General features: G+C 38.4%; 1 protein-coding gene and 1 non-coding gene across 2 annotated transcripts; one reads left to right on the plus strand and one right to left on the minus strand.

Moving 5' to 3' along the window:
- Nucleotides 1–2,699: 2,699 nt before the first annotated feature.
- Nucleotides 2,700–166,713, minus strand: LOC126471255 (titin-like). Its single transcript, XM_050099374.1, has 40 exons — nt 166,687–166,713; nt 166,451–166,521; nt 166,224–166,343; nt 165,875–165,999; nt 153,867–165,745; nt 149,025–152,765; nt 147,270–147,923; nt 139,296–139,583; nt 126,773–131,648; nt 98,717–98,767; nt 96,437–96,482; nt 96,242–96,313; nt 95,891–96,009; nt 94,986–95,044; nt 94,344–94,410; nt 94,166–94,240; nt 93,887–94,018; nt 93,568–93,710; nt 83,383–83,521; nt 81,101–81,249; nt 80,492–80,497; nt 80,120–80,248; nt 79,577–79,713; nt 79,348–79,364; nt 79,175–79,303; nt 78,813–78,934; nt 78,468–78,626; nt 77,616–77,699; nt 77,376–77,497; nt 77,198–77,260; nt 76,475–76,665; nt 72,918–73,005; nt 71,564–71,668; nt 71,388–71,447; nt 71,235–71,286; nt 68,459–68,579; nt 58,457–67,222; nt 33,065–33,124; nt 15,047–15,125; nt 2,700–4,996 (listed from the first exon to the last, which is right to left on the minus strand). Exons 1-40 carry the CDS (start codon nt 166,711–166,713, stop codon nt 4,912–4,914), a joined length of 33,408 nt encoding a protein of 11,135 aa, XP_049955331.1. The 3' UTR covers nt 2,700–4,911.
- Trnat-cgu (transfer RNA threonine (anticodon CGU)) lies at nt 45,565–45,636 on the plus strand. Its single transcript has one exon. It is a non-coding gene; the product is annotated as a tRNA-Thr (tRNA).
- Nucleotides 166,714–210,936: the final 44,223 nt, after the last annotated feature.

The following is a 210,936-nucleotide window of genomic DNA, read 5'->3' on the forward strand; positions in this document are numbered from 1 at the left end:
CCTAAGAGATTTTCATGAATGAATTTTCACTCTGCAGAAGTACGTGCACCAATTTCAAATTTCCTGTTTGATTAAAACTTTCAGGAGCACTAGTGCCACAACGTATGCAGGAGAACTCCTGTGAAGTTAAGAAGCTAGGAGATGACATACTGGGGGTAGTAAAGCTGTGAGAGCACGTCAGGAGTCGTATTTTGATAGATCTGTTGGTAGAACACTTTTCTGTGAAAGGCAAAAGTCTCAGATTCAAGTCAGGGTCTGGCACACAGTTTTAATATGCCAGGAAGTTTCAGTATCAGCTGTAGCTTCCTCTGTACCATGTATAGAACACAACTTTTATGTATTATAGTCTGCAGACAAAATCTCTTGTTAGGTGCAGTGTACCAGACCAAAGTTGCATTTAATCATTGGAGCTGTCAGTGATCCTATAGTTATAATTTTGTTCTTGAAGATGAATTTGGTGCTTAGCACTGACTTTGCCCTCCTATAGTATTCTTGGAAAACCAATTTCTTCACTGCTTCTTTTGCAGTTTCATTATTTTCCTCTGTACTGAGATACTTGTACATCTTACAAGGTTCTATGTTTCAAATACAGGTATCATCTTTATACAAGTGAATATGCTCTGTCTTCTCAATTTTCTTTTTAGTCGCCCTTAATTCCATCCATCTGTCACTGTCAAACTAGATCCAAATGTCATCAGCAAATCTTTTAATGATACTTAGCATATCATTTAGGGTCTTGCCATTTCTTGCAAGTTTCTTCCAAGTAATTAATATGAAAAAGATGACATTAGTTTCTGATTGTCATCAAGCTTATACCTGGAAGAGTGTATACCTAGTTGTCTGGGAGGAGGAAATAGGCAAATGCAAAATAATGGGGACAACCTTAAAATATTCCATTTTTATGTGTATAATCATGACTGTAAATGTTGTTGTACATATTGGGAATGTAGATTTTTCTTGTGTATACTGCTGATGAAAAGCTCTCTGGTTTCCAGCTGGATGGATGTGTTGAGACACCTGATGTTTCAATAAATGCCACACTAATTCTTATGGCAAAGTAATTCATCAAAATGTCACAGTGTCACAACACTGCCACCTGGCTGGAAAACTGAGAGCTTTTCATCAGCTGTTTCCATTATTTATGTATAATCTGGTGTCCCATTGCTCCGTGCTATACTTACATTACTCTAACAATTCTGAGTGCACTTTCTTCTGGAGTTAAAGATATTTTAGTACCAAATCATGTGGTATTCTATCATATGGTTTTTGTGTAATCTAACCATGTCACATTTCACCTCTGTTGCTTCACATTCTTAGGTATTAGCTTATCGAGGACTAATATATCTATATGAATCCTTGAAACACGATTTCTGTTCTACTGGAAGAAGATTATTACTATTGTATTATTTTGGCAACTCTAGGATTACTGCAACGGTACCTCATCTTCTATGGTCATTGTAATATTAACTGCAAAGAGTAAAGAAAATGGATGTTTAAATGTCATAGATGGCCTAACAACTTAAATTTTGCCAATAAAAGTACATGCATAAATAAATAAGTAAATAAAATTATCTAGCCATGTATTGTGCCTCAACAGAATGCTTTCTGACAAGTCTATCCACATAAAAAGTGTGTCCTGCCATGTTTATCTATCACTGTTGCTCTTTCATTACTGCAGCAGCAGTAAGTAAACAAGATGAAACATTTTGCATGGATATGAAAGGAATGATCATACAGTCAGTCATTGGTAAAGCAAGTGTCAGACTTTAGTTGATTGACAGGACACTCGTTATGCATCCCATCTTAGAATATTGTTCAAGTCTGTGAGACCCATACCAAACTGGACTAACTGGGGAAACTGAACATATTCAAATATGGGCAGCATGAATGGTCACAGGTTTACTTGACTCAGGGGAGAGCCATACGGATTTGCTAAAAAAACTGAAATAGCAAGCCCTTGAAGGTAGAAGCAAATTATTCTGAAAAATACTACTCACAAGTTTCAAGAAGCAACTAGTATTAAGAGAAGATATCATTCAGCCCCCTATGTATTGCTCATGTAGGAACCCCGAAGACCTGAATAGACTAACTAAAGCACACACAGAGGCATTTAAGCAGTTTTTCTTCCCTTGCTCCATGTTGTATGGGGTTACCTGAAGTTGGTTGGTTCCTTTGAAGCATCCTAGTCCTGTTCTCCTTTTGATATAAAATATGTGAGATAAAATTGAACACATGTCTTGGAGTAAGTCTCCATCATGAAATATACAGAAACTGTGTGTTTCAGTTCAGGCTGCCTGAGAGTGTACACTACATTGGCTAGTTAGCTGTTTATGATTTGGAAAGAACAGTACCCCATTGTTTAATATCTGCTTTACGATGTGGAAAGAACAACATTGCATTGTGTAATATGCGCTATGGGCATCTTTTATTTATTTAATGCTACTAATACCTTCCACTTCCACATCACATTTAAACCTTCTTGAATGTATAATCCTGAATGCAATTACAGTTTGTGTTAAGAGTATAACTGCCATAGCTGTCTGAATTAAGGAAAACTAGAAGAAGTGATATTCTGTGGATAAATAACTTACAGTTCCTTTTATGAATCACTTAACTAGTTAACGCCATTCTATCTATGCCTTCTCTAAAATGTATTGTGAGAAGGGTTGGGTTGTTTTTGTTCAGTTAAAATGAAGAAATATTATATCTGTAAGCTTTATTTCCTTGTCAAAACTCTCAGCCAATAAAAACATCAGCTGTAATCACATTCTGTTCATTCAGTACAATTTCATCATTAGTAGAAATAACATGCATCACTGGAAAACAAAGCACAGTCCATCATAGATTTCTCAGCTAAGAAAACTCTTCTTTTAAAAAATAACAACAGTTCTTTTCTTCTTAACTGCTATCTGATGAATTATTAAATAATTCAAAATGCAGCCTTCATACAACATGCTAGGATATGGGAAACAAACAGGATGAGTTCTGAAATGTGTTGACATTCTTATCTTTAAACTGTTTTCTAAAAACTACCATTTAAGCAAATGTATACAATGATTATGGTAAAAATATTAATACCAGTTGACACCATTAAAATCATCCAGAATAAATGCTTCCCTTGCAACTCATAGGTTTACATCAGAAGACAATGAACGTTCAGTGATGAGTCCCAAAGCCACTGTTGCTGTGTTTTCTATGCCTAAAGAAATAAAGCAGGTTACCATGACCCATACAATAACATAAATTAGCACAACAGAGATGATTGAATGAGTTAATATCACAATAGAACTTCTTTTTTACATTTTGCCATTTTCCACACCACTGAGAATTATGTCACATATTGTGAAGCTGATAAGATGGATCGTGTTACTTTCCAGGGTAATCACAAGCAAATTTAAAACACATGAAAAATTTTGTTTGGAAGTTATTCTAGGAGATAACACTGAAATTTTAATCTTGTTGTTAACACATTCATTAATAATTGTATTTAATGTTAACTTGTAATTGCAACATTTATAGAATTTCAACATATCCCAGGCATGCCTGATACAGCACAACAAATATGAAGGCAAAATTGATAAATAATTCCTTAGTAATTTAGCAAGTGGAATAGTTCAGTACTTGGCAGTATTTCCACCAGCCTACAAAGAGATTTTAGTTAGTAGCTGTACTTGATTTATGATTTATTTCCATTCGCATTAGCCCACTGAGCAAACATTTAAGCATTTTATTGCTTCATAAAATATAAAATTGCATCCTGAAAAGTTGGTAATTTTTACATACGAATGCAGCATTAAAATTATGTCTGCAGAATTTTATTTTTATATATTTATTTTTTATAGTGTTGTTCAAACTTTCTTGAGCAATCTCATAATATTTTGTCAACTACAAAACCATATGTTTATGAACATATTATGGTACTGTAATAGCTTGTACTGGTGCAAATTTCTTCAGTTCTAAACCTGAACTTGAATTATTTGTAGTCAAATATTACATATCGTTTGTATAACTTCACATTCCTCCATTCTGCTTAGGTGAGTGGTGTGCTCATAAGTCTAAGAACATATTCACAATGACAATAACCTTATACTGATAAAAGTTCTTCCACTTTCTTTGTAAAGCACTTTGCAGGTTCAGAATCGTTTTTATCTCACAATGAATTGGCATTATGAATTGGCAGGCCATATTACATTTTTGCTTAATTCATTTGAAATCTCACAAATGAAGAAAATTGTCAGAGTAACAATTGTTTCATGATATGAATAACTGGTAATATCAAGTTTTTTGTGACATGAATAAACTGCCTTTTCATGTTTTAGTTTTTTCACTTTACCACATTGAAGCATCAAAGGATTTGAGATACACTATGCAAAACTATTAACATAGTATCCAGTTTGAATCTGAGGATGAGGTTGTATGTTACAACAACAAAGACAGAGGAAATTATATTAATGCAGTCTCTGTATGAATATTGCAACAACAAAGAATTTGACAGAGAGAAACTTCTAGGTATAAAAAGTACCATTTGACACAAAGATAGTGTCTAAAATATATTCATTTACATATTATTTTCACTGGGCCTCTCAGTTTCAGTGACAATAATTGTCACTAGCTGTTACATCACAAACAGTAAATCGGACACAGAAATATTAAAAATTATTGTATGAACAGAGTGTTGTTGTTTAATGTCCTCTGTGTAGATACAGATATGAAGTAATACACAGAAGCAGTTCCATATAGTTAATAATTTTATTATGAAAAATGCATGAAGTTTATTGTTTTATGTGTTTCATCTAAAGTGAGATTATAAGTGATGTCAGGAAAATGCTGTGCATTTTCATTTTATCTGACACACATTTCTGCCACTTATGATAGAGATCAATGTTATTTCCACAGTAATCGTCTTCACTTTCACTGTGTTCTTTTGTCGTCAGTAATATCTTTCTTGTCAGCTTCTGGTGCTGATGATGAGATGGTTGGTGTTGATGTTCTGTCACTGGGAAAGAAAAACAGAAAAATGTATTGTTTTTTTAGGATTTATTAATGAATGCAACTAAGACTTATGGATATAACAATTCTGCTACAACTTCTTCGATTTTTTTCCCCAGAAATCGTGAAGTAAATGGACATCAAATAATAGATTTAGATCTACAATAGACTTTGACTGCAAGAAAAATTGATCTCAGTTTTATTTCCACAGCTCTAGTTCAAAATGGATGGTGTTAGTCAAATCTCAGTTACTATATTGAACTTTCTCATTACATGTTATTTCCCCAATCTCTCCACAAAACTATATTTCTACCCATGCAAGTGTATGGTTTCAGTATCATACCCCCAGAATATAAAATGTCCATGTTCTTACATGCTTTAATTTCATTGCAGCATATGTTGCAAAAGAACACATTTTCTTTGAAATTCAATTTCGAAGTGAACACCGATTCATATATATTAACATACATGTAACATTTTTTCATTAAGATAGTGCTATAAAAAGTTACAAAGACTACTGACACAACAAAAAGTTGTATATATAAATGGATGACTTGTCAATGCATATACTAGTAATGAGATACGTGCATGTATGCATGCAACAAAGGCAGTATCTTGTTCAACCCCACTGTGCCAATTTATCAAGGAAATAAAAAGTGGCTGAAGAAAAAAGTGTGTGCTGTTTTAAAGAAATCTTAAGTGTGGTACTTCAGAATAACTTCTTCCAATGTAGTGGCAATTGTAATTCACAAATGACTATTGTTACTATCTGAAAAATATTATGTGTTGTGGAATATGGGTGCTTTGGGTGATAAAAACGGGACACTTTGGCTCTCAATAAAGGAAGATTGTTGGAATGTAGTTAATTGGAGTAAATGTACAAAGACTGTATTTGTGTATCAAGTTTATTATCTGCATAAAGAGCAACAGCTTCTAAGATGATGATGGCATAAATAACTTTCGGTAACACAGCAACAAAGGACTTACATGGATGTAAACCAGTCATCTGTGAATAAAACTGATGAGTACAGAAAATGATTGTCACAAAAAGTGTAGTTATTGCACCACTGTTGATGTCAGTAATCCAACAAAGTGTTCAGACAAAGAGTTTCTGCAGTCAGCTTCCAATACAAGATGTCTAAAAAGGACATTGGTACTTCGATACCACAAATAATTCATTGGTAATAAGCACAAAGAATTTGTTGGCAATAAGCAAAGGTTCAAAATGTTAGCAATATGAACCAATTAGGATAAAAGTGTGATTTTAACCACTGACTCATTCTTCACTTTGTTTTGTATAATCAAGGTATGCAGATGTTTGAAAAATCCTGTTTCAGACAGCTTACTTTGAGTTATTAGTATAATAGGCCTCTGTGATGATGTGAGACTGAGTTTTGTGGTATTTCCTTAATATTTCAGTTACTTTCTAAGGACGAACTATGGGCTATATTGTAAGGACAGTTTAGATAACCTAATGCCTTCTGTAGTCCATATATTCTTATTGCCCATGTAGGGTTCTATCTTTAAGGACAACAATTTACCAATTTGTACTGCTAGCTGTGTTCACATATTAGTTGATGATCATGAACTTAAACACTTACTCTGGCCTGTTCAATAACTTTACTCAAAGATTACTGAGAATCTGTGGTAAGTTTCACTGCAGAGCATTCCTTGTAAACTTACCCCACATTCTCATGGACAGAAGAAGCTGCAGCACATCAGAATTATTGCTATAACATTTATCCATAAATAGTTCATGGGTTGCATACATTCTTATTCCAGCATTAAAGACAAGCCTATAGAACACCATAACTAGATTCACTTTTTAGATTTTCCAAAACTTTTACTAATATAGGGTAAATGTCACAATGGTCTGTTAAAAAAGCAATGTCAATTTCCTGCCATATCCTTCACCAATACCAGTTTGTGCAACATCGCTAGTCACTTTGTCATCAATTTAATGTTAAAAACTGCTCATCCTTCTTTTTTGACCAGCCTCTTGGTATGAAATATTATTGACCTCTAGGGCAGAAGCAACGGAGACTCGACCAGCCACAGCAAGTTTGGTAGGTATATGGACAGAGTCCATATGCCAGCCTAGCTGATGTTGTACCTTCCTCACTGAACGATAATTAGCATCTATTTATGTCACATCAATGGTCCTCACAAAAAGTGAGATAGAAAAGGAAACAGCTTATGGATGACAAATATCTGACTGAATATGTTTTGGGGAGGGAACTATAGCAGACGTTTTCAGTTCTAAAAAGAAGAGATGAACATCAACATCTCTTACAGAGAGCATAATAACCCTGATGAAACATTATCATTGATTACTTTCAAAGAAAACTGTTCTTTACAACCATTGGAATACTAACAGTACAACACCTTTTTCTTAAATAACTGAAATGGTACAATGGATTACAAATAGTCGACCATCATACTAAGCATGTCTGTTGGAGAATTTCTCATTTCTCATCAGAGGCTTGTCATTGTTATGTCATTTATACATATTACTAAATTGAAGCTCCCCCTTCCCCCCATGTTTTTCTGTCTGTATGTGGAGGGTAATCACAGGTACTAAAGTAGGGATTCTGGTATGGTTCTAACAAACAGAAAGGCTGATTCATAAAAAAGGTTTGTGCATAACATTTATTACTGTTAAGTCGAACAAACTGTCTGACCATGGATACTTAAGGTTACCCATGTGAAGTTGGGGTGGACCACTAGTAGCTTCCAAACACAACTATTATTAGTATTTTCTCGTTTCTCTTCCTGTCTCAATCTTTTTCAATTATATTCTCAATCTTCCTTATTCATCTTCTGTGCTTTTCTGTTCCTTCATGATCTTTCATTTTTCATTGCCTTCTCAGGCAGTCATCATCCACTATACACCCCCAGTTGCATCTGACCGTCCCAATTTTTTAGTGAAAAAGAATGTAAATGTTTGCTATAGCCATGAGACACATTTGTAATTAAATCATGTGTTTGAGATTTTAAAGCAATGCATTACAAGTGGTATAACATTACATGAGAAAATAACAACATACAAACTCCTGAAGGCTCTTCCATCACACTAATTTAGGTTTTCCATGGTTTCCTTAACTGCTTAAGGTGGATGCCAGGGTGGTTCCTTTGATATGAGCATGTGGTTCATTTCTAATGACATCATCAATAGACTGTTAAAGCCTATTGTTACTTTTTTAAAGTTAACTGACAGGCAAGAGAATCAAAGTGTAATTAAAACAGCAAACATGTGCCATAACGTGAGAAGTCGTTGGGGAAAAATATATACTTGCACTGAAATTAGAAGTATGCAGTACAGTAATATAATAAAAATATAAAAGACGAATAACAGCAACAATAATAATAAAATATTAGTGTTAATATAATATCAATCTGTAAAAAATAGAAATGACTATACCATTTTCCAGTTTAAAGTGACAAAAGAAGCATACAGAGGGAAGAGAATAAACAAGCAGAAGAAGAAGAAGAAGAAGTTTGTTGTGAGGGAACATAATCAGGAAGAACAAATACATTGTTAGGCATAGCAGTAACGAAAAATGCAACAGCAGTAGTATTATTTCGTGAGATTACACAAAGACATACAGATAACTACCAATAAAAAAGGAATGTAGGGTAACAAAAGTGATGGAGCATGAAGGTGTGGTCAACTGATGTCCAGAAAAAGATGTGTAATAATCAGGACAGAACAGGGAGGGGCCATTTATACTGAAAGGATGTAGTGGATTTATCAAGAGCACTTGATAATGAATGGGCCTTATATCATTCTTGTGAAGGAGTGTGCTCATATGGTTAGTTACTCTAGTAACAAAGGCTAATCTTACAGAATGAGGGCAAAGTTCTTCAGTCTTCTCATTTGCATAATTAATACAGTTTCATTTGAAGGCCCTAAGTTACAGTGGTTTGTGAAGAACCTTTTACCACACACTGTAAGGCAGCATGGAAAATACACATGTAGATGTAGAATTGCAGTAGAATTTGCATTGGAAGGCTCTCTGTGAACAATTTTGTACTTAGGAAATGAATCTGTCATTTGCTGTCGAACACTGTTTATTTAAATTTTTGCCACTGCTGAGATCAGTATCAACTAACATCTGGCACTGCAATTCCATAACTGTTATTGCAGAGGAAGTCTCACAGTGTAGAGATAATGTGAAACAATCTGTACCAGTCATTTGCATAATATGTGAATTTACTATCCGCACACTTTTTCTTTGACTCTTAGGTATTTGGTTCTTAATCAGATGAGGTCTCAAGACTCAGAACAAATTGCGTATCTTCTCTGGTAAGCATAAACTTAACAAAGTGTTTTGCTGTAGTAGTTATACAGCATAGGAACCACTTATTTATAATTTAATATTTTTGTAGTGAAGAGTATTATTCACTTTATAAGGCACTTTCAGTTTCAGTTATATGACCACTGGTCAGCTCTGCAGATCATATTTTACCTTTGCCAATACTCCCACATGAAACATCTGGTGTGGGCTTCATTTCTCTGACTGTGGCCGTTGTCACTGAAGGTAAAATCTTGTGAATTGTTCGGCCATATCATATTCATCTTCAAACTTTTCCAAAACTCAATTTTTGTTCCCACCACAGGATCCTCCTCCTGGAGTCTTCCAATATCCTCAAGCAGCAGAAAGCTGTCACAAACGGTGTCACAAGGCTGCAGCAGTTGCACCCTCTGAAACTGCATTTGTTCTTGGAGATTTCAGCTGTTTCCTGGGCTGTTATTAAAATCTATATCCTGTTCATATTGTTCTTGGTGTTTCACTACTGCAGATTTTACATTCTTTTTCTAGCTCATGTGGCATTTGACCATCTGTCGGTAGACCCCATATGCCAAATGCTAAAATGAAATCTGACACAAAGGATCATATGAAAATAAAAAAAATAAAAATAGGCTATCAGCCTACAGAAAGTAAAGTTTTATTGGCAAGAGGCTAGCATCCCAAATATCTGTCACAGTCAGAAAATACTGTCTTCCAAATGTAGACAATTGAAAGAAGAACTACAGTAAAATCTTCACCAGCATAACAATTACAAAAAATTGAATTAAAGGATTTCAGCTTTCTACTCCATTTTGGTGCCAGTATGGTCACTGAGTGATTAGACAGATTGCTTTGATCTATTTACTGACTTAATGTAAGACCAAAACTTCCTAATTTCTTTGTTCACACTGTAAAAATAGAAAAAATAAATTGTTAAATATTAGGTTATGAGAAAGGAGAGCTATTCTCATACTATTTCTTGTCAACACATCTGCAGTTATTATTTTTATACATTTTCTATCAATTTTGAAGAAGCTACAACTTCTTCTTCAAGCACTTCAGCAGCACAAGTATACCTGATTAATGTACAAGATTTTAAACATGGCTGCAACAGCAACTGTTGAAATTCTTCACGATAAAGGATGACAGCCAAAAACAGTTGCAGGATAAAAATTTATTAAAATTCTTGACCAAGGTTTCGGTACATATAAATATACCTTCATCAGAAGTAAAAAATCTAAAATTACATCATGCAATGGAGATTAATAAAACAATTGTGCCAAATTATTGACGATGCCTTTGGCACAATTGTTTTATTAATCTCCATTACATGATGTAATTTTAGATTTTTTACTTCTGATGAAGGTATATTTATATGTACCGAAACCTTGGTCAAGAATTTCAATAAATTTTTATCCTGCAACTGTTTTTGGCTGTCATCCTTTATCGTGATGATTAATGTACATCAGCATCCTCTGGTGTGGTAACCATAACACTGAGTCTGTCTTGAGCAGTCTAATAAAAACAATAAACAGCTGAATACAATCTAATAAAAGCAATAAACATAGTTGAGTGGATAAAAATTGTAAAGAAATAGCCTCTATTCCCCATAACAAAACTTCTTAAGATTTTCTGTCAGATTGATACAGAATTTTCTTTTGAATTTATTGGACACTTCAAGACTGGTTCTCCTTACTCTCATTTTGACTTCATTAAGATTCTGTTTATCTAACAGGCTTTGTATATTTAAAGCAATGGTAAAGCTCCCTCTGTTTTCAGAGCAGCTTTCCAGTGAGTCTGTTGAAACACATTGCTCATTCCCTTACCTCACAACTTTGCTCAGCACAAATATGTCTACACATACCATACATTACTCTTGGAAGTCCATTTATACTCAATTTCTTCAGTCTCAGAGATGAAAGCTTCGTATTTGTCTGCTCAGGTAATCAGAAATCCATTTCTAGTTGCTCTTGCTAAGCAGAAACATCTGCATTCTTAGCAAAACCTTCCATTAGTGATGCTGCAGTGGTATTATAAATACTGATTCTGAGCTCTATGTTAACTGAATTGAAAAGTTAGGATTTTTTGCAACCAGGAGATCTCAGATGTTACCTCAGGAGGCAGTTCTCCAATTCACTGCTGAAGGTAATTTTCAGATAAGTTATTTACAACAATATTGGATGAGTCCCTGTAACTACCAACTGCCTTACTTACTTGCGTCTCCCAGTTAATTGAAATCTCCCCCTAATACTAAAATATGACCAGGAAATTTGTGCATGGTGTCCATTAAGTTTTCACTGAAAAGTTCCATCACTACAGCACTTGAGGTAGGGGTCTATAAGAGCACCTTATTATCATGTTTGATACACCTTTCATGTTTATCTTCCTCCAAATTATTTCACACTTGTACTAACCTCACTAGATGTTATCTTAATATTTAGGACTAAAAACATGCCTCCACCACCAGCATCCATTCTATCCTTGTGTTATACATTAAAATCAGAATTTTCATTCCTTTGCATTCTGTTTCAACAATTTTCCATAAATTCTGATTTTATGCACATGTACATGTGATACTATTCTAAACTGGGTAGTAAAGCACTGGAAACAACATACATGTCTCACAAATTGGACATTGTCACCACTGAAGTACCTTCACTTCTTTCACTACTGTTGCACGTATAGGACTATGAATTGAAGAACATATGCTATTGCATTACATGACGTATAGGGTGGCACAGTTAAAAGCAGCCCTTCACCCCTTTGAATGTGAATACAATATTTCGACTTATGAAACAGAGTAAGCAGCTACAACAATGGACAGTTTTAGGAAATAATCAGCTGTTACCATTTGTGTCAGCATTTCAGTTTATTTAATCAGTTAACTTAGACATTTCTCTTAGCGACCTGTAAAATGAATTTCTTGATTGAAGAAAGAATTGAAATTATGGAAGCATAAAGAAAACAGGTTAAATTAAGGAAACTCACAAAATTTTTGGGATCAAGTATCCCGATAGAGAAATACCAGCAAAGAGAACAATACAGAGTCTATAAAAATTGGTGCACCTATGAATCTGTGCAAAATGCAAAACGACAAAGAATTCCTTCAGTGCAGACACCAAAAGTTATTGCAGACATTCACTGGAGAATTATTCAGAATCCAAATATGTCTACATGTAAATTGGTGCAACAGACGCACGAACGTAGCGGATATTGAAAAGTCTCAGTTTGAAGCCATATAATGTGATGGTTGTGCAGCACTTATGGGAGAATGACAGTCAGAAATGTATAGATTACTGTACATGGCTTTTGGATAACATCAGTGATGGTTTGTTAGACCCTTCCATTACATCATGAGTGACGAAGCATCGTTTCACCTTTCTGGTCACGAGAATTCACTGAACATAAGATAGTGGGCAGCAGAGAACCCTAATATAATGTGTCAGCAACCACTCCACAATGAAAAAAATCTGGATATGTTGCAGTGTAACAGGAAAGCGCATCATTAGAGCGACATTTTTTTGACACTACCCTAAAAACGGTTGTATATATTGAAATTTTTGACACATTTTTTGCTCAACTCACTGTACATGAAAGACAACACTGCTTCTTGCAGCGAGATGGAGCAACATGCTACACATGTTAGGTAGCCCTGGGACAATTGTCTTCACTGAGGAATGAACTGTCAGCAAATATTTATGGCCACCAAGTTCATCGAATTTAACATGTGATTTTTTTTCCTGTGGGGACACTTGAAGAGCAAGGTCCATGAAGCAAATCCACCCACAATACAGGAACTGAAAGACAGTATCAGCTGCGAAGTTTCCACCATCAGTAACCAAACTTTGTCGGGTGTATCTGAATATGCTTAGACGTGCACAGCTGTGTATTGATGTTTCTGACTGCATGTGTCAGAGGATGATGTCCGATGGATTCAAGAATGTTTTGTGTGCATTCCCTGTAAGTCTACCAACAGAGCCAGTTGAGAACTTGGAACATCCCAACCAACCATATGCAAAGTTCTGAGAAGATGTTTGCTGTACAAGCCCTACTGATTACAACTTGTGCAGGCTCTCAACCCCAATGACAAAGAGAGGCATCTCGCATTTTGTGGTTATGTGCTAGCTAAGATGGAGGATGACGCATTACTACAGCATGTAATTTTTAGTCAACAGACACAATGTTCGCACATGGGCTTTGGAAAATCCACATTCACCATTGAAACATGAAAGAGACTCACTGAAGATCAACGTGCTCCATGCCGTATCCTGTACAAAAGCTGATGGACCATATGGACCATTTTTCTTTGGAGAAACACCTGTAACGGGAATCATGTACCTGGACGTGTTGGAACAATGGCTGTTCCCTCAAGTTATGGAAGATCCCCAGTACTTCATTTTCCAATAGGATGGAGCTTCGCCCCATCGGCACTGTGATGTATGAGGCTTCTTAAATGACTCCCTTCCTCAATGCTGGTCGGTCACAGGAGATCTGAGGATTTGGCTCTGCAATTCTGGCCATTGAGATCTCCTGATCTCACACTCTGTGAGTATTTCTTATGGGGTCATGTGAAGGAAGCTGTTTATGATCTGTGGAACTGGATCACTGCTGCCATGCACTCAGTAATGGCAGATATGCTTTTGCGTGTGTGGGATGAGTTTGGCTATCATGTTGATGTTTTCCATAAACCAACGGTGGCCACATTGAACATTTATTAAATTTCTAATTATTAAATAATTATTAAAAACTAATTAATTACAACTTATTAAATTTGTTAAATTGATATCAAACATTATGAAAAAAAAACTTTGAAACTTCCTTTTTTCATTGGTATAAAGCTTGTTTATTTAGGATTTGTACTTGAATAAAGACGAAGTTTTGAAAATGGGTCCATCATTTAGAATAACCCTGTATAATCTCAACTTCTTGTCATTTTTTTCTTAGCCTTATTTCATATTTCAATATGCCCATTACATATGTCAAGATAATACTAGTGCTTAACCACATGCTGGATTTTTGACTGTTTTAATACCAATACTTAGCTGATCTACAGAATTAAAAATAATGATAAAAATACTTTGTTAATGATTTTAACTAATGGGTGTGTGGGCTGCAAATGAAATTTTACTGCTTTGGCTGTCTTCTTTGACATAAAATATATTAAACATATTTGTGGCTCAATACAGCTTCAGTGTGAAAATTTAAAGGTATGATGTTTAAGACCCAATTCTTTCATTTCAGGTAATGACTTGTGTATGGGGTGAAAATACAATGGTTCAGATACCATGTACCTCGTTTAGCTGCCCTTCTGCCCCCCCCCCCCCCCCCCCCGATCTCTGCCATTTCATAACATATCAGGTGAACTACTTCACTGGTCAAAAGGATACTATTTACAATAGGATAATTCTTTGCAAAGCAAGCAATGTTTTGGTGACTGCAGCGCCGTAAATTTTTAATAGAAGACCACAATTCTTGTGCAACTTTAACTTGGTTTTCTCTTTGGAACAATGAAGTGTGAATATGACACTCCAAGTGTACACTTAATTTCACTGATATATAGGTAAACATCAGATCTTTGGATCGAGAAAAAGAAAGTTTAAAAGTCAAATTACAATGTTCATTTTCTGGTTTATGTACATATCTATCATTCACCACTTCCTCTATATTGTGAGTGGTTCTCTTTCATTCCATTGTTTGTAAATCATTATGTATGTGATAGTGAATTCACACATTTAATTGTAGTGTATCAATATAGGAAGTCTTACCCAGCATCTTGCATTTCCCTGCTAGGGCATTCTCCCTGGGATGTTCCTGATTGGGCAAGAGACTCATCTTCCTGCTCATCTGTAAATAAGTCAATATATAATGTTTTTATTTTTTTCTTGCAGAATTTTGTGAGACTTTGTTTTATATAATAAAAATTCACAAAACATGATTCTTCAAAAGACTGTAAATTTAATGCAATATTATATACGCTTCATTGTAAGATACACAAGTTGCAGATGGTGGCAACTTTAAGACCTGTATAGCACAAGTATAAGAGATAATCAGGAATACCACTATAGTAACAGCACACTGAATTTCTTTTTCCGAAAAAATAAATAAATATCACCCCAATAGAAAGTCCTGAAAGTAAATGGATAGTCTTCTTTTTTATTTCTTCTAAAATATGGTGTAGATCTAAATTTATGTTTAAATGAGAAAAGGAACTGTTTTATGTATTCATCTCCACAAATTCCTTGGTCAATTAGCAATTGTCTGATTACTTTCTTTTTTACCCTTAAACAACTATCTATGCAAAAGCTACACATTTTGTATAAATCAAATAAACAATTGATTTACTGTAGGCTTACACCTTCCTGTCTCAGGCCTCTTCTTTATGTTTGACTAAGAAGTTTCTCAATCAACATTTTTCTAGGCCATCAGCTTGAACATCCCTTTGTTTTATGCAGAATGTCTTTTAGGTTCAAACTCTATGTGTCTATTCTGGCCATCTCAAAATAAGTTTTTTCTCTACATAAGTACAGATGTATTGCAGGAAACTTTCAACAAGATCACAGTACATTTTCCCCCTCCCCCATGCCACCTTTCATTCCCTTTTTTGTATGTTAAACTTTCTTAATCACCTCAGATGCAAAAAAAGTTTATTAAAAATCATATTCCAACTTCTCTTTTTTCCTTACTAAAATGTATTACTTAATGATATATGTACTTTGATGCCAGGTCTCAACCTTTTCTGTCCATGCTGAATTTTATCCTTCCCTAGTTACTACTTGTACAGAGTAATTTAATTTCTACTACCCACATTTTTCTCTGTCAAAAATACGCTTATTTCCTGTATTTTGTCAAGGAATCTCAAAAAGTTTGGCAAATTATAATTTTTATTTTGAGGTGTCAGTCCCATGATGTCAGTTTTCAGTATTTTACTATGATGTAATGACTAAAAAATACGAAGTTTGTGATTGGTTCATAGCCTACTTGCTGACTGGAATTTGGCAGATTGTTTTAAGTAACCACTCAAAGTATCAGCTTTTGTACCTCATGTCTCCATCCCCTCTGCCCCCCTCCTTCCTATCCCCCTCCTCCACAGAGACATATAATCTTAGTCTTAGTCTCTCAGAGTTATATTGTGATCTAGATCATCTCTGCACTATGCTGCCATGAAGTAAAAGTTCATCTTATAAACAAAGCTAAAGATTATGTTTACATGGAACCAGTACATTTCCCAGTGGATGTCTCACTTTGGTTTGCCTAATACATTTAATGTATAATTAAGTATATTAAGACTCATAGTATTAAGACAAATCAAATCCCATTTTGGCAGATTCTTGATAAATACTGCATAGAATATGAACAAAATGACATGAGCAATAACTCTATGAACAACAGCTGTAATGTAATTGGAACCTGTAAGTAACAGACATTAATTTGTTTTGGATATTGTAGTGGATATTTATGGAATTGAGTGTGAACTGCATTTGAAGAAAGGTGATAGTACTTTTTTGTACAAGTATAATCAGGATTTCCTTTTGTGGTAATATGTGAATGCAAAGCCTCTCTCCATTATTTAGTTTCTCAAAGCTTTGCATTTAATTTTCTAAGAGTTCTAGCACAATGAGTGGAAACTGACAATAAAAATGCATTCAAATTGTATGATTAGAAGAGTAAATGGAGAGGTAAGTTTCAAGAAAAAAATGTTATTGTTCAGATCAGTATTAAAGATAGAAATAATCATTATGTTTTGGTGTTTTTTTTCATTAGAATGTGCTGTAAAGTGCATTTATGATGTTACAGGTAATACAGTCATGCTACCAGATAAGACGAGCCAGGGGCATAATAGACATGTGACACATGGGTTAAATTATTACGCGTTAGTGAAAAACAATCCGTGATTCTTGCCTCCATCTGCAGGTACACCTACAAAGGAATTACAAGAAATTACAGAAAAGCATATTGCTGGAACTTCTGGGTAACAACAGTGCAAGTACTGCACCAGTACAGGTATAATTTCCAGTGACACAAGTCTCACCTGTGGACATGACTAGTTCATTAAACAATTTTCTATGAACAATTTGTAGCTACATTAGCACAATGAAAGATGTTAAGAAAAAGAAATTATAACATATGAATGCAACAGACATAGCAAAATATGTATTTTATATTTATCATGCAAATATGCAAAGATATTAAATACACTTCTAAATTTGTTTGAGGAAAGTGGCCAGAACCATCACTTTTATGCACTGAAAATGAGATATTCTCATTGCCCATGATGAGATACTGAAGTGTAATCCATCATAAAACATTATTATATTTAGATTCACAGTGAAGTAACAGTAAAGAGTTAAGTGACAGAGGACAGATAATTTTGAAATTACTTAAAAATAATATCTTTTGTACAGCTAAATCTGATAAAATTTGTTATGATCCTAATATCTCTGATATGACCCTAATATCTTTGATATTCAATTTTTCAGAAGAATTTCTTGTAAAAATATCTAAGCATATGCTTCTGAATGAACACTGTGTATACACAATGATACAGTGGAAATTTGGATGTTTATTTTCTGTCTTGTGTTGATGAAAAAGGGAAAATATATCTTGTTACACCTGTGAAAAGTTGAAATTGTGTGCATTACAACACTAGAAGGCAGTTGGTATAAGTGAAATTCCCTGCGCGGGTACCTGGAATTTTAACAATTGCAAACAAAGCCTTCTGCTCCACCTTTCTGTTCATACAACGTTGTGAAAGGAATGCTTTTGAATGGTAAAGGTCAACTGAATTTATAAATGTATTCCATCTCTTTTGTCACTTAATTATTGGAAAGTGTTATGCACAACTACAGAAAATGTTGTTTACATTGTACTTTATTCTGTGAATGCCGAAGTCAATTCTCCCAGTATGATCATGGTGGACTTTCAGGGACAGATATAATTAAAAATCGTACATGTACAAAAAATATCTATTATAGTATATTATCTCATAACAGAACATCTAAATTCATTCAATGCTGTACAGCTACAAGGCAGCTGTTTATTGCCTCTGGGGCTGGTTGAAGCCATGTTGTATCATGCAGTAATTGCTCCAGATTTGGGACCTATCCATCCTGATCACACAACAAAAATCTATATAAGAAATAGATTTTCTTTCCATGATAATCAACAATATGCAAGATTCTCATTCCACTGAGAGAATCCATGGGCAATGTGGTTAGTGCTGTACCAACAACAAGTATGTGATGGAAATGTTATGCTCTTTGAATTTATTCACAAATTTGCATTATAAATTCTTCTGATAGGTGATTTCAGTTAGATGCTACATGACAAACACAGTAAAAAGGTCACATAACATGGTTCCACTTTCTGTTACAGTGTGTTCAGTCATGAGTATCCTGTTCATACTTCTGCCTATGGCAATAGAGGGAAAAATTTATTTGTGAATGATGGAATTAAGTGTGAAACTATATATTTCAACTGAAATTGCTAATCAGAAAAAATGTATTAGTAATGAACACACCAATTATAAACATATTTAAATTTCACTTTCAATAGGTCTTAATCTTAGATACCTACAATACTGAAAAATTATTTTTCTCCTTTCCTTAACTGGGGAATTCCTACATGTGTCTTAGTTTAACCCCAGTGCTTGCATGTGATTAAGTTATATTTGAATATATGTAATTATAATTATATTGAGTCTACATGATTATTATGATGCACTGACGATAACTGCTCTGTTAGCTGAAACCCAGATCTGCAATAAAAAATACAGATGATATTACAACTGAGGCTGACCTCCTTTCTGTCCTGGAAAATTCAGATTGTCTGAAACAATAATAACTGACCAAGGGACAAATTTTATGTCTGATTTAATGAACCACTTATGCCTACTATTGCACATTAAGAAACTTTGAACCAATGCTTTCCACCAACAGGTAAACAATCAAATGGAGAAAATCCATCGCACAACTGCAAAAATGTTAAACTACTACAACTTAAATCACAATGACTTCAATGCCCTACTTCCATACATCACAGGAATATATAATTTGAAATTCCACAAAATTGAAATTCCCCTTTTGAGTTCTGAAAGCTTCCCCCAGAAAGTGATATTATGTCAGTATAAAACGTCTGTAAAAGGTTAAAAACTATTTGGTGACAGGTGAAAAAAATGAGCACCAAAGCTTTCACATGGCAAGACACAACCTGTAATAAGAAAGTAGTGTTATCCAAGTATCATGTGAGCAAATGGGTAATGATGACAAACTTGTATATACCAAAAGGAAAGACAAGAAAGTTTGTGACACTTTAACTTGGACCGTATCAGGTGATTGGAATGACATCACCTGTTAACATCAAATTGCAACTTTCATCTAGCCCCACAGTAGTGTATATCAGTCATATTCATCCTTTTAAGGGAACCATAGAGGTGCTGCATCCATTGTCCCAAGTCTCTTTAGAAGAGGGGGGGGAATATCTGGGAGAAAGGAAGAAGGAAAAGATTAGGCAAGAAAAAGAAGACAGTCCTGAAGTTATCCTGACACATTGCTACACACTTAGAACATGAGCAAGAATAATAAACTAACAACAGGCTTTCCCCTTCCTTTAGGACACATGATTTTACCCCAGGATAAGAAGAAGCAGTTCCAGCACCAGGTATCAGGCTCCGGGTGAAAAGGAAAATGAACATTGGGAACTTAGTTATACTAAATCGACAATGCTGTTGCAGGGTGGTAGAAGCCCTCAAATTACATCCTCTAACAAGTGGTGTCTTGTTTACATGGCAGCTGGACGTGATGTCAGGCCAATGTGGACCCTAAGGTTAGATTGCAACATTTCTCAACTGGAGAATGGAATTCAGTGGTTACAAAACACATTTGACAAATTAAAATGCACAATACACAACCAATTTGGTGGTTAGAAAACTCATTTGACAAATTACAATGCACAATACCCACCCGGGCAAGTTTCAGTTATATGTAGGGAGAGTATCAGTTGTGGTGGTCAGCTTTTGCATGACCACAGAGGCAGCTACATCAGACTACAGAGTTAGTCTCATGAGAGTACACACACACACACACACACACACACACACACACACACACACACACACACACACACACACAAAAAAGAAGAAGAGAGAGAGAGAGAGACATTGGCTAAACACACATGGTTGGATCTTGAAATAGTTTTCAGAACAGCCAATGTGGGGGGACCTAGGTAAGATTAACAAGACAGCAGAAGTACAGGCAGAGGTGGATGGGAACCAGGAAACAGTAGAATTACATATTACTCAGCTCACCAGTCTGGAAAAATGCATAGTAAACAATACTACACAGCTGTGGGCCTTCACCACAATGCTAATGTATGGATAATGTAGATACGCTGATAGTGACTGCAAAATTTTTCCACAACCTTGTAGACAGTATTGCTGATGCATCCACTGATAGCACTGCAGGCTTTTAATACTAATATTGCTACCACCAGATTAATTCCTGGAAGGATTACAGAAAAACAAATGGATGTACCCACTCCTTTAGAGCTACTAACAGCAGTAGAGGAAGAAATTTTATAAGTCTACTACCATATGGCCACAGTTACCAGTACACAAGTAGGCACTGCTTGAAAATTCATATTCAAATACTGTTAACTTGTAAGGACTATGGGTTTGAGTATTATGTCCTCCACACATAGTGCGGAAAGCCCTACAAAAATTTGTACAATTGAAAGTGCACGAAATACTATTGGTGACCCCGAATGGACAATCCCATGCCCTGCTCCCTCTGCAGGAATTACTACACCACCAAGCCAGGCGAATCATCATCTGCCCTGCAAAACAGGTATGTACCATTTCCAGGTCATGTGAGTTTACCTTGTTTCACCACCAGAAATCTGGGATAGAATGTCCAAAGGAAGTAATGACAGACTAATCAGAGTTTTTCTGATGAGTAGATCTACACTGGCTATTCTCCGTAGCACACTACACAGCTATTATTTGTACTTTTTATGAGCAAGATTGACAAAGCAGCACACAGTGAATAGAACTACAAAGCTGTAGGATGTTCATCAATGGTAATCAATGTGGTACATCTGGACTGACATTCGAATTACCTGCCACCATAACAGGAACTACCACCCTGAATATAACCCAGACACTGATTTATGTACCTGACCACCAAAATTGTACTTGTGGAAAACCTCACTTACCTAAATCACACATCAATCGTGACTCTACTTACCTACTTAAATCAAATGTTAGCTACACAAAACTGACACATATCTACCGACACCTTTTAGACCACATACAAAAGTACTGTACTGAATATTATTTACTACTAGTAACTATAGGACCCTCAACCTCAGGTGCCTGTGTGATTTTAGCAGTAATAGGAATCATATACTACTACTTCAAGTGCAAAGTAGCACAAATCAAGACCCTGTGAACCTTCAACCTACAAGGTCAAACCAGTCATAACAGCACCAACAAGGAGCAGTTTAATGAAGGACAAAGTGAACCATGAACAAAGACCTCTGTATAGGATCATGTGCTGGTGAAGTTGGACAGAAAGTATAAATAGTGCTAAGGATAAAGTCACACCATGAGTGAAGGTGTAAATGTGTAGTATAAATAATTGTAAATAAACCAGTGTCTGTTTCAGCAGAATCCAAAGGCAGATTTTTCCATAGAGGAAAAAAGTTAACATAGTGGGCCTTGGAGCCACAGACGGAGCACCAGGACAGTAATCAGACCACACTTGAGTCACCAAAATGTCAGTCAGCAACCCATATGCTGAGTAGACCAACACCTCCTCTGTGTCACAACCTACCATATGAGAAAACCATGCCGCTCACCAGGAAGTACTACAGACCGACCCAATGCTGGTTATGATAAGTCATTGCCTCTAGTCAAGATAATTCAGCATGACACATAGAAGCTGCCACAACTGCAAAGTCAGTGGGGACTAGCTACATTTAAGCCCACCCAAACTAGTGTTGTATCACTTGAGCAGCTGGGCAGTTAGATAATTGCTGTATTGCTCAGCACTGTGCTGATGCACACACATCTACCACTGCCAGAATATCAGCTGCTGCCTACTACCTAGGCATCTGGATACCATGGCAGCCTCACACTTCAATGCCATGCCAGGAGCATGGTGTGAAGTTCCAGCCGTCCACTGTCTTGTCAGAGTATCAACAGACGATCTCTACACTTTGGGCACTGGTGTGTGATGCAGCCAGACTTTCTTGTAGCAACTGCTGTCAGCCACACCTTACCGAAATGGGGAACCCAAGAATTTGGCAAAGCTGCAGTAGCAGTAGCAGGGTGCACAGTCAGCAGCTGAGGACTGATGCACTGGGAAACGTTGTGATATTCACCTCGTCCTCCACTGTTACTTGCAGTTCCATGCCAATGATTGTAAACTAACTAAGTTGTTGTACATTTGATCAGTTATTTTTCTGCTGCACACCTCATCCTTCTTCAGCAGAGAATCCTCATATCTAGCCATCCTGGAAATCCCATTGTATCCATTGGTGCAGGAGGCAACCACCCTCGCCACCATTACATCTTGTATGTTGGTTCACTCAACAAGCTGTAAATCTTCTGGTCATAGATGTCACATGGCAACAGCACAGCGGCATTTCCCTTATCTGCTGGAAGGACCACCATGTGATGGGTGTTCCCATAACTTGCATAGTGTGGCCCTTTCCAGGGACAAAATATTACTCTTCTGAGATGGAGATCTCACAAGTGTGCAACATGTTTCATACATTATTTCTTTGAGAAGAGATCTAACAGATTCTTCAACAGCACTACTGAAATCAATTAAAGGCAAGGTTATAGGTGTAGGTGTGAAGTTGAAGCCTTTCCAAAGTAATGACAGCAGCACATAGTCCAAAACATTCTCTGTAAAATTGACTATGGAGTGTCAAAAAACGTCTACGTCCAGTGATTTCACTAACATGAGGCCAAACTTTACTGACTGTATTGAAGTTGTCACTCTGACAAACGCCAGAATGAGGTCACTGTCCCAGCACTTCAGAAAAAAAAAAATCTTAACAATCTAGTTAATTTACTCCGTAACTTCATGCAGACAGTTCAATGACACATCATGTGTGGAAAAGCATTGTACTGTTGAAGAATTGCATCATGATACCATTGCACATGAGTAACATGTGAGGACTCAGGATGTCCATGATGTAGTGTTGTGCCATTAGAGTTTCCTCAATACCTACCAGCCATGACCTAATGTCACACTTGTGGTTCTCCACACTATGAGGTCAGGAAGACCACTGCACTTATTCTCCAAAACATTGGAACAATGAGACCTCTCTCCAGGTCATGACCACACTTACTGATGATGGTCATCTGGGGTAGTGCAGAACAGTGATTCATTGGTGAAAACAAAGAGATGCCATTGTCAGCATTCCTCCAAGCACAGTCATCTGTGATGCAGTGTTAATGGCAGGCTATGTGCAGGGTAGTAATTACTCAGTGTGACTACTGCTTATCTCTAACCAATTGTGCAGGATGACACAGACTGTTGCAAAAAGTCCATTACTCTTTCAGATACAGTCACAAATGTGAAGGGGTTATGGTGTGCTCAGTGCACTCTACAGCAATGCTCTCTCATTGTGGTCTGAAACATTGACATCGATTATACCTGCCCTCACATTCCTGTACAGTCAAACACTGGGCCACTGTCACAGTTGAATGCCCCCTAACTCTGGATACTGTATGATTCAACCAGGCTGCCAAATGGAGACTCACAATGATGCCTCCATTCCAACTCTGTCAGGTGCTACTAATGCTTTCTCCTTGAGCATACAGCATCTCCCAGTCCTTCACAGTGATCACTCAACATTTGACACTTTTCATGTCCCTTATATACCTTACCAGGCCTGGTAACAATGCTAAACACAAATGACAATGTTCTCTTGTAGTCTTTCTACCTGTCACATTGTTGTTGTTGTGTAGAAGTAGATGTAGGAAGTTACATTGACATAAGACCATGTTTTCTGTGTGCTTCACTATTTTTGATAGGCAATGCATTCCACAAAAACTAGGTATTCTTACTATGCCAGCTGAGTACATATACTGTTCTGTTGAACACGTCAGGGGAAACATAAGTATGTAATTCTGTATGTAATCATGGAACAAGAGGCAGTTTGGATTGTATTTGCCAGGGAAAAACAAACAAGAAATTCAAAACAACATTTTCTATCAGGGAATAAAATTGTATAATAAACTGCAAAAGGAGATGAAAAGGATTATTAATATACACCTATTTAAAAAAAGCACCTAAAACATACTTCATAATGCATACTATACAATTAAAGATTACTCAGAGGACTTAGTGTAGAGGTTGTTAATAATGAAAAGGGATAACTCCAACAGCTTGTCACATTACAATACTGTAATGGTTTCAACAGAAAATCATGTGCCAAGATCTATACTGGATAATAGTAATGGCTTGTCATTTACCTAAGCTCAGCTTCTCACTCCTCTTGGGGGGGGGGGGGGGGGGATGCTGACTCTATTTTTCAGGCTGACTAAGAGGAGGACATGAAGATGTGCATGGACATAGTTGCACATTTACATGCTTCCAAACAGGCTGCAGTTAGTGCATGGGGCATTTCAGCACATTCATGGTCCAGCAGTCACTAGTGTGTGCAGCTATAAAGCGCAAAACTATGTTTTATACTAAATGTCGTCTTGTGCAAATTGTGCGTAATCAAAACAAAGTTGTACAATAGGGACCAACCAAATGAGACAGTACCATTGTTAAGACACTGGCATCATATTTAGGAGAATGGAGTTTTCTCCATCTGGCCGTCCAGATTTAGATTGTACATGTTTTGTTTAACTAGACTCTTCCTTTTTTTTTAAAAAAATCTACATCTGATACAGTTGTGAGATATCATATTTTAAACTGTTCGAGAAATTTTTGATGGGAAAGGACACGGTTGCCAGATATAAAGGTAAGATGTTACAGAGCCTTGAATATTCTAAAATGTCTGCATGGAAAGAAATTTGGGACAAGTAGATGGTATCTCTAACAATTTTACAGTAGTTTTACTTGATCCCAATTAGATTATAGCTGTGCTACACAGGGCGAAAAAAAAAGGTCTCCTATATTCTTACAGGAGATAATACTGTTCAAAAGTAGAAAAGAAGTCCTATAAACATATGTAGAGAAACAAATCATTTTGAGATGAAGGCTATTATGTTAGTCTCTGTACTTAGTCCTTGACTGTGATGCTGTTGTGAGACAAAACACTTATAAGTGTCTCCCACATCAGCTGTTCTGTAAATGTCATTTGAAGGTTGTGCTAGTCAGGAGTCCTGAAGAGTATGGACAATGTAAACAGTGAAATAGAGTCCTATTGTTCCACATACGAAATGGCAGACATGATATTCTGTAATGGTTTAGCCGACGACATTAATCAACAGGCACGTGTTGTGTATGCCAAATGACATCCTTGATGCTGCATTTCATCTGGAAAAAAAGATGTTCAACAGTGTGTTCCAATGGCTTTCAAACATGGGATCATCTGCAGCAATCATGTTACACCTAGCACAGATTGCACATCATATATGCAGTAGTGTGTGTTGTAACGAATAGAAGATAATCTTGAAACAACTGTGCAAAGAATTGTAGTTACTGAAGACATAAACCATGCTCCTGCACATTCAGTTCTTATGGGCAGTTATGTTATCTGTGTGTATGCTAGTTCTTAAGCCACAATACCCCAAAGTCAATGAATTCTAAAATGGGCTGCTGAAAATCCAGAGTTCACAGCTTGCACTTTATTTATGGATAGTGTAGGATTTGTGCAGAGTGAAAAAATATATGACTGAAATAAACACATGTGAGTAGCTTTTCAATTCCTGGAGTGATCACAGAAACTAGCAAAAGGTTCACTTTAAGGTCAATGTGTAGGCATTAATGGTGGCTGACTGACTTTTAGGGCCTCACACTTTATTAAGCAAATCACTAATTCCTGTGCAACAGATTACAGGCACTATCGTAGAACGTTACTTTGGATGTGGTTTATGCACAGTGACATGTCAACCCATTTTCTACACCTCATATGACAGCATCATCTAATAGCACGGTCTACCAGTTCACCTGATCTTAAGCACTTATATTTCTGGCAACGGAGACATTTTAGGGCATTAGTGTCTCGCACATCCGTCGATAATGTTCACATTTACAGGGACATCTGTCATATCTGTATTACAAAATCTAAGTTGTTTTTACTGTTCCAGAAAGAGGACTCAGAGGTGTGTCAGAAGAGTGGTAACCACAGTGAGCAACCCCTGCAGTGTCCACAAACATACCCATCATAGGATGGAATTGCCATTGCTCAACCAATGTTTGTTTCTGGACATATGTTTATGGTATCTTTTCCTAGTTTTGACCAGTACTATCTGCTGAAAGCTTATTGGACACTTTTTGAACACCATGTACACTGATCAGTGAGGGTTTCATACCCTAACATGGTCACTTCAGTGTAACATGACAGCATCAGATTAGCTACTGGGGCTTTCAGGGCCAGACTCTTACTCAGTCTTTGTACAGAGGCTGGAGAGTCACCGCTAGCATACGGTGAGCTACTGCTTCACTACAATTGATTATGACTGAATATCTGTATACCCATTTGGAGTTTGTGATAATACAGCTGACTGAACTGAGGCTGGCAGACAAGAATATCCTCATCTTCATACAAAATTGTAAAAAAATCACCTTGGTTATTACTAAGTCTTGGTTAATTTTTAATTGGCCGAGCACATAAAATCCTGTAATTTGTATTACCTTTACAGGACAAAATGTTGTAATATTTCAAGTAAATACTGCAACCTTGTGGTAGTGTACACTGATGGCGCAATTGGTTATTCCACAGTTTTCCTCAACTGTATCTTCATGGTATGCCTCTCAAATAAATATAGTGGTGTTTAATTGAACTGTGACAAGAGCCTGAACAACAGGTGTAGACGTACTTGGGCATGTATAACAACTCCAAAATACTGCACTGATAATAGCTAGTCACCATCCAAAATCTGAATCTGCTCTAATAAAGCGAGAACTGAAATGATGATTAACTGCTGCTCTTTACCATTTTGAAATATACAGTATTTTATGCTGAACTTTACACAATCTCGATCAGATGAAATGTCGTAAGGCACAAAAATTCCTCACCTTCTCTGATTCGGCAGCTGTTCCCAGCAGGAAAGTCGGACGCTGTTCGCCTTTTTCAGATAGGAATGTCATATCATTCTGCTGGATGTGAGGTCGTGTGGGAATTAGGGGAAATGAACCCACAAATTATATGCAAGGAGAGACATGATGTAAACTCTAAAACTCACAGTGTCATTCCCCTGTATGCTAAGGTATTACTTTTGTGAAGATGGCCCAAGCATCTTTGGGAGTCTGGATGGCTGGAGGTAACAAAAAATGAGTGGTGTTCCATCAGACTGATAACTTGTCTCCAGCATAATTCCCTTTAGCCAGAGAGATGTACAATGAGGTGAAAAAAGTCATGGGCACCTCCTAAATTTGTGTCAGGCCTGATGCAGCACAAACTGGTGTATTTGCCCCATACAGCAATTTCAGGGGGCACCAAGTTCATATTCTTGAAGAAAAAAAAAACCTCGTTTCACAAAATGCCTAGCATTCAGCGCACATCGGTCTATCGATTATTCATATGATTTTGAAATGCGTCTCAGTTGGTTTTTGAACATTTTTGAACACATTCTAAGTTGATTTTTGAATGCGTGCACAGTGCATGTGATGTCTCTGCCATAGTGTATGTGATGTCTCTGCCAGAGGAAAGCCCGTTGCATCTAGAAATAAAAAACTTTCCCGCAGACAAAAGGAGACAGGGATGTATGAGCTGAGCCAAAAAACCTGAACAGGTTGACTAGGTGTGCGAATGACCACCATTGTTATAATTATTAGCAAAATCCAGAGATTCGAACCACCAAAGTGGAAATAAATTACTAATAGGAATAACAAGAAAGAACGATCACATATTATCTTCTTGGTGTATCTGAGAAAATGAAATTTTGAAAGAACATTTTTGCCAGATCACTACACTACTAATGGCCAGTTGCACAGTCACTGGTTGGCAGCCACTTAAGTTCTGTTCTTGGAATAGCGAGGAAAATGCCTTGTACGAACATATAATAAAGCCTAACCGGAGAACAGACGCAGGATAACTGAACTGGTGATTCTGGCAGGGTTAGTGACGTTAACAGGGGAATAATTTTTGACAGTGGCAGCAATAGTTACACAATTACTGGTGACAAGATTGTTAGAATGAGGAAGGAGAAGAAACGAGTAAATCACACAAATTATATGGAAGAATATGATTCCAAATTTATATAAAAATTTCGGGCCACTACTTTTTGAACTCATTGTGTCTTGCTTGTCTCTTGTCTTTACTGGTTTTATGTTTCCTGTATTTAATTTTACATCAAACAAAAGAGAAAGTTATCAGCTAATAGGCAATAAAGAGTGCAAATTTTCTGAAGAGTTCTTATTCTCTCAGTCACAAATAATCCCACTCAGTATTAACTGAGTTTTTTTAGGGATGTAGGATGTCAAACCAGCTGACTGGGAGCAGGAGAGGCACCATAGGACATTTTAATTTCCGCTGTCTCAATTCCACAGAGGGAAATACAGTGGCATATCACAGAAGAATGTTGTATGAAGAGGCATGGCAGTTTGCTTGACTGAATGACATGTTTAACATTTCCTTGAGCATATATGTTTTATATATCAAACTCTTCTGAAAGATGTGCACTACATGAACATATTTTTGAAACAAACATATCTTTTTTTTCTTTTTTTTTTTCCTCCTTGATGTCCTAACTCAAACACTTGAGGGGGAGAGGCCCACTATCAAGTTTTTGCCCCAGTTTCCAAAATATCATAGATCTGGGGCTTGATACTGTTTAATGTTGTTGACACACACGACAGTATAATCAAGGGGAACATTTCTGACTGTCACTGTGACATCAAGTGCAAGCATGGTTTATGTTCAAAAGGTGTTGAATTTCACAATGTTCCTGAAGAGCTGCAAGTTATTACCTGCAAAATGTACTCAATGTGATATTCATCTATTGCTCTTGAACTTTTAGTGACCACAGTTTCAATGTTTTGGCAAGACGTTTATAATCTAAGGCAAGCCCTTACTTCATTTTACGTAAAAAAATTGTTTTGAATGAATCTTATCCAACAAGCAATTTCCATTGTGATGAAACAAATGATAAAAACATTATTTTATTTTGAGGAGGTGATAATTTAGAGTTTCTAGGAATTTTTGAAAATAATGGTTTGCACATAGCTGTATTGTCACTTTATTAAACAACCAGTTTTTATCAGAAATGGCTCATCATCAAGTGTAATGTGACATCATTATTGAGATACATGACAAATCATAACTACTAAGAAGAGTAATGTTGGTTTATGGCATGACACATGTTAATAGTTGGTTGGTTGGTTTAAAAGAGTGGGGAAGGGACCAAACTACGAGGTCATCGGTCCCTTGTTGTGAAGAAAACAATACCACAAGGGTGACAATAAGACAATGAGACTTACAACACAAAACAGAGTGAAAGGAAAAACCACAACAATGGCTGAAGGGCGACAAACACTTAAATGGACAAAAGGGGACAAGAAAGATGCAAGATACAGGTAGAAGAGGTTAAAACAAGTAAGCAGGTTACCATGGCTGGCTGACCATGAGGATAAAAAGGAAAAGCCAGCCACTCTGCAACACATTAAAACATCCATCCTGAAAGCACTAGAGTGGAGGACACACAGGGACAAAGGACATGTGCTAAAACTTAGAGCAAATGATAAAACTCAACCTCACGAATAAAATGTAACACTAAAACTGCTGTTGAGGCATTGTCGCCCAAGGTAGGGTGCTGGGAAAGTTAAAAGTCCACCACAGAGTAGCTAAAAGTGGGCAGTCCAGCAAGAGATGGATGACCGTCATTCCTGAGCAACACCGAAGTGAGTCCTCACGACAGAGGAGGTAACCATGCGTCAGCTACATACGGCCAATGCAGAGCCGACAGAGAACTACAGAGGCGTGCATGGGGGTCTTCCACAAATTCATAATTTCCTTAATGACACGCAGCTTGTTGTGCATACAGAGGTTATGCCATTCTGTCTCCCAAAGCCGCAAAACCTTGTGACATAATACTGAACGCAGGTCAGTTTCAGAGAAACCGATCTCCATAAGTGGATTCCGCGTAGCCTGTTTGGCCAGCCTGTCGGCAAGTTCATTCCGACATGACCTAGGGTCCAGACAAACACCACTGAACAACTGGACCGTTCCAGGGCATAGATGGACTCCTGGATGGTCACTACCAAAGGATGACAAGGGTAGCAGTGGTCGATAGCTTGTAGGCTGCTCAAGTAGTCAGTACACAGGAGAAATGACTTGCCTGGGCATGAGCGGATGTGCTCAAGAACATGAGATATGGCCGCCAGCTCTGCAGTGAAAACACTGCAGCCATCTGGTAAGGAGTGATATTATATATGACCTCCATGAACATAGGCAAAGCCAACATGACCATCAGCCATCGAGCCATCAGTGTAAACCATTTCATGCCCCCACATGTTAATAGTTAGGATTTGTCATGCAATTGATTAATAATGTCACATTATACTTGAGGGTGGTTGGTTTCTGAACAAAACTAGATTAGATTAGATGTACTTTTTGTTTCAATAGATCCATGGTGAGGAGATCCTTCAGGATACAGAACATGTCAGAAAATAAGAATATACAATAAATATTTACAAAGAAAAACAAATTTTCTGACCTATGTTTCACGGGTCTCAAGTGAAATAGTCCTCACAGATGCGGAGTGTGTGTAAAAAAAAAAAAAAAAAAAAAAAAAAAAAAAAAAAAAAAAAAAAAAAAAAAAAAATCATAATCTCTACTTTAAGAAAGTGACAGTACAGCTGTGTGCAAAACATGATTTTCCACAAATAATAAAAAGTAAGTGAACTCCGATAACAGAAATAAAATGGTGTTGTAAATGAACCAAATTATATGCACTGAGATCAAATGGATGGGCCACTGTGGATGAAATCAATGAAGATGCAACGACATGAAATGATATCAGTTAAAATCATTCAGATAAGATGAACTTGCAGTGCAATGAATACGTTGTGACACTTGGCAATTTGGGCCAGACTGGGATTCAAACATGCACTTGCCTTGACAATTAAACTATCTGAACATAATTCCAGGCCTGATTCAAACATTTGTTGTCACTGTTGTTTTCACCTATGAGTTCTGAACACTCCTCCCATGTGGTATGTGGGAATAGCACCTATCCTGCACAAAGGATCGATATGAATTGAATTCAATAAAGTGCCTGGAAATGAGTGGACTGGTGTGGATGAAATCAATGAAGATGAAAAGCACGACACGATATCAGCGTAAACTATCCAGATATGCTGAACATACAATGTAATGCATGGGTTGTGACAACTGAAAATTTGTGCCTGACCAGGACTCGAGCCTGAATTTCCTGCTTTTTGCAAGCAGGCTATCTGAGAATGCCTCCAGGTCTGGCTAAAATGTTTGTGGTCACTGACGTTTCCACCGATTCAGTACATACATATGGCACTGTAAGCCATGGACCTCCAGTAGCTCGATTTTCTCAGTGGTGCTGTTCCCCCATACCCTATGCAAGAACATCTAGTAGTAGTGTTCAGTATTCATATGAAAGCATATATTATAAAACCACATGATAATTTCAGTGTTACTCAACATGAGATATGAGCAGTTGAAAGATTTCTCTGCAGTGTGATTCTTATGAACTGCAACTGTTAGGAAATAAATGCATATTTATGGATTCTGTTGTTATAGAACGCTATTTTGAATAATACTGTTAACATGGCAAGCTTAAATATATGTTAAATCTATTTTAGTAAGATTGATAAAATATCAATCAGCACACATTTAAAAAATGTAATATGCTTTTTTTGTGAATACTGGTGGTGTTATACTTACATTGGTACTGGTGCAAAGCAACACAGACACAATAATGACAAATTCAAAAGTCATGCAAATAGTTTCCCAGTTCCACTGAAGGAATTACATAGATTGACAGTACGGTATCTGACAAAGCCAATGCAATTATGTTCCAAATGCACTAATATTTGCAAACCATAATCAATAAAAAAACTACTGGAAGCAAAATAAAAAAAAATATCAATGCCACTTAACCTGTTTTTAGATAATCGATCAATATAAATGTAAATTAAAGGAACTGAAAGCAAAAGTAACAACTCGGCATACCATAAGCTACCGTACTCAAAATATAATCAATTTACTTTGAGTTGATGCTATACATTTTTTACACTTAGAGAAAGAAGTGTGTAAATAGCTGAATTACTAGAAAGGTAGTAGGCAATGACTAACGGAAAATTCTATATGAACTTTGTGATGCGTTAGCCACATTTCGACCAACTGTATGAATATTATGGAGACAAATTCAGGGATAATCTAAAGATGTCACTGAAAACATTTTTGAGAAATGTTTTAACCAGTATTATCAGAAAGGAAATGGACACAACAGAGAAGTAATGCACTACAGACAAAATACATTGAGATATAGTGACAAGACAAGTCTTTAATAATTGCAAACATAATGATGTGTAAAAGCCTGCTATCAAATGCACACTTAAAATTAGGAAACACACCCATTCCACATACATAAAACATAGAGATGTTTGAAAATTTGTAATAACCTCGCACAGTGACTTCATGTGAAGGAAGAGGATCCTGCTGCTGTTCTCCAGAAGGCAAATCTTTTGATAAAGTAGAAAATATTAAACACCAAATATTAAAATGTTTTATTATAATGATAATAATAATTATGTGAAGAAAAGTAACTAATTTTTGTGACAGGTTTTGCACTGTATTTATTTATTTTGAGTGATCATTTTAATAAGATTATATATAAATGATAAATATTTTATGCTGAAAGCTACACAGAATGGTTCATCACATGCATATACTGATAGCTAATGTATATTAACATAAAAGGGCCAAGTACCAAACTGAAAGTACACAAACACATATCATTTGGCCACAATTTTTCCCCTTCACACTGTCATCAAACATAATAAGCAAATTGGTATCATTTAATAAATAACTTCGTCAAACCAGGAAGCAGGTTTGGACTGCAAATCAAACTGTAGGTTCTCCTATAACTTGTTGGGTAAATTAGGTCAAAGGTCTAAGGAAGTCATGGATCCAATAGGACCAGGCTTATTAAAGCAGTATGGTGTTCAAACCAACCTTTGATCATTGCTTTACTTTTACTGTTCTTTTGCTGGGAAAGAAATCTGCAAATTTTGCTTTCACAAAACATCTAGATCAAGTTGACGTTACCAATAAAAAACAAACTACTATTTAACAGTTGACTCAACAACTGAAACACTTAATGATTGTTTATTGTTCAACAGGTTGCAACATACATTACAATCCACTTTGAGATAATCTTCAGTGGCATAGTCACAGGACTATTCAGAAAGATATTGCAGTGCACAGTATGTGTCTCATAACACTCTAGATGGTAGATTGTGTTTAAAGAATACTGAATGGAGAAAAAGCTCATGAAAAACAAAATTGAAATACAATTTATATCTGGATATACCAAAGATATAAGAATGCATGAAAGAAGAAAACAAAAACTTATAGAAGTTATAACATAACATCACAAACATATACATCAATTGTACTGATTATAAAACTTCAAAGAGCAGAGGTACATAGACTTCAAGATGAGGAATTTGTAATTTGAGAAGTACTGATCAATTTGATTTGGTATTGATAGATGTTTCACACTGAATATACATGACGGGTCTAATTAAGCTCAGTATCATCATAGTGATGAAAACTTATTCTGATTCACAGAAACTGTACATAACAACTCCTTCATGGTCTATTTCTCCAATCATACATTGTAAAATGATCATACTTTTTAACTGTGCTTTTGTGTAGCATGTAGCGACACAAGTTGGCTAATACATACTGCGGAACATTTTTGTTGCAGAGTTCTACATAATAGCTACCAAAATTAATGAAAAAATTTATCCTAAGAAGGCCCCATTAAGTATCTCGATACCTGATCAAAACACAAGGCTTGGAAAATTTATCCTAAGAAGGCCCCATTAAGTATCTTGATAACTGATCAAAAGACAAGTCTCGGGGGAGGGGGGGGGGGGGGGGGGGGGGGGGGAACAGATGACACTAAACATGTAGAATACATTTATTTAAATGGGATAAAAATAAAAATGCAGAGGGTACATTGAAATCAATGCAATAATATCAGCTCTCTCAACATTTTGTCCTAATTTTGTCCTATCAGTTTGTATCAAACACACATCTGCTCTTTGTACACTGTCTAGTTGATGTCATTTCTTTCCATAGGCACCATGAGTGCTGAAAAAATTATTTCTCAATTACAAAAGATGTTGGTGCTTTTGCTGGAGTTTAGCTTCTGGGAAACATAAACTATTGTAGGACTTTACAATGGTTGCTTCTTTTAGTTTCAGTCTGTGTTGCAAGGCTTCTCTTTACAACAACATTTATAGTAAAGAATATATGAATTCTGCAGCTATTTCCAATAGATGAAACAAGATTTTTTAAACTGATTTTTTTTTCATGCTGAGAAATTAGAGGAGGAAATCTGTTTTACTTGACAACAACTTTTTGCAGCCAAGACTGCATAAATTCTTATTTCTGACAACCAGTTTCAACAGATATAACTGTCTTCTTATGGTCTTCAAAAATATGTGTTACAAAATTTGTTCACTGGGAGGGAGAACCTCATACCATGTTGTCATAATAGTGGATAAAATGTAGCACTTTATGTAAAGATTTGTTAAAAATAAAACATTTGCGATTAAAAAGCACCTAGTACATATAGCTGTGTCTGTACACATAGTGTTCACAGATGATTGTTAAGCCTTAAAAATCACAAAATAACGTAGAATACACATCTGCATATATGATTATGTTTGCTTGACATGTTCCATTCACTGACGATCCACCTCATCGAAGATGAATCATCAATGAATGGAACAAGTTGGAAAATGATTACATGACAAGTGTTGAGCTACACAATGTACTTGATGCACAGCATTATTGCAGTGAACTATTATTTATCATTACTTGGGCATCTGAATGAACAGACATTAATGACAATTACCAGCCTTCTGAAATTAATTTGAAATCAATATGTTGGCAACATCTGTGTTGGTGTTATCTATTAGTGACATATGAAAATTTGTGCCAGAGTGGGACTCAAACCTGGACTTCTGACTTATTATGACAGATCACCTTAACCACTTTGGCCATCCATGCATGCCTTCTGGACCAGTACATAGTACATTTGTACCTAACGCAGTTGATGCCAAGATATTTGTATTCAGCAAATTTATTTTGAATTAACTTCAGACGGTTGTTAATCATCATTAATGTCTGTCCATCTAGACATACAAGTAAATATTACATGCTGATGCAGGCGCAATATGATAATATCGAGGTCTTGATTCCTCATAGTCTCATTTTCACTGTTGTGGGAATACACAGTAAAGCAGCAAGCATGAAGAGAAGAATGTAGTAGACCACGGTACGGGGATGTAGACAGTGGAAGTTTGAGTTAGTCCAGGAAGTGTGCATGGATAGCTGAAGTGGTTAAGGTGATCGCTTACGATAAGTGAGAACTCCAGGTTTGAGTCCTTCTCCCCCACAAATTTTCATCTGTCACTAATAGGTAGTACACCTATACCTAACATATCTGATGCTAAGGTACTCATATTCAGGGAAAGACTCATGTATTATTAGATCTCTTTCAGGAGTGTTTAATTGCACACATTTTCCTATGGCTTATTAGGTGTAGTCCATGGCTTGTTCAGTTTAAGATGGGGATAACTGTCTGTCTGGATCATATGTTTCATTATTGTAAAAGTGTAAGAATCTTATCAGTTGTTTGAATCTATGGAAGAAATTATTTGGTTGCATGAACAATATTGTTGCAATTAAAGTAACTTCATTATGATTTGTAAAATTACAAGTAATAGAAAACTATATATTTATTCACTTTTTGTTGGTCACTACTGTTCTGGACTAGAACCTCATTGCTCTGTGTATTTGTTGGTTTCTTCAACTAGCACTCGCTAATTTGACATCCAGAAAGAACAAAGAATTACAAAATACTGCCAACTTCTGACATTTCAAAATACAAAGCCGCAGAGCTAGTTAACAAAAAACAGGGTGATATCAAGACGGGCAAAGATTTGTCAAGCACACAGCAGTGCCAAACTAGTGACAAATTAATGAGCTTTCAGAAATGGAGTTAAATTTGGTAATGCAAATGTCTCAGTCTTGGTCTTTGGCAACGAATTGGTCTCAATCACTTCTAATATCTCTACAATTGAGGGCCATATGAGGGAGTTACTGACATTCCTCGACCACCATGGAATAAGGATTAATGGATCCACATGAAAGGCTCTTCAGTGAGTTTGTCCACCAGGTGTACAGAGACCTGTGGCCGTGAAGGGATATGAACTCTGTTAGGTCTTTATTGACAGCCATTTCAAATACACTGGACAAATGTATGACATATCATGGGTAACCCTCTTTATACCAGAAATCTTCAAGTCGTGTTAGCAATATTAAAACGAGCACCAATAAAACCACAGTGGAAGTTAGATGTTGTGCACCAGTATCTAACACCTACTGTGGGACAGATTTTTCACCTCACATTCATTTCCAGATGAATGTCTAGCACTATCCTTCTATTCAAGTAGTAACAATGGGCAAATCAACATAAAATTCCACACACAGGACTCTAACAATGCTATGAAGTGGTGCAAGAAATGCAAGTTATTTCACCAACTGTACTGTAGTCTAATATATTACATGTCACTCATTACACAGCTTTAGTACCTGTGCCAAGTGTTTTATTTTGGTTGATTAGCTGTACAAAAAGGAACATGGAACATGAGATAATTCACAAATAATAATCTGTTAAAACTTGCACCAACACAAGTTAACTCAAGAAAATCATGTATTGGTCAATTAAAAGAAGAAAAGTTCTGAAACAAAAGATATACAATTTTTAAAAATCTGGAAGACCTCTTACATAAAAATGAAACAGTCACTAATGGATATGACTGCCTTAGCTGTCACACATGCTTTGTAGCAATGGGGAATGTTCTTTAAGAAGGGGTCCAGGAACTCTAATACTAGTTCCCTGACCGAGCAAGGTGGCGCAGTGGCTAGCACACTGGACTCGCATTCGGGAGGACAATGCTTCAATCCCGCATCCGGACATCCTGATATAGGTTTTACGTGATTTCCCTAAATCACTCCAGGCAAATGCCAGGATGGTTCCTTTGAAAGGGCACGGCTGACTTCCTTCCCCATCCTTCTCTAATCCGATGAGACTGATGACCTTCCTGTCTGGTCTCTTCCCCCAAACAACCCATCCAACTAATTCCCTGTCTTGGGAAAGGGTTGGGTAGAGGTCTGAAAGAGCCCATGCTGAAGTTTTTCTCCCCAATGCTTTATAGCATTCAGTTCTAGGCACATTTTTGGCTAGTTCATGTACTGGATATCTTCACCTAAAAGAGATTCATCCACCCAATTTGAATGCAGATGTACATTATCATCTATGAAGATGAACTTTGACTCTATTGCACCGCCCCCCCCCCACCCCCCCCTGAAAAGTCACACATGTGATTGCAGTATTTTATCTCACTACCACTGCCCATTAACAATATCCTTCAAACACTAATGAAGATATGGAGTTCCACAGGCCCATTCAACGTGATCCTGTGAGATCACAAAAATGCTTTATTTGTGTGGTGTTCCTGTGATTATTTTGGCTATCGCATTCCCTAAGACAAATGTGCAACAAAAATTATTCTGAAAACTGGAGGAGTATATATCCATGAAGGGTCCATGTCTCTCTTTAATGTTTGCCCAGTCTTGATATTGCTGACTCTCCCTAATGAAATGAACAAATTAATCAGTGCCACATGTGTGGGACAGATTAACCACTCCGAGTATCCAATATGTAGTTCAGCAACTCACAGGGCAACTGGAAGTTCTGCATGTAAATTTTTTGTGGACAAGATTGGAGTACATTGTGCAGTTAAGTCTAAATGTTTGTCTTATGGAATAGGCAATTTTGTACTGCATCTCACAACCATTTTCTAAACCATGAAATGATATTTTTCAGTGACTTCAATGCTGCTGAGACTATGGAATATTTCTGATGTGCATTAAGGCATTTGAGTATTCATATTTAAAAAAAGTGATAAACATCTCACTTTTTGTAAGCCTCAATAAAAGATTGCACCATGCTTTCAACAGGCACAAACATGGCTGAGATGTTTTGGGTCTACTGCACAGCTTTTGGCTATCTGTAAATCATGTACCTAATCGACAAAATTTACAACATAAATAATAACAATATAAGACTGTGCCAGTAACCAATATCTCCATGGATTCACTAAGAATCATTGCAGGTAAGTGGTAGAAGCAAAATATTGAATACTTGAGTATATCTGCAGAAATAATATTCTTAGTCACTCACAACTTGAATCCAAGAAATCCTGCTCATATAAGCTTTCTACCTACCAGTTCACTAGCCATAAAATAAAATATTTAAATAAAAATTGGTACAAACTGGAATTCCTATTATCTGTGTAAGATCTTTGTACAATTAACAACACTTGTTTGGAGAAGGAAAAATTTTGTGACATAATTAGCTTGCATCTTATTCAATTAAAAGGAAGAAAGGTTAATGTTTATTGTCCCTGTAATGTCAAGATCATTACAGATGATTAACTCTTTCAAAACAGGTAATTGTACAAACAGCTTTAGCATGATATCATCTTTGAGGTCAAATCGTTATTACGATGCCCCTGGGTTTAATACTGAGCACACTCCTTTGCTGGTATATATAAATGACTTCCCATCTTATACCGATAAAGCAGAAGTAACTGTCTTTGGTGTTAATTCAAGCATGACAACCAAGTTCACCATATAAAGAATAATAAATGAAATTTCCACTGAAAATATTGATTGGTTTTGAGGCAATACTTCTTTCTTTGTACAATACTAGATGCATATCCATCATGAATAACAACAGGTTGTGGTGGTGAGGTATTAATCAACATAATTTTCTACATTTTTATGTCTTTCAATTGATTTTAAATCCAAATAAAATATATGGTTCCAGAGACATTTTCAAGTCTCAAATATCAATGATGTTTATATGCATACTGAAGCAATGAACAAAAATTTGTGCCAAGGCTAGGATTCAAAACTGGGTCTCCTGATCACTAGGCAACACACTAATCACTATGCCACCCTGGCAAGAGGCTTTGCACAGCTGCATATTCTACCCTAGCATACCTCTCTCATCAGCCCAAGCTTCCATTCACACCTCAGCCCATTTGACATTTCACCTAAACTCAAACAGCATTGCAGAGTCTTTCCAACTGTATTGGAATAGCAACTCAGCATCGAACAAAATGGAGGATCCTGCCTGAAACCCAGGAATAGGTTCTTTAATCAAACGAAACTGCATGGTTCTGGAGACCTTTCAAGTCTCAAACATCTATGATGTATATATGCAGACTGAAGCAACGAAAAGTTTGTGGGACGAATGTTGCATGGGACAACGGGGACCGTAATATGATGTTGTTTTTGTGTTGCTAGGTGGATTCGCATCAGAGATATGAAGTCCCCAATGGGAAGCTATAGTCTGGTACTTATTTTCTGATAGTGGCTATTGAGACAAATCCAATGATGTGTAACAGTAAGGTCTTTGAGGTCAATGAAGGTCAAAAAGGTGGCATGAACGTCCATTTACAGAAGGTGTTCAGAGTGATGACCATTGATATCAATGCAGTGCTGCAATCTTCTTACAGATTGAGTGGTATTCCTCATGACTTCGGCACTTATCAAAGCACATGCTCTGACAATTCTCTCTTGTATATCATTCAAATAGTAAATATTTGCCGAATATGGCTAATCCCTCTAACGTACCGTTGACATGTAAACACCATTTGATGGTTTCACAATACAGCACTAATAGGAATGGTAAGACTAGTATCACCAAATCAAGCAAATATGAACGATGTATTCCTTCGAAGAATGAGTCGATATGCTTCTCATTTACGGAGTATGCCAACGAAATTCAGTGAGACCAAGAGACTTATACATTGAAAGATATCCTCAATGTACTGACCCTACATGTCACACATTTAAATATGTGTATGCTAAATTGAGAACAACTGGATCTTTAATGCATCGGAAACATATCCGGCAAAGGAAAGTTACTAACAAGGAAATGGAAGTTGGTACTCTTGCCTCTGTGGTTTCAGATCCTTGTGTTAGTTCACATCAAATTGCAAGGGAATCTGGCATGAGCCACAGTAGTGTTGTTCATGTTCTGCATTGCCATAAATATCATCCTTACCATATTGGTCTCCACCAAGAATTAACTGGTACGAATTGTATGAGTTGCATTGAATTCTACTGGTGGGCTGAACTTCAGAGGGATGACACATTTATTAATTTGGTTTTATTTACTGATGAGGCTACATTCATGAACCATGGGAATGTTAGTTTGAATAACATGCATTACCGGGCAACTGAAAATCCATGTTGGCTGCGGCAAGTTGCACACCAAAACCCGTGGGCGGTGAATGTATGGTGTGGGATTCTGGTGGACAGAATTATAGGCCCCTATTTCATTGGAGGAAATTTTAATGGTAGGAAGTACACCACATTCCTGCAAGAAACATTAGGTCTGTTATTGGAAGAAATACGTTTAGGAACAAGGAACAGAATGTAGTATCAACAAGATGGGTGTCCAGCACATTTTTCAGTGATGGCTAGAAATGAGTTGCAGAGACAATTCCCAAATCACTGGATTGGACGTGGACAATATGTGTCATGTTTGGCTCATTTGCCAGACTTGATGCCTCTGGATTTTTTCTTGTGGAGATTCATAAAAGATATTGTTTATAAAGACATTCCAACTACACCTGCAAATATGCGAGAGACAATTGTCAGAGCATGTGCTTCGATAAGTGCCAAAGTGATAAGGAATACCACTCAATCCATGATAAGAAGATTGCAGCACTACATTGATACCAATGGTCATCACTTTGAACACCTTCTGTAAATGGACGTTCATGCCACCTTTGTGACCTTCGTTGACCTTCAAAGACCTTACTGTTACACATCATTGAATTTGTCTTGATAGCTGCTGTCAGAAAATAAGTACGAAACTATAGCAACCTATTTAAAAAACCAAAGTTGACCTTCATATCTCTGAAGCGACCCCACCTAGCAACAAAAAACCAACGTCATTTTATGGCCCCCGTTGTCCCACACAACTTTTGACCCACAAACTTTTCAGCTACTATCATACTTTCGGAGTTATTCTCGGTGGCAATAGTTAGTGACTCGCCCTGTATATTGAGAGGCCAATGTCAGAATACTCAGACTAGACAACAGGGGTCGACAAGAGGTTCATGAATTTACACCACTTATAGCCCGAACTGCCCGTTTCTCAGCCAAAAATATCCTTTGAGAATGGGAAGACTTACCCCAAAATATAATACCATATGACATAAGCGAATTAAAATAAGCAAAGTAGACTACTTTTCATGTCCAACTGTTACTTACTTCAGACACCGTTCGAATAGTGAAAATGGCAGCATTAAGTCTTTCAACAAGATCCTGTATGTGTGCTTTCCATGACAGTTTACTACCTATCTGAATACCTAGAAATTTGAACCATTCAGTTTCACTAATGGTATGCCCATTCTGTGAAATTAAAATGTCATGTTTTGTTGAACTGTGTGTTAGAAACTGTAAAAACTGAGCCTTGCTGAGAATTCAGCATTAGTTTATTTTCTACAATCTATGAACTTATGTCATGAACTGCACTATATGAAACAGAGCCAATGTTGCACACAACATCCTTTACTACCAAGCTAGTGTCATCAGCAAACAGAAATATTTTAGAATTACCTGTAATACTAGAGGGCATATCATTTATGTAAATCTGGAACAGGAGTGGCCCCAGCACTGATCCTTGGGGCACCATCCATTTGATCATGCCCCACTCAGACCCTACATCACAGCCATCCTCGACACTGTGAAATATGACCTTTTTAAAGTATGAGGTGAACCCATTGTGAGCTACTCTGTGTATGGCCCAACTTCTGTAGCAATATTTTGTGATCAACGCAATCAAAAAGATGCCCAGCATTCAAAACCTTTTATTTAATCCCTCCTGTACCTCAAAGAAAAAAGAGACTATAGCATTTTCAGTTGTTAAACCACTTCTAAAGCCGAACTCTACATTTTATAGCAAATCATGTGAAATAACATGATCCATTATCCTTACACATACAGCCTTTTCAATAACTTTAGCAAACACTGATGGCATAGAAATAGGTCTAAAATTGTCTACATTACTCCTTTCTCCCTTTCTGTAAAGCAGCTTTACTACTGAGAAGTTTAATTGTTAAGGAAAATGACCATTCTTAAAGGAACAATTACAAATATGGCTAAGTACAGGACTAACATGTGCAGCACAGTACTTTAATATTCTGCTAGGCACTCCATCATATCCATGATAGTCATTAGTGATTTAATTATTGACTCAATCTCCCCCTCGTTAGTACCACAGAGGGCTGTTTCAGACATCAATCTTGGAAAAGCATTTTCCTAGAGAGTTATATAATTCCCTGTAGAAACTAAGTTTTTATTTAATTCACCAGCAATTCTCAGAATATGATTGTTAAATGCTGTACATATATCTGACTTATCAGTAACAGAAATATCTTTACTATGAACTGACTTTATATCATTGATCTCGGGCTGCTGACCAGACATTTCCTTCGCAACTGACCATATGGTTTTAATTTTATACTGTGACTTAGCTATTCTATTTGTGTATCACCTACTCTTTGTCTTCCTAATAAAATACCTTACAATACTGTTTGTAATGGGATACTGTAGCTTGATTGCGACTGCTTTTAACATTTTGATATAATTCCCACTTTGTGTTATCCCACTAGTCAGCCACCCAGGCTGCTTTTTACTGGAAATACCATGTTTAGAACGTTCCAGTTGAAAGTAACTCTCAAAGAACATGAGAAATGTGTTACGGAAAGCATTATATTTGTCATATATGTTCTCAGCACTATAAACATCCTGCCACTCTTGTTCCTTAATGAGGTTTAAAAAACTCTCTATTGCCACTGGGTTATCTTTTCTACACAGTTTGTAGTCATATATATAACATTTGTTTGAGTACAAAAACCTTTTAGTGTTAAAATTTGTTCATCATAGTGTATAAGGCCATTCACCCTTTTATTACCAGAGGGCCCATCTAGTAATGAAGAATGAGTAAAAATATTATCTATGGCTGTGCTGCTGTTCCCATGCACCCTGGTTGGAAAGAAAACAATCTGCATCAGGTCATATGAGTTTAGGAGATCTTCCAACATCTTTTTCTTGTACAATCACATACAAAACTAATATTGAAGTCACCACATATAACTAATTTTTGGTACCACCTATAAAGTGCACCAAGAACCCTCTCTAATTTGACCAGAAATGCTCTGAAGGGGACCTGTAAACAACAACAATTGGGAGTTTAGTTTCATTCAATTCAACTAACCCTGCACGACATTGAAATACCTGTTCAGTGCAGTGCTGTGATATGTCTACGAACTCAAATGGAATGCTATTCTTTACGTACATGGCCACTCCCCCACTCCACAAAGAACTTCTTGAAAAACAGTCAGCAAATCTGTATCCTGGTAAAGGAAGCTTCTGAACTGCCAAATTATTTAAGTGTTGCTCCAATATACCCATACTGTCAGAGTCAATATCCATAAGCAGTTCACTAACTTTATCTCTAATACCTTTTATACTTTCATGAAATATGCTAATTCCTTCTCTACTTGGATACCTGACATCCTCTGAAGGTGATTCCTTTGTTAGAGGGACTTCCTTTATGCAGGGATGCCTATCAGCTAACTTCAATGTAAAAAACGGTGCAGCTCTAACATCAACTGCTACAGGAAGTTTTCCATGAGCGATCCACCACCACCCACTACACTGTCACTTATAAGCTTTGCCAGCCTCCCCTTCCCATACCTACTGAGGTGCAGGCCATGCCTAGTGAAACTCGACCTGTTGATAGACTCAACTTCCACCACTGGAATGTGAGACATGCCTTCCGCCATCAGTGCCTTCTCCAACCCCATGTTAACATGCCTAGCAGCAGCATTAAGATGAGGCCGATCATGATGCTGAAACAGCTGCGTGAAGTGCACATTAAGCTTTACCAGGTCACTACCTGCATCATATTCCCCATCCCTATCAAGACTACTCCCTGCTGCACCCACAATCACTACCTGATCCTCTGTTGTAAAATTCCTACATAACTCCCCTACGTGAACAGTCACCTGAGCCAACCCTGCACTAAGTTTCACAATGCTGGTGACCTGTTACTCACACTCCAACACTTCCTGAAACTGATGGCCCACACCTCTGCCATACGAACTGCCTAGCAGCAGAGCCTTCTTCTTTCTGTTACAATTTCCAACTGACGCTCCGGAACTGCTGAGGGCTGCTGCATGTTTCTTACACCTACAGCTAAAAGAGGCTCCTCTTCACTAAACTCTGACGGTTTGTCAAATCTATCGGTTATAGGCAAAGTACAACTATCTGAATATCTCCTCCTCCTAGCTGCCTTCTAAACCAACTGCCAGTTCCCATTCCCCAGCGCCCTTCACCTGCCACAACCTATCTAGTTCCTCCTTTGTTTCTTGTAACTGCACCTGAAGGGTACAGATGTTATGCTTCTGCTCCTCTATCGACTTATTTCTGCCACAAATTATGCATTTCCAAGAGAGGATCTCACTAGAATGTCCACTGGCTTCCCCACTGGATTCCCCTCAGTGAAAATACTTTGAACAAATCTCATTTGATTATAAGCCTCTATGCCTCGGTTTCACATAGGATCCCCCATTTCATTCAATTCTGAGGCGCAATTCCAACACAGTTGATGACCCTCTGCAATGCTGTTCGAGTTTAGGGGGAATATCAACTGGGCTGAGGCACGAACGGGAATTTGGATTGAGGAAGGAGGTGTGCTAGGGTAGTCCATGCAGTTGTGCAAAGCCATTGTGCCAGGGTGGTGTAATGGTTAGCACATGTGCCTCGTGAGCAGGAGACTTGGGTTCGAATCCCAGCCTTGGTACAAATTTTCATTCATTGCTTCAGTCTGCATATATACTGCATTTTAAATTCAGTTGGATCTCAAACATAAGCCATGCTTAACCTATTCTGCTCTGCTTGTGGCTCCTGATTTAGGCACTGAAAGTGTCAGAAAGTTGGCTTTCTCTGAATACATCCTTTCATTAGGGTAATATATAATAATATCTCGAGGCAAATTTACACTTATTACAGAGTATTTGTATGTGTTTCATTCAATACACTAGTGTACTGTGTACACATGCAAACCACATGTAGATTCAAGCAACAAGGCAGTATTTTGTATGCATGTGTGTTAACAAAAAATGCAGGTTGTATAGCTGAGCCAGGGCAATCACTGCTCGGTTTACATGTCTATCTATTCCATAAAATGTATCAGACACAGCAAATGGTTATCTTTCCTTATAAAGCTTTATATTCCATTCACATTTTCCATTGCTATACTACTTACATAGCTGGTCATAATAACAACAGCTGTAGTGTCTGAAGTTTTTTGTTAAGGTGAGTGAACGAAACAACCAGTCTCAAATTGAAAACAGTTGTGGAATTATGAATATAACACTAGACATCTACTGTTCATAGCTTAACTTTACTTTGCAAAGAAAAGTGAAAACTATGCAACCATAAATATGTTTCTGCATTTCTGAAGTGAACCAAAAATGCTGATCTAAAATTTTAAAAGTAAATTTTGCTTGATACTTATGTCTGCTCCATGGATTGTGTTAATAAAATTAAAAATTATGGATATACTATGGGAAAAATGAGCTATTATTTGCCTTATTGCATATGCATGTTTCCTATAGGAACAATTTGTAGGGGGTTGGAGAATATTAACAGAATTGATTATGAAAACAGTATCTTAGAATATTTAAAATTTTTTGATATGATTTATTTTTCTAAGAATGTCTGTCAGTTCTAAGTCTACCATATTTCTACATTGTTTTACACTGTGAGAAAGAAATCTGTGACAATTCACAGCACGCTTCTTTGTATACATATGATGTTTCCCGTTATTCCAAGTGATTAGGATTCAACATATTACATGAGAAATTCATTATCTGTTCTTAAAATATTTAACAGACAAAAACAGTTCCCCAGAATTTGGATAATGAACCTACCAGTCATTTTACTCTCAACTGAATCTTTATTTAATTTGATATGCAGTAGATTTATATTTATGTATGAGAGAACTGACTCCATTTGTGAGTCGTTATTTGACTGTTCATGAGACACAAAATATGACATTTAGAGGCAGTTGCTAATCTGTATACCAAGCTGGTGTTTTTTCAGAATCTGACCAGATGTTTGTAAATATTTTTCTAGCTAACCACAGGATCTAAGAATTTTCTCACTAAAATTTGGCTGTACATAGATGGAGAACAAATGACATGAGATCTTGATCAGTAGACACAGATTAAATCCCAAATTTCCTACCAGAATGTAACCATGTGATAGTGTTGGTAGTGATCCATTTGTCAGAATGTTAAATAACATTATGATAAGGTAAGAAAGAGTATCCTGCATCAGTATTTCAGTATATAGCACAAACACCCATGAAAATGAGTCACAACATATAGGCACATACTAAACACCCAGTTTATCAACTACAATAAAAAGTCTCTTTCCAGACCCTATAATCTGTTGCTTTGCTTAAGCTTTTCCCACTGTAATTGGCAAAAAGTAAACAATAAATTGTTGTAAAGTTGTGATTTTACTTTGGGACCACTGGGACACACAGTTTTCAACCACCCACCATTTCATGAGATATATTTGAAATCAATTTTGAATTTCTCCTAGACAAAATTCCACATCTCGAAACTTCTGTGAACTCACAATCTCTAAAACAAATTATAGTACTAAATAACTAGCAAAAATTGGAAAAAAAATTTAATAAATAGCCACAGCTATTTGGGCCAAAATTCTGGTTGTATGCAGTTATGACCTTTTGAAAGTACAGATTTTAAATTTTCTGCTCATTTGTCACATGCTCCACCCCACTGCAGCTGCCTGCAGCTTGAGTACTAAGTACAATATGGTGGAGTAAATAGGAGGTTTGTGAATTACTGTTGTGACATTGGTAACATGCTTTGTTCATTTTGTCAAAATGTGCAGTTTCTAACCTGTAGTTGGTGCCAGTTTTTATGTTACTGTTCACCAATGCAGTGTAAGTGCATGAAACAATTTGGTGTGCCATTAAAGAAGTAGTGTTGTGCTATTTAGTTGTTAACATCATTGTTGTGCATTGTTTTCTTTGTATTTTAAAGCTGGTGCTGTTAAAGAGAAGTACATTTGCACGAGATGCCCTACTGTTCAATGTGATTGACATGATTAATTTCCAAATCAGAAATCATTAACTTCATTTCATAAAATTTCTTCAGTTACTTAGGTTTATTCATTTAGATTTTGAGATGTATATATAGCTGCAGCCTATCAATACTGTTGAAATAACATTGCATGAATATACCTATTCAAAAAAGCAGATAAAAATTCACTTGACACCTTCCTGAGAGACAATCTCCACTCATTCCAAATTAATAATATAAGTGTAGACCAGATGTGGCTTAAATTCAAAGAAACAGTATCGGCAGCAGTTGAGAGGTTTATACCAAATAAACTAACAAACGACGGAGGTGATCCTCCTTGGTACACAAAACGGGTTAGAACACTGTTGCAGAAACAACGAAACAAACATGCCAAATTTAAACAGATGCAAAATCCCCAAGATTGGTGATCCTGTACAGGAGCTCTAAACTTAGCACGGAGTTCAATGCGAGATGCCTATAACAGTCTCCACAACGAAACTTTGTGCAAAACCTGGAAGAAAATCCAAAGAGATTCTGGTCGTATGTGAAGTATGTTAGCAGCAAGAAACAATCAATGCCTTCTCTGTGCAATAACAATGGAGATACTACCGAAGACAGTGCTGCCAAAGCAGATTTACTAAACACAGCCTTCCAAAATGAAGGCCTTCACAAAAGAAGACGAAGTAAATATTCCAGAATTCGAATCGAGAACAGCTGCCAAAATGAGCAACGTAGAAGTAAATATCCTCGAAGTAGCGAAGCAACTCAAATCACTTAATAAAAGCAAGTCTTCTGGTCCAGACTGTATACCAATTAGGTTCCTTTTGGAGTATGCTGATGCGTTAGATCCATACTTAACAATCATATACAACCGTTCGCTTGAAGAAAGATCCGTACCCAGAGACTGGAAAGTTGCACAGGTCACACCAATATTCAAGAATGGTAGTAGGAGTAATCCACTAAATTACAAGCCCATCTCCTTAATGTCAATATGCAGCAGGATTTTAGAACATATATTGTGTTCGAACATTATGAATTACCTAGAAGGAAACACAGTCAACGTGGGTTTAGAAAACATCGTTCCTGTGAAACACAACTAGCCCTTTATTCACATGAAGTGGTGAGTGCTATTGAAAAGGGATTACAGATTGATTCCGTAGTAAAACTGCATGCTTATGGAATATTGTCTCAGTTATGTGACTGGATTTGCAATTTCCTGTCAGAGAGGTCACAGTTGATGGAAAGTCATCGAGTAAAACAGAAGTGATTTCAAGCATTCCCCAAGGTAGTGTTATAGGCCCTTTGCTGTTCCTTATCTATATGAACGATTTGGGAGACAATCTGAGCAGCCGTCTTTGGTTGTTCACAGATGACGCTGTCATTTATCGACTAATAAAGTCATCAGAAAATCAAAACAAACTGCAAAACGATTTAGAAAAAAATATCTGAATGGTGCGAAAAGTGGCAGTTGACCCTAAATAATGAAAAGTGTGAGGTCATCCACATGAGTACTAAAAGGAACTCGTTAAACTTTGGTTACACGATAAATCAATCTAATCTAAAAGCTGTAAATACAACTAAATACATAGGTATTACAATTACAAACAACTTAAATTGGTAAGAACACATAGAAAATGTGGGGAAGGCTAACCAAAGGCTGCGTTTTATTGGCAGGGCACTTAGAAAATGTAACAGACCTACTAAGGAGACTGCCTACACTACACTTGTCCATCCTCTTTTAGAATACGGCTGCGCGGTGTGGGATCCTTACCAGGTAAGACAGACGGAGTACATTGAAAAAGTTCAAAGAAAGGCAGCATGTTTGTATTATCGCGAAATATGGGGGAGAGTGTCACAGAAATGATACAGGATTTGGGCTGGAAATCATTACAAGAAAGGCGTTTTTCGTTGCGACAGAATCTTCTCACGAAATTCCAATCACCAACTTTCCCCTCCGAATGAGAAATTATTTTGTTGACACTGACCTAAATAGGGCAGAATGATCACCATGATAAAATAAGGGAAATCAGAGCTTGTACAGAAAGATATAGGTGTTCATTCTTTCTGCGCGCTATACGAGAATGGAATAATAGAGAATTGTGAAGGTGGTTCGATGAACCCTCTGCCAGGCACTTAAATGTGATTTGTAGAGTATCCATGTAGATGTAGATGTAGAATGTGTATGTGTGTGAGACTGAAATATTATGTACTCACATTTCTTACTATTTTTTGTATGGAATAACATGTTTGTCCATAAGATTTCAAAGCAAATGTGTTCACTTGTCACCTCCTCTTCCCTCACCTGGCTGTGGTTGTCGTCATCCCGTGTACAGAATGAGATATTTCACTCTGCAGCGGTGTATGTGCAGATATGAAACTTCCTGGCTGATTAAAGCTGTGTACTGGACTGAGACTCAAACTCGGGACCTTTACCTTTCGCGAGCAGAATGAGATTCTGGAAACAACCCCCAGACTGTGGCTAAGCCATGTTTCCGCAATATCCTTTCTTCCAGGAGTGCTAGTTCACAGAAGAGCTTTTGTGAAGTTTGGAAGGTAGGAGACAAGGTACTGGCAGAATTGAAGCTGTGAGGATGGGTCGTGAGTCTTGCTTGGGTAGCTCAGATGGTAGAGCACTTGCCCACAAAAGGCAAAGCTCCAGTGTTCGAGTCTTGGTCCAGCACACAGTTTTAATCTGCCAGGAAGTTTCATCATCCCATATAGCACTTTGCACGTGGGCATTATGAGGATACAGTGGGGCACAATGAGTGACGAGCTACTGGAGCACATGAAAGTTCAAAGCTGAAATTTTAAGAGGTCGTTACTATGCACTGTCTGAATTATGGCCTAAATTTTCATGTGGGATTGATCACTGGGGCTGATACCTTTCAAGTGTGCTTTTTTCTCCTTAAAATCAGAGTTCAAGTTGGTGTTGTTTTCTTGTGAGTATTATCCAAACCTAACTACTTTTTAAAAGCTCTCTTCATTTCAGTATTTTTTTGAAGATGCTTCTAGAATTTATCACAAATATTTTAACTGGTAGCAATCCTTTTGCTGCAATACAGTTATTTTTTAGAGTGGTGCAGCAATGTTCAACCCAAACAATAAGAGAGCTACCTAAAGTAATAAACCCTTGTATGGATTTACATGAAATATGCTAAACTGGGCATTGCCTCTCATTCATAATGCACTCAAAGTAATTTAGAACTAATATAGAGCTTCCTGCCATTTGGAACAACTCCAAGAAGCCACAACCTGGATTGCCACATAAATACTTAACACTGTCAGTGAGGCATCCCCCTCGGTTCAAAATCAGATGGCATTATCAGTTCTACTGACATTGCTGCAAATTGTGCATTTGGTTAAAATACCATGGATAATACCTGTCATCTCCCCCTTCTCTGCTATTTGGCATAAAGAACAAAGTAGGACCACAGAAATTACATTACATGTACCATTCCTTCTAGTTGGAGCCACAATCTGCAACTCAGTGAATGCTGTGCAATTGATGGCAGCTAGGATAACCACCTTAACATGTCGAACTGGGCCACAGGCTGAGTGTATATTGCGGTTGTTTTCAACACTAATCAGTTGCTATATGTTTGAACATGTAATGGCTGGTTGGTTTGGGGAGTAAAGGGACCAAACTACAGGGTCACCAGTTCCTCAACATGTGATAATTATTAAGTAACAGCTGTTCTACATATGCTTTACCTTGGTAAGTGTGTCACTTCCCCACATTATCCCTTGCCAATGTTTCCTTCTTAGAGAATACCTAGACTTTCCAATCAAGCCTCTAAAAGTCAAGTAGGTAGATAACAAAAACATATAGTACTTGTGCTTATGTATCTCAGGTATGTTATTCGGGGTAATTCACTAAACATACCAACATAAGACAGCCTCCAGACATTCGATAATAGTCAAAGTAACTTTCGATTGCAACAAACAGGGGCCAACTTATCTGTATAAGGAACTGTCATTTACAATAGTGTTGCACTGCACTCTAGCCAATATTGAGCTTAGAGTTTGTTGTGAGTAATAAATTTATGCTGTATTCTAATGCAGAATCTTCTTGTGTTTCACCTTAATAGAGTTTCTATCTTGAAGTTTTGCTATTTAAAAGTGCCCATGTAGAAATGATAGCAGATAACATGAGTGAGCAGGTATGAAACAAAAGTCTATAATACCAGTTGGAAGGATATTCACTGGGTAAAATATTACATTTAGTGGAAGCAACTATAATCGTTAAATGAACTTACAGACACCTCCATGTCATGTGTCATTAACTGAAAACTCTGATAAGCTCAGAATCCATGATAAGACAAAGTGATACAAAAATAATAAAGAAATTACTAATTACAATAAGTCAGACTGGAATTATGGAAATGACTCCACTGAAATAAGATAAGATAGTTAAAATGTGCACTTTACAGGTACACAAATACTCATCACAGCAGTTGATTTCATATCAGCTATATTATATGTGCCACTCATCAACATCTGGAAATGTCACAAAAATACACCACCATTCAAAACATGCACAGTTATTTATACAGTGAAGTACAGACTCAAACCATACATTTGGTTGTATGAAAGGTGTTAAAGAAAACTATTATTAAGTTTCTCCATGATTCACATGGCCTTACTTGCACAGAGAATGAAAACCAGCAACTAATAAAAGTATTTTAAAATGACAGAAAGGAATAAATTTACAACTGCTTTCCACATCATGAACATTTTGTGACATCTTCTAAACTGCCTTGTTGATGGTGAATACTGAACTTCAACAGAGTGAGCTGACACAATGGTTAAAACACAAGACTTACAATTAGAAAAGTGGATCACATTCTCATCCAACTATCCTGATTTTCAGTTTCCCATGGTTTCCCAAAAATCACATAACCCTCACTCCCTCAACCCTCCCATCCCCACCTGCACCCCTACAACCTGTTGAACCGAATAATCAGTCTCTGATGACCTTGATTTTACAGGACATTAAACTATAACATTCCTTCCCTTTTTTCTTTTTATAAGGTGTATGCTTGCTGCATGTGTTGTAAATTCTTTCATATTCACACTTACATGTGTTGTGTCTGTTCTTTCAGACGTATCCAAAAGAACAGACACCATTTGTATGATTCAGCAGCCACATATAAAGAATGAAAGAGAAATTTTCAAATCTCAGCCTCATATGAGCATTGCATTACATGCAACAGCAACATGTGAAAATTTGTGGCAGACTGGGATTGAGCATGCCTTTTGTCCACCTCAAATGTCCAAAGGAACGGACACCACTCAAATAAATATGTACATATATGCACCTTGATGGCAAAATGACATTTTCTCTGTAGATGCACTCAGTCATGCAAACTCTTCTGGATCTCAGCAGAACAGCTGTGAGCAAATGGCGGATAATGGGCAGAGAACATTACATCTGTAATGTGCAGCATGTGGAAATGTGGGGTGGATGGAAGGTATCCTTGGATGCCCAAGGTGGTTAAGGCAACTGATCTAGAGAAGCAGAGCATCTGGGTTTGAGACTCAGTCCAGCACAAAGTTTCACATGTCATTTAATGCAACACCTGTATTCAGCTGATATCTGAAAATTTCTTGTTCACTCTTTGGTATGTTGAGATGGATAGATAAATCAATGGATAGCATCTTTTCTGCACTGCAGCTTGTTGGTAATGAACCATAAGAATGAAAAATTCCACTTACAGTCGAAGCATATGCATGTATCACTCTACACTTATTTACGGAAGCAACAGACTGAGTTTCATGCATTTGTAACTGATTTTTGTGCTTTTTCTTTTATTTAATTCTTTACAGGTGATGGCTGGAGGGAGTCATTCAGAATTTATTTTCTGTAGTATATATGTGTGACCACACATTTCATGAAAATAAGAACTGTGTAGCTGAGTATACTCAGTTACTATTACTGGCATACTGCTCTCAGGAAATGCTGGCTTATTCACCTAGGATAAAATATTTGTGGTAGGGCAACAACATACAAGTCAAAGATGGGGACAGAATAGCAGGTTATCAGGAGTTGGGAAATTTTGTAATGCAGAGAAGTTGCAACAAAATCTTCCTAAAATGAGCACCCACAATGATTTATAGAGCTTAAAGTCAGGAAGACAAAACAGAATTTTTAAAAAAATAAGCATTCAGCATATGAAGATAATCGTTTCTGTCTCTGTTACAAAGGTATGCGTAGAGAGCATACAACCCACATTACCAAATATAATAAATGAATACTTTAGTCAGGTATTTTTCCAGAGTACCTACAGCATACACAATTTGTGCCCTTGCTAAAGAAAGGTAATGTGAAGAGTATTGAAAACTAAATGATGGTTTTGTTACTACCTGCATTCTCAAAAATAACTGAAACTAACTTGAAGGATAGACTATTGCGTCACATGAATGAATATAGGCTTTCAAACAAAGCACAGTTTGGTTTACAAAGTTGAAGATGTACAATATCAGCCATTACAGACTTCACAAAACTGGTACTTGAAGTTCTTGACAATGACTGTTTTACAGGCATATTCTTTGACTTGTCAAAGATTTTTGACACTTGACCATAAAATACTACTAAATATGCTAGAAGCACTAAGTGCAGGAAGAATAGATGTCAAATGGTTCTAGTCTTACCTGGAAAACAATCAGCAAAAGGTAGAGATAGTTCAAACATCTGCTGATAGTACATTTTTAGTAAAGCAACTGTCAGACAAGAAACTTATAATTATAGGTATTCTTCAAGGTAGTATATTGGTATTGGGTCCAGTTCTGTTCTTAATATAGATCAATGACTTTCCAGACATGGAGAAAAGTTCCCTTTGCTGATGATAGCAACATCGTAGTCACTGATAAAACACCAGAACTCATATTAGAGAAAGCAAATGGAACTCTCAACGATGTTTACAGTTGGGCAGTATGCAATGAATTAACATCGAACATAAAGAAAACAAACAGTATGTGCTTGAGCATACAGAGGAAACACAATTCTGTAACATTAAGCATTGATAATAAATTTATAGATTGTGTAAACAAGCACAAAGTTTTTAGGGCTGAAAACTGATTGTCAGATAATATGGAATGACCACACACAGATACTGGCAAAATGGTTGTCATCAGCATGTTTTGCTCTGGGGTTCTAACATCAGCTTTTAACAGCCAGTGTCTTGCAGTGACATGCTATTCCTACATTTACATACCTCTTAGCTATGAAATTCTTTTCTGGGGATCGAAGGCACAAAACAAAGATATAATTTTTAAGCTGCAGAAAATGGCTGTAAGAATAATAGCTAGAGGTAGTAGTCAGGATCATTGTAAAGAACTGTTTAAACAAGTGGGTATCCTTGCTGCACCAAATGAGTACATCTGTCAAGCTGTTGTGTACATCCGGGGAAATATTACTAAGTATTTCACTAATAGTTCTACACCTAATCACATGACAAGTGCCAGTTTTGACTTTCATTTTCTAAGGGGAAAGAAAAAAATTAAAATAGCATTTTCTATCAGGGAATAAAATTGTATAATAAATCGCCAATGAGATGCAAAATACTATATATATATATATATATATATATATATATATATATATATATATATATATGTTCAAAAAAACAGCTATACATTCTTAATAAGTGAGTCATACTGCATAATAAAATATACCACAGTAGTGGTTAGTAATGAAAGGGGGTATCTAAATCACCTTGTTACATTACAATACTTGCAAGAAAATCATATGCCAAGACCTATAGTGCAAGGCAGTAATGTCTTGTCATCCTCCAACATTTCACTTGTCATGAGGGAACGGTGACTCAGTTTTTCACGTGGACTGAGGGGAGGACATGAAGAAGAAAATAGAGAACTGTCAGTTTTCTGAATGGGCTGGACTCAGTTTTCTGAATGGACTGGAGTGAATGAAATGGGTATAGAAGTTAGGTCATGGTTCCTCAGTCATTAATGAGTGCCCTTGATGTACACAGCGATGAAGAGTAAAACTGTGTTATATCAAAGAAAACTGTACAATATGTGCCAGCCAAAAGGTGCATTGCAGTTGATAGATGGCGAACTCATATTCGGGAGAATGTAGCTTTTTCTGTCTGACCATCCTGATTTAGGGTTTCTATGGATTTCCCAAATCATTTCAAGCAAATGCCAGGATGGTTCCTTCATGAAGGCCACAGCTGACCTCCTATTCAATCCTCATAAAGCATACTTATATATTACACATGTATTCATATTTTTTAGCCATTTATTTTCATTGTATTATTATGACAAATCCTACATCATTGTAAGCTGATCCCTGGATGAAAGGATGGATTAGTAAATCAGTATATAAATAAATAAGTTATATTAATTAGGAGTCATTAAAAGTCTTCAGTCTATCCATTAGTATGCCTCTGTCTCTGTGCACTAGCCTATTTCTTGCCATTTTTTATCAAGAGCCACAAATAACTAATTTTTCTGTCACTTTTCATTTGTCTTGTTTTGTTTGGGTGTTTAGCTGCATTAAATTTCTTTAAAAAAGATATCTTTCGAATGAAGTTATTTTTTATTTGAAACAAATACTTTATTTCATTTCATTTGCAATTACCTGATACTTTCATCCTATTTGATTTTAAGATGTTGTCCACACCATGCGTTTTTATTTGAAGAGATATACTGGCTATTTTAGTGTGTCATGTATGCTGGTATAGTGTCAAAACCAACATTAAGAATGCACTTCTTTCTTTCTAAATACATAACTTCACACCTGTGACTGAAGTGGGTTATACTTACTACAGAGGTATTGCAATTATATTACAGATGCCATTACATGTTCTTTCTCAGACAGCTGTGTAGATCGTGACATGCTGTAAGCATATTACATAATTTTTGTGCACTGTTGCTTGATAACGTCCAAGAGGCTGAAATTACCTAATTGCAAATGAAATGAAATAAAGTACTTACTTCAAATAAAAAACAGTCATACGGAGGAAAATGACTTCTTTTGAATCAATTACAATTCTTTAATCTTTGGTCATTAACATTTTCATTATGAGGTTACATCATCTATTGTATTCCTCCAGTCAGTCAATACCTAAACGTTCTGGCATCATCTTACTTTTTGTTTTCTTTTAGGACAAGTGGTATAAATGAAATTTCTTCAAATCCTTCTAAGTTAATCAAATGGCAGGAATTGCATCTCAATCATCCTAGTTAGCAAATCATATGAATAAAAAATCAGAAAGGTAGCAGGTTTAGAAAGTCATCACAACTACACATCTACACAGTATGAAATAGTCTTCCATAACTTTCTGAATAACTTTCCCTCAATTATGGCATTTTAAATACATAACAATCAAAGAAAACCACACTTGAATAAACAAGACAGTTGTTCAAACCCTAGAAAAGGCATATATATGACCATAAAGTGCCACTATGTGCATAATGCCCACATAAAACTACTGACATCTTCAAATTAGGGTGACAGATCAGAATAGTAAGCCTAAATATATATGAACCAATCGAATGGCATAGATTTTTCATTGCCATCACTAAATTTATAGAAGACTCATTTTCAGGCTTACTGGCTGTCAGTCACTTTAGCCTCTTTGACAACATTCGTTAACACTCTGTAGCTAGTTAAGTTTAAAAGTAGTCTTCTGATGACTCTGATACAACCGGCCACTCTTCCAATTTATTGTCTCACTATTTGTCCGTTCAGTCACCTTTCATGTATAAAAGTGCATATCCTTCATTTGCAGTGGAGAACTTGTAAAATATGGAGTATACTGTGATAAGTCATTCAGTAACAGTAAAATAAATAGGGTGTTATACTGATTTATTTGATGTTTCCAGATGAATTGTATCTTCTTGCAAAGACCACACATATTACAGCACAGTTAAATACGTATTTTTATATCTGAAATTTTGCTTAATATATATTTAGTTGGCTGGTAAAAAGGCAAATAACTTTATAGTACCAGGTTTGTTAGTCCATATGAGTACAAAGTTAAGGAAATAATGAGATAAAGCTTTGTAACAAAATACTACTGATTAGTCACACTTTTCTTTTAATCCATGATAGTCTTCAGATTCTCTGTTATAAAATGATGCAGCGAGCTACAAATCTGCAATATGAGACATACATACTGTCATTAGATTTTTGAACCCCTTCATAGAATTAACATGTATATCTGAAATGTACTGAGAATAGATAAAACTGATTACTTTGCATAATAATACTGCCACTGGAAATTAAAGGAATAACCAGCATCTACTGGAGGATACTGTACCATTTACAACCTATATTTTGTGACAATTTCGTTCATATGGAAGACTATTATGGAACTACTGCTGGATGCACTCAGATTACCTTCACATTAAGATTATACAATTTGCTCTGAGATAAATCTTCATGCCAGCTTTTAAACATTGACTTTGACAACAAAATGTGAAGGTAAAATTGAGCTAGTATTCTTTATGGTAATGAGCAGTTAGTGGGAGATCTACCTGTTAGGTGGGGAGTGCTTTTTCCTTGCTGGGTGACAACTACGGCCCCATGGGTAGAAGGAACAACATGATGAGTAACAGAGGTATGCTGTGTCAGCAGCCCTGAAGGCAAGGAATGGAGCTGGAGGGATGCAAGTCCTGTGCCACTGACTGGTTCTACCAATTTTCCAGAGTCTGATTTCTTCTTATCTTTTATTTGCATACTTCTTTCTGAAAACTCTGAGTCAGTGAATGGTGTCTGGGTATCATCATGTGGCAAATCAGTTAACTGTCCAACAGTAGCTTTGACATCACTTGTAGCTTCAGTATCAGTCCCTTGCAACTGTGATACAGCTGCTTCCAAGACATACTGTTCCACATACTCCTTTAGTGCACTGTGAACATCTGAAGCACGCACAGACATCTGCTGTACTTCAGGAGGTAATGAAACAATCTTTTGCATTGTAAGAGAAACTTTACCTTCTGAGTCTGGCTCAGACCCCTCTGTTATAAAAGTCTTAGAACCACTAGTTTCTTCAAACCATAAACCAGAATGTGCTGCAGCACTTACAAGATCAATTGTGTTTATTCCACTAGTAATTGTTGCAGTTGGGTCAAGGGTGTCAGTACTTGAAACCATTGTGTTAGATCCTCCACTAGTAAAACTTGATGACATAACTGAATCAGTTTCATACTGATATGTTGCATGAGTTGCTGTAGAGCTGGACGGTTCCAATGAATCAGTGCTTCCAAGCATTAAATCTGCTCCTGCAGGAGTGGTTCCACACTGATCACCACTGTTATCTTCTTTACCAGATGAACTTAGATCCCCTTCACGACCACTGGAGCTGCTTCGGTCATGAGCTCCCGAGCCTGAACCTTGCCCTCCTTGGCCTTGTACAGATGTTTCCTCTTCTTCCTCGACTGAATCTGACATAGTAATTCCAGGAGGTATTGCTGTCATTTCCAGCACATCTAAGGAGTCAGTAGAAGTAGCTGTGACCATTGTATCAGCTAGTAACTCTATGGAATCAGTCATTAAATCACCTTGTGTGGCATATCCCTTTTGTGCCTGCATCTCTATAGAATCAGTGCTACCTGTCATCAGATCTCCTGACTTCTCTGCAACTGTCTTAAGATCCAGAGAATCTGTGCTGGCACGCGACGAGTCTCGATGTTCAACAGTCCGCAGATCCAGTGAATCGGTACTGCTCTTCATCGAATCTGTTATATCACATGTCGATCGCCTCGGTGATTCTGGCAAAGTGTGTTGGGTAGTCGGTTGGTCAAGGTCGAGCTCAGGGACATGAGCAACTTCTTCCAAGGAATCACCACGATCAACAGATTCGGTTCTCTCCAACACACTGCTCTCAGTCTGATCTTCACCACAAGTTTTATCCCGTTTTTCAGCAAATTTTTCTACATTGGATTGAGCTTGTCGAATAATTTCATCAATTTCAAACATTCTCTTCTCATAGTCATCAGAGTCAACTGACTCACCTCCAATCTTTCCTTCACCTACAGACATAGTTTCACAACTTTCAGATTCAGACACTTGACTTTCATGACCTTCTTCGATCTCAGATAGCAATGATTCTTCTTCTTCCTTTGCTCGTGATTCAATCTTAGCAGCTTCAATACATGCACTTTCTAACCCTTCAAACTCTTTCAATGAAGAAAGTGATATGTCATCTCCCTGTACACTACGAGCTGACGAGTATCTTTTACTGAGGCTACCATTAAGAGAATCTTGAGACCCGTGTGATTTCTTGCGAGCAGCTTCGAGTGCTAACTGATGTTCTAATTGTTCAAACTCCTGAAGAGAACTCATTGAAACATCATCGTGCTCTCCTGATCTACTAAAAAACTTACGACCAGCCAAGACGTCGTACTCAGGAGTACTGCTGAGTGATTCCTTCATACTGCCAAAACTTCCAATTGTGGATGCTTGATAACTTCCAATACTACCAACTTTGCTGCTACTCTGATCAAACTCACTTACTTCTTCTTCTTTTATGTCCTCAAGTGGTGCACGTTCAAATTCCATTTCATATCCGTAGCTAGATGATGAGCTTGATGCTGTTTCTGTTTGAAACTGCATTTCCATCCACTTCTTATTTGCTTCTACTTCATTTTCATAGCCACTTTCTTCACTTTCATAACTACCAGCTTTTGCTCCATTTTGTTCCTGACTAGTCACAGGCTTCTTTGCAGCACCACCAGTAGGAGGACTGTCTTCAAAAGGAAATGGGCCAACATCATCACCTGCACCAGCTTCTGGATAGTACTTCAGTTGTGTCATTTTGGTTGTTGGTGCCGGTGGTGAAACGACAACTGTGTCATCGTCACAAGGCTTATGTGAATGTGCTTTTATTGTTTGTATTGCTTTTTGTATGCGTACACTTTTTCCTTCAGTGTCATGTTCCTCTGCCTCTTTACCCACTTCTTCCACAACAACATACTCATCAGTTAAATCTGGTTTCTCTAACATTTCAAACGAATCACTTGCAGGTGATTCAGTTGCAGGTGAACCTACTTCACTTTTAGAGACTATCTTCTTTTCGGTTTCATAAATAGTCTTCTCTTCTGCTCCTGATACCTCATCTGCTGAACGTGATTCATGAACTCTATCCTCTGCATTTTCATCTTGTTCTGACTCTTCAGAAATGAAATCTGGTGCTCTTTCTTCATCTACTACATATTCCCGTCCTTGGTCAGTCTCTGTTTCTGAAGATGCTTGGCTTGATATGGACACTGGTGTTTGTGGTAATGTTCTGGTTAATTCTTCACATTCTAGATCTGGGTAGTGAAAGTCTCTGTCAACAAGTGGGGTCATGTGCTGAGTAACAGTTATATTTGGAATTGCATTAGGTGATGAAACAGTTATATCACGAGTCTGATATCGTCTCTCTTTAAGAGGACGGTCACCTGTCTCTGTTTCATGTTTTTCAGCCGTTAAATCACCAACACCAGTCCCTGGGTGTACACTTTGTATTGCAGGCAAAAACTGTGGATCTTTCTGAATTGTTATGCCAGCATCTGTTGTCTCTTCCTCAGAGACAACATCATACGACATACGTTCTTCTGGTACTGGACTTACATGTGATGCATATTCTGCTGCATGACTGAAGGCACCTGAATATTCCATTTCTAGTTCAGTTACACTTGCTTGAGCCACTGATGATAATTCTGGAGTATCTCCTTTCAGATCACATTCTTCTGCTGGTTCTGGTGAAAGTGGCCTTTCCACAGGGTCTTCAAAATCTTTTCCATCTGAAGAACATTGTTTTAGAAGCTCTGCTAATTCAGAATCAGGTCGGTCATCTGAAAAACCTGATGACACAGGCCTATGTCCATCAGAATCTGATTTACTAACTTGAGATTGAGGCCTGCTTGAATCCAACTCTCTGAACTCTATTTCAGTATCTTCATCAATACTAGAAACATCTTCTAGTTGAATTCTGCCCTCTTTCAAATCACGATGGAAACCTTGATCTGCTTCTGTTTGGTATGATTCTTCTTCTGACCTCTCTGACTCATCAATATCTTTCTTTTCATCACTACTAACTTCTTTGAGTGTCAATGGTCCTGTATCTTTATATTTATCACTTTCAGCCATGTCACCAAATGCATACATGCCAGTTTTTGAAGAAGCAGTTTCTGGATAGCATACCTTCTCGTGCTTAGTATCACTTACAACAGAAGAGAGTGCAAATGCACTAGTACTTTCTTTGCGCCTATGCCCTAAGCCTCTTTTACCGACATCCTCAAAGTCATCATACTCAGGAATGTAGTCAACTTGAGTAGGACCATTACTTTCATGAACACCAGTATCTTCTATTGCTAAATGATCACATGATTCATCAAGAACAGGACTCTGTGACTGTGATGTCACCTGTGTACAGACACTCTGGATACCATATTCATCCACAGATGACGTTGTTATGGTGACTGACGAGAGTTGCGTGTCTTGTTCAGATGAGGGTGGTGGATGTGTGCTTGTACCTGAATCTGCCACATATGATTGTGAAGCATCTACTATCATATCAACATCTTCAAGACTTAATTGTGACACCTGTGACACAGTCATAATGGTTGGTTCTGAAGCCACTGATGCTTCCATCTTATCAATATCTGCTCTTAGTACTTCAATGACAGTTCTTAAAGCACCAGCATCTGAAGTACTTGATGTACTCAACATACTGCTTTCTTCAACACTTGATCCAAGCCTATCATCCTGAATCTCAGTGCCTGTTTCTGATAATGGGCTATCTGTGATAACTGGACGTGGCTCAGGCTGGAATATCATTTCATGAGAGCGTTTCATACAATGATGTCTTTCTCCTTCATCGGACATGGAACCTAAAGTCTGGTCCCTTACTTCTTCTTCAGGCATAAATATTTGTCCAGTGTAGTCAAGAATATCAGATTCACTAATTACCTCAAATGGACTAATTCTTCCATATTCTTCCCCCTCTGTTTGCCTAGAATCTATATGAAATTCATCAGCTCCAGATTCTTTCCCATTAGCACCATATATAGTGTCAGATGCTTCTGATTCAGCAATGTGAGAAGCAGTTATATGGTGACATGATTGAGTTAGTTTTGCTTCATCCATTTCTGTTGTGAAATCCACATCACGATGATCATCTTCATCCATTACAACAGATCCAACCATGCCATCCATATCCCTTTCAAGTTCCAGTGCTGATGGCACTAGGGTCTCTGATGCTTCACTCGATACTTCTATACTTGCCAAGTGACCGGAACTTTCAGAATCTAAAGACTTCATTGATTCCCTAGAACTAAGAGAACTAACTGCAGTATGGTATTCATGTGATGTGGCTGCAGAACGAGCAGAATATTCTGCTGATGTAAGAGCTGATTCATATTCAGAGGATCCAGTTGTTCCACTGCCAACACCAGCAATTAAAACTTCAACATCTGAGGAACAAGGTCTACTGTAGGTGCGACCACTTTCAGAAGTCTGCTCAAAAGACTGATAATGGCTCTCTCCTGAACTTGACCAAGCTTCAAAATCTGCTCCAGATCTCCTATCTGCACGCAAAGTGACTCCTGTCACACACTCTGCAGGGTCTGATGACTCGTGTTGATGACGACGCATTACTACTGGCGTTTCTACATCAGACTGTTCAGTTGAATAATCCCGTTCTTTACTGAAAGGTACTTCTGTTGACGATTTTGTAGGTTCATCTTGTGTTGAAGAATGTTCCAGTTTTTCACTGTAACTAAATTCTGTCTGATCATGTGTAACCTGTTTTGACAACTCCGGCTGCACCTCAGCAGAATGATCTGCCTGTATTGCCTCTGTTGTTCCACTTTCAGAGACATCTATGCCAGTTTTCAGTTCAATTTCACATGCCTCACTCTTATCTGAATGTAAATTAAACTCCACTGATGGCTTCTGTAATTCACTCACAGTAGCTTCTGGTTTACTAGTTTTTCTTGTCATATCAGGGTCTTCTGATCTACTCTCTTTGTCTGTATCACTTTCCATATCAGTTTGGAATGATTGTGAGCTTGAAGTAGCTTCAAATACATATTCTTGAATCAAGTGTGAGGTAGACTGTTCTTCTGCAGTAACAGTTTTGGACTTAGCCTCACTGAGTGATTCAATGTGTTCTTCGAGCTTATGGTCCTTTTCCTTCCTTAAAACTGACATTTTTGCAAACATTTCTTCATCTCTGTCTCTTATTAAAACACCATCAGTTTCTTCTTCTCTCTGGCTGCTAGTATCAACTCTGTCCTTTGACACCTTATCTGTTTTTTCTGATTCCTTAACAGTTTTACTAGAAAATAAGTCTTTTTTTGATTTCAGCTCAGTCTCCTTGGTCTCACTTGTTAATTTCTGAGCCTCCTCATCTAAAAAACTTGCAGAAATCTTTTTCCCTACTAATAAATGAGAATCATCCTTTTTGTAAATGGAAATGTCTTCTATTGTGGATTCCACAGTTCTGGTGTCTCTGATGTCTGAGGTTTCAGTTACAGTTTTTTCCTGTTTTTCTGTACCATCCTTTGCAATAGTTGTTTCTTGTTTCTGTATTTTCTCAGCATCAGATTTTAAATCGTATGATTCAGTCAATGCTATGTCAGTAGCTTGCATTTTCATACTGCCATCTTCTTTTGCTTCCATATAATCAACTGAGGCACTAACTTGTTCAGAGTAGGATTCTTCAATTTGTTCATCAAATTTGTTTTCAAAGGTTAGCATTTTAAACTCAAATTCTGATGGTGATTTTTTCTTTTGCATCAAATCTTCTTTCTTCTTATGCTCTTCAATCAACTCTTCTTGTGCCGCCTCCAAGGACTCACGCACTTCTGCTAATGTTTTTTCTACCGCTTCTGCAGCTTCCAGTTTAGCTAAATCGATAGAAGGCTCAAAGCTGTCATCCAGTGCCCCATCACAACTAGTGCTGTCATGTGGAATTTCTTCTTTTGAAACTGTTGTATACTTGCCTAACTGTCCTTCAACTGGTGATAAATCAGTATCAACTCCACTGCTTCGTAGATCTTCATCTGTAATTTCTATGCTTGACGTTGTGTCTGTCCTAGAGAACTTTTTTATTTGTTCTCTGTGTTTCCTGGCAAGAACAGATTCCACTAGCTGAACTTCCCTTGGCTCAAGCTGTTCTTTACCAGACAGATGTCGCAAGTACTCAGTAACTTGTGTCTCGGCAATTTCAGGAGGAGGGACTGGAGGTGATGTACTAGCCTCGCTTCGAAAACATAAATCATCACGTTTTGAAACTTCTTCTTCAATGCTATAAATAACTTCTTCTGCTAAAATTCTTGCCTGCTCTTTTGTGATTAGGTGAGGAGCACCACCTCCAATGTGTGTATGCTCTTCTGAATGTGTGGATGCTACTGGGATTTGTTTGATGACAGACATTTCTTGGGTCACTTCCTCTTGGATTATTTGTGGTTCTTCTTGCACTGGAACTTCCCACACTGTGTCATGTATGTGCTCTTCAGGCTGGTACAGTGGATGTTCTTCACCTCGTGCCTCTTCTGGTGTAACATCAGATTCTGATGCTGTGTCCTCACTTTCCCCTGGACTATCACTATCAGTTCTTTGCTTTCCTGAGTAAGTTACTCTAATCAAAGGTATTGGTTCTTCTTCAATGACAGTGGAGCTCTTGTACTCATCTTGGGCTGATATCTTTCCTTCCTGAACTTCTAGTTCCTTAATTTCCTCTTCAATATCTTTTTCTGTTTCTTCTGTTTCACTTTTATCAACATGTACTTCTAAGGAATCTGATGGTTTTGAAATAGATTCCGTTTTATACTGCAGAACTTCATCTATTTTAAAACCTTGGTCTATATCAGAATCAGGAATAAGCTCAGACTGTTCCTTCTGACCAGATGTCAAATCTCCCATACCAATAGGAGCTTCAGGAGAGTAAATTTCCTGGAAAATTTCTGTTGGCACTGTAGTCATTTCCTGATGTGTTTCAACAAAGTCAGTCTCGAATTTCTGTGAAGTGATATGGCTAGCCTTTACTGACTGTGTTTCTTTACATGTATCTTTACTTTCAAAGACACTTCGTATGTCTTTTACACCCTTTTTATAACTGGTTGTATCAGTTTCTTCTGTAATCCATGGAGCATCTTTGTCTTCTGTATCCTTGAGTGCACTCAAATCCACATAATCAACTGTTTTGCCATCAAGCGATTTCACTGTAGCTTCTGCATGTGAAACTTCTGATTTTATATCAGGCATGAAGGACTTTTCAGCAAATGCTTCATGATCAGTATGCTTTTCACTTACATCGGGTGAATGGTGTATCGATTTATGTTCAGGCGAAGATTCCTCCTCTGGCTGTTTCATTAACTGCTCTACAACCATTTCTTTTTTTATATGAGCTTCAAAATACCTTTTTTTAGCCTGTACACTACTGCTGCGATCAAATGGGGTAATGTCTGTCATTGGTAGTGAGACCGACCTCTCGTATATTGATTTTCGAACGGGCAATATTTTGGTGCTGACTTCTGAAAGAGGCCCTATTTCAGCTGTGGCATGCGGTATCTTCTCAAAAACTTTGTCTTCAGAGATGCTGTGTCTCTGTTTCCAAATTTTACTCTCAATAAGCTTTGTTTGTGGCTCATGTTCAACATCAGTAGCTTTGTAATCATTTGCTGAAGCATCTGGCTTCATTACACTTTCTTCTTCACCACCATCAACTTCTGGAATGACAGAGGAAACGTCAGAAGTAGGTTGACTAACAACAGTATCTATAACTTCTTTTTCTGAACCTTCCCTGTCTGCACTATCTAAAGAAGTGAAATGTAAGTGCTTGCTCTCCAGTGCTGTTTGATCCATTTGTACTGTAGGATCACTTAAAGTTGTTTCTGAATCACATTTGGATTTGGATTTCGCACATGTCTCCAGCATAGCTGCATCTGGAGCACTCTGTGCTGGTAGCATTTTTGAGCGAGGCTTTGGAATAGGCAATGGCCCACTATCTTGTTTAGCATCTTGTGTACTAGAGGATTTTGTATGACCAGTTGTCATCTGTTCCCAAAACTTCTTCCTTTCTGAGTAACTCTGCACATCTTCTATGACTTGATCTGGTTGTTTTTCACTGACTGGTTGTTCTGAAACACTTGTGACAGGAAGACTGCTTGACAATAAATTGGTAATGGGAATTGTGGGTACATCTTGGACAGAAGCAGGAGTAAGTCTTGGGCTTGGTTCTGGATGCATTATTAACAAGCTCTCCACTGCTTGCTGATGGTCCACTGTCTGTTTTAGCAGTCTGCTGCTTTCTAGAAGAGATTTCAAGAAGGTTAGTAGAAAGAATATGTACCAACCACTTTCTAACTTACAAATGTTTAAGTAAGTTTTGTTATAACAGGAATTATACAAACACTACATATATAAAAACCACATTCTTGCATACATATTAATCAAAGAGATAAAGGTGTTAATATTACATTTAGTTCATATCTTACTTACACACAGTATCATAGAATATTGCAAAAAATATTCTTAATTTTTGTCTACGTACAGTAAACTGATGGAACTAGCACAACAGGAGGAATGTCATGTACAAGAGTTTGTAAGCAATTAAACTACAACGTTATAAATTGCAGTATAAGCAATAATTTCTGCATCCTACATGCCACATGCATCCCTTTTTCATTGTTCCTAAGGAGAACAGCTAGAATAACACATGATATTGGCAGTGTATAATATATCACAGGACACGTAAAAGAGTATTTGAATGTAATACCCTCATGCTCCACTAATTTCAGGAAATTTAAATTAAATAATTAAAAATTAATAGTTTGCTATAATAATCTGTGTTAATTCTGTAGTCTGAAATATGTAGGAATAAATGAAACTATGGATGTAAATGCTACACTCACTACAAAAGTCAGTGAAATGAACACTTAAAAAACAATTTATTATTCTTTATTTTTTCAGAGAACTTGTGACAGGTATATGTAGGTCAGGTCTGAGCAGTTAAAGAGAGAAAAGTTACTGAAATAGCCCTTGTCTCATTGACTTGTAATGATATGGAGATACCACAGAAATGTGAACTGATCATCTGAAAACTGCACAGTTCTCATAGGAAAAATATATACCAATGAAGGTGAGATTAGTAAGCACAAATAGAAAGATTTATGTGCGGTGCAAATGACCATGTTTAATTTACATACAAAGAGCCAAAGAGGGAGATAGAGAGAGAGAGAGAGAGAGAGAGAGAGAGAGAGAGAGATGGATGGAGGGAGGGAGTGAGACACGAAGTGTGGTAGGGGGGCATTCAGTGGATAAATAATTATCTAATATCGCAAAGACAGTGGAAATGATATTCTAGGTTTCAGAGAGGAATTTTTGCTGAATAATATAAGATATTAACTTACATAATAATAATAACTTTTTGAAATCAGGGACCTTCAATTTTGTACCTACAGTTATTCTACTAACTGACCCAAAGATGCTACACAGAATCTGTGGTGACTTTAGTTTATGTGTCATGTGACTCACAATGCACAAACTGAACATTTGTAATGTGTTCCAAAAACCTTTTTGAGTTTCCCTTTCTACCAATATCAGTTCCAACATGATTAGTATGAATAGCTGATTTTTGAAGTCAGGAACATATTTCAGACTCACACTCTACAATGATGAACTGACTTTTTATTTCAGACATCAAAACCAGTTCTTTCTGTTTTCGATTATGAGAAGCACAAAAATTTATGCAGAAATGATTAAACAAGAAATACAACAAACTGGAATTCCATGTTTAAGAACTGAGGAAATACGAGGTAAGTCAGAACATCATATTGAGGAAATACGAGGTAAGTCAGAACATCATATTGCAGTATACCATAAAGCAGTTAAATAAAGTATAGAATTGAAGCAATGTTTAATAGAAAATAATATCAATATAAACAGTCCAAAAATTTGAATAAATAAATTGTGATATAGTGCAAGAAATTAGATGCTGATGCTTGTATAAACAAATTATTATCAAACAGTGGAAAATCCAGGATAGAATAATGACAGTATTATGAAAAGTATAGAGTGCCATATCCGATATATCTTCCCACCACCACCTACTCCAGTCCGGTCATAAGCATCACCTATCCCATCAGAGGCAGTGCTATCTGTGAAACCAGTCTTGTGATCCACTAGCTAAGCTGCAACCATTGTGCTGTGTTCTTTACGGGTATGACAACCAACAAGCTGCCTGCCTGCATGAGTGGCCACGGCAAACTGTTGCCAAGAAATAGCTGGACCATCCAGTTGCTGAGCATGCTGCCCAACACAGTGTTCTTCATTTTAATGACTGCTTCACAGCCTGTGTCATCTGGATCCTTCATACCAAAACCAGCTTTTCTGAACTGGGCAGGTGAGAACTCTCCCTGCAGTATATCCTACATTCCTATAACCCTCCTGCCCTCATCCTTCATTAGCCATTGTTCTACATCCACCTATCCCCTTCCCTGTTCCCACTCCAGCACTACATAGCCCTCTATTTCACAAACACACCCACAGTCTTTTTACTTCTCTACTTTTCCACTGCCCCCCCCCCCCCCCCCCTCCTGCACATAGCTGCCCTACCCTCTCACCATCTCATTCCTGTGAATTCTCCCACAAGGAGCACTTTACTGTCCCCCACTCCAACTCTGCTATCACTCCTCTTCCCCACTCCAGCCTCCTGCTTACCTCCACCATCTAGAATGCTCCTCCCACCATGCACCGCGGCTGGCAGTCTGGCATCAGAAGCCAGAGACTGTGGTCATGTGTCTGATTGAGGTTCGTTTGTGTGTGTGTGTGTGTGTGTGTGTGTGTGTGTGTGTGTGTGTGTGTGTGTGTGTGTTTTGTCCAATTCTGATGAAGGTCTTTTTGGCTGAAAGCTTACTTGTTTAACAGTCTTTTTGTTGTGCATATCTGCATTTCAGCATCTCCACTATATGGTGAGTAGCAATCTACCTATTCCATAATTTGTCAAATTATTATCAAATGAAACCTATATCTTCACAGGAACTTCACATGATGTTCAAATGACATTTAGTATTTCTCATAGAAAGTAGCACAGGTAACAATTAAAGCCAAAGTAGATGACTGGCCACGAAACAGTGAAAATTAGTTGGCATATGGCATGTATTTTATAACAGCACGGTTCTGAATGTGCATCACACATTCAAAGCAATTGTTATTGTTTTTTGCCATTTCACTCTTTGACCATAGCATATAATGCTTCACTGATACTGAGGTCATTAGAGACCTAAGCTCTTGCTCTATGTGGTTGAGAGCATGGAAAGTAACTGGCTATGGCAATATCTGGAAAGACTGATTTACATACACTGTACAAAAACAATACAAAATGCTTCAGTGATGATTTGAACCTGAGTTCTTTGAAACACAATATTAGTGTTTTGCCACTGCATTATCTTGTGTAGTTCATTCCATACCTACATTTTTCAGTGAATATGAAGCCCACAAGATACATGTACATCTCCAACATATATCTAACTCCCACCATCTTTACTAGAAATCAGGAGATAACAGTTTCACACTTTTCCAACTTGTGTTATCTTCCTATTCCTCATTACTTTTTTCCTTATTTACCTTAGTACCTGCCCAATTTGAGCAACAAAGTACAAAGATATTAATCCATTTAACTTGCTTATTGTTCACATTGATATGAATCAGTTAATTCATCACCTTGTCTCCTCCTGTGAAGAAGGCACATTAATTAAAAATCTGTAATATGTTAGCAATCTATAACTGAAATTATTAATGCCAATAAATGAAAAAGAAATAAGAGTTTTTAAACAAGAATTACTTGGTGTAATATTAAGGCAACTGATTTCAATATTACATGCTAACAGATCACTCTGTCTTCAGTTAGCAATGCAGCAAATGACAGTGAGAGAATGAATGGAATGGAGTCAAAAGAATGATGCCTTATATCTAATATGTGTTGTATTGCAGGTACAATGCACAGTGTTGTGTGAAACTAGTACTAAAATAACTGCTAAAGAGTTTAGAGAGACATTCAGTTTCTTACAGACTAAATTGTTGGCTGGCCTGGAAATTGTATTCTGGTGGTGAGTGAAACATTCCATTCATTATAAACAAAGTTTGTCACACTTAATGTAATAGTTAAACTGGGGAAATGGTAATAGTTAAACTGGACAAATGAATTTAAACTGGGGACTATATGTACATGCAAATTTCATTCATTCTGGGATAAGCTTTTCCCCATATGGATATCAAAATATGTTTCCACAACAACGTTCTTTCTATAGACTTGTAACACACCAAGGAATTCAAGGCAGCTACACTTTCTCCTCTTGGTGAAGTGTTCAGAAGCCTGCACAATAAAGTAGATTGGGACAAAAGAATGCCTAAAAGCCCACCTAACTCTGGTGTGATATCAGGTCTATTTCAGGATGAGTTGCTCAAGGTATTTACCCCCATAACTGAGAAATCACATGAAATACAGACTTGGTTGGAAGATTCAGCCCAATTGTACTATAGGAGATGATTCACAGCCAATAAATTTTAAGATAAAAATGCCATCTCAGATTTATTTGATGTCTTCACAACCAATCTTCAAGTCATTTTCATCTTTCCAACTGTGGCCCTACAATTCAAAAAGCTTTAGTTGGTATGAATTATTTTTTGTTGTTGTAGGTAGGACAATATTTCCATTCATTATGATTGTCATGTTTATTAAACACCTTAACTGAAAGCTGCAAGGAGCTCAAAATCAGGAAGTTTTGGGACAGTATTAGGTAATACAAAAAGTATAAGGTGGCAAATGATCATGGGAAAAGAGGAACACCGCACAGTAAAAACTACTTCTTTTATTGAGAGCTTAATTTGCTGTTTGCAAATGAAACTAATTAAATGCCATGCACATGACGTTTACTCCAATTTTCAGATTACCTTCAGGTGAGACATTACAAAATAATGGTCTTATAACAATATAGTGTAATTCTTCTAAATATGCATATAATTAGTTCCATTTGACAAATATCCATGAGTTTACATGTACAAGGGTGTGCTGAAAAGTAGTGCCCCTGATTTTTTTTTTTTTATTTTGTTCTCAATATTGGTTGAGGTATTACAAGTCATGCATATTACTTGGTTGACTTTCAAACTTCACTGACACAAGTTGCAACCCTCTGTCACAAGAGGGCTCCGAACTGTAGCACGTAACATCACAAAGTGTAGTGTAACTATGCCAGTTTATGAGAAACAGTGCGCTGTAATCAAATTTTTAATCTCAGAAAACTTTGTCCACACATGGAGAAACCTCTCCTTCAGCATGACAATGCGATACCACACATGAGCACTGTGACATCTGCAACAATCCAATGCCTTGGTCCACTGTCACTGATCATCCTCCGAATAGTCCCGACTTCATCTAATCCAATTTTCATCTGTTTCCAAAACTTAACAAACACTGTCAATGAAGTTAAACGTTCTAAAGTGGTCTCTCATTGAGAGAAATGTGTTCGTTGCCAGAATGACTATATTGAGAAATAAGTATGTAGATGTGAAGAATAAAGATTTAGAATGTTAATACATTTGTATTATTTTGAAGGTTTTAATGGTTTTCACATGAAAAATCTGGAGCTATACTCTTCAGCATGCCCTCATTTATGTAATGTAAGCTTAATTGTAAATAGCAGGTGACTGCTATAGTTTTGGTGATCTTGTTTCATGCTGCTGTGTTGATGAAGTTATAATTTACAAATTTCTAATACCATTTCTCACTGATCAAGAAATAAAAAATGATCAAATGTCATTAATGTGATAGAGCCTCAAGTGGAAAGAGTGCAGAGATATGAGCTCTAAGTAACATAATACTGGAAAGCTGAGAGAGCTATACAAATAAAGCAAACATGTAAAACATTTGTGTTCTGTATTTGTTTTGCAGCATGCACATCCTTCCCATCTGGGATCACCAATCATTATTTATTTAGAAGCTAATACATCATAATCAGGACAGACACAATTAACAGCAATGATATTCTGTAGTGCAGCATCTGATACCGGTCTCCATACGAGGTAGATGCAGGCTCTACAGAGTACATAAAAACTACCACGAAAGTTCAATAACAATCTGTTCTACTACTTAAGAAACTCAGAAATGTACTTAAGACACTCAGCAATGCATATTTTTGGTCTCAGTTGCTTTCTTTCTGATGGTTTCTGCACTATGTTCACATATAAACATCTTCTTACTGACAAGAAATATAGTTAATGATAACACAATGTCTCTAAACTATGTAGCTCTATTTGCGTACATTTTACACTGCAATTGTCTTATCAATGATTAAATTTCATCTGATGAGTGGGAGGCTGGCTTGGAGAGAGGCAGCTGGTGTGCTGGCTAGGAATGCAGGAGGGTGGGATAGTAGGTGCATGGGCAAGGCATGTGATGCACAGTTCTTGGAGCTGGTGGGGAGAGACACATGCTGAAGGTGAGATCTGAACTTGAATTTTGGAAGGGGTGACAGGATAGAGGAAAGAGAAACTGTGGGTGGAGTGTGTGGGGACAGTGGGTTACCAGAGATTGAGGCAAGGATGATTATCGGAGTGAAGGCTGTGCTGCATGGATAACTCCCATCATCATAGTTCAGAAGAGCTGGTGGTGGAGGGACGAATCCTGATGGCCTCGGTTGTGAAGCGACCACTGAAATCGAGCGTGTTAAGCTCAGCTGCATGTTGTGCCACTGGATGATCAACTTTGTTATTGGTCCGGTTTGGCAGTGGTCATTCATCCTGGCGAACAGCTGATTGGTAGTAATGCGAACAGTAAAATCAGTGCAGTGTTTGCAGCAGAGCTGGTATATGACATGGCTGCTTTCACAGGTCACCCAGCCTCTGATGGAGAACGGTATGCCTGTGACAGCACTGGAGCAGGAAGTGATGGGTGTGTGGATAGGGCGGGTCTTGCACCTTCGTCTTTCACAGGGTTATTTCCTGCGGCAAGGGGTTGCATATCGGAGTGACAGGTATGGACTAGTAGGATGCCCCCATTTCAGGGCATGATGAGAGATGTTCAAAGCCCTGATGAAGGATATGCTTCAGTTTTTCTAGTTCCATGTAATATTGGGTGACGAGGGGGGCACTCTTTTGTAGCTGATTGTTGGGGTGGTGGTGTGTGTCATGGGGGTGGTGTGAGATTTGGGGCTGTGTGAGAATATGGCACAGAAAATCTCTTTGTGAACTAGGTTTGGAGGGTAATGCCTGTCTGTGAAGATCTTCATGAAACCTTCGGCATACTGGACACTGGAGCTCTTGTCACTGCAGATACACCATCAATGCTTAGTCAGCCTGTGTGGGCAGGATATTTTGGTGTCGAATGGATGGTAGCTGTCAAAATGCTGGTGCTGTTGGTGGTTAGTGGGTTTAATGTGGACATATGTGTGGATGGAGCCATCAGAGAGGTGGAGATCAACATCCAGAAAGATGGCACGATGAGTTGAGGAGGACAAGGTGAAAGAAGGTGGGAGAGAAGGTGTTGAGGTTGTGAAGGTATGAGGATAGAGTGTCTTCTCCAGCCCAGTTCATTATGATATCATCAATTAACCTGAAGCAGACTGGGGCATGGAATTTAGGAGGCTAGGAACGTTTCCTCTAGAAGACCCATAAATAGGTTGGCATAGGAGAATACCATTCAGTTGCCCATAGCTGTTTGTTTGCATACCTTAGCTTCAAAGGAAAATTAATTGTGTATCAGGATATAGTTGGTAAGGTGTATAAGGAATGGGGTGGTGTACTTGGAGTCTAAAGGATGATTGGAGAGGCATGGTTTGACTGCAGTAAGGCCATGGGTACGAGGCATGTTGGTATATAGGGGGAGGGGGCAGGGGGGGGGGGTGGCGGCAGCATCAACAGATTAACAGTGACAAGTAGGGATCCAGGAGGTAATGCAGTGGGGATGGTGAAGAGTTACTGAAGGAAATGGTTAGTGTCTTTGATTTGAGAGGCTAGGTTTCAGGCAATTGGTTGGAGGTGTTGGTTATACAAGAGTGGAAATTCTTCAGTGGGAGCACAATAACTAACTACAATAGGGCATCCAGAGTTGTTGGGTTTGTGGATGTTGGGGAGTAGGTAGAAAGTGGATATGCAGGGTGTGGTTGGGGTTAGGAGGGAGATGGACTTGGGGGAGAGGTTCTGGGAAAAGCCTATGGCTTTCAGTAGGTACTGGAGGTTATGTTGAACTTCCAGGTGGGATGATTATAGAAGAGCTTGTAGGTGGAGGAGTCAGAGAGTTGGCAGAGGCCTTCTGTCAGGTAATGTCTGTGGCTCATCACAACACTGATGGAGTCATTGTCTGCAGGAAGGTTGATCAGGGCAGGATATGTTTTAATACTGTGCACAGCTGTCCTTTGTTCTGCTGAAAGGTTAGTGTTCTTTGGAAGGACTTGGGGAAGATGGTGATGCCACTTTGGAGGTAAGGAATTTCTGGAAGGTGACCAGGGGTTGGTTAGATGGGAGGGGGGGAAGTATCAATATCAGATGGTGGTATGAACCAAGAGAGGCAAAGTTCAACGTTGGGATTAGGTTGGCTTTGGTGGCAGGGATTGGTGACAAAGAAGTGTTTCCATTGCACGAACTGGGAGAAGCAGAGTAGATCTTTGACAAGTCCAACATGGTTAAATTTGGGTGTGGAGCTGAAGATGAGGCTTTGGACAGAACTGAAACTTATCTCGGCTTGAGGTTTTCGGACGCAAGGTTAACAAGAGTGTTTTGGGTTTGTTTGGGTTCTGGATTTTGTAGAGTGTTGGGAGGGAGATTAGGAAGATGCAAATTGAAAAGGTCAGGTAGGCAGGATCTGGATGCTGTGAGGGTTTGAGGAAGTGGTTCACTGTGAGTGAGTGAGATGGAACTGATGGATAGTTGTGCCCTGAGGTGGGAGTGAAATGTCAACAGGATGGGCAGTTTGTAGACGTGATGTCGAGAATGCTCTTCCAGGTGTTGGTGTGCAAGGGTTTCAATTTTGGAGATGTGGTGTATGTAGTAACGATTTCACAGCAACAGTATCTTGCAGAGGGAGCAGATGTTGTTCAAGGATGTCTGTGACAAGAAGAAGTGTTTCTGTAGCGCAGGGCAAGTGTTTCTGCAGTGCAGGGTGTGAGGGACAGGGACTAGCAGAATCTGAAAAGGTGAAGGCTGTTCTGAAAGGAGGGGTGAGATCCAGAGAAGGGAATTTTTTATGGTTAGACATTTGGCAGGGGAGGAGGGGGCAGAAGAATTCCATGGCTTAGGCTGCATTTAAGGAACAGTATATGGGATGGGTTTTAGTGAGGGAAAGGGATACTTTTCTGAAGTGGTGCAGATAGATGGAGCATGGGTCAATTGGGGTATGGATTGTGTTTGGAACATGGGACATGGAAAGCTGAAAGCTAGGTGGTTATATGGGGAAGTGAATAAAAGAGTGTGTGCTCGGAAAGCAAAAAGGAAGTAGGAAATTGTGCTGAAGACAATACAATAGTTTTGTGACTTGAGGATATTTGATCATGCATAAGTTATTGTCACACTTGAGAAAGAGAAAGGAAAGATGTAAAATTGTGACGGGAGCAATGTGTGAGGAGGTGTGGGTGGATTCAGAGGTGAAATGTAATAGTTAGAAGGCCTGATGGTAGGTAGAACAGCATGCAAAGCAGTTGTAACAGCTGTGTCCAATGTTATAGGGTGTAGCAAAATTTGTGTGCAACCATGTTGGTCAGAACTGGCAAAACATGTGCACAATCAAGGCTAGACGGAAATTGTAGGAAAAGATGCAGATGGAAAATACAGGAGAGAAAAAGTGGTGTACATTAGGAGACAATAACAAAGGAAGGATGACCAATCGAGCTGGTGTAATGCAAGAGCACAGACGTGTGTGTGTGTGTGTGTGTGTGTGTGTGTGTGTGTGTGTGTGTGTGTGTGTGTGTGCGTGGGTGGGTGTGGGTGGGTGTGTGTGTGGGTGGGTGGATGGTTGGGTGAGTGGATGGGTCGATGTCTGTCTCAAGCTCATAAAAAGATTACTCCACAAGCCAGCAAATTTTCTTTCTTTTTGTGTGTGTTTGTCAACAACTCAATACTTCTGCTTTTCAGTGAGTGGGCTCCTTTAATCTAAAAATATTTACAGTCTATAGGAAATAAGAGACATTTTTAAGCATTTCTTTGAAGTTATATATATATATATATATATATATATATATATATATATATATATATATATATATATATATATATATATATAATTTAAGTGTGCTTGCCTTAATGTAAGTGTTTTTGTTCTGTTATATAAACTGAAACAAAGTAAAAAGTGCACATTTCTCCTTGAACCAATTAATCAATAGAAGCCTCACCTTACACATAAAAAATAATAGCATTCTGTCATCTAATTTATATTTCATTTATTTTAACTGTTATAGTTTTATGAAACTTATTGACCATGTGCAACATGTTAAAGTGAGAATTATATCCAACAAAATTAGATTTTGGTTTTTCTGGGACAACTGTAGTGGAGAAAAGAACAGGGTGAATATGGCATGCTGCAGCAAGAGAACATTTCCCTAGGTATAGTTCCAATGTGTAATGTTTAAAGCATACCAGTCTTCTTTTTTTATTTTTTTTATTAAAAAAAGGGGGTAGTTATTCCATGAAAACATAAGCAAAGAGCTAAGATGGAACAATATTTTCGAACATTTCAACTTCAGTTAATGAACAAGTGAGCCTCATATACACATATAGAGCATCAGGACAATAGCAAGAATTCTTGAAATAAATTTAGAGAAAAACAGTATACAAAATGAAGACGTCAGTTATGGGACAAGTGTAGGCTAACAGTTACAGGAAAAATTGAAATGGAAGTAACCTGACTAAGAACATAAAATATAATGTTAGGTGTGACCATTGCAAAATAATGACAGCTACTGAAAACACAAATTTAGGTTTTATGAAGCTCCTGTGTTGCCACGATCAGCCACGGTTTAACTCAAGTGTCAAATGGCGGAACACAGAACCGAAGGGACTCATTCAGATGCTGGTAGAATCACTTATCAGGGGTGTTCCACATTGTACAGGGTTATTCGTAAGTACCTCTGTGGTTTTGGGGTGATAACTACAATATGTATAAAAATGACTCATATTGATGGACACAGCATCTCACTGAGTTTCAAATCATTATATGCACTGTGATGTAGATGCAGACCACACTAGTAAGGAGTGGGTATGTGAAGACACTAGCCAAATCTTGGGATCCTTATTGCCACACAGAATTAGTTCGTGCCTGCAGATAGGCAACCCCATGAACAGATTTCGAAAGCAGGCTGTTGTTGTCATATCATGCCGGACAGATGCAGCAACATTTTCAGTGAAGTTCATGCCTGTATTGATGTTTTCACATCATATACAGTGCCTGTACTGAGCTCCGTAATGTCAGTTAAAAACTTGGAAAGATACTCTTTCCACTGATATCTATCTATTTTCTGTAAATCTTGTAGTTTTTGCACCTTCATCTTCTGAAACCCTGGAGGTATTTACAAATAACCCTGTACTATAAGGAGACATAGTTACTTTTAAAGGCCTAAATTCAAATAGGGAGGGTAAACACAAATCATTAGCTCTATTAGCAGAAACCATAACAGGGCCTACAACTACACAAAAACAAGTTTCTGCAATTATTATTATCAGAAGAGAAATCTTATTTTAGACAAGTTTCAGAATCGAGACAACATACAAACAAACAAAAGAAATTCATGAGAATCCCAAGTTCACCAAGAATGGAGAGAAAGGTGAAATTACCTTACTTCATTGCGTTGGGGAAGTGGTGGGGAAAGGGGGGGGGGGGGAATAAAGTAAAAAAGATGTTTATTTGTTTAGAAAAACCTCAATATCTAGAAGCAAATTAATGTAATTTGTCTGTCTCAGACAATAAAACCACTGGAATGAAAAGTCTAAATGTACATCATTACATACATTGAGTTCTAGTGTTGATAAAGAAACAGTCACTACATTAATTAAAAGCAGGAAAATGGTCAACAGTATACAAATAAGTAGAGCCTGAATAAACCCTGGTGTCTGTTCTCTTGGACATGTATTCACACAGTCTCATTACATAACTTACTGGCATGTAGACAGCGGTGAATACAGAAATGGCTGATTATGAAAAATTAATTGCAGACTTGAAAGAAAGCTTGAAAAATATTAAATGAAAGTGAAATTAAAACAATACCAGCTTTGAATTTAACATATTTTCAATAAATTTGTTTTAATTTTGGAGAACAAGTTTCTAGAAAATATAATTAAATATAACAATAGGAAGTAATTAACAAAATCTTGAATCAACAAAAGTATAAAAATACCATCAGAACCAGTATCTACATAATAATGAATAAAATGAGCAACAACTCATAGTATTTACAAATTAAAAACAAAATTCTAAAATACAGTATAAAGGAAATTTGTAAAAATAGTTTCTAAACTTATGCAGATCTTGTATGAAATTTCAATTTCAGGTTACAGCATCATTATGGAATATTGTTAAAAGACAGAAAGGGAAAGAAGCTGTAGGATATGACACTATTTCTCTTAAAGAGAATGGGGACATTATTGAAGGTAGTTCATGCACAGAAAATAGTTTTAATAATTACCTTTTGGAGGTAGATGAGGAAATTGGTACAAACAGTTCAACAGAGACAGCAAAACACAGAATGATGGAGAGAAAAATCAGAGGAATTAAAGAATCTTTTACATTCCCTACCAGAAAAGGAACATTATCCATCAACAGCTAAAGTTCACAGGGATTGCTAACATTTACAACAGGTCACCATATCATTGTTGGCTTATAATATATAATGTCTATAGTCACATGTGTAGCACACAATTAATTTTGGGTAATCATGTGCACTTATAAAAAAATGTGATTTTCAGTCTTAGCTCTAAAGATGATTCCGCAGATATCAGTAGTTATTAGCTAGTCACTATGTTTCTATGATTTTCTATGATTTTTGAGAGAAAGCAGTGTACTCAGGAGTTGTTGTCCACTTGTGTCATAATGGGACCTAAGCTCAACACTAATGGTCTATTCTACTGAAACAGGATTCACACTATAAACTGTTTAAATGGTAAAATATCAACTGTTGTGATATTCTTAAATTTATACAAGGCATGTAATTGTGTCACCCATAACTTACAAAGAGATAAGTTATACTTTTATGGTGTACACGGTTAAACACATGCCAGGTATAGGTCTTAAGAAACAGGACGCAGAAAATTACATTAGACTGTTCAGAAAAGTCACAGAGCAATGCTGTATCATTTGCCTGGGTAAAGATTATAACAGTCAGTTCATACGGTTCAATGTAAGTTCAATGACTATTCTTGTCTTACATCAATCATCTACCACCATATTTGAACCAGGAAGCAGAATTAGTTCCTTTCATATATGAAACAAGTATTGCTGTACAGTCAAGCAAAGAGGCATCAACAGAAAGAAAACAGAAACTTTCATTTTTTTTTTGAGTTCTTCCCCTTTCACCCTTGCATACATGGAATTATGGAATTACTTTAAACTTTGAAGGGAAAAAAATCTTCAATTATTGCTGTGTATCACACATATCTGACCATCACTGCAATCAAATCATTTACATGATATATCTCAACAATAAAAGAAATTACTGGATGGAGCAATACGTAAAAAATGGGAAAAGATAGTATGAATGCTGTTTTCTATTACGTGTTTCTGTGCTCAACACATCAATCTGGTTCACTTGTGCAGTTACATGTTATATCTTGTTTTAAATTGTTTCAGAAATTTTCTAAATAAATGATATACTTATAGAAAAAACTATACTTTTGATATTGCATCTCTTTGTAGGAAGTAATTATCCTATGCAATCCACTAACAATAAATATTTAAAAGATGGGTAAATACGTTATTCAAATAATCTAATTCCTGCAAGAAAATCACTTCTGCACGCACAAAATATCTGAAAATAAAGGTGCATATAAACTAACAGCCTAAGGAAATTCTAAAATGGTTGTAGTGTTGGAGAATGAGCAAAACCTATGGTGAAGTGACTGAATAAAAATCGTGGGGTGATACATACACAGATGTAGAAAAATGTGACCTTTATGACAAAAAAATATGAGAAGAAAGAAATTTATGGAGAAACTTTGGGGACAGCTAGTAGAGCAATACCACTGATGGTATTATTTGCAGTAGTACTAGCTGTAGTATCGGGAGAAACTGTTGGACTGTTTTTGCTATTGCAGTAATGTAAATTGAATGAATTCAGTTCCAGTAATATATTGCAAAAAAACACTTAAATCAGGTAATCACTTTTATGTTGATAATGATATTAGTCATGAATTTTATCTAATGGTAATACTGACCCTAATAGTGTCACTCATGAAACACTTCAACACACAAGATCAATGATAATGGGTATGAAAAACATAAGAAAAGTAGTTGTCTTTTCATTCTAAGGAATGGAAAGAGGACATTTGGACCTTTTTTCAATCCTTTTACTGTAGAGAGCTAGAAGAAATTGGATTATCAACTGAAAAAAATGCAGTGAGGCAGAAGTAAGAATTCAATCAAACAGATAATTTGCTAGTGAAATAGGGAGACAAATACCATTAATACTTGAACAAAACTAAAATATGAGAAAAATCTAAACACAGCGAAATTACTAAAAATAATAACAACAAACATCACTGTTATAACACACTTGTGGATAATAACATCTGTTACCATGGCACTATGTCATTTCAAAGTGCCTTTCAGTTACGTTTAGTTCTCAAGATTTTGAGCTAGCTGAAAAAATGGGTTTTGTGATTCATTGCAGTGCTTTGTACCCTCATTCACAAGAAGATATTTTCTCTGAGATTGCTAATGCCAACGCTTTCTAATTCTGTGAAAGTAATTCAAATTTTCCATTTCTATACTCCCAGTCCCTTGGGCTGAAAAATAAATAATTTTAGCTACGTTTACAATTATTAGTGTACTGAGACTTAAGACAAAGTGAGAGTGATGATGCTAATATATTTAGCATATCTTTAACTTACCATAAAACTACAAAAATACAAAAAGCTTGTAGAGTAATTTACGGAATATGCCAGGCTGCAGATATCCAGACATAGAAATAAATAATCAGCAAGTTGAAAAATGCATGTTAGAAATCTTGGAGCATAAGGACTTATGGGGAAGCTTCCATGCTTACAACTTAGACAGCACTGATGAACTATCTATAAATTTTCAACAATGACACAAAGATCCATGTATACACTTGTACAAAAATGTCGGCCTTGTATGTACATATTTGACTAAAGAAAGCTGTTTTAATTATGTTACTTAGCATCTTATCATTTCAAATGGGAACTGAAAATGAAGAAAAAATGTAAACTGCTCTGCTAACACATCTTCAGTTCCTCCCTCTCAGTGAAATACTTTCCTGTAACACGTGAACTTTTTTAAAAATAGACTGATATGGCCACCTTTCTCTAGGTCTGTGCTAAGTCTGCCACTACCTGGCCTAGGTTTCTAGGTTGACAATACTTCCCTCTGCCTTGTATGCAGGAAGTCTCTAGCTGGGACAGTGTTTATCTGGAAGTATGTACAGACGCTTTAGTGTCCCTGCCATCAGACGTCACAATGGAGGCAGACAAGCTGGGGTGGGTAGCACAGCAGGATAGTGCAAAAACCTCCCATGAAAAGTGCACATGACACATGGTATGGGCACAGGACATACCCACTGGCAGAGGTGTTTACCCACAGGCAGCAGTAGAATGGGTGGGCCAATACTTACACGGAGTTCAATCACAGCTGATCTCACCGAGCATACAGTGCTGTATGTTGTGCAGACTGACTAGCCATTAGGTGTCTGCAGCAGCCACGTGCTGAGTTCATCCCGTGCTCATCTTTACTTGGGTTTGGATTCTCTTCTTCACAAAAATTGACTCACATGGCTGGTTTGTTTCCTTCTGAGGGGGTTCTGCTCCCTGACTGTTATCGAGCCACTGTTGCCCTGTTAAGTATCTGTGACTACCATGCAGTGAACTGGCATTGTCACACATGTGAAGATACTGAAGAGAGCAAGTAAGAAAAATGGTAATGGAGCAAGCACACGGCACAGTGTTGGTCAGAGATGGAAGCACAGCTGTGAGATGAAAGTTGGGCCTGTTTGTGTGTGGTTACTGTATGTACATACAGCAGTGTTTGTGCACTGGCTTACATGAGCAGACGTGCGCTACTGGAACCTGTTATAGTGTGTCAAGGCTCCTGGTAGGTCAGAAATGCATGTGTTGTATATGTGGTTAGGTGTGTTAGCGAGCATTCTCTCCTGAACTAGTACTTTAATCTGCTTCTTGCTAAATTGGCATTTTCTGACAGCTATCCATGAATAGTACATTGTTAGACTGTGCTTGAACTGAGCACATTAAATTGTCTACCAACAGAGCATTATGTTGCTGTACACAGTACAGATTTCATTCTGTTTGTGCGTGATTAAGCGGACACTCGCTTGGCTAGATATTTGGTACATTGTGGTTAATGTGTTGTATGACTGGACATGGGCAATATATTTAGAACATGACTGTTAAGAGAATAAGAAAAGGTTGTTGCCTCTTTCTAACACTGAACTATCACAGGTTAGTCTGGGGTATTTCCTTGCATCTGTATATGCTAAGGAGAAGTGATGTTCAAATACCAAGATACATGTTACGGGAGAACGCAATGGTTTGATGGCCATGGACACACATATGAAGCTACAGTTATATTGATCATTATAGTTCATATAAATTTAGATTTTTCTGAAGTTGGTGAAGCTTTCACCAACCTGCTGTTATTTTATTTATTTATTTATTTATTTTTTAATGGTGTTCCTTAATCATGTTTCTTTACATTTATATAAATTGTAATGTATTAACTGATTGTCATTTCAGTGGAGTTGGTTATGGTATCTTTTAAAAATTTCATTTTTAAACTCAATATGAACTGGAAGAGTATTATTTCAATTTGTTTGTGGTTCTTTTATTATGGTACTCAATTTATTTAAATTTTTTTGGATTTCAGTTTTATTTACAATTCAGTGCTGTGCTACATTACAGTTATTTGGGCAGGTTTTTTCTTAAAATAAATCTGTATATTCTGCTCAAGTTGTCAATAAATGTATGTATGTGTTGTACTTTTAACCAGAACTCATTTAATCAGTTCCACCCTTTAATCCTGCATGTAAAATTTGGTAGCACAGGGTGGTTGATTAATTGTATTAGGGCAAAAATTTCTTTTTGGATTAAGGCAGTTTTCTGTTTACTTATGCTACTGATATTTTCCAGAATGCCAGCCTTTCTGAGGCAAAGAGATTTAATTTATGAATGAGGTAATGATGGAATCTAGAGCCTAAAGGGACTGTCCATAAACTGATTGAACAACTAAAAAAGTATAATCATGCATCGATGGAGCAACTTGTGCTGCATTTGAAGAAATGTTAAGAGGTCATGCAAAATGAGGAGTGTTGTACTTTTGGTCAGATACAGAGGTTGCAGGCCCATTTTAACCACCTTGTGGATGGAATGAATGACACAGTGGGTGTTGACAAGAACCAGGAACAGTGTTTAGAAATATGTAGTAGCTATTAATGAATGATTGCAGACCTGTAATAGAAAACTGAGTAACCTTGGTAGTGAATTTAAATCAGAGAGACTGCAATAGGGAGGCAAGGTGAACAATCTATGATACCTTTCTTGCTAGATTGCAGATCCTGTCACAGGGTTTTTGAATGAATGTTCTAATTTAGCTTTGAATTCAGTTACCATGTAGTCAAATTTTTGTATTTTATGGTGGAATTTCAAAACAGAGCATGCATCAAGGAAATGAGTGATTTAGATGCCTTGAGATTTACTGTTGTAATGGTGAAAGATAATTTGCATGGAGAAGTATTGCAAGCAACACAGAAAAATAATACATGGAGACAATTACTGGCTAGGATTTGCAGATTAATTCTGCACAGAGCTCTACAAGAGTTAATCTATTGTCAGTATAGTAGGGAACAGGGGATTCAGGAATCATTAATAAATTATGCATAGCAAGTTAAAAGATGTGTTGTGGCCTTGGAATTGATGTATACTGAAGAACATGTAGTAAGTCATATTTACGGGACAGAGCCTCAAGGGGGGGCAGACAGAGAGTGATATTTTGTCAGGTCTTTTAAGACATTGGCTCAGTTAGATGACATAGTAAAGTAAATACTGGCAATGGAATATGTGGATTCATGCAGGCATAACTATGCCATGAGAAGAAGGGCTTGAAAGAGTAAAGATTTGGATGGGCAAAATATTTATAGAAAGGCACACCAATCAAACAGTAATTCAATATGGCATATGGGAAGGGGGCATCTAAGGTAATGTGTTGGAATGGTGGTAAGCTGGGACATGTAAGGAGGAAATGTATGTGGAACGAAAGTGAAGAGTTATGACAGTAACACCAAGGTAGGGTAGGTCAATCAGTGCCCTCAAGGATGACAGAAGGTGACATTTACCAGTTGTTTGCACGGTATAGAGTAATGGACCAATCTGCGTATTGCTGGATTTAGACAGCATGATCTTCACTGTTGATATAGTAAATTTTTGGAGCATCACGGAATCTGTAGGTGGGAAAGTTTGGTAGCAGATAAGTGGTAATATTCGACAGCAGTTAAATCAAGTTGTGAAAGGGTGTTTATGAATCAAGGTCTTGCTTGGTGAGTTTTCTAGGAAGGTTGGCATGAAGGTCATAAAAAATTTGGCCATGAAGTGTATTTTGGGAGGGAATTTTATAGCCAATGTGAGTCAAATTCCTGTTTGGTCTGGACAACAATTTTATTTTAAGTCGCAGATGTAGTTTCAGTTTTGCCAGCATGTCCAACAGGGGATAATGATGGTGGCCTGTGACAAACCCTGTAAGGAAGCAGCTAGTGTGTGAAAGTCATATTCATCATATGACCAGTTAGCTGATTTACGTCAGTTTCTGAAAAAATAAGATTAAAGTTGCGTGTACTGAATTCCTAGATGTCTTGTCTGAGGAAATGGGCATGACCAGAGTGCTAGGACAGTGTATCTCTTTTCACCATGGCCTGCACGATCGTGTAGGTTCAATATTAAATTTGTCCTGGCTTAATTACATCACTTTTCTGCATCATCCCAGACTGCAATGATTGTGTGAGTTCCTGGCTTCCATTGGCAACTGTTTTGTTTCATGTTGTGACTACCATAGTGTAACAAATCAATTCAAACTTCCACAAAAAGACAAAGTCATGCGTCACCCAGATAAATACACCATGTTTTCCTACAGTTCATTAGTTTAAGGCAATTCCTGCATTATTTTACTGAGAATGTTTCATTTAATGTACTTATGGTGTCTAAACACATGCATGAAGAGCCAGCTGGATTTTATACATGTAACTTCTTGAACAAACTATCACTGTATGAATTATTTCAGTATTTTTACCTGACTCTACAAGTCACAATGTATGGAAATTGGTATATATTAGATCAGGGCTTCCAAGCATGTGGCCTGCAGACCACTAAGGGGTCCACGGGCTATTTCTAGGGTGTCCATGGCCACCTTTGGCAAAAACTTGTAAAAGAATGAGTAAAATTATTAATTTAAAAATGTAAAATGCAAATTCATCAATATCATATTTTTGTTTGTTTGAACAATACATGTATGTATACATCAGGCCACGTTCCCAAGCAATGGCTGCAGTTCCCAAGTGAGGACCCATATGTAGTTTAGTGCTAGTGGATGTGACCTCCCAGGTCAACTGTATCTGCAACACCCCAGATGACACATGTGCGCAGCTCATGGCACTCGATGTGCAGAAACCTTATGTGCATGATATTCTGAAATGGTGCAAGCTTAGTTGACCAACCAGAGCACTCACTGGCACATATGCAGTCTGAAACATCATTCAATGTTAAACCTCCTTTGTGAGTGCACTACCTGCTCCATCATTTACTTTTTGTCCAGTTTATTACATTCAACACGGATTGATGGCTGAAGTCTTGATCACTAAAGAAGTGAGTAGTTTCTCCATTTCCTTCATAGCAAGGAAAGCCCCCAGATGAAATTAATGAGGAGGGACAATGGCCAAAGGAAGAACAATCATGTGAAGCACCACACTGGATATATTATGCAAAAACTCTGCAAGTGCTCCATTAGTTGCAATACTGTCTGAACTTAGAGCAAGAATTTATGCCACCACTGAGCAAGTTACACCTGTAATGCTACAGCAAGTTTGGGAAGAAATTGACTTCCAATGTGATGTGTGCAGGACAACCAACAGAAGCAACATACAACATCTTTAGTTTAAGGTAAAAAAGCTTGATGTGTTTCCCTACAAAATAACACTAAACCCAGTTGTAAAGTTGTGAAGTCCATTTTGAAACACCCCTTAGATGAATGTAGTGATGTTGTGGAGTTAGCAAGTTTATTGGCTTTTGTCCTTTACGAATATTTGCAATGTTTCAAGGAGAAACTCTTATTGTGCAAACCACTACCTGTCAATACAGCAGGTGCTGAAATATTTTGTTTGTTGGATGATTTTGAAAACACCAATAAAATTTTATGGTCTATCTGCATTGATGTGTGGAAAGATGGTACAAAAGCTATGACTGGTCCAATGGTTGGAACGATAACTAAAATAAAAGAGAGCTGAAAGGACTGCAGCAGTAGCCATTGTGCTGTCCACTGACATGCTTCAGCTACAAAAAAAAAAAAAAAAAAAAAAAAAAAGCCTGCTTCATTCAAGAAAGTTTTAGATGAATCTCTCCAAATTATTAATTACACAACCCCATGGCCATTGAAGTGAAGACATTTTACGATAATGTGTGAAGATATGGGAAACTTTCATTATTATCTGCTTCTCCATACAGAAGTGAGGTGGCTGTCGCATGGGAATACACTCTCTCAATTATATGAATTATATGAATTACATTTAGAAGTCCAAGCTCTACTTTTAAACTATAATACCAAATTAGCAGACCTTATTAATGATGAAAGTTGGCAGTGTATACTTACTTATTTGGCAGATATTTTCTCAGAAACGAATGAAATGAATATTTCACTGCAAGGGAAAAGTATAACAATGGTCACTGCCAATGACAAAGTTCAGGTGTTCAAGATGAAAATCAATTTTTGGGCAGATAATGTTGAGACAGGGAGATCAAGTGTTTTCCACTTTTCAACAATTTTCTGAAAGACAACACACAGGAGCTTGGGAACAATTTGTTTCATGAAATCCTCAAACATCTACAAAGCTTGACATAATCGTTGGGGCATTATTTCCCAACAGCTCAAGATGAGAAGCTGAAGGAATACAAATGGGTGGCCGACCCATTCACTGAATGCAAAAAGCTGACATTCTGTCATTGAATGAATATGAGTTCTTGATAGAAATGGCCACAGACTCAACCTTGAAATGTACTTTTGGTAGTGTGTTTATACTTTTGGATCTCTTTCGAAAAACATTCTACTCCCTTGTTGAAAGAGCAAAACATGTCCTACGTCCATTTGACACAACATACATACATGAATCTAGATTATTCATCTATGCCACCAACAAAACTAAGTACTAAAGCTGTTCAGTGTTTTCTATCAATTACCTAATAGTTAACTGAATTCTCTTGGTATTGATATTTTTGTTCCAAAATTAAAATGATATCCAACCAATGTTACATTTCTTTGCAATATATTCTGCTTCACTCAATCAGAGATATGGCCTGCCTAGTTTGCTGAACAATGGAAGTAAATCCAACAGTAAGTATCTGAATAAAGTGAGAATTTAGACAAATGGGAACATCATTAGTTTTAATTTGTTTCCCTTCACTGTCAAACCAAAGACTATTGATCTGTCATGGGGACTGTGGGAAAATGGCAGTTTCATTAAGAATTTTTCAAATCCAAAGGGTTTTGTGCTGAATTTTAACAGCTATGTGGAAGTGACTGACAAGGGGTCCACTGTGGATTTTTGCTAGAAGAACGGGTCCATCAGCTAAAAAGCTTGAGAAGTACTGTATTAGATAAAGGGTTAAGTAATTTTCTCTCATGGCAGAAAGGGTATATAATTAACTGAAGAGGTTCCAGCCAAGAAGCCATCCTATAGATTATCACCACTGAGAATAAAAGTATTAAGAGAACTTTTGGAAAGTGTAATTCAACCATAATCACCACTGAGAATGAAAGTATTAAGAGAACATTTGGAAAGGATGTTAGAACTAAGTGTAATCCAACCATCTAAATCTGTATATACTGCTTCAATTATTTTGGTAACTAAATCGAAACATGAACACCACCTGGTAGCGGAATCCATGAATTAAATAAAAAGGTAGTATTGAAATCAGTGCCAATGCCAGATATGTATTCATGTTTAAGGTGGATTCAGGGAGCACAGGTGTTTACCACGTCAGATCTTAATCAAGCATATAACCAGTTACACCAGGAGAAAGGCTCAAAACCAGTTATAGCAGCAAGTAGGCCTGAAACTTATTTGAGTTTAATTGTATCCCTCTTGGAATGGCAACAGTTGATGCTGTCCTGATGCAGCTCACAGATGCCATGTTTTCTAATATAAAATTTAAGTATGTTCACTATTATCTCACCCCCCCCCCCCCCTCCACCCCTCACCCCAAGAACCATGGACCTTGCCATTGGTGGGAAGGCTTGTGTGCCTCAGCGATACAGACAGCCATACCATGGGTGTAACCACAACAGAGGGGTATCTGTTATGAGGTCAGACAAACATATGGTTCCTGAAGAGGGGCATCAGCCTTTTCAGTAGTCGCTGGGGCAACAGTCTGGATGACTGCAAATGACTGAAAGCATAGCAAAACAACAACCATAATTTTTCCCAAGGAAATGCAGCTTACTGTATGGTTAAATGATGATGGAATCCTCTTGTGTAAAATATCCTGGATGTAAAATAGTCCCCCAATCAGATCTCCAGGTGGGGACTTCTCAAGAGGATTTCACCACAAGAAACAAAACTAGTATTCTGCAGACAGGAGCGTGGAATGTTAGAACCATTAATAGGACAGGTAGTTTAGAAAATTTAAAAAGGGAAATGGACAGGTTAAAGTTAGATACAGTGCGAATTATTGAAGTTCAGTAGCAGGAGGAACAAGACTTCTGGTGAGGTGAATACGGGGTTGTAAATAGAAAATCGAATAGGGGTAATACAGGAGTAGGTTTAATAATGAATAAGAAAATAGGGATGCACGTAAATTACTATAGACAGCAAAGTGAATGGATTATTCTAGCCAAGCCAGACATGGAGCCCACACTCATCACAGAATTACAAGTTTATATGTCAATTAGCTCCAAAGGTGATGAAGAGATTGAAGAAATGTATGATGAAATCAAAGAAATTATTCAGATAGTTAAGGGAGACAAAAATTTAATAATGATGAGAGGCTGGAATTCGATGGTAGCAAAAGGAAGATAAGGAAGTATAGCAGTTGAATGAGGACTGGGAGGAGCAGCCTGGTAGAATTTTGCACAGAACATGATTTAATCATCACTAACACTTTGTTTAAGAATCATGAAAGAAGGTTGTACATGTGGAAGAGACCTGGAGGCACCAGAAGGTTTCAGACCAATTATATAATCGTAAGGCAGAGCTTTTTGAACAAGATTTTAAATTGTAAGACATTTCCAAGGGAAATTGTTGATTAAAACTGAAGAAATTGCAAAAAAGTAGGAAATTAAGGAGATGGGACCTGGATAAGTAGAAAGAATCAGAGATTGTTGATTTCAGGGGGAGCATTGGGCAATGCAAGAGCAAGGGAAAGGAATACAGTGGAACACAAACGAGTAGCTTTGAAAGACAAAATAGTGAAGACCACTGAGGATCAAAGAGGTAAAAAGTCAAGGCCTAGTAGAAATCCTTGGACAACACAGGGGATATTGAATTTAATTGGAAGAAAAAAATATAAAAATGCAGTAAATAAAACAGGCAAAAGGAAATATAAGTGCCTAAAAAATGAGATTTACAGGAAGTGCAAAATGGTGAAGAAGGAATGGCTAGAGGATAAATGTAAGGATTCAGAAGTATATATCACTAGGGGAAACATAGCTCCACCTACAGGAAAATTAAAGAGACCATTGGAGAAAAGAGAAGAAGCTTTAGGAATATCAAGAGCTCAGATAAAAAACCAGTACTACACAAAGAAGGAAAAGCTGAAAAGTTGAAGGAGTATATAGAGCATGGGAGATGTACTTGAGTGCGATATTTTAGATATGGAAGAGGACATATGTGAAGATGAGATGGGAGATATGGTAATACGAGAAGAGTTTGATAGAGCACTGAAAGACCTAAATCAAAATAAGGCCCCAGTAGTTGACAACATTCCATCAGAACTACTGATAGCCTTGGGAGAACCAGCCATGACAAAACTCTTCCATCTGATGCGCAAGATATATGAGACAGGCAAATACTCTCAGACTTCAGGAAGAATATAGTAATTCCAATTTCAAAGAAAGCAGGTGCTGCCAGGTGTGTGCATTAGTGAACTATCAGTTTAGTAAGTTATGGCTGCAAAATACTAATACGAATTCTTAAAAAAGACTGGAAAAACTGGTAGAAGCTGATATCTGGATTACAGAAAAATGCAGGAACATGCAAAGCAATACTGATGCTATGACTTCTGTTAGAAGAGAGCTTAAGGAAAGGCAAACCTATGTTTATAACATTTGCAGACTTAGAGAAAGCTTTTGACAGCAGAGATAAAATACAGGTAGAGAAAGGCTATTTACAACTTGTACAGAAACCAGACAGCAGTTATAAGAGTCGATGGCATGAAAGGAAAGCAAAGGTTGAGAGGAGACAGGGTTGTAGCCCATCCCTGATATCATTCGGTCTGTACATAGAGAAAGCCAATATACCAAAGGAAACCAAATAAAAATGTGGAGTAGGAATTAAAGTCCAGGAAAAAGAAATAAAAACTTTGAGGTTTGCTGATGAGTTTGTAATTCTGTCAGAGACAGCAAAAGGACTTGGAAGAACAGTTGAATGGAATGGACAGTGTATTGAAAGGAGGATATAAGATGAACATCGACATTAGCAAAACAAGGATAATGGAATATAGTCAAATTAAACCAGGTGATGTGAAGGTAATTAGATTAGGAAATGAGGCCCTTAAACTAGTAGATCAGTTTTGCTAGTTGGGTAGCAAAATAATTGATGATGCACAAAGTAGAGGAGATATAAAATGTAGACTGGTAAAGGCAAGAAAAGTGTTTCTGAAGAAGAGAAATTTGTTAATAATGAATATATATTTAAGTGTCAGGAAGTTTCTTCTGAAATGATTTGTATGGAGTGTAGCTATGTATGAAACATTGGATGCTGAATAGTTTGGGCAAGAAGAGAATAGAAGCTTTTGAAACGTGTTGTTACAGAAGAACGCTGAAGATTAGGTGGGTAAGATCATGTAACTAATGAGAAGGTAATGAATAGAAATGGGAAGAAAATAAGTTAGTGGCACAGACCATCTAGAAGAAAGGATCTGTTGATAGGACACATTATAAGACATCAAGGGATCACCGATTTCATACTGGAGGGTAGTGTAGGGGTAAAAATCATAGAGGGAGTCAAAGGGATGAATATAGTAAGCAGATTCAGAACGATATAGGTTGCAGCAGTTATTTGGAGGTGGAGAGGCTTGCACAGGATAGAGTAGCATGGACAGCTGCCTCAAACCAGCCTTCAGACTGAATACCACAACAAGAACAACAACCATTATCTTAACGGTCTTGGGGTACAGTAGCTCAGTCCAAGAACATAGCATATGCAGGAGGTTTTTGAATGATTAAGAAAAGCAGGGCTGACAGTCAATCCACAAGAGGTTATTTTTGCCTGTTCTATTAAGTTTCTTAGTGCACATAGTTTCATGTCAAGGAATGTATAGAAATTCAGAGAGAGTTGAAGTTATTAATCAATACCCAACTGCAGAATGTCAAGCAAGTTGCCAGATTTGTCAGCATGGCAATTTTTTTTTACTAAGTTCATTATTGGTTTTGCAGAGAAGGCACTGCTGTTTAACAAGTTACACTGAAAGGGATGTAAATTTCTATGGAGGCCTTCACCGGAAGCCACAGTTTTGGCATTAAAGCAAGCACAGCATCAGCCCTAGTATTAGAACTACCATACTTCAATGTGAAATTCATTCTTTAGATGGACGTATCAGCTCTAGGGATAGGAGCAGTTCTGTTGCAAGAGCAAGATGGGAATAAGAAGACAGTTGCCTAAATGTCAAGGAGATTAAACAAACTAGAAAAAAAGTATTCTATTTATGAATTGGAAACTCTGGCACTTTTGTTTGGCATTGAGAAGTTTTGATACTATCTCAAACATTGGAAGTTCATCCTGGAAACTGACATAACAACACCTTATTATTCTAAGCCAATGCATTAATAGAAACCTTTAATTTAGCCCTGACAGCCTATCACAGCAATGACCAAAGTGTATGGGACTGCTAGCTCCCTTGGTTAATTATGGTGTCCAACACATCACATCATGGAAATCATCAGTTCACACCCAAGAGTCTGCTCCTGGTCTACTGTATAGAAACGCCACCATGCAACTTATATAAAGTCTACTGATGTTGCCTGAGAAGAGAGATGCTCATCAGGTGATTGCACAATATTCAGGAAGTTCATAAGAAGGAAGCCATGAGCTGCACTGAGGTGAGAAAAGTCATGCGATAGCAATATGCATGTGCTGTTTGGCAGGACATGGACAATAGATGCAGCTTATGTCTGTTTAGAGAATAACAAAATTTGTTGTCTCTTTCTAATAATGAACTGTTTCAAATTGATGGTCTGATGTTCAAGTACAAAGATATATGTTATGGGAGAATCCAATGGCTGAGAGTGATGGGTTACACTAAGGATGCTACACTTGTTTTGATCATCATAGTTTACATACACTCAGATTTTAATGAAGTTGCTTTCACCAACTTGTTTTGTCCATCGTGTTTCTTAATCATGGATTTGATTATAGTATCTTTTAAATATTTCATTTTTAAACTCAATATGAATTGGATGTGGCTTGCTTCAACTTGTTTGTGTTATTTTATTATGGTACTATATTCATTTACATTTTATTTGCTGTGCTACATTACAGTTGTTTTGGTGGGTTGTCTGTTAAAATAAATCTGTAGTTTCTGTCCCAGTGGTCAATAAATATATGTGTTGTACTTTTAACCTGAACTCATCCAACCGATTCCAACCTTTAATCCTAAAGGCCCTACTGCACCTAATGGTACCAGAGACGCTTTAGCTTTATAGCAACAGACAGGTATATCAGAATGTATTTCACAATTTCAGTTTTTTTGTTAACTATTTTGCATATAACTTTTTAGTTTTTCTAATAATTTCAATACTCTTCATGGGAAATGTGTTGGTATTCATTTGACAAGTTCTGCAGGTTACTAAATGAGTGAATACCATCTATTATGTCAAATGCAAGAACATTGAACATATAATTTATGTATTAAATCACTGTTCTGTGTATGTAAAACATAAAAATGATTTATTTGTGTTCAAATTAATGCAAAGGGAAAGCAAATGAACAATATTTGTTGATATGCAGTATGTAAGAATAACTCTTGTTCCTTTACAAGAAGTCAATGTTGAATTGATACAGAACAGAATATTGTTCTACAGCAGTTCTAGGCACTGTTTACAAGCAGTACTAACTCAGTTTAGAATTCATGAAACCCAATAGCATGATGCATAGTGAAACACTATGGTATTCCAAATAACAATAAGGTTGTGGAGAACTTTAGTTTTTAAAAGAAGAGTGTTGGTTTCATGGAAAAAAAATAAAAGCTAGCTAACTACTACATCTCTAATAAATAAACAAAATCAGTTAAACTTGGAAATGTTATCCTAAATTTTACAGCTAGAAAAGTAGAAGAGAGAGATAAAATAAGAAGAAAATGTGTTGTCTGAGGAAACTTTGATAACATTCAATTCCTTGTTCAGTTTTTGTACACCTAAGTAAGCCATTCAAGTACATTTACTTCATCATCAACATCCACTAAATGTGACACCTTCATGAGGCCACTATTCTTTTCTGTCGCTTCAAAAGTGTATGTTATGGTGCAATTATATCTTTTGATGATGCTATGCAGTGGGGATATTTTGGGTTTGTGTCTTGATTTCCTTTGAATATATATTGTATGAAACCATTATCCCAAATTAGATGTACATCAATCTAGGTTTTCTTTTCCATATGGTGTCAGTCAGCAGCAGCTGCATGTTAATTTCTTTCAGTTCTGGATGCCTGTGAGACTCTTTATTTTGTCCACAACTGTACTGCATCTAATTTTTCTTTTTTCCACAACCACAGCTTAAAACATTCCAAATTTGATAAATTTCTACAATTTTTGTATGTTGGTTATTAGATTTATTTTATTTTTGATGAGTTGTTTGATTGTTGTAACTCTTCTTTTAATACCCATCAGACTTCTGTTAACATTTAGTTACTGTACTAATCAAGCAAGATAATTTATTAACTTGCTTCAGAATAACATATTCTGTCTTTCTTTTATTCTCATCTCTGCTGTCAATACATCTATCTTGTTTTTGCCCTTTGCTTATGGGTGTCCACAAGGTCAGTCAAAATTATTTACACACATATCTAGTGATTTTCTGAATCTTCTAATATTTCTCATCAAATCTAATGAAAATGGCTTGTTAACTATCTGTTTTTATTGATTTCACGTGGTTTATCATGGTTTCAATTGCACTTTCTATGAAAAAAATATAGGGTCAAAGAGAGAACAACCTTATATGACACCTCTTGTTGCCTTATTTTAGCTATGATAATATTGATTTCTGTATTCTAGCTTTTGTATAAACCAATCCCTCCAGTCTATTCCTATTTCTGTCAATGATCGAAGCTGTTTGTTGCAGCCCCCTCTACCAAAGCCTTTTCCAGCTGAATGCTGAATGAATATTACATATATATTATTTGTTGATTTTGACTCCTCCTTCTGAAATAAGCTGCTGTTATATTGGAGCTTTTCTTGTTTTATTTCTTTCCTAAATCGAAATTGGTCTTCATAAATTTTGCTTTTAACCTTTCTTTAAGAACTTTTAGTAGAACTGCTGAAGCATGGGATAATAATTTTAAAAATTTAAAGTATTTTATTTCTTAAGCATAGTAGTAGCTTTACTATTTACAAATTCTACCCGTAACATTCTGAAGATGATGAAAACACACAAAACTTTCTACAGTTGTTAAGTTACATTGTCTCCAACATTTTTTAATAACTGATGCAGGATATTATCTGTTTCAACTGTTTTTTTATTATCCACACTGTTTAAAGAGTTGGTGAACTCTGATCTGATAATTGGTAGTACTACAAATTCATTTTGCACACCTCTTCTGATACTTATGTAATCTGAAGCTTATCTAACACCTTCTCATCAATTAGTTCCTCAATACATTCCCTGTATTTGCTATTACTTTTTCAGATTCAAAGCTAATGCTCTATTTCTTGCCCAAACAAAGTCTACACAATCGTTAAAATTTATTTAACAAGGTTCTCCAGTGGTGCTTGATAAAACACAACAATAATATCAAAAAGGGAACACTTTCCACATTTTCTGTAACTGTTAGTGATAATCAAACACATTCCTAACACATTTAACCTCAAAACCTTAAAATTTACTTCACAATGGAGGTGGGAGGCTTTTCTATAAATTTCTCAGAACTAAATATAGATATTAGCACAAAAATACCATTTTAGCATTTACAGAAAAAAACAGTTCTTGATACTGTATTCCTTGCAAGCTCCCAATACCCACAAACTCATCAACATACACCTTTACATTCCATTGTGTGCCATCTTATTTCATTTCCACTGTCCTATGTGCTTTTAATTCAAATTACAGACAAACCGACTTATTACTCTCTGACTTAGTTGATAAATCTGATGAAAAAGGGAAACACACAAAATTATAGTACTTCTTTATGCTGGTACCAATATGAACTCATCAGCAATTGCAAAAACAGCTGCACTGTACCATATGTTGGCCAGATTTCAGATGGGCTTGCAAAAAGTTAAATTCTCACTATTACAGACTTCTGTTTTACAACAACAACATCACTAAATTGTATTCAATAGTAAAGATGCAATGAAATCTTTGACACAGTGTGGTGTGCATAAAATCACCTGTGAGCACAGTGGAAGTATGTAAAGTCAGATTCAGCCTTTGTGGAACATTTTTTAACAGAGACCACCCATACTTTGTACACTGTGTCATTTTACATATTGTTAAGAAAAGCAGAAAGATGATACTATTGAAATACTTGAAATCAAGAAACATATGACACAGAATGACAGTTTTCTTTCTCCATTCTGCTAAATTGAGTTTCAGTTACATGAATGTTAGATTCGTAAAATCAACTTCATGACTCATCTTTTATTAAATATAAAGATTTCAATACAGTGTACAAAAATGTGACAGCTTTCTTTGCAAACATTCCGTGTCGCATCATTTTATATATCTTGCCTAATAATTGTGTAAGCCATACAACATTCTTATCTGCTGTTGTGACATTCATTTGTCATCTTCTGATAGCTTAAGGTATCAAAAACTGATTTGTTACCAAATACATAATAGTTGCAAAATATGGAAAGCCTTTCATTTTTTGATACTGTAGTGATTTAATTTTAAGTATGTTTGCTTCTGCCAGGTCTTCTTCTTTCTTCCTAGTGATTTGTCTCATTTGCTTTTTTTTAATGTTATGTGGCTGTGTATTTTTATGCACTCTTAAATACAATTTTTTTTCCTAATACTAAAGGAGGGAAACTATGAGAGCAATAGTTCCGATATTATGGTTACAGATGCTAAGGGTGGAAGATTTGCTTTTAACAGATTGGAGCATGATGTAAAGGTTCATATACTGTCAAAAGTTGGTTTTTGAATCTTCAGAATATTCGGAATCAGAAACATGCATGCAACAGGGAATTATACACCCAAAAGACAACAAGAAATTATACATTCAAAAAACTTTATCAATATAATGATATCAGTATAAATAAACAAACCATTTAAGCAAAGAAAATTTAGAGCAAATGTATGAGTTCCAACTTTATATTACATGGGTTATAATGAACACTAGGAGACAGTTTATAATGTTGAAATGCTGCTGTGCCAACATGTGATTAGTAGTTTGTTATAAACATAAAATATACTCTGTTTTATCCACAAATAAATTACCTACTAGTATAAATTATTAGAAGGATAACATTTAAGCTATATTTCTAAAACCATTACGTATTACTTTAAAACATGTAACCAATTTTTAAGTGTTTCTACCCTCCTTTATTAGCTCATAAAATTACAAGAGCAGTTTGTAAACAATGTTAAAAAGCATCTGATCAGTTTATGTAAGACATTTCAATGCTAAAATAAAACCAGCAATTTTTTCTTATGACAGAAGAGATGGACAAATATGTTTTATGAATACTGAACATATGGGAAATTTAAATGACAAGTTTATAGGTGGTATCACACATTATAATAGACGAAAGTCTTTAATGGAAAGTAGTCAAAAGCGAAAAGCTTCAGTAAATGCCATTGTTAATATTGTGCAGAGAGACTATTAAAATATTAAAAGTAATGATGGGAGTTTTCCACAGGCCACAGAAAAAATTGCTATATGGGACTATATTTTTATATTTATCAATCATACTGGCTCTCCATTTACAAATGAATTAAAATATAATGTTTGTCTCACCTGCTGGTTTATCTTGCTCTTGCTTTTTTCCCTGAGATACATCCCTTTTGTCTGAAACAGAATGAAAAGTCATATTAATTATCTTTTTCAATGAAAATAAAAAATTAGCACAACAAATAGGTTTTGTAAAAAGTACAGTATTTACAATTTACATTTCAAATACAATTATATTTTTGTTAACACTGAATTTACAAAAGACCACAGTTTAAACATTAAAGCCATAACTAACTGTGTCTATAGCAATAATACTATAAAATAATGAAACAAGGAAGTATACCAATAGTCTTTATGGAGAATTTCACTTATAAATAACAAGGGAATTTACACCTACGATAAAGTATATCGAACAAGTGTGTGGCCTGCAGTATCAAGTGAATGTAGTGTGCTCTCTCTTCTCTCTTCATATATATGTGTTTGAATGCTGAATTACAGTGCTCAACATTTTGTGGCTAGTCTTTTCTTAAATGTTGATGTGAAGTTCAATTGCCTTACATCTAATGGACATGTAATAATTTTAATTGTTTTGTTTAATTGCTTCAGTTACAGTAACATTGTGATAGTTGAAATTTACACCATTTGATCACAAGCTTAGATTAATAATATGAAACAAATTTATGTTGTGTGGCAGTAAATAATTTTTCTTGTCTCACAAAACAAGTAATTTACTGATCTATAGACATTAGGAATGTGTAACATGTCCCTGCCAGTAAGTCTCTGCAGGAGCTGCTAATAAGTTATTACATTTGATTCCTACAGAAGATTGCATCAAATGTTCCTACATTCCTAACTTAAACCACTTAGTGATTGTGGAATGTACCTAACAGAGTTCTTGAATGTTTTGCAACAGTTTGTTAAAATTTATCTTTAGAGTGTTATTCCACAGTTATAAGTGACATTTTCAAAGTTCTTCTTTTGCACCCTAATAATTTTATCTGTTTCCTTCTTACCAAACTGAGAGATTTTCCAATTACAGCATGTTTTCCTGTTATACCAGTTATTCCAAGCTTTCTATTTTGTCCAAGTTTTTACTTATTTAAAGAAACATTCAAAATTTAGATTTGAAAATTTGACCCTACTAAATTGTTTATGACTGACACATAATTAGAAAACACTCAATTTCTTCCTTGTAAAAAAATGTTGTATTCCCTGAAAAATGTACAGTCAAAAAGTTATCTGTATCAAAAATTATTGAACTTGAGAAAATTGATAACTTAAACCATCAACTGATCAAAATTACAGAGTTGTAGTATTGCAGTGCTGGTTTTCTGTTTCCAAAAATGTATACTTTTATGATAATAACATGTTAGTTAATGAGATATTTCAATTAGAAAATTTTAGTTTCCAGAAAATTCTTGGCAGGCTTTGTGAAAGTCCAAGGTTAAAAGTGCACATCCAAAATTCTGCTTGTAAAATAAAAAAACCTGTTTATCATGATGTTTTGAGGATATTTGACCAATTGTTAATCAAAATTATTTTGCTCCCTAATGTATGTATGTATGTCTACTTTTCACCATTGAGTATCAACCATGCCAAGGTCTGAAGTCAGCACTGTGTGCAGTCAGTAGTAAAAACTCAGTCCATGCTGAGCTACCTTAGTATATAGTTACTTCTATTAGGCAGCTGTTGAGCACTGGCAATATAGCATTGGTACTTGTTAAATTTTGCCATACTCCTCAAAGTCTTTGGGGTTTTCTGATCTGTTGTGTTATAAGCATGAAGTTTACTACACAAAATCTGATCACCAACAAATTGGGGCATTGGTAATAAATATGCATAAACATGTGAACATCTACTTTGATGGTGTTGCATAAAGTTATTTAAAAATTTCTCATAGCACCTAGCAGCCAACAACTGAACTTTAGAAGAAGAGGACGACTTAAGAGGTGTCCATCTATTCTGATAGGTCAGTAAGCTTCCAAGTTGACTGGATACCATATAGACTTTCTTCTGTTGTATTTCCCCGACAACAGATAACTCAAAGTTAGCTCTGTCAACTGCAAAAAGTCAGAAGTTGCAACTAATACTGTATGCCAGGTCAAGAGTAGTTTTATTATATTTCCCTGAGGAACATCTGCAGTTGCTTCTATGCCTCAAGATGACTTTTCTTCTAAGATAACAGGCTTTATGCTGATTTTAAAATCAACACACCACCCATAATTTAGGCTATAACTCTAATAAAAATGTGTTACCTGTATGTGGTACAGCATCAGGAGCAGTTTGACAGCCAAGGAAACTTCAAATACGTGTGGTTCCCACAACTTGTGTCTTTTAAAATATCACAAGTGAGGACCAAGAAATGGGTCTCATACAACCAAAGTTTTTGGAGTAAATTGTAATTGTCATGAAGAAGGAAAGTTATCATATAAATCAACTATTTCCATAACTATATAGAAGATAGAGCTCTTCAAGGACTTATCTTACCCAATAAATTTAGTAAAAATATGAAATGACTGCAGAAAATTTAATTCAAAAATGGTACAGTACATTTCACCTGTGGATTTATGTAACAAAAACTGCCAAATCAGAGTGTTTTAATAATTAAGCAGTACTATCATAATTTAGTGTAATGGGTAACAGTTAAGCTGAAAACAGGAAGTTAGGAGGGTTGAAGATGTTACACTGAACAGAAATTAAGAATATATTGGCTTTAAAATAATTTCAGTCTGTTTCAGTAATCAGAAAAAACATATCTATTTTTGGCATAATCAGAGTTGAAGGATACAGCATATTACACAAGGAGTACTGCACAGAACAAGAGAACCATGGGAAAAAAAACAAGATATGTGAGAAGACATAGAATGAAGCAACGTGTTGGGCGAGACCAAGGGTCATAACTGGGAATGGAGAATGAGGTAGCTAGTATAATCCACTACTACTTCTCTTCATGGATTAGGCTTTAAGTGTGTTCCATCTACACAAATTATATGCCCATCTCTTCTGATGACTTCTCATATAACTTTTACCTGAAATGTTATAACCTAATGCTGAAGCATTGTGCTGTCCATCTTCTGCACATGTTCTTATGAGATATTCTGGAATTTACTCATCTATGTTACTTGATTCTACTTTCAACTAATGTAGCATCTCTTTATTTGTTGTGTGGCTGGTTCTTGAGCAGCAGCCAATTCATCTCAGAAACTTCAATTCTAGACATTGTAGACTACGTGAAGTACTTTTTGTACATATCCTGTATTATTTTTCATGAAAATTTTTTATAAAATATTATTCTTGTTCCCTGTCTGGTCTTAGTTTATAATGTTTTATAAATGATATATATGACAGATCCCCAGTTATGACTCTTGGTCTCATACAACACATTGCTTCATTCTAAGTTTTCTCACATATCTTGTTTTTTTCCCATGGTTCTCTTGCTCTGTGCAGTACTCTTTCTGTAATATGCTGTATCCTTCGACTCTGATTATGCCAAAAATAGATGTGTTTTTTCTGATTACTGAAACAGACTGAAATGGTTTTAAAGCCAATATATTCTTAATTTCTGTTCAGTGTAACATGTTCAACAATAGTAACTTCCAGTTTTCAGCTTAACTGTTACCCATTACACTAAATTATGACAGTACTGCTTAATTATTAAAACACATATCTCATCAAAGGCAGGGCTACCTATGAAACCAGTCACGTGATCTATAAGCTAAGCTGCAACCACTGTGCTGCATTCTACGTGGGCATGACAACCAACAAGCTGTCTGTACACATGAATGGCCACCAAAAAACTGTGGCCAAGAAATAACTAGACCATCCTGTTGCTGAACACACTGCCGAATACAACATTCTTCATTTCAATTACTGCTTCATAGCCAGTGCCACCTTGATCCTTCCCACCAACACCAACTTTTCTGAACTGCACAGGTGGGAACTCTCCCTGCAATATATCTATGACCCCATAACCATCCTGACCTAAATCTTTGTTAGTCATTTTCCTTACCCATCAGTCCTTCCCTGTTCCCATTCTAGCACTACACAGCCATCTATTCCATCTAAGCACACGCAGTCTCTTTATTTCTCTTGTTTTCCAATACCTCAACTCACCCCGCACCATCCGTCTGACCACCCAACTGCAGCTAGCTGTCCTACCCTCTCTCCACCTCATCCCTGTATGCTCCCACAAGCAGCACTTTACTGTCCCCCACCCTTACCCTGTTATCTCTCTACCTGCTTGCCCCAGCCTCCTCCTTACCCTCACCAACCGGTTGCCTCTCCCATCAAGTGCTGCTGCTCGCACTGTGACCTCAGCAGCTAAAGACTGTGATCATGTGTGTGTGAAATGTATTTGTGTGAGTGTGTGTGGTGTCTATTTCTGACAAAGGCCTTGTTGGCCAAAGGCTCACTTTCTGACAGTCTTTTTGCTGTGCCTATAAATGACAGCATAATCTACAGACAAACTAAGAGGATGCTCAGATCGTCCCCTAAATCATTTATATAAATTAATAATAGCAGAGTGCCTCTAACAGTTTCTTGGGGAACCTCTGATATCACTTGTTTCACTGGATGACTTTCTGCCAATTACTACAAACATTGACCCTTCTGAGAGGAAATCACAAATCCCATCACACAAATAAGATGATACTCCAAAAGCACTGCTTGTAAGGAAAAGTGTCAAAAGCCTTTCATAAACCCAGAAATATGGAGCAATTTGAGATCCTCTCTCAACAACACTTATTACTTCGTATGAATATAGAGGCAGTTGTGTTTCACAAGAATGATATTTTCTGAATCCATGCCTTCTTATGTGTCAATATATCACTTTCTTCAAGGTATTTCACAGTTTTGAAATACAGTATATGTTTCAAAATCCTACTGTACATCGATGTCACTACTGGAGGAAAAAAATATCAGTAAAGACCTTACCATCTGTGAGCAAGGTGATGCTTAGTATTTTTTGGGATGGACATGATTGTTATGCTACCATGTTATGCTTGAAAGGGGCAAACCATTATAGGAGTATACTACTATAATCTCTTGATGAGGTTACTTGTGACAGAAAAGTCACAGAGTCATAGCAAACTGTCCAATGGGGTACCCTAGTATATTCTGGGCAAGGCACACTATGCCTCACCTCCAGTCCACCCAATTCTCCTGACATGGCACATAGTAACTAGTTCTTTTTCTTTTCTTGGATGACGAAATCATTGTATGGCAGGCATTTCCAGAATGACAATGATGTGATTGTTGAGGTGGAACATTTTCTCAGTAGCCAAAATGCAGACTTCTACAATCAAGGATCCATCAAGTCATCCACAATTCAGAAGTATGTATCACATTGAAGGGTGAATATGTAGAGCTGTACTGACACCATCACCAAGTTTCATGGTCATTTATTTTTTCATGGTGATAGTTAAAACTTTATGTCTACTCCTCATATGAAATAAAAGTTTTGTGTAATTACTACAGTTTCTGAAAGTCATATCAATAAAAGTACAGCTATTTTCATGCAGCAACGGCCTTGCTGCAGTGGATACGCCGGTTCCCGTGAGATCACTGAATTTAAGCACTGTTGGGTGTGGCCGGCACTTGGATGGGTGATCATTTGAGCTGCAATGCACTGTTGCCATTTTTCAGGGTGCACTCAGCCTTGTGATGTCAATTGAGGAGCTACTTGACCGAACAGTGGTGGCTCCGGTCAAAGAAAACCATCATAATGACTGGGAGAGCGGTGTACTGACCGCACCCCCTCCTATCTGCATCCTCAAATGGGGATGACATGGTGGTTGGATGGTCCTGGTGGTCCACTTGTGGCCTGAAGACGGAGTGCTTTATTTTTTATGGGGAAGAAACAAATCCAGTGGAGGTGGGCATTACAAAACAATACTCTGCAATATCACCTTTCGTATATCTATAAGTGGCTTATCTTTTGATACTGAGGGCAATGAAGACCTAAAGATTACCGCAAACATACAACTGAGATTTTGGGAAAATATACAATAAGAAAATAAATATCTCCAAAACAAATGTAATGGCTTCTGAAAGAAGATATAATTAAGCTGTAAATTAATAATGGAAATAACATCACAGAAAGATGTATTTATATATTTAGGGGATAATATCACCATGACTGGATACAACAAAGGATAATGATATCCCAATATAATGGTCTTTACCTTACGAAAAGCCTTATTGAATCATATGTGTGAAATATGTAGAAGATCAGACTCCACGGTAGTGGTTCTACAGTTTCAATGAAAATGCTACAGGAATGTGCGGGGTGGTGAAATGTCCGAAAACTCTTCTAATGTCTAATGGAAATGATGCACATACCAGAACCATTAAATATTCACTGTGAAATGTCTTTATTGTGATTTATTTAGTGACTACTGTGCAGCTTTTCCATGATGCCCTCAAAAAGACTAAAAAAGCTGGTTGAACAATTCATTAATTAATTTCCTCTGTCTGTCTGCTCTTTGTAGGAGATATGTGTAACAAAATGTGTCCCAGTATTATCTACGTATTTGTGGCTTGTCACCTATCTTTCTAACAGTTAGCTTCAGGATATAATGCCTCCTTCACCTAATAAACTAGTATCCAAATGTTAAGCATAAACTGGGAAAAGGGAAACTGGAAACAAAAAATGAACAATCACTCTAAATAACAATCAAACTAAAAGGAAAAGAGTATTTTCTCCATTATCTAGGCATGTGAGTCAATGATAACTTTCAAAACAGTGCATTAGTTCCATAATGTTTTAGTTCTGTTTGCATTTCCATAATGAGCAGCTTGTAGTCTCTTTGTGACATTTACAATGTAATGTGACAAATACACTGTCTAGTTGTTCACAATGGATCCTTAGACTCCTCGAAATGGCCAGATACGGACAGCAGCCTTAGCAGTGTCATGCACCAGAGAGTGTACTTTAAGTGGAGAGCTGATGGTGCACAAACATATGAAGTATCTGTAGAAGGCCATTAAAAAGTCAGCTCAGGATAATCATTCCACAATAGAACAAATATGTCATATTAACTGCATCACAGAATCCCACGACGTTTGCGCCCTGAAAAACCGTTTGTTGACCAGCTTATCCGTGTGATAAACATCGAGCAGAGTGGGTCCTGCTGTGTGCCTCCTACAAGAGAGCAAGCTGCGACACACTTGTGTCCTGCCGGTGGCCACTCTTCGGGCACTATTTGCTACAACAGGCACAAGTGCCTGCAAGCCAAACACTGATTTGCACTCATCTCGCATGTTGGTAAATATTCTGGGCAACAACAGCAACAGGCTGATTGTTTGTCCACAGAGTCTCTGGTAGCTGCCCCAAGTGGTGCCAAGTCCACTGGCAGCAGAGTGCATTTTCACAACCACAGCATTGGGATCACGAGCACTATTTTCCTACGGCACGTCGTGTGCTTGCCAGCAGCTCGTGCTGTATCTGTGCACTGCAACAGTATTTAAACTGGTGCTCGACCGCGGATTGGGAGTTTGGTCTCAGCTATGAGCTGCATCCACAGCCTATCGATCAGCGTTTTGCTACGAAATCACTTTCAGACAGTCACTGCGCAATATTTATCTTTATCGAGCAATGCAGTGTTAATCTTCTAATCCCTACCGAGCTTAGGGCTGTGACTTTACTTTGTTAGACATTGGCTATATGCCAGGTACTAATTGTGGTAGTAATGCCTGAACATTCTGAGTGAATCTGGACTTGAACTTTTTGATAACTCAGTTTGACCTTCAGCCACTTAACAATTACTTGTCTTCTATTATTGGGTCTCAAAGCTACATCTTCTGTACCTTGGCCATCATCAGTTATTTTGCTGCTCAAATAGTACAACTCATCTGCTACTTTTGGTGTCCTATTTCTTAACCTAACTCCTTCAGCATTAATTGATTTAATCTGACTACATTCGATTACCCTTATTTTACTTTTATTGATGTTCATTTTATTTTCAGGGCCCTATCCATTCTGTTCAACTGCTCTTCCAAGTCCTTTGCCATCTCTGACACAATTGCAATGGCCTCTCATTGAACTTCAATTCCCATTTCAAATTTATCTTTGGCTTCCTTCATGGCTTTCTCAATGTACAGATTGAATAACATTGGGGAAAGGCTACAACTCTGTCTCATGCCCTTCTCAACCACTGCTTACCTTTCATGTCTTTCAACTCTTACAACTGCAGTCTCAGTTCTGTACAAGTTGTAAATAAACTTATGCTTCTGGTATTTTATACCTGCTCAATTCAGAATTTCAAAGAATGTATTCCAGTCAACACTGCAACAGCTTTCTCTGCTTCTACAAAGCTATAAATATAGGTCTCACATTGTTCACCCTACCTTCTAGGATATGACATAGGGTCAATATTGCCTTCCATATTCCTTCATTTCTAAGGAACCAAAATTGACCTTCACCAAGGTCATCTTCTATCAGTTTCTCCATCCTTTGGTAAGTGGTTGTGCCAATATTCTGCAATCATGACTTATTAAACTAAAGGTTTGGCAGTATCCACACCTGTCAGCACCTGCCTTCTTTGTAATTGGAATTATTACCTTCTCCCTGAAGTATGAGGGTATTTCTGAAGTCTCATACATCATGCACACCATCTCTAATAGTTCTGTCATGGCTGGCTCTCCCACGGATGTCAACAGTAATGAGTGAACGTCACCTACTCCTGTCGCCTCATTTCCATGTAGGTCTTTCAGTCAAATTTTTCTCACAGTATCATATCTCCCATCTCACCTCCATCTACTTTCTCTTTTCTTTCTACAATATTTTCCTCAAGTTTGGTTCCCTTATGTAGAACCTCCATATATTCCTTCCACATTTCAGCTTTCTCGTTCTTCGCTTCCTATTGGCGTCCAGCATAAGCACTCGATATTTGTACAGCAGTTGCTTCAACTTTCGTCAAAGATCTCTTTAATTCTCCTATAGGCACATCTATCTTTCCCCTAGTTATGCATGTTTCTACAGTCTTGTATTTGTGCTCTAGCTATTTCTATATAGCCACTTTGCATTTCCTGTTAATCTCATTTTTAGATATTGTATTCCCTTTTGTATGTTTCATTTCTATTACTCCTGTTCTTTTACCTATTTACCTCTGTTGCCTTCCTTATTTCATCTCTCAAAGTTACCCATTCATCTTCTACTGTATTGTTGCTTGCGACAGTGACTCAGTGACTGTGCAGGATGCTGCCCAGACACTGCAATCAGCTCAGATTGTGGTATCCCTGCCACATGTCTTCACCATACGGAGGGCCAGCACAACAGCAACAGTCCCCGTACTGAGCTCTTCACCAGCTCACTGTAGGTGAAAGAGCCTTTCAACCCCCACCCGTTACACAGGTTCCCCCCATGGACGTGGATTCAGCTCCAAAAGGGCTGCCAGTACCAGCATCAGTGCAGCCAGCTTCCGTAGTTCCCTCACTACGTCTATGCCTTCTGGGTTTCACCACCACCATCTGGGAGCAACACCCCACCCTGGAACTGAGCACAGGCTTTTCCTCAACAAATGCCTGCTGCCACCTAACTGCCTCCCCAACATCAGCCTGGCTCATTGTGCCAATTCCAGGGGAGAAGGGACCTCGTAATCCTACTGGATGTATCGACGGAAGATGTGGAGCTGTTGACACGAGTCATTATGCCTAAGTCCAGCGATGGAGCTGTCAGTGAGAAAAATACGGCATCTCTGGCCGAGCGAACGTGCGTGACCAGCTAGCTGGCCAATTTGAGTACGAGCATCCGTGAGCTTACTCTCATTCTTTGTGGGTCAACCAACACAGTGTTCCAATCTTAACCAATACTTCCCTAAATAACAAAGCAATATTAATGGTCTCTGCCGGATAATGAATTGGACTGCTTGTTCTGTCAGTCAAGTCAACAACGCTTGTATGTGAGATAGTGAGAATGAAGTTACAACTATGAACCAGTGTACTTATTCAGCTGAGTGAACTAATTAGTGTTGGCACTATCGTCGCCTTTTGCAACTATCCAGCAACTAGTGCATATCAATTTAACTTTGAGGCATAGTGAATTAGTTGTGCAAATTCTTTTAATTTTCTTGTGGCTCAGGAAAATTATTTCATTTTATTCTGAACTTATTGATCTTTTGTTTCATGTTTCAGTGTACTTAAGCAAGTGTAATAAATAACTGTTGCCATAGAAGAACAAGTCACAAAACAAAGCACATGGAAGTGACCCTTCCTTACCTGTGATCTGAGTCAAATAGAAACAACACAAGAAGAGTCTTTGCTGTTTACTTGACATACAAGTATTTCTTTATTTGCCTTAAAAACTCTGAGGACATGCAGAAGTTCCTGGGTACATAATGATTTATAATTATCTAAATAGGACTCCACATACAGAGATGTATTCTGACCATGTTATAGGAACTCACATGTAAAACAATGTGTCTCTTTTTGTCACATCAGTTGGGTAAATGGATGATAAATAATTATTATCACTTTGTCAATTACTACCTTTATAACAATCCAACTAATGCAATAACAATGCTCAATGTTAACTGATCTTGTAGAAGTGAAGTGGGATTTGAATCATCAGTGGAATAACGGCACTGAGTGTATTATGTGATTTATGTGTTAACATGGAAAAATATATGCCATTTTAATAACATTTGATCCTAAGTACTGTATAATCTGTATACTGCTTGGACTTCTCACTTTGTTTTGTTTTGCTGTTAATCTGAAAATGTTGTGTAAACTGGGTACATTTGCCTTACTCGTATACTGCAATAGCTATACACAAAAATATTGTAATTCATCCAGCTTCACATCATAGAAAATGGATTATGAAGTTCTGATGAAGATGAAATTCCTCAAAATACAGAAGGAAGATTAGAGGCTCCGTAAACTTTTCCGGCATAGTAATTGATGATATTCATATCAGGTCTCTTGCTGGAACGTAACAGCATCTTGCCACAATATTTTGGCAGTCCACCTGGCCGCCATCTTCAGATGAGTTAGCTGTCACACTAACTCACCAGATCTGAAATCAAACCATATTGGCGACCCCCTTATACACTGCCTGTAGGTCCACCATGCGTGCACAAACGTAACTGCCCTCTACCACAAAGCACGACAGTGCATCATTTGTGAAAACTCACAAAAACAATAAATTGATATCAAAGCCTATTGACGAGTGAAACAAAGACTATTGTTTTTTAATGTCAAACAAAACAGGGTCCAAATTTTACTTAAAGGATAACCCTTATCTCTTAAACTTCCTGGCAGATTAAAACTGTGTGTCAGACCAAGACTCGAACTCGGGACCTTTGCCTTTCGCAGACAAGTGCTCTACCAACTGAGCTACACCACCACGACTCACAACCCGCCCTCACAGCTTCAATTCTGCCAATATCTCGTCTCCTACCTTCCAAACTTCACAGAAGCTCTTCTGCGAACATTGCAGAACTAACATTCCTGGAAGAAAGGACTCGAACACTCAAGTGCCCGCGAAAGGCAAAGGTCCTGAGTTCGAGTCTCAGTCCCGCATACAGTTTTCATCTGCCAGTAAGTTTCATATCAGCATACACTCCACTGCAGAGTGAAATCTCATTCTGGAAATATCCTCCAGGCTGTGGCTAAGCCATGTCTCTGCAATATCCTTTCTTCCAGGAGTGCTAGTTCTGCAAGATTTGCAGAAGAGCTTCTGTGAAGTTTGGAAAGTAGGAGACGAGATACTGGCAGAATTGAAGCTGTGAGGGTGGGTTGTGAGTAGTGCTTGGGTAGCTCAGTTGGTAGAACACTTGCTCGTGAAAGGCAAAGGTCCCGAGTTCGAGTCTCGGTTTGGCACACAGTTTTAATCTGACAGAAGTTTCATATCAGTGCACACTCTGCTGAAGAGTGAATATCTCATTCTGGAACCCTTATCTCTGTTTATAATATTGACTGATAGCTAGATTTCAATAGTTTCTTTCATTCCACCGTCCCAATAATTCAATGCAGGGGCAACCACTTGTGTCTCATCATACAACATTTTATGTCCTTCAGTAAGAGAATGTTCCACAACTGCGGATTTTTCTGGCTGAAATAAATGCATGTGGTGATAATGCTCCACACATCAATCCTGGACTGTACGAATCATTTATCTAATATAGGCTTACCCATAACAGCAGGGAATTTTGTAGACACGAGGCTTCCTCAAACCCAAATCATCCTTCACAGAGCCAAACAGTGCTCTAGTCTCTGATGGCACATGGAATACATTCATCCGTAACACGTGAGTGTTACAGAGATGTTTTGGGAACTCAAATGGGAATCCCTGGAGGAAAGGCGGTCTTCTTTTCAGGAAACACTACTGTACCCCTGATTTTTCAGTTTTCAAAAATGCATACTTTCTCTGAAACAATTTGCTAGTTTATTAATTTTTCCAGTTAAGATATTTGATTTTCTAGCAATTTTAGTGAACTTTGGGAATCCTCTTTCACATCAAACTGTTCGCCAATAAAATAGTAATGATTATTTTGCAATTTTCTAATTATACAGCTATTAGCTAAACAAACTTACAGCTCTGCCTATTGTAGCTTTTTCTCTTTTAATTTTACTACCTTTATGTTCACAAATAAAATGTAATAATCCACTATTTTCTCAGTTTATAGTTTGCTGTACTATGACATCTATAAATAGGCATTGCACACAAAGCTACACCATTCAGTGCTCGGGAATGAAAATGTAACCATTACGTAAGAGAGGAGCCCGACAAAGTAGAAGTACATCGCACAACTGATGGAAATGGAGATGTTCAAGTTAATGCTTGTAAGAAATCATAGGCATCCAGTTTGAGCAGGTGGCTAGTAACCAACTATGAGACAAATATTAATTACTATCAGTCTCCAACTTTACATCGGGATCAGTGAAAGAAACATTACACAAGAAAAGAAAATAACAATATAGTATATTTTAAACTTAACAACTTAAAATTTCATTCTACAACCACAATCTATGTATTTTACGCAGATACTAGTTTCTTCACATTAGATATTAAATACTGCATTTATGGACATAAATTCAAGAGTAATCCATATGAACAATTCTAGATTCTCATATGGGTAATTAGGTTTTGCTATAGTCAACACTTAGAATCAGGAGTACAAGAAATCTTTGCTTTCCAATATCTTCCACTGAGGTAACCACTAAAAAATTTTACTTCATCGGCATACTGTGAAACATTTTTTGGAGTAGAGAATGAAAGAACAAGCCCTATGGAGAAAAAAGAAAATAAAAATAATTACTGTGGAATAAAAACAAAATAATAACTAAAATGAAGGCAGTCTGTTTGAAAGTGTACATCTTTGCACTTATTGCTAGGTAATGTTCAGCACTGTGGACCCTGTTCACCATGCTATTTACAAGATGAGTGAGATGTTGCTGCTCGAGCTGGTCCCACCCGAAATGATGACAGCCCTCTTGCAATCACACAGTGCGTAAGAAGAGCTTTTTTGAGTTGCAACTGGACCCAAACATGCTCATTTCATATTGATAAAATTATTTAATTGAACAGACAAAAAAATCTACTCACCGAGCAGTGGCAGAATACACACATAAAACAGTGTTGTCATTGGCAAGCTTTTGGAGCCAGTCGCTCCTTCTTCAAGCAGAAGGTTTGAAGGGGAAGGAAGAAAGGTGAAGGAAAAGGACTGGAGAGGTCTAGGAAAAGGGGTAGATTTTGGGAAAGTCACTCAGAACATTGGGTCAGGTGATACTTGCCGTAAAGAATGACAAGGAAAGACTGATTGTTGTGGACTCCATTGGATGAGATTTGAAAACATTAGAGCTTAAAGGTGGAAGACAGGGTAATATGCAAGGCAGAGATTACTACCAAAATATCGGGCATGGGTTAATAAGAGTGAGAAGCTAAGTGCATTGTGCGTAACAGAGGTGTGAGGAGTCGGTGAAAAATAGATGAGAAAGACAATGAAAGATGTAGAAAACTAAAACAGAGTGAAGCAAAGAGTAGTTACAGTGAAGAAAAGTTGAGACAGAAGAACTTTACATAAATTAAGGCCAGCACCCACGAAAATTTCAGACACAATGGATCTCATTTTAGGGCATGATTTTAGGATGTCATGGCCCTGTCGAAGTAGCTGATTTACACATTCCAGACCAGGAGAATACTGAGTCACCAATGGTGTGCTCTGAGACTGTTTTGTGGAGGGATTAGTAGTACCACAATTGGACGTAATGGCTCAGTAAATCTGCTTTTTAACTAGGCTGGTGGGGTAATAATGTCCAGTGGACTCATGATGAGACTGACCTGCTAAAATTCCTGGACTCTCTGAATACCTTCTCCCAATTAAATTTCACATGGTCCCATTCTGAATCCCATGCCACTTTCTTTGATATTGATCTCGTTCTCACCAGAGGCAAGCTACACACTTCTGTCCACATTAAACCTACCAACAAACAGCAGTACTTACATTTTGACAGTTGCCATTCTTTCCATGTCAAACGTTCTCTCCCATACAGCCTTGGCATCTGAGGCAAGCATATTTGTTCAGATGCAGACTCTTTACAGCAATACACCGCCAATCTCACCTCAGCCTTCACTGCACATAATTACCCCACCAGCCTAGTTAAAAAGCAGATTCCTGGGACATCACATTCAATCTTGGTACTGCTGATGCCTCCACATAATAGCTTTGGAGTGCACCGTTGGTGAACTCAGTATTATCCTGGTCTGGAATGTGTAAATCAGCTACTTCGACGGGCCATGACTTCCTAAAATCATGCCCTGAAATGAGATCCATTGTGTCTGAAATTTTCGTGGATGCTCGCCTTAATTTACATAAAGTTCTTCTGTCTCATCTTTTCTTCACTGTAACTACTCTTTGCTTCACTCCGTTTTAGTTTTCTACATCTTTCATTGTCTATCCCATCTATTTTTCACCGCCTCCTCCCACCTCTGCTACGCACAATGCACTTAGCTTCTCACTCTTATTAACCCATGCCCGATATTTTCGTAGTAATCTCTGCCTTGCCCATCACACCTAGAATAGCTTTCCGTTGCCCTCCCAATCTCCACAACATTCTTGTCAGACCCTATGCTCCTTCTGCACCCATCTCCCTACTTATGGCTCCTACCCTGTGACCATTCTCGCTGCAAGACTTGCCCTATGCGCCCTCCTACCAACACCTATAACAGCCCTGCAACTGGCAAAACATACACTATCAAAGGGAGAGCCACCTGCAAAATGACAGATTTCGTATACCAGCTATTATCTGAACACTGTTCAGCGTTCTACAACGGCATGACTGTCACCAAATTATCAATTACGATGAATGGGCATAGGCAGAGGGTATATACTGTCAACCTGCAACATCCTGTTGCAGAGCATGCTCTACAACATGACAATTGTGACCTCAGCACCTGTTTCACCACACACGCCATCTGGATTGTTCACCCAGATACCAGTTTCTCCGAACTCCACAGGTGGGAACTAGCACTACAACATGTCCTTGGTTCTCACCACCCACCTGGCCTTAATTTACGTTAATTTCTTCCATCTCAGCTTTTCTTCACTGTAACTACTCCTTGATTCACTCTGTTTTATTTTTCTACATCTTTCATTGTCTTTCCCATCTATTTTTCACTGCCCCCTCCCACCTGTGTTACGTACAATGAACTTACTCTCTCACCCTTAACAACTCATGCACGATGTTTAAGTAGTAATTTCTGTCCTGCATATTACCCTGTCTTCCACCTTTAAGCTCTCAGGTTTTCAAATCTCGTCTAATGATGTCCCCAACAATTAGTCTTTCCTTCTCATCCTGAACAGTAAGTCTCCCCTGACCCTCTGTTCTGGGTGACTTCTCAAAATCTACCCCTTTTCCTATACCTCTCCGGTCCTTTTCCTTCACCCTTCTTCTTTCCACTTCAACCCTTCTGCCTGAAGAAGGAGCTACTGGCTCTGAAAGCTTGCCAATCACAACAGTCTTTTATGAGTGTTTTCTGCCGCCACTTGGTGAGTAGATTTTTTGTCTATCCAATTAAATAATTTCATCAGTAGTTGATTGTTTTCATTTCATATTAAGCCATTCCATTTGGCTCTGGTTAATTCTGGTGTGGTAACATATGAAATGATCCATTGTCAAAACACTTTTACAGAACTCGGCAACAGGCTGGAGGTTCCTGTCCCCAATACTGCACAGTTGCCACATTACCAATAGGGTGACGAGGATGATTTGATAGATGATAGTAACCAAAAGCACAACCAGTCCACATCCCTGCCATACCTGTTGGGCTGCACCCCTGAGACATGCATCAGTATACAGTCTTCTCCAGGGTCTCCTTTGATGACTGTTGGACACGGTGTAAATGATACACTAGTCAATGAAGAGAATTTGTTTATTTTGTGAGGTCAAAATAATATTGAGAAAGAGGTTTGTGCTAAAAAAAATGCTGCAAAACTTTTTTGAGTTGTTTGTGCAATAGAAAGAGAAAACTATTTACAAATTTTTGCTCTCAGCATTTTTATGGATTAAAATTCTAAAAATAGTGTTCTGGGTGTCTTCTCACCTACCTTCTTCACACCTGAAAGTGTTTGCACTGCCATTCATAATGGATAGTGATCAGTTGATACTGCAAATATGGTCATGTACTATGTGAGTCAACAGGGCCCTACCAACTGCCTCCAGAAAAGGAAGCACGCAGTTCTGTCTCATTCTCCTCAGAACTTCTACAAGTCACAGTTTGTAGGTAATGGTTGTCAACTGGTGTCATTGTTCCCAGGTGATCGTTGGGAGGCAGTTTGGAAGGGGGGGGGGGGGGGGGGAAATTGTCTCATAGTAGCAGTTGACTGTCGGAATATCATTGCTGTAGCATCTGCTAATTCGTGAGACAACTTCCTGATAGCCCTTCTCATCATAAAACGGTCTAAGCTCAAACTAACTCTTTCAGCCACACTGACAATGTGAATGAGATGCTTTGTCTCATTCAGAATATGCTCTACTGAACTACATCAGTATCCAAGTTTGCTTTTACCTCCCTTTCACACAAGGCTGTATTTAGTGATTTTGTGTGGTTGAAAGAGTATTGAAAAAGAGATTTATCATTTTTTAAAAAAAGCAATTTATTTGACTCATGAGGATTGTTTGTATAATATAAAGAGAAAACCACTGACACATTTTTGTTCTTGGCAGCTACACGGTATAAAATTCTAAAAGTAATATCCACGTAAAATAAATAAATAGCTACCACATAAAACATAAGGAATACATTTAAAGATAACTTAAAGGAAAATTTCTGAAATCACTTTATCTCATATGAGAAATCATTCACGTGTGTACTAACACTTTACACAGTAAAATGATTTATTGCAAAAAGTGTATAGAGAAAATACACTGACAGAAAAAAAAATCACAACACTAAGAAGGAGCTCCACGACATAAACAAAAGTTGCTAGGTGTGTTTCTACTTCTGAAAGAATCTATTCAAATTTCATACTACTCACATAAGAGTGGTACTAGTAGCGCCTCTGTAAGGGTGCAAGATTGGGTTTGCTTTAAACACACTTCGTAATGATCACGAGTATTAATTACCTATGAGATCGTACGGGTGAGTTGATGTTCATCGAGAATGCGTTGAAGGCAGAAAAGATGCCATTATCGACACTCCACAGAGTTCGAATGAGGTTGTGCAATAGGGCTACGAGAAGGTGGATGTTCCTACTGCAATGTTTCAGAAAGACTTGGAAGGAATGTACCCACTGTACACAGTCACTGGCAGCAGTGGTCACGAGAATGTACCATTGCAAGAAGACTTGTTTCCAGATGACCGAGTGGCACTACTGCCAGGGAAGACCATTGTGTTCGGCATATGGTTCTGGCACATCGTACTGCATCTGCAGCAGCTATGTGAGCAGCTGTTGGCACCACAGAGACACAACAAACTGTTACAAATTGGTTACTGCAAGGACAGCTCTGAGCAAGACTCCCTGTACCGTGCATTCCACTAACCCCAAACCAGTGCCATTTGCGACTTCAGTGGTGACAAGCGAGAGCACGTTGGAGGGCAGGGTGGAGGCCTGTTGGGTATTCTGATGAAAGCCGGTTCTGCCTCAGTGCCTGTGTGTTGTATAGGAGGAAGCCAGTTGAGGGCATGCAATCAACCTGTCCCTAAGCTTGACACACTGGACCAACATCTCAAGCTACGGTCTGGGATGTGATTTTGTACGATAGCAGGAGCACTCTCACGGTTATCCCGTGCACACTGACTGCAAATTTGTACGTCGATCTGGTGATTCGACCTGTCGTCATGCCGTTCGTGAACGACATTGTAATTTTTTTCGATCAGTGTATTTAAACGTGGTGACTCTACACAATAATTGAGGATTCGTGTGTTGCAGTATATACAGATTTTTTTGAGTCATCAGTCTTCTGACTACTTTGGTGAGACCCGCTATCATCTCTTCCGTGTGAAACTTTTTATTTGACAGTATCAATGGCAAGCTACAGCCTCAATTTATTTTCTGGCTGTATTCCAATCTCTGTCTTCCTCTACAGGTTTTACCCTCTACAGTTCTCTCTAGTACCATGGAAGATACTCCCTGATGTCTTAACAGATGTCCTAACAGCATGTCCCTTGTTCTTGTCAGTATTTTCCACATATTCCTTTCCGTCAATTATGCAGAGAACCTCCTCATTCCTTACCTTATCAGTCCACCTAATTTTCAATATTCAAATGCTTGGATTCTCTTCTATGCCGGTTTCCGGGCACCTCATGTTTCACTATTTGCAATGTGCTCCAAACGTACATTCTCAGAAATTTCTTCCTCAAATTAAGGCCTATGTTTGATACTTGTAGATTCTCTTGGCCAGTGTTAGTCTGTTTATTATATCCTCTTTACTCCATCCATCATGGGTTATTTTGCTGCCTAGTTAGCAAAAGTCCTTAACTTCGTCTACTTCATGATCTCCAATTCTGATGTTAAGTTTCTCACTGTTCTCATTTCTGCCACTTCTCATTACTCTCTTCTTTCCTCAGTTTACTCTCAATCAGTATTCTGCACTCATTAGAATGTTAGTTCCATTCAACAGATTCTGTAATAATTCTTCTTCACTTTCACTGAGGATAGCAATATCATCAGTGAAACTTGTCGCTGACATCCATTCACCTTGAACTTTAATCCTACTCTTGAACCTTTCCTGTGTTTCCATCATTGCGTCTTCAATGTATAGATTGAATAGTTGGGGTGAAAGACTCCATTCCTATCTTGTACTCTTTTTAATCTGAGCACTTCATTCTTGGTCTTCCTGTTTTATTGATCCCTCTTGGTACTTGTATATATTGTATATTATTCATCTTCCCTTATAGATTACCCTTTTTTTCTCAGAATTTTGAACATCTTGCATCATTTGACACTGTCAAACGTTTTTTCCAGGTCAACAAATCCTACGGATGTGTCTTGATTTTTCTTCAGTCATGCCTCCATTATCAACAGTAATGTCAGAACTGCCTTTTCATACCTTTACCTTTCGTAAAGCCAAACTGATCATCATCTACCAGATCCTCAATTTTTTTTTCCATTCTTCTGATCATCAACTTGAATGCATCAACAGTTAAGGTGATTGTACATTAATTTTCACAGTTGTCGGATCTTGCTATCTTTGCAATTGTGGGATGATGTTTTTATGTAAGTGTGTAGCCAGTCTCTTAGATTCTGCACACCCACGTGAATAGTTGCTTCAATGCCACTTCCCCCTACGATTTTAGAAATTCTGATGAAATGTTGTCTATCCCTTCTACCTTATTTGATATTAAGTTGTACAAAGCTGATTGTAACACTGAATCCCCTGTCTATTCCCTGTCGACTCCAGTTTATTCTTCTGTCACATCATCAGATCAGACAAGTCTCCCCCCCGTCCTCACAGGGCTTTTAGTGATCTCTTTCCAACTATCTGCTCTCTCCTCTGCATTTAATGGTGGAATTTCCATTTCACTCGTAATGTTATCATCCTCATTTTTAATTCCACCTGAGGTTGTTTTGACTTTTCTGTATCCTGAGTCAGTCCTTCTGAGAATCATTTCTTTTTTTTATTTCTTCATAATTTTCATGCAGCCATTTCACCTTAGTTTCCCCAGACTTTGTATTTATTTCATTCCTAAACAACTTGTAATTTCTGTATTCCTGAATTTCCCTGAACATTTTTGTACTTCCATCTTTCATCAATCAGCTGAAATATTTCTTCCATTACTTATGGTTTTTTTGCAGTTGCTTTCCTTGTAGGTACTTGTGTTTTCCTTTCCATTCTCATCTCTCTCTCTCTCTCTCTCTCTCTCTCTCTCTGTGTGTGTGTGTGTGTGTGTGTGTGTGTGTGTGTGTGTGTGTGTGTGTGTGTGTGTGTGTGTGTGCGTGTTTTCTTTTCAGGAGGGAGTAATGTATTAACCTCATTTTAGCCAAATTAAATATAACTTTGTCCAGTCTTGAGTTTGAGACAGAAAACTGTATTTTTAATGGAGATAACACAAAATTCACATAGTCCTGTAGATTTCCAGAAATGAACGATAGAGATGGCTTTGCAAGAAAATTCCCTCAACTTGAGAAAGCACAACTGTTGGTTTAACTGGTTAATTTAACTCATTTGTGGTCTTCAAAAGTGAAGAAATACAACTGTAGTGAAGCACAAAAGGAATAAAACATTTTTCTTTATTTACTATACCTAGGTAGGAGCAACTACCTTGAAATTAATAACATAAACTTTTGTCATATTTATGTTAACACCATCAAAGTTTGTGTTTGTTCTTGATTCTGTTATATGGTCTACAGAACTTTGATGAATATACAAGGGTTGGAACTTCAATAGTGGCAACTACTTCTTCACAACCAATATAAGAGTTACATGTATGCCCCTGTTCCTCTACATAAAACTAGTCACCAGCGTTGTGTAGAACCAATTGCCAGCAATGTGGAAGGCGTAGTATACCGTCAGCATAGCCTGTTCTGTTGCTGGTGCGAATCGAGCAGTCTCTGGAACAGTTCTGAAGCAAATGCCATGAAATGGTTCCTCCATCTTTGGAATCAAATCAAAGTCACAAGGACTTAAGTCTGGGGAGTATGGTGGATGGTACAGTACTTCCCAGTCCCATCGACTGAACAGAGCATAGCCACAGCTTGCGCTGTACGCGACCACGCATTGTTGTGCGAAGTGATGGGTGGGTTGTGCAGAAAGTGTCGCTGCTTCTTTCATAAAGCCAGTCGCAGGTGATGCTCCAAAAACTAACAGTAATACTGTGCATTGACAGTCCGCTGTGGAGGAACGTAATGCGTTAGGATAACACCATCACAGTCGTACACACGAGAATCACCATAACTTTAGACCGTTCCATTCACACCATCAACAGAACAGGCTTTGCTAACAGTATGCTACGCCTTCCACATCACTGGCAACGGGTTCTACACAACACTGGTGACTACTTTGAAGGACAGTAATAGGTGCAAACATGTAAATCTTTTGTATCAGTTGTAAATAAATAGTTGCCACTATTTAAGTTCCAACCCTTGTATTTTCAGTAAATGTAATATTTTTTTGCCATGGCTTATGACTGTAATGAACGAGAAACATAAAATCTGATGCCAACATGTAGCCTAAAACTGTCCACTGCCATATTCCACATAGATAGTTTGCAGCAACAAGCTTCAGTATTCCAAAATGTTTCTTTCAAGCATCTGAAGTACAATTTCAATTTTTAAACTCTAAAAATCCTTGTAAATAAATTATTTTTCCTCACTATAACAAGAAGTTCAATGTCATATGCCTGAGAAGGTTGCTTGAGAAATTTATCAATTACACAAATCAAATAGTTTGTTACTGACCACAATATACATTCTGCTAAAAAAAAATTAACATAGTATAACGTACCACAACAGACTGGCAAACTACGTGCATACCATTAAAACGATATTTCAAAAAATATTTAATTTAATAATTAGAGACATGTCCACCAATTTATGGCAATGTTTAAAAATTCAGCAATGAGAAAAAATATAGTTTAAGATCTATAATTTATTTTTAATTATCACAGGCATGAGCATTGTATTTTTATTACAGTCTAGAGCAATAAAATCCAAATAACACAGCTGATACAATGAAGATACTACTACAAGAAAAGTACAGGGAAAAAATAGAAGCATGCAAAGCAGTGTTGTGTTAGCAGTTGAGCAGTAATTTATTATTAATACTACTATAAGGAAATTAGTCACTTAAATGCAGGAAACACTTGCATCACAAGCAGCACTAACAGCTTAAATACAAGATACACTGACAACACTACTACACATTCCACTTAAAAATCACAAAACCCATAAAAACAACTGAACATCTCACTTTTTTTATACATGATGGTGAAGAAGATTACTGATCTGGTATCAAGTATACATTAATAGACCATTTTCAGTTCTGGTTTGATCTTGAAGTTACGTAGGATTGGAAGATAATGGTAGTATATTAATTAATGACCCATGCAGAAATACAAGGTGTAAGATGGAGTATGTTTCTTTTGGATCTTCATCTGTAGATGGCTTTGATCTACACTTTCACCGGCACTTTACTAAACTCCCAACACCACACAGAAATAGCTTTATTATCTAGAAATGTAAGCAGCTGAACATAGTATGACTAACAAGAGAATTTTCCACCACAACCTTTTTGCAGCATACACTTCCACCAATTATAGATGAAAGGAACTTCTTATACCTGCACATAATTCCACACATTTCAATTCTGATGAAAGTAAACATGTGTAGCTGTCCCTCCTCTTCAGACTCATATTCGGCACATGAGAAGCATCTTCAACACACTGAAGTAATTTGGACGATTTTTCATGTGTGGTTGATCCTCTAATGTATGAAGTTTCTGGAACAGTTCTTATTGATGGATCATAATGACTATTAGAAATAATAAAATCTTCATCAGAAATCATCTTATTATTACAGAATAATGTATCTGATGTAACTGTGGAAACATCAGTTTTTGTAAGATGCTGCTGCTCCTTCTTCTTCTTCTCCTCTATGCCTGAATGATTTGATGCAGGCTTAGGGTGCTTCAGTTGAAACAGATCATGAGTCTCATTTTTATTTTTACTATTCTGGTGAAGGGCAATGTCAGATATAGTGGAAAATATTTTGAATGCCAGAGAATCTTGAATCCTTGAAGGGTCGAGACGACACGGGCTTATGCTTCGATCTTTAAGACAAACTATGCGGACAGCAGGTTTAGAAGCAATGTTTTCTTTTGTGTTTGGAGGATATTTTTTAACGGAATTTTCCTTTGTTAAGAGCTCTCTCACATTTTCAGTTTTTATTTCCCCTCCTATTTGTGAAGATGTATGCTCACATATCAAACCATCTTCAGATGTACTTCTTGTTGACCTGTTGATCTGTACTGTTGTTCCAGTAGTCAAATTTAAATTTATGTGGGAGTCTTTCCTTGCAGACAAAATATTTTCAAACTTTGAAATCAGTTTAGAAACACTTCCAAATCTGCCACGAGCATATAATGGTGTAAAAGGTGTGTCACTGGAATTCCTTCCTCTTGTTGAGAGGCATGTAAAATTCTCTGAGAGAGTCCTCTTTTCAACACATTTTTTAGGGTTCCTTTTCCTAGAAACAGCTTCAGAATCTGTGGACTTCAAAAACTGTGTCAAATTTAAATTGAATGTAGCATTACTTACATCAGAATTTGCTATTGGTATTGTGTGTGTGCTCTTTTCTTCTGACATTACTTCTGCTGTTGCGAGATAATCAACATAGTGCATTGTCCATGATTGCATGTATAACTTCAAGGCTGCCATAGTTAATAAAGTTTGATATCCTTTAAGAGTCTTCCTTGAGGTAATAGCAAAGCAAACATCGTCAGACAAACTACAGACATTGATTTTAGCAGACATAGCGTGTACAGCCTGATTAGCAGCATGAGAGGTATTAAAGGAACAAGAAATTGCAAAATTTTCAGTTCCACTATGATCAGTTTCCTTACGACAAAAACAGCTGAAAGCAGCCATTTTCTCATGATCTAAACATGTATTATACAAGCTTCTGTGAGACAAATATATACTACGCACAGAATGGGTAAATATTTTAAGGCGGTAATAAGGTGGTTTGATTTTCTTAATGTGAAGTAACGATACAGGGTATCTATCAGTTACAGCTAAGTAATCCATTTCTACAGATGATGTATTGTTCAAATGTAGGGCTGATGACAATTCTACATTTCGCATACCTTCAGCTTCTTCGCAGATATTCCAATCTGTCTGGTTGGGTACAGGCAGTGTAGAGTTCTCATTTTGCCACACCACTGTAAGTTCACCATGGAGTTTACCAACACAAACACAAACAGAATCATTCTCTAAACAATCTGTTCTTTTTGATGACACACATACACAAACATTTCTTTCTCCATCTAGTATGGTAACTTTATCTTCTGGATGTTCTGATCTATGGTACTCCTCCTCAGAAAATCCAAAATCCTCAACATCTGTTTGGGATTCTCGTAAATCAAATGAACCCTTAACATGTACAGCTTCTTGAGGAGCTTCTAAATCAAATTTTCGTGTGTGTTTATCATGAACAACAGAAGATGTCTGATCATCTAAATAACGGTGCATCTCCATTGGAGTCATAGTTTCAGCCCTCGAATATGAAGCTTCTTCATCTGCTGAAGCTACAACATCTTCAGTATCTGTGTGAGCACTATGGAATATATCTGAAGTAGGGGACATCATGCGAATCACAGGAATAACGGTGTCAGCTGAAGTAGAAATTTGCTCTCTTACTTCATGTGAAAATGGTCCATCACCTTCCTTTAGTGTCACGGTTTGTAAACCATAGTCTCTCATTATATCTGGAGTGACAGACAAAGGTCGGTCATGAGTCATCACCTGGATCACTGTTCCATCTACTTCTCCATCTGACACTTCAATATCTTCAACATCTGTCTTTGTATCCAGTGTACTCATATCTGAATGATAGGATTCTTGTATCATCTGTTGCGAGTTGGCAGTCAACAAGTCATCTTTGTCACTTAAAACAATTTCTTCTGTGTCAGTTTCTGCACAGAAGTCAGAACCCATTGTGCTATGTGACAGGAGATGTGACTTAGACTTTATGGCAACTGATTTTGTTCTTGCCTTTTTGTGTTTATTCAATGTGGACTCATCAGTTAGGAAGACTTCTTCAGTTTCTGTTAGTATTTCTGTATCTGTTGCATTTGCATGAAGTGTATTTATTTCCTTTTCCGCTTGACTTACATCTGAGGATCCCATAAAACAACCACCTGTGTACATCTGATCAGTGGCTCCCTCATTCTCATTAACAGTGGACTTAAATTCTTTATCAGTTTTCAAACAATAATCACATTTTAAATCGTGTACAGGGATTGATGGAATTGAAAACTGTTTGTGATGTGGTTTCCCAAGATCAGTCGATTCAGAAACACTGATATATTTCGTTTCACAATCTGTTTCTGAATCTGTTGCTATGGGAGCCACAACATTGAAGCTTTCATCTGATGCAGATGAAATGGTATCTTTCCTGCACAGATGGAGAGCTGTTTCACTGCTGCATCCTACACAGTCCAGCCCCTCTGCTAAATGTATTGCTTCTTCAGAGATAATTGTTGCTTTCTCTTGGCTATCATCATCACTTGCAACAATTACAGGCAGATGCTCACCTGCAATGTCAAGGAACTTGATACCCACTACTTCATCACAGTCCTTCTGAACATGAGTATCTCCATCACTACCTTCACAATCATCTTCTTCTGTGCTACTTCCTTTGTCAGGAGACTGTTTCAGATTTTTTAATTTTCTCATTTTATGGTTATTGCCAGTATCAGGATCATCGTTAGAGCAGTAATCATCAAGTGTCCCTAGAAAATCTAAATATTGTTCTTTTTTAGGTATCTTTGCTATGACATGATGAGTTTCTGTAACAGATTCATAAGCGTTTGCCAGACTAAAGTGCTGGAATGAGACACATTCTTTGTCATCACACAAGATGCTATTATCTTCTGAATGTACTTCACATTCTTCACTGTCAGTTGCAGTTTCCTGGATGATTTTTATATCTGGAAATGGCCTCCCCTCCCTTGTTTTAAGATTTCCTTTCAACTTCTCACTTTTTAAGCTATTTTCTGTTTCAGTGAAGCAGTCTTCCTCTAGTAACTGCGTGTTTAACATGTTATGAACTGGTGCATTACTTGGTGCAACTCTCTTCTCAGTTCCTTCATAATCAGAAATTTCTATGTCTTCAACATCTGTTAGAAGACCAGTTTGGTGTTTCACACCTGGGGATTTCAGTCGGCGTCTTCGTAACTGATTGCTTTTTCCGTCTTTTGTAGCCACATCTGTGTCTGAGTCAGATGATAAAACTTCACCCTCACCAGCTATGTTCAACGCTAATGGGACAAAACTGCTCCCTAAATGTGTTTTAGAAGATGATTTTTGTTTTTGCTTTGAATACTGGTGCATTTTAGACAATGATTTTCCTTTCCGTAATTTGACTGATGCTTTTATGGGATATTCTGGCAGATTCTGTGGTTCAGGAGTTACTGCAGGTGATGTTGCAAGATCTGAGAGATGCTTAACTGTGTCTGAAATTTCTACAGAATCCCCTTCACTTATCAGTTGTGTCAGTGCACATGAACTTGCAAATTCTTCAGATTTGTCAGAAAGGATGTCATCATCAGATAACTGAACTTCTTCAAAATCAGTCAAGCCATTTTTTATCTGCTCATCTGATGCAGAGGCAGCAAATGTTAGTGCACTCTCTGACAATTTTTCAGTTACTCTGATACATTTCATACGAAGATCTTGATTGTCTCCAGCATATTTAACTAATTCTTCAATTGTTCCTTCAATTTCTAAAAACCGATCTATACTGGAAGCATAATTTTGATCTACAGATTCTCCAACATCCTCATCTGATAATTCAACCGATTCATCTTCTGTTACAGCAAGAATTTCATCACTATTTTTAGTAGTTAGAGACCTGTATTCTGCTGTGACAGGGAATTTACAATCCTCTGTCTCACTTAATATGTCTTCCACATCTGTCAGATTCTCTGAAACTAATGAAGACTTATTCTCTTCTGTGTTCTGTAAACCATCACAGGAAGTCCTTAAATCACTATCAGATGTTACTGCAATAACTGGAAGTTTTTTGAGATCAGACTCCATACTGGAGCTTGTTGACAAAACTACAGTGTCAGAGTAATGTAATGAATTACAAGAGCTAAACTGTTGTCCAATGTTGTAATCTTGCAGTGTGAAAATTGGAAAATCTTCTATATCATCGGTTTCAGTTTTGAGAGGAATATTATCCACTGGTATCAAGTCCTGATCTTCATCTGTGGCTGATTCCTCCTCAATCACAGCTAGTAAATTTGAAGACTCTAAAATAGCGTAGTCAACGTCAGAACCAGATGTGGACAGAGTACAGATTTCATCATCATTTTCATCATGAAAGTCTTTTTCCTCTACTTCATATTCTGCTTTCTCTTGTTCTCTTTCTTCTTCACTAGCTGCTTGGTTGTTATTATTCAAATAAGCATATCTGACAAACTGTAATTCTTCATTTGAGTCAGTTGTTGTTTTATGCAGAGGAGAAGTGAAGCCTTGTTTCACAGCTATATCTTGATGACCAGCTGCAGGAACTTCCCTTTCCAAATGTCCCTTGGGATCCTGAATCTGGGAATCAATACCACAGTTTAAATACCTTGAAGAAACTTGGTTACTAGTACATGCAGATGAATCTCCTTGAAATATGCTATTTGTGGGTATGCTTTCTGTATGAAAAGCTAGGTCTGTGTGTTTGATAAAATCCTTAGAATTCTCCCCTTCAAATGACTTACCTTCATTATTATACCCTTTCACTACAAGAATATTTTCTACCGAATATTTAAGGAATTCAGTCTTATCCCATAAATCTGATATTTTAGGTAAAAGAGATTGCAAATTCAAGTCACAATCTGACACAGTATTAATGCGAAGCTCCTTTAACATTTCTTCTATTTCGGAAGCCATGCTCTGAATGAATGCAGCAACTGATGGCATCAGAATATTAGTGCTGGAGTAGGCGTGGAATGTGGGTACAAATATTTTACCTGGAGAGGAGAGGGATGCAGCTTCCGATGGTTCTTCCTCAGCAACATAGTGAAACTTGTGTTTCACTCTGGGAGGGGTTACAGCTCGAACATCCAGGATTGGGGACAGCTGCTCCTCTGATATCTGTGAACGAGACTGAGAGACTGAAGGCTCTGCACGTCTCTTCACAGGGGATATTGTAGCACTGGAAGTGGTTTCATGTGGAAACAGACTCTCTGGCTTGTGGATGATACCAGAATCTTCATCTTTAGGGACTGTACACAATTCAGGTTCAAAATCTGACAAACGAATTCTCTGTCCTGCACCATCATGAATCATGTCAAGAGATCGGCGTGTTGGTTTAGGAGAAGCTGGTGAGCCGTGAAGGTCATGATCAGAAGAAGACAGAGGAAGTGCTACAGAATCAGACAAGGAAGAGTCTGTAGTGTCTATCACTGACAGTTCTGCTTCAATGCTGCCTGTTTCATGAGATCCACGAACACTTGAAATAGCTGCAACACGACGTAGTGCCTCAGATGCTGTCGGCTGTCGATATATAACTTCAATAGACCCTGTTGTGTCAATGGTTCTTGTAAACACTTCAGATGTAAGAAGCTGTGTCACACGTGATGCACGGCCAGGGCTTGAAGGCACTGAAGGTGGACTTCGAGCAATTCGAACTGGTGATGCAGCTGGTGACTGGCTTGGTTTGTCTGCAGTAAAGCGTTCCACTACTGACTGAACTGAGAGAGAGGGTTCTGGACTGGTTGATGATAACACACTTTGATGATCTTTAATGGATATACTTTCATCATATTCAGATGTTTGGTCAGAGCTATAACCTGTCTCTACAAATGAAGCTTTTGCATCTGGTACTTTCTTTTCTAGTGAGAAGTTACCAGCATCTCTTTTGTGTATGGCATGCCTGCCCTTTTGGTCAGTTTCTCTTTGTTGCTCGTATGTTTTCTGAACTTGAGAAGGTAATTTCTTTGACTTACCACCAACATTCCCAGCTTTTGATGTACTTTTTGAAGAATCTGTATCTATTGACTTTTTGCCTCTTCCAGCTGTTGCGTGCATCTCCACCTTTTTAGAAGCAGCCTGATGAAGTACAGATGAAGACATGCCTTCACGTCCAATAGATGGTTTCTTTTTATCAGAAACTACTTTTCTTGAGGTTGACACTCCAACTTGGTTTCCTTCATGATCTGATTTTTCTGCACTTGTTCTTTGTTTTGTACTCACTGTTCTGGTATCAGATATCTCATCTTTAACAGAAATCTTGATTGGTGATGATTTTGGAATAGCCCCTTTAGAATCTGTCACAATCGAAGTTTTTCTCTGCGAACTTTTTGGAGGGGATGCAGTAACTTCTTCCCTCTCTGCACTTCTCCTTCTAAATGAAGTTTCTCTGCTCAGACTGCTGAATCTATCAGTGGATGGGTGACCAACTTTCAAATCCCTTGACAGAGTGGATGCCATATAGCCATACACTCGATTATCATATTTTGAAGATAGTTTGCTACTGCCCTCATCTAATTTCGCATCACTATCCTTACCCTTTCTAGAGATGTGCTCACGAGGCTGTTTCTTTGCAGTAAGTGTTCTCGTATCTGTTCCAGTATCACTTTCTTTAAATGGTTTGGCTCCATCCCACCTGTCATCAACTCTTTTCCTGCCAACATATTTCTGTGTACTGGTATCTGGAAGAGAAATACCTTCTTTTGAATGTTTTGGGGTACTAGTTTTTCTTATCATAGGTTTATGTGGGTCTGTGCCAAGCTCTTTCAACTGCTTGATCCCATCATATAATGAACTTTTTTCTTGATCTTTCCGTTTGACTTTTTGTTTTAAACCTGTATGATCAATATCATATTTTGAAGGCCTTCTACTGTGTGCATCTTCAGAATGTTTACCAGCAGCTTCCTCAGCAGCCTTCACTGAAGTTTTACTAGAAGACTGGGGAGCTTCAAGAACTACTGATTCACTAACAACAATATCGTCACAAATGCATATTGACTGTTTCCCATGAGACTCAATATTTACATATGACACACCAGAAGCAGTTTCAAGAAAAACTCCTGTTTTAGCCATTTCAGCTTTAATTTCTTCCTCACTGACAGTAACTTCCAGGAGATCATCCTTCATAACAATATCTTCTGAGCTGACATCAAATTTCAATTCTGGTTCTGGAGAAATAGAATGAACTGATTTTGTTTCGTCAAGAAGAGTTGTGGCTTCAACCATTCCCATGGCAGACACGGTTGGGGTTTCATCATAAGAGTGTGTTAATCCTTCTGATATTTCTTCAGAATGGTCACGGAAATGTTCCGCATCTGGTGATAACAGAAATTGTTTGTCTGGCATAGCTGTACCATGTACAGCAATCGTTTCATCATCAACTGCCATTTCTACATGATCTCTCTCATAGCCTTGTTCTGAAGTTGCAGAAGCTGTAATGTCTGTGGAAACACTGATGCTGTCATAAGATCTGTCTGCAGAGTCTACAAAATCAGAGGGTAACACAACAGATTTTGACAGACTTCTGTGTGAATCATCATAGCTTGTAGAAATTTCTTTTTTGAATGAAACATCATATTCAAGGCTTCCCATATCTGCTCTTGGAAGTTTTTCAGTTGTGGGTCTTATCAATCCAGGATAAGCAGAAGTTACAAAAGACGTCGTTTGAGGTGGGAAGTGGGAATCAATATCCGGCGCAAGAGCAGACTGCTCTTCTGTTCCTGTTCCATTCGTTTCTTCCACATCATACTCCATACCACTGTAATCACCATGAAGTCCTACATCTTTTGCTACTGCTTCAGCTGGCAAAAGTTCCTCCTGGATGGAAACCAGTTCTGAAATTTCACTGGATTCTTTTGAATCTGGTAATGACAAAACAGTGTCTTTGCCTTCAGGGGTTGGTGTAAGATCTGGTTTCATCTCACGAACTTCTTCCTTTATTTTTCTTGTGGCTTCTTTCACACTGTGAATAATTTCCTGTACACTTTTCTTGTCAATTACCTCATGGGAGTGACCAATGCTTTTCCCTCCTTCAACAGATGATGTTACAGCAGTGACATCAATTAATGATGACAGCATTAGCTTCTGAACTGAGGGTTTTTTAAGTGTTACGTACTGAGATGGATATTTTATTTCACCACTTGTCATAGACTCAGCTGCCTTGTCTAACTTCTTGTCTGTCATAGCTAAATCTCTTTCAGTCTCATGTAAGGATCTTTCTACACTAACTTCAGAATCATGAAGTATTAACTCAATGGTTTCTTTGGAAACTACTGCTGCATGACGGAACAGGGCTCTATCCTGTCTTTCTTCCTCTTCTACAAATGATGTTTCCACTGTACTAAGTTCCTTAGGGAATATATCTGCTGCTCTTTTGTCTAATGCCGTTGCTACATCTGTTACAGAAATCTTGGTTGAAACCACCCTGTAATCCTCTTCAACTGGTGGCTCTTCACGTTTCTCTGTCTCTTCCACAATTGCTCTGGTTGTACTACTTACTTCCAAAACTGGGGAAACAGTTAACTCTTCAAATATATCTTCCTTCTCTATCACAGTTGCCTTTTTAGTGACGGCTGCCAGTGATTCTTCCTCTTTACATGTTTCCTGTATGGAAACTTCTGTATCTTGCCCATCAGATTTATCACATACAGGAAGATCTGTTAGTGGAGAAATTACATCCTTTTCGAAGACTTCTTGAGCTTCACTTGTAACCAGTTCTGAGACAGTCTCACTACTGGTTCTTGCCACTGATGTTGGCACAGCTCTGTCAGCTACCACAATAGACACCTCATATTTTACCTCCTCAATAACAGCATCCTCATCTAATGATTCTACCCTTCTTCCATCCTCATCCAATATCTGATCTAGAACTACATCTCTCACTGTGGAAGTAACGTCATCTACAGTGATTTCCTGCGACTCTCTTACATATGACACTAAGGTAATTTCTTGCTCTGCATCAACAACTGGTACTTTTACCACAGATGGAGCTTTTGTCACATCCTCCTTGGGAGATATATATCTAATAGGTGACCCACCTGGTACTTCTGTTATTTCTGGCATCTCTGTTACCTCTGGTTCAATAGAGAGATCGAGCTTCTCTTCTACACCAGGTCCTACATCAACTGATGACACCGGCACTGTTTCACCCACATCCAGTTGCTCACTTACAGTAATTTCTTTAGTTGGAGAAACAATGTCTTTATCGGTTCTATCTAGAACATCTAGTGGAGCTAATCTTACAGAGACTTCAGATTCAGTTATCAATGCAGGTGACACTACCTCCATCACTGTTTCTCTGAACTCTTCCTCCACTACCTCCTCACTGACCATATCTATTACTACAGGTGCCACTATGTCTTTTACCATGGTGTCGTGTACATCTGACACAGGTGGTTCAACAGAAACGTCTGGTTCATGATCCTTAAGGGGTAACAGCTGTGCTGAAGGAGCCATTTTCGAAGTCTCCTCATCTACCTTTGCACTATCAGGAACTGCCTTTTCTTGTGGTATAATGTGCTCTTCAGTAATTTCTTCCAAATCTGTGACCTGAGTTTCAATTGAGACCATGGGCCCCTCCTTCAACGCAGATCGTTCTGATTCTGTTTCCTCCAAAGAAACTTCCTCCTCAATATGCTCCTCTGTTACATCAACTTCTCTTACTATGGAAACAGCCTCCTCTTCTAGAATGTCATGTACAACAGTTAATTCTTGCTCAAGTGTAACCTCATATGCACCCTCAACAATAGTTTCCTCCTTTGTGTCTAATTCTTTGTCCCTATCAGCTGCCATATCCAATGTTGTGTCCACTGATATAACTTCAAGTGGGGATTTTACCTCACTTGCCACTATTGCTGGCACAGCTCTGTGAGCTACCTCAATAGACACCTCAGATTTGTCTTCCTCAATAACAGCTTCCTCATCTAATGATTCTACCCTTCTTCCATCCTCATCCAATATCTGATCTAGAACTACATCCCTCACTGTGGAAATAACTTCACCTACAGATGACACTATGGTAATTTCTTGCTCTGCCTCAAGAGCTGGTACTTTTACCATAGATGGAGCTTTTGTCTCATCCTCCTTGGCAGATATATCTCTAAGAGGTGACACACCTGGTTCTTCTGTTATTTCTGGCATCTCTGTTACCTCTGGTTCAATAGAGAGATGGAGCTTCACTTCTGCAGCAGGTCCTACATCAACTGATGACACCAGCACTGTTTCACCCACATCCAGTTGCTCACTTACAGTAATTTCTTTAGTTGGAGAAACAATGACTTTATCGGTTCTATCTGGAACATCTAATGGAGCTAATCTTTCAGAGATTTCAGGCTCAGTTATCAATGCAGGTGACACTACCTCCATCACTGTTTCTCTGAACTCTTCTTCCCCTACCCCCTCTCTGACCATATCTATTACTACAGGTGCCACTATGTCTTTTACCATGGTGTCGTGTACATCTGACACAGGTGGTTCAACAGAAACGTCTGGTTCATGATCCTTAAGGGGTAACAGCTGTGCTGAAGGAGCCATTTTCGAAGTCGACTCATCTACCTTTGCACTATCAGGAGCTGCCTTTTCTTGTGGTACAATGTGTTCTTCAGTAACTTCTTCCAATTCTGCGACAGGAGTTCTGAGTGAGACCATGGGCTCCTCCTTTAATGTAGACAGATCTTCTACTGTCTCTTCCAATGTGACTTCTTCCTCCTCAAGCACCCGTGTTACGTCTACCTCTTTTACTACGGAAACAACTTCCTCCTTCTTAATGTCCTGCACAACTGTAAATGCTTGCTCAATAGGGACCTCATATGCACCCTCAACAATAGTTTCCTCCTTTGTGTCTAATTCTTTGCCTCTATCAGCTGCCATATCCAATGTTGTGTCGACTGATATTACTTCAAGTGGGGATTTTACCTCACTTGCCACTATTGCTGGCACAGCTCCGTCAGCTACCTCAATAGACACCTCAGATTTGTCTTCCTCAATAACAGCTTCCTCAACTATCGATTCTACCCTACTTCCATCCTCGTCCAATATCTGATCTAGAATTACATCTCTAACTGTGGAAATAACTTCATCTACAGTGATTTCCTGCAACTCTTTCACAGATGACACTATGGTAATTTCTTGGTCTGTCTCAACAACTGGTACTTTTGCCACAGATGGTGCTTTTGTCTCATCCTCCTTGTCAGATATATCCCTAATAGGTGACACGGCAGGTTCTTCTGTTATTTCTGTTACCTCTGGTTCGATAGAGAGATCGAGCTTCTCCTCTATACCAGGTCCTACATCAACTGATGGCACCGGCACTGTTTCACGCACATCCAGTTGCTCACTTACAGTAATTTCTTCAGTTGGAGAAACAATGTCTTTATCAGTTCTATCTGGAACAGCTAATGGAGCTAATCTTACAGAGCTTTCAGGCTCAGTTAGCATTACGGGTGACACTACCTCCATCACTATTTCTCTGAACTCTTCTTCAACTACCTGCTCTCTGATCATATCTATTACTACAGGTGCCATTATGTCTTTTACCACTGTGTCTCGTACATCTGACACAGCTGATTCTACAGAGATGTCTGCCTCATGGTCCTTAACGGGTAATGGCTCTGCTGAAGGTGATATTTTCAAGGTCTGCTCATCTATTATTGCACTATCAGGAGCTGCCTTTTCTTGTGGTACAATGTGTTCTTCAGCGACTTCTTCCAATTCTGTGACAGGAGTTTTGACTGAGACTATGGGCTCCCCCTTTAAGGCAGATAGTCCTTCTACTGTCTCTTCCAGTGTGACTTCTTCCTCCTCAAGCTCCAGTGTTACATCTACCTCTCTTACCATGGAAACAACTTCCTCCTTTATAATGTCCTGCACAACTGTAAATGCTTGCTCAATAGGGACCTCATATGCACCCTCAACAATAGTTTCCTCCTTTGTGTCTAATTCTTTGCCTCTATCAGCTGCCATATCCAATGTTGTGTCGACTGATATTACTTCAAGTGGGGATTTTACCTCACTTGCCACTATTGCTGGCACAGCTCCGTCAGCTACCTCAATAGACACCTCACATTTGTCTTCCTCAATAACAGCTTCCTCAACTATCGATTCTACCCTACTTCCATCCTCGTCCAATATCTGATCTAGAATTACATCTCTAACTGTGGAAATAACTTCATCTACAGTGATTTCCTGCAACTCTTTCACAGATGACACTATGGTAATTTCTTGCTCTGCCTCATCAACTGGTACTTTTACCACAGATGGTGCTTTTGTCTCATCCTCCTTGGCAGATATATCCCTAATAGGTGACACGGCAGGTTCTTCTGTTATTTCTGTTACCTCTGGTACGATAGAGAGATCGAGCTTCTCCTCTATACCAGGTCCTACATCAACTGATGGCACCAGCACTGTTTCACGCACATCCAGTTGCTCACTTACAGTAATTTCTTCAGTTGGAGAAACAATGTCTTTATCAGTTCTATCTGGAACATCTAATGGAGCTAATCTTACAGAGATTTCAGGCTCAGTTAGCAACGCGGGTGACACTACCTCCATCACTATTTCTCTGAACTCTTCTTGAACTACCTGCTCTCTGATGATATCTATTACTACAGGTGCCATTATGTCTTTTACCACTGTGTCTCGTACATCTGACACAGCTGATTCTACAGAGATGTCTGCCTCATGGTCCTTAACGGGTAATGGCTCTGCTGAAGGTGATATTTTCAAGGTCTGCTCATCTATTATTGCACTATCAGGAGCTGCCTTTTCTTGTGGTACAATGTGTTCTTCAGCGACTTCTTCCAATTCTGTGACAGGAGTTTTGACTGAGACTATGGGCTCCCCCTTTAAGGCAGATAGTCCTTCTACTGTCTCTTCCAGTGTGACTTCTTCCTCCTCAAGCTCCAGTGTTACATCTACCTCTTTTACCATGGAAACAACTTCCTCCTTTATAATGTCCTGCACAACTGTAAATGCTTGGTCAATAGGGACCTCATATGCACCCTCAACAATAGTTTCCTCCTTTGTGTCTAATTCTTTGCCTCTATCAGCTGCCATATCCAATGTTGTGTCGACTGATATTACTTCAAGTGGGGATTTTACCTCACTTGCCACTATTGCTGGCACAGCTCCGTCAGCTACCTCAATAGACACCTCAGATTTGTCTTCCTCAATAACAGCTTCCTCAACTATCGATACTACCCTACTTCCATCCTCGTCCAATATCTGATCTAGAATTACATCTCTAACTGTGGAAATAACTTCATCTACAGTGATTTCCTGCAACTCTTTCACAGATGACACTATGGTAATTTCTTGCTCTGCCTCATCAACTGGTACTTTTACCACAGATGGTGCTTTTGTCTCATCCTCCTTGGCAGATATATCCCTAATAGGTGACACGGCAGGTTCTTCTGTTATTTCTGTTACCTCTGGTACGATAGAGAGATCGAGCTTCTCCTCTATACCAGGTCCTACATCAACTGATGGCACCGGCACTGTTTCACGCACATCCAGTTGCTCACTTACAGTAATTTCTTCAGTTGGAGAAACAATGTCTTTATCAGTTCTATCTGGAACATCTAATGGAGCTAATCTTACAGAGATTTCAGGCTCAGTTAGCAACGCGGGTGACACTACCTCCATCACTATTTCTCTGAACTCTTCTTGAACTACCTGCTCTCTGATGATATCTATTACTACAGGTGCCATTATGTCTTTTACCACTGTGTCTCGTACATCTGACACAGCTGATTCTACAGAGATGTCTGCCTCATGGTCCTTAACGGGTAATGGCTCTGCTGAAGGTGATATTTTCAAGGTCTGCTCATCTATCATTGCACTATCAGGAGCTGCCTTTTCTTGTGGTACAATGTGTTCTTCAGTGACTTCTTCCAGTTCTGTCACAGGAGTTTTGAGTGAGACCATGGGCTCCTCCTTTAAGGCAGATAGTTCTTCAACTGTCTCTTCCAATGTGACTTCTTCCTCCTCAAGCTCCCGTGTTACGTCTACCTCTTTTACTATGGAAACAACTTCCTCCTTTTTAATGTCCTCCACAACTGTAAATACTTGCTCAATAGGGACCTCGTATGCACCCTCAACATTAGTTTCCTCTTTTGTGTCTAATTCTTTGTCTCTATCAGCTGCCATATCCAATGTTGTGTCGACTGATATTACTTCAAGTGGGGATTTTACCTCACTTGCCACTATTGCTGGCACAGCTCTGTCAGCTACCTCAATCGACACCTCAGATTTGTCTTCCTCAATAACAGCTTCCTCATCCAATGATTCTACCCTACTTCCATCCTCATCCAATATCTGATCTAGAACAACATCTCTCACTGTCGATATAACTTCACCTACAGTGATTTCCTGCAACTCTTTTACAGATGACACTTTGGTAATTTCTTGCTCTGCCTCAACAACTGGTACTTTTACCAGAGATGGTTCTTTTGTCACATCCCCCTTTGGAGGTATATCCCTAATAGGTGACACACCTGGTTCTTCTGTTATTTCTGGCATTTCTGTTACCTCTGGTTCAATAGAGAGATCGAGCTTGTCTTCTACACCAGGTCCTACATCAACTGATGACACCAGCACTGTTTCACGCACATCCAGTTGCTCACCTACAGTAATTTCTTCAGTTGGAGAAACAATGTCTTTATCAGTTCTATCTGGAACATCTAATGGAGCTAATCCTTCAGAGATTTCAGGCTCAGTTATAGAAGCAGGTGACACTACCTCCTTGTCTGTTTTTCTGATCTCTTCTTCAACTACCTGCTCCCTGACCATATCTATTACTACAGGTGGCACTCTGTCTTTTACCATTGTGTCTGGTACATCTGACACAGGTGATTCTACAGACATGTCTGCCTCATGGTCCTTAACGTGTAATGGCTCTGCTGAAGGTGACATTTTCGAGGTCTCCTCATCTATCTTTGCACTATCAGGAGCTGCCTTTACTCGTGGTACAATGTGTTCTTCAGTGACTTCATCCAATTCTGTGACAGGAGTTTTGAGTGAGACCATGGGCTCCTCCTTTAAAGCAGATAGTTCTTCTACTGCCTCTTCCAATGTGACATATTCCTCCTCAAGCTCCCGTGTTACGCCTACCTCTTTTACTAAGGAAACAAATTCCTCCTTTTTAATGTCCTGCACAACTGTAAATGCTTGATCAATAGGGACCTCATATGCACCCTCCACAATAGTTTCCTCCTTTGTGTCTAATTCTTTGTCTCTATCAACTGCCATGTCCAATGTTGTGTCGACTGATATTACTTCAAGTAGGGATTTTACCTCACTTGCCACTATTGCTGGCACAGCTCCGTCAGCTACCTCAATAGACGCCTCAGATTTGTCTTCCTCAATAACAGCTTCCTCAACTATCGATTCTACCCTACTTCCATCCTCATCCAATATCTGATCTAGAATTACATCTCTAACTGTGGAAATAACTTCATCTACAGTGATTTCCTGCAACTCTTTCACAGATGACACTATGGTAATTTCTTGCTCTGCCTCATCAACTGGTACTTTTACCACAAATGGTGCTTTTGTCTCATCCTCCTTGGCAGATATATCCCTAATAGGTGACACGCCAGGTTCTTCTGTTATTTCTGTTACCTCTGGTTCGATAGAGAGATCGAGCTTCTCCTCTATACCAGGTCCTACATCAACTGATGGCACCGGCACTGTTTCACGCACATCCAGTTGCTCACTTACAGTAATTTCTTCAGTTGGAGAAACAATGTCTTTATCAGTTCTATCTGGAACATCTAATGGGGCCAATCTTACAGAGATTTCAGGCTCAGTGAGCAACGTGGGTGACACTACCTCCATCACTGTTTCTCTGATCTCTTCTTCATCAACCTGCTCCCTGACCATATCTACTACTACAGGTGCCACTATGTCTTTTACCATTGCGTCTTGTACATCTGACACAGGTGACTCTACAGAAATGTCTGCCTCATGGTCCTTAACGGGTAATGGCTCTGCTGAATGTGATATTTTCAAGGTCTCATCTTCTGGCATTGCACTATCAGGAGCTGCCTTTTCTTGTGGTACAATGTATTCCTTAGTGACTTCTTCCAATTCTGTGACAGGAGTTTTGAGTGAGACCATGGGCTCCTCCTTTAAGGCAGATAGTTCTTCTACTGTCTCTTCCAATGTGACTTCTTCCTCATCAAGCTCCCGCGTTACGTCTACTTCTTTTACTATGGAAACAACTTCTTCCTCTTTAATGTCCTGCACAACTGTAAATGCTTGCTCAATAGGGACCTCGTATGCACCCTGAACAATAGTTTCCTCCTTTGTGTCTAATTCTTTGTCTCTATCAGCTGCCATATCCAATGTTGTGTCGACTGATATTACTTCAAGTGGGGATTTTACCTCACTTGCCACTATTGCTGGCACAGCTCTGTCAGCTACCTCAATAGACACCTCAGATTTGTCTTCCTCAATAACAGCTTCCTCATCCAATGATTCTACCCTACTTCCATCCTCATCCAATATCTGATCTAGAACTACATCTCTCACTGTCGATATAACTTCATCTACAGTGATTTCCTGCAACTCTTCTACAGATGACACTATGGTAATTTCTTGCTCTGCCTCAACAACTGGTACTGTTACCACAGATGGTGCTTTTGTCACATCCTCCTTGGGAGATATATCCCTAACAGGTGACACACCTGGTTCTTCAATTATTTCTGGCATTTCTTTTACCTCTGGTTCGATAGAGAGATCGAGCTTGTCTTCTACACCAGGTCCTACATCAACTGATGACACCAGCACTGTTTCACGCTCATCCAGTTGCTCACTTATAGTAATTTCTTCAGTTGGAGAAACAATGTCTTTATCAGTTCTATCTGGAACATCTAATGGAGCTAATCTTACAGAGATTTCAGGCTCAGTTAGCAACACAGGTGACACTACCTCCATCACTGTTTCTCTGATCTCTTCTTCAACAACCTGCTCCCTGACCATATCTATTACTACAGGTGCCACTATGTCTTTTACCATTGCGTCTTGTACATCAGACACAGGTGACTCTAGAGAAATGTCTGCCTCATGGTCCTTAACGGGTAATGGCTCTGCTGAAGGTGATATTTTCAAGGTCTCTTCATCTATCATTGCACTATCAGGAGCTGCCTTTTCTTGTGGTACAATGTGTTCTTCAGTGACTTCTTCCAATTCTGTGACAGGAGTTTTGACTGAGACCATGGGCTCCTCCTTTAAGGCAGATAGTTCTTCTAGTGTCTCTTCCAATGTGACTTCTTCCTCCTCAAGCTCTCGTGTTACGTCTACCTCTTTTACTATGGAAACAACTTCCTCCATTTTAATGTCCTGCACAACTGTAAATGCTTGCTCAATAGGGACCTCATATGCACCCTCAACAATAGTTTCCTCCTTTGTGTCTAATTCTTTGTCTGTATCAGCTGCGATATCCAATGTTGTGTCGACTGATATTACTTCAAGTGGGGATTTTACCTCACTTGCCATTATTGCTGGCACAGCTCTGTCAGCTACCTCAATAGACACCTCAGATTTGTCTTCCTCAATAACAGCTTCCTCATCCAATGATTCTACCCTACTTCCATCCTCATCCAATATCTGATCTAGAACCACATCTCTCACTGTCGATATAACTTCATCTGCAGTGATTTCCTGCAACTCTTTTACAGATGACACTATGGTAATTTCTTGCTCTGCCTCATCAACTGGTACTTTTACCACAGATGGTGCTTTTGTCTCATCCTCCTTGGCAGATATATCCCTCATACGTGACACACCAGGTTCTTCTGTTATTTCTGTTACCTCTGGTTCGATAGAGAGATCGAGCTTCTCTTCTGTACCAGGTCCAACATCAACTGATGGCACCGGTACTGTTTCACGCACACCCAGCTGCTCTGTTACAGTAATTTCTTCAGTTGGAGAAACAATGTCTTTATCAGTTCTATCTGGAACATCTAATGGAGCTAATCTTACAGAGATTTCAGGCTCAGTTAGCAACACAGGTGACTCTTCCTCCATCACTGTTTTTCTGATCTCTTCTTCAACAACCTGCTCCCTGACCATATCTATTACTACAGGTGCCACTATGTCTATTACCATTGCGTCGTGTACATCTGACACAGGTGATTCTACAGAGATATCTGCCTCATGGTCCTTAACGGGTAATGGCTCTGCTGAAGGTGACATTTTCGTCTCCTCATCTAACATTGCACTGTCAGGAGCTGCCTTTTCTTGTGGTACAATGTGTTCTTCAGTGACTTCTTCCAATTCTGTGACAGGAATTTTGACTGAGACCATGGGCTCCTCCTTTAAGGCAGATAGTTCTTCTACTGTCTCTTCCAATGTGACTTCTTCCTCCTCAAGCTTCTGTGTTACGTCTACCTCTTTAACTATGGAAACAACTTCCTCCTTTTTAATGTCCTGCACAACTGTAAATGCTTGCTCAATAGGGACCTGATATGTGCCCTCCACAATAGTTTCCTCCTTTGTGTCTAATTCTTTGTCTCTATCAGCTGCCATATCCAATGTTGTGTCGACTGATATTACTTCAAGTGGCGATTTTACCTCACTTGCCACTATTGCTGGCACGGCTCCGTCACCTACCTCAAGAGTCACCTCAGATTTGTCTTCCTCAATAACAGCTTCCTCATCTAACGATTCTACCCTACTTCGATCCTCATCCAATATCTGATCTACAACTACATCTCTCACTGTGGAAATAACTTCATCTACAGTGATTTCCTGCAACTCTTTTACAGATGACACTATGGTAATTTCTTGCTCTGCCTCAACGACTGGTACTTTTGCCACAGATGGTGCTAGTGTCACAATCTCCTTGGGAGATATATCCCTAATAGGTGACACGGCTGGTTCTTCTGTTATTTCTGGCATTTCTGTTACCTCTGGTTCGATAGAGACATCGAGTTTTCCTTCTGCACCAGGTCCTACACCAACTGATGGCACCGGCACTGTTTCACGCACATCCAGTTGCTCACTTATAGTAATTTCTTCAGTTGGAGAAACAATGTCTTTATCAGTTCTATCTGGAACATCTAATGGAGCTAATCTTACAGAGATGTCAGGCTCAGTTAGCAACACGGGAGACACTACCTTCATCACTATTTCTCTGAACTCTTCTTCAACGACCTGTTCTCTGACCATATCTATTACTGCAGGTGCCATTACGTCTTTTACCACTGTGTCTTGTACATCTGACACAGCTGATTCTACAGAGATGTCTGCCTCATGGTCCTTAACGTGTAATGGCTCCGCTGAGGGTGACATTTTCAAGGTCTCCTCACCTATCTTCGCACTGTCAGGAGCTGCCTTTTCTTGTGGTACAATGTGTTCTTCAGTGACTTCTTCCAATTCTGTGACAGGAGTTTTCAGTGAGACCACTGACTCCTCTTTTAAGGCAGATAGTTCTTCTACTGTCTCTTCCAATGTGACTTCTTCCTCCTCAAGCTCAGGTGTTACGTCTACCTCTTTTACTATGGAAACAACTTCCTCCTTTTTAATGTCCTGCACAACTGTAAATGCTTGCTCAATAGGGGCCTCATATGCACCCTCAACAATAGTTTCTTCCTTTATGTCTAATTCTTTGTCTCTATCAGCTGCCATATCCAATGTTTTGTCGACTGATATTACTTCAAGTGGGGATTTTACCTCACTTGCCACTATTGCTGGCACAGCCCTGTCAGCTACCTCCATAGACACCTCTGATTTGCCTTCCTCAATAAAAGCCTCCTCATCTAATGATACTATCCTACTTCCATCCTCATCCAATATTTGATCTAGAACTACATCTCTTACTGTGGAAATAACTTCATCTACAGTGATTTCCTGCAACTCTTTTACAGATGACACTATGGTAATTTCTTGCTCTGCCTCAACAGCTGGTAGTTTTATCACAGATGGTGCTTTTGTCACATCCTCCTTGGGAGATATATCCCTAACAAGTGACACACCTGGTTCTACTGTTATTTCTGGCATTTCTGTTACCTCTGGTTCGATAGAGAGATCGAGCTTGTCTTCTACACCAGGTCCTACAACAACTGATGACACCAGCACTGTTTCACGCACATCCAGTTGCTCACTTACAGTAATTTCGTCAGTTGGAGAAACAATGTCTTTATCAGTTCTATCTGGAACATCTAATGGAGCTAATCTTACAGAGATTTCAGGCTCAGTTAGCAACACAGGTGACTCTTCCTCCATCACTGTTTTTCTGATCTCTTCTTCAACAACCTCCTCCCTGACCATATCTATTACTACAGGTGCCACTATGTCTATTACCATTGCGTCGTGTACATCTGACACAGGTGATTCTACAGAGATATCTGCCTCATGGTCCTTAACGGGTAATGGCTCTGCTGAAGGTGATATTTTCAAGGTCTCCTCATCTATTATTGCACCATCAGGAGCTGCCTTTTCTCGTGGTACAATGTGTTCTTCAGTGACTTCTTCTAATTCTGTGACAGGAGTTTTGAGTGAGACCATGGGCTCCTCCTTTAAAGCAGATAGCTCTTCTGCTGTTTCTTCCAATGTGATTTCTTCCTCCACAAGCTCCCGTGTTACGTCTACCTCTTTAACTATGGAAACAACTTCCTCCTTTTTAATGTCCTGCACAACTGTAAATGCTTGCTCAATAGGGACCTCATATGCACCTTCAACAATAGTTTCCTCCTTTGTGTCTAATTCTTTGTCTCTATCAGCTGCCATATCCAATGTTGTGTCGACTGATATTACTTCAAGTGGGGATTTTACCTCACTTGCCACTATTGCTGGCACAGCTCTGTCAGCTACCTCAATAGACACCTCAGATTTGTCTTCCTCAATAACAGCTTCCTCATCCAATGCTTCTACCCTACTTTCATCCTCATCCAATATCTGATCTAGAACTACATCTCTCACTGTCGATATAACTTCATCTACAGTGATTTCCTGCAACTCTTTTACAGATGACACTATGGTAATTTGTTGTTCTGCCTCAACAACTGGTACTTTTACCACAGATGGTGCTTTTGTCACATCCTCCTTGGGAGATATATCCCTAACAGGTGACACACCTGGTTCTTCTGTTATTTCTGGCATTTGTGTTACCTCTGGTTCGATAGAGAGATCGAGCTTGTCTTCTACACCAGGTCCTACATCAACTGATGACACCAGCACTGTTTCACGCACATCCAGTTGCTCACTTACAGTAATTTCGTCAGTTGGAGAAACAATGTCTTTATCAGTTCTATCTGGAACATCTAATGGAGCTAATCTTACAGAGATTTCAGGCTCAGTTAGCAACACAGGTGACTCTTCCTCCATCACTGTTTTTCTGATCTCTTCTTCAACAACCTGCTCCCTGACCATATCTATTACTACCGGTGCCACTATGTCTATTACCATTGCGTCGTGTACATCTGACACAGGTGACTCTACAGAAATGTCTGCCTCATAGTCCTTAACGCGTAATGGCTCTGCTGAATGTGTTCTTTTCAAGGTCTCCTCATCTATCATTGCACTATCAGGAGCTGCCTTTTCTTGTGGTACAATGTGTTCTTCAGTGACTTCTTCCAATTCTGTGACAGGAGTTTTGACTGAGACCATGGGCTCCTCCTTTAAGGCAGATAGTTCTTCTAGTGTCTCTTCCAATGTGACTTCTTCCTCCTCAAGCTCTCGTGTTACGTCTACCTCTTTTACTATGGAAACAACTTCCTCCATTTTAATGTCCTGCACAACTGTAAATGCTTGCTCAATAGGGACCTCATATGCACCCTCAACAATAGTTTCCTCCTTTGTGTCTAATTCTTTGTCTGTATCAGCTGCGATATCCAATGTTGTGTCGACTGATATTACTTCAAGTGGGGATTTTACCTCACTTGCCACTATTGCTGGCACAGCTCTGTCAGCTACCTCAATAGACACCTCAGATTTGTCTTCCTCAATAACAGCTTCCTCATCCAATGATTCTACCGTACTTCCATCCTCATCCAATATCTGATCTAGAACTACATCTCTCACTGTCGATATAACTTCATCTGCAGTGATTTCCTGCAACTCTTTTACAGATGACACTATGGTAATTTCTTGCTCTGCCTCGTCAACTGGTACTTTTACCACAGATGGTGCTTTTGTCTCATCCTCCTTGGCAGATATATCCCTCATACGTGACACACCAGGTTCTTCTGTTATTTCTGTTACCTCTGGTTCGATAGAGAGATCGAGCTTCTCTTCTGTACCAGGTCCAACATCAACTGATGGCACCGGTACTGTTTCACGCACACCCAGCTGCTCTGTTACAGTAATTTCTTCAGTTGGAGAAACAATGTCTTTATCAGTTCTATCTGGAACATCTAATGGAGCTAATCTTACAGAGATTTCAGGCTCAGTTAGCAACACAGGTGACTCTTCCTCCATCACTGTTTTTCTGATCTCTTCTTCAACAACCTCCTCCCTGACCATATCTATTACTACAGGTGCCACTATGTCTATTACCATTGCGTCGTGTACATCTGACACAGGTGATTCTACAGAGATATCTGCCTCATGGTCCTTAACGGGTAATGGCTCTGCTGAAGGTGATATTTTCAAGGTCTCCTCATCTATTATTGCACCATCAGGAGCTGCCTTTTCTCGTGGTACAATGTGTTCTTCAGTGACTTCTTCTAATTCTGTGACAGGCGTTTTGAGTGAGACCATGGGCTCCTCCTTTAAAGCAGATAGCTCTTCTGCTGTTTCTTCCAATGTGACTTCTTCCTCCACAAGCTCCCGTGTTACGTCTACCTCTTTTACTATGGAAACAACTTCCTCCTTTTTAATGTCCTGCACAACTGTAAATGCTTGCTCAATAGGGACCTCATAGGCACCTTCAACAATAGTTTCCTCCTTTGTGTCTAATTCTTTGTCTGTATCAGCTGCCATATCCAATGTTGTGTCAACTGATATTACTTCAAGTGGGGATTTTACCTCACTTGCCACTATTGCTGGCACAGCTCTGTCAGCTACCTCCATAGACACCTCAGATTTGTCTTCCTCAATAACAGCTTCCTCATCAAATGATTCTACCCTACTTCCATCCTCATCCAATATCTGATCTAGAACTACATCTCTCACTGTCGATATAACTTCATCTACAGTGATTTCCTGCAACTCTTTTACAGATGACACTACGGTAATTTCTTTCTCTGCCTCAACAACTTGTTCTATTACCACAGATGGTGCTTTTGTCTCATCCTCTTTGACAGATATATCCCTAATAGGTGACACACCAGGTTCTTCTGTTATTTCTGTTACCTCTGGTTCGATAGAGAGATCGAGCGTCTCTTCTACACCAGGTCCTACATCAACTGATGGCACCGGCACTGTTTCACGCACATCCAGTTGCTCACTTATAGTAATTTCTTCAGTTGGAGAAACAATGTCTTTATCAGTTCTATCTGGAACATCTAATGGAGCTAATCTTACAGAGATTTCAGGCTCAGTTAGCAACACGGGAGACACTACCTCCATCACTATTTCTCTGAACTCTTCTTCAACGACCTGCTCTCTGACCATATCTATTACTGCAGGTGCCATTACGTCTTTTACCACTGTGTCTTGTACATCTGACACGGGTGATTCTACAAAGAAGTCTGCCTCATAGTCCTTAACGGGTAATGGCTCTGCTGAAGGTGACATTTTCAAGGTCTCCTCATCTAACATTGCACTGTCAGGAGCTGCCTTTTCTTGTGGTACAATGTGTTCTTCAGTGACTTCTTCCAATTCTGTGACAGGAGTTTTGACTGAGACCATGGGCTCCTCCTTTAAGGCAGATAGTTCTTCTACTGTCTCTTCCAATGTGACTTCTTCCTCCTCAAGCTTCTGTGTTACGTCTACCTCTTTAACTATGGAAACAACTTCCTCCTTTTTAATGTCCTGCACAACTGTAAATGCTTGCTCAATAGGGACCTGATATGTGCCCTCCACAATAGTTTCCTCCTTTGTGTCTAATTCTTTGTCTCTATCAGCTGCCATATCCAATGTTGTGTCAACTGATATTACTTCAAGTGGCGATTTTACCTCACTTGCCACTATTGCTGGCACGGCTCCGTCACCTACCTCAAGAGTCACCTCAGATTTGTCTTCCTCAATAACAGCTTCCTCATCTAACGATTCTACCCTACTTCGATCCTCATCCAATATCTGATCTACAACTACATCTCTCACTGTGGAAATAACTTCATCTACAGTGATTTCCTGCAACTCTTTTACAGATGACACTATGGTAATTTCTTGCTCTGCCTCAACGACTGGTACTTTTGCCACAGATGGTGCTAGTGTCACAATCTCCTTGGGAGATATATCCCTAATAGGTGACACGGCTGGTTCTTCTGTTATTTCTGGCATTTCTGTTACCTCTGGTTCGATAGAGACATCGAGTTTTCCTTCTGCACCAGGTCCTACATCAACTGATGGCACCGGCACTGTTTCACGCACATCCAGTTGCTCACTTATAGTAATTTCTTCAGTTGGAGAAACAATGTCTTTATCAGTTCTATCTGGAACATCTAATGGAGCTAATCTTACAGAGATTTCAGGCTCAGTTAGCAACACGGGAGACACTACCTTCATCACTATTTCTCTGAACTCTTCTTCAACGACCTGTTCTCTGACCATATCTATTACTGCAGGTGCCATTACGTCTTTTACCACTGTGTCTTGTACATCTGACACAGTTGATTCTACAGAGATGTCTGCCTCATGGTCCTTAACGTGTAATGGCTCTGCTGAGGGTGACATTTTCAAGGTCTCCTCACCTATCTTCGCACTGTCAGGAGCTGCCTTTTCTTGTGGTACAATGTGTTCTTCAGTGACTTCTTCCAATTCTGTGACAGGAGTTTTCAGTGAGACCACTGACTCCTCTTTTAAGGCAGATAGTTCTTCTACTGTCTCTTCCAATGTGACTTTTTCCTCCTCAAGCTCAGGTGTTACGTCTACCTCTTTTACTATGGAAACAACTTCCTCCTTTTTAATGTCCTGCACAACTGTAAATGCTTGCTCAATAGGGGCCTCATATGCACCCTCAACAATAGTTTCTTCCTTTATGTCTAATTCTTTGTCTCTATCAGCTGCTATATCCAATGTTTTGTCGACTGATATTACTTCAAGTGGGGATTTTACCTCACTTGCCACTATTGCTGGCACAGCCCTGTCAGCTACCTCCATAGACACCTCTGATTTGCCTTCCTCAATAAAAGCCTCCTCATCAAATGATACTATCCTACTTCCATCCTCATCCAATATTTGATCTAGAACTACATCTCTTACTGTGGAAATAACTTCATCTACAGTGATTTCCTGCAACTCTTTTACAGATGACACTATGGTAATTTCTTGCTCTGCCTCAACAGCTGGTACTTTTATCACAGATGGTGCTTTTGTCACATCCTCCTTGGGAGATATATCCCTAACAAGTGACACACCTGGTTCTTCTGTTATTTCTGGCATTTCTGTTACCTCTGGTTCGATAGAGAGATCGAGCTTGTCTTCTACACCAGGTCCTACAACAACTGATGACACCAGCACTGTTTCACACACATCCAGTTGCTCACTTACAGTAATTTCTTCAGTTGGAGAAACAATGTCTTTATCAGTTCTATCTGGAACATCTAATGGAGCTAATCTTACAGAGATTTCAGGCTCAGTTATCAATGCAGGTGACACTACTTCCATCACTGTTTTTCTGATCTCTTCATCAACTATCTGCTCTTTGACCATATCTATTACTACAGGTGACACTATGTCTTTTACCATTGTGTCTGGTACATCTGACACGGGTGATTCTACAAAGATGTCTGCCTCATGGTCCTTAACGGGTAATGGCTCTGCTGAAGGTGACATTATCAAGGTCTCCTCATCTAACTTTGCACTGTCAGGAGCTGCCTTTTCTTGTGGTACAATGTGTTCTTCAGTGACTTCTTCCAATTCTGTGAGAGGAGTTTTGACTGAGACCATGGGCTCCTCCTTTAAGGCAGATAGTTCTTCTATTGTCTCTTCCAATGTGACTTCTTCCTCCTCAAGCTCCTGTGTTACGTCTACCTCTTTTACTATGGAAACAACTTCCTCCTTTTTAATGTCCTGCACAACTGTAAATGCTTGCTCAATAGGGACCTCATATGTGCCCTCCACAATAGTTTCCTCCTTTGTGTCTAATTCTTTGTCTCTATCAGCTGCCATATCCAATGTTGTGTCGACTGATATTAGTTCAAGTGGGGATTTTACCTCACTTGCCACTATTGCTGGCACGGCTCCGTCACCTACCTCAAGAGACACCTCAGATTTGTCTTCCTCAATAACAGCTTCCTCATCCAATGCTTCTACCCTACTTTCATCCTCATCCAATATCTGATCTAGAACTACATCTCTCACTGTCGAAATAACTTCATCTACAGTGATTTCCTGCAACTCTTTTACAGATGACACTATGGTAATTTGTTGTTCTGCCTCAACAACTGGTACTTTTATCACATATGGTGCTTTTGTCACATCCTCCTTGGGAGATATATCCCTAAGAGGTGACACACCTGGTTCTTCTGTTATTTCTGGCATTTGTGTTACCTCTGGTTCGATAGAGAGATCGAGCTTGTCTTCTACACCAGGTCCTACATCAACTGATGACACCAGCACTGTTTCACGCACATCCAGTTGCTCACTTACAGTAATTTCGTCAGTTGGAGAAACAATGTCTTTATCAGTTCTATCTGGAACATCTAATGGAGCTAATCTTACAGAGATTTCAGGCTCAGTTAGCAACACAGGTGACTCTTCCTCCATCACTGTTTTTCTGATCTCTTCTTCAACAACCTCCTCCCTGACCATATCTATTACTACAGGTGCCACTATGTCTATTACCATTGCGTCGTGTACATCTGACACAGGTGATTCTACAGAGATATCTGCCTCATGGTCCTTAACGGGTAATGGCTCTGCTGAAGGTGATATTTTCAAGGTCTCCTCATCTATTATTGCACCATCAGGAGCTGCCTTTTCTCGTGGTACAATGTGTTCTTCAGTGACTTCTTCTAATTCTGTGACAGGAGTTTTGAGTGAGACCATGGGCTCCTCCTTTAAAGCAGATAGCTCTTCTGCTGTTTCTTCCAATGTGATTTCTTCCTCCACAAGCTCCCGTGTTACGTCTACCTCTTTAACTATGGAAACAACTTCCTCCTTTTTAATGTCCTGCACAACTGTAAATGCTTGCTCAATAGGGACCTCATATGCACCTTCAACAATAGTTTCCTCCTTTGTGTCTAATTCTTTGTCTCTATCAGCTGCCATATCCAATGTTGTGTCGACTGATATTACTTCAAGTGGGGATTTTACCTCACTTGCCACTATTGCTGGCACAGCTCTGTCAGCTACCTCAATAGACACCTCAGATTTGTCTTCCTCAATAACAGCTTCCTCATCCAATGCTTCTACCCTACTTTCATCCTCATCCAATATCTGATCTAGAACTACATCTCTCACTGTCGATATAACTTCATCTACAGTGATTTCCTGCAACTCTTTTACAGATGACACTATGGTAATTTGTTGTTCTGCCTCAACAACTGGTACTTTTACCACAGATGGTGCTTTTGTCACATCCTCCTTGGGAGATATATCCCTAACAGGTGACACACCTGGTTCTTCTGTTATTTCTGGCATTTGTGTTACCTCTGGTTCGATAGAGAGATCGAGCTTGTCTTCTACACCAGGTCCTACATCAACTGATGACACCAGCACTGTTTCACGCACATCCAGTTGCTCACTTACAGTAATTTCGTCAGTTGGAGAAACAATGTCTTTATCAGTTCTATCTGGAACATCTAATGGAGCTAATCTTACAGAGATTTCAGGCTCAGTTAGCAACACAGGTGACTCTTCCTCCATCACTGTTTTTCTGATCTCTTCTTCAACAACCTCCTCCCTGACCATATCTATTACTACAGGTGCCACTATGTCTATTACCATTGCGTCGTGTACATCTGACACAGGTGATTCTACAGAGATATCTGCCTCATGGTCCTTAACGGGTAATGGCTCTGCTGAAGGTGATATTTTCAAGGTCTCCTCATCTATTATTGCACCATCAGGAGCTGCCTTTTCTCGTGGTACAATGTGTTCTTCAGTGACTTCTTCTAATTCTGTGACAGGAGTTTTGAGTGAGACCATGGGCTCCTCCTTTAAAGCAGATAGCTCTTCTGCTGTTTCTTCCAATGTGACTTCTTCCTCCACAAGCTCCCGTGTTACGTCTACCTCTTTTACTATGGAAACAACTTCCTCCTTTTTAATGTCCTGCACAACTGTAAATGCTTGCTGAACAGGGACATCATATGCACCTTCAACAATAGTTTCCTCCTTTGTGTCTAATTCTTTGTCTGTATCAGCTGCCATATCCAATGTTGTGTCAACTGATATTACTTCAAGTGGGGATTTTACCTCACTTGCCACTATTGCTGGCACAGCTCTGTCAGCTACCTCAATAGACACCTCAGATTTGTCTTCCTCAATAACAGCTTCCTCATCCAATGATTCCACCGTACTTCCATCCTCATCCAATATCTGATCTAGAACTACATCTCTCACTGTCGAAATGACTTCATCTACAGTGATTCCCTGCAACTCTTTTACAGATGACACTACGGTAATTTCTTGCTCTGCCTCAACAACTGGTTCTATTACCACAGATGGTGCTTTTGTCTCATCCTCTTTGGCAGATATATCCCTAATAGGTGACACACCAGGTTCTTCTGTTATTTCTGTTACCTCTGGTTCGATAGAGAGATCGAGCTTCTCTTCTACACCAGGTCCTACATCAACTGATGGCACCGGCACTGTTTCACGCACATCCAGTTGCTCACTTATAGTAATTTCTTCAGTTGGAGAAACAATGTCTTTATCAGTTCTATCTGGAACATCTAATGGAGCTAATCTTACAGAGATTTCAGGCTCAGTTAGCAACACGGGAGACACTATCTCCATCACTATTTCTCTGAACTCTTCTTCAACGACCTGCTCTCTGACCATATCTATTACTGCAGGTGCCATTACGTCTTTTACCACTGTGTCTTGTACATCTGACACGGGTGATTCTACAAAGAAGTGTGCCTCATAGTCCTTAACGGGTAATGGCTCTGCTGAAGGTGACATTTTCAAGGTCTCCTCATCTAACATTGCACTGTCAGGAGCTGCCTTTTCTTGTGGTACAATGTGTTCTTCAGTGACTTCTTCCAATTCTGTGACAGAAGTTTTGACTGAGACCATGGGCTCCTTCTTTAAGGCAGATAGTTCTTCTACTGTCTCTTCCAATGTGACTTCTTCCTCCTCAAGCTTCTGTGTTACGTCTACCTCTTTAACTATGGAAACAATTTCCTCCTTTTTAATGTCCTGCACAACTGTAAATGCTTGCTCAATAGGGACCTGATATGTGCCCTCCACAATAGTTTCCTCCTTTGTGTCTAATTCTTTGTCTCTATCAGCTGCCATATCCAATGTTGTGTCGACTGATATTACTTCAAGTGGGGATTTTACCTCACTTGCCACTATTGCTGGCATGGCTCCGTCACCTACCTCAAGAGTCACCTCAGATTTGTCTTCCTCAATAACAGCTTCCTCATCTAACGATTCTACCCTACTTCGATCCTCATCCAATATCTGATCTACAACTACATCTCTCACTGTGGAAATAACTTCATCTACAGTGATTTCCTGGAACTCTTTTACAGATGACACTATGGTAATTTCTTGCTCTGCCTCAACGACTGGTACTTTTGCCACAGATGGTGCTAGTGTCACAATCTCCTTGGGAGATATATCCCTAATAGGTGACACGGCTGGTTCTTCTGTTATTTCTGGCATTTCTGTTACCTCTGGTTCGATAGAGACATCGAGCTTCTCTTCTGCACCAGGTCCTACATCAACTGATGGCACCGGCACTGTTTCACGCACATCCAGTTGCTCACTTATAGTAATTTCTTCAGTTGGAGAAACAATGTCTTTATCAGTTCTATCTGGAACATCTAATGGAGCTAATCTTACAGAGATTTCAGGCTCAGTTAGCAACACGGGAGACACTACCTTCATCACTATTTCTCTGAACTCTTCTTCAACGACCTGTTCTCTGACCATATCTATTACTGCAGGTGCCATTACGTCTTTTACCACTGTGTCTTGTACATCTGACACAGCTGATTCTACAGAGATGTCTGCCTCATGGTCCTTAACGTGTAATGGCTCTGCTGAGGGTGACATTTTCAAGGTCTCCTCACCTATCTTCGCACTGTCAGGGGCTGCCTTTTCTTGTGGTACAATGTGTTCTTCAGTAACTTCTTCCAATTCTGTGACAGGAGTTTTCAGTGAGACCACTGACTCCTCCTTTAAGGCAGATAGTTCTTCTACTGTCTCTTCCAATGTGACATCTTCCTCCTCAAGCTCAGGTGTTACGTCTACCTCTTTTACTATGGAAACAACTTCCTCCTTTTTAATGTCCTGCACAACTGTAAATGCTTGCTCAATAGGGGCCTCATATGCACCCTCAACAATAGTTTCATCCTTTATGTCTAATTCTTTGTCTCTATCAGCTGCCATATCCAATGTTTTGTCGACTGATATTACTTCAAGTGGGGATTTTACCTCACTTGCAACTATTGCTGGCACAGCCCTGTCAGCTACCTCCAGAGACACCTCTGATTTGCCTTCCTCAATAAAAGCCTCCTCATCTAATGATACTATCCTACTTCCATCCTCATCCAATATTTGATCTAGAACTACATCTCTTACTGTGGAAATAACTTCATCTACAGTGATTTCCTGCAACTCTTTTACAGATGACACTATGGTAATTTCTTGCTCTGCCTCAACAGCTGGTACTTTTATCACAGATGGTGCTTTTGTCACATCCTCCTTGGGAGATATATCCCTAACAGGTGACACACCTGGTTCTACTGTTATTTCTGGCATTTCTGTTACCTCTGGTTCGATAGAGAGATCGAGCTTGTCTTCTACACCAGGTCCTACAACAACTGATGACACCAGCACCGTTTCACACACATCCAGTTGCTCACTTACAGTAATTTCTTCAGTTGGAGAAACAATGTCTTTATCAGTTCTATCTGGAACATCTAATGGAGCTAATCTTAGAGAGATTTCAGGCTCAGTTATCAATGCAGGTGACACTACCTCCATCACTGTTTTTCTGATCTCTTCATCAACTATCTGGTCTTTGACCATATCTATTACTACAGGTGACACTATGTCTTTTACCATTGTGTCTGGTACATCTGACACGGGTGATTCTACAAAGATGTCTGCCTCATGGTCCTTAACGGGTAATGGCTCTGCTGAAGGTGACATTATCAAGGTCTCCTCATCTAACTTTGCACTGTCAGGAGCTGCCTTTTCTTGTGGTACAATGTGTTCTTCAGTGACTTCTTCCAATTCTGTGACAGGAGTTTTGACTGAGACCATGGGCTCCTCCTTTAAGGCAGATAGTTCTTCTATTGTCTCTTCCAATGTGACTTCTTCCTCGTCAAGCTCCTGTGTTACGTCTCCCTCTTTAACTATGGAAACAACTTCCTCCTTTTTAATGTCCTGCACAACTGTAAATGCTTGCTCAATAGGGACCTCATATGTGCCCTCCACAATAGTTTCCTCCTTTGTGTCTAATTCTTTGTCTCTATCAGCTGCCATATCCAATGTTGTGTCGACTGATATTAGTTCAAGTGGGGATTTTACCTCACTTGCCACTATTGCTGGCACGGCTCCGTCACCTACCTCAAGAGACACCTCAGATTTGTCTTCCTCAATAACAGCTTCCTCATCTAACGATTCTACCCTAGTTCCATCCTCATCCAATATCTGATCTACAATTACATCTCTCACTGTGGAAATAGCTTCATCTACAGTGATTTCCTGGAACTCTTTTACAGATGACACTATGGTAATTTCTTGCTTTGCCTCAACGACTGGTACTTTTGCCACAGTTGGTGCTAGTGGCCCAACCTCCTTGGGAGATATATCACTAATAGGTGACACGGCTGGTTCTTCTGTTATTTCTGGCATTTCATTTACCTCTGGTTCGATAGAGACATCGAGCTTCTCTTCTGCACCAGGTCCTACATCAACTGATGGCACCGGCACTGTTTCACGCATATCCAGTTGCTCACTTATAGTAATTTCTTCAGTTGGAGAAACAATGCCTGTATCAGTTCTATCTGGAACATCTAATGGAGCTAATCTTACAGAGATTTCAGGCTCAGTTAGCAACACGGGAGACACTACCTCCATCACTAGTTTTCTGAACTCTTCTTCAACAACCTGCTCCCTGACCATATCTATTACTACAGGTGACACTATGTCTTTTACCACTGTGTCTTGTACATCTGACACAGCTGATTCTACAGAGATGTCTGCCTCATGGTCCTTAACGTGTAATGGCTCTGCTGAAGGTGACATTTTCAAGGTCTCCTCACCTATCTTCGCACTGTCAGGAGCTGCCTTTTCTTGTGGTACAATGTGTTCTTCAGTGACTTCTTCCAATTCTGTGACAGGAGTTTTCAGTGAGACCACTGACTCCTCCTTTAAGGCAGATAGTTCTTCTACTGTCTCTTCCAATGTGACTTCTTCCTCCTCAAGCTCCTGTGTTACGTCTACCTCTTTTACTATGGAAACAACTTCCTCCTTTTTAATGTCCTGCACAAATGTAAATGCTTGCTCAATAGGGACCTCATATGCACCCTCCACAATAGTTTCCTTCTTAGTGTCTAATTCTTTGTCTCTATCAGCTGCCATATCCAATGTTGGGTCGACTGATATTACTTCAAGTGGGGATTTTACCTCACTTGCCACTATTGCTGGCACAGCTCTGTCAGCTACCTCCATAGACCCCTCAGATTTGTCTTCCTCAATAACAGCTTCCTCATCTAACGATTCTATCCTACTTCCATCCTCATCCAACATCTGATCGAGAACTACATCTCTCACTGTGGAAATAACTTCATCTACAGTAATTTCCTGCAACTCTTTTACAGATGACACTATGGTAATTTCTTGCTCTTCCTCAAGAACTGGTTCTTTTACCACAGATGGTGCTTTTTTCTCATCCTCCTTGGGAGATATATCCCTAATAGGTGACACACCTGGTTCTTCTGTTATTTCTGCTACCTCTGGTTCGATAGAGAGATCGAGCTTGTCTTCTACGCCAGGTCCTACATCAACCGATGGCACCGGCACTGTTTCACGCACATCCAGTTGCTCACTTACAGTAATTTCTTCAGTTGGAGAAAAAACGTCTTTATCAGTTCTATTTGGAACATCTAATGGAGCTAATCTTACAGAGCTTTCAGGTTCAGTTAGCAACACGGGTGACACTACCTCCATCACTATTTCTCTGAACTCTTCTTCAACTACCTGCTCAGTGACCATATCTATTACTACAGGTGCCACTATGTCTTTTACCACTGTGTCTTGTACATCTGACACAGCTGATTCTACAGAGATGTCTGCCTCATGGTCCTTAATGTGTAATGGCTCTGCTGAAGGTGATATTTTCAATGTCTCCTCATCTATCATTGCACTATCAGGAGCTGCCTTTTCTTGTGGTACGATGTGTTCTTCAGTGACTTCTTCCAGTTCTGTGACCGGAGTTTTGATTGAGACAATGGGCTCCTCCTTTAAGGCAGATAGTTCTTCTACTGTCTCTTCCAATGTGACTTCTTCCTCCTCAAGCTCCTGTGTTACGTCTACCTCTTTTACTATGGAAACAACTTCCTCCCTTTTAATGTCTTGCACAACCGTAAATGCTTGCTCAAAAGGGGCCTCATATGCACCCTCCACAATAGTTTCCTCCTTTGTGTCCAATTCTTTGTTTCTATCAGCTGCCATATCCAATGTTTTCTCGACTGATATTACTTCAAGTGGGGATTTTACCTCACTTGCCACTAATGCTGGCACAGGTCTGTCAGCTACCTCAATCGACACCTCAGATTTGCCTAGCTCAATAAAAGCTTCCTCATCTATCGATACTATCCTACTTCCATCCTCATTCAATATCTGATCTAGAACTACATCTCTCACTGTGGAAATAACTTCATCTACAGTGATTTCCTGCAACTCTTTTACAGATGACACTATGGTAATTTCTTGCTCTGCCTCAACAACTGGTACTTTTACTACAGATGGTGCTTTTGTCACATCCTCCTTGGGAGATATATCCCTAATAGGTGAAACACGTGGTTCTTCTGTTATTTCTGGCATTTCTGTTACCTCTTGTTCAATAGAGAGATCAAGCTTCTGTTCTACACCAGGTCCTACATCAACTGATGACACCAGCACTGTTTCTCGCACATCCAGTTGCTCACTAACAGTATTTTCTTCAGTTGGAGAATCAATGTCTTTATCGGTTCTAGCTGGAACATCTAATGGAGCTAATCTTACAGAGATTTCAGGCTCAGTTATCGATGCAGGTGACACTACCTCCATCATTGTTTTTCTGATGTCTTCTTCAACTACCTGCTCTCTGACCATATCTATTACTACAGGTGCCACTACGTCTTTTACCATTGTGTCTTGCACATCTGACACAGGTGATTCTACTGACATGTCGGCCTCACGGTCCTTAAGGGGTAACGACTCTGTTGATGGTGACATTTTCAAGGTCTCTTCATCTATCTTTGCACTATCAGGAGTTGCCTTTTCTTGTACAATGTGTTCATCAGTGACTTCTTCCAATTGTGTGACAGGAGTTTTGAGTGAGGCCATGGGCTCCTCCTTTAAGGCAGATAGTTCTTCTACTGTCTCTTCCAATGTGACTTCTTCCTCCTCAAGCTCCTGTGATACGTCTACCTCTTTTACTATGGAAACAACTTCCTCCTTTTTAATGTCCTGCACAACTGTAAATGCTTCCTCAATAGGGGCCTCATATGCACCCTCCACAATAGTTTCCTCCTTTGTGTCTAATTCTTTGTCTCTATCAGCTGCGATATCCAACATTTTGTCGACTGATATTACTTCAAGTGGGGATTTTACCTCACTTGCCACTATTACTGGCACAGCTCTGTCAGCTACCTCAATAGACACCTCAGATTTGTCTTCCTCAATAACAGCTTCCTCAACTATCGATTCTACCCTACTTCCATCCTCATTCAATATCTGATCTAGAACTACATCTCTCACTGTGGAAATAACTTCATCTACAGTGATTTCCTGCAACTCTTTTACAGATGACACTATGGTAATTTCTTGCTCTGCCTCAACAACTGGTACTTTTACCACAGATGGTGCTTTTGTCACATCCTCCTTGGGAGATATATCCCTAATAGGTGACACACCTAGTTCTTCTGTTATTTCTGGCATCTCTGTTACCTCTGGTTCAATAGAGAGATCGAGCTTCTCTTCAACAGCAGGTCCTACATCAACTGATGACACCATCACAGTTTCACGCACATCCAGTTGCTCACTTACAGTAATTTCTTCAGTAGGAGAAACAATTTCTTTATCAGTTCTATCTGGAATATCTAATGGAGCTAATCTTACAGAGATTTCAGGCTCAGTTATCAATGCAGGTGACACTACCTCCATCACTGTTTTTCTGATCTCTTCTTTAACTACCTGCACTTTGACCATATCTATTACTACAGGTGACACTATGTCTTTTACCATTGTGTCTGGTACATCTGACACTGGTGATTCTACAGACATGTCTGTCTCATGGTCCTTAAGGGGTAGTGGCTCTGCTGAAGGTGACATTTTCAAGGTCTGCTCATCTATCTTTGCACTATCTGGAGCTGCCTGCTTTTCTTGTGGTACAATGTGTTCTTCAATGACTTCTTCCAGTTCTGAGACAGGAGTTTTGGGTGAGACCATGGGCTCCTCCTTTAAGGCAGATAGTTCATCTACTGTCTCTTCCAATGTGACTTCTTCCTCCTCACGTTCCCGTGTTACATCTACCTCTTTTACTATGGAAACAACTTCCTCCTTTTTAATGTCCTGCACAACTGTAAATGCTTGCTTAATAGGGGCCTCATATGCACCCTCCACAATAGTTTCCTCCTTTGTGTCTAATTCTTTGTCTCTATCAGCTGCCATATCCAATGTTGTGTCGACTGATATTACTTCAAGTGGGGATTTTACCTCACTTGCCACTATTGCTGGCACAGCTCTGTCAGCTACCTCAATAGACACCTCAGATTTGTCTTCCTCAATAACAGCCTCCTCATCCAATGCTTCTACCCTACTTCCATCCTCATCCAATATCTGATCTAGAACTACATCTGTCACTGTGGAAATATCTTCATCTACAGTGATTTCCTGCAACTCTTTTACAGATGACAATATGGTAATTTCTTGCTCTGCCTTAACAACTTGTACGTTTACCACAGATGGTGCTTTTGTCACATCCTCCTTGGGAGATATATCCCTAATAGATGATACATCTGGTTCTTCTGTTATTTCTGGCATCTCTGTTACCTCTGGTTCAATAGAGAGTTGGAGCTTCTCTTCTACACCAGGTCCTACATCAACTGATGACTCCGGCACTGTTTCACGCACATCCAGTTGCTCACTTACAGTAATTTCTTCAGTTGGAGAAACAATGTCTTTATCGGTTCTATCTGGAACATCTAATGGAGCTAATCTTACAGAGATTACAGGCTCAGTTATCAATGCAGGTGACACTACCTCCATCACTGTTTTTCTGATTTCTTCTTCAACTACCTGCTCCCTGACCATATCTATTACTACAGTTGCCACTATGTCTTTTACCATTGCGTCTTGTACATCTGACACAGATGATTCTGCAGACATGTCTGCCTCACGGACCTTAGGGGGTAACGGCTCTGCTGAAGGTGACATTTTCAAAGTCTCCTCATCTATCTTTGCACTATCAGGAGTTGCCTTTTCTTGTGGTACAATGTGTTCTTCAGTGACTTCATCCAATTCTGTGACAGGAGTTTTGACTGAGACCATGGGCTCCTCCTTTAAGGCAGATAGATCTTCTACTATCTCTTCCAATGTGACTTCTTCCTCCTCAAGCTCCCATGTTACATCTACCTCTTTTACTATGGTAACAACTTCCTCCTTTTTAATGTCCTGCACAACTGTAAATGCTTGCTCAATAGGGACCTCATATGCACCCTCCACAATAGTTTCCTCCTTTTTGTCTAATTCTTTGTCTCTATCAGCTGCCATATCCAATGTTGTGTCGACTGATATTACTTCAAGTGGGGATTTTACCTCACTTGCCACTATTGCTGGCACAGCTCTGTCAGCTACCTCAATAGACACCTCAGATTTGTCTTCCTCAATAACAGCTTCCTCATCCAATGATTCTACCCTACTTTTATCCTCATCCAATATCTGATCTAGAACTACATCTCTCACTGTGGAAATAACTTCATCTACAGTGATTTCCTGCAACTCTTTTACAGATGACACTATGGTAATTTCTTGCTCTCCCTCAAGAACTGGTACTTTTACCACAGATGGTGCTTTTGTCTCATCCTCCTTGGCAGATATATCCCTAATAGGTGAGACACCAGGTTCTTCTGTTATTTCTGTTACCTCTGGTTCGATAGAGAGTTCAAGCTTCTCTTCTACACTAGGTCCTACATCAACTGATGGCACCATATCTATTACTACAGGTGACACTATGTCTTTTACCATTGTGTCTTGTACAGCTGACACAGGTGATTCTACAGACATGACTGTCTCATGGTCCTTAAGGGTTAATGGCTCTGCTGAAGGTGACATTTTCAAGGTCTCATCATCTGCCTTTGCAGTATCAGGAACTGGCTTTTCTTCTTGTATAATGCGTTCTGGAGTGATTTCTTGCAAATTTGTCACCCGAGTTTCAATTGAGACCACGGGCTCCTCCTTCAATGCAGATCGCTCTGATTCTGTTTCCTCTAAAGTATCTTCCTCCTTGCCATGCCCTTGTGTTACGTCAACTTCTCTTACTATGGAAACCGCCTCCTCTTCTAGAATGTCATGAACAACAGTTAATTCTTGGGTTGGAGAAACAATGTCTTTTTCGGTGATATCTAGTACATCAAATGTAGCTGATCTCTCAGAGACTTCATGCTCACTTTTCAATTCAGGTGGCTCTAGCTCCATCAGTGTTTCCCTCACGTCTTCTTTTACTAACTGATCTTTGACCATATCTATTACAGGTGTCACTATGTCTTTTACCATGCTGTCTTGAACTTCTGACACTGGTGATTCAACAGAAACCGCTGCCTCATGTTCCTTAAGGTGTACCTTCTCTGCTGGAGGCAGCATTTTTATGGCCTCCTCATCTATCTTTGCACTATCAGGAACTGTCTCCTGTGGTACAATATATTCTTCAGTGGTTTCATCAAACTCTGTGATCCTCGATTCAATTGAGGCTGAGAGCTTCTCCTTTAAGGCAGATGGCGCTGTTTCTTTTTCCTCTAATGTCACTTCTTCCTCTTGATGCTCTCCTGCTGAATAAACTTCTCTTCCTTTGGAAAACACTTTCTCTTCTACAGTATCTTCCACAACAGTTATTGCTTGCTCAATACAGACGTCATATGCACCCTCTGCAACAGGTTTCTCCTTTGTGTCCCATTCTTCATCTCTAGCAGCTGCCTCTTCCAATGTTGTGTCTGCTAATATTACTGTAAGTGGGTATTTTAGCTCACTTTCCTTGACTGCTGGTTCGCTACCTTCATCCTCGTCCAATTTCTGCTCAAAAACTACTTCTCTCACAGGGACAATAACTTCATGTACAGTTATTTTCTGCAACTCTTTTGCAGATGACACTGTGGTAACTTCCTGGTCATCCTCAAAAACAGGAACCTTTATCAGTGCTGGTGCTTTTGTAATATCCTCATCGGTAGATGTATCTGCAAGAAGAGATACAACAGGTTTTTCTAATATTTCTGGCATATCTGTTACCTCAGGTTCAACAGACAGATCAAGCTTATCATCCAAAACAGCTGCTACCTCAACTGATGGTTTTATTATTGTTTCACACACATCCTGTCTCTCAATTACAGTCATTTCTGTAGTTGGAGTACCAACATCTTTTTCAGTGGTATATAGCACATCAAAGGCAGCTAAGCTTACAGAGACTGCAGGTTCTATTTTCAATTCAGGTGATTCTTCCTTTGTCACTGTTTCTTTGACTTCTTCTCCAACTAACTGCTTTTTGACAATTTCTGTAGGTGGTGACACTCTGTCTTTTACAGTAATGTCTTGTATATCAGACACAGATGATTCAACAGAGACCCCTGGCTTGTGCTCCTTAAGGGGTACCTGCTCAGCTGAAGGTTCCATTTTCATGTCCTCATCTAACTCTGCACTGCCAGGAACTACCCGTTCTTGTCGTACAATATGTTCTTTAGTGATTTCTTTCAACTCTGTGACTTGAGATTGAATTGAGGCCATGGGCTCTTCCTTTAAGACAGGTGACACTTTTTTTGTCACTGTTTCTCTGACTTCTTCTTCTACTATCTGCTCTTTCCCTGTATCTATGATGGGTGCCGCAAGTTCTTTTACCACGCTATCTTGCATATCTGACACTTGTGACTCAACAGATGCCCCGAGCTGATGCCTCTGAAGGGATACCTGCTCTAATGAAGGTGCTATTTTCACATCCTCCTCATCTGTCTTTGCAGTATCACGAGCTGCTTTCTCTTGTGGGACATGTTCTTCAATGGTTTCTTCCAACTCTGTCACATGAGATTCAATTGAGACCATGGTTTCATCCTGTAAGGCAGAAGGCTCTTCTCCTTTGTCCTCTGAAGTCACGTCCTCCTCATGCACCTGTGTTACGTCCACTGCTCGTACTATGGAAACCGTTTCCTTTTGTATAATATCTTGCACATCTGTTTTTACCAGCTGAATAGATACTTCATGTGCCCTCTCTACAACAGGTTTCTCCTTTGTGTCCAATTCTTTATCTCTGCCTGCTGTGTCAACAAATTTTTTGTCTACTGGTCTTACTCCAGTTGGGGATTTTAACTGATTTTCCATGATTGCTGGCACAGCTTCGTGAGTTATATCAGTAGACACCCCAGATTTATCCTCCTGGAGAAAAGCTTCCTCCTGTAATAATTCTACTGTACTTTTATGCTCATCTGATTTCTCCCCCACAATAACCTCTCTGAATGGAGAGATAACTTCGCATACAGTGATTTCCTGCAACTCTTTTAGAGACGACACTACGGTGACTTCCTGTTCTGCTACGACTGCTGGTACTTTTCTATCTGCTGGTGCTTGTGTCACTCCTTCCTCAGCATATACATCCTTAAGTGAAGAAACATCCTCTTTTACTACTGACATAATGAAAACTTGTGGCTCTCTCTCCAAAACTGGTTCCTTCCCTTGTGATGGTTTGACTAATACTTCAAGCTCATCTCCAAAACCTAAAATTGTTTCCTTGTATGGTTCTCCTATCTTTTCCTTCTTGTCTAATTTAGCTGACTCAATAGAAATCATAATCTCATCTTCCAAAATTGGTGCCTCTTTCTTTGCTGGTGCTACTTTTATATCTGCCTGATGTGCTGTCTCCATTATAGTATCCTGTTCGAATGTTTCAATTATGGCCTGAGACTTACCCATTAAATCAGGTTCCTTCTCTTTTGTTGTGTCCAGAATAATTTCTTGCTTCTGATCTTTTTCTCCTACTGAAACCTCTCTGAGTGCACCAACAACCTTTTCTTTGGTGATTTCCTCACGTACTAGTACACCTGTATCAATGGAAACCCCTGGTTCTGTTTCCAACACTGTCTCCTCATGTGACAACTTTCTTGCAACAACTTTTCTAATAGGGGAAACCAATTTCTCATAAGTTTCTTGCACAATGTCAACATCTTTGAGTGGAGAGACATGCTCTTTCTCAAAGGCTTCTTGCACCTCTGATAAAGCTAACTCTGTAGAAACCAGATGCTTCCTCTCTGGAACCAGTGCCTTCTCCTTTGTTGGTAATGTGGTCACTACTTTGTCATCAGGCCCCTTTTCCACTTCTAACTCAGTGTCTATTAATATTTCATGCACTGTGATAGATTTCTTACACTCATGTGGTGGTGGTTCTTTTTCTACTGGTTGTTGTATTAACTCTCCTACTCTTTCACTTACATCATGGACTACTCTTTCACTTACATCATGGACCTCATTCACCTCAGCAGGCATTTCAGCTTCCACAATATCAATATCTTTTGCACTGTGAATTGTTGTTGTTTCCTGTATTCCATTAAGTTTTGATTTTTCTTCTACAATGTGAATTACTTCTGCAATCTTCTGAAGAACCTGTTTTTCTGCTTGGACAACCTGAGTTAACTTTTCTTCTACCATTGATGGCTTGTCTTCATATGAAATAATTGCTTTCTTGGCCTCATCTTTCATCACATCGAGGCCCTTATGGTCACTCAGTTTCATATGTTCTGGCTTGGTTGCCTTAGCTATGCGTTTTTCTATTTTTTCTATGACTTCAGAAATGTGGGGATAGCTTTCTTCAGCTGTCACCTCTTTAATTGTAGAAGCCTCATGGTCTTGGAGTTCATGGCTTTTCACAAGTTCACTTTTTGTTATTTCAATACCAAGGCCACTGATTTCACAAGTGTAGTCACTCACAGACTTTTTCCTCTCTTTCTTGTCTAAATTATCATATATTAATTGAGATTTTTTTTCTATAATACCCATTTTGTTATCTTCATCATGAATGTAAGGCAATCTTTTATCTAATTCTTCCTCCATAGATGACTGACTGAATATTTTCTGGAGTTCTTTAATTTTTGGACCAATATGTTTAGTGGAAAGAGATTTAGCAATTTTTTCATCAGTAAGAGAAACTGAAGTTAACTGTTCAGATTTATCACTATAAGAAACAGGTTTTTGAGTAAATTCATCGTACTCAGCCACTGATTTATCATGCCTAATACGTGTCTTTTCTTCTTTTAGTTTTGTAAATGTCTGAAAATCATCTCGAACTTTTATTTTCTCTTTTTGTACTGCTATTTCTACTCTCTCAGCTGGTCTCTGAAGATGAGCACCTTCCTCAAGAAACTTTATCATTGCTCTAACATCACCTGAATCTCGACGGGTTCTTACAATTTCACCTTCTGAAACTACATGTTTTCCCATAAACTTCAAAGCATCACTAGGAAATGCTGCAGCTTCCTTCACTGGCTGCAACACTTCCTCGGAGTAAACCGGGCTGACACTAGCATCTTTTGTGTCCACCTTGTCTGTTAGTACACTAGCTTCTGATGTATCAATCTGGAATGGGGACAAAGCTACAGATGTTGACTCTCCTTTGAAATAAACAGGGCTACTTGCTGTATCACAGTATTGTGAAAGAACAGCTTCATCTTCCATAAATAATTCTGTGCTTGGAACTCCTATGGCTATTTCATCAGCCTGAATAGGGCTTAAACCTGCATCTGTAAGCTCCGCTTCTTCTGCTCCTACATCTACAGCTGTGTCTGACAAAACTCCTCTCTCGTCAGTATAAAGATCTCCACGAGGAGGATGTGCAGAGCTTGTAATTGTATCTGTTGTTGTGCCCCTAGTCAGACTTATACCAGTATCTGTAATATGGTGAGATGCACTATCTTCTGTTGTAGGACTCTCAAATGCAGGTGAGCCTGTAGCTTCTACTGACTCATACCGATACACACTTTTCTTACCACTGAATATAACAGTGTCTTCACGTTTTTTCTCTTTATTTATGTCAGTAAAAGATGGTACATTTGTGTCTGCTACTGATGGTGGAGGAATGATATAAACTTCATGAGGAGTAGCAACTGTTTCACTAGTGACACCTGTATCATGTTCAGGAACAAGCTCCACTTTTCCACCAGTACCTGCCGTTGCTGTCATACCAACATCAACCCTTTCTGATGTTTCTTTCCCACTGGCTTCTCGTCTTGTAGTTGTTACACTGATATGAGACTGCGATCGTATAGAAATTTCAACATCGCGTGCCCCGTACAAAGTAAGACGACTTTCTGCACTTGCACTAGCTTCCCTTGTTCTTACCTCTTTTCTCCCAATGACTAACTCAAGTGTAGGTGGGGGGAAAGTTGACTTGCCGCCTGATGAATGACTTGGAGGAAGTTCGCTTGGATGTGGATTTGGGCTTATCATAATTTTGCCCTCAAGTGGACTAGTGCCACGATCAATATGTTTACCATCTTCTGTTGTGCTCTGTATGCCTTGACTTTCTGTTGGTTTCTCATACTGCTTCTTAATTCCCCTTACATTAATGCCTCTTTGGGCACCTTCCTCACGCCTTTTATCACTTCCCATGCTTTCTTGATTTGACAAGTCACTCTGTGTGTCTTCTACACCTGTCTGGGAACTTCTGATATTTTCTTCTTCACCAACTTTGTCAGATGACTTCAAAACATTTTTGTCACTTAGTTTTCCCACTCCAACACCACCAGATAATCTTTCTACAGGTCTGAATGTTATTCGTCTACTTGTAGTCTCTAAAAAGAGTTTTTCTTGTGGTTTTCCACTAAAATCATCTTGCCTTTTCAAGTTTTCTTGCTTCTTGGAGTCTTTTGAGCCTTTCTCTTCCTCTGGTGATTTTATACTTTTGATGTTTAGGTTTGCTGGTCGACCCCTATCAAACTCATGAGGCCGTTGTTTCAAAATGTGCTCAGCAGTGTGATAGTCGTATCTTTTCTCAAATCTAGAATCTTGTACTGGTTCAAATTCCTCTAACCTTTCTGCTTCATCCCCAAGTTCTGAGTCTTCACCTGAAGCTAATCCCCCCACTACTATGTTTTCAGCTCTTGACTGAGCTGCCTTCTCCAAGACTTGCCTAACTGCTTTATATTCTGATGATACGTCTTTCTGCATAAATTTTTTTGAGGATTTTTCCCTGCTATCATCAATAGGTGGAGGCGTCTCCAAAAGAAACTGCTCTTGAAAGCCCTCTGTATCAAGAGAGTCATCGTCATCTTGAGGAGAAGTGGAAGCAACTGGGGTATGTCCGAGAAGGCATGAAATAAACAGGATAAACACAAATTAATGTGTTAGGCATGAACAAAGAGAAACTGGTCTGTGGTGAAAGTAATTTTAATGATTTCAGTGTCTTATATATTAAGGACGCCAGTGGCCAGGACTTCTAGTGCCTAAACTGCTATTCTTCAGAAACATGGACAAGGGAATGATAAGCAGAAAATTAAAACATATAGTTTCCTCTCCCACTAAGGCAGTTATCATCCTAATAAATCTTTATACCCATCACATACCACTTAACTTCATCTAAGCATATTGTTTACTGTACATAAACTCTAAATACAGATAATGAAGCCAACACCATGAAAACAGGAATGAATACTGTAAGACAAGGGCATGAAAAATCAATGGAAGAAAAAACTGTAAACTGGATTTGAGTAATATGAATATTCATGGTGTTAACTTTCATGATATTCTTTCTTATATATAATTACTAACCTCCCCAGTAGATGATCTCCATCAGTCGATAGTTGATTCCTGAAATACAAACAGCCCAATCCACAGCTTTCTAGTAAATACTGACCAATTAACTGCAGTTGTATTATGGAGTGATCCATACTGAAATGATGTAAAGAAAAAGAACACAACTGCATAAATGGAGTATGTGTATTATGAATGTTTGTGAAGACAGCAATAGAGAGAGAGGGAGGAAGGCTGTTAATTACCTATTTGGATGAGCAGTTTTGTAATTGGGTATTTTAACACCTTGAACTGTCATAAAATTTAGACAACCCAACTAAAATTTAAAAACATGTTTTTAATGGACCTCACTAATATCTTCAAGCATATGTTTGTCTCTATACACCTTATTAATGATATTGCAATCATAGGACAATCATAGCATTTTTTCTTTCATTTATTTTTACTTTTATCTTAAGATATGCTTTCTGTGTCAAAATACCAAATAGTTCAATACTTTGGATGCCATATTATACTGTTTGTTTCTAAATAACTAGATGGGAAATAAGCTCACAATCATTCTCCAAGGGCAATGTCCATAAAGATTCTCTGGAAAACAACTGAATAGGGAGGATCTGCCAAAGGTGGCTCAATGTTGGACCTTTTCAGTCTTACCCTTTTACAGGTATGAGAGAATTAGACATATAGTACAGTCAGTCACAACAGTGAAGACAGAATACTGCATCTGAGTTACTGTAACTGTAAAAGCATGCTTACATGAACTTTAGGTTAAAAGTTTAAAAGCCAAAACAGCAGACAGCTAACGTATCTTCTGAGTTTCCTGCTCATGCCCTCTCTACTCTTGTATGTAAGTGCTTGCTATTCTGCTTTGTCAGTTGACTCCATGAAAAACAAATACTGCTGTGGCTTGGGCGTATTTGTACCATATAGAAAACATCAAACATCATGCCCCTACACACAGTATACAAATATTACTGCTCATAACATGCCCAATAAAAGGAGGTGTTACTGCCACATGATTTCAGTATTTAGGTTCAGATCAATGGTTAAAAGAGGTCATAATCACACAAGTTATTATGGTTATTTAATTTTTGGGAGAACACTTGACATAAAATGACTAGGAATCAGTTACTGAGAATATGAATCAAATAAATGCTGTCAATACTCTGGGAAAGATTTTTTTCTTTTTCTACAAACCAGATACATGAAAACATGTGGCATTCACCCTTTCTCTCTGAGCACATTCAGTTGATACACAATCGCCATGCGGTGTATGTAACACAAATATTAGGTTTGGATAAAAAGGAACAGACAAAAGAGTGGCACATAAAATGAGGAAATAAATACAAATAATCACTGCCTGTAACATATAACATGAAGTAGCAATACAATACACTGTACATGAAACAATATATGTCATTTACATCTCACTCATTCCATCACAATGTTTGCTCAGGTAAGTGTGTAGACCCTATGGCTGATATGAATATATGAAGCAACATACATAAAATGTGGAAGATGCAACACTGACAGTAGAGCATGTGGTTATTTTCTAACAATTTTTAAATTACATTGGCAAATCAATCAAATGAACATATGTTAAATTCACCCTTTTTACTTGGTAATGACTATTTACTTTCTGCACAAAGAGTAAAACTATGAAACTAATCCATAAGGCAGAGGCAAATGGTGAGCTTGTTTGCGATGCTAAGAGGAGCACTGTGTTGCACTAATGCTCAGACATTTAAAGCAAAGAACATCTTATGTTCCAATAATTTCTGCTTTCAGAATGCCAAGATATATTTCAGGATCCAAAAAATGTGTGAACAAGCAAAATGGCACATTGGTTAAGACCCTCAACACACATTTTGAATGAATGGTCATTAAATTCGTGTCTAGCCATCCGGATCTAACTTTCTCACGGCTTCCCAAAACTGAATTAGATGAATGTCAAGTAAGCTGCTTCAAAAAGGCTTGGCTGATTTTCTGCAACATCCTTATCAAATTGGAGTTTGTGGGTGATTGACAATGACCTCTTAATTGATGGGATTTTAAACATTATTCTCCTGCCTTCTTCCTTACCACAAGTGTCAAGGTTCTTGCAGCCTTGAGTAATACATACTTATCTTCTGTTTCCAGAAGATATAATACCTTCAAACTTAACCAATTTATGACAATTATAACTGCATATGGTCAAAATTCATCACAGATGCAATATTATTATTATTTAGAAAAACAGTTACATTCACCCTCTGTGCTGTTCTGTGGACAGGAAAATGGACAATGTCATGTGGAGCTATTTATTTTTTGAGAGCTGACACGTATATTTCATGTTATCCCCACCTTTCAGCAGAACCATAAAAGTTTTTACCTGTGCATTCTGCAAGTAGTGAGGTTTAAAATGCATGCTTTCATTCCTTTGCAGAGATTACATTAGAAACATATGGCATAAATATTCTCTAGGAGGTATCTTGACATTTCAACTGTTGGGGACATTATATTACATAAAAGTAGAACATAAATGACACAACAGGGGCCTGTGTGAATGAATTTTTTTTTGACAAAGTATTCTCTATCTGTCACTACTCAGAATTCATTGTGCAGCCACTCTATTATGGACACACCATTTATGCAGACCCTAGTTTTATCATGATTCAACCAAGATGCTGACATGTGTTCATTGCAGAGTCACAAGATGAATATAGCAAAATTCACTGATTGTGATTCATACATAGTTGTATGAGTATGGTCACATCAATCACGAACATGGTTCAATGAAAAATAAGGCAAAAGATTACAGAACGGTGAAAAAAAAAAAAAAAGAAAAGAAAGAAAGAACTGAAAGGGGGAGAGTAATTCTAAGAATCTGGTGAAGTGGGCCAAACAATATAGTTACACTGGAACTTTACAACAAATTTAAATCCATTATGATTTGGATCAGATACTTCACGGTTTGTGTTTTAATCTTAAAATGCAGCTTCATTGAGTTTATTCTTCTCTTCTCCTACATAACTTCTAGATGAGACAAAAAATCCACTCCTCTTTGTCATTTTGTACTTTTGTAAGACATATCCAATTTTAAATTGTAAGATATTTCCAGGGTCAGATGGGGACTCTGGCCACAAATTATTGGTTATGAACTCTACAGTAAAACTGAAGAAATTGGAAAATAGGTAGCAAATTAAGGAGAAGGGACCTGGATAACTTGAAAGAACAAGAGGTTGCTGAGAGTTTCAGACGGAGCATTAGGCAATGGTTAACTAGAGCGGGCAAAATGAATACAGTAGAAGATGAATGGGTAGCTTTAAGAGTGAAATAGTGTTGACAGTAGAGGATCAAATAGGTAAAAAGACAAGGCCTAGTAGAATCCTTGGATAATACAAGAGATACTGAATTTAATTGATGAAAGAAGAAAATACAGAAATGCAGCAAATGAAGCAGGCAAAAGGGAACACAAATGTTTAAAAAATGGGACTAACAATAAGTGCAAAATGGCTAAGCAGGAATGGCTAGAGGACAAGCATATTTCACTAGGGGAAAGATAGATAGTGCCTACAGGAAAATTATAGAGACCTTTGGGGAAAAGAGAACCACCAGTATGAATATCAAGTGCTCAGATGGAAAACGAGTCCTAAGCAATGAAGAGAAAGGTTTAAGATGGAAGGAGTATATAGAGGGTTTTTAGACGAGAAATAAACGTGAATGCAATATTATAAAAAAAAGTGAACATAGGTGAAGATGAGATGGGAGATATGCGAGAAGAATTTGACAGAGCTCTGAAAGATCTAAGTCAAAACAAGATCCCAGGAGTAGATGATATTCTGTCAGGACTACTGATTGCCTTTGGAGAGCCAGCATGACAAAATTCTTCCATCTGGTGTGCAAGATGTATGATATAGGCAAAATACCCTCAGACTTTGAGAAGAAAGCAAAGAAAGCAATTGCTGAAATGTGTGAAAATTACTGAACTATCAGTTTAATGAGTCATGGCTGCATAATACTAACATGAATTCTTTACAGAAGAATGGACGAAATGGTAGAAGGCAACCTCAGGAAAAATCAGTTTGGATTTTGGAGAAATGTTGGAACACATGAGGCAATACTGACCCTACGACTTATCTTCGAAGACAGGTTAAGGAAAGGCAAACCTGCATTTCTAGCATTTATAGACTTAGAGAAAGCTTTTGAAAATGTTGACTGGAGTACTCTCTTTCAAATTCTGAAGGCGACAGGGGTCAAATACAGAGAGCAAAAGGCTATCTACTGTGCAGAAACCAGATGGCAGTTATAAGAGTTGAGGGGCATGAAAGGAAAGCAGTAGTTGGGAAGGGAGTGAGACAGGTTTGTAGCCTCTCCCTGATGTTATTCAATCTGTATATTGAGCAAGCAGTAAAGGAAACAAAAGAAAAATTTGGAGTAGGTATTAGAATCCATGGAGAAGAAATAAAAACTTTGTGGTTTACCTGTGAAACTGTAACTCTGTTAGAGACAGCAGAGGACTTGGAAGAGCAGTTTTATGGAATGGACATTGTCTTGAAAGGAGGATATAATATGAATATCAACAAAAGCAAACAAGTTATGGAATGTAGTACATTAAATCAGGTGATGCTAAGGGAATTAGATTAGGCAACAAGACACTTACAGTAGCAGATGAGTTTTGCTATTTGGGCAGCACAATAACTGATGATGGCTGAAGTAGAGAGGGTATGAAATGCAGATTGGCAATGGCAGAAAAAGGATTTTTGACGAAGAGAAATTTGTTAACATTAAGTATAGATTTAAGTGTTGGGATGTCTTTTTTTTAAAAAATAATTTTAAGTGTATCCATGTATGGAAGTGAAACATGGATAATAAACTGTTCAGACAAGAAGGTAACAGAAGCTTTCAAAATGTGATGATAGAGAAGAATGTTGAAGATTAGATGGGTAGATCACGTAACCAGTAAGGAGGTCCTGAATAGGATTGGGGAGACAAGAAATTTGTAGCACAGTTTGAACAAAGGAGGTGATTAGTGGATTGTGAGCATCAATTTAGTATTGGAGGGAAGTGTGGGGGATAAAATTGTAGAGGGAGAGCAAGATGTGAATACAATAAGCAGATTCAGAAGCATATATGTTGCTGTAGTTTTTCAGAGATGAAGAGACTTTCACAGTACAGAGTCGCATGCAGAGCTGTATCAAACCAGTCTTTGGACTGAAGACTACAACAACATCCCAATTCCATTTAAATATGTAATTTGAAGATTATTCTCTTCTGTCTACATATAGTTGCTGATATTTGTTTTTTTAGTTTCTGATTTTTTTATTTTATTTTTTTTATTTATTTATTTATTTATTTTTTAATTTGTTCTCCTAACTGAAGATGATTTGGTATTACTACATGGGTGACTTCTCAACATAAACAAGTACACTATGTGATCAAAAGTATCTGGACACCTCCAAATACATATGTTTTTCATATTAGGTGCATTGTACTGCCACCTACTGCTAGGTACTCCATATCAGTGACCTCAGTGGTCATTAGACATCGTGAGAGAGCAGAATGGGGTGCTCCGCAGAACTCACGGACTTCGAACAGAGTCAGGTGATTGGTTGTCACTTCTGTCATACGTCTGCACATGAGATTTCCATACTTCTAAACATCCCAAGGTCCACTATTTCTGATGTGATAGTGAAGTGGAAACATGAAGGGGCACATACAGCACAAAAGCGTACAGGTGGACCTTGTCCGTTGACTGACAGAGACTGTCAACAGTTGAAGAGGGTCGTAATGTGTAATAGGCAGACATCTATCCAGACCATCACACAGGAATTCCAAACTGCATCACGATCCACTGCAAGTACTATGACAGTTAGGTAGGAGGTGAGAAAACTTGGATTTCATGGTTGAGTGGCATGTGGAGTGACGAATCATGGTACACAATGTAGCGATTCGATGGCAGGGTGTGGGTATGGCAAATGCCCAGTGAATGTCATCTGCCAGTATGTGTAGTGCCAACAGTAAAATTTGGAGGAGGTGGTGTTACAGTGTAGTTATGTTTTTCTTGGAGGGGACTTGCAACCCTTGATGTTTTGCATGGCACTATCACAGAACCTTCTTGCTTCCTACTGTTGAAGAGCAATTCATGGATGGCGACTGCATCTTTCAACCTGATCAAGCACCTGTTCATAATGTACGGTCTGTGGCAGAGTGGTTACACGACAATAACATCCCTGTAATGGACTGGCCTGACCAGAGTCCTGACTTGAATCCTATGGAACACCTCTGGGATATTTCGGAACGCCAACTTCACGCCAGGCCTCACCGACCGACATCAGTACCTCTCCTCAGTGTAGCACTCCATGAAGAATGGGCTGCCATTCCCCAACAAACCTTCCAGCACCTGATTGAACGTATGCCTGCAAGAGTGGAAGCTGTCATCAAGGCTAAGGGTGAGCCAACACCACACTGAATTCCAGCATTACCGATGGAGGGCGCCAAGAACTTGTAAGTCATTTTCAGCCAGGTGTTCGGGTACTTTTGATCACATAGTGTACTTGTGGGTACCCCTCTACCACAAATGGTTGATAACTTAATGTCTGTCCAAGAATAATGTTGAGCTGGAAGTTATTTTTAAGATCTTGTTTATGTTTACTTTAAACAGCATTGTTTATGTTTAGTTTAAACTCCAAGTTCAGATATGAAAGGCTGCATTTTTCATTTGGGAATGAAATTATTTAAGCAAATTATTACAGTCTGAGGTTTTTAATTAAACTTGTAATTCAAACCTCAGTAGATACTAAATATTTAAAGTGTGAGACTGGAGTAGAGTATTTAAAAAACATTAAATAACAAACCAATATAAAGTATGATCTTTAAATAGTTAAAAATGTAAACATGAATTAAAAATTTACGGAAAGGTCTTACTCTACAATCTAAGCAGAAAATTCCAGGTATGTTCATCAGCAAAAGATCTAAGATATTACCTTCACAAGTTGACTCTGTAAGTAATGGGCAAAGTTAGTTTTTTGATCCGAAATTCAGTACAATAATATCTCTACTAACCTATGTAGTCTCTCAGTCTACTACCGTTAAGATAAAACCTCCATCAGCACTTGAGTATGATCAGAAAATTTACCATACTACATTATCAAAGCTTTCCCTGAAGTATTCAATCACTGTAGTTCCAAAGATAAGAGGTTTATAGCACCATCCAATTGCTGTATTTGGCCAAACCTCTGAGATTACATGTTAGCAAGTTATTTCATATTAAGAATTTGTAATGATCACTGATAGATGTGCCCAAGGACTACAATACTGGATTGGCATTCAGAAGTTGGGTGATTCAAATCCCTGTCTGACTATCCAGTTTTTGTTTTTGTGACATTTCCCTCAACTGTTCACAGTTGGGATTCTTTCTTTGAAAAGGACACAGACAATTTCCTTCCCTATCCTTTTCCAATTCAAGAATATCATTGAAACATTTATACCAGGTGGTATTTAAAGTTTTTCAGCTATTCACTTTCGGTTTCAGATGGATTTCTGTTCCTAGTAGTTATGTGGAGATTAATGGCAATAATAAGTGAAACTAACAATGGGAATTTTTCATGGAAGCTTCTAAATTGATTAACCCCAGTGTAACACATCTTTCTGACATGCAAGAGCAAGTATTCCCTTTTGTAATGAATGCAACAGATCTATTCCCATCTCTGTATACAAGTAACTGTCAATGGGGCCTACAGTGGAGTTTTTCTAATCTTAAAAAGTAACATGTGCACACCACAATTCTACAAAAATCTGAGCAGCTACTTTTTGTGTGGGGCACATGCTAAAGGTGGGCGAACTCATTCATTGATTTCATTTCTACTTAATCACCATTTAAAAAAAAAAAAAAAAAAAAGTTCAAATGTGTGTGAAATCTTAAGGGACCTAACTGCTAAGGTCATCAGTCCCTAAGCTTACACACTACTTAACCTAAATTATCCTAAGGACAAACACACACACCCATGCCCAAGGGAGGACGCGAACCTCCGCTGGGACCAGCCGCACAGTCCATGACTGCAGCGCCTTAGACCGCTCGGTTAATCCCGTGCGGCAATCACCATTACTTTAATGCTGTGTTGGTTTTACAAATCTCAAAATGGAAAACTATAAGTACTGTATCCAATAAGAAGAGTGTGCCCAGGATCCAAGTTGTAGGGGTGGGATTGGGGTCACAGGGGGAAAAATGTGTCATGCTGAATAATTTCTTCAGTTAAATTCATTTAATTTCATCTTTATATTTTATTTTTTAGGAACTCATAGACCATATCTGTACATACTTGATATTGATAAATATTATTTGTGCAAGCTAAGGTGGAAATTATGGCACTTTGCTTTCAAAAACGCAGACTAGCATGCTGAAAAGCAAGTTCCAGTGAACTGAGACTTCTACAGCTATATCTGTATACATACTCTGCAAGTCACCGTAGGGTGGATGGCACAGGGTACCCTGTCACACTACTAGTCATTTTCTTTCCTGTTCCACACGCAAACAAAGGGAAAAATGACTACCTACATGCCTGACAGAAGTCCTAATTTTTCCTATCTTCATGGTCTTTATGCAAAATGTATGTTGGTGGCAGCAGAATCGTTCTGCAGTCATCTTCAAAAGCAAGTGCTCTCAATTTTCTCAGTAGTGTTCCTCAAAAGGAATGTTGCCTTCCCTCCAAGGATTCCCATTTCAGTTCATGGAGCATCTCCATAATACTTGCATGTTGTTCAAACCTAATGGTAATAAATGAAGTAGCCCGACTCTGAACTGCTTCAGTGTCTTCCTTTAACCTGACCTGATAAGGATCCCAAACACCCAAGCAGTACTCAAGAATGGGCTGTCTTAATGTTCTATATGTGATCTCCTTTACAGATGAACCACGCTTTCCTAAAATTCTTCCAGTAAAGCTAAGTGAAACATTTGCCTTCTCTACAACATTCCTTACATTCACATGCTGTTTCATACCATTTTGTAATGTTATGCGTAGATATTTATTCAGAATACCTGTGTCAAGGAGCACACTATTAATGCTGCAGTCGAACATTACATATTTGTTTTTCCCACTCATCTGCATTAACTTACATTTTTCTACATTTAGTGCTAGCTGCCATTCATGCCACCAACTAGAAATTTTGTCTAGGTCCTCTTCTATCCTCCTACAGTCACTCAACAACACCTTCAATAACCCATAGCATCATCAGCAAATAATCACAAATTGCTTCTCACCCCGTCTGCCAGATAATTTATATGTATAGAAAATAACAGCAGTCCTGTAACACTTCCTGATGATGACTTTGTCTCTGATGGACACCCACCATCAAGGACAATGTACTAGGTTCTGCTACTCAACAAGTCTTTGAGCCACTCACATATCTGGGAACCTATTTCGTATGCTCATACCTTTGTTAACAGTCTGCAGTGGTGCACCCTGCAAATGCATTTCATAAATCTGGGAATACAGAATCTGCCAGTTGCCCATCATCGATAGTTCATATGATATGATGTGAGAAGAGGGTAAGCTGAGTTTTGCACAAGTGATGCTTTCTAAAACCATGCTGATTCACAGACAGAAGCTTTTCCATCTCAAGGAAATTTATTATATAAGAACTGAGAATATGTTCAAGAATCTGCAGGCAAACTGATGTTAAGGATGTTGTTCTGTAATTTTGTAGATCTGTTCTTTTACCCTTCTTAAATACAGGAGTCATCTGCTCTTTTTTCCAAGTACTTGGAGCTTCACGTTTGGTGAGAGAGTCATGATAAATGCAAACTAAGTACAGGGCTAATGCCATAGAGTACTCTTGGTAAAACCCAACTGGGATTTCATACAGACCTGGCAACTCACTTGCTTTCATCTCTTTCAGTTGTTTCTCTGTTCCAGAAATGCTTATTACTATGTCCTCCATGTGCCACGGTCAAATGACAGTATGTTTGTACAGTTCACCCATGTGCACAGTTACTTAAATGCAAAATTTAATACTTTGACTTTCTTTTGCTATCTGTTACTGCCGCACCAAATGGACTGATGAGTGACTGGATAGAAGCCTTAGACCCATTTAGCAATTTTACATAGGACCAGAATTTTCTTGGGCTCTCAGCAAGATGATGGTGATAGTTGTTGTGTGCTTCACGCATAAATTTTTTACAGATGCACAAATTTCTATTAGCTTTTGTCTGTCATCATTTACGTGTTCTCTTTTGAACCAAGAGTGCAACAGCCTTTCCTTTCTCAGCATTTTCTGAATTTTGTTGTTAAACAACAGTGGGTCTTTTCTGTCCTCAATCCACTTACTTGACACATACTTCTCCAAAACATGGTTTACAATCAATTAAAACTTTCCCATAATTCCTCTATGCCCATCATACTGGAAGTAAATGATGATACATACATGTAAACAAAAAAGTTATAAATTACTAGTCATGGATGTTGAATGGCATACACAAATAACAAGAAGTCATGACTTTGAGAATGGTTTAAAGCTGAACAAGAATGTGTGAACTCAATGAACAAAAGAAACTAAAACTTGGTGCTGAAAGAAGAACAGTGGAGCATGGAATGAGTGACCTCTTGAAAAATAATGATACAGAGGAGGGAATGAGGAATGGCAGAACTGCAATGCGGAATGAATGACAACCAGAAAAAAAGAACAAGACCAACCGAGTGAGACAGAGGTGAGAAATACGATCTGGATCAAGGAATGAGTGACTCCCTGAAAAAGAACAAGACTAAATGAATGAGACCAAGGCAGGAGCGAGACCGAATGAATGAGACATAGGTGTGAATGAAGCCACCTGGAGGGAAAGATGAATAACCATTACTTACAAGTTTTTCCCAGTCCTTCTGTTCAATTTAGTGAACCATTCCTCTTAACCCTTTACTTTGCAAATGAACCACCTCCAGCACAGGATTTACCTATTAGATGTGTCACTACAATTCTCCATCTGTAAGAGAAGTAAAAAATTATGCATCCATTGTTGTTGCATAATCATCTGAGCCACTGATGGAAATCTTCACATCTGATTGCAAACCAAAGGTGTTTGATTGGTTTTGTAATGGTACTCCAAATTGCAAACTGTAGTTTCACCATTTCTGTGAAACTAAACACAGACTAGCACATCGAAAAGCAAGTTCCAGTACCACCACTTCATTCTCCTGTCTAATGGAGCAAGGTAAGGCATACTGGAAGATGTGGCTACATCAGGTGCACAGCCTTTGCCCCAAGTACCTTAAGATTGCTACAGCCCATAATAACAGACTAAAGTATATCAAAACTGTACAACAGTCAGTGGATAAATCCCTTTCTCAGTGCGCTCTGAACAAAGCCTAAATGGTTTTGTTGTTAGAGGATTTTAGTGACAAGTCATTCCTTTGTTAGACACAGAATCACATGAAATGCAGGTGACAGTGGAACAAGATTCCCAATGTTTAAGAGGGCATGATGAGATGACAACTGTTTATTCCAGATGGCAGCTGAGCTGAATCCAGTTCTCACGAACTGCCCAATGCAATTTCATTTTTGATGGCCGCCTACAAAAAGTGAGACTGTTGATTAATTTAACACTTTCTGCTCAGTACTTAATGAAATTCAAGTGAGCACTGTCACTACAGGGTGTTCATTGAGTGAATCCTGTAGGTGCTAAAGAACTTCAATCTGTTTACATCAAATCACAAGAAGTAGTACAAGACTGACATGTCAAGATCCTGTACAGTTTCCCATCTACCACTAATGCTAGGGGATACAGATGTGCATAATCACAGTGGCTTCTTGTCTATGTTGAAGGAATAAATGAAACATTTGATTTACATTTGTGACAGGAAATAATAATGTCGTGTAGTACAGGAGTCATCTATTTGTTGTGTGCCATGTACTGATCCTATTCAGTGCCCTATTTGAGACATCTTTTATAGACTGTTAGGTAAGGTTAGTAGATTGCATATCACTATGTCAGACAAAATAAAATTTACCTTTGACCCAAATCAACACATTCCTGTGCCAGAAAAGTACTTTCCACATGGAAGTTAAACTTTATAACAAACTTCTCAAAAATATTAAAGCAAATATTTAGTTCAAAACCTTTGGGTAACCCTTAAAGTCATATTTGTAATCTTCATCAAATCTACATAGATACTCCGGAAGACACCATCATAGATCAAGGGAAAAATGACTGTCTATATACCTTACATATGCTGGCAGTACAATCATTCGGCATTCAGCTTCAAATGCTTGTTCTCTAAATTTTCTCAATACTGTTTCTTGAAAAGAATGTCACCTTGTCGCCTTCTCTCAAGGGATTCCCATTTGAGTTCCCAAAGCATCTCCATAAGACTTACGTGTTGTTTGAACCTACCGGTAACAAATCTACCAGCTCACCTCTGAATTGCTTCGAAATCTGCCTTTAATTTGAGCTGGCACAGATCCCAAACACTTGAGCAGTACTCAAGAACAGGTTGCACAAGTGTCCTCCATGTGGTCTCCTTTACAGGTGAATCACTCTTTCTTAAAATTATCCCAATAAACTGAACCATTTACCTTCCCTACAACAGTTCTCACACACTTGTTGCATTTCACATCGCTTTGGAACATTACGCCCAGATATTTAAAGGACTTACTGTGTCAAGCAGGACTCTAGTAATACTGTATCTGATCATTACAGGCTTGATATTCCTATTCATCCACATTTTTCCACATTTAGGGTTATCTGTAATTCATCACACCAACTGGAAATTTTGTCTGTCATCTTGTATCTTCCAACAGTCACTCAACTTTGACACCTTACCATACACCATGGCATCATCGGCAAACAACTGCAGACTGCTGTCCATCTTGTCCGCCAAATCATTTACGTATAAAAAACAAAGATGAGGTGACTTACCGAACGAAAGCGCTGGCAGGTCAATAGACACACAAACAAACACAAACATACACACAAAATTCAAGCTTTCGCAACAAACTGTTGCCTCATCAGGAAAGAGGGAAGGAGAGGGAAAGACGGAAGGAAGTGGGTTTTAAGGGTGAGGGTAAGGAGTCATTCCAATCCCGGGAGCGGAAAGACTTACCTTAGGGGGAAAAAAGGACAGGTATACACTCGCACACACACACACATATCCATCCCAATGGATGGATATGTGTGTGTGTGTGTGTGCGAGTGTATACCTGTCCTTTTTTCCCCCTAAGGTAAGTCTTTCCACTCCCAGGATTGGAATGACTCCTTACCCTCACTCTTAAAACCCACTTCCTTCCGTCTTTCCCTCTCCTTCCCTCTTTCCTGATGAGGCAACAGTTTGTTGCGAAAGCTTGAATTTTGTGTGTATGTTTGTGTTTGTTTGTGTGTCTATTGACCTGCCAGCGCTTTCGTTCGGTAAGTCACCTCATCTTTGTTTTTTATATATAATTTTTCCCACGTGGAATGTTTCCCTCTATTATATTGAAATCATTTACGTATATAGAGAACAACAGCAGTCCTATCACACTTTCATGGGGCAATCCTGACGATACCCTTGCCTCTGATGAACATTCACCATTGAGGACAACATACTGGGTTCTATTATTAAAGAAGTATTTGAGCCATTCAGATATCTGTGAACTTATTCCATATGCTCGTACCTTCATTAACAGCCTGCAATGAGACCTGTAACAAATGTTATAGAAGAATGTAAGGATTGATACTATTAATTCAGTAACTCAGGGGGGGATTCCAGTTAGCTTCACCTTCTTTCCCTACTGAGGCTGTTATCTACATCAACCACAAAGCCTTTTTGGTGGATGAGGCATTCCTCGATCCTTATCGAGACATAGAATGCAAACATTTTCAACTAAAAGGTGTAACCACATTGTATGAACTGCCTCTTCAACACCTTGAGAACAATGTTAGCACTAAAAAAAAACTATAGAGCAGCCTATATGATACGTTCCTCCATTTTATATAGTGGTCTCAAAAACAGTAGAAATCTTACAGGAATTGACATTGTATAGTTGCACACATTGTGCTTCTCTGTAATTTTATATATTAGTTTCACAAATCTAGACTTTAACTGTTACATAAATGATTCAATGGAGGACTAATGTCAAGCACAGAGAGCTTTAATAGTTTATTAGATACCCAATCAGACATATCTGAGTCATTGCATTTCAGTGCTTTGGCAATTAATTCAGTTTTGTTGTTGTTCACACACAAACCACTCGTATGGGAAACCTGTAACAATGTTGCATTGCTGATGTTCTCAATGCAAAAGAAAAAAAAAGTCTTTGGTGGAGATACATACTAAACTCACACTGACAATGTCTAGGGACTTACTCAAGGTACAGAACAGATAATGTAGGGGTTATCTTTAAGGTGTCTGCTAAGTACTGAGAGATAAACTACAGTAACTCTTGGAACAAGGAAGTTTCTTCGGAAGTTTCAGAACACTATCCTCAATGAGTCAGAAATTCTTCCCTTTAGCAACATTTTCCAAATTTTCTTGGTTGCAGAGTGTACTGCACCGATTGACAGCCTGCTAGAGTGCTATGAGCCTTGGAAAATGTAGGTCCCAGCTCTCAAACAGAGGAAGAATATTTCCACAATCCAACATTAGTTAAACAATAGTCCCAACCCCATCTGTCTGTTACAGTAATTACAGAAAAACACTGCACTACAATTAGGGCAATGGGACCACAAATGTTTGGAAATACCACCAACCTCAGTACAGCAATCTGGCTTCCTCATATATATGAAAAATAATCTTCCTGGTTTCTCACACATTTATTGAACTTGGAAACCTTTTTAATTATTGGCCAGTCAACTGAGCACAATGTAGGGAGACAGGTATGTGCATGTGAGTGAGTGTGTGTGTGTGTGTGTGTGTGTGTGTGTGCGTGCGTGTGTGTGTGTGTGTGTGTGTGTGTGTTTCTCCTACAGCTAGAAAAAGGACGTGCATTTCAAAAGCTAATCAAGCTCTGTACCTTTTGTTTGTGTGCCTTTTGATGACACAGTGCTTCTGACTTTCGGTTCTGTCTTTATTTCTAAATAGTTCATAATATTCAGCCAATAATGGAAACTTTTTGTAAGTTGAAAGCTGTAATCCTCTCTTTAATTACTGTGTGGCTATAACCACTGTCGCCTGCAAGTGTCTGGTTTGTAATGTACCTGATTATGACTGCAGTGTTGCAGTCTTCACTATATCATGGCACATGCCTTCTGCAGGTAGTGTGAGCACGTTGTGACATGTATATTATCAGAATGCAATTTTTCTGTTTGTGGTGGCACTCCAGAGTCCTTAATCTTGCCATAGCTTCCAAAATGCTGTCAATAGGCTGCTCAGCATGCAGGTTGTGCCACAGAGCAAACTTTTTTTTCCCTATGGTGTTTGGCAAGAGATCTGCTTGTGAAAATGACCACTTAAATCCAGGCCATTACCCACTTTACCAAGCAGAATTTGGGAGGAAATGAGAACAAAAAAAACTGATCAGTGGCAGTAAATGACAGCATAGCAGTAGTGTGATCAATAGATAAGATCAAACAAAATTCAACTGTAGGAGACATTAAACGAATCAGCTCCTAGCAACAAAGTTCCACACATCTGCATCTACAGGACAACTTTGCAGTTCACACTTAAGTGCCTGGCAGAGGGTTCATCAAATCACTTTCACACTATTCCCCTACCATTCCACTCTCGAACAGCACACGGGCTAAACAAATGCTTAAATATTTCCTTGTGAGCTCTGACTTCCCTTATTTTATTATGATTATCTCATCTCCCTGTGTGTCATCAAAATATTTTCCCATTTGCAGGAGAAAGCTGGTAACTGAAATTTTGGGAAAAGATCTCTACACAATGAAAAACACCTTTGTTTTAATGATTACCACCGCAAGTCACATACCATATCTGTGACACTCTGTCCCCTGTTTCACAATAGTACAAAACAAGCTGCCCTTCTTTGAACTAGTTTGATGTCCTCCAGCAATCCTATCTGACAAGGTTGGTTGGTTGGTTGGTTTGGGGAAGGAGACCAGACAAAGATATCTGACAAGGATCTCATACTATACAGCATTATTCTAGCACAGGATGGGCAAACATAGGGCATGCAGTCAGTGGATTTGTTGCATCTTCTAAGTGTTCTGCCAATAAAATGCAGTCTTTGGATCACTTTACCCACATTGCATCATACAGATATCATGTCTAAGTCATTTTAAACTTGGTTTTGATCTTCTGATTATTGAACTGGGCAGTAAATGACAGCATCATCTGGAAGTAATCTAAGATGGCTGTTCAGATAGTCTCCCAACTCATTTATATAGATTAGGAGCAGCAGAGGGCCTGCAACACTTCCTTGGAGAATGCCAGATATCATTTCAGTTTTATTCAATGACTTTCCATCAGTTACTACAAACTGTTTCTTTTCTGACAGAAAATCACAAATCCAGTCGCACAACTGAGATGATAGTCAATGGGCACACAATTTGGTTAGAAGATATTTGTGAGCAATGGTATAAAAAGCCTTCAGAAAAAGCTAGAAATACACAGACAATTTGAGACCCCTTGTCAACAGCACTCATTTCTCCATGAGGATAAACAGCTAGTTGTGTTGCACACCAGCAATATTTTCTGAATCAGTGCTGAGTATGCTGAGTATGTGTCAGCAGATAACTTTATTTGAGGTAATTCATAACATTCTAACACAGTATATATTGCAAAATCCGGCTGCAAATGGATGTCACTGATATGGGTCTGTAATTGCAGGGATAACTGCTACATTCTTTCTTGTGTATTGATGTGACTTGCACAACTTCCTAGTCTTTAGGCATGGATCTTTGGTCAAGCAATCAGCTGTACATAACTGCTAAATATGGAACTATTACATCAGCATACTCTAAAAGGAACTTAACTAGTATTAAATCTGGACTGCAAGCTATTTTTGAATTGCTTTGCTACACTGAGGATATCCACCTGTAAGTTACTCATATTGACAGCTGTTCTTGGAATATTTACTTGATCCTGTTAGGTGAAGGAATTTTGGAAAACTGAATTCAGTAACTCTGGTTTTGTGCCACTGTCATCAGTCACACTGCCATCACTATTGCTCCATGAAGGTATTGAGTGTGTGTTGCTGCTGGTGTACTCTAAATATGATGAAGATTTCTATGGATTCTCTGCCAGATTTTGAGACTGACTCTCATTAAGGAAAATATTAAAATCATTTGTATTGAAGCCTGTGCTAAATTTTGAGTTTCTGAAAAATTTCATGAATCTTGGGGCTTTTGCATTCTTTTAAATTTGGCATGGTGTTTTTCTTGCATCTACAACAGTGTTCTGACCTATTTTGTATGCCATCAGGGATCAGTTCCATATCTTATTCATTTATTTGGTATAAATCTGTCAATTGTTGTTGATACTGTTTCCTTGAAGTCAAGGCATATCCAGTGTACATATACACAGTTAGTTCAGAAGGTATGGAGACTATCTCTCAGCAAGGTGTCAAGTGAATTTTTATCTGCATCTGTAAATTGGTATATTCTACATTTCTTTTTGGTGGGTCTGAAAGTTATTGCACTTGTTGTCACTAATCCCTGTAGCAATTGTGATGCTTTCTATTTGCTCAGGATTTGCTAAAAGATCAAGTATGTTCCTGAACTAATTGCTGAAAATAATTCTCGGAGAAAGCTTTTAGTACAGATTTGAAGTTTTATGCCTAACACTAGCACTGAACATGAATTGTTGCCACCATGACATAGATTGAAATCACTGAATGAGAGGGTAGATGATACTCAAATGTTTTCTTTGAATCTTTCAGCAACTGTATAATCTAATTCAGGAGTTCTGTAAAAGGAACCAATTATTACTTTATGTTGGTTGTCAAGTATAGCCTTTAACCATACTAACTCACAGGAATTACCTATTTCAGTTTCACTACAAGGTAAACTGCTTCTAACAGCAATAAACCTCCATCACCAACTTTATTTAGTCTACCCTTTCTGAATACCATTAGGTCCTCTGCAAAGATTTTGGCTGAACTTATCTCTGACTTTAGCCAGCTTTCAGTACCTATAACAATTTGAGCCATAGTGCTTTCTATTAGTGCTTGGAGCTTTGGTTCTTTCCAAACACAGCTACAACAATTTGCAACTATAATATCTATGGTTCCTTGATCTACCATTGTCCTGTGTTTGATTTGCACCCTTTGAGGCTAAAAAAAAAAAAAAAAAAATATTACCATGACCATCCAGTCAATACAGTCCCTGCTGATACCCAAGTGGACACCTCCTGTGTGTAATGGACTCCTAATCTACTAAGCAGAATGTGATACCCCAGCAGCACCCTATGGTGCAAGTCGAAGAATCTGCAGCCCACATAGTCACAGAACCGCGTGATCTCTAAATTCAGACCCTCCACTTGTCTCTGCATCGAAGGTCCATAGTCTATCCTGTCAATGATGCCACAGATATTAAGCTCTCCCTTCATCTTACAAGTAATATCAGCAGTCTTTACCTATTCAGACTTCACATATTATTCATTCATTGCTTTACCGTATTTGATAATATGTTTACCCTGCACTTCCCCTCTATTCCTTCTAGTCACTGGCTGATGTTATCCACAGATGGAAACCCAACCTAACACAAAAATAACTGATTTACTGACCACTTGGTTACAAAAACTGACTTTATTGATATGGATATTAAAGTAAAAAACAGTCTACATACGGATTCAGATTTCTCATTAGGAAAGAAGGGTCAAAAAGCATTTTTTTAAATCTGATCCCCACCATCACCATAGCCAGCCAGCTCACACCTATTTGGTATTCTAATTGTAATCAATATCAAAAACACACAATTATATTATAATAATAATAATAATCACGAAAATCACTGCAGATTATTACAATAATACGGAAATGCTGCAATTCACCATTAAATCTAAAACTAGAAAAAGATTTAAAGTGCATCTGCACAGTACCATTTTCAGAATAACACAAAAAAATGTTCACAACTTTTAATTTTTAAATGTAATGTGGAAAGTTGTCAAGCTTTCTTTACAAAATTTGGTCGTTAAGTTTCACTTTAATTTTGTTTCTTTGAAGAAAATGTTGTAATAACACTACTTTTCTGGGTATCGGTTGCTTTCTGTACCTTGTCTATGTCTTTAATTTGCTTCACTTATTGTTCCCTAGCTTTCAAAGCTCTGTCCAACACTGCTTGGCCCACACTAATTTCCACCAAGTTCTTTTTATTTATTTCTTCTTTTAAGTACTTGTTTGCATCATACAGTTATCTGTCAGCATTCAATATTCTCTCCTTTTATTCCTCTTTCATTGTTTTCACTGGCTATTCACCATATTCAACATTTATTTTTCCTTTCTGGAACTTACTGGCCAGACTTCCTTGACACTTTATCCTGTTCTTGTTTCCTCAATTTTCCCTCAGTCACTCTGTTCTCATCTTCACATTACTGCTTGTATCCGGTATGAGCTGTGCATGCAAATTAAAGAAGTTCCTGAGTGATAATTACAAAGTGAGCCTTAGCCTCAGACACATTCACCACAGCATCTCTTGCTGTCATATGAGGATCCATTGTTATTTCACACATATCTGTGGCATCTTCAACCAAGATGTTCCCCAACCATGAGAATCCCCTTTCTACATCTGTTTTTCCAGATGGAAGATTAAGCGCAGCCTTCAGAATTTTCTTAACAGTAGGGTTTCTCCTCTCTCTAGTGGTATATGTCTTCTAAAAAAAAAACAGAGTCAATAGTTTTCATTCATCATTCAGTGTATGTTCACTGTACTCAACTGGGAGAACTGAAACTAATTTCACTAAGTTTTTGTATGATCCTTCTTTCATCCTCTTTGCAGAATTTAAACATTGAAGATACCATGGCACAGGTTCATCCAAAGAAGACTTTCCTGAAATATGTATGCATGCAGACTCATTGCTTGTGCGGAAATATAGCATCATTCTTGAGTTCTTAGCTCCTTGAAATATTCACTTTCTCTAGTGTCAAACACTATGTTTTTCAATGGCACGCAATACTTATCACAAAATACGTCCACACTAAATGGAGTGTCACTAAAACAAAATTGATTCATGAGGGTTCTGATGAAGTTTGTGAGCTCACTGTAGATCAGATGTACAACAGGATCTCTCTTCCAAAAGAAACCAGTGAATCTTGAACATGTATGAACACTTGCACAAGCAAACATAATTTCTGCTTTGACAGCTTTGTCTTTTCATAGTTCAACAATATTCCTGTATTCAAAATAATTCATCAATTTACTTTTGTGCTGGAAATGAACCAAAGAAGGTATTTTTTAACAGTGAACCATTGTTCTAAAAGTCTCTCTCCAGCTGGTTCTAATGTCAGCCACTTAGAGGATACGTGTTTCATAAATCAGTGACCTGGAAGTTTCATACCTGATAGTATTTTTTCAAAATCTTCCCAACAAGATGTTTGGCCATAAAAAGATTATAGACAAACAAGATTATGTCCAAAGCATTTTCACCAAAGTTTTGTTATCCTTTTTGGAATGCATTATGGATGATGTGTACAGTACACTTCTGAAAGCAACAGTAGGTAGAGGGTGAGATTTTGTAGTTGAAATCAAAAAATCAAAACCACAACTGAGACACAGACTGAATCAGTAATGGGCAGTGCAGACACATCCACTATCATGTTTATAACCTTTCAGCAGTTAACATATTTCTTACTTTTCTGAAACTGTAATTACAATACATTTAATCATACTTGGACAATTTTATAACACACTTATTGTGAAAAATTATTTAATATTTTTGTCTGAATTTGTTAACGTTGGATTATTTCACAATTTTGAACTCTCTGATATAAAAATGTGACCTTTTTATACAATTTATGCATCTTTTTCTTTTGTAAAATTTCTGACTTATCTTGAGTTTGTCTAATGTTTTGTTGTTTTCAATGACTTCATATCATTTACATAGCATTCCCCATACAGAAATTGAAAATTGGTGGTAAGGTACTATGGGACCAAACTGCTGAGGCCATTGGTCCCTAGGCCTACACACTACGTAACCTAACTTAAACTAACTTATGCTAAGGACAACACACACACCCATGCCCGAGGGAGGACTCGAACCTCCGACAGGGGGAGCCGTGTGAACCATGACAAGGTGCCCCAGACCATGTGGCTACCTTGCGTGGCCCCCATACAGAGGTCAAGAATCACTCTCTGGTACCCAAGGTTGTTATCAAAGTTATAACTCAGAGCATTTTCAATGACATTTTTTAATTTTTCAATTCATCTGTCACATAAAACATTACTTTACCAGCCACAAACTGTTTTTTTCTCATATCACATAAATCTTTTTTAAAAAACCGTAATATAAAACTGACTTCACAGACCAAAATTGAAAAATACAGACTAAAACTGATTAATCTAAAAAATACTGGATTTTACTTTCCATTAAAAACCCCCGCAACATTTGAACATTCTTCATTACTTCCTTTCCTTTGGTGTCTTTGTTAATATTGCCTTTCCATTTATTTTGGGGCCTACCTCAGTTTTCTTGCCATTTAATGCTTTCCTGAATGTATATACCAGTAGTGAGTTAGCCCCTCTTCTAATTAAAACCTATTGTAGATCCCTTGAGCAAAAAACCATGCTCAGTTCTTGGAAAAAAGGTCTGGTCATACCCCTCTACAAGAAGGGTAGTAGAAGTGTTCTACAAAAATACCGTCCAATATGCTTGACATCAATTTGTTGCAGAATCTTAAACATATTCTGAGCTCAAACATAATGAGGTATCTTGAACAGTATGATGTCCTCAATGCTAACCAACGTGGATTCCGGAAACATCGATCATGTGAAAACCAACTCGCACTTTTCTCGCATGACACACTGAAAGCTTTGGATCAAAGCAGTCAGAAAGATGCAGTATTTCTTGATTTCCAAAAAGCGTTTGACTCAGAACAACACCTACACTTACTGTCTGAAGTATAATCATATGGGGTAACAAGTTAAATTGGTGACTGGATTCAGGACTTTTTGGTAGGGAGGTTGCAGCCTGTTATCTTGGATGGAGAATTATCATCAGATGTGTAAGTAGGACTGATGACCTCAGATGTTAAGTCCCATAGTGCTCAGAGCCATTTGAACGAGATGCGGAAGTAACTTTTTGTGTGCACCAGGGAAGTGTTTTTTGGCCTTTGTTGTTCATATCTTATATTAATGACCTAGCAGGCAATATTAATAGTAACCTCAAACTTTCTTCAGATGATGCAGTTATCTATAATGAAGTACTATTTAAAGAAGCTGCATACATATTCAGTCATATCTTGATAGGATTTCAGCGTGGTGTAAAACTGGCAACTTGCTTTAAATACTGGTGAAATTCAATTAGTCTAAAAAGAAGATTGTTTACAAAACCCTGAGTGATCAGTTCTAGAGTATTGGTCACGTGTGTGGGGTCCATACCAATGAGAACTAGCAGGGGATATTGAACATATACAGAGAAGGGCAGCATGAATGGTCACAGATTCATCTGATCTGTGAGAGAGTGTCACAGAGATACTCAAGGAACTGAACCTGCAGACTCTTGAAGATAGACACAAATTATCCCAAGAAAGAATAATATGGGGTGCTCACCCATGATCATCTTGTAGATATCTGTTTAAGGAGTTGGACATTCTGACTACTGCTTCACAGTACATTTATTCCCTCATGAAGTTTGTTGCAAATAATCTACTACAGTTCAGAAGGAACAACGAGGAACATAATTACAATACTAGAAGAAAAAATGACATTCATTACTCAACATTAAGGTTCTCTTCAGCACAGAAAGGGGTGCACAACACGGCAACAAAAATTTTTGACCACTTACCCAGTGATATAAAATGCCTAACAGACAGCAAGGTAAAATTTGAAAATAAGTTGAAGAAGTTTCGCCTTGACAGCTCCTTCCATTTTGTAGAAGAATTGCTATGTTTGTAATGTGTAAAAGGTGGTGGGTAGGAATTGCTAACTTGATCTGTATATCTTGTTTCCATTTTTGAGGAAATTATATGGTGATGTACAAATAGATGTATATATTAATTTGCAATATGAATGTAAAATGACTTGTTCCACATCATGAGGATTTATCGTGCAAAATGATCCATGGAACATGAAAGTAACTAACTAACTAATGCTAGAATAAGTGATGTGAGCTGATCAGGATCAAAAGAGCCCACTGTAATTTCTATAAGCTGTCTGTCTCCACAGACTGATAATGTTGAAGTATTTAGCACTAGCACTGAAAGTAATGCACCATGTAACAAATGTAACACCATGCTTCAGGACAAAAATCTCTACTTTAATGAATTCGACCAACATGTGACCTAAGCACAGAATAAGTGCCACTGATTTATATACTTGATGATAGAACAATTAATTTTTGTATTTTTACATAAGTAAGTGTTTCTTAAACCAAAATTCCTGTGGATTGTTTATATTTATGCCAGTGAGGTCTCTGAAGATGACGAAACAATCACTAAAATAGCTACAATGCAATTTTCTGTCAATTGTGCAACTGCTTAGTAATTTAGACTTGAAAAGTTTAGCGCAATAACGTAATGCTAATTGTTCTCTTAAAAAGGATCCTTGAAGATTCAAGCAAAGTATGGGTACTGACGGAAAAAATTAAGGGAATTGGGGTTTAATATCTCATTGATGAAGAGTTTACTAGAGAAGAGCAAACCTTGGATGGGAAACAATAAAGAAGGATATAGACAGTGATCTTATCAAAGGAAATATCCCAAAATTTTCCTTAAGGAGTTTTAAGAAATCATGGAAAACCTGGATCTGAATGAATGGATGGGGATTTGAACCACCATTCTTTGATATCTGAGTATAGTGACTCACTCAGTAGTAATTATGTCATTCAATGGTGTGATTTTGTAGATACTGCTTGTTCTCTTTTCACAATCATAGCAAAAATTCTGAAAACACACACGTTTATTGTATTAGTCTGCAGCATGATTATAAGCACTCGGTGAGAGATTGTGATTGCCAGAAAAGCAATAGCATTCCCACATACTCTATGCAAATTACAGAAGGTTGGATAGATAGTAGTGGTTGAGATGCTACAGAAATCAATATTCGCTCTAGAAGTGCTAAGTAAGTCCAAGATAACCATGCTTTATAACATGCTCTGAAGATAGTGCAAGTTTCTCCACCACATCCATACATTTCATTACCAAATCATTTAATTTGGATCTGTGGAATTTTTGTATTAGTTCTACAACTTTGCTTTTGCCCTTTTGCAACAATGGGAGTAGCAGCAAGTGGTCGTGCAGGTGGTACGTCATAGGTGTCATACAAAGAGCTCAGGCATTTGTACACATAATACCATCAAAATATTAGTTGATTTGTCATTGCATCATATTGTTATTCTCGAATGAATATGTCAACTTACAAGCCCAATTTTCGCCATTTGCAGGAAGTTTTAATTTTCTACTTTAACATGACAAAAGTGTGTGGCTGAGGCTCATGAAGTGCTGAGTAAGATCTATGGTGAGACACCTATCAGTGAAAGAACATGAAAAAGAATGATTCCAACACATCAAGAACGGTGATTTCGATGTCAAAGACAGGCATGGCAGTGGAAGGTTGTTTTCAAAGCTACTGAAACTGACAGAAACAGTCACAGATGGTGATTAATAAAAACAAATGATGCATTTGAGCTGAGCACTGAAAGAAAAAAGATCACAATACAGAGATAGATATGATTTCGCAGCATGACAGCACTGCACTCGATGTCACAAAACCCATCACAACATACTTGGAACTCTGGAAATGAGAAATTCTTCCCCTACCATATTCTCTGCACAATGCACCCTCTGCCTACCACCTTTCCCAATCAGTGGCACATGTCCTGGCTGATCAGCATATGAACAAGTGCAAAACTGGATGGATTCAAGGATCTCCTCAAAAGATGTGCAGTTCTTCCACCAGTGAGATTCATATATGGCCCGAAAGATGGGAGAAAGTAGTGGCCAGTAATGGGAAATACTTTGGATCATAAATGTTTTGTACATTTTTCACAATAAAGCCTCATACTTTGAAAAAATGGCAGAAAAAAAATTTGTAGGCCTAACAGATGGTTGAAGATTCCCTACAATTCAGAAAACAAAGTCAATATTGCCTGCCATCCTGCTCTTTGTAATGTAATAGCCCACCTCTGCATCTAAAAACAGCAGTTGTTGAAGTGAAGTATGTATTCAGTTTACATTGATACAAAATCAGCTCCGCAATAGTGCACTCACTGCTGGGTCTTGGGGCTGCCAAGCCAAAACTCTGCTAACAGTGGCCAAGATCCCTGACTGATCTTTTGTATAGCTTAATAAATGCTGTGTATATTATGAAGTTTACACAGAAATACTACTTCAGTTATCTTTAGAGATTTAATGATCAATTCCTTAATGCATTCGTATAACATGAAAGAGTGCTACATTAGAAAACTTTATAATTTGCAGAAGAATATTTTTTGACACTTGTGACTTATCATACTTTTTTAAAGTTTTATTTATTCACATGGAGCACTTGCACTCCTTTGTTGAAGTTGTCATCCTTAAAATGTGAACAAGAGAAACAAAGCTAGGGCTTAGGCAGATAGTGTATATATAAAAATATTACGATTTTCAGAAGCACACCAATCAATTTGCTTTATCCTATATGTAGCATAATGCTCTGTTATTTCATACACACAGTTTTCTTAATTTACCCAACAAGAGCACAAGACTTGGTAAATTCAACCTTCTCAATATACTGCCCTAGGTGTGTCCAGAATTCATAATAATTTTTAAGACTGATTTACTGTACTCCAGATGATTGTATACTTCCATTACAGCCTCAGTTGCCATTACACTTCATAAACGACATTTGTCAATTGATTTGGTAAACTATTGCGTAAAATCAATGTTCACATGTACTGGTAGTGGATAAAAACATGGAAACACCATGAGAAATGCATGCCTGAACATAAATGTAGGTGCTAGCTGAGCCTGCAAGTTCCACTGTTATATGCGACCATGAACAGTACCTGTGCAATGTCCTTAATTGTTGAAAGTGTAAGTCATGGTTAGAACAGTGTTCCATCCAACTGTGAATTATGTCAGAGCTCAGTGCAGTAGAATGTGTGAAAATTGTTTGTGTTTGTGTGTTGGATGCTTCCATAGTCAAGGTAGCCAAAGTATTTGATGCTTTAAGAGACACTGTATTGAAGATTTATAACCCATACAGTGAAAGAGGAAAAACATCATCTGCTAAGTCAATGCAGATGGAAGTGTTTGTTGAGTGATCATGTAAGATGTCATCGAAGAGGATAGTGATGAAAAATATGAAGATGACAGCTGCAGAATTCACTGCAGAATTGAATGTTGAACGCAATAAGCAGCAAATTACAGGGCATGCTGGAATTCTGAAACCATTCATCAGTGATGCTAATGCCCTTGACAGGAAAATGTGGTGCCACAGCCATAAAATCTGGGCCATGGAGCCATGGAAGAAAGCTGTTTGGTCTGATGATCTTGTTTCACAGTGTTTCCCACTGCTGGCCAAGTATATGTCCCTAGAGTGAAACATGGCACAGATTTCATGAATTAAACACTACTACAACAAATTTACTAGTAAATCAGTGTGTGATGAGTGAAAAGTTCGTTATTTGTGGTAGTGATTCAACACAGAAGAAATATGTTAATGGCATCAGGCCCAAAGTCTTACAGAAATCTTGTAAACAGGCATGCAAATTTAAAGTAACTGATCAATTTTACAAAACACTAGGGATAGGTTCTTTTATTAGGTGGCAACACAGAGGTGGAAAATGGAGGTAAATATGGAAGATCAGACAAATATAGTCCCATGGCTTGAAATGATATTTTGAAGGAAAATAATGGAAGAAAGAAAGATGGAAATAAAGAGAGAAAAAAAAGAAAAGAAATCAAATGAAATAATTGTAAGAACTGGAGAACACTGTCTTCAAATACCATACTCATTCTACCACATGATGCTGCTCCATTCATAGTTTTAGAAGAGGATAGAAATTTCAATTAAATTCAAGTCAGTCCAAGGAGAAATAACACGAATATTTTGTAACACCACTTACAGCCCTGATAATAGCATCAACAAGGTGAAGAAGAGAGTACATGAGTTTCTTTTGGTAGGGAATATTTAGCTGAAGACACTCACTGATGATTAGATCCCCTAGAGCTACCAAATTGTGGGTATGTTGACTGCTATTTTGCACTGTCTGTTCCAAATAGTCCCACACATACTATGGGATTAAGACGGGGGGATTTAAGATGCCAGTCAAGCTGCAATAGGTTGCCTGAGTGTTTGTCAAATATGGAATGTATGTGTGCAATCCTGAGAACACAGTTGTTGTCATCTTGGAAGATTGGAGTGTCCACAGTGTACTCATCATAAAGATGTGGAAGAAGAGCAACACTCAGTCACTGAGAATGTTGACATTAACATCCTGGCTCTTGCTAGTGCTAACCTGCACATATGGGCTCAAGTCCTGGTATGAAAAACGCCACAGAACCACCTTCAACCTGAAATACACCCTCCACTGTGGGTTAAATACCTCATTGGATCAACAGAGCACCCAATACCTTACATTATTTGGAAGAAACAAAAGAATGACTTGGAAAATTGCCCTGCAATGGCCTTGCCACAGTGGTAACACTGGTTTCTGTCAGATCGCGAAAGTTAAGCACTGTCGGGCTGGGCTAGCACTCGGATGGGTGACCATCCGGTCTGCTGAGCGTCGTTGGCAAGCGGGATGCACTCAATCCTTGTGAGGCAAACTGAGGAGGTACTTGATTGAGAAGTAGCAGATCCGGTCTCATAAACTGATGTATGGCTAGGAGAGCTGACCACATGCTCCTCGATATCAGCATTCAGTGATGCCTGTGACACCTATGGGCTGAGGATGACACAGCGGCCGGTAGGTACCATTGGGTCTCTGAGGTCTGTTTGAGCAGAGTTTAGTTTTTTAAACTGCACAGCATCACACTGTCCAGTTTCTCTGTTGTTCAGTCCATTGAAAATATGAAGGAATAGCTTTTCATATGAGATACCTGCCTCCAAATGTCTGTTCCACACAGTTCCCTTAGCAATACTCACTGAGAAACTGGTTCATGTGGACCCGCATTCACTGACAATTGCATTTTCTGTCTGGTTTATAACCTGTTGTCATTGACAAGGAGTCACACTCGTCTCCAGTCCCAGTCAGTTAGATTCTTTTTATGGCCACTGTTCTTATGTTGTGTTACATGGCTGTACGTGATATACTATTCCTTGCTGACACATTGGATAGTCCACATTGGTACACCAACAAATTGGGCAACTTCATTTGAGATGTCACAAGCATGTCCAAACACGATAGCTTCTTTCTGCCATTCTGTCATGTGGACTCATCTTACTGCACTGATTTGATAAAATTGACTTCCATGTACACATTACTTTTTTTTTTTTTGGTGCTGGAGAGTCATACTACCACCTGGTATCAGTTCTATATCATCTATAGCACTTCAAAGCAATCTGTGTGCTCTTTTGAGGGGGTGACTAATATACTGCAGAAGAAAGGGCAACACACAGACACCAAAGTGTCAACAAAAACAGCCCAGTTTGTGTTCACGGTAACCTGAATGTATGGGCTAGAACATGGTATGGCAAGATTACTTTACATGTCCCACTGATCAAAAATTATGTAATAAATGTGTGATGCAGTTTCTCTTTATAGGCTCATTTGCTTTAGCATTTGAACCTCATCACTTCGCAAGAAGTAAGAAACAACACCCACACTGTTTTCATCTCATAGATCAAAACATTGTTTCACATGAAGCACAAGTATAGTGAAAAGTTTTATACAAATTTATATACTACAGTGTTCTTTCAAATAGAAAGAACATTATTTCTTTAAAAAATCCTGTCGAGAGGCACTGTTTTGAAACAGAAAGCACGGAAGCTTATGAAAATATGAGATTTCAATATAAAACCCTATAGATGTGTTTTACAGGTATTTTGCTATTAACACATGACATCACTGCAAGCAAGCAGAACAAATATGAAGTATCTGAGAGCAGATGGGAATTCTACTTCTGCTACAAATGAATGTCTCCCTAATTCTGTTTTTAAATAGATGCACTTGCATGTTAAAAAAACCAGAGATAGATCCCCATTCTAATGTTCCATTTTTAAAAGTACGTCCTCACCCTACTGTTAATGGTTTTCACTTAACTTATAGGCAACCCAAACAAAGATAATAATGAAAAAAGCTAATGGCAAATGACAAAGCGATGCAAAGTATCCTACAAGGGACAGGCAACCACACACCTGTAGCAGATCGATGTGTGGAGCACAGAAACATGCAACAGAAAAAAGCATTCAAACTAGCTTTTGAGCAATACCTTTTTTCTAGCAATAGCACACACATTTACACACGTAACCACACAGACACCCAATCACACACCTCTGTGGCCACAGTCCTGCCAAATACTAGTGCTCGAAAGCTACTGTAAATGCTGTGTTCCATTACCAGTGTCTATGATCCACGCATTGATCTGCTATAGGTAAGTGGCTGCTTTTCCCATATTTTGCATACTGCTCCATCCAGAAATTTCCATTATTGTTAAAACAATCAATTCAATAATTAAAATCACAAAAATATAGGCAATCTGGCAAGAACATACTTCCAGGAGACCCAAGTCTCTGTTCTGATGATAGAAACACTTATAACAGAATAGTGTACTGCTAGTTTTTGGAACAATAAGTTCTGTCCTCATTGAGTGAAGAGAAATTAGTTAGATGAAAGAACATGAGGAAGTACAGCAGGTAGTTTAGACTGTGAAATTATTTATTTCCCCCTGTAATACAAAATAACAGTGACAAAGCTGAAAGAAAAGGCATTAAAAATAGTAGGTGGTCAAAATTAGTACATTAGTAATCACTCTGCTAGCTACAGTTTTCAGATGACAGAAGAGACAGAGTGAAAAGAGCAGATGCATAAGAAGAGGAAGAGAAAAAAAGAGAGAATAGTGCACTTACACAATGGAAGGGTTACACAGGAAGGCAAGTTTCCATCACAGGAGACCAGGGAATCCAGTGCTGGGAGGAGGAACAAATGGTATTCAGGCCTCTGAGTATGCTCACAGATTATGCTCTGGACCTGACAGATTCTGTGTGTCCATTCAACCATTCTGGTAGCCTGGTAGTATTCATCCCTATACAGAAAGCATGATTAGGCACAGAAAAAGAGATCTGAGTGCCTTCCATAACACGCAGGCTTTTAGGATTTTCCCATTTAATTTCCCTGAATTCAATAAATTCTGTGAACTTAACATCCAGTAGCCTAAATCTCACGTGCTGTTCCTATTTGGTGTTAGAATTCTATCTAATTCTCCTCCTCCCCAATTCAAGTTCTACCTAAATATCCAACCTCCCACCTTCTCTTTCCCATTTGTAATTGGACTATTTTCTTCTTTTTTATTTTCTCTTTCTCTTTTAATACACATTAATTTTTTTCACTTCATCCATTCTATTATATCTTAAATAAAGCTGACACAGGACTTATTAATATACTATCTTTGACATCTTACTCTGTCTCACGCCTGTTCGCTTATCTTTGCCTCCATTCCTCCTCACAACAGGTGGGACCTCTCATCCTAGTGTCTGAGCAATCGGGCCCTCTTTCCAAACTACCCTAACAACTCTCTCTCTCTCCTCCCCAAAGAAAGAATGTATGGTTCATGAAGGTAATAATATGATTTCTTACTTTAAGCATTTTTGTTGTCTGTATTAACTGCAGTTGGTGAAGACAAGACGTGGCTAATCTTACTACTTCTTTGTAATTTTTAAAAATTCCTCAGATGGTTTTTTACAAAGAACATTTTTTAATTCAGAATTAGTTTCTGAATGCCAGTTTTAAAGTATTTCAAACAAATTTCATAATTATTTAATTGGATGGATAAAATATCTCCTCACCAAGTGCCGGCAGAACACACACACAAACGAGGATTGTAATTAGGCAAGCTTTCAGAGCCAGTGGCTCCTTCTTCAGGCAGAAGGGTTGAAAGGGAAGAAAGAGGGGTAAAGGAAAAGGACTGGAGAAGTCTAGGAAAAGGGGTAGATTTTGGGAAAGTCATTCAAAACTGCAGGTCAGGGGGGACTTACTGTGCGGGATGAGAAAGAAAGACTGATTGTCGGAGACTGCATCAGACGAGATTTGAAAATATGAGAGCTTAAAGTTGGAAGAAAGGGTAATATGCAAGACAGAGATTACTGCTTAAACATCATGTGTGAGTTAATAAGAGTTAAAAGCTATGTGCATGGTGTGTAACAGAGGTGAGAGGGGGCAGTGAAAAATAGATTGATAAGAAAATGGAAGATGTAGAAAACTAAAACAGAGTGAAGAAAAGAGTAGTTACAGTGAAGAAATACTGAGACAGAAGTTATTAACATAAATTAATGACAGGTGGGTGGCGAGACCTAAGGACATATTGTAGTGTTACTTCCCACCGGGCGGAGTTCTAAGAAACTGGTGTCCAGGGGAAGAATCCATTAGGTGTGTGTGGTGAAGCAGGCACCAAGTCATGATTGTCATGTTGTAGAGCATGCTCTGCAACAGGATATTGTGTGTTGCCAGGGCACCCTCTGCCTATGCCAATTTCATCCAGATTGATAATTTGGTGGTAGTCGTACCGATGTAAAAGTCCGAACAATGTTTACATAAAGGCTGGTATATGATGTATCATTTCACAGGTGGCTCTCCCTTTGATAGTATATGTTTTGCCAGTTACAGGGCTGCTGCAAGTGGTGGTAGGAGGGTGCATAGGGCAGATCTTGCAGCAGAGCCAGTCACAGGGGTAGCAGCCATAGGATAGGGAGATGGGTGAAGAAGGTGTATAGTGTCTGATAAGAATATTGCAGAGATTGGGAGGGCAACAAAAGGCTATTCTAGGTGTGGTTGGCAAGATTTCAGACAGAATGGATCACACTTCAGGGTATGATTTTAGGAAGTCATGGCCCTCTTGAAGTAACTGATTAATACATTCCAGACCAGGATAATACTGAGTCACAAGTGGTGTGCTCCAAAGTTGTTTTTTCAGAGGGATCAGCAGTACCAGGATTGGATGTGATGGCTTGGGAAATCTGCTTTTGAACTACGCTCATGGGGTAATTATGTGCAGTGAAGGGTGAAGTGAGAATGGTGGTGTATTGCTGTAAAGAGTCTGCATCCAAACAAATACATTTGCCTCGAATGCCAAGGCTGTATGGGAGGGAACATTTTACATGGAAAAGATGGCAACTGTCAAAATGTAAATACTGTTGTTTGTTAGGTTTGATGTGGACAGATGTGTGTAGATGGCCTTCGGTAAGGTCGAGATCAACATCAAGGAAAGTGGCATAGGATTCAGACTGGGACCATGTGAAATTTAATTGGGAGAGGTATTCAGAGATTCTAGGAATATTCTCAAGTCAGACTCACCATGAGTCCATATGGTAAATATGTCATCAATATATCTAAAACAAACCAAGGACTGAAGACTTATGGAGCCCAGGAAAGCCCCCTCCAAGCGACCCATGAAAAGGTTGGCATAGGAAGGAAACATCCTGCTTCCCATGGCCGTACCCCTGATCTGTCTGTAAGTCTGCCTCTTAAAGGTGAAGTAGATGTTGGTAAGTAGTTGATTAAGGTGAGTAGGAAGGATGTCATAGGTTTGGAATCAGGTGGGCACTGAATGAGGAAATGTTCAGCAGCAGGAGGTGGCATCAATGGTGACAAGCAAGGTGTGTAGTGGAAAAGGGACGGGCACAGATTTCATAAAATCTATGAAATGGCTGTTGTCTTTGATATAGGAGGGGAGTCTTTTAACTATGGGTTGCAGGTGCTTATCAACTAAGGCAGCTCCTATAATTCATAGTACAAAGGCCCCCCTGCTATATCAAAGATACCAACCATTTCCTAGATCTCTGTCGGTCCAATATGGCCAGGGGACATCGGCTGATATGTATTTCTTGGTTCAAAAAACTTTACCATCAGCCATATATTTGAGATATTTTATTTTTTATAACAAATGCTACCAGTTTTGGCAACTCAATATTGCCATCTTCAGGCCCCATATGTTTTTTTCGTAATTACAAGCTTATCATATGGTGTCATAAAACTGGAACCGTAAATGTGAACCATTATGCTACTGATTCATATGAGAGGGTGTGGACGCAGACTATTTACAGCAATACACTACCATTTTCACCTCAGCCTTCACTGCACGTAATTACCCCACCAGCCTAGTTCAAAAGCAGATTTCACAAGCCATCACATTCAAAAAAACAACTTTGAAGCACACCACTGGTGACTAGAATGTATTAATCAGCTACTTTGAAAGGGCCATGACTTCCTAACATCATTCCCTGAATTGAGATCCATTCTGTCTGAAATCTCGTCCACCACATGAGAATAGCTTTTGTCGCCCTCCCAGTCTCTGCAATATTCTTGCCAGACTCTATGCACCTCCTTCACCCATCTCCCTACCCTATGGCTCCTATCCCTGTGACCATCCCTGCTGCAAGACTTGCCCTATTCACCCTCCTACCACCACCTACAGCAGCCCTGTAACTGGCAAAACATATACTATCAAAGGGAGGGCTACCTGGGAAACGACACGTCATATACCAGCTGTTATGCAAACACTGTTTGGCATTTCATATCGGTGTGACTACCACCAAATTATAATTAGGATGAATGGGCACAGGCATAGGGTGTATACTGGCAACACACAATATTCTGTTGCAGAGTATGCTCTACAACATAACAATCATGACCTCAGTGCCTGCTTCACCAGACACGCCATCTGGATTCTTCCCTCAGACACCAGTTTCTTAGAACTCCACAGGTGGGAAGTAGCATTACAACATGTCCTTGGTTCTCGCCACCCACCTGGCCTTAATTTATGTTATTTTCTTCCGTCTCAGCATTTCTTCACTGTAACTACTCTTTTCTTCACTCCGTTTTAGTTTTCTACACCTTTCATTGTCTTACCTGTCTATTTTTCACTACCCCCTTCCCACCTCTGTTATGCACACTGCACTTAGCTTTTCACTCTAATTAACTCATGCATGATGTTTAAGCAGTAATCTCTGTTTTGCATATTACCCTTTCTTCCACCCTTAAGCTCTCTGGTTTTCAAACCTCATCCCCTTCTTATGCCGTGCAGTAAGTCTCCCATGACCCGCAGTTTAGGTGACTGTCCCAAAATTTACCCTTTTCCTAGACCTCTCCAGTCCTTTTCCTTCACCCCTCTTCCTTCCCCTTCAACCCTTCTGCCTGAAGAAGGAGCCAGGGGTTCCAAAAGCTTGCCTAATTACAAGCCTCTTTTATGTGTATGTCCTGCATTGCTTGATGAGTAGATTTTTTATTTATCCAATTAAATTATTTTGTCAAAAATTGATTGTTTTCATGTTATATTTCATAATCATACAATCTTGATGCGAAATGGAAATATCCTGTGACTCTTACCGACAAATTTTAGAAAGAGATACAGTGGGTGTAAGACTCTGTGCCTCCCCCATTCTCCTTATAAGGGTGTGCCTTTAGTATCTACATTCTGCATGAACTCTCCTTCCACCCCAATTCCCATCACTTTCCTATCTCCCTCCATAAGTTCCTCTATCCTTTCTGAAGAAGGAACTTATTTTTCCCAAATCTACAGGCACTGTGCTCTTTTTAAGTGTTTCTCCCAGAAAGAGTTGGGGTTCTGCCTTCTGAAGATAAGAAATGCCCAGCTGTAATGTCCATCTGTGACTTTAACAGAGAGTGATCGCAACAGTCAAGCAAAATATGACAGAAATTGATGTCTCAGGAAACTGTTTTAAAATGCTACAGTAATAATCAGTGGTGGTTATTAATGAGTGCATGGTGCACTCTCTACAAAGGATTTTACAGCCTTTTTTTATAGTTCATAGATTAAGGCTATAGCTGAAACAGATCATACAGTAATACTAATTTTATAACTTGAAATGTAGTAATGTGGCACAGATGCACTTGCCCTGAAGTCATTCCTAACATCAATACTATTCTTTTCTTTTCCTTACCTCATCTACATACAATAGTTGTCTAAAATTTCAAATTTTTTCAACAGTTTTATTTTTGTTGTTGTTGTTGTTGTTGTGGTCTTCAGTCCAGAGACTGGTTTGATGCAGCTCTCCATGCTACTCTATCCTGTGCAAGCTTCTTCATCTCCCAGTACCTACTGCAACCTACATCCTTCTGAATCTGCTTAGTGTATTGATCTCTTGGTCTCCCTCTACGATTTTTACCCTCCACGCTGCCCTCCAATGCTAAATTTGTGATCCCTTGATGCCTCAAAACATGTCCTACCAACCGATCCCTTCTTCTAGTCAAGTTGTGCCACAAACTTCTCTTCTCCCCAATCCTATTCAATACCTCCGCATTAGTTATGTGATCTACCCACCTTATCTTCAGCATTCTTCTGTAGCACCACATTTTGAAAGCTTCTATTCTCTTCTTGTCCAAACTGGTTATTGTCCATGTTTCACTTCCATACATGGCTACACTCCATACAAATACTTTCAGAAACGACTTCCTGACACTTAAATCTATACTCGATGTTAACAAATTTCTCTTCTTCAGAAACGATTTCCTTGCCATTGCCAGTCTACATTTTATATCCTCTCTACTTCGACCATCATCAGTTATTTTACTCCCTAAATAGCAAAACTCCTTTACCACTTTAAGTGTCTCATTTCCTAATCTAATCCCCTCAGCATCACCCAATTTAATTTGACTACATTCCATTATCCTCGTTTTGCTTTTGTTGATGTTCATCTTATATCCTCCTTTCAAGACACTATCCATTCCGTTCAACTGCTCTTCCAAGTCCTTTGCTGTCTCTGACAGAATTACAATGTCATCGGCGAACCTCAACGTTTTTATTTCTTTTCCATGGATTTTAATACCTACTCCGAATTTTTCTTTTGTTTCCTTTACTGCTTGCTCAATATACAGATTGAATAACATCGGGGAGAGGCTACAACCCTGTCTCACTCCTTTCCCAACCACTGCTTCCCTTTCATGCCCCTCGACTCTTATAACTGCCATCTGGTTTCTGTACAAATTGTAAATAGCCTTTCGCTCCCTGTATTTTACCCCTGCCACCTTCAGAATTTGAAAGAGAGTATTCCAGTTAATGTTGTCAAAAGCTTTCTCTAAGTCTACAAATGCTAGAAATGTAGGTTTGCCTTTTCTTAATCTTTCTTCTAAGATAAGTCACAAGGTTAGTATTGCCTCACGTGTTCCAACATTTCTACGGAATCCAAACTGATCTTCCCCGAGGTCCGCTTCTACCAGTTTTTCCATTCGTCTGTAAAGAATTCGCGTTAGTACTTTGCAGCTGTGACTTATTAAACTGATAGTTCGGTAATTTTCACATCTGTCAACACCTGTTTTCTTTGGGATTGGAATTATTATATTCTTCTTGAAGTCTGTGGGTATTTCGCCTGTCTCATACATCTTGCTCACCAGATGGTAGAGTTTTGTCAGGACTGGCTCTCCCAAGGCCATCAGTAGTTCTAATGGAATGTTGTCTACTCCCGGGGCCTTGTTTCGACTCAGGTCTTTCAGTGCTCTGTCAAACTCTTCACGCAGTATCTTATCTCCCATTTCATCTTCATCTACATCCTCTTCCATTTCCATAATATTGTCCTCAAGTACATCGCCCTTGTATAAACCCTCTATATACTCCTTCCACCTTTCTGCCTTCCCTTCTTTGCTTAGAACTGGGTTGCCATCTGAGCTCTTGATATTCATACAAGTGGATCTCTTCTCTCCAAAGGTCTCTTTAATTTTCCTGTAGGCAGTATCTATCTTACCCCTAGTGAGACAAGCCTCTACATCCTTACATTTGTCCTCTAGCCATCCCTGCTTAGCCATTTTGCACTTCCTGTCGATATCATTTTTGAGACGTTTGTATTCCTTTTTGCCTGCTTCATTTGCTGCATTTTTATATTTTCTCGTTTCATCAATTAAATTCAATATTTCTTCTGTTACCCAAGGATTTCTATTAGCCCTCGTCTTTTTACCTACTTGATCCTCTGCTGCCTTCACTACTTCATCCCTCAGAGCTACCCATTCTTCTTCTACTGTATTTCTTTCCCCCATTCCTGTCAATTGTTCCCTTATGCTCTCCCTGAAACTCTGTACAACCTCTGGTTCTCTCAGTTTATCCAGGTCCCATCTCCTTAAATTCCCGCCTTTTTGCAGTTTCTTCAGTTTCAATCTGCAGTTCATAACCAATAGATTGTGGTCAGAATCCACATCTGCCCCTGGAAATGTCTTACAATTTAAAACTTGGTTCCTAAATCTCTGTCTTACCATTATGTAATCTATCTGATACCTTTTAGTATCTCCAGGATTCTTCCAGGTATACAACCTTCTTTCATGATTCTTGAACCAAGTGTTAGCTATGATTAAGTTATGCTCTGTGCAAAATTCTACCAGGCGGCTTCCTCTTTCATTTCTTCCCCCCAATCCATATTCACCCACTATGTTTCCTTTTTATGATTATTATTTTATTTAAGAAATCTACTCATCAAGCAGTGGCAGGAGAACACACATATAAAAAAAAAGTTTTACATATGCAAGTTTTCGGAGGCAGTGGTTTGTTCTTCTGGCAGAAGGGTTAACCGTGACAGGTCAGAAAATAAAAAATGTATAGAACTAAAAGGAAGTGAATAAAGGAATAGTTACTGAGATGAAATGCTGAGACCAAAAAAATTAATAAATATTGTGGCCAGGTAGGTGACGAGAATAAAGTACATGTTGTAATGCCAGTTTCCACCTATGAAGTTCTGAGACACTAGAGTCTGTGGGAAAAATTCCAATTTGCAGTTGAGGTTGAACAAGCGCCGAGCTTACAACTGTCCTGATGTAGAGTATGCTATGCTACAGGATGCTGTGTGTTGCCATTATACATCCTCTGCCTATGTAAATTCATCCTAACTGATAACTTGGTGGTTGTCATGCCTATGTTAAAGACAGCACAGTTTTTACATACCAGCTGATACATGAAGTGTCATTTCACAAGTGATTCTCGCTTTGATAGTATATATTTTGCCAGTAGGTGGTGGTAGCTGGGTGCATAGAGCAAATGATCACAGGATCAGAAGCCACAGGGCAGAGAAATGGGTGCATAAGGAACATGCTGTGAGATAAGGATACTGTGAAGATTGGGAGGGTAATGAAAAACTATTTTAGGTATAGTGGACAAAGTGTGAGACAGAAGGGACCTCATTTCATGGCATGATTTTAGAAAGTCATGGCCTTGGTGAAGAAGCTGATTAACACATTCAAGACCAGGGTAATACTGAGTGACAAGAGGTGTACTCTTAAGTTGTTTTCTGGAATACCAGGATTGAATGTCATGGTCCAGAAAATCTGCTTTTGAACTGGGCTGGTGGGGTAATTACATCCAATGAAGGCTGAGGTGAGAATGGTGGTGTATTTCTGTAAAGAGTTTGCATCTAAACAAATACATTTGCCTTGAATGCCAAGGCTGTCTTTGGGGGAATGTTTGACATAGAAAGGATAGCAACTGACAGAATATAAGTAATGTTGCTTGTTAGTATGTTTAATGTGAACAGAAGCGTGTAGCTGACTCTCGGTGAGGATGAGATCAACATCAAGGGAAGTGGCATGGCATTCATGTGAAATTTAATTTGGAGAATATATTTAGAGACGCCAACAAAAATGTCATCAATGTATCTAAACCAAACTAGGGGCTGAATGCTTATGGATCCCAGGAAATACCCCTCCAAATGACCCATGAAGAGGTTGGCACAGACAAAAGTCATCCTGGTTCCCATAATTGTACCCCTGATCTGTTTATACGTCTGCCGCTCAAAGGTAAAGTAATTGCTGCTAAGTACAAAGTTGATTAAGGTCAGTAGGAAGAATGTCACAGATCTGGAATCAGGTGGGCACTGACTGAGGAAATGTTCAGCAGCAGACAGACCATGAATGTGAGGGATGTTGGTCCAGACGTGGGTGGCATCAATGGTGACAAGCAAGGTGTGTGGTGGGTATGGGATGGGCACAGATTTCAGATAATCTAGGAAGTGGTTTGTGTCTTTAATATAGGAGGGAAGCCTTTGTACTATGGTTGAATGTTCACATGCTACTGTCATGAGCATCTATGGATTGCTACTGTCGTGAGCATCTATGGAAAGAGGTAGGGTCGTGATACTATCACTAGGTGCTAAATGATTGGATGTCCACAGCTACTCATGTAATGTGGAGTTTGGAGGCTTGTCTCCTCAGTAAAGTTGGATAGATGGTGAACTGTGGCATCTCTGTTGAACGAGAACAATGCTGGTGCACACGCATGTGTTTCCAAGCACACCATTCATCATAATTTGGTGCATATGGAGTTTCGCAGCAGACCACCCCTATCTGTTCACATGTTGGCCCAACAACATCATCAGTTGTGTTCACAGTGGGTATGGGACCATCAAGATTTGACTGTCAATCAATGGAAATCTGCTAGCTCTTTGGTTGAATCACATTTTTGCTACACTAGATTGATGGTTATCTCCACAAACACCGTCATTGAAGTGAACAGTGGCTTGAAATGTGCAGCATGCCATGGATACAGGTTGGTGGGAGCAGGACTATGCTATGGTAAACATTTACCTGCACTTGCATGGGACCTGTGGTAGTAATCGAAGACACAATGACAGCTGCGAACCACCAACATTCCTTCATGCTTGAAGTCTTTCCCAATGATGATGTCATCTTTCAGCAGTATAACTGTTCATGTCTCAAAGCCAGAACCAAGCTACAGTGGTTTGAGGGGCATAATACTGAACTCATGTTGATGTCTTGGTGAGCAAATTTGCCTGATGTAAATCCTATGGAACCCATCTGGGTCACTATCAGACACCATCATCATGTACGCAAATCAGAGGCCCTCCCTTTATGCGAATTACATGACCTCTGCATAAACATCTAATGCCACATACCTCCACAAACCTACCAACAAACTGTTGGATCCCTGGCATGCAGAAGCAGTGATGTATTTCATTCCAAAGCTGGAGAAACAAGCTGTTAAGCAGGTGGACTTAATGTTTTGGTTCATCAGTGTACGTTCAGCGGGTGCTTTGAAGCCAGCAACTATGAGACGGCCAGGGTGATTGGGTTTATCTATCTTTGGAAGAAGGTAAAAAAACATGGGGTTCATGGTTTTGGTGGGATATGAAGTTCCATGGATTGAGGTGTTAGTCCTTGTAAGGGGCCTGAGGTTTTAAGGGGGCAACTGTGGGTCAGTTAGCATCACAGGGATGGGATCTCGATGGCAGATGTTATGTAATCACTGTTTGGCCTTTTACATTGGCACGACTACCAGCAAGTTATCAGCAGGAAGAATGGGCATAGGCAGAGGGTGCATACTGGCAACACACAATATCCTGTTGCAGAGCACGCTCTACAACATGACAGTCGTGACCTCAGTGCCCGTTCCATCACATGTGACATCTGGATTCTTCTCCCAGACTCCACTTTCTCAGAACTCCACAGGTGGGAATGCGCATTACAACACGTTCTCAGTTCTCACCAACCACCTGGCCTTAATTCGAGTTAATTTTAATGAAATTATAAGCAACTAGTTCCATAAAAGAAACTTAATTTCTTTAGCAGTTTTTGGAACTTAGTGTCCTTTTTCAGAATGTTATACTTCTCATACTGTTTGTGAGTGTCAACAATAAGATGCATACAGCAAATGCCATGGCCATGTGGTTCATAGTGTATGTACAAAATTAGTATAAAGAAGTGAAACAACAAGTGCAGACATCATGACAGAAAGGAGCTAATAAGCTTCAGTCTCAGCATTTCTTCTCCGTAACTATTCCTTTCTTCAGTCACTTTTAGTTTTTTATACCTTTTATTTTCTGACAAGTCTATTTTTTCCCACTCCCTACCTCTACAACATACAATACACTTAGTTTTATGCTCTTATTATCTCATGCACGATATACTGTGAGTAACCTCTGTCTTGCGTATTACCCTATCTTTCACCTTTAAGCTCTCATTAAATGTATCTGTGACTGCAAATAATGACAACCATAAGTTGTACAGTGGAAACACAACAATGAAAATATGTGCTGGACTGGGACTCAAACCCAGATTTCCCACTATATTTTCATTGTTGTCATTCTATTGTACTGCTGATGGTGTCATTATTTGCAATTGCAAATGCATTTAATGCATTTCATAGCGGCTGTAGTTGCTGCAGTGCCTGTTCCTTTGGACATGCATGCGTGTACAAAGGAACTTTGCATCATCAACAGAATAACACAGGCACTGCAGTATCGTATTTAAGCACTCAATCTTTTCTTCTCATCCCATCCAGTGAGTCTCCTCCGACCCGCGGTTCTAGGCAACTTCTCGAAACTCACCCCATTTCCTAAGCCTCACCAGTCCTTTTAATTTCCCTTTCTTCCTTTCTCTTCAATGCTTCTGCCAGAAGAAGGAGCCAGTGACTCCAAAAGCTTGCACATTTGAATAACTGTATACGGGATGTGCTGCTGCTTGGTAAGTAGATTTTTTAAAATATATCCAATCACATTGTAAGTTACAGACCTGGTATTTTTGATGGATTCTGACTAGATTAAACCACCATTTCAGTGCAATTGCTAAAGTAATTGACTCTCAAAAATATTTTATGTATCTACAGTGTCAATTAGACTGCAGAAAATTTCGAAACATCTTTTACTATATAATCAATCGAGGCCAAAAGACGATTTCAAATGAGATTTGTAGGGCAGTAGCTTCACAAACTATACAAAAATTGCTAAAATGTTTTGTCAATAAAGTGTAAAAAAAGGTATAACAACAAATCATGATAAGGTTACCTTTCATTATGAACATGGGTGCACTTAATGACTGTGATATGACTTTCAAATGATAGAGCACAGCAATCAGTCATCCTTTTCTTGCAGGTTTTATTCACCAAATCTAGATTTCAGCTTGTGCCTAGCCATTATCAATGCACCATTTCACAGTATGAATGCATGTTTTAGTACATCAGTCCCCTGTTGTTAGGGCTTCTGTCACAGTTCTTTCAATACTACTGTATAATGACAGTATGTATTAGTACAGTGTAATTAATCTAGCAATTGAAATAAAAATCCCTGACAACACACTTAATAAGGACAGCAGCCTACAGCTCAATGCAGAATGGATCCAGCAATCACAAGGTTGAAGTGGGTACACTGAACACAGAGTCAGTGTATGTCCATATATATGGAGATACCATTGACACCAGTGACATCAAAGCCTGCAGCTATATTATATAAGATAACCCTGTAGCCCATCAGCAGTTGGGCTGGGAAGTACTGTCCGAAGCTTGTGATATTTTTCTCAACTGATGTGGCTGGAAGCCTGAGAACATTTTATTCAGTTTTCTGCCACAAGACTGCATTCTTATGTCATAAAGGGTTAGTGGTTACATGTCCATTTGAAGTTTCATCTTACAGTGAACTTATTTTAGATTCCCCTACATAGTTACTGAGAAGCTTTAGTTCACATGTCCTCACTAACAATAAAATAAGATCCCTGCAACTGGGCAGAAAATGTATTTTATTATTTAGTTAAACAATGGAAACTCCAAGCTGGAATAACAACAATATTAGGAAAAGGATAGACTGCTAATCAACGTGCGCATGAGGTGTGCTTATATATATATATATATATATATATATATATATATATATATATATATATATATATATATATATATATATATATATATATATATATATATCTCTGTGTGTGTGTATTCTTTGCTGAAGAAGGCTTTGGCCAAAAGCTATAATGTGTAATAGTCTTTTTTTTTTTTGGGTCATCGTTATGGTGAGCAGCAATCTATCCTTTACCTAGTATTGTTATTATTTAGTTATATGCATAGTAGAATTACTGTGGTTACAGTTGCAAGAGGTGAGGCATTTTTAGCTAGGATACCTCACTAAGACAAAATGATTTAGAAGAGGTCAAGATAACTAAGTACCACACACAAACATAGTTTGTGATGTGAATATCACTATGTTGAATGGGCATGTTTGATGGTGGTCAGGGGAACATTGTTACTTGCCACAGGTATGTACATGAGATACTCCAATCACATATTTGACAGTCTATACAGACTCCCTCTTTGTTAATGGTATCCCCCCTGCACATTAAAATGGTCTACTGGATAACTTTTGATAAAGTTATATTTACTGCACTGAAGTGCAGACATGTCTTTGGATCGTAATTTTATAGTGCATGTCAGGGCTGCATTGGAGAGGAGAAGAGCAGTCTGTCTAATGCCGTCAAAGACTTTTTGAAGCCTCTACATAGTTTTTTCTCAGTAATGGCAACACAGCCTTTGAAGCACTTCATTGAGAAGATGCCACAGTACTTGCAGGAATTTGCAGCAGATAATCATCTAATAACACTTTTGCTTTTGCAGAAGAGATTTTTGCAGTTTAGTTACTTTTTAAAAAGTGCATTTTCAAATTTAGAACTCTTTACTACATCTGTATTCTTGACACCGTTGTATGCTAAATGTGTTGTGATTAAGTTTTACTTTGTTCATACCATTCTAATATTTTAATTTCAAAACAATATTTCATTTCTTCATTATGCAAACTTTTGGATATTAATTTACTTAGAGTTGCTGAGTGAAATGGTAATGATTTTAGATTTTTCTTCTGAATTTTGGGTGGAAAGCTTAAATGAAGAAATAATCATCTCTTACAGAAAGGGTAAGAAAAATGAGTAATTTGTCAGATGTAACTGTCCAACATAAGATAGTGTTAGCTAATAACAGTACAGAAGTTTTGGATCACAATTTCAAAGTTTTCCTTCCTAACAATGATCCTACCCAAAGTCAAATACAGTTTCTCAGAATACCTGTAGCGCTGCAGGATATACGTCATCTTAGTATTCCTTTGAAGTGTCGGATATCTCTTAATAATTAAAGTTGCAATTTTAAAAATACGTCAATAATCCCATCATGTATTCACACACACACACACACACACACACACACACACACACAAACACACACCTTTTCTGTGTGTTTATCTGTTGCTCAACACCTATTCAGTGAATTCTGTATGTGTCTCTTGATCTTTCAAAGCTACTCAACAAAGCAGTTTTTTTTACATGGTTTCTGAAATCTGAGCACACCCATGTCCATACGAGCTCTAAGAGCTTTTCATTTTTAGGTGAATGCCTTTTGTACATATTTTCACTTGTGAAAAAAGTATGATTTGCATTAGACAATTCTGAAGAAGAAGGTGGGGATCTAGTGGGCTTCAGTGCCTCTTGCAGGTAAGTAGTCATTAAACTTAATGATTGGTTTACTGGAATGTTGTTGTGTTTTAATCTTGGACAGAAGATTTCAATGCCTTTGTAGCTTGAAGCAAGTGTTTGCAAACCACTCCTAAGTGACTATACTGAAATTTGAAATCTTCTTCACAGTGAAGAAAACATCTTATCTTCTCTTCTTGAGAGAATAAGATTTTTGAACAGCAACAGACACATCCTAATTGTTTAACATCTGTTTCTAATTTTGTAGCTTGGTTAGAATGTGATGATATTGATGTGAGATTTCATGTTTGGGAAAATGTTTCCACCCAGCAAGGTGTACTTTAAGTATTTACCTGAGCCAC

The sequence above is a fragment of the Schistocerca serialis genome, chromosome 3, assembly GCF_023864345.2.
Source record: "Schistocerca serialis cubense isolate TAMUIC-IGC-003099 chromosome 3, iqSchSeri2.2, whole genome shotgun sequence".
In the NCBI taxonomy this organism is placed as follows: domain Eukaryota; kingdom Metazoa; phylum Arthropoda; class Insecta; order Orthoptera; family Acrididae; genus Schistocerca; species Schistocerca serialis.

What these genes read in the sequence shown, in the direction of transcription:
- LOC126471255 (XM_050099374.1), bottom strand. Translation starts at nt 166,713, where the DNA reads ATGGCATCCAAAGTATTGAACTATTTG. An exon ending in GGAGATCATCTACTGGGGAG is followed by an intron (nt 166,000 to 166,223) that starts GTTAGTAATTAT and finishes ATGGGTATAAAG; the next exon opens with ATTTATTAGGATGATAACTG. An exon ending in TAGTGGATGTTGATGATGAA is followed by an intron (nt 94,411 to 94,985) that starts GTAAATGTACTT and finishes TTGACATAATAG; the next exon opens with ATGGTATTCACTCATTTAGT.